At 41.3% G+C, this 288,358-nt stretch overlaps 4 protein-coding genes across 14 annotated transcripts; 2 read left to right on the top strand and 2 right to left on the bottom strand.

The window, feature by feature from the left end:
- Positions 1 to 45,137: 45,137 nt before the first annotated feature.
- Positions 45,138 to 135,760, bottom strand: fzd3a (frizzled class receptor 3a). Of its 5 annotated transcripts, none has more exons than XM_059982116.1 (9): positions 135,697 to 135,748; positions 133,597 to 133,921; positions 130,758 to 130,821; positions 128,621 to 129,164; positions 73,731 to 73,927; positions 71,244 to 72,261; positions 64,503 to 64,651; positions 57,021 to 57,251; positions 45,138 to 50,529 (listed from the first exon to the last, which is right to left on the bottom strand). In XM_059982116.1, the coding sequence occupies exons 4-9, from the start codon at positions 128,813 to 128,815 to the stop codon at positions 50,319 to 50,321; spliced, it is 2,001 nt and encodes a 666-aa protein (XP_059838099.1). In that variant the 5' UTR covers positions 128,816 to 129,164; positions 130,758 to 130,821; positions 133,597 to 133,921; positions 135,697 to 135,748; the 3' UTR covers positions 45,138 to 50,318. The 5 variants fall into 5 exon arrangements, with proteins under 5 accessions (XP_059838099.1, XP_059838101.1, XP_059838100.1 ...); XM_059982118.1 differs by lacking the exon at positions 133,597 to 133,921 and adding an exon at positions 135,093 to 135,134 and having other exon boundaries at positions 135,697 to 135,718; XM_059982117.1 differs by lacking the exon at positions 133,597 to 133,921 and having other exon boundaries at positions 135,697 to 135,760.
- Positions 135,761 to 135,905: 145 nt separating this feature from the next.
- Positions 135,906 to 180,851, top strand: fbxo16 (F-box protein 16). 7 transcript variants are annotated; one of them, XM_059982108.1, is made up of 11 exons: positions 135,956 to 135,989; positions 138,302 to 138,605; positions 139,580 to 139,728; positions 139,846 to 140,000; positions 141,775 to 141,810; positions 150,551 to 150,757; positions 151,901 to 152,065; positions 158,477 to 158,667; positions 160,567 to 160,669; positions 174,981 to 175,206; positions 178,503 to 180,851. In XM_059982108.1, the coding sequence occupies exons 4-11, from the start codon at positions 139,905 to 139,907 to the stop codon at positions 178,568 to 178,570; spliced, it is 1,092 nt and encodes a 363-aa protein (XP_059838091.1). In that variant the 5' UTR covers positions 135,956 to 135,989; positions 138,302 to 138,605; positions 139,580 to 139,728; positions 139,846 to 139,904; the 3' UTR covers positions 178,571 to 180,851. The 7 variants fall into 7 exon arrangements, with proteins under 7 accessions (XP_059838092.1, XP_059838094.1, XP_059838091.1 ...); XM_059982111.1 differs by lacking the exon at positions 138,302 to 138,605 and having other exon boundaries at positions 135,908 to 135,989; XM_059982110.1 differs by lacking the exon at positions 139,580 to 139,728.
- Positions 180,852 to 191,250: 10,399 nt separating this feature from the next.
- pnocb (prepronociceptin b) lies at positions 191,251 to 224,030 on the bottom strand. Its single transcript, XM_059982107.1, has 3 exons — positions 223,802 to 224,030; positions 202,682 to 202,824; positions 191,251 to 196,682 (listed from the first exon to the last, which is right to left on the bottom strand). Exons 2-3 carry the CDS (start codon positions 202,802 to 202,804, stop codon positions 196,113 to 196,115), a joined length of 693 nt encoding a protein of 230 aa, XP_059838090.1. The 5' UTR covers positions 202,805 to 202,824; positions 223,802 to 224,030; the 3' UTR covers positions 191,251 to 196,112.
- Positions 224,031 to 248,511: 24,481 nt separating this feature from the next.
- Positions 248,512 to 279,216, top strand: LOC132400768 (serine/threonine-protein kinase PDIK1L-like). Its single transcript, XM_059982106.1, has 3 exons — positions 248,512 to 249,054; positions 259,261 to 259,477; positions 278,987 to 279,216. The coding sequence occupies exons 1-3, from the start codon at positions 248,512 to 248,514 to the stop codon at positions 279,214 to 279,216; spliced, it is 990 nt and encodes a 329-aa protein (XP_059838089.1).
- The last annotated feature ends 9,142 nt before the right edge of the window (positions 279,217 to 288,358 follow it).

Here is a 288,358-nt window from a genome sequence, read left to right as displayed (position 1 = left end):
TGCAATAACATTAATGCACGCAGAGCAGATTCTAGTTCTTTATACTCACAAAAGCCAAATACTTGCAACTCTCCTAAAGTTCCTTGAACTCTCTTCCAGTTTAAAAACAAGCCACATTTTTCAAGTAACTGCCTGATTAACGTATCAGAAGCTTTCTTAGATATGTTGCCATCAAAAACTGTTGTAGTTGAACTACTGCTTTGTTACTTTCATGTTTCCTCTGAGCAGCATAGTCCTTCCTTGGTCCAATATACTTTCCAACCAGAGGCACAGAGGTTAGCATGAACAAATGTTTGTCCTCTGTTGGGTTCATGGTGTTCGGCATGGTGACAGTTGTGACATCATCCAGCACATTTCTTAATTCGCTTTCAGTTGGTTTCATTGCAGGCAATGTGGCATATAAATGGTGGATGGATCTCCGGTCAAGTTGCAGTTGTCTTAGCCAATCACACCCCCACAATGCTGGTCCTGATTTCACCACATACAACCTCAATATGACTTGTTGGTTGTTGTATTTTGCAGTTATGGATGTTATTCCTACAGGAGTTATCTTTTTTCTACTACAAGTTCTTAGTTGGATATCTGTAGGCTTCAGTTCAGTGTCTTTGAACTGCCATTCAAATTCATTTTGCGGAATAGCTGAAACTGCCAATTGAGTGTCCAATTCCATTTTAATTAATTTGCTGTTCACCTCTGGAGCAAGCCATATTGCTCGGCTATTGTTATTTTTCAAAGTGTAAATCTAAAGCTAGTCAGTCCTATGTCACTCTCATCATTATCAGATTTTTCATCAACAGCATACAGATTAGTGCTCTTTTTAAAACTGCAACTTGACTTTTTCGCGATTTCTCTTCCCTGAACAGTCCACTTATTTCTGTCTGCCCAACATGTTCTTCGAATGTGTCCTGCTTTGTTGCATTTTCTGCAAGTTTCACCCTTAAATCTGCATTTCTTTGGTGTATGTGAGCCCCTGCCACAACGGTAACACAATTTATTTGGCCAGGCTGGTTTCTATTTATGTGCTGCAATTATATTCAGGCTCACTTTCATTCCTATCTGCAACTCTGTTGTGCCTTTGACTGTGGTTCCCAGTGATTTCCACTGCTCTCAGTGTGGATGCAGCCTAATTGTAAGTTGTGCTTTCCTTAGGAGCCATTTTTGAATGCTTTCTTTTAAGATTCCACAAACTAAACAATCTCTTGCACATCATTAAGCCCATTACCAAATTGACAATGTTCAGACAATCTCATCAATTCAGCACCATACAGTGAAATGGACTCCCCTTCCTTTTGATTCCACTTATGAAACCTAAAGTGTTCTGCAGTCAAAAATGACTTTGGTTCTAAATGCTCCTACATCCGAAAGGTTTTTATGAAATTCCACCTCATCCTTCTAAATTCCATTGGGTACAGACCCAGAGCCATCAAATGTTCCTCATATGATAACCCTTTCATTCCCGGAGTCATCCTTATGAACTGCTTCTTGACCCTCTTCAATGCCAACACATCTTTTCTTAAATTGGGAGCCCAAAACTGTTCACAATACTCAAGGTGAGGCCTCACCAGTGCCTTATAAAGCCTAAGCATCAGATCCCTGCTCTTGTATTCAAGATGTCTTGAAATGAATGCTAACATTGCATTTGACTTCCTCACCACTGACTCTCCCTGCAAGTTAAACTTTAGGGTGGTCTGCACAAGCACTCCTAAGTCCCGTTTCATCTCAGATTTTTGGATTTTCTCCCTGCTGAGAAAATAGTCTGCATATTTATTTCTACCATCAGAGTGCATGACCATGCATTTTCCAACATTGTATTTCATTTGTCACTTTCTTGCCCATGCTTCTAATCTGTCCCAAGTCCTTCTGCAACCTACCTGTTTCCTCAACACTACCTGCTCCTCCACCAATCTTCATATCACCTGCAAACTTGGCAACAAAGCCATCTATTCCATCATCTAAATATACAGCATAAAAAGAAACGGTCCCAACACTGACCCCTGTAGAACACCACTACTCACTAGAAGACAATGAGACAAGGATCCTTTTATTCCCACTAGCTGCCTCCTTCTAATCAACCAATACTCTAATCATGCCAGTAACTTTCCTATAATACCATAGGCTCTTAACTTGGTAAGCACCTTGGTGGCACCTTGTCAAAGGTCTTTTGAAAGTCCAAATATACAAGATCCACTGTATCCCTTTTATCTATCCCACTTTTAATCTCCTCAAAGAATTCTAACAGGTTTGTCTGGCAAGATTTTCCCTTAAGGAGACTCTGCTGACTTTGTCATATCTTGTCCTGTGTCACCAAGTACTCCATAACCTCATCCTTAACAATTGACTCCGAAATTTTCCTAACTACTGAGGTCAGGCTAATTGGTCTATAATTGCCGTTCTGCTACTTTCCTCCATTTTTAAAGAGTGGAGTGACATTTGCAATTTTCCTGTCCACAACATCATGCCAGAGTCCAGTGATTTTTCAAAGATCATTGCTACTCCAATGCTACCTCCAATGAGGTCCCTAGGGTGCAATTCATCTGGTGGGTGACTTGTGTACCCATAGGTATTTCAGCTTTTTGAGCACCTTCTCCTGTCACCGGGTGCGGATGTGGCCCAAGTGTGGAGTGAGAGACACTGGAGGAGGTCAATAGTTCACAGACTTTAATGCAAGCAGTGTTAAAGGGAAAAGAAAACAATGAACGCTAGGCCAAACAGGGCTGTTAACTAAAACTCTCAAATGGAAAACAAAGCCTACACTGCGGCTAAAAAAGGACAACTAAGAATAAATCGAATACCGCTAGATTTCAGAGTCAGTTGACTCAACAAACCAATTTCTCAGGCAAGGCGGAATGTGAAGCGTTGCTGTGTCCAAGTGTCGACAAGCACTACGACAACAAGTATGGCATTAAATACTATCACAATGAAATAATAATTAGCTGACATGCACATATTCACAAGCGCAATTGACGAATCTGTTGTGCTGCCAAATCCGTGGTTGTGACATCTCCCTTGTAATAGTAACTGTGCTCACTTCTCTTACTTCACACACTACACCATCTGGCACACTACTAGTGTTTTCCAAGTCAAGTCAAGTCGCTTTTTACTGTCATTTAGACCATAAACTTCTGGTACAGTACACAGTAAATACGAAACACCGTTCCTCCAGGACCATGGTGCTACATGAAACAAGACAAAACTACACTAGACTATGTGAGACAACTCAAGGCTACAATGGTGGTTGTCTCTCGGAGTCCGAGGAAGACTAAACATTGTGCAGCCATCTGTGGATACACATGTGGCTTCAGAGGCCGAAGACTGAAGCACACATGCGGTTGCAGGTTGGACATGGAATGGCGGTTGTTGGAACAGGTGCAAACACAGCTTTGTGGTGTTGGTCTCGTGAAGCTGCAAGGCATTGATTTCAGTCATCCTCAAAGTCAGATGCAACTTTTCTGGTCAGGGCATGCCACGCTCAAGCTCACTGTAGAGCAGCTGCCTGGGGATTCTTGTTTCACCCATGTGTATTACATGGTCAGTCCCGCGTAGCTGGGCCTGTAGGATCCTTGCTTCAATGCTTGTGCTGCTGGCTCTGTCAAGGACTTCCTGGTTGGTGATTCAGTCCTCATGATTGACAGCAGAGAGCGCATGTGAAACTGCTCCAGCTGTTTGATGTGCCTGCAGTACAGGATCCAGGTTTCGCAGCCGTACAGGAGAGAGGTGAGGACCACAGTCCTGTACACCTTGAGGTTGGTTGAAAGCTGAATGTCCTTGTGCTCCAGAACTTTGACACAGAGTTTCCTGAGTGCCTGGCAGGCTTTCTGGATCCTTGCTATGATCTCTTTGTCAAGAGATCCATTACTGGAGATGGTGCTTCCTGGATACTTGAAGCTCTTCACATTCTTCAGGACAGTGCCATCGATGGTGATGCGTGGCTGAAGAGGGTGACTGTAGGGTGCAGGTTGTAAGAGAACTTCTGTCTTACCAAGGCTGATTGTCAGGCTGAACAGCTTTGAGGCTGTGGAGAACTTGTTGATAATCGTCTGCAGGTGGTTCTCCTGGTGGGCCATGAGGGCACAGTCATCAGCAAACAGGGCTTCAGTGATGAGTCTCCTCATCACTTTTGTCTTTGCAGCGAGGCGTCTCAGGTCAAACATCGGTCTGTCTAGGCAATATCTTATGTAAATACCCAGGATTAGGTCCTTAACAGCATGCTTCAGCATTTGGGTGAAGAAGAGGTTGAAGAGCACTGGTACTAGAACGCACCTTTGCTTCAAGCCATTTGAGATGTTGAAAGTCTCAGGTGGGGAACCATCTGAGAACATTTCTCCTGTCATGCCATCATGGAGCAGACGGGTGAGTGTAGTGAGTTTCTGTGGGCAGCCAAGCTTTCTAAGGATGATCCACAGCACATTTCTGTTGATCGTGTCAAACGCCTTCGTCATATCAATGTTCTGTTTCAGGCACTTCTCCTGTATCTGTCTCACTGAGAAGATCATGTCGACAGTGCTGCCTTTGGGGCGAAAGTGGCATTGCAACTCGGGAAGGTTCTCTTCTGACACTGTTAGAATCAATTTGTTGAGGATGATGCAGGCAAGGATTTTTCCGGCAATGGAATGTAGTGAGATGCCACTGTAGTTCCTGCAGTCAGTCCTTGAAGCTTTATTTTTGTAGAGGGCAATTATCGTTGCATCTCTGAGGTCAGGGGGCATCTCTTCTTCTTCCCAAATGCTAGTCAGGGTGCTGAGGAAAGCCTCAAGTGATTCCTTGCTGAGTGCCTTGTACAGTTCAACAGGTATTCCATCCTTGCTGGGCGCCTTGCCACTGCTGATCTGCGCGATAGTCTTCTTGACTTCAGTTATCAAGGGAAGATCATCTAGTTCCTTGTAAATAGGCTGTCAGGGGATTTGGTCCAGGGTAGACTGGTACCCGATGAAGGGTGGTTCAGGAGCTGGCTGAAATGCTCTTTCCATCTGTGTTGGATGCTCTCTTTGACCTTTAGCAGTGTGGTTCCATCAGTGGACAATAGTGGAAATGAGCCAGATCTTGAGGGGCCGAAGATCATTTTGATGGAGTTGAAGAGCAGCTTCAAGTTGTTGATGTCAATGAAGCGTTGCACCTCTTCAGCTTTCCTACCCCACCACAGATCATGCATCTTGCGAATTTCCCGTTGGGCATGGGCCCGAAGGGACTTGTACCACTCTTTTTTGGGAATAGGGCTTGGGTTGTTGTGCCACTCCATGAATGCTTTGTTCTTCCTGGCCTGGAGATATTTGATGGCACTGTCATTCTTGTCAAACCAATCTTGGTGGTTCCAGTCTTTGGGGCCGAGGACTGGTTTTGCTGTCTCTGTCACCATCTCTCTAACCTGATTCCACTTCTGGGTTGGCCCACCGGTTAGTGGTCCGTTGCCAGACAGCTTCTCATCAAGGGCGGTCTGAAACTTGCAAAGATACGGCGGCTCTTGGAGTCTAGTGGTGTTAAAAGCTGTTCTGATTAACTTAGGGCGCTTGGGATGGTGGGGAGCAATATGTAGCTTCAATGTGGTGCGGACAAGTCTGTGGCCAGTCCAGCACTCCGCTCCTCACAAGGCTCTGGTGATGAGGACATCTCAGATGTCTCAGCGACATACAAAACGTAGTTGATCATTTGCCAATGTTTGGATCTTGGGTGCATCAATGTTGTCTTGTACTTATTCGCCAGCCTGAACACTGTGTTTCACTACACTACAGTAGGCTACACTAGACTACGTAAAACAACACAAAAACTACACTAAACTACAGACCTACACAGGACTACATAAAGTGCACAAAACAGTGCAGGGCAGTACAATAATCAATCAATAAATCAATCAATCAATCAATAAATAGATAAATAATAAACAAACAAACAAACAAACAAGACAATAGGCACAGTAGAGGACAAACTTCAAAATAATAATAAATGATGTAGATGTCAGTCTGATGGCTTGGGGGAAGAAACTATTGCACAGCCTGGTCGTGAGAGCCCAAATGCTTCGGTACCTTTTGCTAAATGGCAGGAGGGAGAAGAGTTTGTATGAGGGGTGCGTAGGATCTTTCACAATGCTGTTAGCCCTGCGGGTGCAGCGGGCGATGTAAATGTCTGTAATAACGGGAAGAAAGACCCCGATGATCTTCTCAGCTGACCTCACTCTCCGCTGCAGAGTCTTGCGATCCGAGACGGTACAATTCCCGAACCAGGCAGTGATGCAGCTGCTCAGGATGCTCTCGATACATCCTCTGTAGAATGTGGTGAGGATGAGGGGTGGGAGATGGACTTTTCTTAGACTTCACAGAAAGTAGAGACATTGCTGGGCTTTCTTGGCTATGGAGCTGGTGTTGAGGGACCAGGTGAGATTTTCCACCGGATGAACACCAAGAAATTTGGTGCTCTTAATGATCTCAATGGAGGAGCCGTCAATGTTTAGCGGAGAGTGGTCACTCCATGCTCTCCTGAAGTCAACAACCATCTCTTTTGTTTTGTTCAGATTCAGAGACAGGTTGTTGGCTCTGCACTAGTCTGTTAGCCAATAAACCTACTCTCTGTATGCTGACTCATCATTCTTCCAAGGTGAAGACTGATGCAAAATACTAATTTAGTTCATCTGTCATTTTCTTGTTCTCCATTATTATTTCTCTGGCCTCATTTTCTACTGGTTCTATATCCATTCTCATCTCTCTTATATTTTACATACTTGAATCAGCTTTTACTGTCCACTTTGATATTGTTTACTAGTTTGCTTTCATATTTCATTGTTTCCCTTCTAATGATTCTTTTAGTTGCTCGCTGTAGGTTTTTAAAAGCTTCCCAATCCTCTATCTTTCCACTAATTTTTGCTTTGTCATATGTTCTCTCTTTTGTGTTTACATTAGCTTTGTCCTCCCTTGTCAGCCTAGGTCAGGGGTCAGCAACGTTTACCACTGAAAGAGCCACTTGGACCCATTTCCCACAGAAAAGAAAACACTGGGAGCCGCAAAACCCATTTGACATTTAAAATGAAATAACACTGCATACAACGTTTTGTTTTGCCTTTATGCTATGTATAAACAAACTATAATGTGTTGCATTTATGAAATTGATGAACTCCTGCAGAGAAAACGAAATTACATTTCTGCATGCAACAAAAACATTTTGAACTCCGAAAAAAAGACGTTGGGTTGAAGGTTACTTTTAAGTAAAATACTCAACGTCTATTTGAGTCCTTCTTGTATTTATGAAAAACGCCAAACTTAAATTTGCCGTCAGCAGCAAACCAAAAATAACGTCAGCCAGCTGTCAACCTGAAAAATAAAAGGACTATTTCACTGAACAATGAAAACATATGAATATACGTAAAATAATAGGCAATTAAAATATTTATCATACTTGTTCAGGTTGACTCACACCTGACAATGCAGTCGTATTCAGTAGGGATGGATCGATGCTTAGGGGAGTGACTGGAAAGGATAATGTGTTTTTTTCCTCTCTGAACTCACAGAAGCGTTTCCCAAACGATGTTTGCATTGCGATGATTACTCCGAATTTATCATGTCGTGACCTTGTTTGAACTCTCTCAAATTGGGGAAGTGAGACAATGTGCCTTTCTGTAAATCTCTGGCAAGCACTGTCAACTTGCGCTCGAATGCCAAAACATCCTCCAACATGTGCAGGGCTGTACATCCTTTCCCCTGAAGAGCTGTGTTCAGCGTGTTCAGGTGCGCTGTCATGTCTACCATGAAGTGTAGCTTTTCCAGCCACTCTGGCTGTTCCAGCTCAGGAAAGTTGAGCCCTTTGCTGCCCAGGAAAGTTTTCACTTCTTCCAGACACGCGACAAAGCGTTTCAGCACCTCCCCTCTGGACAGCCAGCGATAAAAGCACGTTGTAGCGGTGTGCTACATGCAGTCAGTAAACTGCAGTCAAAGATAGCTTTATTCGAACTAAACAGCCTTGCTTTTAAGCCTCCCTCAACCCGCCCCCCATGGGCGCGGATGCTGCAAAAGACACGTACTCACAAACCCCCGTAGGCTATCTCCCTTAGCCTGAACGCTGGCTAATTGTGAGCCGGTTCGGATGTGTCAGGAAATGGGTCGCCCGCCACAACGTCTTATTTAGATTGTACAAGATCACCATAATCTTCAAATTTAGATTTACATTTCAAAAACTAACAAACTAACATAAAATACATTTTAATTAAATACTGACCATGTAGCGGTGTGCTACACGCAGCGCTAAAATTACGACACGGAGTCGGTAACTGCAGTCGAAGGAAAAAACTTTATTCGAAATCTTCAGCCTCACTTTTAAGCCTCCCTCAACCTGCCCCCCATGGCGCAGAGGCTCCAAAGCTCTGTGCTCGCAAACCCCCGTAGGCTATCTAATTGTGAGTCGGTTCGGATGTGCCAGGAAAAGGGTCGCCACAACCAATTATTTCCCAAAGCAACAGGGAACCGCAGCACAGACGTAAAAGAGCCACATGTGGCTCCGGAGCCGCGGGTTGCCGACCCCCGGCCTAGGTTGTAGGCATTGCTATTGTCCAAGGTCAGGTGGAGAGCCAGTTAGATTGCATCTGCTATAGACTTATTGTGGTTTTGTGCTTTTAGTGAGGTAAAGATTTTTTTTTAATCAAATGCTGCATATTAGATATAGCTTCCAACCAAGCTGCAAATAATTTGTGGCCAATCAATTCAGGTTCACTTGATTTCTACTAATACTTCAGTCAGGAACCAAATGCAGATTAACTACTGATACTTTGGGCACTGAAGCTGCTGCTGCTTTTTGTCCATTGCTTTGTTTAAAGTGAAGACCAGGTCCTTCATCTGAAATATAAATGTTTTGACTAGAAGAGCTAAATAACTTAAAGCTGTCTTTATTTAACAGATGTACGGAGTATTTAAAAATGTTACAACAAGCAGCTCAGTTTTGTACCTTGCCAAGCAACACTTTTATTTTTGAATTATTTATCCCAGTATTTCTAGGTAGGTTAGAGAAAAACAGCTTGGCTTTCACCACACCAGAAAACCCTTCATTTGTTTAATCTCTTGTAAGTTGCCTGAAATAACCTCAACTGCACTAAGTAGTTAATTATTTAAAAAAAACAACATAGAAAACCGACAGCACAATACAGGGCCTTCAGCCCACAAAGTTGTGCCGAACATATCCCTATCTTGGAAATTACTAGGCTTACCTATAGCCCACTATTTTACTAAGTTCCATGTACCTACCTAAAAGCCTCTTAAAAGACCCTATCATATCCGCATGAAATAGGAGTTAAGATTATACATATAATTTTTTTGCAATATTTGTTCTAATGTAATCTTCGTTTTTTTTCTCAGAATACAAGATGAGATCTCATCCCAAATTGTTATGGAACGACTGGCTGTTCTGGTGCAGAGGGACAATAGTTGGCTCTTCTATTTTGACCATAAGGCAGCACACCACTTCATATATAAACTATGTGCACCTCTGACAATTCTTGATTGTGAACATACTACAATTTCATTTCTTAACAGAACACTCATGAAAATTGCAGTAAGTATTTGAATGCAATACTGTGAAAAGGCTTTCTTTTACAGTTTTATGACTGAAGCTGCCATTAATCTTTGTGATTCCTGATTCCACCCAAAAACTTAAGACTCAACTGAAAAATGTACTCCATAGAACATAGAACATTATAGTGCAGCGCAGACCCTTTAGCTTACAATGCTGTACTGACCTTTTAATCTACTCTAAGTCTAAGCTATCTCTTGCTTTTTACATAGCCCTCCATTGTTATATCATCCATGTGCCTATCTAAGAGGTTCTTAAACGCTCATAATGTATCTGTCTCTACCACCATCGCTGGCAGTATATTCCATACAATCACCACCCTCTGTATAAAGAACTTACCTCTGACATCTTCCATATACCACATAATCTCCATTCTCCTTAAAATTATGCCCCTGGTTTTGGCCATTTACGTTCTGGCTATACACTCCATCTATGCCGCTTATCATCTTATTCAAGTTCAAGTTCAAATTTACTGTCATTCAACTGTATACATATATACAACTAAATGAAACACCATCCTTCTGGGACACGGTGCACAAAACAGCACATGTATCAGATACAGCACATAGAATAATATTAACACAATAATAATAACAGTTAATAAAACTATTCTGTACAGGTTGACATAATGTGCCTATATGACAAATAGTTAAATATACAACAGTATAATGCCACTGATACTGTCATAAGTAATGTGTACCTGGTGGTAATAGGGTGTTCATAAAACCCATCCTAACAGTCTTTGTTCTTATACTGCAGTAGCTCCTGCCAGATGCTAGGAGGCCAAAGAGATTGGTGAACAGATGGGGAGAGTTCTTGACAATGCTGAATGCTCTGTAAAGACAGTGGTTCTGGTATCGATGGCAGAGAGACCACAATGATTCTCTCAGCAGTCCTCACAATCCATTGCAGGGTCTTGTGATCAGATGCCTTAAATTTTCACATCAGACAGTGATATAATTGGTCAGAATGCTCTTGATGGTGCTCTGGAAGAATGTGGTTAGAACCGAGTCAGGGAGCCTCATTTGCCTCAATCTCCTCAGGAAGTGTAGGTGCTAATGTGCTTTTGTGGTTAAAGAGGTGGTGTTCAGGGTCCAAGCGAAATCATCCAAGAAACTTAGTACTCCTGACTCTCTCCATGCAGGAGCTATTGGTATATATGCAATAGGGAGTGGTTAATCTCCATCTTCCTGAAGTCCACAATTATCTATTTAGTTTTATCAATGTTCAGACTCAATTTGTTGTGTTTGCAGTCCACAAGCTGCTCTACCACATCTCTGTATGCCAACTCATCATTTTTGCTAATGAGTCCAGCCGTTGTTGTGTCATCAGAGATCTTGATGATTTGATTTTAACTGGATCTAGCAGTAGTCATGCGTTGACAGTGTGAACAGCAGCATGCAGGCTTGGGGTTGGGGGGGGCGGTGGGTAGGTGAGGTGCCAGTGCTCAGAATAATGGAGCAAGAGATTTTACTACCTACATGGACTGTCTGAGGTCTCTCTGTCAAGAAGTCCAAGATCCAGTCCAGATCCAGAGGTCATCAAAGTCTGTTTACCCACCAGTTTCTGAGGAATGATCATATTGAATGCCAAACTGAATTCAGCATTCTGACATAGGAGATATTATTCTCAATGTGGGACAAGACTGAGTAGAGGGCAGAGGCTATTGCATCATCAGTAGATTGATTACGGTGAAAGCTGATAGGGGTCCAATGTAGATGGAAGGGAGGATTTAATGCAGCTGATGGCCATCTGCTGTCATGGTCCTGATTGAACATCAGCAGGCATCCAAGTTTCGGCACTCCAATTCCCTAAAGTATGGTTAGCTGCCACTGTCCCTTTAAGACTCAGACTGCCAATTATTGCTTGCCATATTCCTTCATGGAAAGTCTATACTTAAAGGCCTCGTGCTACACACTCAATGCTAAATCATAGGAATTTTTTTCAAGTGCAACTATTTGTGATGTTGGCTTTGAATTTTGGTTGTATTATGTTGTTTATTTTGAGTCTGAGTTAATTCTAGACCTTACTCTGCACTTGGGTTCACCACCATCATAACTCTCTTGTTACAGCTGCTCCATGCTTCATTGTTATTGAGGTCAGTGCCTCTGGATGGTATACCATAAGATATAGGAGCAGAATTAGGCTATTCAGCCCATTGAGTCTGCTCTTGCCATTCCATCATGGCTAATCCTGGATCCCACCCAACCTCATACACCCAACCTTCTCAACATATCCTTTGATGCCCTGACCAATCTGGACACAATCAACTTCCACCTTAAATATGTCTATGGACTTGGTCTCCACTGCAGTCTGTGGCAGAGCATTCCACAGATTCACTACCCTCTGGCTAAAAAAAAATCTTCCTTACCTCTGTTCTAAAAGACCGCCCATCAATTTTGAGGCTGTGCCCTCTAGTTTTGGATATCCCCACCATAGGAAATGTGCTTTCCACATCCACCCTATCTAGTCCTTTCAACATTCGGTAGGTTTCAATGAGATCCCCCCACGTTCTTCTGAATTCCAGTGAGTATAGGTGCAAAGATGCCAGATGTTCCTCATATGTTAACCCCTTCATTCCCAGAAGCATCCTCATAAGCTTCCTTTGGACTCTTTGCAATAACAACACGTTCTTTCTGAGATACGGGGCCCAAAACTGTTGACAATACTCCAAGTGCGGCCTGACAAGTGTCTTATTAAGGCTCAGCATTATCTCCTTGCTGTTATACTCTATTCCCCTTGAAATAAATGCCAACATTGCAGCTGCCTTCTTTAATACAGACTTAATCTGTAAATTAATCTTCTGGGAGTCTTACACGAGGATTCCTAAGTCCCTCTGCACCTCTGATGTTTGAATCTTCTCCCCATTTAGATAATAGACATCATTATCATTCCTTTTAACAAAATGCATTATCGTACATTTTCCAACACTTTTTTTGCCTATTCTTCCAACTTGCCTGTCCTGCTGCAATTGCAGTGCCTCCTCAGCACTACCTACACCTCCACTTATCTTCATATAATTAGCAACTTTGCAAAAAAGCAGTCAATTCCACTATTCAAATCATTGACAAACAATGTGAAAAGTAGCAGTCCCAATACTGCCCCCTGAGGAACACCACTAGTCACCAACAGCCAACCAGAAAAGGCCCCTTTTATTCCCACTCACTGCCTCCTGCTTGTCAGCCAGTCCTCTATCCATGCCAGTATAATTCCTGTAAAGCCATAGGATTTTATCTTGTTAAACAGCCTCATGTGAGGCACTTTATCAATTGCCTTCTGAAAATCCAAGTAAGTGATATTCACTGCCTCTCCTTTGTCTACCCTACTTATAACTTCCTCAAAGTAATATATTTGTCAGGCAAGAGTTCCCTTTACAGAAACCATGCTCACTTTGACTTAATTTATCATTAGTCTCCAAGTACCCCGAAACTTCATCCTTCCTAATAGACTCCAACACTTTCCCTGCCACTGAGGTTAGGCTAACTGGCTTAGAACTTCCTTTCTTTTGCCTTCCTCCCTTCTTAAAGAGTGGAGTGACATTTTCAATCTTCCAATCCTCTGGGACTATGTCAGAATCAAGTGTTTTTATTTTTTTTTAAATTTTTTAAATTAGTTTTTTTATACATTTTACAAATAAAAAAAAACCCCAAATCAGAATGAGGAACATTAATACAGTGCAAAATTAAGCATACAATGACAATATGATATAAAGAAAGAGAATTTTAAAAAAAGCACCTAAATTGAAGACAAGTAAACTTAGTATCCTCCCCCAACCCCACAACACAAAAAAAAAACCTCCAGTCCAACCACAACACAATATAGAGAATATAAATCAGGACAATCAAACTTCCAGACTGTGAATACACTTAGCAACAGAGGATAATAATGCCTACTACCAGAAAAAAAAGAGAGCTGAAAGCAAGGGACCGAAAAAAAGAAAAAAAAACCCTAGTTAGAGGAAGGTTATGAAAGTACTCGATAAAAGGTCCCCAGTCCTTATGGAACTTTAAATCCGAATTAAGAACTGAATAATGGATTTTTTCGAGGTCCAAGCAGGCCATAATGTCGTTAAGCCATTGAGCATGAGTGGGCGGGGCAACATCTCTCCATCTAAGGAGGATCAAGCGTCTAGCCAGGAGAAAGGCAAAGGATAATATTCGGCATTTGGTCGGACTCAGACGTAAATCTGTCTCGCCCCAGAAACTGAACAAAGCAATTAAGGGGTTTGGTTCTAGGTGCTGATTCAGAATATACGATAACGTAGTGAAGACATCTTTCCAAAATTTCTCCAAGCTAGGACAGAACCAGTACATATGAATGAGAGAGGCCTTGCCCCTCTTGTATTTATCACAGAGCGGACTAATGTCAGGGTAGAATCAAGATAGTTTAGATTTAGACATATGGGCTCTATGAACAGTCTTAAACTGTAAAAGGCAATGGCGAGCACAAAGAGAGGTTGTGTTAACCGATTTGAGAATCGAGAATCAAGTGTTTCTTGAAAGATCATGACCAATGCATCCGTTATCTCTTCAGCAACCTTTCTCTGGTATGTAGTGCATCTGGTCCAGGTGACATATCTACCTTAATACCTTTGAATTTGTGTAGTACTTTTTCCTTTGTAATAGCAATGGTATGCACTCCTGCTCCCCGGCACTCACGGACCTCGGCATGTTGCTAGTATCTTCCACAGTGAAGACAGACGCAAAGTACCCATTAAGTTCATCTGCCATCTCTTTGTTCCCCATTACTACCTCACCAGCATCATTTTCCAGTGGTCCAATATCAACTCTCAATATCAATATCAATATCAACCCTTTTACTCTTTAGATAACCGATAAAACTTCTGGTTTCCTGCTGTACATTATTGACTAGTTTGCCCTCATATTTCATCTTTTCCCTCCTTATTGATCTTTTAATTGCCCAATCATCCCACTCACTTTTGCTACCTTATATGCCTTTTCCTTAACTTTTAAGCAGTCCTTAACTTTCTTTGTCAGCTATGATTGCCTACCCCTGCCCTTTGAGAATTTCTTTCTCAACAGAGTTTTTTACATTAAGCTCCCTAATAAGTTTCAGAGAAAAGAAAAAACAGCTTCTCTTTCTTCAACTGCTACTTATATACTGTCTACTGGAAAGAATGAAAGCTAGCACCGAACCTACAACTTCAAACCAAAAAGATTAAAATCACTACTTGATAGTTCAGTGCTATTGAATATAGTTAGTACTGGAGGAACTTTAGTCTGGTTATTAAACAACATCCTATCTAAGATAGTCTTTTCCCAAGTAAGCTGAAACAGTAGTTGCTTTAAAAATCCATCTTGTAGGCATTCAGCAACTTTCCTGTCTTGCGATCCAACACCAATCTGATTTTCCCAATCCCCTTGCATAGTGAAGTCTCCCATTACAATTGTGTCATTACCCTTATTACATGCCTTTTCCAGCCTTTTAAATCTCAACCCCACATCTTGACTACTCTTTTGAGGCCTATATCTGTTTCCCATAATGGTTTTTTTACCCCTGTAGTTTTTTAACTCCACCCACAAAGATTCAACATTGTCTGACCCTGTGTCACATTTCTGAAGATGTAATTCCATCCCTTATCAATAGAACCACACCACCACCTATGCCTTTCTGTCTGTCCTTTCAATACAAAGTTTATCCTTTCATAATAAATGCCTTCTTTCAACCGCGCCTCAATGATTCCCACAATGTCATACCGACTAATATCTAATTGCACCATGAGTTCATCCACCTTATTCTGAATGAATCATGTACTTAAATACAGCACTTTTAGTCCTGCATTCTTTACCCTTTTGAATTTTGCCTCTGTGGTACAATTTAACTCTTTTCTCTGTCTGGATTTGTACCCAATCTTTGGCTTGTCCTTTCTTACATTCATGTTACCCCATCATCTACTTGTAAATCTGCTGGCTCATCCTCAGCTCTATCATACCGGTTCCCAACCCCCTGCCATATTAGTTTACTCCACTCCCAACAGCTCTAGTTAACTTGCCCACAAGAATATTGGCCCCCTCAGATTCAGGTGCCCTGTCTGTTTTGTACTGGACACACCTGCCCAAGAAGCGGTCCCAATTATCCAGAAATCTGAAATCCTGCCTCTGCTTCAATTCTTAAGCCACACATTTATCTGCCACCTCATTCTATTTCTATCCTCACTTCACGTGGCACAGACAGCAATCCTGAGATTACTACCTTTACGGTCCTGCTTCTCAGCTTCCTTCCTAACTCCCTGTATTCTTTTTTCAGAACCTCCTCCCTTTTTCTACCTATGTTTTTGGTACCAATATGTACCATGACTTCTGGCTGCTCACTTTTTCATTTCAGGATATTGTGGATGCATTCAGAAACATCAGGTACCCTGGCACCTGGGAGACAAACTAGCATTCGTGTTTCTTTTTCGCATCCACAGAAATCACCTATCTGTCCCCCTGACTATAGAGACCCCACTACTGCTGCCATCCTCTTCCGTTCCCTACCCTTCTGAGCCACAAGGCCAGACTTAGTACCAGTGGCATGGCCGCTGTTACTTCCCCCAGGTAGCTCACTCCTCCCCAATAGTACTCAAAATGGAGTACTTATTGTTGAGGGGGACAGCCACTTGGGCACTGACGTTCTCCCTTCCTTTTCCTGACAGTCACCCATTTTCCTGTTTTGTAGCCTTGAGGTGACTACCCTGTAGCTCCTGTAGCTATCACTGCTTTACTTTCCCTAAAAAGCTGAAGGTTATTGAGCTGCAGCTTCAGTTCCCTAACATGGAGTCTAAGGAGCTGCATCTCAATGCACCCAGTGCAGATGTGCCCATTAGGGACGCTGGAAGTCTCCAGGAAATCCCACATCTAACACCCAGTATGATAGAGCTTAGGCTCAAGAATTAACCTACTTACCTTGCCACCACCTAATTTTGCTGAAGCCCTTTTGAGCCAAAGGCTTACTACTTTGCTTCAGACTATTCCAGTGATAACTGCTCCCATGATTACCATTCTGCCAGGCGGTACCTCTCTTTTATAGAGTCTGGATTTTTAAAGCTCTTTGTTGGACCTGCATGGGAATGCTTCTGTTGCATCTGTGCAGTACTCCAATCAACAACTCCCACCAAAAAACTTAGTTGTTAAATTGTACAACTCTATCAAGTCACCTCTCATCTTCTTTTGCTCCAAGGAGAAAAGCCCTATCTCTCTCAACCTATGCTCATAAGAAATGCTGTTTAGTCCAGACAACATGCTGATTAATCTCTTTTGTTCCCTAAAACTAGAAAAACACCCTGTTACCCAATTCAGGTGATGTGGAGTGGGATTGGGATGATTTTTTTTGGAAAACATTGTCTTTCATGGGGTCAGAAGTGATAGGAAGGCTATGAGTAGCTCATGACTGTTCTTTGTATGACTTGTGCTAAACAAAAAAGGTGACAACTTTTATCATGGCACACAGAAAAGAATGTTACTACCTGTGTGAGACCTCAGAGCCAGGACTCTGAGTGAACGATAACCACCAATAAATTCAGGAGTGATTTCAGAAGAAACCTCTTTATCCAATGGGAATGTTCAACATACTAACAAAGGAATGGTTGAAACAAACCTCATAAATGCATTTAAGAGGAAGTTGCATATATATAAAAAGGAGAAAGGGATAGATGGATATTTAGATGATGTTACCAGAGGTGGAAGGAAGCTGATACAGTGGCATGCAAAAGTTTGGGCATCCTGGTCAAAATTTCTGTTACTGTTTATAGCTAAGCGAGTAAAAGATGACCTGATTTCCAAAAGGCATAAAGTTAAAGATGACACATTTCTGAAATATTTTACGCAAGGTAATTTTTTTTTTAATTTCCATTTTTTACAGTTTCAAAATAACAAAAAAAGGAAAAGGGTCCGAAGCAAAAGTTTGGGCATCCTGCATGGTCAGTACTTAGTAACACCCCCTTTGGCAAATATCACACCTTGTAAACGCTTTCTATAGCCAGCAAAGAGTCTTTCAATTCTTATTTGGGGGATTTTTGCCCGTTCTTCCTTGCAAAAGGCTTCTAGTTCTGTGAGATTCTTGGGCCATCTTGCTTGCACTGCTTCTTGAGGTCTATCCACAGATTTTCAATGATGTTCAGGTCAGTGGACTGTGAGGGCCATGGTAAAACCTTCAGCTTGCACCTCTTGAGTTAGTCCATTGTGGATTTTGAGGTGTGTTTAGGATCATTATCCTGTTGTAGAAGTCATCCTCTTTTCATCTTCAGCTTTTTTACAGACGGTGTGATGTTTGCTTCCAGAATTTGCTGGTATTTAATTGAATTCATTCTTCCCTCTACCAGTGAAATGTTTCCTGTGCCACTGGCTGCAACACAAGCCCAAAGCATGATCAATCCACCCCCATGCTTAACAGTTGGAGAGGTGTTCTTTTCATGAAATTCTGCACTCTTTTTTCTCCAAACATACCTTTGCTCATTGTGACCAAGAAGTTCGATTTTAACTTCATCAGTCCATAGGACTTGTTTCCAAAATGCATCGTGCTTGTTTAGATGTTCCTTTGCAAACATCTGATGCTGAATTTTGTGGTAAGGACACAGGAAAGGTTTTCTTCTGATGACTCTTCCATGAAGGTCATATTTGTGCAGATGTTGCTGCATGGTAGAACAGTGCACCACCACTCCAGAATCTGCTAAATCTTCCTGAAGGCCTTTTGCAGTCAAATGGGGGGGGGGGGGGGTTCATTTGCCTTTTTAGCAATCTTACGAGCAGTTCTCTCAGAAAGTTCTCTTGGTCTTCCAGATCTCATCTTGACCTCCACTGTTCCTGTTAACTGCCATTTCTTAATTACATTATGAACTGAGGAAACGCCTACCTGAAAATGCTTTGCTATCTTCTTCTAGCTTTTTCCTGTTTTGTGGGCATCATTTATTTTAATTTTCAGAGTGCTAGGCAGCTGCTTAGAAAAGCCCATGGCTGCTGACTATTGGGACAAGGCTTGAGGAGTCAGGGTATTTATAAAGCTTTGACATTTGCATCACCTGGCCTTTCCTAACAATAACTGTGAACAAGCCATAGCCCTAACAAGCTAATTAAGGAACAACACACACAAAATGCTGGTGAAACACAGCAGGCCAGGCAGCATCTGTAAGGAGAAGCATTGTCGACGTTTTGGGCCAAGACCCTTCGTCAGGGCTAATTAAGGTCTGAGACCTTGGTAAAAGTTACCTGAGAGCTCAAATCTCTTGGGGTGCCCAAACTATTTTCACTCTAAAATTGTACAAAACAAAAATAATACACTAATCTTGCTTAAAATGTTGAAAAGAATGCTTCATCTTTAACTTTATGACTTTTGAAGATCAGTTCATCTTCTACTCACTTAGCTATTCACAGTAACAGAAATTTTGACCGGGGTGCTCAAACTTTTGCATGCCACAGTATATCCTATTTCAAATTTTTAAAAAACATAACTCTCAAGAAATGTGGAAATGTCTATTTCCAGCATCTCAAATTCTTGGGCCCTGTGGAGAATACATGTAAATCCTAATACATGTAAATCACTTTAACCCAATAAATTTAATTCTCTAAATCTGTATTTAGGATAGGGAAACATTTTTCTCACTTACTGAGGAATAGAATTTTGAAACTCCCAAAAGACATAATTAGGAAAACAAATGTAAAATTTTAAGCATTGTCAACAATAAATATTTTTTGTGTTTGGAGAAAAGCTGAACAATGAAACTGAGGTAAAGGAAAACTATATGGTCTGTAAGACTAATGTAGATCAACAGCTGTTTGGTGGTGAGGAGTAATGCTTTTTGAAGGTTAGATCTTATTTAACTACAAAGTACTTTAAACTACTTTTATTTGGAGTCTCTGGCCACACTGGTGGTTTGCTTCTTGGTCAGTATGGAATTATCTTTGCTCAGACAATTGTTGATTTGATTAAGCCTTATATGACAATAAAAAAAGCAATTCCAATTTTAATAAATAGAAGCATCTCCATGACATTGAAGTATTTCTGAAGACAAGGATGCTAGATTTCAAAGGAATTGGTGGTATACTTAAAAGGTGAGTCTGATGAATCATCAGTAGCTTGTTTTATTGCAAACCACTTTTGCCTTTGATCCACCATTAACAGTATATCTAACAGTGTATCTGTTATTGATAGTGGCTTTACATACATGTATATTGTCAATTGTGTTTCTTCTCAAAGAAATAGAAGACTACATTTATAATAGAAGCTTTATATTATTTCCTAAAGTTACATTAGCAGGTATTGGACTGTTCTGTCTTGAAATGTAGAAAACAATTGTGCCTTCAACCCACTCTGCTATTCAATATAATCATGGCTAATTCTCTTTCTTAATGTTATATTCTTTCTCTCTCTCTCTCTATCTATCTATCTATCTATCTATCTATCTATCTATCTATCTCTATCTATCTATCTCCCTCTATCTCTATACCCCATTGATAGCTCTTTTGGAAATAGACCTTTCTCATATCAATGTATTCAGTAACTTGGCCGCCACAAATTGCTGTGGTAGAGTAATTCCACAGATTAACCATCCTCTATGTAACTAAGTTTCTCTCCCTAAATATCAGAAGAATCAGAATCACAATCAGATTTAATGTTGAAATGACGAATGTTGAAAGGTTTGGACAGAGTAGATGTGGAAAGGCTGTTTCCCTTGGTGGGTGAGTCCAGGACAAGAGGTCACAGAATTAGAGGGTATCCATTTAAAACAGAGATGAGGAAAAAGTTTTTTAGCCAGAGGGTCGTGGATTTATGGAATTCATTGCCCCATACAACGGTGGAGGCCCAATCATTGAGGGTGTTTAAGGAGGAGATTGATAGGTATCTAATTAGTCAGGGTATCAAGGGATATGGGGGAAAAGCCTAAAATTAGAACTAAATGGGAGAATAGTTTAGCTCATGGTGGAGTGGCGGAGAAGACTTGATGGGCTGAATTGCATACTTCTGCTCCTTTGTCTTGTGATCTTGTGATCTTAATATCACTGGAATATATTATGAAACTTGTTAATCAGCAGCAGTACATTACAATACATAATATTAAAAACTGTAAATTACAGTAAGAAGTATACATATATATTTAAAAAGTTAAATTAATTAAGCAGAGCAGAAAGAGAAAAAAAAGTAGTGAGGTAGTGTACATGGGTTTAATGTCCATTCAGAAGTCTGATGGAAGAAGCTATTCCTGAATCTTTGAGTGTGTGCCTTCAGGCTTCTGTACCTTCTCCTGATGATAGCAATGAAATGAGGGCTTGTGAGGGGGGGGGTTGTTCTTAATGATGAATGTTGCTTTTTTGAGGCATCAGGTCTTGAAAATGTCCTGGATGCTGCGGAAGCTAGTGCCCATGGTGGAGCTGACCAAGTTTATAACTTTCTGCAGCACATTTTGATCCTGTGCAGTGCCCCCTCATACTAGATGATGATACATTGAATTAGAATGCTATCCACGGTATATCTGTAGAAATTTGCGAGTGCCTTTGGCGATATACCAAATCAAGCTCCCAATGAAATATAGTTGCTGTCTTGCCTTCTTTGTAAGCGCATCAATACATTGGGCCCAGGATAGACCCTCAATGATGTTGACACCCAGGATCTTGAAATTGCTCACTCTTTCCCTTTCTGATCCCTCGAAGAGGACTGGTCTGTGTTCCCTTATCTTACCCTTTCTGAAGTCCACAATCAATTTTTTTGGTCCTCCTGACATCAAGTGCAAGGTTGTTGCTGTGACACCACTCAACTAGCTGATCTACCTTGCTCCTGTATGCCTTCTTGTCACCATATAAAACTCTGCCAATAATGGTTGTGCTGTCAGCATTTTTATAGATGGCATTTGAGCTGTTCCTAACTATTCAGTCATGCTTGTAGAGAGAGTTGTGCAGTGGGCTAAGCACACATCATTGAGGTGTGCCATTGTTGATTATCAGTGAGGTGGAAATGTTATTTTCGATCCGCACAGACTGCGGTCTTCCGTTGAGGAAGTCGAGGATCCAGTTGCAGAGGGAGGTACAGAAGCCCAGTTTTTGGAGATTTTTTTTTATCAGAACTGTAGGATTGTGCTAAATGCTGAGCTGTAGTCAATAAACAGCAGCCTGACAGAAGTATTAGTGTTGTCCAGGTGATACAAGGCTGTGCAAAGAGCCAATACAATCGCATCCACTGTAGACCTATTCTGGTGATGACAAAGTTCAGTGGGTCAAGGTCCTTGCTTAGGCAAAAGTTGATTCTAGTCATAACAAACCTCTCAAACCATTTCATCACAGTAGATGATGAGCGCTATGGATGATTGTCATTAAAGCAGCTCACCCTTCTCCTCTTGGGCACAGGTATTATTGTTGCCCTTTTGAAGCAGGTGGAACTTAAAACTGTAGCAATGAGAGACTGAAAATGTCTTTGAACGCACCTGCCAGTTGGTTGGCACAGGTTTTCGGAACCCTACCAGGTATTGTATCCGGGCTTGTCACCCTGCAAGGGTTTACCTTCTTGAAAGATGTTGTGTCGTCAGCCTCCAGGACAGAGATCATAGAGCTATTAGATGCTGCAGAAATTCTCATTGCTGTAGTTTTATCCTCCCTTTCAAAGTATGCATAAAAGGTGTTGACCTCATCAAGGAGTGAAGCATCGCTGCCATTCATGATAGGTTTTGCTTTGTAGGAAGTAATGGCCTGCAAATCGTGCCAGAGTTGACATGCATCCAATTCCACATCTTACCTTAATCAAAATTGTTCTTTTGCTCTTGAGATAGCTCTCTGTTAATCATACCTGGCCTGAATGCCACAGATCTAGCCCTCAGCAACTATGAATCTTCTGATTCATCTATAGCTTTTGATTCCAGTGTGTAAAGTATGTTCTCACAGGCAGGCACAGACTAATCCACATAGTTTTTAATGAAGTCAGCGACAACTGTAGTGTATCCACTGAGATTTGAAGATGAATCCCTGAATACAGTCCTATCCATTGACTCAAAGCAATCCCGTAAGTGGTCCTCTGTCTCCCTTGTCCATACAGTCTTGGTACTTTCTACTGGTGCTGCTGTCTTCAGTCTCTGCCTATACTCAGGGAGGAGAAGTACAGCTAGATAATCAGATGTTCCAAAGTGTGGGTATGGGATGGCATGGGAAGCTCTTTTGATAGTAGTGGTCTATAGTTTTGGCAGTGGTCCAGTGTGTTGAATCCACTGGTTCCACAAGTGATATACTGGTGATAATTATTGAGGCTTTTTCCAAGCTGGCCTAGTTAAAATCTCCTGAAATGATGCAGAAGGCATTAGGGTGTGCTGTTTCATGTCTGTTGATTATGTTGTTTAGTTTGCCTAATCTAGAACCTATTTGACACAGGCCTGAGATGGAATGTACATTGCTACCAAGATAATGGCTGAAAACTCCCATGGCAGATAAAATAGGTGGCACTTGATTGCAAGATGTTTCAGTTCGAGTGAGCAGGACTAGGACAGAACCACCATGTTTGTGCACCATGAGGATATACCGTAAAGCATACTTGAACTCCTCTGCCTTTGAAAGACCCAGAAGTCCTGTCTTGGTGGTGTATTGCGAAGCCAGTGAGCTGTATCACTACATCCAGAATGGTGAGGGATATCCAAGTCTCCATAAAACAAAAATGCAACTATCCCTGATGCCCCCCTGGTACAGCAATCTTACTCTGAGGTCTTTGATTTTACTTATCAGAGACTGTACGTTTACCAGCAGAGTAGTCAGTAGTGGAAGTCGGACCACTCTTCTCCTTAAACAAACTTTTAATACAGTGTGGCATCCTCTCTTCCACTGTCTTGAAGGGGAACTGCACTTGCAACCAGAGACCACCATCTGAGAATTGTCAATGTTGAGCAGTGATAGATATTTTAAACGCCTTAAAACGATGTTGCTTCCTGTATTGTCCATTGCTGTAGTCTAAAACAAGAGTAATTGATTATTTCCATCGGAGCAGCTCCCACGAGTTGCCTTCATAATGGCAGCCCAGGAGTTAAAAAACATTGGAATATTCTACCCATATTCTGAGACTGTTGCTCCTGAGAAGGCCATTTGGCCTCTCTTGTCTGTTTGACCATATTGTAAGATTATGGCTGATCTTTTATCTGCTCAATTTTCTTCCCAAAAAAAAGCAATATTATTTCTTAGCTGTGTATTCAAAAATCTATCAATCTGTCTTTTCTATATTCAGTGACTGAATTTCTGCAGTGCTCTTGAGCAAAAAATTTGAAAGGTTCACTATCTTCTAGGTGAAGAAGTTCCTTTTCATCTCTGTCTTGAATGATCAATCACTTACTTTCAGATTGTGTCTAGCAAGTAATTAGGAAAGCTAAGAATTAAGTCATTTAACATGAGGGACATTGAATACAAAAGTAGTAAGGTTACACTTCGGTTATTTTTTTAATATAGAATAGTACAGCACATTGCAGGCCCTTCGGCCCACAATGTTGTGCTGACCCTCAAACACTGCCTCACATATAACCCCCCACCTTAAATTCCTCCATATACTTGTCTAGTAGTGTCTTAAACTTCACTAGTGTGTCCGCCTCCACCACTGACTCAGGCAGTGCATTCCACACACCAACCACTCTCTGAGTGAAAAAACCTTCCTCTAATATCCCCCATGAACTTCCCTCCCCTTAACTTAAAGCTATGTCCTATTGTATTGAGCAGTGGTTCCCTGGGGAAGAGGCGCTGGCTGTCCACTCTGTTTATTCCTCTTAATATCTTGTACACCTCTATCATGTCTCCTCTCATCCTCCTTCTCTCCAAAGAGTAAAGCCCTCGCTCCCTTAATCTCTGATCATAATCCATACTCCCTGAACCAGGCAGCATCCTGGTAAATCTCCTCTGTACCCTTTCCAATGCTTCCACATCCTTCCTATAGTGAGGCAACCAGAACTGGATACAGTACTCCAAGTGTGGCCTAACTAGAGTTTTATAGAGCTGCATCATTACATCGCGTCTCTTAAACTCTGTCCCTCGACTTATGAAAGCTAACACCCCATAAGCTTTCTTAACTACCCTATCTACCTGTGAGGCAACTTTCAGGGATCTGTGGACATGTACCCCCAGATCCCTCTGCTCCTCCACACTACCAAGTATCCTGCCATTTACTTTGTACTCTACCTTGGAGTTTGTCCTTCCAAAGTGTACCACCTCACACTTCTCCGGGTTGAACACCATCTGCCACTGCTCAGCCCACTTCTGCATCCTATCAATGTCTCTCTGCAATCTTTGACAATCCTCTACACTATCTACAACACCACCAACCTTTGTGTCGTCTGCAAACTTGTCAACCCACCCTTCTACCCCCACATCCAGGTCGTTAATAAAAATCATGAGAAGTAGAGGTCCCAGAACAGATCCTTGTGGGACACCACTAGTCACAACCCTCCAATCTGAATGTACTCCCTCCACCACAACCCTCTGCCTTCTGCAGGCAAGCCAATTCTGAATCCACCTGGCCAAACTTCCCTGGATCCCATGCCTTCTTACTTTCTGAATAAGCCTACCATGTGGAACCTTGTCAAATGCCTTACTAAAATCCATGTAGATCACATCCACTGCACTACCCTCATCTATATGCCTGGTCACCTCCTCAAAGAACTCTAACAGGCTTATTAGGCACGATCTGCCTTTCACAAAGCCATGCTGACTGTCCCTGATCAGACCATGATTCTCTAAATGCCCATAGATCCTATCTCTAAGAATGTTTTCCAACAGCTTTCCCACCACAGATGTAAGGCTCACTGGTCTATGATTATCCAGACTATCCCTACTACCTTTTTTGAACAAGGGGACAACATTTGCCTCCTTCCAATCCTCCAGTACCATTCCTGTGGACAATGAGGACATAAAGTTCCGAACCAGAGGATCTTTATAAAGGACATTGGTGAGATCACACTTGGAATATTGTGCATTGTATTGGTCATATTATTTAATGAAAAATGCAAGCTGACTGGAAGAAGCTCAGGTGAGATTTATAAGTCTGATAACTGGAATGAGCAGGTTGTCTAATGAACTTAGTACATAAAAAAGGTTTAATCTGCTGGAGTTCAGATGTGTGTGAGGCAATGCGATTGCAAGATTTAAGATCCTAATGGGCCTTAAAAGGTTATTTCCTCCAGGAGAGAACCTGGAACTAGGACTCACTGTTCATAAATAAGGAGTCACCCATTTAACTCACACTGGTATTTAACATCCACTATGTTAGTGGAGTCATTGAATATATTTAGACTAAGTAAACAGATAGGGACAGGCCTGTTGTAGCTCATGAATTAAGCTCCAATGGATTAGCCAGATAAGATCAATAGTGAAAATCAGATGGTTTTGCAACACTTTGCGGAAAGCAAGGGGAATGACAAGGCATGGAAGAAGTCATTATCATTCACTGCAACCAAGGAAGACCCCAGTTTGTGATAACTACTTGTTCTACTGGACCAGGACCTCTGAGGTTGAGAGAGTGGAACTGCCCACTGTGACCACTTTTCTACTTTAAACTCTTCCACACAGGTTTCCTGTTACTGTTGGATATGATGGACAACCAACAAACAGATTATTGATTAACAAGTGAGTGAGAGATTACTTGTCCAACCTCACTGGTCTGAAAACAACACTTCTTAATAGTCAAAGAACAACCAATGTTTATTCAGCCTATTTCCCCTGAAACCAGGCTGAAAGAGTTGTACTACCTTTTCCATCTTATATGAGATGTGTGATGACCTGCAATCCCAAGTCCTACTTTGCATGGTCCTTGACCCATGGAAAGTATAGTCCCAATCACTATTGTCTCCTAGCTTTATGATCATTCCAGGGTTGCTGCTGCTACTCTGACTCAGACGGTACAATTTTCTGATCTTTGCATGAAGGAAGTCATCACGACCCCATACTCAAAGGAGAGGACAAAGATCATGCCTCCCTCTAAACACTGTTGAGATACCTCTAACTCCTTGGGAGCACTCCCACCCAATTCCCATCCATTCATTCAGTGACAACACTCCCCTGCAACTGGAAGAGACTTGCTCTTTTCAAGAGATACCTGCAACGATCACTCCTGCCATGCTACATCCTGAAAGCTGATCAATAGCAAAAGCTTCAACAGATCAATAGGGAATGCTACACTTAAAATGTACTGAACAGACTGCCATAATAACCATGTGTTCTTTTCTCTGCGGAATACAGAAAAATTACCTACTAGTATGGTACTGAGTATGACAGATTCTGGCTGAACTTTGGCGTCTTGAGTAGATTCAGAGTAACAGGACACTACAACACAGAAACAGATTCCATGGCCCATTTAGTCCATACAAAATTGTCACTATGCCTAGTCCCATTGACTATACCTTCCATACCTCTCCCATCCACATAGTCACTTCCATTGGAAGCTCATTCCAAATTTGTGAAGAAGTTGCCCCTCAGGTTCCCCTTAAATTTTTTACCTTAGTGGAAAAAGTATGCTTGCATTTACCCTAGCTATACCCATTGTAATTTAGTTTTGTAAGCGTAGAAAGGTTAATAATAGATATGGTATTTTCCCTAAGACAGTTCCAGCAGAAATAATTAGAACAGGAAAAAGCAATGATTTTCTCTTGCTAACAAATAATTTTGAACTTATATGTAGACAATTCTCTCCAAGGTTTAAATAAAATAAGTTCACCTTCCACTATACCTCACAAAGGATGGCTTTATGTAATGGATTGTTATGATCTGAAGAAGAGTCAAATACTTCGTTAGACAGGAAGTTATACAACTAGTTCAACCAAAAGCAATCAAAATTCTATCACCTTCATTGGAGAGGTGCTTTTCTTTTTTGTAAAGCATTTGTAAAATGCACAAAAAATATGAATCTTTAAACTTTTCAAAGGGATGCAACAAATGACATGATGTGGTGGAAAAATTGGAGGTGCTGCTCACATGTGCTCATTGCTCTTGTTCTTACAAATATAATCTCAGTTCAAACTGCCAGCCTCCCACAGCTAAATTCTGTACCTCTATCTACCCACTTAATCACTGTTTCCAGTAACAACAGAAGGACTGTGGATAAGGTTCTGGAATTGAATGCTTTAAGCTCTTTTAAGTAGGTGTGCTGTTCGGGATTGTGGCCTTTGTAAACACAGTCATGTCTTGGTTGTGAACAAAGCATGGTCTTGTTTCTCATTAATGCTTTTGCAATTCCAAATTTCAAACCCAGTATCACTATTCTCAATTCCTTCTTCATCCTCAAGGCTCACAACATGGTCTTTAATTGATGCCATAAGATGCTGGTAGGAAATTGAAATGGAAGAGTATTAAAGAGTAAGGATTGACAGCAATAGCGGAGTGGATAAAATGGCTATGAAGGTTATTATGAGTTTAAGGCTTTATTAGCTAATGAGACTTTATCTATTGTTTCAAAACATCTAATAAATACAGTGAGACACCGAGAATCTTTGGAAAGTTCTGACATTGTGCTTCCATTTTAGGAAAGAGGAAGAACAAAATCTGATAACAATTGAACATGATGTGAATGTTCTACAGAAAAAGTTGATGAAGATGGCTACTTTGAGAGAAAAGAAAAACCAGCTTCTCTCTCTTCAACTGCAACTTATATACTGTTTACTGGAAAGAATGAAAGTTAGTACTGAACCTACAACTCCAAACCAAAAAGATTAAAATCACTACTTATTAGTTCAGTGTTATTGAATATATTTAGCACTGGAGTAACCTCAGTGCTTCTAAGAAATTTAGTTAAAACCACAAGTTTTAAACAAATAACACTACTGACCACCACTCTTACTGCTTCAACATACCTGTAATTTTATAATTGTGGTAGTCTACTCTTGATAGTTTTACCTATTTAGCCACTTACAAATTATAAAATAATAGTTATTCCCTATCTTTAGATAGAAAAGTAAATTAAGTCACCTGGTAGAACCACGTATCATGTTTTACAATTCCCTTGTTCCAAACACGAGAAACTGAACAATAGACTGTGCACATGGGCAGACATTTTTTAATCAGACTATATTCATTTTCATTCTGAGTAGTTACAAAGAAAAATGATTCATGAAAGGAACCCAGTTTTTGAGGTACAATGTGAAACCTGCAAATTTATATAACACAAATGCAATTTCATGGTTACCACAGTTTATTTTCTTTACTGAGACTAGTGACATGGAGTTTGCTGTGGCTTTGGCCAGTAAGTTCTCTGAAACTGTAGTAGTTGTGGGAAATTAAATTTAGAATGTAAGTAAAAATAAATACAGGACAAGAAAAATTACTATAGTAGTTGCGCGCAACGCACTACTAAAGAAACACACGGAGGCAGAGAGAGCTGAACTCAGAACGCCATTACTGATTCAAGATCGCGCGCTTAGATCTCCCCTCCCATGGGCCCCTGCGACCCGCGGGGCGGACGTGACATCAGACTGTCCCCGGAAGGTCCGCCCCGAGCGGGTAGTTCCAAACACGCTACCACGTGTCTGCCCGCGGCTCCCGATGGTGTTTCGAGCCCCACGTGTGCGGGCCGCCACACCGCCCCCCGCCCCCCGCCCCAGAAACGTCCATCGGGGGAGTGGAGCCCCCAGTCTGGGTGGCCGGCCTCGCTGACGCGGTGCGGGTACCCTCTCTGGTTGCTCAATGTCCGAGTGCGCAGGTTGGAAGCGGTCCACTGTAAAAGTCTCTTCCCGGTCACCCACCTCCACGATGCACGTGGTTCTGTTGTGCCGGATCACCTTGCAGGGTCCCTAGTACGGCTGTTGTAGAGGTGACGTCTGCATGCCCCTGCGAATAAGAACATACTCACAGTCTTGGAGGTCTTTAGAGGTGAAGGATGGCATGGGATCATGCTTGGAGATCAGGACCGGTGCTAGGGTCCTTTGCTTGTCCCACAGCCTCTTTAGCACCACTGCTAGAGTTTCTTCCGAACCTCGGGCCTCTGGTACGAACTCACCCAGGACTGTCAGGGGGGCGCTGTAGACCAATTCCGCCGAGGAGGTTACCAGGTCCTCCTTGGGGGCTGTGAGGATGCCCAGTAGGACCCAGGGAAGCTCATCTGTCCAGTTGGGGCCCCTGAGCTGCGCCATCAGGGTCGACTTGAGATGCCAGTGGAGTCGCTCTACCAAACCGTTGGACTGGGGATGGTACGCTGTGGTGTGATGCAGCTGGGTGCCCAGGAGCTGCGCCAGTGCTGTCCACAAACCAGACATGAACTGCGCCCCTCTGTCGGAGGTGATGTCCATTGTAAGGCGGAACCTGGGGATCCAGTTTGCAATGAGCGTCCTGGTGCAGGACTCAGTGGACGTGTCTGCGAGTGGTACGGCTTCCGGCCATCTGGTGAACCTGTCTACCATGGTAAAGATATACCTGGCGCCCCGGGAGACTGGCAGGGGGCCAACAATGTCCACGTGGATGTGTTGGAACCTCCTGTGCGTCAGCTGGAACTGCTGGAGGGTAGCCTTCACGTATCGCTGGGCTTTGGCGTCTGGCAGTGTACGCAGGTCCTGGCCCAGTGTTCGACCTGTTTGTGCAAACCGTGTCAGACAAATCTGTCCGCTACCAGCTTGATGGACGGGTGGGCCAGGTCGTGCAGTGTGTCAAATACCCGGCGCCTCCATGCTGCTCCATGCTCCATGGGTCGGGGTTTGCCGGTAGACACGCCGCACAGGAGTCGATTCACTGCCGGGCCAGTGGAGACGTCCTCCAACTGGAGCCCCGAAACAGCGGTGTGGTAAACTAGGATCTTGGTGTCTGACCGTTGTGCTTCCACCAGTGCTGTGTAGTCTATTTCTGAGGACGATATGCCTGAGTGGAGGCAGGGACGAGACAGTGTAATACAGGCAGAATGCAAACACTGGAGTGATGAGCAACTATGAGGTCAGGTGTTTACTCATATCAGAGCTTATCACGTCTTACAGAGAGGCTAGCATAAGTACTTTGGAGTAATCATGTGTGACAAAGATATGGATTAGGATTTTAACACCAGATGCACTGATACATTGGTAAAAAAGAGTTTTTAAATAGATGAATATAATGCTCCAAAGTCTATCTTTGGGTCAGATATGATACCAAGGTTATTATCAAAGATCTAATCAGGTATATGGCAAAATCTGACCTAAGCTCAAGCACTGATAATTTATTTTCAATATCTACCAATCATTATAAGTAATTTTGTACATGAGTTCCTCTGTCTGAGGATGAAACTCCAAATGTCAATTTGGCACAGAGGACGTGTGTGGTCATGCCAAGCAAATAATTTTGATATTCATAAAATTGACATCAGAATTTTATCAGAATACATAATCTGACCTGAAGCTGACACGTGAAATCAGGACACATTGGGCTAAAATTAGGTAGCTGAATTTTAGTGATATACGTATTTCTATTCAAGTCAGACGTAAGGAAATAGAGTTTGTGATGAGGTTAAAGACAATAGCTTTAGTCTTCCCACAGCTTATTTGGAGAAAGTTCTGTTCATTTAAAAATATGAAATTGTATGTAACTCTCGCTTTGCCTAGTGGCTTAATATAGGGGATGATAGCCCTCCCCACTGGCCCGGCCAAACTTAAATTTCGTTTGGGTGGATGCTGCGCGATATGTCCCCTGTTACAAATCAGTACCACAAAATAACAAACAGTATACAAAATGCGATTAAACAATTGAGCTTTATAATTTTTAATTTGACTATATGGGTAGTGAAGAAAACAAAAAAAAGAAAAAGGCCCATTCTCATGAAACAGTCTAATGTGCAATGTTGGAGCTGACCTTCGGACCCTCACTTCAAGTTCACTCCATCTGGCGGTCTACCAACTCTCTCCATTCATGTTTTCTCTCCTCATCTCTCCCCAGTAAGAGACCACAAATTCTCGGCTCCCAGACACACAAAAAAGAACAACATCCTGCTCATTGGCTGGCATGCCCAATTATCTCTAGTCATAACCCAAACATTTCTGTACAAAGAAACCATTACCTCAGCAGTGGAACGTTACAGAGTTTTACATGTATATCAAATGAAGACTTGGGAATCAATAATACATTTTTGGATAGTGTTAAGGAAAAGGGTGAAAACCTTCAAGGATAGAAATCCCTGGCACTAAAAGAAATGTTATTGCAGATGAATCCTTGGCTACGACTGGATGGATAAGAAAGGCACCAGGCCAATGTGACCCACCTAACCATACAATGGTAGAGCTGTTGCTTGTGGAGATTGGCATGTCTTTCATACTAAAGACTGGTTGAGATGTCAGGTTTGAAGAATAGTGGCACAGTATTAGATTAGAAACATTAAAATCAGATAATGTGCTCAAGAAGGGAAGTTAGCTTACAGCAGTTAGCAAAAATAGGGTTAAAATCGTAAGAGCCATAGGAACAGAATTAGGCCATTCAGTTCATTGATTTAAATATACCCAATGACTTGGTGTCCACAGCTGTTGTGGCAATGAATACCATAGATTCACTACTCTCTAGCTGAAGAAATTCCTCCTCAGCTCTGTTCTAAATGGACTTCTCTCTCTTCTGAGGCTGTGCCCTCTGGTCATGGACTCCCCCACTATAGGAAGCATCCTCTCCACATCCACTCTATCGAGACTTTTCAATATGGGGTTGAAGGAGGGTATGTTGGATCCAAGGCAAGATGGCAAATTGGATCCAAACTTGGCTTGGTATTGGGAAGCAGAGGGTGATAGAGCATTGTTTTAGTGATTAGAAGCCTGTAACCTGTGGTGTACCAAAGGAATCTACAGACAGACCTTTACTGTTATATATATTAATGAATTTGATATAAATGTAAGAGCTATGAATAATATGTTCACAGCTGACATGAAAATTGGTTGTGTAAACAATTGGTAAAATGGACAGTTGGAATGTAATCCTAATAAGCTGATGTATTTTGGGAGAACTATTAAGGCATTTAGAATGAATATTAGAGGCTTAGAGTGTACTGAGAAACAGAGGGACCTTGATGAACAAGTCAAGCTGGCAGCATGGGTAGATAAAGTGGGACAGAAATGCGAGTGCAGTTCTGGTTTACAATAATAAGAAAAATATTTGACTGGAGAGGGTGCAAAGGAGACTTTGTGATGGAATATCTCAGGAATAAGGAAATATTGGATAGTTGAGTTTATGTTCCTTAGAATGAAGGTGGTTGAGGGGAGAACCTGTAAGGGCATGGGTTCCCCAACCAGAGGTCCACAGACCCATCAGTTAATGGTATGGGTCTATGTTGTAAAAAAAAGGATGAGATCCCTTGTGTTAGAGGTATACAAAGTAAGGTGAAGTATTTGACAGATAGTTGGAAACATTTTCCCTCAGCAGGGGTGTCTAAAACTTGAGAACATAGACTTAGGTAGGGGGCAAGAAATTAAGAGGAGATCTGAGACCCAGGTGATTGGAAGCTGGAATATACTGCTGTACTGGTGGTAGAGGCAAATACTCTCATATTTAAAAAAAGTATCTAGATAAGTATCTGAATCAGCCAGGAATAAAATATTATGGACCAAATGCTGGTAAATGGGGTTAATGTAGATAGGTACTTGGTGGGCAGAGTGGGCTAAATGCCCTGTTTCTGCACTGTATGGCATTTTGAAATTGGGGTGTGAATTGGGAGATCACAATCCCATCAAGAGCAACATAGATATTCAATGCTCTCAATTGTCTTGCTTTCAAACAGAAAAAAAATCCTGTCAAGGTTTTACTAGTGTGACCAATAGTGAGGGGTGGAGAGCAGTGGTTAAACTTAAACTTCAAAATTCCTTCTGGAGTAAACTGTTAGATCGAACAGTAGATGGCAGCCAAGACTGTTATATTAAGCTTGCTTAAAATCTGCTTCTGGATTACTTTAACAGTGATAATAACAGCCTGTCCGCCATATGTCAAGGTCGACACAGAGGCTAGCACAATCGTTTTTCAGTGCCAGCAATCAATGACTGGGATTTGATTCCTGCTTTGTCTGTAAGGTGTTTGTACTTCCTCGCCATGACTGAATGGGCTTCCTCTGGGCCCTTAGTTTCCTCACATTACAAAATGTACATTTAGTGTTAGGGTTAGTGAGGTGTGGGCTGCCCTAGCACAATCCTCGGATTATGTTGGTTGTTGACGCAGAACAGCACATTTCGCTGTATGTTTCAATATACATGCAATAAATAAAACAAATCCGATTTTTAAAAGAAACTTCAGTGCTGCAGGGGGTAAGGTGATATATCTTCTCCTTTCGGACACACCTATAATGATGCAAAGCTTAAAGTGATCTAAAAATGGACACTTGGGAAAAAGAGATCTTTGGCTCTATTTTTTTTCTGACCCACAACCTAATAAATTTAGCAGCAGAACCATACAATTGGAATGCAGACGCACTGGATTCCTAGACTATTTATGTCAAGGAGTAACTTTTGCCTCTCTTCCCTGGCGGGAACCTGAACACAAGGTAATAAGACCATAAGACTGTAAGACATAGGAACAGACCATTTAGCCCATCGAGTCTGCACTGTCATTTCATCATGGCTGATCTACTTTTTCCTCTCAGCCCCAATCTCATGCCTACCTCACTATCCCATCACGCTCTGATCAATCAACAATGTGTTAACCGCTGCCTTAAATATACACAAAGACTTAGCCTACACAGCTGTCTGTGGCAAAGAACTCCACAGATTTACCACTCTTTAGCTAAAGAAATTCCTCATCTCCATTCTAAAAGGACGGCCCTCTATTCTGAGGCTGTGTCCTCTGATTTTAGACTCTCCCACCATAGGAAACATCCTCTCCACATCCACTCTATCGAGGCCTTTCACTATTCAATAGATTTCAATGAGGTCACCCCTCATTCTTCCGAATTCTAGTGTATACAGTCATCAAATGCTCTTCATATGACATACCGTTCAATCCTAGAATCATTTTCATGAACCTCCTTTGAACCCTCTCCAGTTTTAGCACATCCTCTCTATGATAAAGGGCCCAAAACTGCTCATAATACTCCAGTGAGGCCTCACCAGTGCTATAAAGTCTCAACATTACATCCTTGCTTCTATATTCTAGTCCTCTTCAAATGAGTGCTAACATCAATTTGCCTTCCTCATCAGACTCAACCTGCAAATTAACCTTTAAGGAACCTGTGCAAAGACTCCCAAGTTCCTATACACCTCAGTTTTTTGTATTTTCTTTCCATTTGGAATCTTGTAATCTTGTGGACAAATAGAGCTCAAGGAAGCCACGAGAGGGGACAAAGAATTTAATATTATGGTTTTACCTATAATGTGTTAGCTCGTACTCTTCCCCCTCCCTTTTCTGGCTTCTTCCCCGTTCCTTTCCAGTCCAGATGAAGGGTCTCAGCCTAAAATGTTGACTGTTTATTCCTCTCCATAAATGCTGTCTGACCTGCTGAGTATTTCTGGGATTGAGAGGGATAATAAATCAACCATGATTGAATAGCTCAATACTGCTCTTCTCTTATAGTTGTATTTTGTATGTGTGGCTCTGAATTTCCAGCATCTTCACAATCTCGTGTTTTAACATTTTCCTTTGTTTATTGTTACCTCTCTAGTGAAAATCGTTTCTCCCTAAAAGCTATTATGCTTAAGAAATTTGTCCTTTTCTAAACTAATTTAATCTTAGTATAGTTCTGTGAATTTGCATGATCTGCAAAACCCTTTATCCTCCCAATATATTGCCCAGAATTGAATGTGACCAAGGGAGGGAAGGAGAGGACACCTCTAGTTAAAAATAAACATTTTTTTTAAATAAGGAAGACACTTCCGGGTGTGTCAGACTAAATTAAATACCCACATCTGCCCTTCAATGCTATTCATTTGGGTTGAAGGGCTTGTTTTATAAAGAGGGATTATGCAGACTAAGCCAAAACTCCAGGGATCAGAATCATGAAACATTATAATTCTTAAAAGGCTTGACAGAGTAGATAGAGTTGCTGATTCCTCTGTGTTGAATGCTAGAATCAGGTATATTATCTAATTGTCCTATCTGACATGATTTTTTTTGCAGCAGTACAGTGCAAAGACAGAAAATTACTATAAATTCCAAGGTAAATAGTGCAAATGGAAAGGAATAATGCTGAGGTACATACACTGTATCAGTGATGTAACCATCAGACACACTCAAAGGAAGTTTTCATGGACCACTCAGAAATCTGATGGTGGAGGGCAAGAAGCAGTTTCTGAGTTGTTAAATGTGGGTTTTCAAAACCAGGGGAAATGATTTGATGTGGGTGACAAGAAGATAGGGCATAAATCTTTAGAATCTTCTACATGGAGGCTCCAACACTGTTCTAGACTGTGATCAATTGATTTTTAGATACTAAGGGAATCACAGGTTACAATGCCGAGATTTTTTAAAAATCAGCTGTTCAAAGTTCTAAGTAAATTTATTATCAAAGTACACGTACATCACCTTATACAACCCTGAGATTCATTTTCTTGTGGGCATACTCAATAAGACCAATAACCGTAACAGAATCAATCAAGATGATGAAGGGTCTCGGCCCGAAACATCAACTGTTCCCTCTTTTCCATAAATGCTGCCTGGTTTGCTGAGTTCCTCCATCATTTTGTGTGTTTGCTTGGATTTCCAGTATCTGTAGATTTTCTTGTTTTCATTCTCCCTCCTACTTGCTGATTCAGCCTACAACTGTGGTTTTGTCAGCAATCTTAAATATGGCATTGGAGCTGTACTTAGCTTCATAGTCATAAGTATAAAGCAAGTAGAGAAGAGGGCTAAGCACACAACTTTGTGCTCCACCTGTGCTGATGAAGATTTTGGAAGAGATATTGCTAATTGGAGCTGACTGGAGTCTGCAAGTGAGGAAATCGAAAATCCAAAGACAGACAGACAGACTTACTTTATTAATCCCGAGGGAAATTGGGTTTTGTTACAGTCGCACCAACCAAGAATAGTGTAGAAATATAGCAATATAAAACAATAAATAATTAAATAATAATAAGTAAACTATTCCAAAGAGGTATTGAGGCCAAGGTCTTGAAGCATATTGATTAGTTTGAAGGGTTGATAGTATTGAATGCTGAGCTGTAGTCAATAAAGAACATCCTGATATATACATTTTTGTTATCCAGATATTCCAGGGTTGAGAGAAGAGACTATGAAATGGCCTGTGCTGCAGATCTGTTGTGCCAGTAGGCAAATTGGAGCACATGCAAATTGCTTCTCAGGCTGGAGTTGATATGTTCCATCACCATCCTCTCAAAACACTTCATCCCTTTAGATGCAAGTGCTACTGGAAGATAGTCACAGAGGCAGGTTACTATATTCTTCTTAGGCACTGGTATAATTTAAGTCTGCTTGAAGCAAGCTCATTCCCCAGGCTGTCAAAGCAAGTGGTTAAAAGATCACAATGAGCACTCCAGCCAGCTAATCACCAAAGGAATTTAGTTCTCAGCCAGGTAACCCATCTGAGCCAGATGCTTTTCATGGGTTCACCCTCCTGAAGGATGCTCACATGCCTACCTCACAGACTGAAATCACAGGATCATCAGGACTTGTGGGAGCTTGCAAAGGTTCCTCCATATTTTGACAGTCAAAGTGAACATAGAAGGCATTGAACTCATTTTGGAGTCCAACCCTGTTGTCACCTATGTCACTTGATTTCACTTTGTAAGAGATGATAGCGTTCAAGCCCTGCCACAACTGTCAAGCATACTTCCCTTCATTGATTCAAGTTAGTCCAGAATTGCCATTTCACCCATGAGATACATTCCAGAGAGCATACTTGGATCTCTTGTAACTTTCTTGCTCACAACACTTAAATTCCTCTGATCTGGCCCTCAGCAGGTGGATCTCATGGTTCATTCATGAATCTTACTGAATGGGAAAGAAGGCATTAGGGATAAAAAGGCACAACTAGTTTTGTTTTTATTCAGAAGGTATGGGTTATGTAGGTTGATCCAGCATTGCCCATCCTTACCTGCCCATGGGAGGTGCTGGTGCACTGCCTTCTTGAATCAATGCATTTCTTGAGGTACGATGATACCCACAATTTTTTTTTAAGTGAGTTCCAGGTTTTTGATTCAAAGATGATGAAGGAACTGAGATATATTTCCAGGTGTGTGGCATGGAGGTAAAGTTATTCTCAAGCTTTTACAGTCCTTACTGTTTTAGCAGGTTTGTTAGAGCTGTTGGAGAGGGTTTAAACTAATTTGGCAGGGGGTGGGAATGGGAGTGAAAGGACTCGGGATAGAATGGATGGTGAAAAAAACAAAGATAGCATGCAGTCAGACTGTCAGGAAGGGCAGGCAGATAATAGGATAAAATTGCAGCCAGCAGGGTGAGTATCAGTGTATTAGGGATGCAGAATCAAACGGGTAGCAAATATAGAACCCAAAGTGTTATATCTCAATGCATAGAGTATAAGAAATAAGATGGATGATATGGTTGCACTATTATAGATTGTCAGGTGTGATGTTGTAGCCATCACTAAATCGTGGTTGAAGGATGATGGTAGTTGAGAGCTGAACGCCCAAAGTTACACGTTGTAGCAGAGGAATAGAAAGGTAGACAGAAGGGGTGGCATGGCTCTGCTGGTAAAGAATGGCATCAAATCAGTAGAAAGATGTGACATAGGATAGAAAATGTTGAATCCTTTTGGGTTGAGTTAAGAAACTGCAAGGTAAAAGGACCATGATGGCAGTTACATACAGGCCTTCCAACGGTAGCTGGGATGTGGACCACATATTACAATGGGAAATAGAAAAGAAGTAAAAGGGCAATGTTATGATTGTCATGGGAGATTTCAACAAGCAGGTCAATTGGGAAAAACAGGGTGGTAATGGATCTCAAGAGAGTAAGTTTGTTGAATGCCTATGAGATTGCTTTTTAGAACAATTAGTTATTGAACCTACCAGGGGATCAGCTATACTAGATTGGATGTTATGTAATGAACTGGGGGTGATTAGGGAGTTTAAGGTAAAAGAAACCTTAGGAGGCAGTGATCACATATGATTGAGTTCGACTTGAAATTCGGTAGGGAGAAACTAAAGTCTGACATAGGAGCATTTCAGTGGAGTAAAGGAAATTACAGTGGTATGAGAGACGAGCTGACCAAAGTAAGTTGGAAGGTTTCTGGGCAAAATATGGAAGGTGCAGAATAGATGTATTCCAAAAACAAAGAGATGCTCCAAATGCAAAACAATACAACCATGGCTGATAAGGGAAGTCAAAGGTAATGTAAAAACAAAAGAGAGGGCATACAACAACACAAAAATTAGTGGTAAAACAGAGGATTGGGAAGCTTTTAAGAACCTACAGAGAACAACTACAAGAATCATTAGGAGGGGAAAATGAAATACGAAAGCAAGCTAGCAAACAATATCAAAGTGGATAGTAAAAGCTTTTACAAGTATGAAAAAAATAAAAGCGAGAGTGGATAAAGGCATTGCTAGAAAATGAGGCCTGAAAAATAATAACGGGGGGTGGGGGGGTGGGAGAGCAAGGAGATGGCAGATGAACTAAATGAATATTTTGCATCTGTTTTCACTGTGGCAGTATGCCAGATGTTGAAGTGTGTGAGGGAAGAGAAGTGAGTGCAGTTACTATTACAAGGGAGTAGGTACTCGAAAAACTGAAAGACCTCACAGTATATAAGTCATCTGGACCAGATGAACTGCACCCTAGGGTTCTGAAAGAGGTAGCCATAGAGATTGTGAAGGCATCAGTAATGATCTTTCAAAAATCATTGGAGTCTGGCATGGTGCCAGAGGACTGGAAAATTACAAATGTCACTTTTAAGAAAGAAGGAAGGCAGCAGAAAGGAAATTATAGACCAGTTAGCCTGACCTCAGTGGTTGGGAAGATGTTAGAGTGAATTGCTAAGGATGAGGTTGTGGAGTATTTCGTGACATAGGACAAAATCGGCGTGGTTTCCTTAAGGGAAAATCTTGCCTGACAAACCTGTTGGAATTCTTTTGAGGAGATTACTGCTCTTCCTCTCGCTATCCTCTCTCTCATAATGGAGTTTTTCGAGGATGTAACCAGGAAGTTAGACGGGGGAGATCCAGTGGATGTAGTGTACCTCGATTTTCAGAAGGTATTTGATGTCCCACATAGGTGGGTAAAATCAAAGCTCAGGGCATCGGGGGGAAGACATTGACATGGATAGAAAACTGGTTGGCAGATAGAAAGCAAAGGGTAGCGGTGAATGGGTGTTTCTTGGAATGGCAGGTGGTGACTAGTGGGGTGCCACAGGGCTCGATATTGGGACCACAACTGTTTACAATTTACATCAACGATTTGGATGAAGGCAGTGAAAATAACATCAGCAAATTTGCTGATGATACTAAGCTGGGTGGCAGTGTGACGTGATGAGGATGTTAGGAGAATTCAGGGCGACTTGGATAGGCTGGGTGAGTGGGCGGATACTTGGCAGATGACGTTTAATGTGAATAAGTGTGAGGTTATCCACTTTGGGAGTAAGAACAGGAAGGCAGATTATTATCTGAACGGTGTAGATTTAGGTAAGGGAGAAATACAAAGAGATCTAGGAGTCATTGTTCATCAGTCACTGAAGGTGAATGAGCAAGTGCAGCAGGCAGTGAAGAAGGCTAATGGAATGTTGGCCTTTATTACAAAGGGAATTGAGTACAAGAGCAAGGAAATCCTCTTGCGTTTGTACAGAGCACTGGTGAGACCACACCTGGAGTATTGTGTACAGTTTTGGTCTCCAGGATTAAGGAAGGACATCCTGGCTGTAGAGGAAGTGCAGCGTAGATTCACGAGGTTAATTCCTGGGATGTCTGGACTGTCTTACGCAGAGAGGTTAGAGAGACTGGGCTTGTACACGCTGGAATTAAGGAGATTGAGAGGGGACCTGGTTGAAACATATAAGATTATTAAGGGATTGGACAAGATAGAGGCAGGAAATATGTTCCAGATGCTGGGAGAGTCCAGTACCAGAGGGCATGGTTTGAGAATAAGGGGTAGGTCATTTAGGACAGAGTTAGGGAAAAACTTCTTCTCCCAGAGAGTTGTGGGGGTCTGGAATGCACTGCCTCAGAAGGTAGTGGAGGCCAATTCTCTGGATGCTTTCAAGAAGGAGCTAGATAGGTATGGATAGGGGAATCAAGGGATATGGGGACAAGGCAGGAACTGGGTATTGATAGTAGTTGATCAGCCATGATCTCAAAATGGCGGTGCAGGCTCGAAGGGCCGAATGGTCTACTTCTGCACCTATTGTCTATTACTGTACAAGTAGGATAAAGGGGCTGCAGTAGATGTTGTGTATTTGCATTTTCAGAAGGCTTTTGACAAGGTGCCACTCATGAGGCTGCTTATGAAGTTAAGAGCCCATGGTATTGCAGTAAAGTTACTGGCATGGTTAGAGCATTGGCTAATTGATTAGAGGCAGCAAGTGGAAATAAAAGGATCCTTTTCTGGTTGGCTGCCAGTGACTTGTGGTGTTCTGCAGGGGTTGGTGTTCTTTTTATGCTATACTATATATCAGTGATTTAGATGATGGAATAGATGGCATCGTTGCCAAGTTTGCAGGTAGTGTTGAGGAAACAGGTAGGCTGCAGAAGGTCTTAAGACAGATTAGGAGAATGGGCAAGAAAGTGGCAAATGAAATACAATTTTGGAAAATGCATGGTCATGGTGTTTGGTAGTAAAAAAATAAAAGAGGAGAATAATTTTCTAAATGGGGAGAAAATCCAAAAATCTGATATGCAAAGGGACTTGGGAGTACTTGTGCAGAACACCCTAAAGTTCAACTTGCAGGGAAGTCAGTGGTAAGGAAGGCAAATGGAATGTTAGCATTCATTTCAAGGGGTTTAGAATACAAGACCAGGGTGTTATGCTGAGACTTTATAAGGCACCAGTGAGGCCTCACCTTGAGTATTGTGAAGTTCTGGGCTCCTCATCTTAGAAAAGGTGTGCTGGTGTTGGAGAGGGTTCAGAGAAGTTCAAAAGGATGATTCAAGGAATGAAAGCGTTATCATATGGGAACGTTTGACAGCTCTGGGTCTGTACTTGCTGGAATTTAGGATAGAGGGGTGGAATCTCATTGAAACCTCTTGAATGTTGAAAGTCCTACACAGAGTAAATGTGAAAAGGATGTTTCTCATGGTGTGGGAGTCTAGGACAAGTGGGCACAGCCTCAGGATAGACTAGAGGAACGTCCATTTAAAACAGAGCTATGGATAAATTTCTTTAGCCAGAGGGTGATGAATTTGTGGAATTTATTACCACATGTAGCTGTAGATGACAAGTAGTTGGGTGTATTAAGGCAGAACTTGATCATTCTTGTTTGGACACACCATTAAAGGTTATGTGGAGAATGCCAGTAAGTGGGGCTGAGGAGGTGGGAAAATGATCAGCCATGATTGAATTGTGGAGCAGACTCAATGGGCCAAATGGCCTAATCCTACTCCTATGTCTATGGTCTTAAAAGAGATGGGCCTGGGAGATGCTAAGGTGCCTTGCTGATTTGGTGCTGGAGTGAGTAAATGACAGGGGGTGATTATCAAATGGGATGCTATATCCTGTACAACATCGAGTTTCTTGAGTGTTGCACAGAGTATTCATTCCATCATACACCTGACTTGAGGTTTACATATGGGGAGGTCAGAGATATATTATTCACTGCAGCACTCCCAATCCCTTTATTATATTCCCTCCCTATATTGAGTTAATTAAGTTATGAGTTAATGAAGATAATGGTGAAATAGAAGTTTATAATTTTGTACACATAAAATGCCAGAGGAACTCAACAGGTCCGCCAGCATCTAAAGGAAGTCAACATTGCGGGACAAATCCCTTCATCAGGCCAAGTTAAATCTTTCCCTCTTTTGTCACTGCTAATTTCAGGCTTGTTTTCTTTAAATCTATTTTTTCACAGATGTATACATTTAAATGGATGTTGAAACCATGAACCTCACTGCATTAAAAAAATTGTTTTCACAGGTCAAATTTAATATCAGAGAAATGTATACAATATGCATCCTGAAATGCTTTTTCTTCGCAAAAATCCACGAAAACATAAGTGCCTCAAAGAATGAACGGCAATTAAACGTGAGAACCCCGAAGTCCCCCCTCCCCCACCAGCAAAAAAAAACACGCTTCGGTACCGTCACCGTGCCAAGCGTGTGCTAAGCAACAGCAAAGACACAGACCAACGTTACCCCAGAAACTTCGCATTTCATGCGAAATTCAACAAATCACAGGTTCTCTCTCTCCCTGGTAAGGGAGGAGCTGTCGCCCATTTTCACAGCGAGCGGGAGACACAACAACAACCCGCTGGTTTACCGTTTTAAAAGTCTGTCTCGCCACTTTTTTCGAGCTCCGTGGCCGAAGATCGCAAAAACCTCATTCTTGCGTCTATCTATATATATCACACACACACTTACTATAACTCAGTTTTTCTTATATTTACCATGTATTGCATTGTATTACTGCTGCAAATTTAACAAATTTCACGACATGCTGGTGATATTAAACCTAATTCTGATATTCTAGGAACTTCAAGGTAGAAACATAAAAATTAGAGCAATTATTGAATAGATTTAACGTACAGAAAAAAATAATTAGCTATTGTTAATCCAGGAAATTATTAATATGCTTTGCATATATATATTTTTTTAAGGCCAGACAACTGGGGTTGTTGCCTTAACGAGAGGCCTAGATGGAGCCTGTATCTTTTTTCTCCCAGGTTGAAATGTTTAATATCAAAGGGCATGCATTTAATGTGAAAGTGGGCAAGATACGGAATGGTGGTGCCTGGCATGGTAATCGAAGCAAAAATGAGAGGCATTCAAAAGGCTCTGCTGCTGCAAATTTAACAAATTTCACGACATGCTGGTGATATTAAACCTAATTCTGATATTCTAGGAACTTCAAGGTAGAAACATAAAAATTAGAGCAATTATTGAATAGATTTAACGTACAGAAAAAAATAATTAGCTATTGTTAATCCAGGAAATTATTAATATGCCTTGCATATATATATTTTTTAAGGCCAGACAACTGGGGTTGTTGCCTTAACGAGAGGCCTAGATGGAAGGATATGGACATTGTGTAGGAAGAAGGGATTATTTTATCACACCTTAAATTACATTACTTATCTTAAATCACTAATGTAATTTAATTAGTTCAGTACTGTTTTACAGGCTGAAGGCCTGTTGCTGTGCTATATAGTTTGACATTCTAATATGGCAATCAGGGTAAATTAGTGATGATAGTGCTGGAGCCTGTGCAATGCAGACCAAGTTCACTGACCTGGATATTTGAGGTCAAAAATGTTTTGAGTTACCCTAGACACCGGAAACTGTGCAAACTATCCGGTTGGCCTAGAAATAAACTGAACTGAAACCAAAGTACAGAGAAAAGTTGGAAATCCTAATTTTACTTGAGCACAAATATCTGGGAAGAGTGTTGAAGGTTTCAGTTACTCTACATGTAGTTGGCAAAATTTTAAAATAACAGTTGCAAATAGTTTGTATGTAGATTATGTGGCTTTATTTGTTCTACTGGCACCTGTTAAAATTTGGCATGAAGAGGATTTTCCATTATAAACTAACTTCAATGCACTATTCTACTGGGTACTTGTGTGACAGAAACCACCAGGGATTTTGTACTAGAGTTTAAATCTTACATGTCAGCTGTAGAATTTAATCTTTTTTATAAATTAAATTAGTAATAATGACTGCAGGAATTCTGGATAGTCTTTAAAAAAAAATCAGTCTGGCACACTTTTTCTGGGGTGTGGTTAATAAAAAAAAAGCCATCTTTACTCAGTCTGGCCTCTAGGGACCCCAGATCTCCAATGTGGTTTACTTTTCAAACAGCTCAAAAATGGCCTGGAAAGTCAGTCAACTTCCTGGGTGTCGGCATTTCTGAAGATCTATCCTGGGGCCAGCATTTTGATGCAATAACAAAGCAGCTATATTTCATTATAAGTTTCAGTAGATTTGTTATGTCAGCATAGACTCCAGCAAGTTTCTGCAGGCGTACTACAGAGAGCAATCTAATTGTTGCATCACTGTATAGAGGGGCCACTGAACAGGATCAGATGCTGCTGCACAGGGTTGTAAGCTCAGCCAGTTCCATCAAGGACACTTACCTTCCCATTATTAAGGGCATCTTCAATAAGCAATGCTTCAGTAAGGCAGCATCCATCATTAAGGACCCCAACCACCGACGACATTTGTACCATCAGTGAGGAGATACACGAGCCTGAACATGTACCCTGTTTCAGGAACAACTTCTTCCCCCTCACCATCAGATTACTGTCCTGTCCATGAACAACTCATAATTTCTCTGTTGGTGCATTACTTTTTAAATTTTTTGATACAAGTATCATTTATTATTGTAATTTTATTATTTTATAATTAAATTTGTAATTATTTGTAATAATTAAATATGTAATTTTATTGTAATTTTTAATATATTTTGTGTTGTACTGTACTGCTGCAATTGATTCCATACGGCAGAGCTTATAAATCTTATTCTGATTCAGTTCAAAGCAAGTTGGGAGTTCGGCAATAAATCCACTACTTGCCCGTTGCACGCACACCTGACGGATGAATGAATCCTTAAAATGCTGCATATCAAAATAGAATGTAGCAACTACACAAAATCGAAACATTGAAGAAACTGAAAACTTCAAAGTAAAAACACATACACAGGGAAATCATTTATTTTTATTAAAAATCTACTGCTCTCTAAAAATAATCTAATTTACACCTACTGCACAACAGCTATACACTCAGTTAAAGTGCTAAACCTGGGGAGTGGGGTGGGTGGGGGCAAGACACGTTACCAAACTATACATCCAGCCACAATTCTATAGTAAACAAATAAGTTCTTTATGGGGTGAGTGCAAGTTAATGTTGCCTTTCTTTGCATTTTATTGTGAACAGTCTCAGGTGATGCACAAAATGCTTACGACAGATGAAAAGCTTTTCATAAACCCAGCATAGCCACCACCAGTGTTAGCAACCCAAACCTGGAACAAACCGCTGGCAAGATGGTAGTGGTGACCGCAATTTATGTTGGCCTGGAGTTTTGATGATGCCTTAGAATAGGTGGGTTGTCACAACTGTTGCAGATGTGGAGGAAGATATGCACCCATTACAAAATTGATAAAATACAGTTCCCCTCCTTTATTGATTCAACTTCACAGGATGATCAGGACAGATGCAGCACACTGCTTTCCAAGGGAGCCACTCAGTGCTGAAGATGCAATTTGTGGCACAATTAGTTAATCCCAGCTATTGTTTTCAGCCCAAGTCTATCAGTTCACCAAATGATAGAGCAATACAGCATGTTTCAGAGTTCCAAATTCATTGGAGTGTTTTCATGAAAGCTTGATCAGATTTAAATTGTGAGGAATGATTAGGAACAACTTCTCCAGTGAATCATACAGTGACAGCACAGTAACAGGCCCTTCAGCCCAACTCATTCATGTCAATCTAGATGCCAGTCCCATTTGCCCACATTCCTCAAAGCTTTTCATATTTACCTGTCCAACTGTCTTTCAAGTCCTTTTGATAGTTCCCTTTTGAAATTCTAAGATTTTGAAATACTGTGCCTTTTCATTTATATGTCTGTTAAATATATCAAGCCTTGATTTGTTAGGATCCTGTTTAGAACCCTACCTTTGGGGCAAAGAAAAATTATCAATGAAACAAAAGTTGGGATGGGAGACACTAGAAGAGCGAAGGATTTCTGCATATGGTGCCTATCTTGGATGAGAGTGGTTAGTACAATTTCTTGGGCACATTTATATAGATGGGACAGCTTTATTAAGTTAATCACCTGGTCATGAAAGAAAACAGGATCTTATGAGCTGGGTGCCATGAGAACGTAGCGGTTAGCGCAACACTGTTAGAGCTTGGAGTGTCAGAGTTCAATTCCAGTGTCTGCTGCAAGGACTTCCTCTCGGAATGTGCGTTTTCTCTGGGTGTTCCACTTTCCTCCCACAGTTCAAAGATGTACTGGTTAGTAGGTTAATTGCTCAGTGTAAATTGTCCTGTGATTAGGTTAGGTTTAATTTGGGGTTGCTGAGCAGTGTGACTTGAAGGGCTGGAAAGGTCTATTCTGCGCTGTATTGCTAAATGAAAAATAAAGATCTTGTGATCACAGTGGTAATAAAGTAACATTAACTTGGGAAAAGTAGGAGGAAGAAATTGCCCTTGAAAAGCAATGGAAGAAACATTTTCATGAGTTCAGGTCACTGACGAAATAAAAATGTTGCTATTCAGCCTTTGCCATTAAAGGAGAAATCAGATCTCCAGTAACCTTAAAGAAAATCTTTTTCTTGAACACTGATTTGACTTCAGCTCAAAACTAAACAGTGCATTCTCGATACACGTAAAATTCTGGAGGAACTCAGTAGGGTGGCAGCATCTATGGAGCAGACTTAACAGTTGATGTTTCAGGCTGAGTCTCTTCATCAGGACTGGAAAGGATGGAGAAGCCAGAATAAGATGGGGGGCAGGAAGGGAGGGGGGATTAAGTAAGAAGCTAGGAGAGGATAGGTGGAAAAGGTACAGAGCTTAAGGTTAGTATCTGATAGGAAGGGAGAGTAGATCATTGCAGAAAGGTAAGGAAGAATAAGAGGGGAGCCAGAATGGGGAATGGAAAAAGAGAGAAGTGGGAGAAGTAATTAAAGGAAATTAGAGAAATCAATGTTCATGCTATCAGGTTGGAGGCTCAGTACGTCAGGCAGCTTGTGTAGAAATAGAAAAACAGAGCTAATAACTCAAGTTAAAAACCCTTTGTCAGAACTGAAAATGTTTCAGAATTAAGTGTATTTTAAGTTGCTGGGGGAATGGAGTGGTGTTAATAGATCAATGAATATAAAAGAAAAAACAAAACAACATGCTGGAATTGTGACATACTCATTGCTGGAAATTAAAACAAAGGTATGCAGGAAAAAAAAAACTTTTTGGAGGATGATTTTACTTTAGAACAGGTCAGTTAGTTAACTGAAACTGCTAGATTCAATATCAAATCCAGAGAGCCCCATGTGCCACCTGGAAGCTGACAAATTGTTCCTTTAACTTACACTGTTAAAGCATCAGAGGGCAAAGAGAGAGCAGGTTTGGACTAAGATGGAGAATTGAAGCAACAGGTGGCTGAGTCCTGTTGAAATGTCATGGCCCAAAATGTCAAATATTTATTCCTCTCCATAAATGCTGCCTGACCTGTTGAGTTCCTCCAGTAATTTGATTTCAGATTCACCTTGAATTTAATTGAGGTGTTCTGCAAAGTTATCCAATCTCTGTTCAGTCTTTCCAAAGTAGGTGAGCTACTCTGAGCACTTATGTTAAAGTCTGTCCCGAGCCTTATATGCTCATCAGGCTGCTGCTTATGTTGGTTTCCATGGCATGAAGCGACTGAGAGTACGAGAGTTCCCTCCCCTCCCCCCCCCCAGATAGGACACGAGGTTAACCCCCAGCATTTTGTCGGTACCCATTTTCAGCTGGGTGGACTGGAGTGCCTTCTCAAGGACACAACAGGCTGCATCAGCTGGGGCTCGAACTCACGACCTTCAAATCAATAGTCCAATGCTTTAACCACTTAGCCACGCGCCATAACGTGACCACTGATGGCAATACATTAAATTGGAGATGCATGGGAACTGTGGCTTCTCTTCGGAAGACAGTTTGGGTTCCTGGTGGGCAGGATAGGATGAGGGAAAGAACAGGTGTTTTATCTCATGCAGCAATGGAAAAGTGCTACAAGGAGTGGAGATGGTTGGGCAAACTATAAAGTTACAGAAACATTGGTCCCTTTGCAGTGCTAAGCTGGAAGGGCAGAGGAAGTTGTGTGGTGGAAGCTACACAATATTATTCATGGAAATACAGAAGCTGATAGTGGGGAACCTCCATCCTTACTCTGACTGGGAGGAGGAAACACAAGTAGATGAAACTGAGAAGATTCTTTTGGGAATGCCATGAACTACAGAATTTGGATTTCAGATAAGCTGAAAGGAACACTGATTCTGGACAAACACATGAAGGGAGAATTAAGAATGTCAAAACCATTAAGAGCCCTCTAGCTTCAGATTAAGTGCCCTGATAAAGCTAACTATATCTGCGACTCTCTCTCCTAAATATATTATGAACAAATCCTCAACTCATCCAAGGTTAACTATCCCCTCAGAAATATGGAGGAATTATAATTGCAGGAGACACCAGTATCTCGCCCAGATCACAACACAAGTGATAGCCTCAGATCTTGATGAGATACTTCTTGGTTGTTTCACTACAGTACATTAACCACACTTTTAAAATTAAGACCATTAGTCTACCTAGAAAGAAATAAACTTGCACATACATGATGCCTCCACAACCTCAATGCCATAAAATAAAATAAATATTCCTGAAACGGTAGCCACTGTTGCAATATAAGAATTGCAACAATATTTTGCATACAACTATATAATAGACGAGGAGACCAAGCATCGGCCAGAATTTTTGGCCAAGATGAGAAAGCAGATGGAGCTCTGGACTGATGTCTCATGCTAAAGGTGGAACCATTACCAAACCAGCAGTCAGCAATGATATTCCAGATTAGTGCAGACCCCGGAGTAGGGCTTAATCTTTCAGAATCAGAAATAGGAGACCTGTCACTGAGCTATGCAGTGTCATTTACAATGAGAAAAGTTTAGGTTACAAAGCAGGGTTATGGTTTAATTATATAGCTAGCACCTTTGTGAAAATACTGATAAATATTTGAAAGCACTTCCTTGAACTATGGCTCAGTTAACTGGTCAACAGGAGAGAAAATTGCAAGACCTTAAACAGATTTTACTTTTTAAAACCTTGTCTGAATTCATTCCAGAGAAGCTGCAATTGAAGATTAAACTTGGTTTGGAAAAGATCAACAAGGTAGTAAACCTAATAAACCCAAAGTTGCTACTAACCAGTGGAGATGAAGATCCCAATCCCAGCAGATGCAGAATCCATTCATCCAGATGTTATTTTAAAGCCGGGATTCAGAAATGGTGGTGGCCATTAGATCAAGTATTACCATAGATTACTGGAACCCTAGTATCTGGTGCAGGTAACCAACCTGTTATATCAATATAATTATGACATTAAGTCATCAATCTGCTGCAGTAACATCATGCACCTAACATCAGTTCACAAACCAATCTGCCCAACACCCATCAAGTGCAATGCACAAGTTAATCAATAAAGTAATGCTGTGATTAATAAATTGGCCCAAATAGCTGAATGATGATTCCTCTCCAAAAAAATTAAGACAGGATGCCATGAGGTAGCATTGCAATGACCTGACATGAATAGTGGCTATGGATCTTGCACTAGCCCCTTCCCAAAACCAAGCTTATTTCAAGTAAATGCAACATACTTCTACACAATATTACATGATTTGATATTTATAATAAATCCTATTTTCAACAATAGGATTCTGTCTGTTTGAGATGTGTACCTTGAAAACCAACAGATATGCTACTGTCTTTCCAGTTCAGCTATAAACAAAAGAGAATCCAAACATTTACCCTTTTTTCTTCCAAAATGGGGTATTGGTCAATGTCTTTACTCTCAATTTCTGCATCAAGAATACATATGTAAAGATGTCCTAACAAGGCTATAAAAACTGAGTGTTTTCAATATTCCTATTCTTGGATTTTTATGAACAATGTTGAGAATAAGTCCACCAGCTTGTAATCTTCCTTCCCTTTGAAATTTACAACAGTTGTTATACTTCCAAACAAGTTTCTCCAAGCGGCCATTTGAAATCTCCTTGTGTTTGGTTGCTGATCTTTCTGGCTCCAGTTTTATTGATTTTTCTTTGTAAACCATTTTGCCTTTGATGCCGAGGCAACACTTAGGCACTTGTGCAGTCTTCCTCAATGACTCGGTTCATGCTAGTGCCATGGGTGATGTGTGTTGCTGGGTTTGTCAGATCTCTGACACTGCTGTGCCGGGACTGGTCGTTGAGGCGGTGTAGGCTGCTCTGCCGTGACTGGTCGTTTAGCCTTGGAAGGCTGCCATGAACCAACCGCTCATCCAGAGCTCTGAAGCTGCAGGGTGTGTATCTGGTAAAACATCAAGCAACACATATCATCAAGTTGTTCCTTCTGACTGTCATGTAGTCAGCCGGTCAGTTCACAGGGTAGGAACCAGAACTGGTTTGAAGTTAGAGCACAAGTCAGCAGCACCCCACTGAATCTTAAGAACCCATCCGATGGATTTTACTGAGAGTCAGACTATTTTCTGAGCACTGCTAGTGGAAATACAAAACCAAAATAACTGACCAGCGATATAAAGACAGAAATAAAGCCAGTGGACTCACCAACTGCAGATTTACAGTTGCATGAAAAAAAATTGTGAACCCTGGTTTTCTGCATGAATTACTCATAAAATGTAGGCTGATTTTCATCTGTCACAATAATAGACAACCACAATCTGCCAAAGCTAATAACACACCAACAATTGTACTTCTCATCAATACTGAGTACACCATTTAAACAATCACAGTCTAGGTTCAAAAAAGTATGTACACCTCTGGGTCTTCTACAAAAGATGACCTTCGTCTGGGTCAGAGAAAGTGAGGAGGTGACAGAGAGGAGCTATAGACAAGTGAAGTATGTGAAGAGCAAGATGTAAGACATGAGAGAATAGGACCAATCAAGTGTGACAGTGGAGAAGTGTGCATGGAACCGGAGGAGATAGCAGAGGTACTTAATGAATACTTTGCTTCAGTATTCACTACAGAAAAGGATCTTGGCGATTGCAGGGATAACTTACAGTGGATTGAAAAGATTGAGCAGATAGACATTAAGAAAGAGGTAGTGCTGGAGCATTTGGAAAGCATCAGATTGAGTAAGTCTCTGGGACCGGATGAGATGTACCCCAGGCTACTGTGGGAGGTGAGGGAGGAGATTGCTGAGCCTCTGGCGATGATCTTTGCATCATCACTGGTGACAGGAGAGGTTCTGGAGGATTGGAGGGTTGCAGATGTTGTTCCCTTATTTAGGAAAGGGAGTAGAGATAACCCAGGAAATTATAGGCCAGTGAGTCTTGCTGCAGTGGTTGGTAAGTTGATGGAGAAGATCCTGAGAGTCAGGATTTATGAACTTTTGGAGAGGCATAATATGATTAGGAATACTAAGCATGGCTTTGTCAAAGGCAGGTCATGCCTTATGAGCCTGATTGAATTTTTTTGAGGATGTGACTAAACACATTGATGAAGGTAGAGCAGTAGATGTAGTGTATATGGATTTCAGGTACCCCATGCAAGGCTTACTGAGAAAGTAAGGAAGCATGGGATCCATGAGACTTTGCTTTGTGAATCCAGAATTGGCATACTCAAAGAAGGCAGAGTGGTTGTAGACCAGTCATATTCTGCATGGAGGGTGGTGACCAGTGGTGTGCCCCAGGGACCTGTTCTGGGACTCTTTCTGTTCATGACTTTCATAAACGACCTGGATGAGGAAGTGGAGGGATGAGTTAATAAGTTTGCTGGTGACACAAAGGTTGGGGGTGTTGAGGATAGTATGGAGGGCTATCAGAGGTTACAGTGGGACATCGATAGGAAGCAAAACTGGGCTGAGAAGTGGCAGATGGTGTTCAACCCAGATAAGTGTGAGGTGGGTCATTTTGTAGGTCAAATATGACGGCAGAATATAGTATTAATGGTCAGACTCTTAGCAGTGTGGAGGATCAGAGGGATCTTGGGGTCCGAGTCCATAGGAAACTCAAAGCTGCTGCACAGGTTGTCTCTGTAGTTAAGAATGCATTTGGTGCATTGGTCTTCATCAACCATGGGATTAAGTTTAAGAGCCGAGAGATAATGTTACAGCTATATAGGACCCTGGTCAGACCCACTTGGAGTACTGTGCTCAGTTCTAGTTACCTCACTACAGGAAGGATGTGGAATCTATAGAAAGAGTGCAGAGGGGATTTACAAGGATGTTGCCTGGATTGGGGAGCATGTCTTATGAAAATAGGTTGAGTGAACTCTGCCTTTTCTCCTTGGAACAGCGGAGGATGAAAGGTGACCTGATAGAGGTGTATAAGATGATGAGAGGCATTGATCATGTGGATAGTCAGAGGCTTTTTCCCAGGGCTGAAATAGCTAACACGAGAGGGCACAGTTTTAAGGTGCTTGGAAGTAGGTACAGAGGATATGTTAGGGGTAAGTTTTTTTTATGCAGAGAATGGTGAATGCGTGGAAAGGGTTGCCGATGACAGTGCTGAAAGCAGATACGATAGGGTCTTTTAAGAGACTCCTGGATAGGTACATGGAGCTTAGAAAAATAGAGAGTGTAACCATTGCTAATTTCTAAACTAAGTACATGTTCAGCACTCTAGGTCAAAAGGCCTGTATTGTGCTGTAGGTTTTCTATGTTTCTAAAAGCTATTTGGAGTCAGGTATTCCAATTAATGAGTTGAGATTGGAGGTGTGAGCTGTAGAGATGCTCTGCCTTATACAAAAAGACACACAAAGTGAGATTACTGACAGAGCCTGTTCTATTCAAGAGAGATCTGTTCATGTGCACCATGCCTCAACCAAGACAATTTCCAGGAGATCCTTCGGAGAAAAACTGTTAGAGATGCATGAAGCTGGAAAAGACTACAAAAGTATTTCTAAAGACCTGAGTGTTCATAGGTCCACTGTTAGAGAAATTGCCTACAAATAGAAGAAATTCAGCACTGTTTCTACTCACCCTAGAGTGGGTGTCCTGCAAAGATCACACTGAGAGCACAACGTGCAATGCTCAGGGAAGTGAAAAAGAACACAAGGGTAACAGCAAAAGTCCTGCAGAAAACTCTAGAACTTGCTAAAGTCTCTGTTCATGTGTCAACTTTAAGAAAAACACTGAACAAGAATGGTGTTCATGGAAGTTCACCATGGAGGAAACCACTGCTCACTAAAAACAGCATTGATGCATATCTCAAGTTTATGATAGACCACCTGGATGTTCCATAATGCTTCTGGGACAATGTTCTGTGGACAGATGAGACAAACGTTGAATGTTCTGGCAGAAATGCACACTGTTATGTTTGGAGGAAACAAGACACTACACACCAACACCAAAACCTTATCCAAACTGTGTGAAGCATAGTGAAAGGAGCATCATGGTTGAGGCTGCTTTGCTGCCACAGGGCCTGTACAGCTTGCAATCATTGTGGGAACAATGAATTCAAAATTGTATCAAGACATTTTACAGGAGAATGTAGGGTAGCTGTCAGTTTTATGAAGCTTAATAGAAGTTGGATGATGCAACAAGACAATGACCCAAAACACAAATCACCAGAAAGATTTAAGGAGAAGATTCATGTTTTGCAATGGCCAAGTCAGAGTAATTGAATAATTGAGTAAACCCAATTGCATACTTCTTTCAGCCTCAAATGTGAACAATGTGTTCAATGAAGACGTGAAAACTACAATTGTTTGTGTTATTAGTCTAGACAGATTGTTTGTCTACTATCATGACCTAGATGAAGATCAGACCACATTTTATGAGTAATTAATGTAGAAAACCAGGTAACTGCAAAGGGTTCATGAACTTTTTCTTGCAACTATAAACTAAACTTCTGAATTCCAGCTGATAATTTCCTTAGGCTTTCAAAATTTATTTCTTTTCACAGTCTTCAATGTACAAATTAGAAACCACAGTTACTGACAAAGTAATCCTATGTAGGTCTGGCCTATTTCCCCTGTCAGGGTTATGGGTCTGAGGCTCTGCATCCATTTATCATGATGCAAATATGGAGATTTAAAAAAAACTTACTATAGTCTTTCAATCTTTCTCCATAGCTTCCTCTGTGCAAAACAGCTTTTTTATACTGCTGGACTAAAAAGATTGCAGATGCTGAAATCTAAAACAAAATTCAAAAACCTCACCAAGGCAGTTTGCTCCCATAACACTCATCCCACCTAGTTGTCTTCATATTTCTGAATATAATACAAATGTTCTACCATTGCTGAACTTTGCCTTAAATACAATGAGTAACCATACTTGTTTAGTTATCATCGTCTAGAAAAGAATATTGTGTCTTTCCATCCTTTATCTAACCCTAAAACATATTGTACTATTACACTCTCCCTTGTGTTTATCTAGCCTCTGCACTATCACCTCAACTCTTCTTGGGGTAGGGAGTTCCTCAGTTCCACTTCTTATTTGCATTTATTTGGAACAATCTTACTTATAGCTCCTTGTCTCTGATGTGAGAATATCTTCTGTGTTTACCTTACCAGCCTTGAAACTTAATAATCTCACCCTTTGTTTACACACCTTATAAGAACAGAGTCACAATTGGTTCAATCTTTCATAATGGATATAAATTCAATTCTGATATCTTGCAATTTGCATTGAGATTAGTTAGAACATTTTTAAACAATGCTGTACTTTAACTTCTACCCCAACCATCACAGTCCCTTTAATAGGAGGTACTATGGAAAAGGCTTAAAGCCAAGCACTGAGAAACCTTTTGTTGAAATTCATAGCTTCCTTCAAGCTATAAATGATACATTTCCTTAAAAATATACATATATATTTACAGTGTGTTCTTTGGATTGGGCGTGGAATTGTTATGTTTTTTGTAGCTTTCCAACACTTGTTTTCATTTTCATATAATCATATATGCATGTAATTGTTCAGTGAATTTTCCAATAGTGATACAGTTTCTTCTGTATTTTTAGACACTACTTAGTTTTCAGTAGCAGGTGACATACCACTTCACTACAGCTATTTTATTGGTTAATAATTAACACTGGAATTCGTTGTTATCTCAAATCTTGTACAAGAGGACCACAGCTGCTTTTAGTCTGGTCTTTGTTTTCTCATCTTCTTGAACTTGTAACATTTAATGAAATGGCCTTAAGCAACAAGTTTTATGCCAAAAGCACACGAGTGAATCTGCAGATGCTGGAAATAAATAAAAACACAAAATGCTGGCAGAACTCAGCAGGCCAGACAGCATCTATAGTGACGATGTTTCAGACCGAAACCCTTCATCAGGAGTGAAGTAATATGGGATGGTCGAGGGGGGATAAGAAGTGGGAGAAGGGATGAAGTAGAGAGTTGGGAAGTGATAGGCTGGAGGGAAATGGGCTGGGGGAAGGTGGAGAATTATGGGAAATAGAAGAGAAAGAAAGGTAGGGCTAGGGGGGGGGGAGATTACAGTGAGGGGGGAAAGAGAGAGAAAGAGAACCAGACTAAAATAATAGATAGGGATGGGGGTAAGGGGGGGGGGCAGGGGTATCAATGGAGGTCTGTGAGTTGGATGTTCATGCCGGCAGGTAGGAGGCTACCTATGTGGGAGATAAGGTATTGCTCCATCGACCTGCGTGTGGCCTCATCTTGACAGTAGAGGAGGCCATGGACAGACATGTCGGAGTGGGAGTGGTCTGTGGAATTAAAGTGTGTGGCCACAGGGAGATCCTGCCACTGCCGGAGGACTGAGCGCCGGTGTTCGGCGAAACGGTCTCCCAGTCTGTGGTGGGTCTCCCCAATGTATAAATGGCCACATCGGGAGCACCGGATACAGTACATCACCCCAGTTGACTCACAGGTGAAGTGGTGCCTCACCTGAAAGGACTGTCTGGGGCCTGGGATGGTAGAGAGAGAAGAAGTGTGGGGGCAGGTGTAGCACTTCTTCCGTTTGCAGGGATGAGTGCCCGGAGGGAGGTCAGTGGGGAGGGATGGGGGGGGGGGGAATAAATGGACAAGGGAGTCGCGTAGGGAGCGATCCCTGCGGAAAGAGTGGGGGGGGGAAGAGGGGAAGATGTGGCTGGTGGTGGGATCACGTAGGAGGTGGCAGAAGTTATGGAGGATTATACGTTGGATCTATAGGCTGGTAGGGTGATAGGTGAGGACCAGGGGGACTCTATCCCCGGTGGGCTGGCAGGGGGGATGGGGTGAGGGCAGAGGTGCGTGAAATACGGGAGACGCGATGGAGGGCAGAGTTGATAGTGGACGAAGGGAAGCCCCTTCCTTTAAAAAAGGAAGACATCTCCTTTGTCCTAGAATGAAAGGTCTCATCCTGAGAGCAGATGCATCAGAGGCAGAGAAATTGAGAGAAAGGGATAGCATTTTTGCAGGAGACAGGGTGGGAGGAGGAATAGTCTAGGCAACTGTGGGAGTTAGTAGGTTTGTAGTAGACATTGGTGGATAGGCTGTCTCCAGAGATAGAAACAGAGAGATCTAGAAAGGGGAGGGAGGTGTTGGAAATAGACCAGGTGAATTTGAGGGTGGGGTGAAAGTTGGAGGCAAAGTTAATGAAGTCGACAAGTAAGTTTTATGCCCTATTTTTAACTTCTGAAGAACCTTTGGATCACAAAAGCATTGGGATCCCAGTTCTCTGTGTAAGAAATTAAGCCACTTACAACACAGCCTGCCCTTCTGACCCCTTCCCTAGTAAACCTTATTTTCTTAACATAAAATATCAAACAATACTACTGAATCGTTCCAATAATGTGAAACTCAACATCAGCTAAACGAAAAGAAATCCAGCTTAGAAATTCCAAATGGTATTCTGATTCTCTGGTTTGCTGTGGTGTTTCTATCAATGAACTCACCTGCCGTCGCGAGACCTGTGAAGGCTGCCGTGGTAACTGCTGAGCTTACTATGGACACTGCCAGCCTTGCTCCTCTGATCATCCATGGCCAATTGCTGGGAAGAGGCATGTGTGGACGTTCCTTGGGTGGAGGTGCCTCGAGATTTACGGATGATGGGGGTGTTTGGATCTCTGAGCAGAGACTGCGCAAACTCTGGTTCCTGCAGAACTTGGCGGCTCTCATTAACAGAACTGAAATTGAAAAAGGTGGGTATCTAGAATTAATTTGGAACCCAATTAAAGAGGAGGAAAGTCTAGGAGCAACTATTTTTGGATACATCAGCAAATCTTGATAATTATAATTTATTATTTTTTATTTACAGATACAGCACGGTAACAGGCCCTTTGGGCCAAACAAGCTTGTGCCACCCAATTACACCCATGTACCCATGTGACCAATTAAACTAATAATCTGCATGTCCTTGGAATGAGGGAATGTGTGAGGAAACCCATGCATTCCCACACAGAAGGTACAAACTCCTTACAGGCAATGACAAAAACAATGAGAAGCATGGTAGGACAGCAGCAAAAATGTTTTTACAGCACCAGTGATCTAGGTTCAATTCTGCTGCTGTCTGTAAAGTCTGATTTATACTTCTGCGTTGTATCTATGCTGTAGGTACTGGGTACCCTACGCTGTAGGGTGACGTGCACCTCCCCAAAAAAGTAACTCATGCATCGCAGCGACACTGACCGCAACAACTGTGAATGGCCCGCTTGGTAGCATCGCATTTCCTCCTATGCATTTCCAGTTGCTTCTTCTCCGCCATGTCCGTACACCGATGCGAAATACAGAATCAAATCATCAAATCTACCTGCTGACGATGTGCGAAAATGTTTGAAATGCATTTCCTTGTTCATGTGTCTCACGAAGAAACTCAACACAGTGGCATAGAAACCCCACCACCAACTAGTGTTCTGGTGCACACTAACACATGCTCGCTACGGCGTAGAGCCTACGCAGAAGTGAAAATCAGGCCTACGGCGTAACCCATATGCACAAGTATGAAACAGCCTTAAGGGTTTACATGTTCTCCTCATGTCCACATGGGTTTCCTCCCACATTCCAAAGACGTGCAGGATGCGGTTAGGTAATGTGGGCTTGTTGGGCCAGAAAGGCCTGTGACCGTGCTGCATCTCAAAATAAAAAGTAAATAAGAATGCATAAAACAAAACTTCTGTGTTCACTCTTGCAACCCCACCATACGCCCAACCAATTTTGACTTTTGTAAACTTTTGAAGTCTGGATAGCTTTTATTGTTTTAACAGTGAGGAGTTTTACCACTAGACATACTCATTTTGGAAATGGTAATGCAGATTCCAGAGTATTTTGGAGAGCACACTTCCTTACACAAAGGATTTGGAAAAGTGAGTTTCCTCCTAGTCCTCATGTTTCCTCCCACATTCTAAAGACCTACAGGTTGGTAGGCTATTTGGTCACATGGGTATAATCAGGCGTGGGCTCATTGTTACTGTGCTATATCTCTAAATTTAAAAAAATCCCCGCTGTCTCACCTCCTCCTCCCCCCACCCTCAGTTTTAAATTGAAGCAAGGACTAATGCCAAATTGGGTGAAACTGTTTCACTGGAACTCTTATAAACTGTGTTACAACATAGACACAGTACAGTATATAAACAGGCTCTCTGGCCCTCAATGTTGTGCTGAGCTAATTAAATTAGTAATCAAATGCCAACTAATCCGCTATAATGATCAGGGCTTACCTGCGCAAGTGCGAAGACGTCAGCTAGTGAGAACAGTGAGAAAAGTTTAAATGTAGTAAGAGTTTAAAAGGAGATGGTTATTTCTTCATCAGTTTGATCAGGGCCACGACTGCAAGCACGTGAACATCAGCCAGTGAGAACAGCAAGAAGAGTTTAAAAGGAGATAGTTATTGCTTCAGTGGTTTGATTGGGGCATAACTGCACAAGCACGTGAACATCAGCCAGTGAGAACAGCTGGAAGAGTTTAAAAGGAGACAGCTTTATAGAGTGGGCACAGAGTAGAGGGAGGCAGAGTAGGAAGGCATTGGCTCAACGGGACTTCGGCAATAATGGGTTGAGGCGAGGTTGGTTATCTGTGTAGAATACAGACAGGAAGAATGTGTGTGAGGCCTGTGTTCTGTACTCGGGTGTCAGGTTTGGGAAGTCCAGGAGACTCCCAGTCTCCCGGACAGCCACATCTGCACCAGGTGCGTCGAGCTGCAGCTCCTGAGGGACCGTGCTAGTGAACTGGAGATGCAGCTCAATGACCTTCATCTGGGTCAGGAAAGTGAGGAAATGATAGATAGGAGCTATAGGCAGGTAGTCACACCGGGGCCTGGGGAGACAGATAAGTGGGTAACAGTCAGGAGAAGAAAGGGCAGGAGTCAGATACCAGAGAGCACCCCTGTGGCTGTATCGCTTGACAGTAAGTACGGTCTGGGGGGGTGGGGGGGGGGAAAGATGGTCAACCTGGGGGAAGTAACAGTGGCCGTGTCTCTGGCACAGAGTCTGGCCCTTTGGCTCAGAAGGGTAGGGAAAGGAAGAGGATGGCAGCAGTAATAGGGGACTGTATAGTTAGGGGGTCAGACAGGCGATTCTGCGGACGCAGGAAAAAAGTACAGATGGTAGTTTGCCTCCCAGGTGCCGGGTCTGGGATGTTTCTGATTGCGTCCATATCTTGAAGTGGGAAGGAGAACAGCCAGAGGTCATGGTACATATTGGTACTAATGACATAGGCAGGAAAAGGGAGCAGGTCCTGAAAGCAGGACCACAAAGGTAGTCATCTAGGGATTACTGCTTGCCCCACGTGACAGTGAGTATAGGAATAGAATGAGGTAGAGGATAAATGCGTGGCTAAGGCATTGGAGCAGGGGGCAAGGATTCAGATTTCTGATGCTGGGACCTCTTTTGGGGCAGGAGTGACCTGTTCGAAAAGGACGGGTTGCACTTGAATCCTGGGGGACCAATATCCTGGCGGGAAGGTTTGCTAAGGCTATTGGGGAGAGCTTAAACTTGGATTGTTGGGGGAAGGGGACCAAACTGAAGAGATGGAGGAAGAGGTGGTTGGCTCACAAATAGAGAAAGCTTGGAGACACTGCGAGAGGGAGGACAGGTAGTTGATAGAGAAGGGACGTGCTCAGACTGATGGTTTGAGATGTGTCTATTCTAATGCAAGGAGTATTATGAACAAAACAGATGAGCTTAGAGCATGGATCAGTACTTGGAGCTATGATGTTGTGGCCATTACAGAGACTTGGATGGCTCAGGGGTAGGAATGGTTACTTCGAGTGCCAGGCTTCAGATGTTTCAGAAAGGACAGAGAAGGAGGCATAAGAGATGGAGGCGTGGCACTGTTGATCAGAGATAGTTTCACGGCTGCAGAAAAGGAGGAAGACATGGAAGGATTGTCTATGGAGTCTCTGTGGGTGGAAGTTAGGAACAGGCAGGGGTCAATAACTCTACTGGGTGTTTTATATATATATTGATTGGCATCTTCCTAGAGCAAGGGATTTAGATGTGGTGGAGTTTGTTAGGTGTGTTCATGAAGGTTTCTTGACACCATATGTAGATAAGCCTACATGAGGAGAGGCTGTACTTGATCTGGTACTGGGAAATGAACCTGGTTAGGTGTCAGATCTCTCAGTGTGAGGGCATTTTGGAGAAAGTAATCACAATTCTATCTCCTTTACCATAGCATTGGAGAGGGATAAGAACAGAAAGTTAGAAAAACGCTTAATTGGAGTAAGAGGAAATATGAGGCTATCAGGCAGGAACCTGGAAGCATAAATTGGGAACAGATGTTCTCAGGGTAGTGTACGGAAGAAATGTGGGAAATGTTCAGGGGATATTTGCATGGAGTTCTGCATAGGTACATTTCAAAGAGACAGGGAAAGGTGTACAAAGGCTGTTGCAAATCTAGCCAAGGAGAAAGAAAAAACTCACAAAAGGTTTAAAAAAAAACTAGAGATCTAGAAGATTATAAGGCTAGCAGGAAGGAGCTTAAGAATGAAATTAGGAGAGCAAGAAGGGGCCATGAGAAGGCCTTGGTGGATAAGATTAAGGAAAACTCCAAGGCATTCTAGAAGTACATGAAGAGAAAGAGGATAAGACGTGAGAGAATACAACCAATCAAGTGTGACAGTGGAAAAGTGTGTATGGAACCAGAGGAGATAGAAGAGATACTTAATGAGTACTTTGCTTCAGTATTCATTACGGAAAAGGATCTTGGGGATTGTAGGGATGCCTTACAGCAGACTGAAAAGCTTAAGTATGTAGATATTAAGAAAGAGGATGTGCTGGATCTTTTGGAAAGCACCAAGTTGGTTAAGTCACCAGGACCAGATGAGATGTACCCCAGGCTACTGTGGGAAGCGAGGGAGGAGATTGCTGAGCCTCTGCCGTTGATCTTTGCATCATCACTGGGGAGGGAAGATGTTCCAGAGGATTGGAGGGTTGCGGATGTTGTTGCATTATTCCAGAAAGGGAGTAGAGATAGCCCAGGAAATTATAGGCCAGTGAGTCTTACTTCAGTGGTTGGTAAGTTGGTGGAGAAATCCTGAGAGGCAGGATTTATGAAGATTTGGAGAGGCAGAATATGATTAGGAATAGTCAGCATGGCTTTGTCAAAGGCAGGTCATGCCTATGAGCCTGATTGAAATTTTTGAGGATGTGACTAAACACATTGATGAAGGTAGAGCAGTAGATGTAGTGTATATGGATTTCAGCAAGGCATCTGACAAGGTACCCTATGCAAGGTTTACTGAGAAAATAAGGAAGCATGGGATCCATTGCTTTGTGGATCCAAAACTGGCTTGCCCACAGAAGGCAAAGAGCGGTCGTAGGTGGGTCATATTCTGCATGGAGGTTGGTCACCAGTGTGTGCCGCAGGGATTTGTTCTGGGACCCCTACTCTTTTGTGAATTTTATAAATGACCTGGATGAGAAAGTGGAGGGATGGGTTAGTAAATTTGCTGATGACACAAAGGTTGGAGGTATTATGGATAGTGTGGAGAGCTGTCAGAGGTTACATCAGGACATTGATAGGAGGCAAAACTGGGCTGAGAAGTGGCAGATTGTGTTCAACCCAGATAAGTGCGAGGTGGGTCATTTTAGTAGGTCAAACATGATGGCAAAATATAGTATTAATGATAAGACTCTTGGTAGAGTGGATGATCAGAGGGATCTTGGTGTCCGAGTCCATAGGGCACTCAAAGCTGCTCAGCAAGTTGACTCTGTGGTTAAGGTAGCACATGGTGCACTGGCCTTCATCAATCGTGGAATTCGGTTTAGGAGCTGCAAGATAATGTTGCAGCTTTATAGGACTCTGGTCAGACCCCATTTGAGGAGTACTGTGCTCAGTTCTGGTCGCCTCACTATTGGAAGGATGTGAAAACCATAGAAAGGGAGCAGAGGAGATTTACAAGGATGTTGCCTGCATTGGAGAGCATGCCTGATGAGAATAGGCTGAGTGAACTTGGCCTTTTCTCCTTGGAGCAATGGAGGATGAGAGGTGACGTGATCAAGGTGTATAAAATAATGAGAGGCATTGATCGTGTGGATACTCCGAGGCTTTTTCCGAGGGCTGAAATGGCTAGCACGAGAGGGCATAGTTTTAAGGTGCTTGGAAGTAGGTCGAGGAGATGTCAGGGATACGTTTTTTTTATGGTAAGTGTGTGGAATAGGCTGCCAGCGACGTTGGTGGAGGCGGATACGACAGGGTCTTTTAAGAGACTCCTGGAGAGGGACGTGGAGCTCAGAAAAATAGAGGGCTGTGTGTAACCCTAGGTAATTTCTAAGGTAAGGACATGGTCCGCACAGCTTTGTTGGCCGAAGGCCCTGTATTGTGCTGTAGGTTTTCTATGTTTCTAAGTTAATCCCTTCTGCCTACACAAGGCCCATTTTCTTCTATTACTTGTACATTCATCTGCTTATCCAAGTGCCTCTTCAATGCCTCAGTCGTATTTGCCTCCACCACCACAAAACCGTTGAAAGCTAAAATATTTCACAGCATATGTTTGTTCACCGGTATCTTAATGGCTCTAGAACAGAAAATACTGGAAGTTTCCAAGCGCATCTGACCTGATTCCTGGATTGATTTAACAGGCCCTGGAGTTGTTTCAGCCCAGCTCTAGTAGCCCTATGGATTAATTTTGGGTGAGCTCACTGCACGGATGAGAAGGGCCGAGATGGCCTGTTTCCATGCCATATTTGTAATTGTTATATAGTATGTGAATGTCAAATCTAAAAACCCTTTCAGCAACTCAAATGATTGAGTGAGGCTCCATTTCTATTATTAGCTGCTCCAGCAATAGTGGAAGATTCAGAAATTGATTTACAAAGCATTAATCACATTTAATTGAACGTCTTACATTCCTAATCAAGGATAACCAAAGTGATGCTGTGATAACAACCAAACCTAGCTGTGATGCTGACTTACAGCTCCAGCAACCCAGAATTAATCCTGGCTCATCATGTTGTGTGGATTTCCTCCAGTTTCTTCAACATCCCAAACAAATGTGGGTTGGTAGTTTAACTGACCGCTCTAATTTGTCTGAAGTATATGATGATGATAGAACTGATCAGAAAGTGTGAATAATTACAGGGGAAATTAGAAACTAGATTTGCCTCTGAAATGATGGACTATGGGCCAAATGGTCTTATTCATTGTCATAAAGAATATGGCAAGGAGCATTTAAAAAAAAACTAGGTATTGGTAGTATCTACAAGTGTACAAAATGATAAGAGGCATAGATTGAATGGATACCCAGTGACTTTATCACATAGCTGAAAAGACTAATACAAGGGGCAATTTTTCAGGTGATTGGAGGAAAGTATGGGGAAATGTCAGAGGCAAGTTATTTTCACAGAGAGTGGTGGATGTGTGGAATGCACTGCTCGGGTTGGTGGTAGAGGTGGATACATTAGAACATTTTAAGAGACTCTCGGATAGGCTCATGGATGATGGAAAAATAGAGGGCTATAAGGGAGGGAAAAATGAGTGTAGGTAAAAGATTGGCACAATATCATGGGTCAAAGGGCCTGTGTTGTGCTGTACTGCTTTAAGTTCCATCTTAATTAATTCTTTTATCCATGTCAAGAGTTTCTGGTTTTGAATCCCACTTGAACAGAAATGCAAGCATCTATAGAAATCTTCTGTAAAACCGAGGAAACTCTGCACTGACAATAGTGATATTTCCAGAGTCTTTAAGGGGCTGCTGTAGGTAGATGCAGCACTCACAAGCAAAAATGGTGCTCAAACTGTAACTGGAACAAGGGTGAGACTTGGTCAGCTATGAATGTGGAGCTGCTTTCTGCCAAATAAAGAATAAAATACCAATTTACCTAGCACCATACCAGTTGTTGTTTTTTTTTGTTTTTTTTACACACACACACACACCTTGTTTCAGATGTTGCCATTTTTTGTTTGATAAAAAGGTTGACAAATGACAGGTTCAAACTCACTCTTTCTTCTTGCGCCCATGGAAGAAGCTAGCCCATTCAAAACAGGTTTTCTTGCTGCCAACCCAGAACACGGATGGGATGCCAACCACCAGAGCCATCAGGTACTTCATCAGGAAGAGTATAAGATCAGGACGGCTCACTTGTGTCACCTTGAGAGAGTTAACAACTTAGCAAGATGTTTTCCTTTTCTCAGCCACAACACACAATACAAAACCAGGGAAGTGATGCTAGAACAGCATAGAGCACCGAATAAAGCTTTGGTCACATTACTAGGGAGGATGCAGAAGAAACAACTTGCCAGAATTTAAGTATTTTAGATATGAAGAAACACTACTTAGGCTGTAGCTCTTCATACTAGGGTTGAATGGAGGCCTGAAATGATAAGCATAAAATTATAAGGGGCCTGGGTAGATAAACAGCAAAGATTGATTCATGTTATCAAAGTATTTAAAACCACAGGCATAGATACAAAATAACTGGTAGGACCTGGCGAGTTGAGAACTTTTTCATACAATCAGTCCAAGACTCATGCTACTCTTATCCAGGGGGCAAGGCAAGAGAGTGGGACTGATTGTATAGTGGTAGAGATAAATTATTCCTCATATATATATATGTAAGTACTTGAATGTTTGCTTGGAGATCTATAATTGCACAACTTTGGACCTAGAAATGGAATGTGGGGATAGATCAGGTAGCTTTATTTTGGTAAGGACCTGAGCTAAATGGACTTTTATTCTGTCATAGTTTTTCTGACTTCTTGATATATGGAACAGTGAAACAGAAGTACTGAAAGCAGTTGTGCTGTTGCATGATAGAATTGCACAAACAATGAAAAGTGCTATTAGCTGCAGCCGATTACGGCTTGAGGATTTTCCTCATTTCCTCTTCCTCATAGTGGAATTACTAATACAAAATTTGCTGTAGTATGTTATCAAATCAGTGCCACCTCATGAACACTCAGGAGTTTAAGGAGCCAGTGGGCACCCTGCAGTTTACAAGAGAGAAAGTGCTGTCAGATACATCAGTACTACAGTGGAGCACAGGTGTGCAATGCTTAATGTCCATTCGGACAACGTCCCATCGCATATACAACCGTAGTCCCAATCAGAGAACGTGACATAGCGGACGTAACCAATCTCATGTATCGCTCGTCTCTTGAGTGTAGTAGTGTTAACTCTGTTTAATTTTCTTTTGAAAATATTACCGTAAAGTGCATCATGGCTTCCAAACGCAGCAAAACCACTCCTAGTGATAGCAGCAGCAAGAGGCAAAGGAAAAGTATTGATTTGGAAGTGAAACAAAAGGTTATTAAACAATATGAAGGTGGAAAACTAGTGAATGCTATTGCTTGGGATTTAGGCATGTCGCACTCAACAATCACGACAATCCTGGAAAACAAAGAAAAAATTCTCGAAGCTGTTAAAGGATCGGCTTCAGTGAAGACAACAAGGCTCATGAAAATGTGAGAGGGACTTATATCGGATATGGAGAAATTGCTATTGACATGGATTGAGGACCAAACACAAAAGAGAATCCCTCTCAGCACGTTGACAGTCGCTGCTAAGGCACAGAGCTTGTTCGAAATGCTTAAAAAAAAGCAGGACCAGACAATGATATCGAGTTTAGTGCTAGCTTTGGGTATACAGTTTTAGTGTAAGTTTTTGGCTATTTAGTCAATACAGGTACACTACAGTACTCCATAAAGGTTTGCTAAGTATATAATATGGTGTTCGCATAATGTCCAAATTACATAACATCCGACTTCACAGAACGTATTGTGTACGTTAAGTGACACATACCTGTATAGGGAATTACAGAGCATGAGAAGAAGAGCTGGCCAATGTTAATTGGAAGGGGACATAGCAGGGATAATGGTAGGACAACAATGGCTGAAGATGCTGGGGGCAATTCAGAAAATGCAGGATAAATTCATTCCAAAGATGAAGAAGAATTCTAACGGGAGGATGAGTCCACTAGGGGATCAGTTATTCTGGATTGGGTGTTATGCAATGAACTGGAGTTGATTAATGAGAGCTGAGAGTAAAAGATCCCTGAGGGGCAAGTGATCATATGATTGAATTCACCCTGAAATTTGAGAAGGAGAAGCTAAAGCCAAATTTATCAGTATTACTGAGGAGTAAAGGGAATTGCATAGGCACAAGAGGAGTTGGCCAGAATTGATTGGAAAAGAACACAGGCAGGGATGAGGGCAGAGCAGCAAAGTCTTGAATTTCTGAAAGCAATTCAGAAGGCATAGGATATATATATCCCAAAGAAGAAGTATTGAAAAAGGAAAGATGACACAACCATGGTTAACAAGAGAAGTCAAAGCCAACATAAAAACCAAAGAGGACATATAATAGAACAAAAATAATGGGAAGAGAATTAGGGGAAAGTTTTTAAAAGTGTAAAAGAGAAATGAGAGTGGATATCGGACCAATGGAAAATGATGCTAGAGAGTGAGTAATGTTGGACAAGGAATTGGCAGACAAACTGAGTAAGTATTTTGCATCAGTCTTCACTGTGGAAGTCACTAGCAGTATAGTGGAAGTTCCAGGTTTCAAGATCATGAAATGTGTGGTTACCATTAGTAGGGAGAAAGTTCTTAGGAAACTGAAAGGTCTGAAGGCAGAGAAGTCACCTGAATCAGAAGGTGTACACCACAGGGATTTGAAAGAGATGGCTGAAGAGATTGAGGAAGCATTTGTAATGATCTTTCAAGAATCACTAGATTCTGGAATGGTTCCAGAAGACTGGAAAACTGCAAATGTCACTCTACTTGCCAAGAAGGGAGAGGCAGAAGAAAGGAAATTATAGGCCAGTTAGTCTGACCTCAGAGGTTGGGAAGATGTGGTTTTAAGGTACTTAGTGGCACGTGATAAAATAGGCTGTAGTCAACATGGTTTCCTCAAGGGAGAATGTTGCCTGACAAATCTGTTAGAATCCTTTGAAGAAATAACAAGCAGGATAGACAAAGGAGAACCAGTTGAAGTTGTGTACTCAGAAGGTCTTTGACAAGGTACCACATGAGGCTGCTTAACAAGCTATGAGCCTATGGTATTAACAGGAAATATTCTAGCACAGATAAAGCAGTAGCTGATTGGCAGGAGGCAAAAAATGTGAATATAGGGAGCCTTTTCTGGTTGGCTACTGGTGACAGGGGTTTGTGTTGGGACCAATTTTTTTTTACATTATATGTCAGTGGATTTGGATGATGGAATTGATGGCTTTGTTGCGAAGTTTGCAGACGATACTAAGACAGGTAGAGGGGCAGGCAGTTTTGGGGAAGTAGATTGGCTACAGAAGGACTTAGGCAAATTTGCAGAATGGGCAAAGAAATGACAGATGGAATACAGTGCTGGGAAGTGCGTGGCTATGCACTTTGGTGGAAATGAACAGTTTAACTATTTTCGAAATGGAGAGAAAATACAAAAAGCTGAGGTGCAAAGGGACCTAGGAGTCCTTGTGCAGGATTCCCTAAAGGTTAATTTGCAGGTTGAATCTGGGCTGAGGAAGGCAAATGGGATGTTAACATTCATTTACAGAAGACTAGAAAATAAAAGCACCGGTGAGCAGTTTGGGCCCCTTATCTTAGAAAGGATGTGCTGAAACTGGAGAGTTCAAAGGAGGCTTACTAAAATGATACCAGGATTAAACAGCTTGTCACTTGAAAAGTGCTTGATAGCTCTGTACCTGGCTTCACTGGAATTTAGAAGAATGAGTGGTGACCTAATTGAAACTTATCGAATGGTGAAAGGCATTGATAGTGGATGACGAAAGAATGTGTCCTATGATGGGAACATCTAAGATCAGAGGACACAGCCTCAAAATAGAGAGGCATTCTTTTAGAATGGAGATGGGGAGGAATTTCTTTAGTCAGAGTGGTGAACCTGTGGAATTAGTTGCCACAGGCAGTCTCAGGTATATTTAAAGTAGAGGTTGATGGATTCTTGATTGGTCAGGGCATGAAGGGATACGGGCAGAAGGCAAGATATTGGGACTGAGAGGAAAATTGGATCAGACATGATGAAATGACAGAGCAGACTTGACAGACCAAATGGCCTAATTCTGCTTCTGCACCTTATGGTCAAAATAGCAAAAAAATAGTGGATGATGCAAGAGTGGTAAATGGACTGCTGGAAAATGATGTTGGAGTAAAGGAAAGCAAAGAAATGGCAGACATATCTAATAAGTATTTTGCATTAGTCTTCACTTGGAAGACACTAGCAGTATGCCAGAAATTTGAGCATATCAGGGAGCTGAAGTGAGTGTAATTGCTATTACTAAGAAAGTGGTACTTGGGAAGTTAAAATGTCTGAAGGTAGATAAATCACTTGGTCCAGATGGACTACACCCCAGGGCCCTGAAAGAGGTAGCTGAAGAAATTCTGGAGATATTAGTAATGATCTTTTAATAATCATTAGATTCTGAAATAGTTCTAGAGGACTGGAAAACTGCAAATGTCACTCCACCGAGGGAGGCAGAAGAAGGGAAACTATAGGCCAGTTAGCCTGATTTCAGTGGTTGGGAAGATTTGGGAATTCATTAAGGATGAGGCTTCAGGGTACTTAGAGGCACATGATAAAGTAGGCCAAAGTCATCAGGGTTTCCTTAAGGGAGGATCTTGCCTGACAAATCTATTGGAATTCTTTGAGGAAGTAACAGGCAGGACAGACAAAGGAGAGTCAATAGGTGTTGTTTACTTGGATTTTCAGAAGGCTGTTCACAAGGTGCCGCAAATATAAGGCACAGCCAAGAAGGGCCAAAAGGCCTGTTTCTGTGCTGTAATGTTCTATGTTGCTGATTAAGAGCCCATGGTATTACAGGAAAGATACTAGCGTGGATAGAAGATTGGCTAACTGGCAGGAGCTGAAGAGGGGGAATAAAGGGGGCCTGTTCTGGTTGGCTGCCAGTGGTGAATGGTGTTCCACAGGGATCGGTGTTAGGATTGCTTATTTTCACGTTACATATGTCAACAATTTGGATAACTGAATTGATGGATTTGTCTCCAAGTTCGCAGATGATACGAAGATAGGTGAAGGGTCAGGTAGTGTTGAGGAAACGGTGTCTGCACAAGGACTTGGACAGATTGGGAGAATTGGCAAAGTGGCAGATGGAATATAGTGCTGTGAAGTGTATGGACATGCACTTTAGCAGAAGGAATAAAGTTGTAGACTATTTTCTAAACAGGAAGAAAATTCAAAAATCAGAGGTGCATTTGGGAGTCCATATGCAGGATTCCCAAAAGGTTAACTTGCAGATTGAGTTGGTGGTAAGGAAGGCAAATGCAATGTTAGCATTCATTTTGAGAAGACTGCAGTCTGCAATATAAGAGCAAGTATGTGATGCTGAGGCTTTATAAGGCATTGGTTAGATGGTACTTGGAGTATAGTGAACTGCTTTGGGTCCCTTATCTAAGAAAAGATGTACTGGCATTGGAAAGGGTCCAGAGGAGGTTTACTACAATAATTCAGGGAGTGAATGAGTTACCATATGAGGGTGTTTGAATGCTCTGGGCCTGTTTAGAAGAATGAGGAGAGGATCTCACTGAAACCTATCAAATATTGAAAGGACGAGATAGAATGGATGTAGAGATGGTGCTTCCTATAGTGGGTGAGTCTAGAACCAGATGGCATAGCCTCAGAATAGAGGGATATCCATTTAGAACAGAGATGAGGAGGAATTTCTTTTGCAAGAGAGTAGCAAATCTGTGGTTTTCATTGTCACAGATGGATGTGGAGGCCAAGTGACTGAGTATTTCTAAAGCAGAGGCTGATAGGTTCTTGATTAGTCAGGGCATTAAAGGTTACAGGAAGCAGGCAGGACAATGGGGTTGAGAGGGATAATAAATCAGCCATGACACAATGGCGATGCTCCAAGTTACATTTTTGGATCCTGGGAGGAAACCAGAGCATCTGGGGAAAACCCATGGATTCCAATGGAAGGACATGCAAAGACTCTTTGCAGAACAGTGCTGGAAATGAACTCTGAAATGCTCTGAGTTGTAACAGTGTCACTCCAACTGCTATACTATCATGGCGCCAATTTCTGCCATTTCCGACTATCCAGGTATTAAAATAATCGTTATTAGTCATGTCTGCCTTGGCAAGTTGTTCATTCTATCTACAACTCCTACCAAGTCACCAATTTTCTATTCTACTTTCTTTTGGGATTTGTGGACATGCATTCCAAAAGGCTGTTTCTCTGCACTTCTTAGGATCTTGCACTGCATCACATTTTCCCTTGCCCTTTTTGTCCTCCCCAATCTATGTCACCTTCCAAACAGTACAAAATGCTTGCTCAGAGAAACAGCATCCAACTACGATCAGAAGTAGTTCAAAAGTAGAGAAAGCCAAACGCACCAATAGTGATCATGCATTACCTCTCAGTTTTTCATTCTGTATTTGATTTGCAAATATTTTTGTTCACATATCTAGTCCAATGATACCCATGTATAGCCAAGAACTTTGCTCCTCACTATCAAGCATGTTACTAGCATTGGTACCATCAGAACGATATTTAAGAGATATAAATGACATAAACAAGAAATCTTACAAGGATCATATCACTCAAGTATGAACTCTGTGGAATATCAGTGCATACAACATGTTCAGTCACCAATATTCCTGCTGATTGTTCATCTTTGCTTTCTCCCATTCAGTCAATTTTTAATACAATGTGCCACCTTCCCTTTGATCCTTCAGACCAAACTGGCTTGGGAGACTTTGCAGAAGTGCATACCTGGTAAGGACAGGGAATGTGGTATTCACGACACCGCTCCTGAATCCACGTTGTCTCCCAAACAGCACGGAATGCTTGCTCATAAAAATAGCATCCAATCACAATAAGGAGTGGTACGAGGTAGAGAACGCTGAACACACCAATACGGATCATGAACTTCACCAACTTGTCCTGGTTCTCTTTCTCCAATGGGATTTCAATCCGCACGCGGTTCAGTGATATTATACCAGCGAGTAACAAGGAAACTCCCACCACCACATACAGGCACAACGGAGCCAGGACAAAATATCGTAGTGCATCAACGTTGTATAGTCCGACAAAGCACACACCACTGATGTTATCCCCTTCGATTTTGTTCATGGCAAGGAGGATGATGGTGAGTGTTCCTGGGATCCCCCAGGCACTTGCATGGAACAGCAGGGCTTTCTTCTCTATTGCCTCACTGCCCCATTTGGGAACAGCAGCTAAAAACCATGTTATGGTAAGGATGACCCACCACACAGAGCCGGCCATTGTGAAGAAGTACAGTACCATAAACAGTATAGTGCATGCCTTATTGTGGGAACCTTGTGTTACTGTCGATGCTTTGTAAACAGAAGGATCATTTCTGTTGCAGGCAACTGTGTCCTCAAGAAGAAAGCCAATAAAAAACACCAAGGAAACCATCATGTAACAGACTGCATAAAAGATTATTGGGCGTTCTGGATAGCGGAACCGTTTCACATCAATGAGGAACGTGAGGAAAGTAAACAGTGTGGCAGACAGGCAGACAATGGATATCACCCCAATGAAGTACCTGGCAAAGGATAGTTCTTCACGTCTAAAATACATATTAGGGCAAGGGGGTGAGCAATCTGTGACCCCAAGGAAGGAGTAGCCAAGCTCTGGATTGATTTTCAATTCCCTTGGGCACCAGAAGCCATAGTCTCTCTGAACAGCCATTGGGGCTTCCTCTGTGGGGTCACCATCCAAAACAGAGTCAACTTGCCGTGGATACCCTTCATCACAATCTGGAAACCTGTGAAGCATTAAAAACAAAATGCAAGACTTAATGTCCAATTTATGTGTGACATGCAATTCCCACTAAATACTTTGATTTCTGATTTTAAAAAATCCATTTGTAGGTATATTGACTAAAATTAATGTAATTGTATGTGGTTAGGAAGCTTGAGAACCCAAGGGTTACAAAAGAATTGGAGGCGATTTCCACCTCCATAGCTGTCAGTCTATTAGCATGACTTCCCAACTGATCATGGCTTTACGAACAGATGGGTCCATTGACTACAGGTCACACTAGGCTCAACTTCATACCCAACTGTCCTTAGTAAATGCAAGGCATCTTCCCCTCACTGTTGGGCTATGTTTTCTTCTCTCATTGTATCAGCATGTTTGGGAGTAAAGACCAATTCCCTAATCTGCCAATTTTTGGAACACAGGCAATAACCTTTGCATCAAACTTGGAGGATGAGCAAGACAGGCAGAAGGCAAGTGCAACCAGATTTGGCCTCATGCGTCACAAAATAATTTGGCAATGGAACTTTGTTTACTTCATGTCTTTTGTAGCTAGGTTGTTACAAATAGTCCAGAATAACATGATCACAAAACAACCAGAAAAATGGTAATTCTGCTTCCATCCAGTTTACTAGCAAGATGTATGGTGTTTTATTTCCCTCATCATTGTAATTCAGTTCAAAAAATCCTATTCAATGCCCTATTCCAAGAAAATTTGTGGAATAAGAGTTTCTGCCCTTTTCATCAATTCTCATCAATTGCGTGGTCTTAACCTAGTGCAGATCAGCACATGTATGAAAGTTAAATTTGCAAACTGAAAATTAACTACTGAGAAAAGCAGTTTCTATCATTGAAAACAAAATTCAGCAATTCTCCTGGGTACAGAACTAATGGAAAGATGAAACTGTCAATTCTTTGAGGGACACTGTTACACTCAATGTGGAAGCAGTGGTGCATGTGGCATTTATCTCTTGGAATAGTTCTCTCCTGCCTATATCAGACTTTAAAGCCACATATTCCCCAAAGACAAAATTGACACAGTGAACCTTTATGTATTAAAACACACCAAGACCCAAATGGCCATAAAATAAAATCCACAGGTCGGATGCTAGTAAGCCTGTAATGATAGTTTTAAAAGTACGCATTTTCCCATTATGCAAATATCAAGAAAACAAGGTCAGTGCATCTGACAGCATCTGAAATAAAAGGTACAAATCTCAAATGAATTAGATTATTGCTAAACAAACTAATATGTTCAAAACCTGAAGTGAACAGAAACCACTGTAAAAACCCATGTGGCAGGCAAAAAAGAAAAAAACAAACTGGCAAAAGTTTTGGGTCAGGGTCTTTTATTTAGTCATACATTTCATCTTTCCATCATAAATTTTCAGATCTGTTGGAAAAACTCCAACATTTTCTATCACATTTCTGTTGCTTTCTTTTTATTTTGGTTCAGGAGGATTAAAGTTTGCTTACTTTTCACACTCCATCTCTTCAGGCCACGTGACACCAAACATTTCCATTAGTTTATGACACTCCACATATGCCCGTTGACACAGCTTACGGCATGGCAAAGTAACACGCCCATATTCAGTGCAAATTGGAGCATACATTGCACAGAGGAATGGCTGAAGGTCTTGGGAACATTCCAAGTTTACAAGAGGGTGGAATGGCTGAAAGAGGAAAAGAATTACAGCATATATAATTTTATTTTTGCAGAATTCAATGCACACCATACAAGGTTTAAAGACAACCAGATCATCATTTTTACCATATGACTTGTGTATTATGTGTGCATTTATTTATTTTAGAGATAAAACACAAAACAGTCCCCTCCAGCCCAATGAGCCATACAACCCAGTAATCCACCTATTTAACCCTAGCCTAATCAGAAGACAATCTATAATGACAAATTAACCTACTAACCGGTACATCTTTGGACTGTGGGAGGAAACTGGAGCATTCTGCACTGTGCATCATGGTCCAGAGGAATGTTGTTTCGTTTGGCAGTATACATATGTACAATAAACAGAACTTAAACTTGATCTAACAGATTCTCAATTCAAGATCTTTGACTGGAAAACTACTCCAGGTCATTCAACAATAACTCTTTTTCACTTAATAATCAGTTATACATTACTTCAAATGTATAACAGATTTAAACTATTTTACATTGAATTCCACACCCCCTCCCCCATATCCAATTCATCTACAACTAGGGACAATTAACCTTTCAAACCACACGTTTACATGATTAAAGGAGGAAGTCATGGAGGGATTGTCTACTGAGTCTCTGTGGGTGGAAGTTAGGAACAGGAAGGGGTCAATAACTCTACTGGGTGTTTTTTTTTTAAAAAATGGACCACCCAAGTAGTAACAGGGACATCAAGGAGCAGATAGGGAGACAGATTCTGAAAAGATGCAATAATCACAAGGGTATTGTGGTGGGAGATTTTAAACTTCCTTAATATTGATTGGTATCTCCCTAGTGCAAGAGGTTTAGATGGGGTGGAGTTTGTTAAGTGTGTTCTGGAAGGTATCCTGACACAGTATGTAGATAAGCCTAACAAGAAGAGGAGCAGTGCTTGATCAGGTATTGGGAAATGAACTTGGTGAGGTGTCAAGTCTCTCAGTAGGAGAGCATTGGTCACCAGTGTGTGCCCCAGGAATCCGTTCTGGGATCCCTACTCTTCCGTGAATTTTATAAATGACCTGGATGAGGAACTGGAGGGATGGGTTAGTAAATTTGCTGATGGCATAAAGCTTGGAGGTATTATGGATAGTGTGGAGGGCTATCAGAGGTTACATCAGGACATTGATAGGATGCAAAACTGGGCTGAGAAGTGGCAGATGGTGTTCAACCCAGATAAGTGTGAGGTGGGTATATGGATTTCAGATAAGTGTGAGGTAGTGTATATGGATTTCAGAAACCCCATGCAAGGCTTACTGAGCAAGTAAGGAGGCATGGGATCCAGATCCAGATAAGTGTGAGGTAGTGTATATGGATTTCAGGTACCCCATGCAAGGCTTACTGAGAAAGTAAGGAGGCATGGGATCCGGAGGGACCTTGCATTGTGGATCCAGAATTGGCTTGCTTACAGAAGGCAAAGAGTGGTTGTAGACAAGTGTGGAGGGCTGTCAGAGGTTACAACAGGACATCAATAGGATGCAAAACTGGGCTGAGAAGTGGCAGATGGTGTTCAACCCAGATAAGTGTGAGGTGGGTCACTTTGGTAGGTCAAATATAATGACAGAATATAGTATTAATGGTAAGACTCAGCAGCTGACTGTGTGGTTAAGAAGGCATATGGTCCATTGGCCTTCATCAACTGTGGGATTGAGTTCAAAAGCCGAGAGGTAATGTTACATCTGTATCGGACCCTGGTCAGACCCCACTTGGAGTACTGCACTCAGTTCTGGTCACCTCACTACAGGAAGGTTGTGGAAACTATAGAAAGGGTGCAGAGGAGATTTACAAGGATGTTGCCTGGATTGGGGAGCATGCCTTATGAGAATAGTTTGAGTGAGCTTGGCCTTTTCTTCTTGGAAAGGATGAGAGGTGACCTGATAGAGGTGTAAAGATGATGAGAGGCACTGATTGTGTGGATAGTCGAAGGCTTTTCCCCAGGGCTGACATGGCTAACACGAGAGGGCACAGTTTAAGGTGCTTGGAAGTCGTAACAGAGGGGATGTCAGAGGTAAGGTTTTTAAAAAAAAACGCAGAGAGTGATGAGTGCATGGAATGGGCTGCTGGCGACTGTGGTGGAGGCAGATACAATAGGGTCTTTTAAGAGACTCTTGGATAGGTATATGGAGCTTAGAAAATAGAAAAATAGAGGGCGATGGCTAACCCTAAGTAATGTCTAAAGTAAGTACATGTTCAGCACAACATTGTGTGCCTAAGTGCTGTATTGTGCTGAAGGTTTTCTATGTTTCTATTAAAGATTGTTTAATGTCATTTTCAGTACGTGACTGTCAACACTGCACAAAAACTCAACAAGAACACCATAATTATAAAACACAATACATATAATGAACTGATATAGCTTATATTGATAGATTGGTTGTATGTTCTTAAAGTGATGCTACGCACAGGGGTGTCTGTACACAAGGTGACTGTGACAGGAAATGATAAAGTAGTGGTGGTGGGTATGAGGTGGTGTGGGTTAGTGAGTGAGGTGCTGATCAACCTTATTGCTTGGGAAAAGTAACTGTTTTTAAGTTTTGTGGTCCTGGCGTGGATGCTACATACAGTTGCAAGAAAGTTTGTGAACCTTTTGCAATTACTGGTTTTTCTGCATTAATTACTCATAAAATATGATCCGACCTTCATCTAAGTCACAATAATAGACAACCACAATCTGCCAAAGCTAATAACACACCAACAATTGTACTTCTCATCAATACTAAGTACACCATTTAAACAATCGCAGTCCAGGTTCAGAGAAGGATGTAAATCTCTGGAGTAATGCCTTCGACAAAAGCCATTTGGAGTCAGGTGTTCCAATCAATGAGATGAGATTGGAGAACTGGGTTGCAGAGGTGCCCTGTCCAATACAAAACACACACTGTCAGACTACTGACAGAGCTTGCTCTTCTCAAGATCTGTTTATGTGCATCATGCCTTGATCAAAACAACTCTCAGAGGACCTTAGAAGAAGAATTGTAGAGATGCATGAAGCTGGAAAAGGCTACAAAAGAATTTCTAAATACCCGAGTTAGTCAGTCCACCAGAAAAATTGTCTACAAATGGAGGAAATTCAGTACTGTTGCTAGTCTCACTCAGAGTGGGCATACTGCAAAGATCACACCAGAAGCATGACGGCAATGCTGAAGGAGGTGAAAAAGAACCCAAGGGTATCAGCAGAAGAATTTCAGAAATCTCTAGTACTTGCTAAAGTCTCTGTTCATCTGTCCACGATAGGAAATACACTGAACAAGAATGGTATTCATGGAAAGACACCATGGAGGAAACCACTGCTCTCGAAATGAAAATTGTTGCATGTCTGAAGTTTGCAAAGGACTACCTAGATACCTCTACAATACCTCTGTGACAACGTTCTGTGGACAGATGAGACAAAAGTTGAACTCTTTGGCAGAAATGCACACTGCTATGTTGGGAGGAAAAAGCACTGCACACCAGAACTTCATCCCAATTGTGAAGCATAGTGGAAGGAGCATTATGGTTTGTAATTGCTTTGTTGCCTCACCACCTGGACAGCTGACAATCATTGAGAGAACAATGAATTCAAAATTGCAACAAGACATTTTGCAGCAAATTGTCAGGGTAGCAGTCCGTCACGTGAAGCTTCATAGAAGTTGGTTCATCAACAAGACAATGTTCTGAAACACAACAGTAAATCAACAACAGAATGGATTAAAAAGAAAATTTGTGTTTTTCCAACACAAAGACAAAGTCAGAATCCACACTTTAACCTAATTGAGATGCTGTGGCATGAACTGAAGAGGGCTGTTCATACAATTCTGTATGGAGGAATGGTCTAAATTCCTCCTCACCGTTGTGTAAGTCTGATCAGCAGCTACAGGAAATGTTTGGTGAAGGTTATTGCTGCTAAAGGAAGTTCCACCGGTTATTAAATACTAGGGTTCACATACTTTTCCCAGCTTGGACTGTGAATGATCAAACAATGTGTTTAATAAAAGACATGAAAAGAACAATTGTTGGTGTGTTATTAGTTTAGGCAGATTGTGGTAGTCTATTATTGTGACTTGGATGAAGATAAGACCACATCTTATGAGTAATTAATGCAGAACACCAGGTAATTGCAAAGGGTTTACAAACTTTTCCTTTTAACTGGAGCTTCCTCCCTGATGGGAGTGGGACAAACAGTCCAAAGCAGGGTAGGTGGGATATTTCATGATGTTGCTAGCTTTTTTCTTGCACCTCTCTGTATATATGTCCTTGATGATGGGTAGGCTGGTGCTGATGATGTGTTGGGCAGTATTGTAGAACCTTCCTGTCTACTGCAGTGCAGTTTCTGTAACACGCATTGATGCTGTGATGCTGCAAGTTAGGATGCTCTTTAGAACAGAATAGAACTTTATAGTTATTGCTCACAACAATGAGATTGCTATGCTACTCCAGTCTGTGCAAAGCAATGTACCTGGTACAGCTTAATATACATTATAAAAATTCCCAAATTTACATGCACAAGTGACTTTGATGGTCCATAATACTCAAAGGTAATTGGTGTATACTTGTGCATACGGGCTACGCCGTAGCCTACTCCATAACCCTGATTTTCACTTTTGCATTGCTCTACGCCAGGGGTGGGCAAACTTTTTGACTTGTGGGCCACAAAGGGTTCTAAAATTTGACAGGGGGGCCGGACCAGGAGCAGATGGACGAAGTGTTTTGGTAATACACCTCATAAGAGAAAATAAAATATCATGGGATATGTAGAAAACATGTGCTTTAATTTCAATTGAAAATGAACAAATGCATTACAACAAAATATCTGTCTTTGAAGTCCCATGGTATTTAGCTATTTATTGAAATGACTTTTAAAACACTGAAAATTAAATGAATAAAATACAGCTTTTTTTAATAGTAACAGTTATTATTTTAAAGCACTGAAAATTCTGTTATCCTTCAAGATATTATCATCGTCACTCTCCTCCTGACTGTCTTTATTTCAAAAACGGTAGGAGATGCAGGTCTACTTGTCCTGCTCCTTCTTATTCAATTGTCCCCTGTGCCAAAACTCAACAACGACCAGCACAAGGACAGAACATGTATGCGCCAGTATGCGGAGCGCGTTATTTGATCTGGAGCGCATTTTTTTATTTTGAGAATGTACGTGCACCTGCGCACTACTCATGTCCATTACTTAACAGAAATGACATGTAACATGTAAGGCTTATTGAAAAAAATATTTTCAAATGCATTTTTTACATAACACAACGAAGAAACTTATTTTTAATTTCAGTTGTTGGTCTCCCTTTTTAGCCAGCGCATCAAAGTCTGGATTTAGTTTTGTTGTGGCGATTCTCAGGATGGATCTGAGGTGTTGGTCAGTTAACTTGGATCTGTGGCTGTCTTTGTTGATGTTCATGAAGCTGAACGCCTGTTCACACAAATAGGTCGAGCCGAACAAAGAGTAAAGCGCAAATGTGGAGTAATATGCTGCACCTCAACAAAGGTCAATGTGTAGCAGTGTGCTACATGCAGCGCTAAAATTACGACACGGAGTCGGTAACTGCAGTCGAAGAAAAAAACTTTATTCGAAATCCCCAATCTCACTTTTAAGCCTCCCTCAACCTGCCCCCCCGTGGCGCAGGGGCTCGAAAGCTCTGTGCTCACAAATCCCCGCAGGCTATCTCCCTTAGCCGGAACGCTGGCTAATTGTGAGCCGGTTCGGATGTGCCAGGAAATGGGTCGCCACAAATGTATATAGAGTGTGTCATCTATTGGGAAAACGCCAGAATTGCGGGGAAAAAATGTTAACAAGGTTTATTAATATAATTTCATCAAGTTCTGCAGGCCGGATTAAAAAGCTTAACGGGCCGCATATGGCCCCCGGGCCGTAGTTTGCCCATGCCTGCTCTACGCCATAGCAAGCATGCGTTGGTGTGCACCAAAACACTAGTTGGCGCTGGGGTTTCTATGCCAATGTGTTGAGTTTCTTTGTGAGAGACATGGACGAGGAAATGCATATCAAACATTTCTGCATGCCAGCAGGTAGATTTGATTTGGTTCTTTATTTCATATCTGTGTACAGACATGGCGGAGAAGAAGCAAATGGAAATGTGTAGGAGGAAATGCGATGCTACCAAGCAGGCCGATCACAGTTGTTGCAGACTGCGTCGCCGTGACACACGTGTTACTTTTCTGGAGAGGTGCATGTCACCCTACTGCATTGGTACGGTGTAGGGTACACGACACCTATGGCGTAGATGCAACGCACAAGTACAAACCCCATTTCCAGAAAAGTTGGGATATTTTCTAAAATGCAATAAAAACAAAAATCTGTGACATGTTAATTCACGTGAACCTTTATTTAACTGACTAAAGTACAAAGAAAAGATTTTCAATAGTCTTACTTACCAACTTAATTGTATTTTGTAAATATACACAAATTTAGAATTTGATGGCTGCAACACACTCAACAAAAGTTGGGACAGAGGCATGTTTACCATTGTGTTACATCACCTTTCCTTTTATTAACACTTTTTAATCGTTTTGGAACTGAAGATACTAACTGTAGTAGATTTGCAATTGGAAATTTTGTCCATTCTTGCCTGATATAAGACTTCAGCTGCTCAACAGTCCGTGGTTTCTGTTGTCTGATTCTCCTCTTCATGATGCACCATACATTTTCAATAGGAGATAGACCTGGACTGGCAGCAGGCCAGTCAAGCACACGCACTCTGTGTTCTCAAAACCACGCTGTTGTAGCCCGTGCAGAATATGGTCTGGCATTGTCCTGCTGAAATAAGCATGGACGTCCCGGGAAGAGACTTCGCCTTGATGGCAACATATGTCTCTCTAAAATCCTAATATACGCCTCAGAGTCAATGGTACCTTCACATACACGCAACTCACCCATGCTGTGGGCACTGATGCACCCCCATACCATCACAGATGCTGGCTTTTGCACCTTTCACTGCTAACAATCAGGATGGTCATTTTCGTCTTTGGCACGGAGAACTCGACGCCCGTTTTTTCCGAAAACTAGCTGAAATGTGGACTCATCTGACCACAGCACACGGTTCCACAGTCTTTCAGTCCATCTGAGATGAGCTCGGGCTCAGAGAACTTGCCGGCGTTTCTGCATAGAGTTGATGTATGGCTTCCTCCTTGCGTAATACAGTTTCAAGTTGCATTTCTAGATGCAGCGACGGACTGTGTTAAGTGACAATGGTTTTCCGAAGTACTCCCGAGCCCAGGTGGCTATAATTGTCACAGTAGCATGACAGCTTCTTAGGCAGTACCGCCTGAGGGCTCGAGGATCACATGCATTTAACAGTGGTTTCCAACCTTGTCCTTTATGCACTGAGATGCCTCTGAATTCTCTGAATCTTTTCACAATATTATGTACTGTAGATGTTGAAAGACCTAAATTCTCTGCAATCTTGTATTGGGAAGTATTCCTTTTGAACTGACTAACAATTCTCTCACAAATTTTGGCACAAAGGGGTGAGCCACAACCCATCCTTGCTTGCAAAGACTGAGCCTTTGATGGATGCTACTTTTATACCCAGTCATGATATCTCACCTGCTACCAATTAGCCTGCTTAATGTGGAATCTTCCAAACCGGTGTTACTTGAATATTCTGTGCACTTTTCAATCTTATTTTAACTCTGTCCCAACTTTTGTTGAGCGTGTTGCAGCCATCAAATTCTAAATTTGTGTATATTTACAAAATACAATTAAGTTGATCAGTAAAACTATTGAAAATCTTTTCTTTGTACTTTTGTCAGTTAAATAAGGGCTCAAGTGAATTAACATATCACAGATTTTTGTTTTTACTGCATTGTGGAAAATATCCCAACTTTTCTGGAAATGGGGTTTGTATAAATCAGCCTTAATTCAGCTGCCCAACAGTCCTTGGGAAGAAGATGTTTCTTAGTCTTTCTACGTTGACTATGTTTCCGTATTTCATACCAAATCGCAGGAGATGGAACAGTGTCCAGGAATGGGATGGGTCTTTAACAATATTACAAGCAGTCAGTAGGCATCGAGAGTTGTAGATTACATCCAGGTCCAGTAGTTGAGTCCTAATGATGTGCTGAGCCATCCTTATTACCCACTGGAGTGCTTTGTGATCTGGTTTACTGCAGCTTTAGGACAACATTGTCATTTCGTATGTCAGTATGCTCTCTGTCGCACAACGATACAAGCTGGCCAGCAATTCTGAGGGCAGATTATCTCTCCTTAACCACCTCGGATAGTATAGTCTGACTCCTCTACTACCAAGTTTGTGTTGACAGACCAAGAGAGACAATTTCACATCTGGGTACAATTAGTGAGGAAGTCCACAGCATATATTTACTATGCATCTGTAGACGGGCATGAGTATTGATGTGCACAGTCCAGCTCTCTTCAGCGTCCTTAAAAAGTAAAGGTGTTTTTGGGAGAAAACCAAACAACCCAAGGGAAACTCAGGGAATCAAAGAAGACATGCAGCCTGCACACCGACAGCATCAGAGATCAGGATTTACCCTGGATCACTACAGTGATTAGGAACCAGATTTATCAACACATACAAACAAGCTGGATAAACTCAGCAGGTTGGGCAGCATCCGTTGAAATGAGCAGTCAACGTTTCGGGCTGAGGCCCTTCGTCAGGACTGAAGAAGGGTCTCGGCCCGAAACTTTGATGCCCCTCCTTCTTCAGTCCCGACGAAGGGTCTTGGCCAGAAACGTTGATTGCTTATTTCAACGGATGCTGCCAGTTCATCCAGCTTGTTTGTACGTGTTGATTTGACCACAGCATCTGCAGTGTACTTTATGTTTACTATTAGGAACCAGATTTAGTTTGCCACTCAACTCCAGTAGCTAATTATTTGCAATTAATCCAATAAGAAAATCTGATAACACAATGAGATAACCCTAAGTATTAAAAGTTAATAATAGTCAAGATTTTTCTCAGAGTGGGGAGAGTGATGCTGTGTTTCACAGGCAAAAAGGCATTAGATAGCAAAGGACCTTAGTGCTAAACTTAAATATACAGTCAGCCCTCCTTAACTGTGGGTTCCGTATGCACGGATTTAACCAACCGCGGATCGGGAAAACCCAGAAGTTGAGCATTGTTCTCACATCTCATCCGTTCGCTGCTTGTGTTGTGAGCGAGATGAAGGAGTTTAAAGCTAGTAAGGGATGGCTGGGTAACTATGTAAAGCACTACAGCCTCAAGAACTTAAAGAACACGGGAGAATCAGGATTGGTTGATGCTGAGTCAGCAACAGCATTCCCAGAAGAGCTACGATGGTTGCCTCTGAACTTAACATGTACAGACCTTTTTTTCCCTGTCATTATTCCCTGAACAATACAGTATAACAACTACTCACATAGCATTTACATTGTATTAGGTATTACAAATAATCTAGAGATGATTTAAGGTATACGGGAGGATGTGCGTAGGTTATATGCAAATACTACACCATTTTATAAACGGGACTTGAGCATCCATTTTTTTTGGTGTCCGTGGGGTGTTCCCAAAACCAATCCCCCGCAGATAAGGAGGGCCGACTGTAATGCCTCCTTTTCTTCTTTGCATGAATTTGAGAGCTTAATTGCCAGGAGGCCCAAATGAAGGTCTAATTCTCAAAACATTTCAATAATTACATCTTCATCACTAGAATGTTAACAGAGCAACACAAAATGTTCTCAAGCGCAATACACTCAGAATTAACTAAATTAATCATTTTTGACAACTGCAATTCTAAACAAAAGATAAGTGACACTCTTAACATCAGCCATTTTAGCCCATGACATCCTTCGACCCTGCAGCAGTAAATAATTGGCAAACCACAAGCAGTGAAGCTACTGATCATAATGCAGCTGTGCTGCAGATGGAATGCAAATCCTGAAACAAAGGACTAGCTACAGCACCGAACATCTACATGTAACACCCAATTTAAAGTGCAAAGTAAATTTATTATCAAAGTATATATGACACCAATTAAACCCCAGATGAACTACTTTTGAGATTCAGGAATACGCTTGATTGTATAGTAAGCCTGTTCACTCTGAGCCCCATCCCTCCCACTCATTGAGATTAACATTGCAGAAGCGACACCCCCCCCCACCCCGCATTAAACAATGCGAAGAGAAATCAGGGGAAGTAGAAAGGAACCAATGTATAGAACTTGAACTTTAAGGCCTTGTCCTAAAAGAATCATGTTCTTTATTCCCTAATCATGCAAAATTGTCAATTGGTTTACAAATGTATTGCACTGTGGAAAATAACTATGTCAATTCAGGATACTTTAATTGTGGAAAAAGGAAATGGGGAAAAAAACTTTAAAAGATTTCAGAGAAACATCTGCCAAATATTGTACTTTGAGCATCACAGTTGCCATGGTGTCATTTTGTTCCTCACTTCGAAGTTGTAAACACATTGTATTATTTCCAATCGATAAGAATAGGACTGATTAAGAGGGAGAAAAGTACTGCATTGCATAATTTTATTTTTAAGCAATACATGATTATTCAATTTAGCCTGAGTAAATTGCATTAATCATTTCCTTGTAAAATTGTCCTCATATGCATAAAAAGAGGGAAGGTAGACTGGTTGTTCATTCTCTAGAGTTCAGATCTGCGAATATACAAAATTCTCATGAGGCTTGACAGAACAGATCAACACATGACAATTCCCTGACTAGGGTGTCCAGAATCAAAGGAACCAACAATAATGACAAGAGAGAGAAAATTCTTCACTTAGAAGTAGTGTCTCTTGGGCAATGAATTCCAAAGAGGTTATGGTGGCTCAATCAAAGAATATATTCAAAGATTAAGAGCTTTGTATGTTAAGGAAAACAAGGAATATGGAATTCAAACAGCCAAACTGCACTGCATGGTGACAATCAGCTATGATTTAATTAAGTGGTAATGAGGAGCAAGGAATTGCATAGCCTATCCTGCTTTTGTTTTTATGTAAATAATAGTCACAAGCTGAACAATACACATGATCAAAATCTGACACCTATGAAAAACTTAGTTATTATAATGTCGCACAGACTTCTAATGTAAATGAATTACATCAGCAGCCCTGCCTAATTAATTTCTGCCATCTAACCCCACTTTGTCAAATACTTTTGAGTAATCACATTTTGTCTGTAATGCAATGGAAAAAAACAAATCAATTGAGAAACAACAACCTAGATTGCCCATAATTAATAAGTTTGTACAATGCAACTGCAACAATTAAAATCATGGATTCTGTAATCCTTCCATTGACAAACTTTAAGTCAATGACACTAACCTTGAAAATAGCTTAGAGACTTTAGTAGCAAATTACTAAAAACATAGAGAAGTGAGGACTAATTGCATTTCTATCAATTGGATCTGCACTTAAAAGGCCTGATTTACTACTCAGTGCCTGAGTAACCAATCCAGATTCTAAAGATATTAATGTTATGCATTCACCATGGTTTGATGGCTCAGGAGATAATTTATAAAGAAATGATTAGAGTTTAAACAGCTGCTCAGCAACACAGGAGGGGAATGTAAAACAAACACTGAGGCCCTAATTTATTCTCTCAAGTTATCATATATGGCAAAAGGTAATTGTTCAAGCATACAAATACTTTTTGAATGCGTCATTAGAAAAGACATATTGGAAGGAAGCAGCCTGCTTCATTGTTCAGACACCACAGACAAGATCTTTTCCCAACAACTGTGGTTTGGCTGTCATGGAAACTAGTGTCTTCCTGATGAGTCGTTGGAAAAGCATAACTAAGACAGTAACTCACCAACTGAGATCAAATTTCATTCACTGGCACCAACAAATAGCAATTCAAGGTTCAAGATTGTTTAATGTAATTCCCAGTACACAAGTATAAAGGAGAACAAGATAATTGTTACTCCAGATCTGACGCAGCACAAAAATCACAATATGATGCAGCATAAAAACAAAATAAATATAAATACATAAAATAGTTTATATACATGGACTGATTATATATCCATAAAGTGCCACTAGGCACAGTGGTGTCAGTAGATAAGGTGAATGACAGGTAAATGATAAAATTGTGAGGTTATTTGCACTAATGGTTCCAAAACTAAAACAAACATACGCACAATTTTATGAAGACAAATGTACAAGCCTAAAACCATTCTGATGACCAATTTCAGATGAAGGGTCTCAACCTGAAACATCCTTTCATAGATGCTGACTTGAACCGATAAATACCTCCAGCACTGGGTTGCACACAAACCCTTTTCTTGCATGCTTTTCTGAATTAAGTCAATTCAATTTTCATACACACTGATTGCTAACTTAACCCCAGTAATAGTTCAGCAAAAAAGCATTTCCAACCCCGTCAATATTGTACTGTAATGGTGCGCCAAGGTGTGGAAGATACTCAAGTTAAAGTGGGATGAGTTCTCGATCCTGATTCAGTATCTTCTGCTGAGCCACTGCTGACGCAATTGCAAAGACGAGTTATGTGTTTACTTTTATTACAAGATGACGGCAACTTGGAACAAATTAATTCTTCCACTGATCTTGAGTAGTGAGATCTGGGTCATTGACTTCAAGAAGGGGGGCCGTGTACAAGCCTGTTTACATCAAATGTGCTGAGATCAAGAGAAATGAACACTTCCAAGCTTCTAGGCATGAACATCACCAATACAATCAAAAAACATAGACGCCACCTCCAAGAAAGCTCACCACTGCCCTACTTCCTTAGGAAGCTACAAAAATATGGTACATCTTCCAACCCTCAATTTTTAATTGATGTAACATTGGAAAGCATCCTATCCCTTGCATCATGGCTCAGTATGGCAAAACCGCTCTGCCCGTGACCACAGAAAACTACAGCAGAGATCTGCTGAGGTGTGTCAACACCTCAGAAATCAGCCTCCCCTTCATGGACTCCATCTATATTTCTCGCTGCCTCGGTAAAGCAGCCAATGTAATCAAAGATCATAAGACCATTAGACACAGGGGCAGAATTAAGACATTCAGCTCATCAAGTCAACTCTGCCATTCCATCATGGCTGATTCCGGATTCCACTCAACCCAATACACTTGTCTTTTTGCCATATCCTTTGAAGCCCAGACCAATTTTCTCTGTCTTGGGCTCCACAATTGTCTATGGCACAGCATTTCACAGATTCACTACTCTTTAGCAAAAAAATTTTCTTTACTTCTGTTCTGAAGGGTCACTCCTCAATTTTGAGGCCATGTCCCTAGTTCTGGGCACCCCCACCACAGAGAAAATCCTTCGCACATCCACCTTATCTAAACCTTTCAACATTTGGTAGATTTCAGTAAGCTCCCCTTGCATTCTTCTAAGGTCCAGTGAGTACAATCCCAAAGTTGCCAGACCCTCCTCGTATGTTAACCCCTTCATTCCTGGAATTATCCTCATGAACCTCCTCTGGACTCTCTCCAATGACAACATATCCTTTCTGAGATTTGGGGCTCAAAACTGTTGACAATACTCCAAGTGTGGCCTGACTGGTGTCTTATAAAGGCTCAGCATTATCTCCTTGTTTTTATATATTCCCCTTGAAATGAATGCCAACATTGCATTCTTTACCAGACTGAACCTGTAAATTAACTTCTGCACCTTGGATGTTTGAATATTCTCTGCATTTAGATAATAGTCTGCACTATTTTTTTTTACAAAAATGCCTTATCATACATATCCCAACACTGTATTCTATTTGCCATTTCCCCCCCATTCTTCTAATTTTCTAAATCCTGCTGCAATCGCATTGCTTCCTCGACATTACCTACCCTATCTTCAAACCATCTGCAAACTTTGCCACAAAGCCAGCCATTCTATTATCAGAATCATTCAGAACAATATGAAAAGTAGCAGTCCCAATACCGACCATTGAGGAATACCACTAGTCACTAGCAGCCAACCAGAAAAGGTCCCCTTTATTCACACTTGCTGCCTCCTGCCTGTCAGCTATTCCTCTATCCATGCCAGTATCTTTCCTGGAATCCAATAGGGTTTTATCTTGTTAAGCAGCCTCATGTGTGGCACCTTATCAAATGCCTTCTGAAAATCCAAATAAATTACATCCACCACCTCTCCTTTGTCCACCCTGCTTGTTATTGCCTCAAAGAACTCTAACAGATTTGTCAGGCAAGATTTCCCTTTATAGAAACCATGCTAGTTTATTTTAACAGGCAAACATGAGGAAATCTGCAGATGCTGGAAATTCAAACAACACACACAAAATGCTGGTGGAACACAGCAGGCCAGGCAGCATCTCTAAGGAGAAGCACTGTCGACGTTTCGGGCCGAGACCCTTCGTCAGGACTAACTGAAAGGAAAGATACTAAGAGATTTGAAAGTAGTGGGGGGAGGGGGAAATGCAAAATGATAGGTGAAGACTGGAGGGGGTGGGATGGAGCTAAGAGCTGGAAAGGTGATTGGCGAAAGTGAAGCTTTCCCTTCCGTTCCCTTCTCCAGCTCTGTATCACTTTCGCCAATCATCTTTCCAGCTCTTAGCTTCATCCCACCCCCTCCGGTCTTCTCCTATCATTTTGCATTTCCCCCTCCCCCCCACTACTTTCAAATCTCTTACTATCTTTCCTTTCAGTTAGTCCTGCCGAAGGGTCTCGACCCAAAACGTCGACAGTGCTTCTTTTCCTTATAGATGCTGTGTGGCCTGCTGTGTTCCACCAGCATTTTGTTGTGTAGTTTATTTTAACATTAGTCTCCAAGTACCCTGAAATCTCATCCTTAATAATAGACTCCAACACTTCCACACCCACTGAGTTTTGGCTAACTGGCTTATAATTTCCTTTTTTTTTGGCCCTCCTTCTTTCTTAAAGACTAGGGTTACAGATGCAATTTTCTAGTCCTCTGAGACCATGCCAGAATCAAATGAATCCCTTCAGTAATCGCTTTCAGAACTCTGAGATGTAGTCCTTCTGGTTCAGGTGACTTATCCACTCTTTTGCCTAGCACTTTTTCCTTTATAATAGCAATGACACTCACTCCTGCTCCCTGACACTCACAGACCTCTGGCACACTGCTAGTGTCTTCCACAATGAAGACAGATGCAAAGTACCTATTAAGTTGATCAGCCATTTCTTTGTCCCCCATTATTACTTCACCAGCATCATTTTCCAGTAGTCCAATATCAACTCTCACCTCCCTTTGACTTCTTATATAGTTGAAAAAAAGTTTAGTATCCTGCAGATGGAGAGGTGGGCCGAGCACTACCAGAACCTGAGAACATGGTCACTGAGTCAGCCCTTGCCAGTATCCCTGGCCCTACCTGTCATGAAAGAGCTGGACCTACCCCCAACAGAGGAAGAACTCAGCAAGGCCATCGACTCATTTGCTCACAGCAGGGCACCAAAGATGGCATCCCTGCAGAAGTGATCCAGTGTGGGAAACCAGGGCTCCTAAGCCATCTTCACGAGCTGCTCTGCCAGTGCTGGGAGGAGGAGTCAGTTCCCCAAGAAATGCAAAATACAAACATCATCACATTGTTCAAGGATAAGGGAGACAGCAAAGACTGTAATAATTACAGAGGCATATTCCAGCTCAACACCATTGGCAAGGCATATGCCCGAGTGGTTCTGAAGCCACTGCAGACACTGGCAGAATGCGTCTACCCCAAGTCCCAGTGTGGCTTCAGAGCAGAAAGATCCACCATCAACATGATCTTCTCACTCAGGTAGCTGCAGCAAAAGAGCCGGGAACAGAGAAAGCCTTTGTACGTTGCTTTTATTGATCTGACCAAGGCTTTCGACCTGATTAGCAAAAGAGGCCTCTTCACACTCCTGAAGAAGATTGGATGCCCATCACAGTTGCTGAATCTCATCGCCTCTTTCTGTGATGGCATGTAGGGGGCAGTACAATTTGGTGGCTCATCCTCAAAGCCCTTCCCCATCCAAAGCAGAGTGAAGCAGGGCTGCGTTCTTGCCCCGATGCTCTTTGGGATTTTTTTCTCCCTCGTACCTTTGTACGCTTTCAGGACATCTGACGATGAAGTGTACCTATACACCAGGTCGGACGGCTAGCTCTTCAACCTTGCACACCTCAGAGCAAAGACCAAATTGCATCAGGTCCTGATCCGGGAGAAACTCTTCGCTGATAATGCCGCCCTGACGTCACACACACAGACTGATCTCCAGAGGTTAGTCAGTTTCCTGGCACATGCTTGACAAGAGTTTGGCCTCACCACCAGTCTGAAGAAGACAGAGATCATGGGCCAGGATGTCAGTGAAGCCCCCAGCATCAGCGACCACACCCTGCAAGCGGTAGATGAATTCACCTACCTAGGATCAACAGTCTCCAGCAACCTGTCCCTTGGTCCAGAGCTCAACAGGTGAACAGGGGAAGCCGCCGCTGCTGTGGCCAAGCTGTCAAAGAAAGTGTGGAAAAACAACAAGTTCACCACAGCCATGAGGGAATCTGCAGATAGTGGAAATTCAAGCAACATACACAAAATGCTGGTGGAACGCAGCAGGCCAGGCAGCATCTATAGGAAGAAGTACAGTCGAAGTTTCAGGCTTGGCCAGTTCAACTGCTAACATGGTCTGAAAGAAGCTGCAGCTGGATGCACTTCTTTTGCAGGTGTAGTTGTCAGAGACACTGGAGGTCTCCCTGCCTTCCCACATCACACAAGAGGAACATTCCAGTATCCTGTATGGCATTCCCATTGTTCGAAATGTGCTTTAAGAAAGAATAAATAATGAAGAAGCCTCCCCTAAGCCTCGATGAGCCAAAGTCTCAATGCCCCACTCACACAATGGCTGTTCCCTTAAACCTAACTTTGTTTTATAGGCCCTTGCCAAAAGTGATGTGTTGTATCTGAACCTGAGGGAAATGAATATTCTCACAGACAGGTTTGTTAGAGCTGTTGGGGAGGGTTTAAACTAATTTGGCAGGGGTGTGGGAACTGGAGTGAAGGAGCTCAGAATAGGATGGATGGTAAAAAAGCAAAGATAGCATGCAGTCACACTGTCAGGAAGGGCAGGCAGATTGGAAAGAATTGCAGCCAGCAGGGCGAGTATCAGTGTATTAGGGATTCGGAATCAAAAAGGGTACCAAATACAGTAGTTGAAGTTATATCTCACTGCATGGGGTATAAGAAATAAGGTGGATGATCTTTTTGCAGTCTTACAGATTGTTGGGTATGATGTTATGGCCATTACAGAAACATGGCTCAAGGATGGTTGTAATTGGGAGTCGAATGTCCAAGGTTACACATTGAATCAGGTGAATAGGAACATGGGCAAAGGGGGCGGCGTAGCTCCAGCGGTAAAGAATGGCATCAAATCAGCAGAACTATGTGACAGAGGATTGGAAGATGTTGAATCCTTGTGGGTTGAGTTAAGAACTTTTAGCAGTTTGTCATTAAGCCTACCAGGGGACTGGATTGGGTGTAATGTAATGAACTGGAGATGATTTGGGAGTTGACGGTAAAAGAATCCTTAGGAGACAGTGATCACATATGATTGAGTTCAACTTGACATTTGATAGGGAGAAAGTAAAGTCTGACGTTGCAGTACTTCAGTGGAGTAAAGGATATTACTGTTGTAAGAAAGGAGTTGGCCAAAGTAAATTGGAAAATGCTGGCAGGCACACCAACAGAGCAGCAATGATGTGAGTTTCTAGGAAAAGTGAGGACGGCGCAGGACAGATATATTCCAAACAAAGAAATATTCAAATGGCAAAAATAGTATAACTGTTGTTGATAAGTGAGGTCAAACCTAATGAGGAGCAAAAGAGTGGCCATACAAAAAAGCAAAAATTAGTGGGAAGACAGAGGATTGAAAAGCTTTTAAAACCTTACAGAGAGCAACGAAAAGAATCATTAGGAGGGAATAGATGAAATATGAAAGCAAGCTAGCAAACAATATCAAAATGGTTTTTTGAAGTATGTAAAAAATAAAAGAGACAAGTATGGATATAGGACCACTAGAAAATAAGGCCGGAGAAATAATAACAGGGACCAAGGAGATGGCAGATGGACTAAATGAATATTTTGCATCTGTTTTCACTGTGGAAGACAATGGTGGTGTTTCAGATGTTGAAGGGTGTGAGGGAAGAGAAGTGAGTGCAGTTACTATTACAAGGGAGAAGGTACACAAAAAGCTGAAAGACCTGGGGTACCCGGGCCAGATGAACTGCACCTTTGGGTTCTGAAAGAGGTAATGGTAGAGTTTGTGGAGGTATTAGTAATGATCTTTCAAAAATCATTGGACTGGCATGGTGCCAGAGGACTGGAAAATTACAAATGTCACTCCATTCTTTAAGAAGGAGGAAGGCAGCAGAAAGGAAATTATAGACCAGTTAGCCTGGCCTCAGTGGTTGGGAAGGTGTTGGAGTCAATTGTTAAGGATGAGGTTATGGAGCACTTGGTGAAACATGACAAAGTCAGCATGGTTTTTTTAAGGGAAAATAACTTGCTGGAATTCTTTGAGCAGATTATACATGGGATAGATAAAGGGGATGCAGTGGATGTTGTACATTTGGTCTTTCAGAAGGGTTTTGACAAGGTGCCACATGAGGCTGCTTACCAAGTTAAGAGCCCATGGTATTACAGGAAAGTTACTAGCATGGTTAGAGCATTGGCTGATTAGCTGTAGAAGCGAGGCAGCGAGTGGAAATAAAAGGATCCTTGTCTGGTTGGCTGCCTGTGACTAGTGGTGTTCCACATGGGATAGTGCTGGGACCACTTTTTATGCTGTATAATCAATGATTTGGATGATGGAATCAATAGCTTTGTTGCCAAGTTTGCAGATGATACAAAGATTGGTGGAGGCACAGGTAGTGTTCATGAAACAGGTAGGCTGCAGAAGGACTTAGACAGATTAGAAGAATGGGCAAGAGAGTGGTAAATGAAATGCAAAGTTGGAAAATGCATGGTCATTCACTTTGACAGTAGAAATAAATGTGCAGACTATTTTCTAAATGGGGAGAAAATCCAAAAATCTGAGATGCAAAGGAACTTGGGAGTCTGTGTACAGAACACCTTGAAAGGTTAACTTGCAGGAAGAGTCAGTAGTGAGGAAGGCAAATTTGCATTCACTTCAAGAGGTCTAGAATACAAGAGCCAGGATGTGATGCTGAGGCATTATAAGACACTGGTGAGGCCTCACCTTAAGTATTATGAACAATTTTGGGCTCCTGATTTAAGAATAGATGTGCTGGCATTGGAGAGGGTTCAGAAGAGATTCACAAGGATGATTCTAGGAATTAAAGGGTTATCAAACAAGGAATATTTGATCGCTGTGTCTTTACTCACTGGAATTTAGAAAGGTGGTGGGGGGGGGGGAATCTCATCGAAACCTTTCAAGTGTTAAAAGGACTAGATAGAGGAGATGTGGAGAGAATGTTTCCTATTGTGGGAGAGTCTCAGAGAAGAGGGCAAAGCCTCAGGATAGAGGGGTGTCCATTTAAAACAAAGATGCAGAGAAATGTCATTAGCCACAGGCTGGTGAATTTGTGGAATTTATTACCACAGGACACTGTTGAGGCTAGGTTACCTGGCATATTTAAGGCAGAGCTCAATCAGTTCTTGATTGGACACGGCATCAAAAGTTACGGGAAGAAGGCTGGGCAATGGGGCTGAGGAGGGGAGAAAAGGATCGGCCATGATTGAATAGCAGAACAGACTCGATGGGCCAAATGACCTAATTCTGCTATGTCTTATAGTCAAGCGCAATCCAATGTCTCCTTGGAAACTGTGGCAAATGCCCCCATTCACTTCTTTTAATCTCTCTCCCTCTATGCAATCCGGTGTCTCCTTGGAATGTGTCGTGTAAAATGTGTTTTGTTGAAACTTAAAACTTAACCACACATTTTCAGAACCAAGCAATTCCATAATTCTAAGGTATTCTGTAAAAGCAACTTGAACTGAAAAAGACATGGGTCAGATTTCAATTACAGCAAAACGCCTTGGCATCTAGCAGCAAAACTTCCTAGTTAGCAATTGTTTTTGTCTGAAATGTAATACTCTTAACTGTATTACAACTAGATTACATTTCACATGCACCCTAATGTGGAGTCACGAAATGGGAGCAGCCCATCAAAAAAAAATCCCAGCTACAATTTCATGCTGCCACCTCTGCCATTCCATTCAAACAAAATTTTATGCAATCTGCAGAAAGTATCTGGAAGATCACAGGTATTCAGAAAAGAAAGCTGTTCTAAGGATATTTCTTAATTGCCAGATTAGTTTAGTACTGCTCAAAGGTAGTACAAACTATATATTTTATATTTAGCCAAATGTCTAATGGAAAAGCAAATAACATATTAGAAAGGTTTATGACATTCTCAGATGCAAAAAAAAAGAAAGTGAAGAATGCAGTAAGTTAGAAGAACAGTGGAAACTTGATAAAGTATTGGATGTTGAAATACAATTCCAAGAGTTTAACAAGGCAGATGTTGTCAGAAGGCTTCCCCCTTGGGGAATGTTGAACCAGAGGCTTCAGAATAAACAATCACACATTTAAAATGGGGAAAAAGAATTATTTTCATCGAATTTTATTGCAGAGATATGCAAGCTAAATGAAGGCTGAGACAGAGATTTGTAATCTGTGGTCGAGTCAATGGTCATGGGGAACAGGCAGAAAAGTGGAACCAAGACCAAGATTTGATCAGCCATGTTAAAATGTACAGTTGGTTTCAAGGGGGCAATATACTTGAGTTCTTACTTAAAATAATTCAATCAATTTCAGAGGACAGCATGTCAAAAGGAAGGTGGTGACGAGGAGAATTGCAAGGGACTTCTGCCAATGTTATATTGTGCACTTCCCAGTAGCTTATAAAGTAATTTGTTGTAAACTACAGATTGAAAAAAATCAAGAAATTGATTAAGAGCCAACTGAATTGAGAATGAAGCATTATCAATATAATAGTAACCAAATAATTTTACTATTTGATGGTCATGATGTGCAAAGGTTAGCTTACGTTCTCCCTACACCTTGACACTGTTTAGAACTGTGCTGGGTCAAAAAAAAACAGCTTCAAATCTCTTGTTTCAATACCATCACCAGGTGTAAACTTGGGATCAGTTTTAAGTCTTATCCTTGAGGCTATAAAATCCAAAGATTTGTACATTCCTGGCTTTTCATAAAATGTTTTATAGAATTATTCTCCAAAATAATCAAAATCATTATGAGCATAAATAGATCATTTAAAAAAGACATTTTAGTTTAAAAAAGATCATGAGTAAGATTAAAAGTATCTGAATAATGAAAGGTGAATTCTAATTTAAAACTTTTTTTTGGTAAAAATTCTTTGAAGTAAAGCAATTGATAAATTAGATAAACCTCAGTAAGAACCTGGACTGTGTACATAAAAGACCAAAGAATAAATACCAAACGTGTAAATTCAGCATAGACAACACTGAAGATTGAGACTGAAACAGAATCACTAAAAGGCAATAGAATGATCTATTGAGCCACTATGCTGTGCATTTTGTGGGAAAGACCCAAAAAATATTTCTCTGCAATTTCTACTGATCTTACACTTAAATTATGAAAGACAACAGAAATATTGATAACCATCTTTTAAGAATCTAGCATTGATGAAATCAATTTTAGAAGCTATACTTACTGAATCTCATTAAATTTGGAAGCATTTTATGTAGATAAGTTGTATACTGATGTAGACAACCTTGTCATTTTATATTAACTGCAGTACCTAAGTGCAAATTCAGTAACTGGCCCGGTAATCCTTTCAAGAAATGACTATGCAATTAACACACTAAAACATTTTTGATGTCACCTTGATATCAGCATTTTTCAAAGAAAATTAACCTTACAAAACTCTCAAACTCTAATGCAGTTGTCCAGGTGATATAACCAGATGGTATAAAAGAGGAAATCTGACTTCAATTAACACAGCTATAATGTTGGATCGAGATTTCAAGACAGAGCAATGCCTATAATCTTTTAAGATGGTGAAACTCCAGCTTTGTGCTTCTACTCTTTCAAAGTTTAAACCCTCTCAACCTTTAACCAATATATCTATACATTAATGAAATAATATTGTATCTGTGGACAAGAGAACCTTAATAAGTAAAGATGGGAGTTAAGGTAACAATTATCTATTTGTGCAACCCCCTCCTTCCACCCTCAGCAAGTTACCTCACCTTAAGGAATTGAAATACTTTGCAGTGGAGCTACTGTTGCCTATGAAATATTTGGTGGGTCTTCCTGGATACATGTTACCAATTATAGGACATCATGTTACTTCTCTATTCTTTGGATACCAGATGTCAATGTATTGGGCCATTTGAGGCTTGGGAGGACAAGCAATTGCTGGCCTGTTAACCCGGCCAGATGCAGCATATAATTCATTGGCAAGGGCTGAAGTTGGTGCTGTGTACAGTACTGATTACGTGACCAGCCTGTTTCCACCTCAAATCCTTCAGCAAACCCCTCATCCAATTGTGCAGCTTTATACTATTAGTAGTTGCCCCAGTTTCTCCACTGTACTTGTAATTACAAATGAGCTGTGGATATATTCGGACAGCTACATAAGAAATGCATTCTCGTTGAAATACTAAATACACTGCCATTTGTTTATTTACATTAAAAGATTAATGCTCAAATATGTGAGCTTGGATAATGCTCAATATATGTAACTTCCAAATTGTTTTCTGCAAACAGACTGACTAGATAAGTTATATTGGATCTACTACTAGGCAATGAACCTGGTCAAGCACAGAACTCTCAGTGGCTAAATATTTTGGAGATCGTGACCACTACTCCCAGAGAGCACAAGGTTCTGAAAGAAACATTAAGATAGGTAAGCTAGCAGGGGTGTACAGGATATACCCCAGGTTACTCTGGGAAGTGAGGAAAGACATTGCTGGGGTAATAGCAATAATGATCTTTCAGGAGTGGTATCAGAGGATTGGAAGGTGGCAAATGTTGCTCAAGAAAGGTAACAGGAATAGGAAGCCATAGACTCAGGATTATAGTCAGTCGTCCATCAGTAATGGAAAACTACTGAGAGAATTCTTAGAGATAGGAATTATGAACACTTTGAGAAGCAAATGTTCTACTAGGGATAGTCATCATGGATATGAGGGGGTCAGGTTATGCCTCACAAACCTAAACGAGTCTTTTGAGGTGGTAACAAAACAAGTTGATGAAGGCAAAGCACTGAACGTGGTGTATACAGATTTTAGTAAAATGATTGTCAAGGCTCATCCAGAAGGTTACAAGGCATGGGATCCAGGGAAACTTGGTTGTGTGAATTGAAATTGGCTTGCCCAGAGAAGGCAAAAGGCAGTAGTAGATGGAGCAAATTCTGCCTGGAGCTAGTGGTGTTCTGCAGACTCTGCTCTTTATGATCTTTATAGATGATTTGGGTGAGGAAGTGGAAGTGTGGGTAAATCTGCAGATGTCACAAAGGTTGCAAGTCTGGCTAGTGAAGAGATTGTCGTTGGTTACAACAGGAAATTGAAAAGATGTAGAGTTGGGTGAAGAAGTGGCAGATGGAGTTCAATTCAGAAAAGTGTGAAGATTTAACTAGAAAGTAGAGTACAGGGTTAATGGCAAGATTCATAGCATTATAGAGAAACAGAGAAACTTAAGGAATCTGTGGACTTGAGACTCCCCAAATTTGTCACACAAGCTGTTAAGGTAGTTAGGTGTACGGTGTGCTAGCTTTCTTTAGTCAGGGGTTGAGTTCAAAAGCCATGAGTTAATGTTGCAGCTCTATAAAACTCTTGTTTAAACCATATTTGGAGTACCTGCGTTCAGTACTGGTCACCTGATTATAGGAAGGATATAGAAGCTTTAGAGAAGGTACTGAGTAGATTTATCAAGATGCTGCTTAGATTAGAGAGCATGTCTCATGAGGAAAGGTTGAGTGAATTAGGGCTTTTCTCTTTGGATCAAAGGAGGATGAGAAGTGTACAAAGTTATGAGGCAAAGAGAGTGAAAAATCAGCGCCTTTATCCCAGAGCAGCACTGCCAGTAACAGGATATCTGTTTAAGGAGAGCAGAGGAACGTTTAGGGGAGATATATTTAGTTATATATATCTACATACACACAAACATACACGTAGGTACCTGGAACACACTGCCAGAGGTGGTGGTAACTAATACAACAGGGACATTCTTGGATAGGCATGTGTATCTAAGAGAAATGGAGGCTTATGGGCTATGTAGGAGGGAAGGGCTAGATTGATCATGGAAAAGGTTGGCTAAGTGCCACACTATGTTGTAATGTTCTATGTTCTAATATTAGATGACCTGCTACAAGGCTTTATCTACCACCTTATGTAAAATGACCATCAGTCCTCACTTATAACACATTGAGATTAATTAATCTATCACCCAGTTCTGCCATCTCTTCTCAACAGTCACTGCACCTCAAATGGTCACAACTTCCTTTGGAATTTTCAAGATTTTATGATAAATCGTTGTATTTATGCAACATTATCAGAGCAAATGTGATGGGCCAAATGGCCTAATTCTGCTCCTATGTCTTAGGATAGTGGTCGCCAACCCGTCGATTGCAATCGACTGGTCGATCTTTGAGACTTTCCCAGTAGATCCTGAAAAAAAAAGAAAAATAAATATACAAATACCGTTGAGAGATTGTTTCCGGGTTGCGGGGTTTTAGTTCCGTTGTTTCTGCCCAGTGCGCATGCGTGTAGCTCCCCCACACTACACAGTGTAATTCAGTGGTCCCCAACCAACGTGCCGCGAGGAAACGATATGAGTCAGCCGCACCTTTCCTCATTCCCGGTCACACCCATTGTTGAACTTGAACCCACATGAGGTCATCAGTCACCTAAGTGCAGCGATACCCTCGCGCCAGGGCTCACTGGTTGGCCTCAGGCGGCCGGCGGGAAGTGCCGTTGCTACTGGCCTGGAGCGCAGACAGATGGGTGCCACCTTTAAACCTGTTTACCACACTGAATGTTCGTGGGGAACTCCGTGCTAAAATATTCGCAGACAACCTAATTCGGTCCCAGCGTTCCGTAAGTAGCAGAGCAGCTATCTCGCTGCAATCTACTGAAACAAACTTTTGTCGGCTGATAGATCCTACTTGGGGGGGGGGCCGGGTGCACATCCTGTTGCACTCCTCGCTTGGTCGGCTGCTCTCTCCAGACTGCGAACGCTGCGGCCCCAGCATGGGGACCTCCAACACTCACCTTGTCCTCTCACCCCACCCATGACCAGCCGCACCTGGCCAAGGTGTCTGGTGGTGGGTGGGCTGGAGGCTGTCTAATGAGGCAATGAAACCCTCAAAACTGCTTCAGTACCCTGAGTCCAAGCACCCTGCACTTAAAGGCAAACCCATTGAGTTTTTTCAGTAGAAAAAACGTGAGCAAGCAGGACAGAAGCTAAGTGCCGAGAGCCATGAAAACTAAACTGCGGAATAGACTGGACATAAGGAAGCTGCTTCGAGTATCGCTGTATTCCCGTTGTGTTTAACACCCCACTTCCACCCCCCCCCCACCCCCCCGGCCAGCCAGTCCACAAGAATATTGGCAATATTAAACCAGTCCACGGTGCAAAAAAGGGTGGGTACCCCTGGTGTTTACACATTATTTCTAATTACGGACTTTTCTGCACTGGTGCACATGCATGTAACTAATCAATCTGGGGTTGATCTTGCCTTTCACTAAGACAGAGATAGGGGATCTTGGGCTTAAAAATGTTGGTGACCATTATCTTAGGGTCTTATTTCCTGTTTAAAAAAGTCAAAATTCATGATTTTGAATAATGATCAATTTCCCACTGTTTCTTGCAGTTCCCTTCAGAACTAACAGCAGGATGTCATAATCAATTATTTGATTATAAGGGCTGTTAGTAAGAAGTGCATAAACTTACACCTACAGCTATAGAATCAGTGTTGAATTAATAGAATGAAGCAAGTCTGGACAATATTAGACACAAGGGTGTGTACGTCAACATGAAATCTCTGCTTTACTAAATGCCCAACCTACTATCTTAGTAGCTGGAAGTTTTCTGATATTTTTCTTGTACAATTAACTGCACAATTAAATATAAGGTTACTGGTTCCTTTTAGATATATACATTAGGGACGTTTAAGAGACTCTTTGATAGGCACATGGATGAAAAAATATGGAGGGCTATGTGGGAGGGAAGGGTTAGATTGATCTTAGGGTAGGTTTAAACGTTGATACAACATTGTAGGCCAAAGGGCCTGTGGTGTGCTGTACTATTCTATGTTCTTTAAAAAAACTTGTAGTGAAAAGATCCCGTTAGAATTTGCTCTTAAACATATCAGGAGAAGTTAAATATTAATAACCTTGTTAGAACATGGACTAATAACATTCTAGTCAAAAGGCAGAAAAAAGTCATACACAGTACAATTTTGCTGGGCTCTCCCTCATGAAATAATATTAATAAAAATGTTTTTTTTTTAAATGTTTTTTGATCACTCTGCCAAGTTAACTAAAAGGAGGCAATGGCAGAAGGATATGGATTGCTTTGAAGATATTACACAAGAGCTTCAAATACCTTATCTAAAGACAAAAATGATTGCCTTTTCCTTGCTAAATTGTTTAGACTTACAAAAATTAAAAAATCCTGTTAAGACATACACGACTTTAGGGGGCTTAAGTCTGTCCTCTCAGTTTGCTCTGCAACTCTGAACAGAAATATTTCAATTGCATCCCATTAATTCGTGAAGAGTGAATTTCAGGTATTCATTATCCCGTGTGAACATGCTTCCTGGTTTGTCCTCAATGGCTTAGCTCTAATTTTAACAACATGCTCCTTTGTTATACTTTCTTCTCTAATCTCCAAGCTTAGAACAGTTCAAGGATTTTGCTTTGTCTGCTAACGCCAACCTCTTCTTAAGTTTCTACTATATTCTATCATTCACAGTAAAGCAATTAGCTGTCCAGATCTTAAATCTAAATTTCATGCCTACATGCGAGAGTGGGTGAATGTGGTGGCACGATAATGTAATAGTTTTTGGGGTACTGCAAGATTGTCTATTGATGCTTGCTGCATGTTTGAGTGCTCAGTGGAGGATGCTGATGCTTTTTTGCTGATGGGGGTGGGGCTGGGGGAGGTTGCTGTTTTGCTACTGCTTGTGCATGGGGGGGGCTTTGGGGTTTTAATGTTTAACTCTCATTCATTCTTTGGGGCATTCCTCTGTTTTCATGGATGTTTGCAAAGAAAAAGTATTTCAGGATGTATATTGTATACATTTCTTTGACATTAAATGTACTGTTCCAGATGCTGGGAGAGTCCAGTACCAGAGGGTATGGTTTGATAATAAGGGGTAGGTCATTTAGGACAGAGTTAAGGAAAAACTTCTTCTCCCATAGAGTTGTGGGGGTCTGGAATGCACTGCCTCGGAAGGTAGTGGAGGCCAATTCTCTGGATGCTTTCAAGAAGGAGCTAGATAGGTATCTTATGGATAGGGGAATCAAGGGATATGGGAACAAGGCAGGAACTGGGTATTGATAGTAGATGATCAGCCATGATCTCAGAATGGCGGTGCAGGCTCGAAGGGCCGAATGGTCTACTTCTGCACCTATCGTCTATTGAAACCTACTGATTTACTGCAATGCTGTACAGAGTCAGCTGCAAGGTTGGTTCAATTGTCGTTGAAAGAGTTTGTACGTTCTCCCCATGACCATATGTGTTTCCTCCAGATACTCTGTTTTTCTCTCACATTCCAATGAGAATACAGGTTAAGGTTAGTAAATTATGAGCATGCTATGTTGGTGCAGAAGCACTTACAAGCTGTTCAGCACAATTCTTGTTGATGTGATTTGACACTGTATGTTTCAATGCACATGTGGCAAATAAAACTAATCTTTAATCTTCAAGATGGTACTTAAAACCAGTTTCTTTGATCAAGTTTTTACATAAAATAGGAAATAGAAGCAGGACCATCAGGTCCTTGAGCTTGCCTGGTCATTCAATTGTTTTGGTTTTAATGGGTATGGGAGGGGGTGGTGTGGGGGGGGTGTAGTAAGGATGAGCCCCCACTACTAATAAGTGCTCCCAGTGACATCCATTTCAAATAACCTCTGACAACCAAGTCCAGTTCCTGGCCTTTGTGTGTGGCTCAGCTAACAAGCCCAGAACTATTTCTAATGAGAGGAGAAGGGGGCAAAGGCAATTTACTAGCACCTTAAAACCAGTCGTTTCAGGCAGATGGAGCTTGTTGGCTATGGTTGACAGCCCATCTAGGGAAAAGAAAACTGCTTGCAAACCTCCGCTGCCTTATGTCTATACCCACTCTGAGGAAAGCTTTGGGAGTAAACCCCAAGGAAAAAATTGGAGCTAGAATCCCTAAGGCAGTCCTAAATTGAGTTCAACGCTGACTGGCACTTCTGCAATGCTGCTGGTGCCAAACCTCATCAGTCTCTTGTCATTTCTTTGGATTAGGCCTGCTGCACAGGCAACAGCTCCTAATGCCTTAGCTTCTGTACTGGCTCATGGACAGCTAGTACGTAACATCCATGGTCAACTCCAACCAACAGCAGGCTCAATCTCAATATTAGATTTTCAACTTCCAAACTAGATTTTCAATGACTGCCACTTCTGCTCAAAAGGTAGACATTTTCAAAGACTTACAACTCTGAGAAAAGAAATTCCTCCCCTTTATATGAAAAGGCAACTCTTTGAAACTGTGCCCTCTAGTCTCGAACATTCACACCATTCCTGCATCCACCTGGTTAATCACCATGAAAATCGTGTCTATTAGTAAAATCATCTTGCATCCTTTAATACTTTATAGAAAATGAAAATTAGCTTTATTTGTCACTTGTACATTGAAATGTGCACAGTAAAATGTGCAGTTTGCATCAAATAAAATCAGTAAGGAATGTGTTGGGCAGCCTGCAAATGTCGGCACACTACCACACTTGCTAACCCTAACCCCTATGTCTCTTAAAAGTGGGAGGAAACCAGAGCATACGGAGGAAACTACATGGTCACAAGGAAAATGTAAAAATCCTTACAGCCAATTGAACCTCAATCTTCCATCTGCCACTGCACCCTAATGCTACTGTGTCACCTTCCAGCATGATGTTCTTCATACATCAACATCTTTTATCTAAAGAATCTACCAAGGGAACCACAGTATTATTGCCTTAAATACGGAAACCAGACTTTCAAGGAAACAGCGACACGACACAACACAACACCATGACACATGCACACGGCCAGCCTCAACGGCCACACCAACTGCAACAAAAGGTCAGGGCTATCATGTCCATTTAGGAGAGTGCTAACCACATCATCAAGAAAAAAAAAAAATCAGCATCCTGGAGGCTTTGGTGTTACTGCTTCATATCTTCTATCCAGCATAAGGGTAAAAAATATGGACAGCCTAATTATGCCGCGTGGAAAGAGAAGGGGGACATTATGGTCAAGAGATGACGCCAAACATCGTCAGGAGCAGCAAGGAGAGGAAGAGAACAAGAACTGGATGAGGCCAGGGCCCCACGACTCCAGGATCAAAGAGTCAGGACAAGATAAGAGACAGAGGAGGAGAAGCATGCAGTATTCTTGAAGGGTGGCAGATCAACCAGAAATGTTGTCATCAAGTGTCCTTTGTTAAACGAGGAGGAGCTATATTTGTCTTGCTACGTGTCTTGCTTCTTTAATAAACCTAAAGGATTCACAAACTTTCTAGCACCACTGTAGATGAACAACCAGCATGAATGCAGTCAGCAGTCTCTTTAGACAAGTCTCTATTAGCTTTGTATGGTGTAATGGAGCAAGATTTGTCCATTCCTCCTTGCAAAATTGCTTAACCTGTGCCAAGTTAGTTGGGGAGCAACAGTAGAGAGCTGTTCCTTAACCACAGCCAAGCTGCCATAAAAATCTTAAGCTCTTACCAGAAATGTTCAATCGAATTAAAAGTCAGGACTCTGACTGGGCCATTCAAGGACATCAATTTTCTTAATTTGAAGCCACTGCATGCTTGCTCTGGCAGTGTGATTTGGGTCATTGTCCTGCTGAAAGATGAACTTGCTCCCCAGTTTAAGCTTTCTGGTGGAGACTAGCAGGCTTCCCCCCACCCCCCCAGAATCTCTGTATTTAGCAGCATTCATCTTCCTATCAATTGTCACCAAATTTTTAGTCCCTGCTGCTGAAAAGCATGATGCTACAGTTTGTAAACTCTTTGCAATTACCTGGTTTTCTGCATTAATTTATCATAAAATGTGGTCTGATCTTCATCCAAGTCACAATAATAGACAAACACAATCTGCCTAACCTAATAACACACAAACAATTGTACCTTTTTGTCAATATTAAGTACACCATTTAAACAATTGCAGTCTAGGTCCAAAAAAAGTATATGTATCTCTGGGATAACACCTTCTACAAAATTATTTGGAGTCGAGTGTTCCACTCAATGAAATGAGATTAGAGGTGTGGGTTGTAGAGGTGCCTTGCCTTATAAAAAAGTCAAAGTCAGGCTATTGACAGAGCCTGTTCTTCTCAAGAAAGATCTGTTTATGTGCACCATGCCTCGACCAAAACAACTTCTAGAGGACCTTAGAAGAATTGTAGAGAAGTATGAAGTTGGAAAAGGCTACAAAAGTGTTCGTCAGTCCACAGTGAGAGCAATGGAAGAAATCCAATACCATTGCTGCTCTACCTAGTAGTGGGTATCCTGCAAAGATCACACTAAGAACACAATGTGCAATGCTGAAGAACTCAAGGGTAACAGCAAGAGACCTGCAAAAATCTCTACAACATGCTAAGGTCTCTCCTCATGCGTCCACTATAAGAAAAATACTGAACAAGAACGGTGTTCATGGAAAGACACCATGGAGGAAACCACTGCTCTAAAAAAAATATTGCTGTACATCTCAAATTTGCAAAAAACCACTTAGATGTTCCACAATGCTTCTGGGACAATGTTCTGTGGACAAATGAGACAAAAACTGAATGCTTTGGCAGAAATACACACCGCTAAGTTGGGATGGAAAAGGACACTGAACACCAAAACTTCATCCCAATTGTGAAGCACTATAGAAGGAGCATCATGGTTTGGGGCTACTTTGCTGCCTCAGGGCCTGGACAGCTTGAAATCATTGAAGGAACACTGAATTCAAAATTGTATCAAGACATTTTACAGAATGTCAGTGTAGTGGTCCATCACCTGAAGCTTAATAGAAGTTGGTTCATGCAACAAGACGATTTGAAGCACAACAGTGAATCAACATCAGAATGGTTGAAAAAAGAAAATTTATGTTTTTCAACACAAATGGCCAAGCCAGAGTCCAGATCTTAACCCAATTGAGATTCTGTGGTGTGACCTGAAAAGGGGTCTTCATGCAATGTATTCCAGAAATGAACTGAAACTGTATGAGGAATGGCCTAAAATTCCTCCTCACCATCATACAAATCTGATCAGCAGCTACAGGAAACATTTCGAAGTGGTTATTGCTACTAAAGGAGGTTCTATTAAATACGATAGTTTGCGTACCTTTCTCCGCTTGGACTGTGAATGATTAATCTATGTGCTCAATAAAGACATGAAAATTACAACTGTTTGTGTTAATTAGTTAACACAGATTGTGTTTGCTATTATTGTGACTTAAATGATGTTCAGACCATATTTTATGAGTAATTAAAGAAGAAAAACAGATTAATTGCAAAGAGTTCACTAACTTTTTCTTGCAACTGTACTCCATCATACAATGGCGATGATGTTGTCCGGCTGCTATGCAGTATTATATTTATGCCATACATACTGCTTAGTGTTGAGGCCAAAATGTTCTACTTTAGTCTCATCTAACCACAAGATCTTCCACATCTTTGTAGCATCTCCAAAGTGATGCTTTCAAAGTCTTTACAGACAAGGATATGCTTTTTATCTTAAGCCAGAGCTTCTTCCTTGCCACTCTTCTGTATGTACCCTTTTGTGCAAGGCCTTTGAGATCCTGGAACCATGAACTCTCTCTCCAATTCTGACTTCTGCAGCTCACTCAGAGTGACTGTTGGCGTCACAGTAGCCTTTCTTACAAGTGGCATCCTTCCCTTGCAACCTGACGTAGGCAGTGTGGCAATGGTTTGAATTGAATTGACTTTATTATTTATTCCCTTTATATACATGAAGAGTAAAAATCTTCATGTTACATCTGTCTAAATGTGCAATTTGTAGTAATTTATAATAAATAGTATGTACAACAGGACAGTCAATATAACATAGAAATACAATTGTATCAACATGAGTTAATCAGTCTGATGGCCTGGTGGAAGAAGCTGTCCCAGAACCTGTTGTTCGGGCTTTTTTGCTGCATTACCGTTTCCTGGACAGTAGCAGCTGGAACAGTTTGTGGTTGGGGTTATTTGGGTTCCCAGTGATCCTTCTGGCCCTTTTTACACATCTGTCTTTGTAAATGTCCTGAATAGTGGGAAGTTCACATCAACAGATGTGCTGGGCTGTCCACACCACTCCCTGCAGAATCCTGCGATTGAGAGAAGTACAGTTCCCATACCAGGCAGTGATGCAGCCAGTCAGGATGCTCTCACTTGTGCCCCTGTAGAAAGTTCTTGGGATTTGGGAGGGGTCATACGAAACTTCTTCAACTGTCGGAAGTGCTTTTTTCACCACACAGCTGGTATGTACAGACCACGTAAGATACTCAGTGAAGTGCATGCTGACGAACTTAAATCTGTTCACCCTCTCCATCCCAGATCCACTGATGTCAATAGGAGTTAGCCCATCTCCAGTCCACAACCAGCTCCTTTGTTTTTGTAGCATTGAGGGAGAGGTTGTTTTCTTGACACCACTGTCAAAAAATGACTTCTTCTCTGTAGGCTGCCTCATTATTTGAGATTAGTGTAGTGTCATCTGCACATTTAATTAGCAGATTGGAGCTGTGGGTGGTGACAGTCATGGATATACAGAGAGAAAAGGAGGGAGTTTAGGGCACAGCCCTGAGGGGGCATCTGTGTTGAGGGTCAGAGGTGAGGGAGTCCATTCTTACCACCTGTCAACGATCTGACAGGAAGTCATTATCTTTTCCACTAAGGACTGCACTGAGCTCTGAGGTATGGTCAACGCTTTTGAGATGGTCTTGTGCCCTTCCCCAGATTTGTGCTTCTCAGAATCAGATTTATTAATCACTGGCATGTGTCATGAAATTTTTTTAACTCAGCAGCAGTTCAATGCAAGATGTAATATAGAAGAGGAGAAAAAAAATAAAATCAATCACAGTATATGTATATTGAATAGATTAAAAGTCATGCAAAAACAAAAATATATGTAAGGGGTTCTTTTATGTTATTGCTAAGGCTAATAAAATAGCTTCTTTGTTATGTTAAAAATAAAAATGTTTCTTCGTTATGTTAACTGCTGAGAAAGTGCTTCTTTTTTTGGTATAATTACTGATGATGAGAATTGTACAGTCGGCCCTCCTTATCCAAATTCCGCATGCGTGAATTCAACCAACCGCAAATCGCAAAAACCTGGAAGTGCTCTTCCAGCACTTGTTGTTTGAGCATGTACATACATTTTTTTTCTTGTCGTTATTCCCTAAACAATGCAGTATAACAGCTACTTTACATAGCATTTACATTGCATTAGGTATTATAAGTAATCTAGAGATTATTTAAAGTATACGGGAGGATGTGCGTGGGTTGTCGTGGATCGGGATCGAAAAAAATCGTAAGTTCTCTTACTTAGTCAGAACAGGTACATCCGGTATTATTTAGCATCAGTTAGTCAAACGTTTGTCTTACTACATAGTATATATTTTACCTTTCTATGCATATAAAACACTTAAGAATGCATGTTTCAGTGCCGGGCTTGGGAACGGAATTTCCCAAGTTCGATTCAGTGATAGACGGCCAGGTTGATGTGGAGGATCAAAAACCCAAAACCACAAAACCAAATCATTAAACCACTGCGTTGCTTATTAATAATTGTAGCTTTCATTGGGGCAGAGCCTTTCTCACTTTATCCTTTAAAATTGTTCCAATTGTTAACCGACGTAGCCTAACACTTTTCCAATGACTGATGGTGTTTCACCTCTTTCCAATCTCTTTATTATTTCCACTTTATTTTCAATCACGATTGTGATTATTTTCGAGAACAGAAACACTGCGGGTTCAGATCTCTGCCACCGGGTCCTAATGTCCACTGCACTGAGACAGGTTAAATAAGGTCTGGGGTTCCGCTGGGTCCTAAGGTCCAGTGCATAGAGACAAGTTGAATAAGGGACTTGTGCATCGCGAATTTTGGTCTCTGCAAGGGGTCCTGGAACCAATCCCTCGTGGATGAAGAGGGCCGACTGCATTCATTTGCTAACCAATTGGGATAGATGTTATTCTTTCTTGTGTGTCTGTAAGCTATTGTTTTTGCGGGCTTTGGGGAGAAGGCGTGATGGGAATAGAGAGAGGAGACGTGATGCTGTAAACTGGGCGATGGAACGGACCCCGGGCAGGAGTCTGAGGCCCAAGGTCTTTGGTGAGGAGAGGAGACGAGGAAAGATTCGTGTGGAGCATCTGGTCGACCACCACAGTTGGTCCCAGGCGGCGGGTCAAGGAGGTCGGCGGGGATTGAATGGTGAAAAGAAGACTCTGTTAATTGAGCTCCAACGGTTGTGCACAAAGTGGTTGAACTTTGATAAGCATGGCGCCTTTTTACTTTTTCCTTTTATATTTTATCTCTATTAATTACATAGTTCCAGTAAGATCTATAAAGTGTAATCATTTAATCGCATATGGTGTACTGTCTGTTATTTGGTGTGGTGGGGTGCATCACACAGCATCTACACAAACTGATTATCCAGTCTGGTGGGGCCGCAGGCTGCTCTCCCAAGACAAAAGCAAGCTGAGCAAGCCTCAGGCTTACCAGGGGGCTACATATGTATTAAAAAAGTGAGGTACATTTCACATGTTCAATGACCAGTTAGGAATCGGATGGCAGAGGGGAAGAAGCTGACATTATTAAGGTCCCCCAGCATTGAGGGCATGCTCTTTTCTCACTGTTGCCCGAGTGTGTGCCTTCAGGCTTCTGTACCTACCTGATGGCAACAGTGAGAAAAGAGCACGCCTTCAGTGCTGGGGATCTTAATAACGGATGCTGCCTTTCTGAGACACCACTCCTTGAAGATGTCTTGGGTACTTTGTAGGCTACTATCCAAGGTGGAGTCGACTAAATTTACGACCCTCTCTGCAACTTCTTTTGGTCCTGTACAGTTACCCCTCCCCCCACCATCCCCCATACCAGATAGTGATGCAGCCTGTCAAAATGCTCTCCACAGTACATCCATAGAAAGTTTTTGAGTGTTATTGTTGACATACCAAATCTCTTCAAACTCCTCATGAAGTATAGTCGCTGTCTTGTCTCGTTTATAGTTGCATCAATATGTTGGGACCAAGTTAGGTCCCCAAGAGATCTTGACACTCAGGAACTTGAAATTGCTCATTCTCTCCACTTCTGATCCCTCTATGAGGATTAGTATTTGTTCCTTCATCTTACTCTTCCTGAAGCCTACAATCAGCTCTTTCATCTTACTGACATTGAGTGCAAGGTTGTTGCTGCGACACTACTCCACTAGTTTATATATCTTGCTCCTGCACGCCCTCTTGTCTCCAAGATTCTACCAACAATGGTTGTATTGTCAGCAAATTTGTAGATGGTATTTGAGCTGTGCCTAGACACACAGATATAGAGACAGAAGAGCTGTGGGCTAAGCACTCACCCTTTAAGTGCACCAGTGTTGATTGTCAGTGAGGAGGAGATGTTATCACCAATCCATACAGATTGTGGTCTTCCAGTTAGGAAGTCAAGGCTCCAATTTCAGAGGGAGGTACAGAGGCTCAGGTTCTGTAACTTATCAATCAGAATTGTGGGAATGATGGTACACCCTATCCTCGTTATATTCAGGGGATATGTTCCTCGCAGTCAGCACATAATGTGAATAATTATTTAAATGGAGAAATTAGGGATGCTTTCCAGAGGGTTTCCTAAATACATTTATCAGTAATCTATTCACATTTTCATACTAATACGACACTAAAGCAGTACCACAAGGCCACATTCATATTCTATTTCATCAATTTAAGGTCATATTCAATATAATAAATCATAAAACATTAACATACTGTAGTGTACAGTGCTCACCACCAGTGGCAGGTGTGTTCGCTCTGGGAGATGAGTGGTTGTTGTGGTGACGGAATCATATCAAGCACAGCAAGGGGTGAAAGACTCACAGAACTCTTAGAATGGCTGACAGCAGATGACACTGGTTTGAATAAATGGTGAGGGTTGTTTGCTTGATAGCATTTTGTTTTACAGCATAAATTTGCTTGTAGGGAAGAAGGACTGATGGCAGGGAACAACAGAAATGCTGACTCCGCTCTAAACTTGGGTCTATGTCCATCGCCATTTGTGCCAAGTGTTCTGACTTCCACCATTCCCCCACCGTTGGTAAACTCCCGGGATTTTCAAAATTGTCTGTTGCTTGCAGCATCTGAGAGATAGATCGCCGTAAAAAAAACACGTCTTGAATGTGGATCACACCTTGGTCGAGTGGCTGAATCAGTGATGTTGTGTTAGGCGGCAGGAAATGCACTGTTATGTTAAGATGAATGCTGTCCAAATGTTTAGGATGGGCTGGTGCAGTGTCAAGCAACAAAAGAACTTTAAAGGCAAGATTCTGTTCCCGGCAGTAGCGTCCCAGAGCTGTGTTACCTTGAGCTGATGCTGCGCTGTTTATAATTTCCAACATTTTATTATGTGTTAAAGCAGTTCTCTGCCGATTGGCTGATGGCCCAGGACATGATATCAGATGCTCAGGAGGCATAGTTAAATATTTCAAGCACAAAATCACTGCACCATAGATAAAACCAGCAAAAGTTTAAGAGCGCAAGATCGCACATCCACACCTTGCCAAAACCAATGCGAGACTGGCGGGAGTGCGACTGTGAGGTGTGAGCACGTGACTTGTACTGGCGGGAAAGCAATGCTCCTCACATAACTGTGAGTTTTGGACGCATACAAGGAGACATTGGTAGGAATAGGTTCTTTGCATAACTGTGAAACGCATTGTCTGAAGGCACATATAACCAGGATATGGTGTATTAAATGCTGAGGTAAAGTCCATGAAAAGCAACCTGACATATGTGTTTGTATTGTCCAGGTGGTCTAAGGCCATGTGAAGAGCCATTACTCTATTATAATTTTCCCCAACTTGTCTTGAATACTCTTGTCTTCATTTTAATTTGATCTGCTGACAATCTACCATATTATTGGACCTTACAGAAAGGATTATTTTCCTTATGAGTTCATAGAAAACAGTGAACCTCCAATTTTCTGCATCAACAAATGAGCTGGTAAGGTATCATACAGTACTGCGCCTGAGGGAAGTTATCATAGTAATTACAAAGGGGGTATTAATTTTAAGTAAATTGTTGACAAATTTGGACTTCTTTTGTTTTGACATGATACACAATATTTTGTAGATTAGCTTAAAAATCCTACTTCAATATATTTTAAATTCAGAAAATGAGACAGTAAAATGTGAAAATAGTTGTGAAGGCTGTATACTTTCTCAATGCACTGTATTTGCCCTCCTCACAGCTTACCAACTCTCTTTACATCATGAGTAAAGCAGACATAATGCACTTCAGCCAAAACACTGATACTGTAACGGATTATAGTCAAGGTCTCACTGTTGGTCCATGTGGCACCCTACCAGTTACATCAGCTGACAATCTGTAAGAAAGCACCCATATAATCCAACCATCCTCAGTTACCCACTAGTTCATCCATGCCAATATACTGAACAGCCTCGTGTGCTCCCATTTTAGGCAGTAACCTCATGTGACACCATATCAAATTTATTCTGGAAGCTGAGATGTTTGAGTTGTTTACTACTCATGTTTGTTCTATCCTCAAAGAACGCTTGAAGATGACATTAATTTTTTCCTTTTTTGAATAAATTTTGAGAGAATATTCCTATGAAGTACTTTTAGTACTTATTTGTAAAAAGTAGTTAAATAGTACTGATTGTTGAGCACTAAACAGTTTTTATCTTGATATTTAGTAATAACAAATATGCCAAGAATAAAAACCAATAACTGTATTGCCAAACTACTTGCATTTTTTACTCAATCGGGGAACTGGTTTGAAAGCACTATACCGAGACATGATACAATCAAACTAGTTTACTCTGAGAAGTGTGAAAGACAAAAATAATTTATACTAACCTAAAGATGTTATGTCTCCTTCTTTCAGCTGCATACCTGACAACCTTCTAAATAGCTTACTTGCAATCTTCTCTCAAGCATTCATGTTCCAATTCTCTTTACAATCATTTTTACTACAAGCATGGATCCAGTTTCAGACATGTAAAAGGGCACAATTTCTCTATTGCCTTTCAGACATACCTTGTCTATCCTCAAGACACATATAGCATTTTAGTAAAGTACGTATTACATGGAGAGAGACTGGAAGAATTTTGAGCAGAATACAAATGCCATCATAAACCACCTGCCCCAAATAGCCTGCCTTGCCCTAAATTATATTCAAAATTTCTTAGTCAGTCTTTCCATACTTGTACTTACAGTATTGATAATTAGAAAAAGCACAGAGGCTGACCAACCAAATGGTATTTCATGCGCTAGTGTTTTTTTGTGACTGACAAAACTGTACTACGAAAATATCCAAACACATTCAAGCTCAAGGTTAACAGTATTTGGATAAGAACATTAACAGTAAGTTGATATGCTTCAATCATGCAAACGGCACTAGCTTAGATGGGCAAGGATGAGTTGGGTCAAAAGACCTGTTCTGTGCTGGATTACTCCATGCCTATGCCATGGAATTGTTTAACTATTAAAATAATTTTTGTCTTGGGGGTGGAGGCAACATCTTCAACTTGACTTTATTCTTCAAGTTTTTGATCAAGTTTTGCAATTCAGTTTCTTCCACTGACATATCCATTTCTTTGTACTGCTTTCTAATTTTTATTCTGAGTCATTTTAGCCCACTCTCCCTACACTACGTACACATTAAACAATATTTGTGAAACTTATTTTTCCATTATGATAAATTTCAACCCTCAGCTACTGTCAAAAGTTAATTTGCATACCAGAAATGTTCTGCTTCAGAAACACTGCCAGAATTAGTCTCAATTTTTTAAAAAGTATAACTACTGCTGAGACACTCGAGCTACAATAAAACAGGTATTATTCTCTAAAGAGCTCTCAACATCAAGCACATTTCCACAGCCCATTCAGTTAAATCAAATTTTAATGGACACAAAATGTGCTGCTGACACACTATGCCAAAAACAATCTATACAGTAAAACACACTTTACATAAAGCAGGAATAAATAATTCAAAGTAAATTTATTATCTAAGTACGTATGTGCTACCCTCACCATATACTACCCTCACATTCATTTTCTTGCAGGCAATAACAGTAGAACAAAGAAATACAGTAGAATCAATGAAAAAGTACACAAACCAATGTGTAAAACAAGACAATTTGTACAAATACAAAATAAAACAAACAATAATAAATTAATACTACTAAGAACACAAGTTGTAGAATCCTTGAAGGTGAATCCATAAGAGTTGTGGAATCAGTTCAGAGTGGAGGTGAGTGAAGTTATCCTGACGCCACTGTTGGCTGAATCAAAGGTAGTGACGAACAGGCATATAGGAGGGAGAATGGAAATTTGATTGATTGTTGCCATAGACCTCAACATCATCAAAACCAAAGAACTGATCATTAACAAATGGAAACAGCTACATATCCCAGACAATTATGCATTCACTTAAAAATAATATTGTTTACACATTACCCAATAAATTTGGGTGACAAACAAATTGGGGCAGGACAATCCACAAGTGTGCAATTACCCCCCATGATAACAAGTCAAATTACCATTGTTTATTTGTTTTCCTGGATTTTCAGATTTACAAGGTGCTTCGCATGAAGCTGCTTAACAAGAGCCTATGGAATTACAGGAAAGACTGGCATGGACAGAAGATCAGCTACTGGCAGAAGGCAAAGACTGAAGAAAAAAGGGGACCTTTTCTCATTGGCTGCCAGTGACTAGTGGTGTTCCACAGGAGTTGAGTGTTGGGACCGCTTCTGTTCACATTATTTGTCAATAGTTTTGATGATGGAATGATAGCTTTGTGGCCAAGTTTTGAGGACATTATGAAGAGAGGTGGAAGGGCTGATAGTGTTGAGGAAGTAGGGAGCCTGTAAAATGACTTAGACAGGTTGGAGAATGGGAAAAGAAGTGGCAGATGGAACATAGTGTGGGGAAGTGTATGGACATGCACTTTTGTAGAAGGAATAAAGGCATAGGCAATTTTCTAAACAGGGTGAAATTTCAAAAACCAGGGGCAATGGAACGTTTGCAGGATTTCCCAAGTCATCTTGCAGGTTGATTTGATGGTAAAGAAGGCACATGCAACGTTAGCATTCATTTCAAGGGGACTAGAATATACAATCAATGATGTCATGCTGAGGCTTTTTAAGGCATTGGTAAGATCGCACGGAGTATTGTGAGCAGTTTTGAGCCCCTTATCTAAGAAAAGATGTGCTGACATACGAGGAGTGTTTGATGGCTCTGGACCTGTACTTACTGGAGTTTAGAAGAATGAGGGGAGATCTCATTGAAACCTATCAATTATTGAAAGGCCTTGATAGAGTGGATGTGGAGACAATATTTCCTATAATGGGGAAGCCTAGGCTCAGAGGGCATGACCTCATTAGAGGGACATCCATTCAGAACAAAGATGAGGAGGAATTAGTCAGAAGGTGGTGAATCTGTGGAATTTATTGCCAGAAATGACTGTGGTAGCCAAGTTATTGGGTACATTTAAAGTGGAGGTTGACAGGTTCTTGATTAGTCAGGACATCAAAGATTATGGGGAGAAGTCAGGAGAATGGATTTGAGGAGGATAACAGATTAGCCATGATGAAATGGGGGACCAGGCTCAATGGGCCAAATGGCTTAATTCTACTCCTATGCCTTGTGATCTTAATTGTGGAGTGTATGAGGAAATTCGCCAAGTAAAGTTAGACTGGTCAGCTCACTCCCACATATTGCCAAATGTCCACCTGGATGGCATTACTACTCACCTGAGTCAAGTCTGTTTAGTTTAGTCTGTTATGGGGAGTAAAAAGTACCAAAAAGATGAAAATGCAACAATCAATTGCTAACTGATTAAAGGATCAGCAGGATTCATACTTCAACCCACAAATATCTAATCCAAAAAGACATTGTTGGAAGACAAGCAATATTTAGTCATTGAGCAATACAGCATGAATACAGGCCATTCAGTCCAATGAGACCATACCAAAAACAGTGTCTAGCTTGCAAGTCCCAATTTCTTACATTTAGCCCATATTCGTTTAAGCCCCGAACCTCCATCTACCCATGCAATTGCTTCTTTAAATTATATCATTGATTCTGCCTCAACCACTTTTTCTGGCAGCTCATTCCACATTTTCACCAGCCTGTTTGTGAAAAAGTTGCCCCTCTGGTCCCTTTTACATCTTTACTCTCTTACCTTAAATCTCCACTCCCCAGTTTTGTTCTCCTCTACTCTAGGGATGAAGACTGTTACTGTCCAGCATATCAATGCTCTCAATTTTAAACACCTATAAAGTTGCCCCTCAATTGCCTACATTCTTAGGAATAGAGATCTAGCCCGACCATCTTTTTAATTCAAGCCTTCTAGTCCTGAAATACAATACAAATCTTTTCTACACTCTTTCCAGTTTAATCACATTTCCCATAACAGGGTGATAAAACTGTACACAGTACAGAAGCAACAACTTAGGATGTTATGCTGTACAACTCTTATACTCAATGACCTGACTGAAGGCCTACTACATGACTTTTTTCACTACTGTCTACCTGTGACAAGGCTTTCAATAAACTATGTATTTGTTTTAAGTCCCTCTGTTCTGTTACACTATCTAATGATGCCCTATATTGTACAAATCTTATGCTGGTCTGATTTTCCACCTCACAATTATCTGTATTGAAACCTATTTGCCACTCCACAATCCTTTTCCCTAAGAGTTGCACATTGACATCCAAATCATTTATACAAATAGCCAAATGACCAAGGTTCATATGTTGTCAGTCTCTAATTGGTGTCAGACGCGTTCACTAGTATGGTCATTAGACACTACACCATGCTTAGAGCAAACAGTTTTTAAATAGCATCAGCTGCATATGCTTGTGTTCAAAAAGCAGTGATTTTTGTCACTGATAGTTGGTGAGAAATAAGCAGCAAGACAATTCAGAGGTTTTGTTCACTGCAGTTTCAAGATTTCAAGGTTGGAGATGCCAGAAATGACCAGGAGTGATAATGAGTTAGGAATTATAAAGAATTATGGTATCGACAATCATCTTCAATGTTACGGTGAAAATGAAGATTTGGAGGATGCAATCTCTGATAGCAATGTATGAAGGCAGCCCATTATCTACACAATAAATGAACAAAATGAAAAGAACGTGCCAGTGTACACTGGATAAATTCCTCCATCGATTACTTAGGAACTAATAGTTTTATTGTACTGAATAAGTATTGATAGTGTTCTAATTTGTTCTGTATTTCATTTAAATACATAATTTGTTACTCAGTTAAAAAGGTAGTTTGTCTTTTTTAAAATATATCTTTTTAATTATTCATATGAAACTTTGGCTAATTGGGGCAGCCACTCAATTGGGCCAGAATGTTCTGGCCCCAATGTGTCCCAATTAACTAGAATCCACTGCACATTTCTTCCCTTAAGCCACTCGCATTTTCATTTTGAATAATATTCACTACTGATTTTTCCTAATTATTTTTAGTTCAATTAGAACAGAGCAGCAGCAGTTACATTTCTGCTAACTATTAGAACCCATTAACTGAAAAATTATCTCCACAGCAACACCAATCTCAATTTCATACTAGTTTTAAATATACTTCTAAAGAATCTAATGGTTTACCATGTTTTGATGGCAATCATTTGAAATTGTCACATGGAATTAAAGTGAAATGGCAGCAGCTGGAAATTTCAAATAAAAATGCCAGAAAAGCTCAGCAGGTCAAGCTGCTGCTGTGTGAAATAAAAACTAGAATTTTCTACCAATTCAAGGTGTGCTAGGCGAAAAGACATCTTTTCGTGCTGCCCCCTTATTCATAACTGTTCTGAAAATTAGAGATGTAAAAATTCAGGCCATATTTGTTATTGTGTCTTTCACGTTCTCAGGATACCTTCATTTCACACTCAGCCAGGTGCTTCCAGAGAAGCCATGAGCTTTAACTGCAATGTCAGTCAAGGTCAGCTGTGAACTCCAACTACCCGTTGATTTTAATAATCTTAATCATTAGTGCCACCAAGACAGTCCTCATTGAGGCAACAATCCCATTGGAGGAAGGAGTAGAGACTGCCCATGAGTGGAAGAGGCTGAAGTACTCTGAGCTGACAGCTGAGTGTAAGGAAATTAGCTGGCGGACCATCATCTACCCTGTGGAGGTAGGATGTTGGGGCTTCTCTGTGATATGGCAGTGACTAGAACGAGGCTAGGAGGTACCAGAGAGATGGCTAAAGAGGCAGAAAAGAGCAGCTTTTGGCTGTGGCTGAGAAGGTCAGAAATTGAGGGGCCGACTAACTGAAAGCTGCAGGGCGTGACAGGGAGACAGCCCTGCCACTGCTCTCCCTCCAGATGTACCAGGGTTAAGGGAGCAAAATATCAATGAATGGTGGTCCCTAGCTGATGACCCTATGCTGGTCAAAGGGCACTGTTGAAGGTATAGCAGGCAGCAATGCCAAGCAGGAAAAAATAATCCTGTAAATCTCAGTTAACTCCTCCAAGGACCACGCAACAAGTTTCACTGGTTTCCACCTGTAGAAGAATGAAAGAGTTCACACTATATACTTTGTCACAAAATGCAGATAAAAAGGACTCATTAAACAATCATTTGATGCCGTGAAGTCTCCGGCAGCTAGTGTTTTCCTTCATTATATCCAATCCACAGCTGAGGTGCATATTGCACATTTCCACAGAGACTGAAAAGGAAAACACATCATATACATAGGACAAAAGACTGTATTTGACCAGGCACAGTGCTTCAGCTAACAACGTCACTCAGGTATAACAACGTACTTTTAAAGCAGAAAGTTCCATTCAGCCAGGCAAACTAAATAAATCCACAGTATTATGGATTTACTGAAATATGAAAGGATCAAGTAGGCAGCACAGAGATTCTGTTCAAATCCATTATAATAAAGGTTCACATACAAAATTCTGGAAGAACTCAGCAGGACAGTGAGGATCTACAGAAAGGAATAAACAGTCGATGGTTTTTTGATGGAGGGCCTCGGCCAAAACATCAACTGTTTATTCCTCTCCAATCATGCTACCTGACCAGCTAAATTCTTCCAGCATTTTGTATGTGAATTTCAGCATCTGCAGAATCTCTTAAGTTTGCAATAAAGGTTCAGGCAGTTTAATTCACTATCTTTTTTTCCATGGGGAGCATTACAAGTCAGGTACAAAGCCAGGTACTTATGTCCAACAGAGACCAGGTATAGCCAGGTCATCAAATCAGGGTCATTTACTGAAGCAGCTTCTTTCACAGAAACTGTAATACAAATAAAAAAGAAATTAACACTGAATATAGGTTATATCCACAATACTAATACCAGTAAGGTTATTCCATCTTGAGTCTTACCCCAACAATATAGAGGATGGGAATGGACAAGATGGCGTATAAGATGATGAGCGGCATTGGCCATGTGGATAGCCAGGGGCTTTTTCCCCAGGGCTGAAATGGCTAACACAAGGGGGCATAGTTTTAAAGTGTTTGGATGTAGGTACAAGGGGGATGTCACAGTTAAGCTTTTCCATACAGAGAGTGGTGGGTGCGTGGAATTCACTGCCAGCGACGCAAGTAGAGGCAGTTATAATAGGGTCTCTTAAGAGACCCTTCGATAGGTATATGGAGCTTAGAATAATAGAGGGCTACACAGTTGGGATATTCTAGGCAATTTCTACAGTAGGTTACATGGTTGGCATATCACTGTAGGCCGAAGGGCCTGTAATATGCTGTAGATTTCTATGTTCTATGAGAATGGCAGTTTCATGTAAAGACCTAAATAGGATAGTATCCAACTTGAGAGTTTTTCATATATTATTTTAAATTTAGAAATATAGTCTTTCCAGCCTAATGAGCTTGCAATGCCCAATTACAGCCATAGTCATAGAAAAGTACAGCACAGAAACAAGTCCTTTGGCCCATCTAGTCCACGGCGATCAATTTAAACTGTCTAGTCCCATTGATCTGCACCCAGACCATAGCCACCCATACCCTCTCATCCATGTACCTATCCAAACTTCTTAAACATTGAAATCAAGCTCATATACACCACTTACACTGGCAGCTCATTCCACAATCTCACCACCCTGAGTGCAGAAATTTTCCCTCATGTTCCCCTTAAATTTTTCACCTTTCACCCTTAACCCATGACCTCTAGTTGTGGTCCCACCAAACCTCAGCAGAAAAAGCCTGCTTGCATTTACCCTATCTATACCCCTCATAAGTTTGAATACCTCCATCAAATCTCCCCTCAATCTTCCACATTCCAAGGAATATATTTCCAGCCTATTGAATCGTTCCTTATAACTCAGGCCCTCCGGTGCCAGCAACTTCCTTGGAATTTTTCTCTGTACTCTTTCAACCTTATTTACGTCTTTCCTGCAAGTAGGTGACCAAAATGGGACACAATATTCCAGATTAGGCCTCATCAACATCGTAAACAATTTCAATGTAACATCCAAACTCCTGGACTTAATACATAGATTTATGAAGGCCAATGTGCTAAAAACTTCCTTAACAACGCTATCTATCTGTGAAACCACTTTCAATGAATTATGGACCTATATTCCCAAATCCCCTAGTTCAACAGCACTCTACAGTGCCCTGCTGATCCATTTGACCAATTAATCTACAAACATGCACATCTTTAGAATGTAGAAGGAACCAGAGCACCCGAAGGAAACCAATGTGGTCACTGGGACACAGTACATACTCCTGGAATTGAATTTGGGTTGCTGGTGCTGAAAGTGTTAGGCTAACTACTTACTACACTACCATGCTGTCCCATTTCTTACAAACTCGTTTTGTGAAGATGAATTTCTCAAAGGGAAATTCTCAGGGTGAAAATTCAAGCTTCATCTGCCTTCAAAAATTACTCCTTCAAAATTGCTTTGGGGCTTGGACAGCCCTAATCAGCTTAGAGAATTTGAGATTACAACTACACAGGTGCAAGAAAAAAAATTTGCAGGAGCTTGCCTCACAGGAGACTGAATAGGAAGCAAAACACAAAAGGCCTGGCAACAGAAGATTGCCTTGGGCAAACCAACATTTGATAGTATAAATTATAAATCACACAAAGGATCCACAACAGCAAGAGGAAACAGGATGGCAAACAGATTGGTTTGTCTAATTTAAAATCATCAAGTGAGACAAATAGTATTTTTGAAACTAAAAATGCTGGTAACAGATGGGCTAGTGAACAGTTGAAAGTACAAGGGTCATCATCCTACTTTGGACCTCTCACAAGATAGAAGTCCTGATCAATGGTTCCAATGAGGAACATTAACCCCGATGAAATCCTGTTCGGCCCCGACCCAAAACATCAACTGTTCATTCCTCTGCATAGATGGTGTATGACCTGCTGAGTTCCTCCAACATTGTGTGTGTGTGTGTGTGTGTTACATTAACCCATAGTTCTTTTTCAAATGGTAATGTACACTTCTGATATTGAAGAATCTCCAAACCATAGCACTCAATTTGTTTGCTTCCTAATCCTCCCAAAGTTTAGAAATACAGCGCAGAATAGGCCCTTTGAGTACAACAAGCCACGCTACCCAGCACCCACCTATTAACACCAGCCAAATCACAGGATAACTTGCAATGATTAATTAACCAACTAATTGGCATGTCTTTGGACAGGAGGAGGAACCTGGAGCGCCTGCAGCAAACCCACATGGCCACTGGGAGAACATGCAAACTCCTTAGACAGCACCAGAATTGATTCTGAACTTCAGTGTCCAAGCTGTAATAACACCATACTAACTGCTATGCTATTATGGCTGTTTCTTCTGCAACTGACCAAACCTCAACTTGTAATTGCCAAATGCAAATTGAAAAACTAAATGTTGACCTGCTATTTTTGGCTCTTTTTCCCCTCCATTGAACAATTACGAAAAAAATTAGCTCAAGAAGTTAACATCCAACACCCTACTGGAGACAAACACATGACATTAAGGCACAGGAAATCTCAAAGGCCACCATTAAAAAGAATACAAGTTTCAGGAAAATGCAGAATTTTAACAGCAATGAGGTTACAACTTTACTGTTCCAAGGAAAAGAAATATAATAATTCATGAAATTTTACTCAGGAACAATACCTTTGTCAGTAATTCCATCTACTCCTGTCACTGCCTCAAAATGTCAAAAATGTTTAATCCTATGCTCAGCTTCTAAAACCATACCTTTCCAACTCAAGCACTGAAATTGTGCTTTCATTCTCACAAGAAAACACAAAGACCAAACTTAACATTAAAAATATACAAATATTTACTTGCAATACAGAAATATCTACTTATTTAAGTATCTCACTCAATAGTACCCATACTCACTCTAACGGCACATGATCAACCTTCAATCAAATCAGCGTGGAAGAGTGAAAAGATAGAAGTAATTAAGGCAACTAGGAACCTTGTATTCAGTGGTGCAAATCATGGTCCTGAACAATCCAAATCCGGTGGTGAAGGCAAAGATATAGGCAAAAAAAGGAGAAGAATACCAACAAAGAATAAAAACTTGCTGTGCTACAAAAGCAAAAACAAGCACTTCACATTATGGAACATATAAAGAAAAATAAAACAGAAGCAATAGTGATTAGAGTGGATGCTGAAAAGGCATTCCATTTGGTTAATTGGAATTTTCTTTACAATTTTACATAGATTTGGCTGACATGACACAATTATTAAAACTATATAGGCACTATATGACAACCCTGCCGCTAGGATTAAAATCAATGGATATTTACCAAATAGTTTCACCCTAGAAAGGGGCATGAGACCGGGTTGTGCATGGTCACCGTTACGCTTTGCATTCTATCTAGAACCATTAGCTCAATACATAAGACAAAATGAAGATATCAGGGGAATTACTATTAAAGAGGCAGAGCATAAATTGGCCTGTTACGCGAATGACATTTTGATCAATCTAGAGCAACCAATGTACGATGCAATCTTTTGAACAATATGGTCAATTATCAAGATACAAGATCAACATAGATAAGACCCAATTACTCTCATATAACTATAACCCACCAAGAGAAATTGAATGTAGACATATCCTGGTGGTGGTTGATGGAGTAACAGTAATCTGCCGTTGCTCCAACTCTAACTATCTTACTATTTCCAACCTGTCTTGAAATTTATTTTTTAAGTGTGATATTTTTTCACTATGGCTATAAGGGGTGGCCGAGGTACTAAAAAGGATGATTCCCCTGCTTCTTTGGATTCGATTATGGATTTGCTGCAAAGTCATACACGAGGAGCCTCTGAGAAGTTTCAACAATTCAGCTCCTAATTTAAACAAATAGATGGCAAATTGCATTCTATTCAGCAAACTCTTAATGAGCACGATAAATGTATAAAAAATAATTAAACAATTTTGTTGTCTCTGGAAACAGAAGTGGATGAATTGCTAAAGCTTCATGAAGAGCGATCTAAGTCCAATGAAAAGTTAAGACATAAGATTACCAACATAGAAAACAGAAGTAGAAGGAACAACCTACGGGTTCTGGGCCTCGAAGAATTAACCAAAGGTAATCATTCTATGGAATTCTTTGCAAACTTTCTGCAAGAATTATTTCCAGAAATTTTGGCATCTTTGCCTATGGTTGATCGAGTTCACAGGTCTCCCGTGTTTAGACCTCCTAACAGAGATAGACCAAGATCAGTAATAACCTGTTTTCATGAATTTATAACAAAGAAACTGGTTAATACGTGAATCTCGTCAAAGAGGCATGATCGACTATCATGGTTGCAAGATTAGAATTCTTGAAAATTTCTTGCCTAAGTTTATGCAGGAATGTGCTAAATTCAAAGAAGTTATGTCTGAGTTTTTTAACAAGTTTTTTAATTTTAAACGAGTTTTTTAATTTCAAGCCTTCCCTTCGCTACCCAGTTCGACTCAGAATCACACTTAAAAATAGATCTTTCAAATGGTTTCGTTTGACACAAAGGTTTTTAAAATCCGAAGGCTGGCAGTTTAGTTTATCTTTATATGAAGACACAACATTAAATGAGAAACTTTAAATATGCAAATCCCATCGAAGGGGCGTAACTCATTATAGGGTGGAATACTAAGAATCTTGAAGACTATTCACTTGAGGTTATGCAGGAACGTGCTAAGTTTAAACAAGCTTTGTTGGAATTTTTAACAAGGGTTTTAACCCATTCCTTGACTACCCAGTTTGACTGAGAATCTCATTAAGGATCGATCCTTTGAATGGTTTCATTTGAAGTATAAAGATTTTTTAAATTTGAAAGCTAACTGCTTAGCCTGTTTTTTCATGAAGATATAAGATAAAATGTTTAATGTCTTTCTGTATGAATAATTGTATCTTTTACTTTTGGTAAACCTTTGTAACTAATATCCTTTTGTTTTTTTTTAATACGGTATTTTTGATATATGAGAATTGAATTTCTTGTTTAGATATTGTTTAGTCTAGGTTGGAATATAAATAACCTTGAAACTAATTGGAGTGATCACCAGGTTTTTTTGGGAGGTTGTCCGTAGTTGTAGATGCCAGCTTTCTATTGGTCGGTCTTCTTTCTTTGGGAGGTAGGGGTATAGTCTTATTTTGTCTCAGAAGCCGTTTTTGAATTTTTTTAGCCAACTTGTTGCTTGGTTACGATTTCTCAAGGTTTATGAATTGGTTTTAACTTACATTTTAAGCCTTCCTTTAAATAATATTAAAAATGGACCAAACTATTAATTTACTCAGTTTTAATGTGAAAGGGTTAAATCACCCTGTTAAACATAGTAAGATTTTTTGCTTATATTAGGAAAGTTAAGGTCCCTTTTTTTTACAAGAAACTCACATACGCAAACGTGATCATCTACATTTTCTTAGTTGTCGGAACAGACTTTGTTTTCATTCGTCTTTTCAGGCCAAATCTAGAGGAGTTTCAATTCTTATAGATATTACACTTTCCTTTGTCCAACATAAAATACTGTCTGATACTAATGGACGTTTTGTTAGTTTCAGGAAAACTAGATAATATATAAATAGTATTTGCCAATGTGTATGCACCAAATGTAGATGATCCAGGATTCTCTAAGCATTTTATTTTTTCGTTTTTACCAGATCTGAGTCTTTATTCTTTGGTGATGGGAGGAGATTTTAACTGTTGGCTAGACACAGGATGCAGAAATGGGCTGAGAAGTGGCAGATAAGAGTTCAACCCAGAGAAGTGTGAGGTGGAAGGACAAACTCCAAGGCAGAGTACAAAGTAAATGGTAGGATGAAAACACAAAATGCTGGCAGAACTCAGCAGGCCAGGCAGCATCTATGGGAGGAGGTAGTGACAACGTTTCGGGCCGAAACCCTTCATCAGGAGGGTAGGATACTTGGTAGTGTGGAGGAGCAGAGGGATCGAGGGGTACATATCCACAAATCCCTGAAAGTTGCCTCACAGGTAGATAGGGTAGTTAAGAAAGCTTATGGGGTGTTACCTTTCATAAGTCGAGGGATAGAGTTTAAGAATCGTGAGGTAATGATGCAGTTCTATAAACTCTGCTTAAGTCACACTTGGAATACTGTGTCCAGTTCTGGTTGCCTCACTATAGGAAGGATGTGGAAGCATTGGAAAGGGTACAGAGGAGATTTACCAGGATGCTTGCTGGCTTGGAGAGTATGGATTATGATCAGAGATTAAGGGAGCTCGGGCTTTACTCTTTGTAGAGAAGGAGGATGAGAGGAGACATGATAGAGGTATAAAAGATATTAAGAGGAACAGATAAAGTGGACAGCCAGCACCTCTTCCCCAGGGCACCACTGCTCAATACAATAGGACATAGCTTTAAGGTAAGGGAAGTTCAAGGGGGATATCAGAGGAAGGTTTTTCCACGCAGAGATTGGTTGGTGTGTGAAATGCCCTGCCTCAGTCTGTGGTGAAGGCAGATACACTAGTGAAGTTTAAGAGACTACTAGACCGGTATATGAAGGAATTTAAGGTAGGGGATTATATGGGAGGTAGGGTTTAAGGGTCAGCATAACATTGTGGGCCAAAGGGCCTGTTCTGTGCTGTACTATTCTATGTTCTATTTTCCAGGATTGATTTTTTTTTATTGGTAGTCAAATGATTTCATCAGTTCATTCCGGTGAATATGAAGAGATTACTGTTTCAGATCATGCTCCTGTATTTCTATCTTTAAATCTCTCTGGTCTTCCTGAAACAAACAGATTTTGGCGTTTTAATACAATTTTGTTATCTAATAAGGAATTTTAAAAATTTCTAGAAAGGCATATTATTTTGTTTTTTGAAGAGAATAAGATGGAAGAGACTTCTAATTTTATTGTATGGGATACTTTCAAGGCCTAAAAAAGTATCCCTAGAGGACAAATTATTTCTTATACTGCAAGTGTTAAGAATAAAGCAATAAAGAAAGAATTGAATTATCCAATCAATTGAAACAATTAGATCAAAAAGGTGCTATAGCTCCGATCCTGTTTTATGTAAGAGACGAGTTGAAATTAAAACTAAAAATGATCTTCTGTTAACGTGTCCAATTGAAACTCAACTTCTTAAAGATAAAACTCAATTTTACATTCACAGAGACAAATCAGGCGAAGTACTAACCAACCAATTAAAAACTTTTGTTCAACAACAAATTAAAGAAATTTGCAAAACAAATGGTGATAGGACAATTGATCACTCCGAAATAAATACCTTCAGAAAATTCTATTCTAAACTTTATAGTTCTGATTCCCCTAAAGATAATACAGTAATGAATAATTTTCTAGATCAATTAAATATCCCTGCACGTTCTGCAGACAATTGTAAACAGATGGATGAACCCATTTCTTATGAGGAAATTGCCGAGGCTATACGTTCATTACATCCGGGGAAGGCTCCGGGTCCAGATGGATTTTCCGGAGAATTTTATAAGGCTTTTTCTTCATTAATTATACTGCAGTTACACTTAAGTCTTTTTGGATTCTTTCAAATTGGGTAGCTTGCCTCAATCTTTCTCTGAAACCACTATTTCACTTATCCTAAAGAAGAACAAGGACCCAATTGAATGTTCTTCAGATAGGCCAATTTCATTTCTCAATGTTAAGATCTCAATTATGCACATTTCCTATAAGCTCAGATAAGAACTTACTAGATGTAATTTTTAGTTTAACACCTTTCCATAATGGTTCAATATCTTATATTTATGGTATGTTACTGGAGACGAATGTTCCTTTAGACAAAATTTAAGAATCTCTGGGAACAAGATTTACAGACATCAATATCTGAGGAAACTTGGAATTAAAGTTTTAAACTGGTTAATACTTCATTGCTATGTGCTCGTCATTCCCTCATACAATTTAAGGTGGTACACAGAACTCACATGACTAAGGATAAGCTATCTTGTTTTTATTCAGATATATCTCCCTACTGTGACAGATTTAGTAATGGTGAAGCTTCATTAATTCATATGTTTTGGACTTGTCCGAATCTTGAAAAATATTGAAAGGAGGTTTCCCAAACTTTTTCCTTACTTTTTAAAAGTCCATTTTAAGCCTAACCCTCTGACGGCCCTATTCGGTATTGTTGCAGGACAAGATATTAAGCTGAAGGCATCTGATTTACATATTTTGGCCTTTAGCTCTCCTATAGATGGGAGGGCGCTTTTGTTTAAATGGAAAGATGTTTTTCCTCCTGCTCATGCTCAATGTTTATGTGACTTTATGTCATGTTTAGACTCAGAGAAGATTAGTTGTTCAATTTCTGAATCTCGTCAAGATTTTCAAACACTGTGGGGACCTTTCCTGAATTATTTTCAAAACCTTCAATTTGTTGTTTAAACTCAGATGTTGGCTATTATTAATTTTTACTAAATGAGAAGGTATTTTACCTTCTTTTCTCCTTCATAAACAGCTTAGGTCTTGGTAGTGGTTAGATTCTTTTTTTTTGTAATAAATTAGTATATTTCAATATAACTATTGATTAACTTACATGAATGCGGAGTAATGAGATTGTTATTATGAACAGATACAAACGTAATTGGTAGGTTTTTTTTTAAGTCTTATTTGAACTTTTATATACATTTTCTTGTACTCTGTATTCTTCATGTAGAAACTAATAAAAATGTTGGAAAAGAAAGAAACTGAAAGTAGATACCCCTGGACATGGCAAACAGAGCCTTTCAAATATTTGGGCATCATTATGCCAGAAGATTTGGCAAAATTATCACAATGCAATTATCCACCTATATATAAAAAAAAATCAAGGAAGATATAACAAGATGGAACCCAATTCCTTTATTGCCCAGACTATTATATCTCTTTCAGACCCTACCAATAGAGATTAACCAAAATCAATTCAATGAATGGAACAAAATGTTACCAAGATACTATTTGGCAAGGTAAAAGGCCTAGAGTTTGTCTCAAAACTTTGCAAAATGGGAGAAGGAAGGAGGGATAACTACATCTGAGGAAGAATAGACAATAATATAGAGGTATCAATGGAAGTGTACCAGTTCACATAAATGGAAGGAAATTGGATGGAAAAAGTTGATGATATTTTATTACACCCTCTCAGAAATCCCATTATGATAGTAACCTCCCTGTTTGCTGGAGAAATTGTGGAAATCAATATGCAAACTATTATCATATTTTCTGGGATTGTTCCGTTATCAAAGACTATTGGAGTGGGGTACACAATACCCTACAAGACATCTTTAAATGTGAAATACCTTAGAAAGTAAGACCATTATTTTGAGTATATGCCTCAAGAATGGTTGAAAAGAGATAAATATTTAATGAACACACACAAAATGCTGGTGGAACACAGCAGGCCAGGCAGCATATAAAAGGACTCCTGAGTAAGGGTCTCAGCTGGAAACGTCGACAGTGCTTCTCCTTATAGATGCTGCCTGGCCTGCTGTGTTCCACCAGCATTTTGTGTGTGTTGTTTGAATTTCCAGCATCTGCAGATTTCCTCATGTTAGCTTTTTAAATATTTAATGAATATACTGCTGGTGGCTGGTAAAAAGACTCTTACCAGGAAATGGTTATCACAGGAGAGCCCAACCTTAAATGCATGGATGGAATTTACAATGGACATTTACAAAATGAAGAAGATAACAGCATCTGTTAATCATAAGTTGGAACAATTTGATCCATACTGGGAAAAATTGTTTGATTACATAACAACCCATAGGCCTGATTTTATTCTCAAAAATCAACGAATATGTTGTTAAAAAAAAATCACTCACTACTTGTACATAGTTTTCTCCTTTTGCTTGTTCTTTCTTTCCTCTCTTTTCTGTAAGTGTATACCTCACATAAATATTATGTGAGATTTGTTGCAAATATGAATATGATACGTATGTACAGTATCTGAAATACATCTCATGGAAATGTCTGTTTGATGATGAACTTCAATAAAAAATAAATTACAAAAACAAAAGCAGGAACAAGAAGTCATCTTACCTCCATTGCCAGGGCTGCAGACTGTTGGTCATAATGATTTAGAAGATTTGGCATAAAAGTCATATTGTAAGGCAGGTCACGACACATTCTGAGAGAAATGGGCTCACAGGCAAACATACTGTGGCCATCAGCTTGTCTGAAGAGTGTAGACAGTGCATACAGCGTCAATAACATCACCGTAATATTCACAGCCATTTCTTCACAGTTCAATGCTTTGCACGTTAGTAGAGGAAAAACAGGTTTGCTAATTGAATTTTGGGTTTCTGAACTCTTTTCTTTGCTCAATCAAGCTTGAACAAAATTTGTTCCCATTTCTGTTTCTGCCTTGGTTTTCTAGAATTAGTCTGGTACAATAATTAGCATCTTTTTCTTCCTCAAAAAACAATTCTTCAGTAGGCAATTAAAATCCAGATTAGTAATCAACAGTTTACTTTTGAAGTGAGGCAAAATCTCCATATAGCTCTTTCAGAGCATTAAACACTCTCAAACAGTACTCATTCCACACCACAAGGTTCGCTTCTCCAATTAAGGACATTTGAAATACCTGCAAAATAAACAAATAAGCCAGAGGTGATCATTGCCCATATGATTAGCATTCTTCCCCCAAGAAGTTAACTCTTAACATGAGAGTACATGTGTTAACAACCCTTTTGATATACAATGAGATTTGAGAATTACTCAGTTTAAAATAGGGCAGGCAGCATGGAAACCCTGTTTGCATCCAAGACATTTTCAACAGGAATCATTTACTAGGAATCAGAGCAGAAAACCATGTGCCAATCATTCTGAAGTCTACCGTCATACCAAAATTCAAAGTAAAATTTATTATCAGAGTATACACATCACCACATACAACCCTGAGATTATTTTCCCTGCAGGCATACTCTGCAAATCTATAAAATGGTAACTATAAGCAGGAACAATTTAACAGCAAGAACAAAGAAGACAATGCAAATATAAATAAATAGCAATAAGTAATGAGAACATGAAATAACAAGATAAAGAGTCCTGAAAGTGAAATCACTGGCTGAGGGAACATTTCAATAGATGAGTGTAGTTCCCTCTTTTGTTTAAGAGCCTGATAGTTGAGGAGTAGTAACAGTTCTTGAACCTTGTGGTGCAAGTCCTGAGGCACTTGTACCTTCCACCTGATCATAGCAGCAGGAAAAGAACATGTCCTGGGTGGTGAGCATCTTTGATGATGGATGGTGTTTTCCTCTGACAGCATTTCATGTAGATGCGCCTAATGGTTAGGAAAGCTTTACCCATTATGTTCTGGGTCGAATCCACTACTTTTTGTAGGACTTTCCATTCAAAGGCATCTGCATTCTCATATCAGGCCTTAATGCAGCCAGTCAATACACTTTCTATCGAAGTTTGACAAGAATTTTTGATGTAATGCCCAATCTCTGTAGACCCCTAACAAAGTAGAGGTGTTACTGGGCTTTTTTTGCAATTGCATTATAGGATGGGTCCAGGACGTGTCCTCCAAGATAGTGTCAGCCAAGAATTTAAAATTCCTGACCCTCTGATGGGGACTCTGGTCTCCCTGTCCTTTAGTCTACAATCAGTTCCTTGGTCTTGCTAACATTGAGAAAGAGGCTGTTGTTATGACACCACTCAGCCAAGTTTTCATTTTCCCTCCTGTATGCCAATTCATCGCCTCATATCAAATAATTTATCAGCAACTTGTATATAAACCCAACAATATGGTAAAACAGAGATGGTCCAAGATTGTCATTAGTATCTAGGGAGGATTTAGTTTCAGATGGCACAGTAAAGACCTGAAAGTAATTAAGGCTACAATAATATTGTGGGTCTATTTATTAAATAATCATGCTATATAATTGATAAACAATGGGCAGCATAGAACATATTTACAATACCCTGTAAATTGTTTTGTAGCATTGGCAAAGGTAAAATATAGTATGTTCAGAACCATGTGCCCTATTTTCACTTTTTAATGAAAATCAAATGCCATTAATCTAGCCTTGATACAACATCATGCACATCTTTAGGGAATCATATTTCCGTAAATGAACCAACTTTACGTGCTAGTTAGTACACAAGTCACTTTTTTCTGTAATTAATGTCCTTTCTCACAAGATATTCAAAATTTGGTAAAAACAAATCTTACCTCCTGAAGTACCATATCTTCTTGAGAGCTGGCAACTCTGGTTCCTCCATGACAATATTGACTCCTGTGAAAACAGCAGCATTTAAAGCAGATCTCTGGGATGAGAATTGTGAATTCACAATTTTGCATACATGAGGTGCCAATATCTAACTAACCACTCTTCCCAACAGCTATATCAGATGGTACTGAACACTGGACAAGACTTCAAGTAACTAATATAGCATTTCAATTAAAGCAGTTGCTTGAAGCTATTTAATTAACAGAAGTGGAAACTTTTAAACTAATAAGTTTTGGTTGCATCTTGCAGATAATTATCCACTTTTTTTTCTTCACAGTACTGCATTTAGGATTTTTTCCCTGCTCTTAAATTATTGCAGTTATTTTAGAGTGTCAATAATTTTGCTGCCATTAAGTATTTGGGATGACCATGAAATTGGATTTTTACAACTCCAATTAATGCAACTTGAACTTTGCAGAGTCAGGCAAGATGCACTGACTTGAGTGATAGGAACAAAGATATGGTCAGATACCCTGCATACAGTGTAAACGTAACAAGGACTTCAAAGAAATTTCATCTACTGCTGCATAAAACAGTTAATTTAAGACTTAATCTGCTGGTTATTTAAATACATATTCCTGTGTAAAACACTTGATATTCAAACTCTGTGTATAAGCTATCTTACATATTTATGTTTTTTGATTGTTATTGAGTTCATTTTATTGAGTTTTTTGTGTTGCCTCAGATCCAGAGTAACAATTATTTAATTCCTCCTTACACTTGTGTACTAGAAATTACATCAAGGAAATTTGAATCTTTATGATTATTTATAATTTCCCATGTTCAGTTTTGAAGTTCTGTTTGCAGAAAATACACCAACAATGAGCGCATAGCTTCAAGCTGGATACTTGCTGAGTGTCTGAGATCCTATTGCTGCTATCATTGAAGCTACCAATGTTTGTTCTGTCTCAATCTACAGGCATAACCATAAAATTATTCTAAATGACTCTAAAATTATTTCTGTGAAGTTCATTGGCTCCCTGAACTTGAAGCTAATAAACAGGATACCAAATATAGACTTCATTCCCGTGAAACAAGCTGTATTGTACACAGCCCTCTGTTCAGGGCCTCATATCAAATAATTTATCTGATCATTTTTCAAAGGAGATTTATTTGATACCTTTGTTTTTTTTTTTTAAAAATGGGTTTAAACCTAATGGACAGATGTGAAGGAACAACTGCCAGTCTACAAAGTTCCATGTTGAAGGAGTCTGATGTTTACAGCTGTGAGCAGCACCACAGTAGCTTTGAATGGAGCAAATGAATGCCAATTTTAATATCTGATTTCCCATCCCCACCCAAGTATTGTGCTGAAGGTGTTTATTTCCATATATCAGACCAAGCTAAGGAACTTTAAATCCCAATTGTAAATGTCTTAAAAGAAAAAAAAAGACACTAAGATAATTCAAATCATATCCTTATTTTGTGGACAGGAACTAGGAATTTATTTTATTTAGAGATACAGTGCAGAACAGGCCAGGTCATGCCACCCAGCAACCCAACTATTTAACCCTAGTCTAATCACAGGGCAATTTACAATAACCAATTAATCCACTAATCAGTATGCCTTTGGACAGTGGGAGGAAAATGAGTACCCAGAGGAAAGCCACATGGTCACAGGCTTCTTACAACTGGCACTGCAATTGAACTCTGAACTCCAAAGCCCTGAGCTCTAATAATACCATGCTAACTGCAATAATACCATGGCAATGCCAAAATGCTTGTTTGGTGACAAGCTATCAATTCTAAAAGTATAAAATAAGGTAAACAATTCCTTTCTAAACATCTGTTGTTACAGATAGATAACTTCAAAACTAATCACGCTGTGCCATTTACAAAAAGCCATAATAGATTCTGGCTTGGATCATAAAACTATTAGACTTGGAGCAAAATTTGCCTATTCAGTCCAATGAGTCTGCTCTAGCATTCCATCATGGCTTATTAATAATCCCTTTTAACTCCATTTTCCTGCCTTATTCCCATAAGGGACTCAGAATCAGACTTACTGTCAGTTATGTCATGAAATTTGTTGTTTTGTGGCAACAGTACAGTACAATATGAAAACTACAAAATAATTATTAAAAATAAAATGCTCAAGTAAAATGAGCAAAATTAAGCCTGTATTTTTTGTGTATTTCTGTATATCAATAATTCTGATACCAAGCTTCATCATTTCTTTGCAATGATATAACCAAGTTCTTGAAAAGGAGAATTTGAAGGGATGAGATATACTTAAATGGGGACAGTTGAAAAAGTTGTTATTGCAAGGAAGCATAAATGCACCATGGATTAAAATTGTTGCTGTACAAGTTGCCTGAAGTGATAACCAAATAGATGTACTGGAATTGCGTACAAATCAGAATGGCTACAAAAACCACTAGCGCCTTACCTGGCCTGATCAGGTTTCTTTTCAGCTTCACTACTTGCCGTGGTAAAAATTTAGCTCACTACCTCTTGATTATTAATATCATAACAGTAGACTACAGGTGAAGACTAACCTTTCACTAAGACATACCACTGACAAAAGACAGCAAACCAATGACAAAAAGAATTAATATCCAAATGTATTTTGTAAGGAATTTGAGTAGTATTCTCAAGTTTCAGTTATAGCTCTCAGACTTAAAATGAGTTCAAACTGCAGGGTGGAGAAAATGTTAAGTGTCTTAAATCAGGCTTCATTGTGGAGATGAAACTTGTAAGGAAAAACTGACTATAAATCAGCATTAATTGGCAATCTAGCTCAGATCCCCAAATATTTGTTGAAATAGTAATAAAACTTACCATTATTAGTGAACTTCATATCTACTAGGAATCAGAGCTCAATATTGAATGTGACGCCACAGTAGCATAACAGCACAACACCATGACAGCTCAGGGAGTCAGAACTTGGGAGTTCAATCCTGGCGCTTCTCTAAAGAGTCTCTGTACATCCTCCCCATGGAACGCATGTGTTTACTCCAGGTTCTCTGGTTTCCTCCCACAGTCTGAAGACATACTGAGTAGGTTAACTGGTCATTGTAAATTGTCCCATGATTTAACCCCAATTAGGGTTAAATTGGGGTTTGCTGGATGATGAAGCTTGAAGGACCTAATCCATGCTGTATCTCTAAATAAAAATAAATAAACTGTTTGGAGTTTTATTCTATGACTTGATATGACTTGTTCTGTTTTGATATGTTTTGTTCTAATGTCAGACAAGTCCAATAGGCATCTAAAGGTAAAATAATAATTCATTTTCCCACCTCTATAACCAAGATTTGTTATATCAACATTGAATGGCAAGCAATTATAGAAAAGAATGATTAATCCTACATTTTGTAAACTGGCAGTCAATTGTGATCTCAAGATTGCTCCTTGCTCAGCTCTGCCATAAGCAAGAGAAATAAAGAAAAAAAACTGGTACCCAACATTCATAGACTAATTATTCTGTTATGATTTTCCTATTAGCTCACAGAGATAAAGAAAAAGACAATTTCAAGGTAAGTGATCTGTCAGAACTGTGGTCAGAGTGTGTTTTGCTATGCATGGTGGTGGGAATTCAGCATATTCTTCTGCAAATGCACAACTTGAATTATTAATTTTAAATTTAAAACATTAAGAGAAATTGAGCTCACGGGAATGCATATTCTTGATCTTTCATTATTGCATTAAATCAAATTGAAATTTTAAAATGTTATTCCCATCTTTGCTATGACACTCAGATCAATTTAAAAAAATATAAAACTTAGAAAAATCTGAGAAAATTTGCACAATTAGTTTTCCAGCACAAGTGGTGTGCCATTACACACCTCTAAAGTCACAGGAATAGTTTTAATCAAAAGGTTTACGCTCTGATAAATATTTTCCCCTAACTTCTCTTCTGAAGTTTGCATTTTAAGTATAATTCATCTTAACATAATAAAATGTAGATATTCTATGTACCTTTACCAACGATTTTGCTTTCAAATATGGGCAATTTGTAGAGATTTTGCACATCAAAAACATTCTTACGTTACACCCATGATCCTACACCTACCTTTGTGACACTAGTCAGAGAATATCCTTGCATCTTATCCCCTTTATAACTGGGAAAGTGTCATTTTAAGTCTTTAAAACGACAGAAAACTTTACACCTCAAAAATTAATTCCTCAAAAAGGCAGATCGGCCTCAGCACGAGATTCAATCGGGCATATCACTTTTTGTCTAATGGGCAAAACATTCTATTTATATTTCTAAAACCGCTTTACCTCCCGGACAGTGCTGACTCCGAACTTGTTTTTATTCATGTTTATATTACCTTCGCTTCTCCCTCAAGCAGTGCACAAGAAAATTGAAATGTCTGAAGAGATAAAACAAGCTAGAGGTGTAACACCCATCATTTCTGGGACTTTAAAAGAAAAATAACTGAAATATACATGATTTTTGAGAAAGGGGAATAGATAGGAAAACAAATCACCCTACAAAATAAAAAACACAATACCAATAATTTTCCTTTGGGGAATAGGGGGAGGGAACGCGTTAGAGAGGTCACATTTCACGAATGATCCTAAACTCCGAATTAAGCACCGCCTACACCATTGTCATCAATTAAGTAAAGCGGTAGAATAAACTCAAATTGACTTTATTAACCGATATTGGTGTAGGCAGCCCCAGACATTTCATATCAAGCTCAAAGACGTCAAACCTTGGGCTTCTAACCCCAATCCCCTTCCCGCTGCATCTCTTCCAACCCCGCACCCCCCCCCCTCAACATATCACCCACCTGCTGCCCCACCACTCTCTCCAGCAATCATTCGCCTAATCGCCCTTCCCCCAGTTAGACCCAAGCTGTACTACTCCGTGCTACCGACTCGTTTCCACCCGGACCACTACCGCCACGATTGGTTCGCCACCCCGCTCACCGTTCACACAACACCGATCACCTTCCATCCCCGGCCACTCAGCAACCGCTCGACTGACCCAAGCACTACACCTCCCATACGAGGCCTGATTGGCTGCAAGAACACGGCGAATGGTGAGCAACAATACTCGTCACCCGGGAAACGTGTTCTAGCACCTCTGATCCCGTGACAGTATGCCGGAGACCCTATTGGTCCGCTGCGTAGGGGCGCTGGCGGAGGCTGTTACCGTGGAAACCGTGCGAGGCTGACTCCGGAGACAGCGATGGCATCGGTTGTTGTCGGACAGAGAGGAGGTGAGAAAGTGGCAGTCGTATCTTTGTGCCCTGGCAACCGCATCCACAGGGTGATAGAGTCAGGGAGCGTGGAAGCAAGTCATTCGGTCTAACCGGTCCTTGATGCGTGTCTGACTCGGTCTCATTTGCCTGTGTTTGACCCAAAAATCCTTTTCTATTCATGTACCTGTCCAAGTACTTTTTCGTGTCGTTAATGTATCTGCCTTAGCCTCGTCCTCTGGCAGCTCAGTCCAAAAATTGATATTATGAGCACTGTCACTAAAAAGCAGCATCCAGCGTGAAGAACCTCCACCTTCCAGCCCATGCTCTCTTTACGGTGCCGCCATCAGGAAGAAGGTACGGGAGCCGCAGCACCCACTCCACCAGGTTCAGGAATAATTATTACCCTTCAGCCATCAGGCTCTTGAACCAAAGGGAATAACTTTAGTCGCCCTTCGCTGAACTGTTGGACTTTCTTTCGAGGACTCTTCATATAATGTTATTGTTTATCGTTTGTTTATATATTATTGTTATTTTTGTTTTTGTATTTGGAGTTTGTTGTCTTGGGCATATCGATTGTTTGTCCTGTTGGGTGCGGTCTTTGAGTGTGTTCTGGGTTTTTTTTTGTATTTGCTGTGATTGCTCGGAAGAAAATGAATCTGCTTTTACATATACAGCATGTACTGTACTTTGATAATAAATTTACTTTGAACTTTGACCAAGTTGCCCTTCACGATCCTATTAAATCTCTCCCGTCAACTTAATTGATTCTTGATTCTTCGACCCGGGTGAAAAGACTGAACTGTTCAGCCCATCTGCCCTCTCTTGTGAGGAGACGGGTACCAACCCTCTCTTACTTGACATATCTTCCCTAAAACATATACTTAAGTGTTTAGGCACAAGATCAGTCTTCTGAGGATGTTTAACTAAGTAAACACGAGGAAGTCTGCAGATGCTGGAAATTCAAGCAACACACACAAAATGCTGGTGGAACGCAGCAGTCCAGGCAGCATCTATAGGGAGAAGCACTGTCAACGTTTCGGGCCGAGACCCTTCGTCAGGACAGTGTTTCCTCCTATAGATGCTGCCTGGCCTGCTACGTTCCACCAGCATTTTGTGTGTGTTGTTTAACTAAGTAGCTGCTTTTGCATAGCATCTCCCTACCCAGCCTTTATCCTGCCTTATCAAATTAAGCATACTTCCTCGAGGTTTGTTCTTTGTCTTTTGTCCCTGTATCAGCATAATCGTGCAACAAGTGAAAAAAGGTTTATGGATTGGCAGTTAATGCAACCCTGTCTGCTGTTGAGAACCTCTAAGCTGAAATTTGCAGATGATAAGAAAAATAGTAATAGATTTGGAAATTATATTGATATTGCAAATGAAATTAACACATGTTAAATAATAAGTTTGGTATAAATGAGGATTAATATTAAATGCTAATTAATTCAAAAGAAAATGCAAGAAGTATTAAAAATCTAGGATGTTGTGCACTAATCTTTGAAAGTGGGAACAGATCAACAAAGCAAACAAGGCTTATAGAAATGGAGATAGCGGAGCTGTGCGTAAAACTGAAGTATCACATTCAATTCAGACAACACTCTGGGAAGGACAAGGTACTGCAGACTGTCCAGGAATAAGGGATTGCAGTTAGGGTGAGAGACTAGAGAAAATAACATGGTTTCCCTTAAAGAAGGCTGAGACCTCTAGATAGAGATATCTAAAGGTTTAGATAAAGTGACTGATTGGAGATAATAAGGATTTTGTTATAAAATGAGCTATTAGCATTTGGAAGATAGTGCTATAGTACAGATACAAATTAGCAGTGTTCAAAGGGAGTAGAATAAATCAAGGAGAAAATATGCAAAGATATGTGAGGAAACCAGAAAAGAGCAGCTAACTGGATATCTCTTTGGAAACTTATCAATACAAAGAACCAAATGGCAAGTTTGAAGATTATGCTTATCTGACCCATTAGAGTCTTTACAATTAGGGATGTCAGCCTAGTTTATTGGTAACACACTCGCTTCTGGGTAAGCAGGTAACCCACTGGCAGTGACTCCAGCTCAGAATCAACAGAAGGTAATAACTTGATAAAGCCAATATTAAGTTGCCAGAATTGCTGAGAAAATTGTTAAGTAAAATACATAGACCAAAAAATGCAATAGAAAATCAAATTAAAGGGCCAATGTGTTGCTGAATCTGTCTTCATTCAACATAGTACTTACATTGCAGGTCTTATTCTTCCCAATCTTCTATCAAAAATAGAATTTGAAGCAGAACACTATCAAAAGCCTTATAAAAGTTATAAAATCTCTTACTATCTTTTCTTTCAGTTAGTTCTGACGAAGGGTCTCGGCCTGAAATGTCGACAGTGCTTCTCCCTATAGATGCTGCCTGGCCTGCTGCGTTCCACGAGCATTTTGTATATGTTGCTTGAATTTCCAGCATCTGCAGATTTCCTCGTGTTTGCCTTATAAGAGTTGAATTGAGCTGGGATGTAGAAGATTTCACTTTTGGTATTTTGAGTGTTATTTAAGAATTGGACACATTTTCCAATATCAATGCTGCAGATGTGCGTAGTAAAAGGCAGGCTACGGCTTCCTGGTTTGTATCAAGACTGCTCGTGATACTTGTCAGGTATGATCATACCCTTCTGAAACCTGTATCGTTTACCTGAGTTTTATCATTCATTTGGTGTAGAAATCAGGCTAATAGGCACATTACCTTGATTAGATCCTTCATTTTTGATTTTAGTGGAGAAACAACACATTTGTCCCATTTGATCTACCAGTTCCCATGCTCCATGAAATTCTTTTATGCTCAATGCTTTTAGATTTAACCCTATTTGAATAATCTGCTGTTCCCATCTCTCATGTGTATCCAGTTTCATTTTAAATCAATATTTGCTCTTCAGCTTAACTTTATTTCATGGCAGCAAGATCTGCAATCTTCCAATTACCTATAGAAATACTAGAAATTCAATAGAACTGAGAAAGTTTTCATACGTATGGATATAAAATAGTTATTGTATAATTTTATCTTTTGAAGGTGTTTAAGGTTTTCTGCAGAACATGGTTCCATCCAGCGATGTCAGCAGCCTTCTTGTTCCAGACTTCACTGGCAATTCAAATTTCAGCTTAGATAGCAAGAAAAAAAAAGGCTTTTAGTGTCTTTATGACCTTAGAACATCCCAAATTATGGTCCTGAAAAAGGGTTTTAGACTGAAACATCCATTTTTATTCATTTATTCATTCAGCCTGACCTGCTGAGTTCCTCCAACATTTTTGTGTGCTGCTCTAGATTTTCAGCATCTTTCGAATCCCTTGTGTTCCCAAGTTACTTTATTGTCATTTAAGCACATTTTGGGATTTGTTACTGCAACAATTGTTTTGTGTACAGTATACTTCCACAAATAGAACATATCCTATTTTAATAATGGTGAATAAGAATAAATTTAAACAAGTTCACAGGAATATCTCCCTTCAGGATCCGTCTCCTCACCTGCCATCATTTTCTTTTGGTATAAGGGATTATTTTTAATAGCTGAACTGTACTTAATAAATTGAAACTTTTCTCTCTTTTATACTTTACATCTCTATCTCTTCCTCTAGAATAGTCAAAGATCCAGAAATGTTGGGAATTCAATTTATGTTCATCAAAGCTGGTACAGAAAAGTTTCCCTCAAAACTCTCTGTACAACCTAGCAAAAATATGAAATGCGGTTGTAATTCAAATGATCACTCCCAGACATTAATTTTTTGTAAGTCCTTCATTTTCCGAACAGCTCTTTTTAAGTTTGAACATGAAAAACTTTCCTTGGTTGTGGTTCTAATTGCTGGCTGCCTCATAATTTATGTAATGACATTCTATCTTTCAGTTCCAATTTGAATGGAATGATTTAATACAGGAAGGAAAACAGAATTTAAACATTTCAAAATGACATTTGCGCCATTCAAGGTTATGAATGGGCCTAAAATGCAGACTAAGATGAGCACGTGGACACCCCTGAATCATCAGCCTACCAATGACAAGGCAAGTGGGTGAGATTTCAAATTACCAAAGGGTATACTGTTTAATAATTCATGTTATACAGCTATTGCCTAAGTAGAATTTGGATTGCATTCTGTTGAGTGTGTTTTGTAAAGTGGATTATCGTGCCCAGCATTAACACATGATAGATTTTTATGATCAACAAACTTTATTAAATTATGTCAGATGAAGCAAGATTACCATATAGCTGTTACATCAATGCAGTCTTGCTTGTCTTGCTGATATGTCCTAGTGTGAACTCTGGAACATTTCTAGTTGACTCAATTACCAAAAACACATGATTCTATTGTGACTCAGTTTAATTAATCCCAAAGATGTAATGTTAGAAAGTTCTACCTGCAGAGGGATGAAATCAAGGTTACTGTTTTTTTAAAAAAAAGAGATTTTGAGAAGGGGCGTGATTGGACACAGGACAGACAGAGAGAAATGTGGCAATGATTAGAAGCTGAAGACATGCAACAGTTAAGAGTGTAATTAGTAGTATCTCTATCCTACTAACTTGAAACCCTCAGGGTGAATCCCCTGGAGGAGAGACAATAGCGATAAAAGATTTATTGAAGCTACAGCTATAACATGTAGCTATAATGAGACAATATCGGCAGAGACCAGTGTCCAAAATCCCTACTATGTAGTTGGGAATTAGTTCTGCAAAATCATACCAAGGCATTTGGTCAAGTTTTGTACAAGTTTGTGAATTGACTTTCCGTGGATGGTCAACTATTTCATTCCAATGAACCAAGATACACAATGGCGAGCCACCCAAGGTGAAGAACCAGCACAGGAACAAAATGTGTAATGACACAGAGGATTTATTTTTATTTGAGGAATCTGAATTTGATTTTTTGCAAGAACTGATTATTTTTGCAAAGACTTTGATAAGTTACTGAATGAGATTTACTTTATTTAGAAGTTGTGATGTTGGAGAATTGTCTTGAAAGGTGTTAAACTGTGCATGAATAATTTCTGAATTTGAATTTAAACTTGTAGATATACTGCCCAGAACTGAAACTGAAGTTAAATATAATACTTCAGAATAGGAATTATATTTAGTTTTCTAACTAACTAGGGATAGTGAAAAGGAAAGTTTTTCTGTAAATTTTTAAATAGGAAATAACACTGATCTAACTAGTTAGAGAAATTGGAGTAAGAAAGGTTATTCTAATGAATATCACTGATTCTAACTAAATAGGAATTTGGCTTTTGTTGCTATCTTAAGACTTGGAACCAAAACAGAATGTTTGAATTTTGAATTATTCTTGCTCATGTCAATATTTTGTACGTATTGTTTTTTTTCTTATAAACAAAACCTTATTTCCAGAAGTGTGTGGTTGCTATTCACTGCCTCCTTCTGATACCTGGGTTCTTCTGATGGCCTATTAGCATCTCGTGTAATTTGATTTTCTCTAAAAAGTGTGGCAACGAGTCACTCACGATAAGACTGGTGCTACACAGGTGTTACACTATCAAGTATTTAAATTAAAACAGATTCATTGTTATTATAGCCTACCTTCTGAAAACGAATTCTTTCTATGCACAACCATTGATTATTGCTGTCTGTTATACATGAAGATTTTTATAGTTAAAAGGAACGGCTCTTGACTTCTTCAGTGTGATATATTTATATTATATGATGCGGTTATAGACAAAATCTTGGAGACTTTTAGTGGTTCTGCTGTAGATATTTTTCATATTATGAAGAGATTGTTTAATGACTTTTTTTATTCTCCCCCCCCCCCCCCACCATGCCCCACAACAGGTCTTTGGAGAAAGAGGAGATTTACTTGGGAAATGGGTAAGAGGGCCATGCATATGTTTTGTCGATACTTAAAAACTTTATCTAGACCACATTTCCCACGCTCTCTTTAAACTAACTAGGCCCCCGTTTCCAGCCCTCCTTTAAAAACTCACCAGGGCCCCATTCACAAGTTCCTTTTAAATTCGCTGGGGCCCAATTTCTCACATTCTCTTTAAATTAATCAAGGCCATGTTTACAGCTTTCCTTATAAACTTACCAAACCCCATGAGCAACATTCGACACCCTGAAAAATTGGCCAGTCGAGAAGTACCAAAGTCTGAGCATTTGAATTATTGGAGTTTTACTGTAACTGATTGGAAACACAATACATTACAACTCTTGCCATTGCATCACTTCCTTGGAGATCATTGCATCTTCTGATTCTGTTCTTGGAGAAGGACAAAGAAGTTAGACAGGAGCAGCAACTTACAGTGTATTACTCAACACAAAGTACGCTGCAGATGCTGTGGTCAAAGCAACACGTACAACACACTGGAGGAACTCAGCAACTTCTGCCACCTTCAACAGGACCCCACCACTAAGCACATCTTTCCCTCTCTACCCTCTGCTTTTCACAGGGATCGTTCCCTCTGCGAATGCTTGGTCCACACGTCCCTCCCTACAGATCTCCCACCAGGCACCTATCCCTGAAAGCGTAAGTGCTACACCTGTCCCTACACCTCCTCTCTTACCACCATTCAGGACGCCAAACATTCCTTCCAGGTGAGGCAACACTTCACTTGTGAGTCTGTTCGGGTAATCTATTGCATCCGGTGCTCCTGGTGCAGCTTCCTGTACATCGGCGAGACCCGACGCAGATTGGGGGACCTCTTCGTCAAGCACTTCCACTCCGTCTGCCACAACAGACAGGATCTCCCGGTTGCCACCCACTTCAACTCTGCTTCACATTCCCTTTTGGATATGTCCATACATGGCCTCCTCTGCTGCCATGATGAGGCCAAACTCAGGTTGGAGGAGCACCACCTCATATACTGTCTGGGTAGTCTCCAGCCCCTTGGCATGAACATTGAATTCTCTGGTAATTCCCTCCCTCTCTGTTTTCCCCCATCCCACTTTCACTCTGCCTCCTCTTCCAGCTGCCAATCACCTATTTTGTGATTCTGCCTTCTTCTACTACCCATAGAGCTTTCCCCTTACATTCCTTCTTTGCCTTTCCTGCCTATTCCCTCCCTGCTTCCTCTCCCCCTCCCCTTGATCTTTCCTCTTATTGGTTTTTCACCTGGCACATTCCACCCTTCTCCTTCCCACCCACCCCCCATCTTCTTTATAGGGCCACTGCCCCCTCCCTCTTCAGTCCTGATGAAGGGTCTCGGCCCAAACTGTTGATTGCTTGTTTCCACGGATGCTGCCCAACCTGCTGAGTTCCTTCAGCATGCTGTACAGTATATTACTGCTTCTTGCTTGTAGGGGATAGAATATACTTTAGGGCATAAGAGATGGGGATTACAGAAAATGTGGAACATGAATACCTGCATTGGATCAAGTGGTAATAACTGAATCAGGAAAGGGAGGTACTTCGGGAATATCATAGTCTAAGGAGATGCACATGATTTGATGTCATTAGGATGTCATGGGCAGCTTTTGCCAGGGTTATGTCTTTTGCAGTAAGCATTTGGAAATGTATTTGGAAAACAATGGCCTAATTAGGAATAACCAGTATGGCTTTGTGTGGGGCAAATTGTGCATTACTAACTTGATTGAGTTTTTTGATGAGGTGATGAGGGTGAATGATGAAAGTAGAAGTGTGGATGTTGTCAATATGGATTTTAGTAAGGTGTTTGTCAGATCCCAAACAGAAGGCTCATCCAGAAGATTAAGATGTATGGGATCCATGGTGATTCAGGACTGGTTTGTCCACAGAAGGCTCAGGGTAGTGGTTGAAAGAACTTATTCTAGGTTCCGGTAAAATGACAGCACACTCAGTCACAGCAGCTTCTACAGAGCCAGCCAAGCTGTTATTGCCTTTTTTAAACATTTTTCACACTAGCAAGACACTACTGGACATTAAGGTCTTAAAATTCTGCAGGTCTACCCATCAGTGAGTTTCTAACATGCAGAGAAACTGAAGGAGCTGGACTTGGTGTGGCTTGTGCTGATACCTGCAGGAGTCGGTGCGTAAAGGTGGTCGCACAGCGAGTTATCGTCTTAGTCACTTTTCTTGTGATTGCAAGACCCTGTTGGAGATTGTTAATGTGGAATGCTGCAAGTCCAATTCACAAGTTTATTGGCAGACAGCAGGGGAGCAGCATGACCTCGGTCATAGTGAGGACAAGGCCTCAAGCCATGATTTCACCTATTTACGGTTGTCCAGGAGAGTTCGTATGCTCTACCAGAGTGCCGGGGGCGGGGGGGCAGTGTGTTACGGCGTCCAATCTGGAGTTGGTACTGCTCTTCAGTGTTTGCTCAGCAGAGTGCAAGCCTTATTGTGTTTGGCTGCAGTCTGCTACAGCATTCGTGGATTCTTGGACTATATTTTTTTTCATGGTTGTATTTTTACTGATCTCTTACATGTGCCTTTGCTGTGTAAGACTGCAGGTACTGTGTTTTACATCTTAGCCTGGGAGTAATGCTGTTTTGTTTGGCTGTGTTCTTGGGTACTCATGTATGATTGAATAACAATTAAACTTGAACTTGAATGGTATTCCACTGGGATCTGTACTGGAACCTTTGCTGTTTGTGGTATATATAAGTTACTGGATGAAAAGGTGGATGGGTGGGTTAGTAAGTTTGCCATTCTTCTTTGCTACCCACAACTCCATCAATCTTCATATCATGAAAAGAATATAGTGGAATATAGATCATTTGCAGATATGGGCGGAAAAATGTCAAATGGAAGTTAACCTGGTCAACTGTGAAGTTTTGCAACTTGGTAGGTCAAATGTAAAAAGACAGTACACCGTAAAGGGCAAGTCCCTTAAAGACAGGTGGATAGGGTGGTTAAGAAGGTATATGACATGCTTGCCTTTATTAGTTGAGGCATTGAGTTCAAAAGTCAGGAAGTTATGTTGTAGCTTTATAAAACTCCAGGTAGGTTGTATCTGGTCCTCAGTTCGCCCCATTATGGGAAGGATGTCAGGCTTTGGAGAGGGAGCAGAAGAGTTTTACCAGGATGCTGCCTGGATTAGAGGGTATGTGCTATAACGAGAGGTTGGATAAATCAGGGTGCTTTCTCTAGAGTGGCATAGGCTGAACAGAGGTTTATAAGGTTATGAGAGGCATACATAGAATTGACAGATAGTATCTTTCTCCCAGGGTTGAAATGTCTAATAACAGAGGGCATGCACTTAAGGTGAGAGGAGATAATTTCAAAAGTGATAAGAAAGGGGCAAGTTTCGTTACACAAAGAATGATAGAAGCCTGGGGTGGCGATAGAGTCAGAAACATTTGGGACTTAAAAAAAAAATTAAATAGGTACATGAATGTGAGGAAAGTGGAAGGATATGGACATTGTGCAGGCATAGGGAATTAGTTTAGTTGACCATTTGATTAATAATTTAATTGGTTTGGCACAACGTTGTGGGCTGAAAGGCCTGTTCCTGTGTTATCATGTTCCTTGCAGAATTAGAAAAAGAATTTGAACATAAACCAGTGGAGTGAGGTGGATGTGATTTAATAATCTTTTTATCTTTACCTCAGAAAAGAAGGGTTAGAGTAAAGGCAGTAGTGAAGATGAAGTTGTAAAGAGAGTTCTAATGGAAAGATGATTGATAGTGATCAGCCTTTTCCTAAAGGGAAAACATTGTCAGCCCTGACTTTTCTTAAGATCCAATATCAATTTTTCTAAACAAAAACACGCCTGTTAATAAATCCTCCCTCCTATATTTGTGTTATATTCTGAAGTTTCTTAACTCCATATTGATTGAGAAACAAGCATGTTTTTTTTATTTGCTCTGTAATAGCTGCATGTAGAACAGAATTTGACAGATACGTAAGACTTCCTATCATTAGAGGAAATCAGTTGATTGTAACTAATAGTTCAGCCTGGGTGGCAGATCCTGATACAGTACCTCTTTTCCAAATGTATGGTACAGCAATGGAAAGTTATTTGCATGGATGTGGACTGGAACCATTCGCAACAAATTCCTTTTATTTCGATCAATGCAAAACACAAGAGGTTTAGTTTCACATCAGGCATTCTTGCATAAGAATGTTGTATAATACATTCCTCAGAATGTTCTACCTAATTATGTCTTTCCCTCTTTTTTTTAATCCCAAGTTTGTGTGATGTGAAGTGATGTTTGATGCCTATTAGGTAGTGAAGCTCACGAAATACACATACTGCATCCTTGCCTGCAGTGCGTAAGGTTGCGGAGTAAGATGGAGATAGTTTCTTGTGGACTTTACGCACCGGTTTTATAAAGTCAGGACTTGTCTGCAGACAAGGGCTAATTGTGACTAGGGTTAATTAGCAAAGGTCAATAAAAGAAGCAGGCTTTGAGCAGAGCAGCTATTGTGTGAATGCAGTGTTAGAGTGGTCAGGCTTTAGCTCAACAGGTTTAGGCTAGGCACAGGCTAGAACTTAAGTCTGAAAATTCAGAGACATAACAATTGCGGTCAGGATGGTAGTTAAAGCAATTGAATGCTTCTCCTGTGAGATGTGGGATTTCAGGGAACCTAATGGCCTCCCTGATGATTACATCTGCAGGAAGTGCACCCAATTTCAGCTCCTGACAAGGTCAAGGAACTGGAGCTGGATCTAGATGCACTCAGGACCATCCGAAAGCTGAAAACTTCATAAATCATCCTTTTATTAAAGTGGTCACACCCACAGTGAGGGTTCAAATAGTAGATAGGTGGCCACAAGGTGAAGTAAGAGAAGTAAGCAGTCATTTCAGGGTTCCCATGTAGTCATTCCCCTCAGCAACAAGTATACCTTTTTGGATACTGCTGAGTGGGAGGAGGGGTAGAGGATGGATGACCAATCAGGGCACAACAACGGCAGCCAGGGCATTGGCACTATGGCTAGCACTGGTGCTGGGAAGAGTGGTAGTTATAGGAAACTTGATAGGTACGGGAGCTGATAGTAGATTCTGTGGCCACGAAAGAGAAGCCAGGATGGTGTGTTGTCTCCAGGTGCCGGGTTACAGGAAGTCTCAGAGCGGCTGCAAAAGATGGTGGTTTAGCATGGGGCAGAATCGAAAAGGATAATGAATACAAGACTGAAGATGTTATATTTGAATGCACCAAGTCCAGGGAATAAATAAAGAAGATAATCTTGTAGCGCAATTAGAGATATGGTGACTGCAGGTATGACATTGTGGGCATCACTGAGACATGGCTGAAAGAAGATCATAATTTGGAGCTTAACATCCAAGAGCAGCATTGAAAGATGTGGAAAAAAAATGGCAAGGGTAAAAAGACTCTGATGGGAGTTGCATACAGTTGCCAGAATATGAGAGATAAATTTCAACAGGAAATAGAAATGGTATGTAATTAGGACAGTGTCACAATAGTCATGGGGCATTTCAATATGCAGGTAGATTGGGAAAATCAATTTGGTGCTGAATCTCAAGAGAAAGAATGTGTAGAATGCCTATGAGATACCTTTTTAGACCGGCTTGTGATTGAGCCCACAAAAGGTAATTCTGGATTGGATGTTGTGTAATGAACTAGATTTGATTAGGGAGCTTAAGGTAAAGGAACCCTTGGGACAGTGATTGTAAAATGATAGAATTCACTCTGTAGTTTGAGAGGGAGAAGATAAAGTCAGATGTAAAACTATTACAGTGGAGTGAAAGGAATTACAGAGGCATAAAAGAGAAGCTGGCCAAAGTAGAAAGGGACACTAGCATGGCAGAACAGCAGTGGCTGGAGTTTCTGGGGGCAATTCAAAAGGTGCAGAAAAACGATTAGAAGGAATTTCTTTAGGCTGGGAATGGTGAATCTGTAGAATTCATTGCTATGGATGCCTGTGGAGGCCACCTCATTGAGTATATTTAGAGTCGTAGAGAAGTACAGCATAGAATCAGGCCTTTTGGCCCCTCTACCCCATTCCAAAACCATTTCAACTGCCTACTCCCATCGACCTGCATGGGACCAAAGCCCTCCATACCCTTACCGTTCATGAACCTATCTAAACTTCTCTTAAGTGTTGAAATTGAGCTTGCATGCACCACTTGTGCAGGCAGCACACTTGCACGACCCTATGAGTGAAGAAGTTTCCTCCTCATGTTCCCCTTGAATGTTTCACCTTTCACCCTTAACCCATGACCTTTGTATGTGGTCCCAACCACAGTGGAGAAAGCTTGCTTGCATTTACCCTATCTATACCCCTCATAATTTTGTATACCTCAATCAAATCTCCTCTCAATCTTCCACATTCTAAGGAATACAGTATTCAACTATTCAATCTTTCCTTATAATGCAGGTCCTCCAGACCCGACAACATCCTTGTAAATTTACTCTGTACTCTTTCAACTTTGTTTACATCTTTCCTGTAGGAGTTAACCAAAACTGCACACAATGCTCCAAATTAGGCCTCACCAATGTTTTAATTCAACTTCAACGTAACATCTCATTTTTTGTACTCAATACATTGATTTATGAAGGCCAATGTGCCAAAAGCTTTCTTTAGACCCTATCTGCATCTGATGCCACTTTCAGTGAATTATGAACCTAAATTGCTAGATCCCTTTGTTCTACCACACTCAGTAGTGCCCTACTGTCCATTGTGTAAGACCTACCCTGGTTGATCCTACCAAAGTGCAAAACCTCGCACTTGTCTGCATTAAATTCCATGTGCTATTTTTCAGCCCATTTTTTAAACTGATGTAGATCCGTATGCAAGCCCTAATAGCCTTCCTTGCTCTCTACTACACCCCCCATCTTGGTTTCATCCACAGATTTGCTGCTCAAGCTTTGTACTCTTAAAGTTTCACTTTTGAAGACCTCCCACTTATGAAGTACACCTTGCCAGAAAACAGCCTGTCCCAATCCGTACTTGCCAGATTATTTCTAAATTAGCCATTCTCCAATTTAGAATCTCAACCCATGGACCAGACCTTTCTTTTTGCATATATACTTTGAAACTACTGGCATTGAACTCACTAGATGCAAAGTGTTCCCATACTCAAGCTTTTGTCACCTTCCCTGTCTCATTCTCTAATAGCAGATCCAGTATCACATGCTCTCCAGCTGGGACTTCTACAGATTGATGAAGGAAATTTCCCTGAACACATTTGACAAACTCTATCCCATCTAGTCCTATTACAGTACGGGATTCCCAATCAATATGTGGAAAGTTAAAATCACCTACCATAACAACCTTATATTTCTTGCAACAGTCTGTGATCTCTTTACAGATTTGTTCCTCTAAATTCCTAGGACTGTAATATAGCTCCACTAATATGATCGTACCTTTTTTATTTCTCAGTTCCACCCATGATGCCTCAGTAGATGAGTTGTCCAGTCTGTCCTGATGGAGCACTGCCGTGATATTTCCCTTGACAAGTAACACCACCCCTCCTCCTTTAATCTATCCCGCTCTGTCACGTCTAAAACAATAGAACCCCAGAATATTGAGCTGCCAGTCCCTCCCCTCCTGCATTCAAGTCTCACTAATGACTATGATATCATAATTCCAGGTGTTGATCCATGCCCTGAGCTCAACTGCCTTTCCTATGGCAGCGCTCCATCAGGACAGACTGGAGAAGCCAGGTGAGTGGGAAAGGTAAAGGGCAAAAGAGGAAAGAATCTGATAGGAAAGGAGAGTGACCATAGGAGAATGGGAAGGAGGAGGGGACCCAGGGGAGGTGATAGGCAGTGAGAAGAAGTAAATGGTGGGTTTGAGGGGAAGTTAAAGCCTGGAGGGGAGGGAGAGGGAAAAGAGGGTAAGGTAGTGGATAAAGGGGATGGAAAGAAGCAGAAATCAAGATTTTAAATGAAGAGAAGATGAGGGAGGAATGAGAAAATGAGAGAACAAAAATCAGAATTAGGTTTATTATTGCTAACATTAATCATGAAATTGTTTGTGGCAGCAGTACAGTGCAGGCATAACTAATACCACAAGCCACAACCAAAAAAAAAGTGCAAAAGCGGAATACTGAGGTAGTGTTCCTGGGTTAATGGACCAATCAGAAATCTGATGGTAGAGAGGAAGAAGCTGTTTCTAAAGCATCGAGTGTGGTTCTTCAGGCTCATATACCTCCTTCCTGATGGTGGTTCTTAAAATTTCCTCAATGGTGCTCACAATGAAGCTGGCTAAGACTACAACTTTCTGAAACCATTTATGATCCTGTACATTAGTGCTTACATACCAGATGGTGATGCAACCAGTCAGAATGTTGTCCACAGTACATTTGGAAATTTGCTTGAGTCTTTGGTGGCATACCAAATCTCAAAAGCTCTTAATGAAGTATAGCCATCGGCATTCCTTCATCATGATTGCATCAAAATGATGGGTCCAGATGAGATCCTCTGAGATATTGATGTTCAGGAAAGAGAGAGGTTGAGAACAAAAACAGGAAGAGAAGTAACAAAAACAGAGGTGAAAAGTGACAGCTTGTTGGTTTAATCCTAGCCTTAATGAAGGGTCTCAGCCCAAAAAATCAACAGTTTATTCCCCTCCATTGATGCTGCCTGACTTGCTAAGTTACGCAAGCATTTTGTGTGTAGCTTATTGGCTTTATTGTATCATCAGTCACAACTGTTTGTATGCCATCTAATATTATTGTTTGATGTTGAGATTTTTTTTGTATTCCCTCACATCTTCATTCAGTTTGATAAGTGGACCGATATGCAGCGTCGCAAGGTTCTTCTTGACCTGTTTGAAAGATGCTCTGTCTCTCAGTTGAAGTTTTGTGAACAATATTTGCGCAGTAGAGTTCCAATGGAAGCATTGGACTTCACCTGTTTTCTTCCCAGAGTGCTGTCTTTGTACATCTTCTCCTTCTTGGATCCAAGGAGCCTTTGCCGGTGTGCACAGGTAACTCTTATGCAGAATTAATTCTCCATTTTCAAGATTTGGATGTTGCTTACAAGGCCAGTATTTATTGCACATCTCTAATTATCCTTGAGAATGTATAGTATATAGTATAATGGCTAACTTCACTCACCCTAACACTGAACTGCCTATGGACTCATTTTCAAGAACTCTTCTTCTCACTTTCTCTATATTTATTGATCATTTGTTTATTTTTCTTTTATATTTGCAGTTTGTTATTTTTTGCACATTGATCATTTGTCTTGTTGTGTATGGCCTTTCACTGATACTAATATGTTTCTTTGTAATAAATGTAAATTCCTGAAAGAAAATGAATCTCACGATTATATATGATGACATATAGTTTGATAATAAATTTACATTACTTTGGTATTTTTGAAGTAGTACTGGAACAAACAAATCTATGGTTTTCTAGATGAGAGTTAATCCTGTCTCTAAGAATCTTCTCCAATACAGTAATTTTCCTACCACTGATGTAAAGCTCACTGGCTATTATTCTCTGGTTTGTCACTGTTGCCTTTCTTAAACAGAAGAACAATATTGTCTATTCTCCTGTTCATCTCTGTTTAACAAGAGTGCAAAGATCTCTATCAAGGCTCCAGCATTCTTCTGTCTTTCTTCTCTTAATATCCTGGGATCGATCCCATCAGGCCCTGGGAACTTATCCACATACATGTTCTTTGAGTCCCAACTCCCACTCCTTCATATCAACATGCCCTAAAGGAGTAGCATATGCAAGCAATTTCCAAGTTCTTGTCCTTGGTAAATACCAATCCAAAGTACTTATTTAATACATCACACACTTTTGTTTGTTTTATAGTTCCAGTGATCTCACTGAGCATATTATGTTCACATTGATCATATAAAGCATGCTATGTTACCATCGGAAGCATGGCATTACTTGAGGCTGCCCCCAGCACATATAAACTAGAAAACCTACAGCGCAGTACAGGCCCTTTGGCCCACAATGCTGTGCCGAACATGTACTTAAATCCTTGGACTTTTGTTGGTTGTTGATGCAAATGACGCATTTCACTGTGCGTTTTAGCATTTTGACTTACATTGACAAATAAAGCAAATTTTTATATCTTTGATTGTAGCTGTGCCCTTTCTGCTATCTCATAGGTGAACTGGCATTGGAAAAATCTTGCTGAGTTGGATCAGCTCTGGATGCCCAAATGCCTGAGACTAGGTTGGTACATCAGCTTCTCACCTACTCCCTATGAACAAAGAATCTGGAAAAGACATTATGTTGAGATGGTGAAGGAGCTAAATGTTACCAAGCCAGAGGTTAGTGACATATCCCAATGTACTTCAGTGATTTGCCACATTCATTAATTTGTTACCTGTCACTATGCTTAGATTATTTGAGTATTGATTGGCATCTCCCTCGAGCAAGGGGTTTGGATGGGGTGGAGTTTGTTAGGTGATTCAGGAAGGTTATGTAGATAAGTCTACAAGAGGAGTGGCTTTACTTGATCTGGTACTGGGAAATGAACCTGGTCAGGTGTCAGATCTCTCAGCGGGAGAGCATTCTGGAGACAATGATCACAATTCTATCTCCTTTACCATATCATTGGAAAGGCATAGGAACAGACAAGTTAGGAAAATGTTTAATTGAAGTAAGGGGAAATATGAAGCTATCAGGCAGGAACTTGGAAGTATAAATTGGGAACAGTTGTTTTCAGGGAAATATAAGGCAGAAATATGGCAAATGTTCAGGGGATTTTTGCAACACGCAAATATAGGTACATTCCAATGAACAGGGAAAAGACGGTAGGATACAGTAACCATAGTGTACAAAGCCTGTTGAAAATCTAGTCAAGAAGAAAAGAAAAGCTTACGAAAGGTGCAAAAAACTAGGTAATGATAGAGATCTAGAAGATTATAAGGCTAGCAGGAAGGAGCTTAAGAATGAAATTAGGAGAGCCAGAAGGGGCCATGAGAAAGGAAAACTTAAAGGTATTTTACAAGTATGTGAAGAGCAAGAGGATAAAATATGAGAGAATAGGACTAATCAAGTATGACAGTGGAAAAGTGTGTATGGAACCTGAGATAGCAGAGGTATTTAATGAATATTTTCATTTTTAAATCTTTTTTATTAATTATTATTGAAGATTAACAAAAAAAGATACATTAGTCAATATGTCATTATATACAATAAAGAATTAAATTAGCTTTATTAATCAGTTATTTGCTAAGCAATATATCAGTAATAACCATATAACTGTATAACAATTACAGCACGGAAACAGGCCAAATCGGCCCTTCTAGTACGTGCCGACGCTTACACTTACCTAGTTCCAGTGGCCTGCACTCAGCCCATAACCCTCCATTCCTTTCCTGTCCATATACCTATCCAATTTTACTTTAAATGACAATACCGAACCTGCCTCTACCACTTCTACTGGAAGCTCATTCCACGCAGCTACCACTCTCTGAGTAAAGAAATTCCCCCTCGTGCTACCCTTAAACTTTTTCCCCCTAACTCTCAAATCATGTCCTCTTGTTTGAATCTCCCCTACTCTCAATGGAAAAAGACTATCCACGTCAACTCGATCTATCCCCCTCATTATTTTAAATACCTCTATCAAGTCCCCTCTCAACCTTCTACGCTCCAAACTCAATCTGCCATCGTTCAGCCCACTCTTCTAACTGGCCTAAATCTCTGCAAAGACCTAAGTTGTTCAGCCTTTCTCTGTAACTTAGGTGCTGAAACCCACGTAACATTCTGGTAAATCTTCTCTGTACTCTCTCTATTTTGTTGATATCTTTCCTATAATTCGGTGACCAGAACTGTACACAATACTCCAAATTCGGCCTTATCAATGCCTTGTACAATTTTAACATTACATCCCAACTCCTATATTCAATGCTCTGATTTATAAAGGCCAGCATACCAAAAGCTTTCTTCAGCACCCTATCCACATGAGATTCCACCTTCAAGGAACTATGCATCATTATTCCTGGATCACTCTGTTCTACGGCATTCTTCAATGCCCTACCATTTACGATGTATGTCCTATTTGGATTATTCCTACCAAAATGTAGCACCTCACATTTATCAGCATTAAACTCAATCTGCCATCGTTCAGCCCACTCTTCTAACTGGCCTAAATCTCTGCAAGCTTTGAAAACCTACTTCATTATCCACAACACCACCTACCTTAGTATCATCTACATACTTACTAATCCAATTTACCACCCCATAAACCAGATCATTAATGTATATGACAAACAACATTGTACCCAATACAGATCCCTGAGGCACACCACTAGTCACCGGCCTCCAACCTGACGAACAGTTATCCACCACTACTCTCTGGCATCTCCCATCGAGCCACTGTTGAATCCATTTTACTACTTCAATATTAATACCTAACGATTGAATCTTCCCAACTAACATTCCGTGCAGAACCTTGTCAAAGGCAAATAATAAGAAAAAATAAAGTGTTAAGAATATTTTTTTGAAAGAAAAAGAAAGACAAAAAAGAACCCCTACTAACTAAAAAAAAAACCCATTGGGAGCATAACCCCAGAGCTATACATCATACAAGCTTCCAAAAAAAAAAGCATCAATCTGCCAACTCAAATCCACTTTAAAAAAATCGGAAGGAAACCATATTAATTAACTCAAATCAGATGATAGTAGCGGGCAAATGAACTCCACCTTTTCGCAAAATCGAATCGAGGATCAAAAGTTCGACTTCTGATTTTCTCCAAACTAAGACATAGCATCACCTGAGAAAACCATTGTATCAAGGTAGGAGCAGAAGCATCTTTCCATTTCAACAAAATAGCCCTTCTGGCCAATAATGTAACAAATGCAATTACATGTCGGTCTGATGGAGAAATACCATGAATATATTGAGGAATTATACCAAATAAAACTGTCAATTTATTAGGTTGTAAATTAATTTTTAAAACTTTAGAAGTTGTAGAGAAAATAGACTTTTAAAAATGTTTCAGTACAGAACATGACCAAAACATATGTGTTAATGTAGGTGTCTCAGTTTTACATCTATCACACTGACTATCAACATTAGGAAACATTTTAGAAGGTCTTTCCTTTGTCAGATAGTAACGATGTACAATTTTAAATTGGGTTAAAGAGTGATTGGCACAAATCGAAGAAGAATTGACCAACTTCAAAATCTGCAACCAATCTTTTGTTATCAGGGTCACGTTAAGCTCTCTCTCCCAATCTTGCTTAATCTTAAGTGAAGGATAATTGTGCTGTTGTAACAATAAATTATAAATTTTCCCAATAAAACCCTTCACTAAAGGATTCATTTTTAAAATAATATCTAACAGGTCAGAATCTTGTATATATGGAAAATTACTTAAGTATTTTTGTAAGAAGTGTCTGACCTGAAGATATTGCAGTAAATATGAATATGAGAGAGTGTATTTAGTTACTAATTTCTCAAAAGGCATCAGTCAGCCATCTTGAAACAAATCTGTGAAGGAATAAACCCCTTTATTCCTCCAAAGAAGAAAAGTAGGATCTCTTAATGAAGGTTTAAATAAATAATTTTGATAAATTAAACTAAAAACTTACACTTTCGTTAGTTGGCCAAATTCATGCAGTTAAAATGATGATTTTACCAAAATTTTTATATGTATTTCAAAATATCCCTATTTTTTTTTAACTAAGAAGTTCTTCGATCAGGTTGACTCCATTATTTCATCTTTTGTTTGGAATAATAAAAGACCAAGAATTGCTAAATATCATTTACAAAAATTAAAAAAAGATGGAGGTCTTGCTTTGCCTAATTTAAGAATGTATTATTGGGCTGTTAATATATGTTATATGTGTTTTTGGTTATATTGGACTGATAGAGATGAACGACCTCCATGGAATGATTTGAAATTGAATGCTGTGAAACCGTTTCACTTAACCTCATTATTAGGAGCATCTCTGCCTGTACAACTGGCCAAAATTGCTAATTTAAATTTATATCCTGTGATTAAGCAGTCATTACAAATATGGTTCCAGTTTCATAAATTTTTTAAGCTTAATGAATATTTGGCTTCAGTATTCATTACAGAAAAGGATCTTGGCAATTGTAGAGATGATTTACAGCAGATTGAAAAGCTTGAGCATATAGACATTGAGAAAGAAGATGTGCTAGAGCTTTTGGAAAGCATCAAGTTGGATAAGTCTCCGGGACCAGATGAGATGTTCCCCAGGCTACTGTGGGAGGCGAGGGAGGAGATTGCTGAGTTTCTGGCAATGCTCTTTGTATTATCAATGGGGACGAGAGGTTCCAGGGGATTGGAGGGTTGCAGATGTTGTTCCCTTATTCAAGAAAGGGAGTAGAGATAACCCAGGAAATTCTAGACCAGTGAGTCTTACTTCAGTGGTTGGTTAGTTAATGCAAAAGGTCTTGAGAGGTGGGATTTCTGAACCTTTGGAGAGGCATAATATGATTAGGAATACTCAGCATGGCTTTGTCAATGGAAGGTCATGCCTTACGAGCCTGATTGAATTTTTTGTGGATGTGCGTAAACATGTTGATGAAGGTAAAGCAATAGATGTGTATACGGATTTCAGCAAGGCATTTGATAAGGTACTCCATGCAAGGCTTATTGAGAAAGTAAGGAGGCATGGGATCCAAGGGGATCTTTGTGGATCCAGAATTGGCATGCTCACAGAAGGCAAAGAGTTATTGTAAAGAGGTCATATTCTGCATGGAGGTCGGTGACCAGTGGTGTGCCTCAGGGATCTGTTCAAAGGTTCAAAGGTCAAATTTAATGTCAGAGCAATGCTTTTTCTTTGCAAACATCCATGATAACAGAGAAGTTCCCCAAAGAATGAATGACAGTTAAACGTGAGAACCCCAAAGTACCCCCCAGCACCCCCTCCCCGTACATAAGTGGCAGCGAGCAACAATTCCCCACTCCCCCACTCCTTTGTGATTTTTATAAATGACCTGGATGAGGAGGTGGAGGGATGGGTTAGTAAATTTGCTGATGACACAAAGATTGGGGGTGTGGTGGATAGTGCAGAGGGCTGTCAGTGGGGCATTGATAGGATGCAAAAACTGGTCTGAGAAGTGGCAGATGGAGTTCAACTCAGATAAGTGTGAGGTGGTTCATTTTGGTAGGTCAAGTATTATGGCAGAATATAGCCAATGGTAAGACTCTTGGTAGTGTGAGAATCAGAGGGATCTTGGGGTCCATAGGACACTCAAAGCAGCTGTGCAGGTTGACTCTGTGGTTAAGAAGGCCTACAGTGCATTGGCCTTCATCAACAGTGGGATTGAGTTTAAGAGCCGAGAGGTAATGTTACTGCTATATAGGACCCTGGTCAGACCCCACTTGGAGAATTGTGCTCAGTTCTGGTCACCTCACCACAGGAAGGATGTGGAAACTATAGAAAGGGTGCAGGAGAGATTTACAAGGATGTTGCCTGGATTGGAGAGCATGCCTTATGAGAATAGGTTGAGTGAATTTGGCCTTTTTTCCTCAGAGCGATGGAGGATGAGAGGTGACCTGATAGAGGTGTATAAGATGATGAGAGGCATTGATCATGTGGATGGTCAGAGGCTTTGAGATGGCTAGCACAAGAGGGCACAATTTTAAGCTGCTTGGAAGTAGGTACAGAGGAGATGTCAGGGGTAAGTTTTTTTTTACACAGCGAGTGGTATTCCACAGTGTGCGTGGAATAGGCTGCCAGTGATGGTGGTGGAGGCGGATACGATAGGGTCTTTTAAGAGACTCCTGGATAGGTACATAGAGCTTAGAAAAATAGGGGGCAATGGGTAACCTTAGGTAATTTATAAAGTAAGTACATGTTTGGCACAACTTTTTGGGCCAAAGGGCCTGTATTGTGCTGTAGGTTTTCTATGTGTCTATTATCAGTATTGAAATGGGTAACATGCACTGTTTCTAAAAATAGAAAAAGAATATAGATAAGCACTCAGTGGCCATTTTATTCAGTATCTACTAAAAAAAATAGTGACCGCTGAGTGTATTTTGTGGTTTTCTGAGGCTGTAGTCTATCCACTTCAAGCTGTTCACCCTCATTGCAGGTCTGTAAACCAGTAAAGTTTTTTTTTAAATTGTTTATCCGTCTGGGCACTGGAATGTTTAAAATGGGAAAATATCTTAAGGCTGCTGTTTTCCATTTAAGTTTGTGAACCAATTAGCAAACGATGTTGCATTCTCCAGATTGTACTGAATATTAATTACAACTTAAAATTGATTATGAGCTTATCGTTATGCTTGAGGATGATTGTATCCTCAAGCATAAGGATAAGCTCAGAAGCAAACTTTATTGAATATAATTCTAATCAATCAGAATTTGTCTGGTCAAATTTACTCCTTCTTCTACTTGCTTACATCTGTTGATTTGTTATGAATTAGTTATGATGCTGCATGTTAGATTTCAAAGGTAGTCACTTTTAATTGTTGTGCATGAAGAAACAGATAGAGATGGGGTTCTAACTGGATGGCCCTTTTAAAGAGCCAGCACAGTTACACAAGGCTTAATGTATTAATTTGTTTTTCTATAATTCCATCATAATATATTTTAAACCTCATTCTTGAAAAATGGATGGAACACAGTAATACCTTTGTGCATTACAATAATTGTGAGAAGTAAATTACCTATAAGTATTTTCTATTTCAATCAGTTTTGAAACTTTTGGGCCGATTCTACAGCCCTTCTTAATCCAGGGTTCTTCTTGTTCCCAGACACCACCTAAAGAAGAATTTATTGTTCACTCATTATCAAAGGATATGGCAGAGCAGAAACAGCCCACAGTTCGCTCCCCACCTGGGAAAGCTCGGCTTGAACTCCCACCCTGGCGTGGTTCAGACCGACACCCAACAGATACCATACGTTTCAACTACCTGGACAACAGTGATCCTATTGAGCTAGTTGGGTAAGTATAAGGAAACTTGCTAAAGACCAAGAATGATATGCATTAATAATTTGGAAGAGAGAACCAAGTATAGCATATCTACAGTATGTTTGCTGATGACACTAAATTGAGTGGAAAAGCAAATTGTGCAGAGGATTTGGGGAATCTGCAGAGTGATATAGATAGGTTAACTGAGTGAGCAAGGGTCTGGCAGATAAACTACAACATTGATAAATGTGAGGTCATCCACTTGGGAAGGAAAAATAGAAGATCAGATTATTATTTATGTGGTGAAAGATTCCAGCATACTGTTTGTTGTGCAGGAAGATTTGAGAGTGTCTGTGCATGAATCGCAAAAGATTGGTTTGCAGGTGTAATAGGTTATGGAAAAGGCAAATTAAATGTTGAGCTTCATTGCTAGAGAGATTGAAATTAAGAGCAGGAAGGTTATGTTGTATCTGCTTAAGGTACTGATGAAGCTGCACATGAAGTACTCTGTGCAGTTCTGGTCTCTTTACTTGAGGAAAGATTACTTGGAGGTGAAGCAGCAGATGTTCACTGTGTTGATTTCACAGATGAGGGCATAATTCTCTAAGGAGAAACAGTCACCTGGGATTATACTCATTGGAATTCAGAAGAATGAGAGGTGATCTTATAGAGACATAAAATTATGAAAAGAATAGATAAGATAGAGACAGGGAAGTTTTTTCCACTGGTCGGTAAGATTAGAACAAGAGAACACAGCCTCAAGATATAGGAGAATATATTTGGGACAGAGATGAGGAGAAATTGCTTTTCCCAGTGATAGTGAATTTGTAGAATTCTCTGCCTATGGAAGCAGTGCCGGCTACCCATTAAATTCTGTATATTTGAAACACAATTAGATAGATTTGTGCATAGCAGGAGAATTGAGGATTATGGAGAAAAGGCAGGTAGTGGAGCTGTGTCCACAGTCAGATCAGTCATGGTCTTATTGAGTAGGCTTGACAAGCCAAATGGCCTGCTTCTGCTCCTAGTTATGTTCTTATCAGCAGATGCCCAGGCTGGCAACACTTGAGAGCTCTTGCTGAATTACAGAGGCCAACAGTCATTGTCCGGTGGACCAGGAGATGTGTTCACTTACCAGTCTTAAAGTGGTAGAGATACTTGCTGATGAAGTGGTAGATATACTTCTACTGTCTTGAGATGCCCACAGTTTAATCCAGTGCAGAGTGAGGGGCATGCAAATAGAGTATTCTCATCCATACCAGCAATGTTCTTCTTGGTCCACAGGAAGGTCAGGAAAGGAAATCAGGGACTTGAATGAATTACCATCCTCATCAGAAGGTCTGCATGGGTCAGATAGAAAAGTTGAGGGAAATACAGGCCCTTTATCACCCGCGGGACCTGCTTTTGGAAACCCTCCAGCTACGAGCTTACAGATGCATATTAGTTGTCATTTCTGACTTGTCTGCCCCTGATCTTGGGCCTGTAACATCAGTAACTAACCTGAGTCCACTAATATTAGTAGTTTCTCTTCAGGGGAGGGTTAGAAGCTAAGTTCAGTTTGGCGATCTATTTCTGAAGGAGAATGGCATTATTTTTGGTGGATAGGTTATGGAAAATGCTTATCACATTTTATTCTTACGTTTATGAAGATTACTATCAAAAGCCTGAATAGATTTTTAATTGGACAAAATAGGCTCTTCCTTTGAATGTTCTGCATGTACAGCAAGTTAATTAATAGCATTATTTATTGGAATTGTGGTCATTTCTGTAATCTATCACAAGGATATATTTGCATTGTATAATCTCCCATGCATTTTCCTGCAGATAATATGAGCTCTTGGTTAAGGCATCTGATGCCCTGCAAAACTTTATTCATTCTACATGCTGTGCTTTGAATTAATAATATTATTTTTGGTTGGTGTATTTTTCCAGGAAGAAGAAAGGAAGCCGCATGTCTCCTGATCTTGTTCGACAAAGTCATGACAGAAAGAAACATCCGTCAACAAACTATAAGATGCGGAAAGTAAAATCACTGGTATGCCCACCAATACTTACTTTCTTTGTCCTGATTACTTTTGTCCCAAAGACAGGCCTGAAAGGTTGACTGCTTATTCCCCTCTATGGATTCTGTTGGATTCCAAGGTTCATGGAGGTACACAGCAAATCAGGCAGCATTTGTTGAAGGGAATAAAAGGTTAACGCTTCAATGAAGGGTCCTGGTGAAGTGTCTCGGACTGAAACATAGAGGCTGCCTGACCTGCTGAGTTCCTCCAGCATCTTATGTGTGTACCATATTATTTCTGCTTCTGCCTTGACAATCCAATTGATTACTCTTTTCCCTTTGTTGATTGCAGATTCACAATGATCAGATTTGAGAATATTGATTTTGCTTTAAGTTGTTTAATTTTCCCCTCAGCTCCTAGTGTTTAAGAATCATTTTAACTTGCTCTCCTTTAAAATTTTTAATCTGATTTTATCAAGACTTCATAAAGCAGAATTTCAAGCAGCAGTGTACCGGTTCTTAATTTCTTTGTAAATTCTCCTTCTCTCCCATGAGCCAGAGGAGAGAATTAGCAGGAATCAGCAAGAATTATACAATTCTTCAATGAAGCTTTGTTCATTATTATGAATCTTTTCTTCAGAATAGAGTATTCAGGAATCTTGTGCAAGAAATCCATAGTTCTGATTATGAATCCTGTCTCATAGCTGGTGTAGCTTGGGCTTCAGTACTGGGAACATTGGTCAGCGTTCATAGGCTCATTGTTCCTCCCTCTGAATTAGAAGATTTTGCAGAGACAGTGGTTATTTTGAAGTGTTTTCAGATTCAATGATGGTGCATTGAAGGCAGTGATAAAATGAATTAAAAATGTATATTTTTACAGATAGATCACTCCCAGTATATGGGAAGGGCCCATGTCTTCCATGTCTTGCTGTGAACCAATATGGTCAGGAGGCAGTGTAATGCAGTGAAGGCAAGTTGACAGAGGACATTAGCCTGTAGATGTTTAGTATAAGGCAGTCTCATAAGCTTCATTGCAAGTATTGACAATAGCTTGGGGCTTGGCCTCTGAGTGGGCTCAAGTGCTAGTGTTAAGTACTTACTGTAGCTCCACATGTACATTGAAACAAACAGTAAAATGAGTTGTTTTTGTTAATGACCAACATCATCTGAGGATTTGCTGGGGGTAGCCTGCAAGTGTCTCCCCGTTTCCAGTGCCAACACAGCAGGCCCACAACTTACTAACCCTTACTATAGTACCCTGGTACAGATTTGAATAACCTTGGTTCTGCAATCTTAACAGTTTTCCATTAGTTCTGAAAGTTAGTGTCACTGTAATGAGAAATTTAGTGAAGTTAGGATGCTACATTGTGGTCGGGTCTGAGAAACATAATGGAGACAATGTCACAGCACAGGCTTATTTAGCACCAGTCTTCACTGAAAATGGTTCTGTTGACTTATTGACTTATAATGTCTTCTGATCTCTAAACAGTCCAAAACTGAAGTTACACTATGGTGTTTTCTGTCTCCAACCATCCCAAACTCATGCCCTGAAGAGGTAATCTAAGGTTTCTGTAGATAATTAAACAGGATTCTCAGGTATATCCCGTGACAAACCTCTGTAGCCATGCAATATCTTACAGCTTTTGTAGGAATGGCTTTCTCAGATGGACTGTCCACCATCACTTGCAGACATTGCTTCATTCATCCATGCCAACTGTCCACCTAATTCCTGAATCCTTAAAAGTGACTGAAATACTGGACAACACTAAGGAACATGGAGTAAAGATAAACAGCAACAAAATATAAGAAAATTAGAAAGTGGAAAAAGAATGGATTCACTTGCAATATGAACACAGTATTGCATTAATAGCCAGCAAACGGATAAAAATAAGGTGTTCATAACACCATAAGATCATACGAGCAGAATTAAGTCATTTGGCCCATTGAATCTACTCTACCATTTTATCATTGCTGATCCAATTTCCTCTCAGCCCTGATCTCCTGCCTTCTCATATCCTTTTATGTTCTGACCAATCAAGAATCTATCAACTTCTGCCTTAAGAATACATAAATACAGCCTCCACAACTGCTTGTGGCAAATAATTCCACAGATTCACCACCCTTGGGCTAAAGAAATTCCTCCTCTTTGTTCAAAAAGGATACCCCTCTATTTTGAGGCTGTGTCCCCTGGTCTTAGACTCTCCCACCATAGGAAACATCTTCTCCACATCCACTCTATCAAGGACTTTCACCATTCAATAGCTTCCAATTAGGTCTCCTCTCATTTCCAGAGCCATCAGATGCTTTTCATATGACAAGCCATTCAACCTGGAATCATTTTAGTGAACCTCCTTTGAACCCTCTCCAGTTTCAGCACATCCTTTCTAAGATAAGGGTCCCAAACCTGCTCATAATACTTGAAGTAAAGCCTCGCCAGTGCTTTATAAACATTACATCCTTGTTTTTATATACTGGTCCTCTTGAAATGAATGCTAATGTAGTATTTGCCTTCCTCTCCACCGACTCAACCCACAAATTAACCATAAGTGAATACTGCATAAGGACTCCCAAGTGCCTTTGCAACTCAGTTTTTTTGTATTTTCTCTCCATTTTGAAAAGAGTGAACTCTTTGATTTCTTCTACCAAAGTGCATGACCATACATTTCTCGACACTGGATACCATCTGATATTTTTTTTGCCCATTCTCCTAATCTGTCTAAATTCTCCTGTAGCCTCTCTACTTCCTCAAAACTAACTACCCCTCCAGCTATCTTCATATCATCTGCAAACTTTGCAACAAAGCCATCAATTCCATCATCCAAATCATTGACATACAGTGTAAAAAGAATAAGTCCCAACACACACCCCTGTGGAACACCAGTGGTTACTGGCAGTCAGTCAGAAAAAGCTCCCTTTATTTCCACTCTTTGCCTCCTGCCAATCAGCCACTACTTTATTCATGCAAGAATCTTTCCTGTAATACTGTGAGCGTGCAACTTGTTAAGCAGTCTCATGTGTGGCACCTTGTCAAAGGCCTTCTGAAAATCCAAGTACACAACATCAACCGATTCTCCTTTGTCTATCCTCCTTGTTACTACTGCAAAGAATTTCAACAAATTTGTCTGACAAGGTATTCCCTTGAGGAAACCATGTTGGCTATGATCTATTTTATCATGCGCCTCCAAATATCCTGAGACCTCATCCTTAAAAAAATGACTCCCAACAACTTCCAAACCACTGAGGTCAAACTAATTAGCCTATAGTTTCCTTTCTTTGGCCTCTTTCCCTTCTTGAAGAGTGGAGTGACATTTGCAATTTTCCAGTCTTCCAGAACCATTCTAGAACTTAGTAGTTTTTGAAAGATCATTACTAATGCCTCCATGATTTCTTCAGCCACCTCTTTCAGAACCCTGGAGTGTACATCATCTGGTCCAGGTGACTTACCTGCCTTCAGACCTTTCAGTTTCCCAAGAACCTGCTTTCTATTTATGGTAACTTCACACACTTCATGACTTCTGACACCTAGAACTTCCACCATATTGCTAGTGTCTTCCACAGTGAAGACAGATGTGAAATACTTACTCAGTTCATCCGCTATTTCATTACTACCTCTCCAGCAGCATTTTCCAGCAGTCCAATATGCACTCTCGCCTCTTTTAGACTTTATGTATCAGAAGAAACTTTTGGTATTCTCTTTAATATGACTGGATAGCTTACTTTCATATTCCATCTTTATCTTCTTTATGACTTTTTCAGTTGCCTTCTGTTGGTTTTTAGAAGCTTCCCAATCCTCTAACTTCCCACTAATTTTTGTATACTTTTAAAGGAAAAGCCATGCCTCTAAAAAGCCATATCTTAGACACTCTGGAAATTCCCCTTCTTGTATTCCAGCAGCAAACTGATTTTCCCAATCTACCTGCATATTGAAGTTTCCCCATGGTTATTGTAACATTGCCATTTTGTCCAAGTGCTTTGATTCATAAGACACCAATTGCAGGTCGAGGATGAATCAACCAGAATTGGTACATCTCTGCCATCTACTGATCATTTTTGTTTACTGCACCTCATTATTACAGGAGAATGAAGTTTAGTTTTATTCCGTGATGAAAATGCTTTCACTGCAGTTAAACTTCCGAGTACCAGAAAATAGATTCAAACATTTGTTAAATGATAAAAAGAAAATTCAAAAAAAGCATTTCTGACATAAGATAGTAAAATATTTGAGGATTAAGTTTCCCTCTCAGGTTTTTTTTAATATCCTCTGAATCTTTTGCTGTCACAGACCAGATAATTTATGAATTTTTCTGGAGAGAAGTAGAATTTAAAGCAGAAGGAGTAGTTTATGCAACTGATACATAGAAACATAGAAAACTTACAGCACAATACAGGCCCTTTGGCCCACAATGCAGTGCCGAACATGTACTTACTTTAGAAATTACCTATGGTTACCCATAGCCCTTTATTTTTCTAAGCTCCATGTACCTATCCAGGAGTCTCTTAAAAGACCCTATCGTATTCGCCTCCACCACCGTCGCCAGCAGCTCATTCCACACACTCACCACTCAACATAAAAAAACTTATCCTTGACATCTCCTCTGTACCTACTTCCAAGCACCTTAAAACTATGCCCTCTCGTGCTAGCCATTTCAACCCTGGGAAAAAGTCTCTGACTATCCACACGATCAATGCCTCTCATCATCTAATACAACTCAATCAGGTCACCTCTCATCCTCCGCTGTTCCAGAGAAAAAGCCATGTTCACTCAACCTATTCTCATAAGGCATGCTCCCCCATCCAGGCAACAGCCTTGTAAATCCCCTCTGCACCCTTTCTATAGTTTCCACATCCTTTCTGAATTGAGGTGACCAGAATCGAGCACAGTACTCCAAGTGGGGTCTGATCAAGGTACTATATAGTGGTAGCATTACCTCTCGACTCTTAAATTCAATCCCATGATTGATGAAGGCCAATGTGCCATATGCCTTCTTAACCACACAGTAGCTTTGAGTGTCCTTTGGACTTGAACCCCAAGATCCCTCTGATCGTCCACACTGCCAAGAGTCTGACCATTAATACTATATTCTGTCATCATATTTGACCTACCAAAATGAACCACTTCATACTTACCTGGGTTGAACTCCATCTACCACTTCTCAGCCCAGTTTTGCATCCCATCAACATACCGCTGTAATCTCTGACAGCCCTCCACACTATCCATAAAACCCCCAACCTTTGTGTCATCAGCAAATTTACAAACCCACCCCTCCACTTTGTCATCCAGATAATTTATAAAAATCACGAAGAGAAGGGGTCCCAGAACAGATCCCTGAGGCACATTACTGGTGACCGACCTCCATGCAGTACATGACCTGTCTACAACCACTCTTTGCCTTCTCTGGGTGTCGTGGAAACACTAACTAAGAATGCCAGAGTGACTTTGAGTTCTGTTTTAAGTGTTTATTAACATTTAATCAGGACTCTACCCCCAATTGAGCTAGGACAGTCCTGTAATTTAATTCGACTCTCTCAGTTGGCCTTTCTTCGGATCTTACTCAATGAAGACCCCATCCACGTCGCCAGATTCTCTCGTGGAAACACTAACTAAGAACACCAGAGTGACTTCGAGTTTCATTTTAAGAGTTTATTAACATTTAATCCGGACTCTACCCCCATTTCAGCTAGGGCAGTCCCTTAATTTAACTCTGCTCTCTTAGTTAGCCTTTCTTTGGATCTTGATTAATGGAGATAGAAACTTAGAAACATACAAAACATGAGCACGATACAGGCCCTTTGGCCCACAAAGCTGTGCCAAACATGTCCCTACCTTAGAACTACCTAGGCTTTACTGATAGCCCTCTAATTTTCCTTTTTTTTATTAGTTTTTTAAATACATTTTCTACATAACTACAGATAAAAAAACCCAGATCAAAATGAAGAACATTGATACAGTGCAAAAATAAACGCCCTCTAATTTTCTGAGCTCCATGAAGCCATCCAGGAGTCTCTTAAAAGACCCTATCGTTCCTGCGTTCTCCAACGCCACTGGCAGTCTATTCCAAAGACTTACCACTCTCTGTGTTTTAAAAAAAAAACAAAAAACAACTTATCCCTGACATCTCCTCTGTACCTACTTCCAAGCACCTTAAAACTATGCCCTCTTGTGCTAGCCAATTCAGCCCTGGGGAAAAGCCTCTGACTATCCACACGATCAATGCCTCTCATTATCTTGTACACCTCTAAGTCAACTCTCATCCTCCGTCACTCCAAGGAGAAAAGGCCGAGTCACTCAACCTATTCTCATAAGGCATGCTCCCCAATCCAGGCAACATCCTTGTAAATCTCCTCTGCACCCTTTCAATGGTTTCTACATCCTTCTGAAAGTGAGGAGATGGAGATTCCATCCTCGTTGCCAGATTCTATCGTGGAAACACTAACTAAGGACACCCAGAGCGACTTTGAGTTTCTTTTTAAGAGTTTATTAACATGATATCATGGAGAGTCTGCAGCAGTCTCCACTGTCACCAGAACTCTGAATTCTAGGTTATACTGAGCTCATATTTATACAAAAAGACAAACCACATAACTTTGTTTGGCATCTGATGATCAGTACATGATCAATCGCTTAAAAGACATGTCAGTTAATCTCTCAATGCGAGTCTAACAGTCCTCTTCATTCCCTGTTATCAGGGCTCATAATTTATCCCCAGATGCATCCTCCCTTCTGGTTCCAGGTGCCTGGTATCTTATTAATTAGAGTTCCTGATATTGCGCTTATCATCCAAGGTTATTCTCGACACACGTCAGCAGTCTTATGCCCAGCTGTTCCAGAATGGTCAAGTATCCCATCAGACACTAGTTTTAACCATTTCTACCACAGTGCACAAGCCAATTCTGGATCCACGAAGCAAGGACCCCTTGGATCCCATTCCTTCGTACTTTCTCAATACACCTTGCATGGGGTACCTCACCAAATGCCTTGCTGAATTCCGTATACACTACATTAATTGCTCTACCTTCATGAACATGTTTAGTTACATCCACAAAAAATTCATTCAGGCTCGTACTGCACAGCCTGCCTTTGATAAAACCATACTGACTATTCCTAATCATATTATGCCACTCCAAATGTTCATAAATTTTGTCTCTCAGAATCTTTTCCATCAACTTACTAACCACTGAAGTAAGACTCACTAGTCTAAAATTTCATGGTCTATCTCTACTCCCTTTCTTTAATAAGGGAACAACATCTGCAACCCTCCAATCATCTGGAAGCTATCCCGTCCCCATTGATGATGCAAAGATCATTGCCAGAGGTTCAGCCATCTCCTCCCTCACCTCCTACAGTAGCCTGGGGTACATCTTGTCCGGTCCCAGAGACGTATCCAACTTGATGCTTTCCAAAAGCTCCAGCACATCTTCTTTCTTAATGTCTATATGCTCAAGCTTTTTAATCCACTGTAAGTCATCCCTACAATCACCAAGATCCTTTCCTGTAGTGAATATTGAAGCAAAGTATTCAATAAGTACCTCTGCTATCTCCTCCAGTTCCATACACTTTTCCACTGTCACACTTGATTGGTCCTATTCTGTTGTGTCTTATCCTCTTGCTCTTCACATACTTGTAGAATGCCTTGGGGTTTTCCTTAATCCTGCTCGCCAAGGCCTTCTCATGGCCCCTTCTGTCTCACCTAATTTCATTCTAAAGCTTCTTCCTGCTAGCCTTATAATCTTATAGATCTCTGTCATTATCTAATTTTTTGAACCTTTCGTAAGCTTTTTGTTTCTTCTTGACTAGATTTTCAACAGCCTTTGTACACCACAGTTCCTGTACCCTACCATCTTTTCCCTGTCTCATTGGAACGTAACTACGCAGAACCCCACGCAAATATCCCCTGAGCATTTGCCACATTTCTGCCATACATATCCTTGAGAATGTATGTTCCCAATTTATTCTTCCAAGTTCCTGCCTGATAGCTTCATATTTCCCTTTTCTCCAATTAAACATTTTCCTAACTTGTCTGTTCCTATCCCTCTCCAATGCTATGGTAAAGGAGATAGAATTGTGATTACTATCTCCAAAATGCTCTCCCACTTAAAGACCTGACACCTGACCAGGTTCATTTTCCAATACCAGATCAAGTACAGCCTCTCCTTTTGTCGACTTGTGTACATATCGTGTCAGGAAGCCTTCCTGAATACACCTAACAAACTCCACCCCGTGTAAACCCTTTGCTCTAAGAGATGCCGATTAATATTTGGGAAATTAAAATTTCCCATCACGGCAACCTTATTATTATTACACCTTTCCAGAATCTGTTTCCCTATCTGCTCCACGTTATCCCTGTTACTACTGGGTGGTCTATAAAAAACACCCGGTAAAGTTATTGACCCTTTCCTGTTTCTAACTTCCACCCACAGAAACTCAGTAGACAATCCCTTCATGACTCCCCCATTTTCTGCAGCTGTGACACTATCTCGGATCAGCAGTGCCATGCCCCCACCTCTTTTGACGCCCTCCCTGTCCTTTATGAAACATCTAAAGCCTGGCACTTGAAGTAACCATTCCTGCCCCTGAGCCATCCATGTCTGTGTAATGGCCACAACATCATAGTTCCAAGTACTGACCCACGCTTTAAGCTCATCTGCTTTGTTCATGATGCTTCTTGCATTAAAATAGACACATCTCAAACTATTGGTCTGAGCACATTCCTTCTCTATCACCTGCCTATCATCCCTCTCGCACTGTCTTCAAGCTTCCTCTATTTGTGAGCAAACCGCCCCTTCCTCCGTCTCTTCAGTTCAGTTCCCACCCCCCAGCAATTCTAGTTTAAACTCTCCCCAGGGATGTGATGTTGAGGCTCTATAAGGCACTCGTGAGACCACGCTTGGAGTATTGTCTGCAGATTTGGGCTCCTTATTTTAGAAAGGATATACTGACATTCGAGAGGGTTCAGAGAAGATTCACGAGAATGATTCAGGAATGAAAGGGTTATCATATGAGGAACGTCTGGCAGCTCTTGGGCTTTATTCCCTCAAGTTCAGGAGATTGAGGGGGGATCTCACAGAAACATTCAGAACGTTAAAGGGCCTGAACAGATTAGATATGGCAAAGTTATTTTCCATAGTAGGGGATTCTCAGACAAGAGAGCATGACTTCAGGATTGAAGGGCAACCTTTTAGAACTGAGATGCGTAGAAATTACTTTAATCAGAGGATGGTTAATCTGGAATTTGTTGCCACGCGCAGCTGTGGAGGCCAGTTCATTGGATGTATTTAAGGCAGAGACAGATTGGTTCTTGATTAGCCAGGGCATCAAAGGGTATGCAGTGAAATTAGGGGAGTGGGGATAACTGGAAGAATTAAATCAGCCCATGATTGAATGGCAGAGCAGACTCGATGGGCTGAATGGCTTACTTCTGCTCCTATATCTTATGGTCTCATGATCAATAGCCTTAGTAAACCTTCCTGCCAGGATATTGATCCCCCTTGGATTCAAGTGCAACTGTCCTTTTTGTACAGGTCACGCCTGCCCCAATGATCCAGAAATCTGAATCCTTGTCCCCTGCTCCAATCCCTCAGCCACGCATTTATCCTCCACCTCACTCTATTCCTATACGTACTGTTGCATGGCACAGGCAGCAATCCCGAGATTACTACCTTTGAGGTCCTGCTTCTCAGCTTCCTTCTTAACTCCCTTTAGTCTGTTTTTAGGACTTCCTCCCTTTTCCTACCTGTGTCATTGGTACTAATATATACCACGACTTCTGGCTGTTCACCTTCCAACTTCAGGATATCATGGATGTGATCAGAAACATCCTGGACCCTCGCACCTGGAAGACAAACTACTATCTGTGTTTCTTTCCTGTGTCCACAGAATCGCCTGTCTGACCCCCTAACAATTAGAGTCCCCTATTTCTGCTGCCTTCTTCCTTTCCCTACCCTTCTGAGCGACAAGGCCAGACTCTGTGCCAGAGATGCAGCCACTGTTCCCCCAGATAGGCTATCCACCCCAACGGTACTCAAACAGGAGTACTTATAGTTAAGGGGACACCACAGGGGTACTCTCTAGTATCTGACTCTTGCCCTTTGCTCTCCTGACTGTTACCCACCTATCAGTCTCCCAAGGCCACAGTGTGACTACTTGCTTATAGCTCCTATCTATCACCTCCTCACTTTCCTGACCCAGACAAAGGTCATTAAGCTGCATCTCCAGTTCCCTAACCCAGCCCCTAAGGAGCTGCAGCTTGATGCACTTTCCGCAGATGTGGCCGTTTGGGAGGCTGGGAGTCTCCCGGACATCCCACATCTGACATCCAGTACAGAACACCGGCCTCACAGACATACTTCCTGTTTCTATTCTACACAAGTAATGTACCTCACCTTGACCCTTTATCGCCGAAGCCCTGTTGAGCCGAAGTCCTCCTATTCTGTCTACCTCCACTCCATTGCTCGCTCCTCTGGTGCCCACTCTATTAAGCTGTCTTCTTTTTAAATCTTCCTGCTGGTCTAACTCACTGACGTCCTTGCACATGCGCAGTTGTGCCTCGATGTATTGACAGTGGTAAGAGCAAGAAATAGAAACATAGAAAACCTACAGCACAATACAGGCGCTTTGGCCCACAAAGCTGTGCTGAACATGTACTTACCTAAGAAATTACCTAGGGTTACCCATAGCCCTTTATTTTTCTAAGCACATACCTATCCAGGAGTCTCTTAAAAGACCCTATCATATCTGCCTCCACCACTGTCGCTGGCAGCCCATTCCACGCACTCACCACTCTCTGCATAAAAACTTACCCCTGACATCTCCTCTGTATCTTCTTCGAAGCACCTTAAAACTGTGCCCTCTCATGCTAGCCGTTTCAGCCCTGGGAAAAAGCCTCTGACTATTCACGCCATCAATGCCTCTCATCATCTTATACACCTCTATCAGTTCACCTCTCATCCTTCTTTGCTCCAAGGAGAAAAGGCCGAGTTCACTCAACTTATTCTCATAAGGCATGCTCCCCAAACCAGGCAATGGATTTCTGTATTACCTTTCATAATCATGAACATACCAAATCCTTTTGTAATCCTTGAAGTATAATTACAATTGTACTGTTAAGAAATGTGAGTTATTACTTGAACAAGATATCATGGCAGTGGACCAATGACCAAAGAGACTTTTAATGATGTTGATTGATAATTGATTAGTGTGTTTACTGGGAAAACTCAACTTCTCCCCTTCAAAATATTACCATTGGAATACTTACAATATGTTTAACTGCATAAATAGTCCAACTCTGTAGTTTAATCACCAACACAGAATACCTCTATCTCCTTTCTCGCAGCCACATCGTGTACCTAGTGAATCTGCTCCCTGGAACTAGCTGCATTATCTCCATGGACCTTGCCTAATGGCAGTCTCATTGTCAGGCCTGCACAGACAGGACTTCCCAGTCTCCACCCAGCTGCAGAAGTCACCTGCCACTCTTTTCTAACTCATCACCTGTGTTGATATTTAAATCCATCTCTCATTCACAGTCCTTTGTTCACCCATAGAACCAGCCAGCTTCAACCAGTTGCTCACAGTCTTCAGTTACCTTGTTATGTTAAGTATCTGTTCTCTCCCGTTTTGTGACACCTCATGGCTTGTTATTTTGAAATTTATTAGTAAAATATAATTTACTGTTAAATCGTCTCCCCTGCTGTGGATCAAGCCTCCTCTACATCTCCTGACAGGATGAGTGACCTAGCAGAGTGTGCTCACCTAAAAGAAGTCACCCTTCAACAGGAGCACATGGTCCTGAAGCAGCAGGAAACCATTGACCATCTACTCACTACCAACTCTCTGTCTCAGTCCAGCAACCCTGTGAACGTCAACTTCGTCCCTTGGATCTCTGGATTGTGGTGTCCAAATGCTTTGACAGATCCCCAACTGACACCACAACTTCCTGTCCCAAGGTCGTCTTTTCTCTATCTCTCCTACTGAGACCCAAGCCATGAATGACTACATTGCTGAAACACTACAGTGTAGCTTCATTCAAGATTCTCAGTACCTAGCTGGTGCAAAATTCTTCTTTTTTCAAAAAGAAAAATGGGGATTTTCATCCCTGCATCAACTATAGTGAATTCAACAAAATCACCATTAAGAGACACTACCCTCTTCCCTTGATGGATAGCGCATTAGAAACACTCCGCAGGGCTCAGATCTTCACCATACTGGATCTACAGAGCACGTACAGTCTGATCCACATCCGCTAGGGAGATGAGTGAATGACGGTGTTCAGTGTGCCCAGTCGAATTCCTCCAACCAGCAGCCCTCTGGTCTCCTGCGGTTCCTGCTGGTTTATTGACCATGGTGATCATGACAATGGTGGACCAGTTCCACAATGCCGCCCTTTTCTTGCTCTCCTCAGACTTCGGTCAGCTGCTGACTTGGTGGACCTGGTTCTCCAACATTAAGTTCGCCTCTACGGTTTCTCTCAGAACATAGTGTAAGATGGAGGCCCACAATTTGTCTCCTGCTTCTGGCAAGCCTTCCGCTCCTTGTTCCGCACCTCAGTGAGTTTATCCTCTGGCTATCATCTGTAGACCAATGACCAACCAGAAGGGATAATCATCAAGTGGAGATATTTCTGTGATGTCTCACTGCTCCTAACCCTTCCATATAGAAGACGTATCTGCTCTGGGCTGAACTGTTCTGCAATCTGCGTATCTCATCTGCCACAGGTATGTCACCTTTTGAAATGCTTTATGGCTACCAGCCACCATTATTCCTCGCAGAGGAGCTAACGGTAGAGGTCCTGTCCACCAGGGCCCTGGTTTGCTGATGTCGGAATGCTGGAAAGAGGGCACAGAGGCCATACTAGCTGCCAACTGTGCCTACAGCTGCCAGGCAGTTAGCCGCTATTGGCACTCAGGTAAACTACTCTGGCCTGGGAACCATGTCTGGCTGTCCACCTGAGATCTGCACCTGCATACTGACTCCTGCAAGCTCTCACCCCAGTTCATTGGTCTCTTTAAGATTACCCATTGTATCAACCCACTCACTTATCATCTCCAGGATCACAATAACGTACCAAATATCCTGCCTCAAGCCCATTGTCCATGAATCACTCAATCCACCTCCAGAACCAAGGATGGTGGAAGGTGATCCAGTGTAAATATTTCGTCGGTTGATGGATTGATCTCATTGTGGATGGGGTGTGCAGTACCCAGTTGACTGGGAAAGGTGCGGCCCAGAGGAGAGGTCTTGGGTGTTGTCCAGTTTCACCTTGGATTCATCACTCATTGAGGAGTTCCACTGGACACATCCAGATCATCTTGCGCCATCGGGTGCTAGCCATAGTAAGGAGGGTCCTTGTTGCCTTGTCAGTTAAAGAAGGCACTGGTGAAGCTCAGTGAGTACTTATTGGTGACAAACAAATTAAAGGAAACTAAATACTTTATTAATAACACTTCTCTGATAAACAATCATGGCAAACAATAGCCTATAACTTCACTTTCTGAGTTGAGCTTTTGAACCATCTGTATGACCTGGCATCTTTGTGGTATGAACTAAAGTCTTGAATGTACAGTATGGTTGTAACATGTCAGACCAGGGAACAAGGAATAAGCCAATATATGGCCATTGGTGGAGGGGACTTGGAAGCAATTTGATATGGCAGAACTGAGATGAAGTAGAGTCAAGGAGAAGTGCAGACACATCCCCAAGAGTGAGGAAAGACCCGAGGTTTGATCGATTTCAGCACCAGGCCGAATCTAGGTGGTGGGGTCCAGGCCCCAGAGTGTATTGAAATGACAGAGTCTGGGTCTGAAAGCAAGGAATGACCCGGTGCTTAGATGAGTGCCAGGCTAAATTGAAAGGGTGAAGGTGTCGGGGCCGGAGGAAAGGGATGAGCCGGTTGAACTTGCTGCTCCACTTGGCTCTGTGCTGAACCGTGGCTGAGGCTTCCTGTCTGTGGTCAGACTGCTTTCTTAAACTTCACTTCTGAATGCTATTTGTTTACTTTTATTGTTTGCACAATTCATTTTTTCTCTCACTGCTCATTGGGTCTTTGACGGTCTTTTTTTAAATGGGTTCTTTTGGGTTTCTTTGGTTTTTTTGGCTGCCTGTAAGGAATTGAATCTCAAGGTTGTATAATATATACATGCTTTGATAATAAATTCACTGTAAACTAATTTCTCTTGTTTTGTGACCCCTTGTGGCTTGTTGCTTTACAGTTTATTAGTAAAATATCATTTACTGCTAAGTCATCTCTGCTGTTCTGCTTTTGATTTAAGCCTCCTGTACATCTCCTAACACTTTTTGTTTTGCATTTCCACTACTTATGATTGTTTCGTCTGCTTGATTTGTGCTCAGATGTGCCGGTCTCTTGACATTAACTTAAGTCAAAAGTGCCAACTTCGTCCAGTCTGGGCAAGTCATGGTGCTGTGGGAAGTTTTGTTTCCAAAGAAGAAGCCCAATCATTAACCCAAAGATCTGAATGGAATGCTGGTATTCGACCTGCACCAGTTCGACCTGCAATCCCAGTAATGACAGAAAGAGGGCGGAAAGCTTCCTTGCGGACCCAGAGGAGCTCCCCCTGTGAGTATCAATGTCGATCATTTGTTCATTCATATTTTTAGTTCTGTTTAGCCAGCACTGAGAATGTAATTTATAAGCAGTTTTTTAGGCAATAAGAAAGAAAGATCTTGTATGTCTGCAGTTCTAAAATGTGCCAAGGTGCTTTATAGCCAATTAAGTAAAGTAACAAAGTTAGAACATGCAGTATTACAGTAAGCATGTGCGCAGTAAGAAAATGACTAAAAATATTTTGTTAATGATATTGATTGAAGGGTGTATTGTTCATTCAGAGGCAGTGTCAATGTGGGAATGTGAACCTCTCTCCTCTCCCCCCCCCCAAAAAATGATCAAGAAGTGGTAGAACTTGCCAGCTGTTCTTCAAAGTAATGCCAAAGGGTTTTTTGAGTCCTTATAGCTATATCAGCCTGAGAAAGCCGATGTAGCCACATAGGCTATTAGGGATGAGACAGGACAGGTGACAGAAGTTTGTGTATGGGAACACTTTGCATCTAGTGATCATAATACCATTAATTTCAAGGTAATTATAGAAAAGGATAGGTCTGGTCCTCAGGTTGAGATTCTAAATTGGAGAAAAGCCAATTTTGATTGTATCAGAAAGGGTCTGTCAAGTGTGTACTGGGACAGGTTGTTTTTCAGGCAAAGGTGTACTTGGTAAGTGGGAGGCCTTCAAAAGTGAAATTTTGAGAATACAAAGCTGGAATGTGCCTTTCTGAATAAAAGACAAGGCTAACAGGTTTAGGAAACCTTTGCTTTGTACGATATTGAGACCCTGGTTAAGAAAAGGATAGGAGGTGCTTAGAAAGTGTATGCATATATGAGCAAATGAGGTGCTTGAGTATAAGAAATGTAAGAGAACATTTAAGAAAGTAATTAGGAGGGCTAAAAGAAGGCAGACAAGGTGAAGGATTATCCTTAGGGTTTCTACAGATACGTTAAGAACAAAAGAATAGCAAGAGACAAAATTAGTCCTCTGGAAGATCAGAATGGTAATCTATGTGTGGAGCCTAAAGAAATAGGGGAGATCTTAAGTAGATTTGTTTTTTGAATCTGTGTTTAATTGGGAGACTATAGAAATGAGGCACCGCAGCAATGAGGTCATGGACCCTATACAGACGACAGAGGACAAAGCCTTGAGGTAAATCAGGATGGATAAATCCCCAGGTCCTGACAAGATCTTTCTTCAGACCCTGTGGGAGGCAAGTGCAGAAATTGCAGGGGCCCTAACAGACATTTAAATCATCCTTGGTGGCAGGTGAGGTACCAGAGGAGTAGAAGATAGCCAGTGTTGTTCTGCTGTTTAAGAAAGGCTCTAACAATAAACCAGGAAGTTATAGGCCTGTGAGCCTGACATCAGTAGTGGGAAAGTTATTGGAAAGAATTTCAAGAGAGTATTTGGATTGACCAGGATTGATAAGGGACAGTCAGCATGGCTTTGTTTGTGGTAGGTGATTTTTCAAGGATGTTACCAAAAAAGTTGATGAAAGAAAGGCAATGAATGTTATCTACATGGAATACAGCAGGGCATTTGACTAGGTTTCGCATGGAAGGTTGGTTAAGAATGTTCAGTCACTTGGCAATCAAGCTAAGGTAGCAAATTGGATTGGACATTGGCTTTACGGTAGAAGCCAAAGAGTGGAAGTAGATGGTGCCTCTCTGACTGGAGGTCTGTGACCAGTGGAGTAATGCAGAGATCAGTGCTAAGTCCATTGTTGTTTGTGGTCCATATCAGTGATCTGGGTGATAGTATGGTTAACTGGATCAGCAAATTTGCGGATGACACCAAGATTGGACAGCAAGGAAAACTATCAAAACTTGCAGCAGGATCTGGACCAGCTCGACAAATGATCTGAAAAATGGCAGATGGAATTTAATACAGACAACTTTGAGGTGCTGCAGTTTGTGAGCACACACCAGGGCAGGTCACACAGTGAGTGGTAGGTCACTGAGGACTGTGGTAGAACAAAGGGATCTGGGAATACAGGTCCATAATTCATTGAATGTGGTGTCACAGGTAGATAGGATCATAAAGAAAGCTTTTGGCACTTTGACCTTCATAGATCAAAGTACTGAATACAAGAGTTGTGATGTAATATTGAACTTATAGAAGATGTTGGTGAGGTCCAATTTGGATTATTGTGTGAAGTTGTGGTCACCTACCTAAAGGAAAGATGTAAATAAGATTAAAAGACGATAGTTTTTACAATGATATTGCCAAGACTGGAGGACCAGACTTATAGGTAAAGATTGAATAGGTTAGAACTTATTCCCTAGAAGGTTGAGGGGAGATTTGATAGAGGTATACAAAATTATGAGGAGTATAGACAGGGTAAATTCAAGCAGGTTTTCCACTGAGATTCAGTGAGACTACAACTAGAGGTCATCAGTTAAGGATGAAAGGTGCAGTTTTTTAGAGGAACATGAGGAAAAACTTCTTCACTCAGAGGAAGTTGAGACTGTGGAATGTCTGCCAGCGCAAGTGATGGATGTGATTTTAATTTCACCATTTAACAAAAGTTTGGATAGGTTCATGGATGGGACGGGTATGGAGGGCTATGATCTGGGTAAAGGTCGATGGACATTTGAATGGTTCAGCATGGACTAGATTGGCTGAAGGGCCTGTTTCTGCTCTGTAGTTTTCTATGACTCTATTTTAATCTCCATTGGAAAAAGGGGGATCTCGGATAGTGCAGGTAGCCTTCAATACCATAATGGGAATGTTAGAGTAAATTACTGTATAGTCTTAAATCTCCAAAATGGGGCTCAAGCACAGAACCCTCCTATGCCCGAGATGTTTCATGCATTCATCTAATTTATTTGTTTGTTTATTTATTCATTATTTATTCATTCATTCACTTAGTTATTTATTTAGAAATACAGCACAATTAGCAGGCCCTTTCAGCCCAGTGAGCCCATGCCACCCAATTATATGCATGTGACCAATTAACCTACTAACCTATTCGTCTTGAGAATGTAAGAGGAAACCAGAGAAAACCTATTCAGTGACAGGGAGAACATAAAACTCCTTACTGAGAGTGGCGGAATTGAACATGGATCACTGGTGCTGTTACAGTGTTGGTTGTCCTTTATATGGCAATTTAGTACATTGCAGGTTCTTGGTGTGCATATGGCAAAATAAAAATAGATTAGTACTTTGTCGGCAGTATAGTAGAGTTATTCTCTTGGAAAGGTGAATTCTCCTGCAATTGTTTGCTTAAGAGTTGAAAAGGAGAATAGCTCACTCCTGGAAGAAACAACTAAATCTCTTGCTGTATTCTCTGCTGCTGCCTCCTTTCCAGCCTGCCCACTCTTTGAGAGCCAACCGTGGCAAGTCCCTGAAACAGAAAGAAGCTGTGATGAACAATGAAAGGATGAAACCACCTGGAACACCCATTAAATCGGCCGAGCTGGCTAGCAAAGAGTAGCAACAAGTTGGTGAACTGGATTTGGACTGTATTGAAAGAATCATTGGATTGCTATGTACATTATATATAACAAACAGCATTGCTCTGAGTGAGTTGAAGTATTAATTTTCTGTTTCATTTTAAGGGAAGCATGTAAATGTGAATTAAAGGCATTTTTAAATTGTGTCAAATCATTTAGAAATATGCTTCAAACACTGAAGCAGTTCAAAGATTCAAAGTACATTTGTTATCAAAGAATGTATAAATAATACAACCTTAAGATTTGTTTGCTTACCAGAAAACTGAAAGAACACAATTTAATAATAAATAAGTAAAAGACCAACACCCAATATACAAGAGAAAGGGAAAAAACACAAATCATCTGAGCAACTGAAACGACCAACAATATTCTGAACCAGAATGAGTCCTCAGATCTGAACCTCAGATTAGGCTCAAAGCCTCACTTATCAGTTCATCATATCAGCAGACACAGGGCACAACAGCCGGGCCAGTCTTCATAGCCTTGGCACCATGGAAAAAGCAGTGGCCATCACTGAGAGTGATAAAATTGGCTCTCGCCTTGGATCCCGGCACCCTGTCTTTCCAGTCTATCAAGACAGGCATTTAAATTAGCCAAACAGTGGATCATACCTCACTTTGTACCTGGGAACCACTGCAACGAAATGCTCCAGTGCCCTGGAGAGAGGAGTTGGCTCTCACCTCCGATCTGGGGTGGCATTTTTCAGTATTAATAAAATACTCCACACAATATTGCATCTGATGTGGTAGGACAGAGAAGCAAGAAAAGGTAAATGTACTATACACACAAAATGCAAGAGGAACTCAGCAATGAGAGATAAACAGTCCACTTTCACACTGAGACCCTTCATTTTGAAGGGTCCTGATGAGGGTCTTAGCCCAAAATGTCGACTGTTTATTCCTCTCACTAGATTATGCCTGATCTGCTGAGTTCCTCCAGTATTTTGTATGTGTTGTTGTTTGAATTTACAGCATCTGCAGATTTCCTCGTGTTTGATCCACAGAATCTCTTGTGTTTGTAGCTTTGTGCAGGTGATTCCATGCAGTTTTGCCTGAGTCTTACAATGTCTGTGTGGAGAAATTTGTGGAAGAAAATATTCACAATACCTTTATTTAAATCTAGGTTCACCATTCCTTTTGCCACCAATTCTGATTATGCATTATCTAGATGATCGATGTGGCAGGGTATTCGTTAGTTTTACAGCCTGTGGGAAGAAGCTGTTACCTAGTCTGGTAGTCCTAGCCTTGATTCTCCTGTGCCTCCTTCCTGGCTGTAGTGGGTCAAAGAGATTATGGAATGGGTGGTAGGGATCCTCAACAATGCCTTGGGTCCTTTGTCCATGATGCTCCCGGTAAATGTCACTGAAGTGAGATACAAACCAAGTTGGAATGTGGATTGTGATAGAATGTAAAGAAGTTTCAAGAGGATATCGACAAACTAACTGTGAATATGTAAAACTGGAGCAGTGTTGGCACACCCAACCACCCAGCTTGTTCCAATCCTTGGCACTGTTGTACCAGGTGTGGGAAATATGTTGAGTTTGCGCATTGATTTAAATAGAAACAGAAATGTTAAGCATTTTCTAGATACTGAATTTGGAAATGATGTTGTTCATAGGGACCTGATATTCTTGTACTCAAGCCATTGCAAGCTATAACTTACAGTAGGTTCAGCAAGCAATTTGGAGGATACGTGGTAGATTGACCATTATTGCTGGATAAGTACGATAGACTTATCACTACACTCATACACGGCCTTTTTGAGACTATACTCGGAGTATTGTACTGTGGTGAACTACATATACCTGTCTGGACACGCCCCCTGCTGACTGCTCCTGTGGCTCCTCCCACAGACCCCTGTATAAAGGCAATTGAGGCCGGAGCCCGACCTCTCAGTCTCCAGGATGTAGTATGATGGTCACTCACTGCTTGTTCCTTCTTCCAGTCAATAAAAGCCGATATCTTGCCTTTACGTCTCAGAGTGAGTTATTGATGGTGCATCATGTACGTTGTTTTGATTTCTTTATTTTTGAAAAAGATATGCATACTATCAAGAGAATAAAAGATTCACTGGACTGATGAATGGAACAGTGGATCATAATGACTGAAACTCATACTATCAGAGTGTGTTGGTTGTTGCTGCAAATGATGCATTTCACTGTTTTGATGTTCATGTTGACAAATAAAGCTGATCTTTAATCTCTATTAATCCATCTGTTTGTTCAAAAGAATTTACTAGCACTTGAATGCTGAAGAGTTTTAGATTCCCTGTGAAGAATCCGAGGCAAGTTTGGTAAAGTCTTTACAGGTTTATGACGCCTTACCAATTGTATTCAGCATTCCTATCAGTCTTTTAATTCCCCATCCCAATGAAATCAGAATCAGGTTTAATATCACTGGCATATGTCATAAAGTTTGTTAACTTTGCCAGCAGTACAGTGCAGTGCATGATAAATACAGAAAAAAGTTGTATTACAGTAATTTTATATGTATCTTAAGTAGTTAAGTTAAAACAAGTAGAGTAAAAGCAGAAATTAAATAGAAGTATTAAGAGTGTATCTTAATATCCATTTAGAAATTGGATGGCAGAGGGGAAGAAGCAATTCATGATTTGCTGTGTGTGTGCCTTCAGGCTCCTATACCTCCTTCCTGTTGGTAACAATGAAAAGAGAGCATGTCCTGGGTGGTGGGGGTCATTAATGATGGACGATGCTTTCCTGAGGCAACACTGCTTGAAGATGTCATAGATACTATGGAGGCTAGTACCCATGATGGAGCTGATTATTTTTACAACCTTCTACAACTTACTTCAATACTGTGCAGTGGCCCCTCCCCCATACCATAAAGTGATGCAACCAGTCAGAATGCTCTCCACAGTAAATCTGTAGAAGTTTTCAAGTGTCTTAGGTGACAAACAAATTCCTCCCAAACTCCTAATGAAATATAGCTGTTGTCTTGCCTTCTTTATAGCTGCATCAATATGTTGCGACCAGGTTAGGCCCTTAGAGATATTCCCACCCAAGAACTTGAAAGTGCTCACTCTCTCCACTTTCGATCCTTTCGTGAGGATTGGTTTGTGATCTCTTGTCTTACCCTTCCTGAAGTTGACAATCAGCTCGAACACCCTTGCAGTGAAACCTGTGTATATCTCAGCCTTTAGGGTGATGGTATCGACACAACCCTTGCCTCTGCCTTGGTTATTAACCACGTCTAACCACTACCTCACCACCTATAAACCCAGCTTTTGGAACTATCTTCTGCACCATACTGGATCGATTACAAGATGTGGCAAGTGCCGATTGATTGTACAGTGAATCAATTGAACCTCCTTTGCGAGGAAGACTTACTCTCCTTTTGCACAGGATTTTGACTGGACACATTTTGCATCTCGATGGGCCCAGTTCATCATTCCCACGCTGTAAGTTCCCCCATGTGTACAGTGGCTAAATCAATCAGTAAAAAAAGTCCAGTCGTACTACTCAGTTGTTATTCTTGTTCCGTGCATCTGTGACATTGGCTAGATTACATTATCATGATTTTGAAGTGATGGCTGCAGTTCTGAGATAAGTTATGGTATTTCATTACCGCAGTCTCTTTGTCTTCCATTGCAGTCGTGGAAAGTGTTGGGGTTTGCACTATTCTGCATTGTGTCAGACTGGGGTCAGACAGCTTTCTGGAAAACTGGCTCCTGTTGCAGCTGCAATACACCTTCCCTTTCAGGGCAACATGCACACACTTCTTTATCTTCCTGAGGTTTTTTTTTCTGTTGCATGAGTTCTGATGAATGGTCTTGGATTGAAACATCAACTGTTTTTCATTTCCATAGATGCTGCTTGAGCTGCTGAGTTCCTCCAGCGTTTTGTGGGTGTTGCTAAGCATTTCTAATATCTGCAGAATGTTTTGTGTTCCCTTTCAGAGACTGGCTTTATTGGTATAGGTCTGCTTTAATTCCACATGAATACCACCATCCACCTCTGATGTAGGAAACCTCTATTGCCTTTCTCACTAACACATTCTGTAACTCCATATTCATCTATTGTAATCCTTAATGTACCAATATTCCTTGTTTCCTATTTTAACTGCTTTCTCCCCAGTCCTTAGTGTTGTTGGAAAGAAGGGAGTTAAAATGGGATCCAACGAATATTGGCCCATGATGGATTACAATCAAGTAATTGATTTATGTGATCAATCCGTGCTCTTCATGTATGGGGTCTTCACACTCTCAAATCTGTTTCATTCAGACCCTAGTATAACAGATCTAGTCAGATCAGCTCCATAAACATTAGATCTTCGTCTCCATGGAATTATCTTCAATGGTCTTCAAACAGTTTGGGGCTGCATTATAGAGCAGTCTGTAGAACTACATACCCCCTCCCATCTATGTATATCAAAACTTCAGTGAAGTATTGCAATTGAACCTCCATATACCACTTCCACAGGCAGATTGTTCCTACTTTCACCACCCTTTGAATGAAAACCTTCCCATTCATATTACCCTTAAACTTTTCACCTTTCAACCCTAACCCATGACCTCTAGTTTTAGTCTCACCCAATCATGTGGTAGAAGCCTGCTTGCATTTCCCCTATCTATACTCTTAATATAAATTTTGATTACCTCTATCAAATCTTCCAAGTGTGATGATATTAAACATTGACAATTTTGCTATCAAGACAATTACAAACTTCACAGCAGTTTAAATTATGTAAATAACTGAATGAGAATAAACACACACAAAATGCTGGTGGAACACAGCAGGCCAGGCAGCATCAATAAGGAGAAGCACTGTTGACGTTTCGGGCCAAGACCCTTCGTCAGGACTAACTGAAAGGAAAGATACTAAGAGATTTGAAAGTAGTGGGGGGAGGGGGAAATGCGATATGATAGGAGAAGACTGAAGGGGGTGGGATGAAGCTAAGAGCTGGAAAGGTGATTGGCAAAAGTGATACAGAGCTGGAGAATGGAAAGGATCATGGGACGGGAGACCTCAGGAAAAAGAACGCGGTTTCCAACGACCATGGACAGCTTCAAAGCGATTGTGCAACCACCGACTGCGACTTCAGTCTTGAACTCCAGGCTGGGTCTTCACATGCTGTGATTGTGACTCCTGTCTCCCCTTCCCCCACCACCACTATGCAATCCCCTCTCCTTAAATCCCATCATCAGCTCCTGGGCCCTCAGAGGCTCCATCTTCCTCTCACCCCAACCCTTCCCTCTCCACTGACACTACCAGCCTCCCTCCCCCCTCTGATCCCATCTCTCATCCATGCCAGGTCTTTACCATTCCTTCCGACCTTCAACTCTCTGAGGCAGAGCGCTCTGTCCTCAGTAAGGGCCTCAGCTTTGTCCCCCTTCGCCCACACCTCAGTGAGTTCCGTGTACGCCATGACGCTGAACTCTTCTTCCACTGACTCCGTCTCCGAGCTTACTTCTTTGGAAAGGACTCTCCTACCCCCACCGATGACGCCTTCTCCCATCTTCAACCCTCCTCCTCTTCATGGACACCCCGCTCTGGTCTTCTGCCTACTCTGGATCTCTTTATTGCTAATTGCTGACGGGACATCAACTGTCTTGACTTCACTACACCCTGTTCCAATTCCAACCTCACTCCTTCCGAACGCTTTGCTCTCTGCTCCCTCCACACCAATCCCAACCTCACTATAAAACCCGCTGATAAGGGGGGAGCTGTTGTTGTCTGGCGTACTGACCTCTACCTGGCCAAGCCACAGCGACAACTCTCTGATACCTCCTCTTATTTACTCCTTGATCATGACCCCACTAAGGAGCACCAGGCCACTGTCTCCTACACCATCACCAACCTTATCAGCTCTGGGGATCTCCCATCCACTGCCACCAACCTCATAGTTCCCACACCCTGCTCTTCCCGTTTCTACCTCCTACCCAAGATCCACAAACCTGCCTGTCCAGGTAGACCTATTGTCTCAGCTTGCACCTGCCCCATCGAACTCATTTCTGCATACCTTGACACTGTCTTATCCCCCCTTGTTCAATCTCTTCCCACCTATGTTCATGACACTTCTCACGCTTTGAATTTTTTCAATGATTTTAAGTTCCCTGGCCTTATTTTCACCATGGACATCCAGTCCCTATATACCTCCATTGTTGAGGCATTAGTAATAATCTTTCACCAATTATTGGACCCTGGCATGGTTCTGGAGGACTGAAAATTTTCAAACGTCTCTCCATTTTTTAAGAAAGGAGGGAGGCAGCAGAAAGAAAATTTTAGACCAGTTAGCCTGACTTTAGTGGTTGGGAAGTTGTTGGAGTCAAGTGTTAAGGATAAGATTCTAGGGTATTTGGTGACACAAGACAAGATAGAACAAACTCAGCGTAGTTTCCTCAAGGGAAAGTCTTGCCTGATGAACCTGTTGGAATTCTTTGAAGGGATTACAAGTAGGATAGATAAAGGGGATGTAGTGGATGTTGTATATTTGGATTTTCAGGCCTTTGACAAGGTGTCACACATGAGGCTGCTTACCAAGTTAAGAGCCCATGGTATTACAGGGAAGTTACTGAGTGGAAAAGCAATTTGTACAGAGGATGTGGAGAGTCTGCAGAGGGATATAGATATGTTAAGTGAGTGAGCCAAGGTCTGGCAGATGGAATACAATGTTGGTAAATGTGAGATCATCCACTTTGGAAGGAATAACAGAAGAGCAGATTATTATTTAAATGGTGCAAGATTGCAGCATGCTGTTGTGCAGAGGGACTTGGGAGTGCTTGTTCATGAATTGCAAAACATTGGCTTGCATGTACAACAGGTTATTAAGAAGGCAAATGGAATTTTGGCCTTCATTGGTAGAGCGATTGAATTCAAGAGCAGGGAGGTCATGCTGTAACTATACAGGGTACCGGTGAGGCCGCACCTGGAGTACTGTGCAGTTCTGGTCTCCTTACTTGAGGAAGGATATACTGGCTTTGGAGGCAGTGCAGAGGAGGTTCATCAAGTTGATTCCAGGGATGGAGATTAACCTATGAGGAGAGATTGATTTGCCTGGGACTATACTCTCAAGTTCAGAAGAATGAGAGGGGATCTTATAGAAACATGCAAAATTTTGAAAGGGATAGATAAAATAGAAGTAGGAAAGTTGTTTCCATTGGTAAGTGAGACTAGAACTAGAGGATAATGCTTCAAGATTCAGGGGAGAGGATATAGGACAGAGCTGAGGAGAAACTGTTTTTCTCAGAGAGTGGTGAATCTGTGGAATTCTCTGCCCAGGGAAGCAGTTGAGGCTTCTTCACTAAATATATTTAAGATACAGTTAGATAGATTTTTACATAGAAAGGGAATTAAGGATTATGGGGAAAAGTTTAAGGACAGATCAGCCGTGATCTTATTGAATTAGTACTGTGACTTTCTGGAGATTTACATAAATATTGCTGTACAGCCCTAACTATTTAATGCTATTGTGTATTGCCTTTGGGATGACCATATATAGAGTTGTGGATCTATGGAATGCTTTGCCTCAGAAGGCAGTGGGGGCCAATTCTCTGGATACTTTCAAGAAAGAGTTAAATAGAGCTCTTAAAGATAGTGGAGTCAAGGGATATGGCTAGAAGGCAGGAACGGGGTACTGATTGTGGATGATCAGCCATGATCACATTGAATGGCAGTGCTGGCTTGAAGGGCCAAATGGCCTACTCCTGTACCTATTGTCTATTGTCTATGACACCAATTGTAGATATTACTATTGGGACAATGTATACCCTGTTCATGTTCCACAGTCTTTCAGTTTTCTCTTTTAATTCAGCATATTTCTGGTGTTTTTCACTTATTGATTTCAAGTCAAGTCACTTTTTATTGTCATTTCGACCATAACGGCTGGTACAGTACACAGTAAAAAACAAGACAACATTTTTCAGGACCATGGTGTTACATGATGCAGTACAAAAACTAGACTGAACTACATAAAAACAACACAGAAAAAAACTACACTTAAGACTACAGACTACCCAGGACTGCATAAAGTGCACAAAACAGTGCAGGCATTACAATAAATAATAAACAAGACAATAGGGCAGTAAGGTGTCAGTCCAGGCTCTGGGTATTGAGGAGTCTGATAGCTTGGGGGAAGAAACTGTTACATAGTCTGGTCGTGAGAGCCCGAATGCTTCAGTGCCTTTTCCCAGATGGCAGGAGGGAAAAGAGTTTGTATGAGGGGTGCGTGGAGTCCGTCATAATGCTGTTTGCTTTGCAGATGCAGCGTGTAGCGTAAGTGTCAGTAATGGCAGGAAGACATTCCCCGATGATCTCAGCTGACCTCACTATCCGCTGCAGGGTATTGTGATCCGAGTGCAATTTCTGAATCAGGATGCTCTCAATACAACCCCTGTAGAATGTGATGAGGATGGAGGGGTGGGGGTGGGAGATGGACTTTCCTCAGTCTTCGCAGAAAGTAGAGACACTGCTGGGCTTTCTTTGCTATGGAGCTGGTGTTGAGGGACCAGGTGAGATTCTCTGCCAGGTGAACACCAAGAAATTTGGAGCTCTTAATGATCTCTACCGAGGAGTCATCGATGTTCAGCAGAGAGTGGTCGCTCCGTGCCCTCCTGAAGACAACAGCCATCTCTTGTTTTGTTCACATTCAGAGACAGGTTGTTGGCTCTGCACCAGTCCGTTAGCCATTGCACCTCCTCTCTGTATGCTGACTCATCGTTCTTACTGATGAGACCCACCACGGTCATGTCATCAGTGAACTTGATGTTGTGGTGCAAGCTGTGTGTTGCAGCACAGTCATGGGTCAGCAGAGTGAACAGCAGTGGACTGAGCACACAGTCCTGGGGGGGCCCCGTGCTCAGTGTGATGGTGTTGGAGATGCTGCCTCTGATCCGGACTGACTGAGGTCTCTCAGTCAGGAAATCCAGTATCCAGTTGCAGAGGGAGGTGTTCAGGCCCAGTAGGCTCAGCTTTCTGATCAGTTTCTGAGGGATGATTGTGTTGAATGCTGAAGTCTATGAACAGCATTCGAATGTGCGTGTCTTTTTTGTCCAGGTGGGTTAGAGCCAGGTGGAGGGTGATGGCAATGGTGTCATCTGTTGAGCAGTTGGGCGGTACGCAAACTGCAGGGGGTCCAGTGAGGGGGGCAGCAGGGTCTTGATGTGCCTCATGACAAGCCTCTCGAAACACTTCATCATGATGGATGTGAGTGCAATGGGACGGTAGTCATTTAGGCAGGATACTGAAGACTTCTTCGGCACGTTGGAATGGTGGCGCTGCTCAGGAAGATGTTGAAGATGTCAGTGAGAACACTGTTTTATGTGTGTTTGGAATGGCTATATCCATTAAGTAAGTTTCTTGCTTGTTTATCCTGTAATATTATATCCAGATGGTTATTATGGATTGTCCTATCTGTAATAATGGATCAGTCGTAATATAATTTGTAGGGTCTCTGACTCTAACACTGGATCAGGCTTGAATTTATCATTAGGTATGGTGTCTTTTATGAGTTTGCATTTTAAAGCAAGGTTTTGATGGTGATATTTGCCACTTGATTGTGCCGATGTAACTAAACAAATTGAGTTAATCTGCTGCAGGTCCTGTAATATGTTGGATTGTTTATGGTTTTTCTTGGAATTTTCTGCATTTATCAGCTTGAATTTTTTGGTTTTTTTATTATGTAATTTTGATGGTTTTTTATGTTAACCACTTGGTCCTATTTTGTTACAAGTAACCCCACTTTCTGGAAAAAGGTCTCTAACTCTGACCCAGACATTTTACGCTTCCTTGTTGACATTTAGCCTGCTCAGATCATGGGGATGTCTTCCATATAGAACCATACTCTTCCTTTGGTTAACATTTTTTCAATAGTGAAAATTACTTCATTTTTCGGCATTGAGCTTTCATTTAAGTTTAGTGGTGTGTACTTCTTATCAAAATTGCATATGCTCACTTAGAGTGCTGAATCCTGTTTTCATTGATTAAGGTATATTATTAGAAGTTATATCTAACTTTTGTGTAAAGTTTTTTTTGTGTCTGTTATTCCTCTTCCTCCTTCTGTCCTCTAGGTAGCGTTAATCTAAGTGCATTTGTGTGTACGTAGTGTTTTCTAACATTCATTATTTCAGTTCTTATTTTCCTTTGTAAACTTTCCAAATCAGTTTCAGACCAATATAAGATAAAAGAATGTTAATGTGGGTATAGCAAAAGTGCTTATTGCCTTTGTTATATTTTTACTGTTGAGCTCTGTTTGGCAGATTTTCTTAAGCCTTGAAGTAAATACTATTGAACTATGATCTATGACACTATCATATATTTTCTTTGCTTGCTGATAACCTAGATACTTGCATGTTTCATCTTCATCCTTCGGTTGTATTGCATCTTGCTGCTCTGTTTTATATTCTACTAGCTCTATTGCATCTTTCTTTATGTTTAATGTTTTGCATTTAATTGTCCGAAGTTCAGGTTTATATCTTTAGAAAATAGTTCTATTACTTGGATTAATTGCTTTAGCTTTACTGATGAAGAAGCGTATAATTTCAAATTGTCCATATACAGAAGGTGTATCAAGGTATAATTAATTTGTTTATCACTGATTTGATGGCCTATTTTTATCTGATTCAGTAAATTAGAGAGCAGGTTTAAAGCTAGACAGAACCATAGTGGGCTTAGAGGGTTGCCCTGAAATATGCCTCTGTTTATTTTAATAACAGTTTGTTGTTAATAGATAGAGTGATTTTACCACGTCTATGTTTCATCAGATGTTGCAGGAATTTTATAAGTATTGGATGTAGTTTATATCTATCTTAAGAACTTCTATTAACCATGAGTGTGAGACAGATTCAAATGCACTTCTGTCATCAATGCAGCAACAATCTTATTATTAGTTTTAATTTTTTTTCTCACCTCAGGCTGATAAAACCTGAGGTACAGGCATAGCCAAGCACACTCATTTCTCATTTGCTAGGAACTTTCAGACTACCCTAGTGGTTTTTAGTATTGTGGCTTTCTGAAGATTTAAGTAGATATTACTGTGTAGCCCTAATTGTTTAATGCTATTGTGTAGTGCCTCTGGGATGACACCAGTTGTAGATGTTACTATCGGGACAATGTAATCCTTGTTCATGTTCAATTTCCTCTCTTAATTCAGCATATTTCTGATGTTTTCTGCATATTGATTTCTGTAAGTTATGTGTGTTTGAAATGGCTATATCTATTAAGTAAGTTGTTCTTGCTTATTTATCCTGTATTATTATTATTATTATTACTTATTTTTGTATTTGCACAATTTGTTGTCTTTTTGCACATTGGTTGTTTGTCCGTCTCTATAGCATGTGGTTTTTCATTGATTATATTGTGTTTCTTTCTATTTACTGTGAATGTCTGCAAGAAAATGAATCTCAGTTTGTATATGGTGATATTTATGTACCTTGATAAAAAATTTACTTCGAACTTCAAAAACGTCTGTCACTTTGTCCCTTTTGCATTTCCTGTCAGAGTCACCTAAGTATGTGCAGGCACTCCTAGCATCACTTTATGTACATACAATCAGTCCTTCTTTAATAGCTAATCTTATGCATATACAGCCACTTGCAGTTTCTTGTACATTATGTTTTTTAGGATTTTTTATTATGTATTTATAGTATATTAAATAATTTTTTTGTCTTTTTAATTTTGTTCTTTATGCTAATTATATTTTAAATGTTGCTTTGGATCCTGAGTAACAACCATTTTATTCTCCTTTACTTGTGTACTAAAGAATGACAATAAACAATCTTGAATGTTGAAAGCATGGGAAAATGAGTGTCTAGGAGTAAATCTGTGTAAACCATTATCTGCCTGAAACACTGGGAGTAAATAAATAATAAACTAATTTACTCATAATTTCCTATTGTTATGCCTGCAGCCCCCTCCTTTGTGAGAATCGCAAGATCACTATAGGGTTGGGTCAGGAGACCCAGGAAATGAGATATGTGTGGAATGTCTTGTTCCCCCAGCAATATAAAGCTACGGGACATGGCCATTGTCTCTTGGAGACAAATTTGTGGATTGAGATACTATGCTACGTGGAAGCCCTCAGGCAAAGTGGGCTGGTTGAGGGAGGGATTGTATCACCCCCAGGCTGATTGACATCTGCGACCCTGTGAGTCAGGATAAAAGAGGGTCTGTGGGAACAGACTCAAAGGATTGGCATCATAAAAGACCTGGGCAAATTTAAACCGTCTCTCTCTTAAAACCAAAACGCTGCAGCTCGAACGAACTAACAGTGACTTTTATCTTTCCATCGGACAATACATTATCCCCTAGACAACAATAGAGCTATTTCTTATTGGTTATTATGATACCCCCGCTTTTAGATTTAGTATTGACGACGTATATTATCTGTATGTTTGCATTAATCTTATTTTTGTGTATTTTTATCAATAAATACTTTAAAAAATACTACCATCAGACTTCAATGGACCTCTCTAACTTTGCTGGTAAGTGACCCAGTTACGGGGTTCGTAACACTATGTACATTTTATAATGCTGAAAACTGTGGTCAAATGTAGAAACAACATTACAAATATTTTGCTGTTGTGACAAAGAAACCAGTTTCTCTTTATTGGTCATGCTCAGTGTTGAGGAATTGCGGGCAGGCAAGCAAGTTGAACCAAGAACACGTCTCTTTTAATCAGATTCAAAAAAACAGTGCATAATCAAAGAAAAGCAGTTTAAGAAATAATTTTGCTGATCACATAGCATGCAGCAGCCAAACTAATCACAACTATTGAAGGGGAAATCAGCCTTTACTGTTGAAAATTACAAAACAAAGTGTAATATGTCTATTCATGGATAGCTCTCCCCACTACAAGGCAAATACAAGTAAGTTAATTAATTTCATTCAGGAACTTTTTTAAACAAAAGAGTGAATTTCATAGCACTAAACCAGAATTAGTAGTTTCACCAGTGTGATGATAGGTCCTAAGAAAGAGGTTAGATTGTTTTTTTATATGGGAGTAATTACACAGTTACAACTTTCCAAAAAGAAGATCAAGTCATGCCCTATGTTTCAGCAAATGTTGATCTGGATTACCAACAGAAAGGGAAGTAAGTTGTGATCAAAATGCCCACCCATCAGACCTTTTTCCTACCACCAATTGGACTGGTTGAGGCAGAGAAACAGACTGATTTTATCAATTTTTCTAGGGCCATATTGTTGCCACCTTTATCTCCAGTATTACAGAGTTAACCCGTGGAATATAACCAGCTGGTGCAGTGCAGCTGAGTTAATATTACTGTGATTGTTAATATTATTATAGATATTAGTTGATTACAGATGTGGCTTGTGAAGAAACCTTGGGGCTTAATTACAGTGGACCACTAACCTCCGCTGGATGCCTTTGGCAGGAGATTTCAAAATAAGTGAAAGACTACAAGGTTATTAAGGATAATTTTCTATATTGATGTTGAAAAGTAAAAACAGTTCAGTTGTAATAGTGGTTGAGCAGAGAAGCTGGTTTTATAGATTTCTATGTCCCATATTTACTTTCTGATCCCAGTGACTACAGCCAGATTAGGGAGAGGATGCTGCCAATGTTTGCAGTCTTGAACTCTAAAACATGAGACCTATATAACTTGGAGATTTTATGATGAATTGGTCAATGAAAGAGTGGAAGGAACAATGGGGGATTGCAAAACTGTGAATTCATGTGACTGTAGACTTTAGACTGTAGAAGCCTGAAGACATGGGAATAGCTTAGGAACAGCTTCTACTGCTCTGCCATCAAATTTGTGAACAGACAATGAACCAACCCATGATCACCACCTCACTGCCTTTGCTCTTTTTTTGCACTACTTATTTATACATATTCCTTATTGTAGTTTATGGTATATTTCTAATGTATTGCACTGTACTGCTATCACAAAACAACACATTTCACAACATATGTCAGTGATATTACATTAGATCCTGTGTATATGCATAATGGGCTTTCTAATATAGCAAGTTTAATGATATTCCAACAAATATTTTTTACAAGGTTCCCAAACATTTTTCAGATTGAAGCACAAGATCAAAAGACTTTGGAACAGAATTAGTCCATTTGGCCCATCAAGTCTGCTCTGCCTTCTGATCATGGCTAATTTATTATTCCTCTCAACCTCATTTTCCTACCTTGTCCCCATAACCTTTGACACCCTTACCATTCAAGAACCTATCAATGTCTGCTTTAAACATACTTCTCTCCAGAGATATTTATTCTAGGTGAAGTAAATGGGATACAGGTCTTGGGCCAAGTTAAACTGGTGCGGATTTCTCAGTCCAAACACATGCCACAAGGGACTACATCATCGCAAAATGGCAAATAGCATTATTCTGGTATCAGCACAGAAACATGGCAGCCCAAGAATTTGACAGCTGGAAAGGCATTCTGATAAGTGGTAGGGCTTCCAGATAGGTGGTGCCATTGACTTTGCATCCTCACTTGCCTTTTCTGTAGATTTCCTCAGTTCCCCACTACCCCATCTTTCATCTGCCAGATATCTCCAGACTATCTGCATGACCATTACCATTAACTTGTGGTTGCTCTTCTGCCCCATGAACCTCTCCTTAATTCAATGTCCACCATCTCTTCTCTTTATAACAGTGGGAGCATGTAGAGAAAGAGTCTGTTTTGCTATGCACATACCTCAGGTCAGCAAAGTCTCCCTTTCAGCTGACCAAACTAATGGTTGCCATAGTTAGGGCAACTGTAGTCTAGTAAAATAATTGCAAACGCTGGTTTCATTCTCATGTGACCTACTAGCCTGAGGAGGGTAATGGCTTATCACAAACTGCCTTTGTCACAATAATATTTGTTCCTTGAATATTTTTCTGTGGGAAACTCCTGGAGAATGGAGCTCTCAGTCGATGGTTTGGTAAGACAGTGAAGGATTCACCTGACATCCAGTGACCTTAGCAGCAGTCTATGTATCGTCCATGGAGTGGGACGAGGCGAAATCTTTCATCAAAGATATGGTAGAAAACTGGTAAAACCAGCAGAAATTTTATGCCTTGTGTGAGTCCATATAGAAGAATAGAACGGGGAAACTGGATCAGATTTGGTAACAAATATACTTTACCACTGATGCTCTTAAATGAAGTAAGTCAAATGACCACCTTAGAGTATGATAGGAGAGTAAGACTTTTAAAATTTCTCATCCATGCCAACAATAATTAGCACAATAAAATAGAATAGAATGGAATGGGAAACAGGCTATTCCACTTGATCTATGCTTCTTGTCATCTTATACATCTCTGTCATGTCACCTCTCATCCTCCTTCACTCCAAAGAGTAAAGCCCAAGCTCACCTAACTTATCTTCATAAGAGATGCTCTCTAGTCCAGGCAGGATCCAGGTAAAACAGCTTTGCACCCTCTCTGAAGATTTACTCTACTTAGCCATTTATCTCTTCCAGGAGATAATGATAGGGGATGAACAATTCAATGGGAAGTTAGTATTATCCAATCTGATAAACTGATCCATACTAGGAACCTTCAAATTCAAAGGAAAATGAGGAGAAACTATTTTACTCTGGAATTTACTGCATATTGGATTGCAATATGTGCAAGATTAAGGAAGAAGGTTTCAGCAGACTGTAAATTAGCGCCAGAATCATTTGCCAGTGACTCAGCGCGAGGTTTAAAAAGAGCTCCAGTGCTTTCGGCTCTTTTCAGTGGGCTGCAATCAGCACAGGATTCTGGATTGGTGTTATGTAATAACTCTAATTAAGGAGTTGAAGGAAAAGGAATGATTAGGAGGCAGAGATCATAATATGTTAAAATTCACCCTGCAGTTTGAGAAGAAGATGCTAAAATCAGGTGTATCAGTATTACAGTGGAGTAAAGGAAATTACAGAGGCATGAGAAAGGAGCTGACCAAGGATGAATTGAAGGGGACACAAGCAGGAACGGCAGCAGAACAGCAATGGCTGGTGTTTCTGGGAGAAGTTCAGAAGGCACAAGAAGGAAACGTCTCAAAGATGAAGATATATTCTAAAGGGGGGATCAGGCAAGCATGGCTGACAAGGGAAGTCAAAAACAGCATAAAAGTGAAAGAGATATAATACTGCAAAAATTAGTGGGAAGGTTAAGGATTGGGAAGCTTTTAAAAATCAATAGAAGGTGACTAAAAAGCCATAAAGAAAAAAGATGAGAAAAGCTAGCCAATAATATAAAAGAGGATACAAAAAAGTTTTACTCAGATATATAAAGAGTGAAAGAGAGATGAGAATGGATATCAGACTGCTAAAAAAAAAATTGTGCTGGAGAATGGCAGACAAACTTAATAAGAATTTTCTGTCAGTCTTCACTATGGAAGACACTAGCAGAATGCCAGAACTGTGAGAGTGTCAAGGGGTAGAAGTGAGTGTCATTGCTATTACTAAAGAGTAGGTGCTTGGGTAGATGGAAGGTCTGCAGGTAGATAAGTCACCTGGACCAGATGGACTACACTCAAGGGCTCTGAAGGAGGTAGCTGAAGAGATTGTTGAGGCATTTATAATGATCCTTCAAGAACTACTAGATTCTGGATTGGCTCCAGAGGACTGGAAAATTGCATGTGTCACTCCACTCTATAAGAAGGGATGGAGGCAGAAGAAAGGAAATTATGGGCCAGTTAGCCTGACTTCAGTGGTTGGCAAAGATGTTGGAGTCTATTATTAGGGATGAGGTTTAAGGGTACTTGGAGAGACATGATAAAGTAGGCCAAAGTCATCATGTCACAGACAGCTGTGCAGGCCTGTTCATTGGGTATATTTAATATGGTTGTGGATAGATTCTTGTTTAATCAGTGTGTCAAAGGTAACAGCAAGAAGGCAGGAGAATGGGGCTGAGTGGTCTAATTCTGTAAATCAGTAAATCAGCCATGATGGAATGGCAGAGAGATTGATGGGCTGAATGGTCTAATTCTGCTCCTATGTCTTTGGTCTTCTGGTCTTACAATTTGATAATAACTTATAAATAGTAAAATTTTTGCTTAGTTTTAGAAAAAAATTATATTATTGAATACCTCAACCAAAGAACTAACACACCTTCTGTGTTATTTCAGTGTGTGATTCTGTGAAGGTTCATTGAATATATGTCTAGTTAAACAACTGTTGTGTTTCCAGAGCAGCAGCTTGTAGCATTTAAAGGATCAACTTTTATAGGTAGATCCAATCAATGGTGAGTTTATGTCCTTGAGTGTGCCACCATTTCACTTCATGCACTTCCCTCACAAATCCTGGTCCATGTCCTGCTCAAAATCTTATAAGATTGTGATGGTTCTTTAAATGAACAGCTAATGATATGAACTTTATCATCTTAATTTTCCTTTAGAAGCAAAGGAGACTTTGAAAACTGATGTGTGTGGTAGTTATAATGATCCTTTTACTCCCAGATTAAATTAGTATCAAATGCAGCAATGAAAATGACATTGGCTGGAGTTAAGGCTGACTCCCCTGTAAACTAACCTAGGCATTAGCTAAACCAAATCTCACAATCTTACATTTATGCAGCCAAGTTGCCTGGTAAACTGTCTTCAGTAGAGCGTGTGGTCAGCCCAAGATACTGCTTAAGAAATTTGCTGTATCTTTTCTGACTTGTCTGTCTGATCAGATTGCTCCAGTTCCTGGCTGATTTTCTGATGCCCATGAAGCCACCATATCTCTTCTGGAAATTTTTCTCGCCTTCTACAGAATTGCTGATATCACGATTCCTCTTCGTAGCCCTTTCGTTTGGCTTGGAAGCCAGTGACTCTGCTTGGAAGTCATAAGACTTCTTGCCTGAAGCCATTACTGTATCTTGTGGGCTGCTGTTCACCTCAAATGTGGCCTCAGCTTTATCTTCATAGATGTCTTCTGTGTTGCCGATGGGAGATATATTCTCCACAGCTTGGAGAAACTTGTGAGTACTTCCCGAGCCAAGTGTCCCAAAGACACCAGCAATGCCAAAAGGAAGGCTGCCAGCTTGAGACGTGCTCAGTTTCAGAGGTAACAATGGAGACAGAGAGATGATTTTTCTGCAGTTTTTCCACATGACAGAAGATGGAACTTTCCCTTCACACTCAAGATTGCAGGCCTAAAACAAGAAGACAGGTTATTTAATGATGGGGATCATTTAGAGTCATAGCCATAAGAACTACAGCACTGAAACAGCCCCATTAACCAGCACCTGGACCATAGTTCTCCATACCCCTCCCATCTGTGCACTTATCCAAACATCTACTAACTATTGCAGGTGACCCCAGATCCATCATTTCTGCTGGCAGCTCATTCTACACTCTTGCTACCCTCTGAGTGAAGATAACCCTCAGGTTCCCCTTAAGTATTTCATCTTTAACCCTTAGCCTATACCCTCTAATTCCAGTCACATCCAAACTCAGTGGTAAAAACTTGTTTGCATTACCCTATCTATACCCCTCCTAGTTTTGTATACCTCAATCAAATATCCCCTTATTCTCCTACATTCCAGAGAATAAATTCTAACTTATTTAACCGGTCCCTATAATTCTGGTCCTCAAGTCCCAGAACCATCCTTGTAAATTTTCTCAAACTTTTCTTTAAATCATTTATTTAAGCAACCTGCAAAACAACAGATAATTCTGACCTTTGAGTCTTTTACTCTGTTCATTCGGATAATGTGCATTCTGAACCTCGATGACATTCTCCTACTTCTGAAAACGTTTCCATAATTCTTGATACCCTTACCAAACAATTTCAGTCTTTTGTACATTAAATGTCTACATCAGACATCTCACTTTCAACCAATTGTTGTTAGTAAAATATCAGACGGTAACGAGGAGGCAAGTGGGAGTGAGATAGATCGGCAACTTGAGTGGTGTCACATCAACAGCCTCACACTCAGCACCAGCAAGACCAAGGAATGGATTATGGGCTTCAGAAAGGGGAAGTTGGGAGAACGATCAATCCTGAACTCAATACATTGATGTAGTAATGAAGAAGGCATGCCAGTTACTGCTTTTTTAGTTTAAGGAGATGTGGTACATCACTATAATTTCTATGGATGTACGGTGGAAAGCATTTTAATTAGTTTATGTTAGTTATCTCCACCATCAATGACCTTCAAGAGAAAGAACCTCAAGAAGGCAACATTCATCACTAAGGACTCTCACCATCTGGGACCTGTCTTCTTCTCCATTACTACTGTCAGGCAAGAAAGTACAGGAGCATGAAGACTCACACTCAGAAGCTGCTTCTTCCCTCTGCTAACAGATTTCTGAATGGTCCGTAAACCTCATTATACCTCATGTACCTCTTTATTCCTTCTTCTGCATTATTTCTTTATATTGTGATTTAAAGTAATTTTGTGTCTTTTCGCAGTACTTCTGTGGCATGCATAACTTTATTCACTACAACTCTGAATGGACCTGCAGTCTCACTTTTAAGGACTCTACAACTCATGTTCTCAGTTTTTTTTTGCAAAATTTGTCTTCTTTTGTTTACTGATGCAGTGCAGAGCAGGCCCTTCTGGTTCTTCAAGCCATGCTGTGTAACCCCTGTCAAATCTGATTAACCCCAACCTAACCACAGGACAATTAAGCTACCCAGTACATTTTTGGACTGTGGGAGGAAACAGAGCACACGGGCAAAACCCAGGCATTCCACAGGGAGGACACACAGATCCCTTACAGAACAGCACTTAAATTGAGCTCTGGAACATCCCAAGCTCTAATAGTGTCGCGCTAGCTGCTATACTACCTTGGCGCTGGTACAGTACGGTTTGCACATTGTTTTTTTGCTAGTACAGTTTTTCATAAATTCTTTTGTATTTCTTTATTTTCCTGTAAATCCCTCAAGAAAATGAATCTCAAAGTAATATATGGGGACATATCGATGCTTTTACAATAAATTTACTTTGGCTTTGGTATAAGTATGGTAGTGTAGTGTTTAGAATGACGCTACTACAGTTCTGGGCACTGGAGTTCAGAGTTCAATCCCAGTGCCCTTTGTGAGGTGTCTGTGCATCCTCCCCATGGAATGAGTGAGTTTTCCAATACTAAAGTACAAGTTTGATTCTGACTCGAAATACTAAGGAGTAGAGAGCACCTTTATTATTATGAAAATAATATTCAGAATATATTGCTGTACTTACTAAGATAATATGAATGTCTTTATCAATTTGAAGAGAAATGGATGCAGACTTTTAACCCCTCGGGTCTATTCTTGGATGTGGTTAGTTAACGGCTACTCCATACCTCAAGCCTATCAACATGCCTTTTTTCAATATTGATACTTAGTCATAGAGCACTACAGCGCAAATACAGGCCCTTCTGCCCATCTAGTCCATGTCAAACTATTATTCTGCCTAGTCCCAACAAACTGCACCTGGACTGTAGCCCTCCATATCCCTCCCATCCATGTACTTATCCAAACTTCTCTTAAATGTTGCAATTGAACCTACACCCACCACTTCCACTGGAAGTTTGTTCCACACTCTCGGCACCCTCTCAGTGAAGAAAGTCCTCCTTAAACATTTTATCTTTAACCCACAATCTCTAATTCTAGACTCACACAACCTTAGTGGAAAAAGCCTGCTTGCATTTACCCAATCTATACCCCTCATAAATTTGTATACCATTGTCAAATCTCTCATCATTCTCCTGTGCTACAGGGAATAAAGACCTAACCTATTCAACCTTTCTCTATAACTTACACTCAACAAAATCTGATTCAGTCTTGAAAGTGCCAATTAACTCAGGCATCTAAATGACAAAGAGACAGAACAGCACAGTTGTCAAGATGTTTCCATTTGAGGGAGAGTCTAGAATAAGGAGACATTGTTCCAAGGGTGGGGGTGGGGGGGCAGTCATTTAAACAAAAGTGCATCGGAATTTCTGGCAGAGGGTAGTGAGCCTCTGGTATTCTGTACTCTGGGTAGGTAACGGAGTCTGGATCACTGGGAGTATTTAAAATGGATTAGATTATTTTTTGAAAGATCAGGAAATTGAGAGCAAAGGGGATCTGGTACAGAAGGGGAGATCAGCCAACCCATAATAAATGACTGGGCAGGCTTGAGGGGCTGAATAGCCTACACTTATTCTTTTATTATATTCATAACAAAATTCCAAGTTTCCATTAGCTTTTATTTGAATAGCCGCAAGCTGGAAATAAAGCACACCTTGTGTTGCTGAGGGGAGCACATCATAAGGAGGGTGTAAGATTGAGAATTTGATTCAGGATTGGTTAATGTCAGATCCTGTGCACAAGTGTAAAGAAGAACAAAATAATTGTTATTCCAGATCTGATGCAGTAAAAAAACCACAATAATAATAAATAAACAGTAAATAATAATACGTAAGATAGCTTATATACATAGATTGGTAGTATGTCCATAAAGTGACGCTAGGCTGACAGGAAATAATAAAATAGTGGTGGAGTTAGTGGGTGGAGATGTTGATCAGCATTACTGGCTGGGGAAAATATCCGTTTTTGAGTCTGGTGGTCCTGGCTTGAATGCTACATAGCCTCCCCCCTGATGGAAATGGTACAAACAGTCCATGAGCAGGCTATGTGGGATCCTTCCTGTTGTTACTGGCCCTTTTCCAACACTATTCTACACTATGTATCTGCGTAGGTCAAACTGAAGTTTATTTTGACACTGAGAATCTCAATTAGAATTCATAAATTGCACAGTGGCAGCTTTTAATCGATTAAGAGTTAAACTGTTACTGGGTAATCACTCAGCTTTCCATCAGTTGTAAGTGGAAAAAAAAACCAAGAAGTGAAAAACTGGGGATCCCAGAAACGTGAAATATTTAAAAAGAAAATACTGGAATTACCCTGTGGAGAGAGAAGCAGAGATAATTTTTCAGGTTGATAACCCATCATCAGTTGTAAATGACTATCTGACTCGGGGGTGATCTCTGAGAGTTGGAACTGATTGCTCACTGGTCACTCAAATATGATTCAGATTGTGAATTCCACTATGAGGTATCTGCTTAAGCAAAAACTGCAATCACACATTGCCAGGATTACATTATAAAAACGGATCTAAACAGTGTGTAAGTGGCAGCAGGAGTTTGATGCAGTAGAAAAGGAGAAGCTTCTTTTGGTTAATTTACTTAAAATAAATGTGAATTAACAACAAAACTTAAATGTATTAAATGTACACTCAGCGGCCACATAATTAGGTACACCTTACACCTGCTTGTTATTGCAAATATCTAATCAGCCAATCATGTGGCAGCAATTCAATGCATAAAAGCATGCAGACATGGTCAGGAGATTCAGTTGTCGTTTGGACTAAACATCAAATTAGGGAAGAAATGTGAGCTAAGTGACCTTAACCGTGGAATGATTGTTGGTGCCTGAAAGGGAGGTTTGAGTACCTCAGAAACAGCTTATCTCCTGGGATTTTCATGCACCACAGTCTCTAGAGCTCATAAAGAACGGTGTGAAAAACAAAATAACATCCAGTGAGTGGCAGTTCTGTGGGCAGAAATACCTTGTTAATGAGAGAGGTCAGAGGAGAATGACCAGACTAGTTGAAGCTGACAGGAAGGTGACAGTAACTCAAGTAAGCACACGTACAGGTACCTAATAAAGTGGCCACTGAGTGAATAACTAGTATTGATTAAATGCAAAAGCATAAGTGGTGTGCTCTGCATCTGTAACACATGAGAGTTTATGGAGAAAACAACACTTGCAGCAGGGGCTTTGGCTCAGGGATAGAAAGCAAATATATGTACGGTCTGAACTTTTTCAGGCAAAACCAGCAAGTTCAGATGATACCCATTTGGGAAGGCAGCTTCTGCGGACAGAGAAATGGGGAAAACATTTCAGGTTTCAACTAAAAAGCAAAAGAGAGAAAGCAAAGATATGTTGTAGAGAGAGTGGAACAAAGGAAATGCCTAAGATAGAGTTGTTAGGTGACATTGTGCATTTAGAGCCATCGAAGAGCATACATGGAGGAATGCAAATAGATGATTAATATTGGAACTACAGTGAGAAAGTGAACTATGAATTTCAGAAAGTAACTCTTGTTCCAAATCTGCTGAATGTACTGTAATATGGGTGTGGGAGCATTTCACTTCTTGCTCGAACAGAGGCCCAACCAGTCCCCCTCCATCACCTCTTCATTCATTCTGCTGAACTTGTTCTTACACCAAACATTTTTCCTTTAACTCTGTGTACTTTCTTCAAAGTAAAGATGCGACTATGGGAATTTCCATGGGATCAAACTATGACAATTGCTTTGTGGAGTACATGTTTCAAACCAGTTGATTCCTTCCCTCATCTCTTTTTCCAGTTCTATTGTCAACTGCATCTGTGTTGCTTCCCACACACATATAGAATTTGAATGTTTTAAGACCATAAGACATAGGAGCAGAATTAAGCCATTCAGCCTATTGAGTCTGCTTCACCATTCCATCACGGCTGATTTATTATCCCTGTCAACCCCATTCTCTTGCCTTCTCCCCATAACCTTTGATGTCCTTATTAATGAAGAACCTATTAAACTCCACTTTAAATATGCCTGATGACTTAGCTTCCACAGCCATCTGTGGCAGTAAATTCCACAGATTCACCACCCACTGGCTAAAGAAATTCTTTTTCACCTCTGTTCAAAAGGGATGTCCCATTCTGAGGCTGTGTCCTCTGTTCCCAGACTCCCCCACTATAGGAAACTTACTCTTCATGTCCACTCTATCTGTGTCCTCTGTTCCCAGACTCCCCCACTATAGGAAACTTACTCTTCATGTCCACTCTATCTAGGCCTTTCAATATTTGATAGGTGTCAACAAGATCTCCCCTCATTCTTTGAAACTCTAGTGAATACAGACCTAGAGCCATCACAAGCTACTCATACATTAACCCCTTCATTCCCAGGACCATTCTTGTGAACCTCCTCTGTATCCTCCTGTGCCAGCTCATCCTTTAAGAGGCCCAGAATGTTATAACCTACGCTTCCATTTGCCATCCTGTTCTCCCTTTCACATGGTCCACATCTGATTCTTATGGAAAATATTTCATTCTTTTATGGAAAAAGTTTCCTGTGCATCCTGATGAAAGCAAAAGGTAAAAGAGTGAAATGGAGTCAGTGATACTGATACTCACCAACACACTGAACTGTTCTTGCTGATAGAGGTTGTTACAGGTAAGGCACTCAGCCTTACAGTCTCCCTGGCAATAATGAATTAGATGGAAGAGCACTGCGAAAGACAATAGAGAAGTCTTCATATTGATTCAGTTGGGATCACCTGCAAGAAAAGAAAATATTCACTTTAAACCTCAGCTTCATTCAGCTGTCTCCACACTTCCTTCAAGATGTTCAACTTCTGTTCATTGCAACACAGAGAAACAAACTGGTATTTCCATGTGGAATGGCATTAAGGCCTTCGCTGTGTTACAAATGCCTGACCTTATATTGGTTATCACAGTGTTTACAGCACCAGTGTTCACTGATTCCCTCTGCTGTCTGTTAGGAGTTTGCACGCTCTCCCTGTGACAGCATGACTTTCGTTTTGATTTTCTCCCAAAGATGTACAGACTCCGAATCAAATTTATTATCACTGACATTGATGATGTGAAATTTGTTGTTACACATCATCTACGCCAATGATAATAAACACAAGAGATTCTGCAGATGCTGGAAATCCAGCACATACAAACTACTGGAGCAACTCAGCAGCTCAGGCACTATCTATGGAGAGGAATAAACGGGCCAGGACCCTTCATCAGGAAGGTGGAAGATGCCAGAATAAGAAAGTGGAGGAAGACGAAGGAAGACAAGCAAGAAGGTGATAGGTGAGGCAAGGTGGGGAATTGAAGAAGAGGGAAGGGGGAGGGAAAGAAAACAAAAAAATATCAGAAGGAGGAATCTGATAGGAGAGGAGAATGGACCATGGGAGGAAGGGAAGGCAAAGGGGCACCAGGGGCAGGTGATAGGCAGGTAAGGAGAAGTAAGAGGCAGAATGGGGAATTGAAGAGGGAAGGAATAAGGAAAGAAAACAACAATTATCTGAAGAAGAAATGGATATTCATGCCATCAGATTAGAGGCTACCCAGATGGAATATGAGGTGTTGCTCTTCACTCTGAGGGCAGTCTTAACATGGCAGGAGGGGGAGGCCATGGACTAACACGTTAGAATGGGAATGGGGAATGGGAATAAAATGGTTGGCCACTGGGAAATTCCAGTTTTGGCTGATGGAGTGGAGGTGCTTGACAAAGTGGTCCCCCAATTTACATCGGATCTTACCAATATAGAGGATGTCACATCGGAAGCACTGAATACAATAGATGACCCCAACAGATTTACAGGGGAAGGGTTATCTCACCTGGAAAGACTGTTTGGGCTCCTGAATGGAGGTGAGGGAGGAAGTGAATGGGCAGGTGTAGCATTTCTTTCATTTGCATGGATATCGGTTAGGAGGGATATTAATGGATACGTACACAATGCTGGAAGAACTCAACAGGTCAGGCAGCATCTGTGAGAAAAGAGTAGCCAACATTTTGGGCCGAGACCCTTCATCAGGAATGGGGGGGAGGAGAGGGCCGAAGCCCAGTAATAGAGATAGGGGAAGGGGTAGGGCCTAGAGGCGCCAGGTGGAAAACCAATCAGAGGAAAGATGAGGGGGGGGAATAAGCATGAAAGAACTGGAGAGATAAAGAAGCAGAAAGTTAAAAAGGGAGAGAGGCAGAGAGGGACCTGGGATAGGGGAAGGGGGAGAGAGAGAGAGAGGGAATTACCGGAAATTGGAGAATCCAATGTTCATACCACCAGGCTGGAGACTACCCAGACAGTATATGAGGCGTTGCTCCTCCAACCTGAGTTTGGCCTCATCATGGCAGTAGAGGAGGCCATGTATGGACATATCTAGATGGGAATGAGAGGCAGAGTTGAAGTGGGTGGCAACTGGGAGGTCCTGTCTATTGTGACTGATGGAGCATAGGTGCTCGACGAAGCGGTCCCCCAATCTGCATCGGGTCTCACTGATGTAGAGGAGGCCGCACAGGGAGCACCGGATGCAATAGACAACTCCAGCAGACTTGCAGATGAAGTGTTGCCTCACCTGGAAGGACTGTCTGGGGCCCAGAATGGTGGTAAGGGGGGAGGTGTGGGGACAGTTGTAGCATTTGCGCTTACAGGGATAAGTGCCAGGTGGGAGTTCTGTGGGGAAGGACGTGTGGACCAGGTAGTCGCGGAGGGAACGATCCCTGTGAAAAGCTGAGAGGGGTAGGGAGGGAAAGATGCGCTGGGTGGTGGGGTCCTATTGAAGGTGGTGGAAGTTGCGGAGGATAATGTGTTGGATCCAGAGGCTGGTGGGGTGGTAGGTGAGGACAAGGGGAACCCTGTCCCTGTTGTGGTGATGGGAGGACGGGTTAAGGGCTGGAGTGCGGGAAGTGGAGGAGATGCGGGTGAGGGCATCGTTGATGATGCCAGAAGGGAAACCACAATCCTGAAAGAAAGAGGACATTTGAGAAGTCCTGGAACAGAAAGCCTCATCCTGGGAGCAGATGCGGCGGAGATGGAGGAACTGGGAATAGGGAATGGCATTTTTGCATTGGGCAGGGTGGGAAGAGGTATAGTCAAGATAGTTATGGGAGTCAGTGGGTTTGTAGAAGATGTCAGTGGATAGTCTGTCTCCAGAGATGGAGACCGAGAGATCAAGAAAGGGGAGAGAAGTGTCCGAGATGGACCAAGTGAATTTAAGGGCTGGGTGAAAGTTAGAAGCAAGGTTGATGAAATTGACGAGCTCAGCATGGGTGCAGGAAGCAGCTCCAATGTAGTCGTCCATGTAGTGGAGGAAAAATTGGAGAGTGGTATGAACATTGAATTCTCCAATTTCCGGTAATTCCCACCCCCTCCTCCTTCCCCTATCCCAGGTCCCTCTCTGCCTCTCTCTTCCCTTTTAACTTTCTGCTTCTTTATCTCTACAGTTTTTTCATGTTTATCCACTCCCCCTCCCCCCTTTATCTTTCCTCTGATTGGTTCTCCACTGGCGCCTCTAGGCCCTACCCCTGCCCCTATCTCTATTACTGGGCTTCGGCCCTCTCTTCTCCCCCATTCCTGATGAAGGGTCTCAGCCCGAAACGTTGGCTACTCTTTTCTCACGGATGCTGCCTGACCTGCTGAGTTCTTCCAGTGTTGTGTACGTATTCTTTGATCCACAGCATCTGCAATTGTATTTTTGTGTTGAGATATTAATGGGGAGGGACGAATGGACAGGGGAATCATGGAGGGACTGATCTCTGTGGAAAGCGGAGAGTAGGGGAGGTAAAGATATGCTTGGTGGTAGGATCCCTAAGAAGAGGTGAAAGTTGCGGAGTATGATGTGTTGGATGTGGAGGCTTGTGGGGTGGGTGGTGAGGGCAAGAGGAACTTTATCCCTACTAAGGCAGTGTGAGGATGGGGTGTGCACAGATGTCTGGGAAATGGAGGAGATACAGGTGAGGGCAACATTAATTGTGGAGAAAGGGAAACTCTATTCTTTAAGACAGGAGAACATCTCTGATGTTCTGGAAAAGAAAGACTCATTAATCCCTAGTGATAATGTATGGTTAGGGTTCAGAGAATTAGAATCAGATTTATTATCACATGGTCCATTTGTGGCACCTCTCTTCCCTTTCTCGATCTCTCTGTCTCATCTCTGAAAACAAACTGTCTACAGGCATCTTTCATAAACATACTGATTCCCGTGGCTATCTTGACTATACCTCTTTCCACTCTGTCTCTTGTAAAACTGCTATTCCTTTTTTTCAGTTTCATCTCTGCCATATCTGTTCCAAGAAATCTGATGTCTGATCTGAACAACTGAATGATTTTTGTATGCTTTAATGCACAGAGTTGCTACCACGATTGTCTGATTAGATACTTGTATTAATGAGCAGGTCTACAAGTGTACCTAAAAAAGTGGCCACTGAGTGTATAGATGTTTGTAAAAATAGAAACCAGAGATGGTTATGGTACTAGAAGTATGAACTAATGATTCAGAGACAAGAGCTCAAATTGTATCAGAACTCCTGAGAAAATTATATTCAGTGAAGTAAATACTGTGGAGTAAAGCAAGCCAAATTTCAGTAACCAGGGTAAGTTTGAATAGGTTAAAATGCTTTCACCCTGGGGCATAGGAGAATGAAGGGAAATTTGACAGAAGAATACAATATTATGAGGATATGAGATAAATATTATGAAATGAGATAAATGCAGGCAGACCATTTCTACTGAGGTTGGGTGTAACTAGAACTAGAGACCATATGCTAAGGGTGAAAGATGAAATATTTAAAGGGAATCTGAGGGGAATCTTCATTCACAGGGTGGTGAGAGTGTGGAATGAGCTGTTAGCAGAATTGATGGATGCGCGTTCGACTGTAGCATTTAAGAGATGTTTGGATAAATACATGGATGGGAGGACTATAGTCCAGGTGCGTGTCAAAAGGACTATGCAGAATAACAATTCGGCATGGACTAGATGAGCCAAAGGGCCTGTTACTTTGTTACAATGCTCTGTGACTCTAACACTAACAGTGACCATAATAATACCGCTTGTTGTTGAAAATCCCAAGTCTGTAATATTTACGACTCTGGGTTCTGCGTGATCTCTGAGACTTAACTACTTTTGCAGTTGTACATCAAAACATACAATTAAGTGTTGGAACCCTATCAGTATTAGCCTAGCACAGTGCCTGACAAAACAGAGTTAAACCTGTCTAAGATAATTCCAGACAACAAGGTCGTAAGACCAGAATCAGGCTATTTGGCCTATCAAGTATACACCACCATTCAATCATGGATGATTTATTATCCCTGTTGACCCCATTCTCTGCCTTTGACACCCTTACTAATTCACAGCCTATCAACCTCTGCCTTGAATGTGACTTCTCCTCCACAGCATTCTGTGGCAATGAATTCCATGGATTCACCACCCTCTTGCTAAAGAGATTTCTCCTTATCTCTGTTCATTCTGAGGCAGTGCCCTCTGGTTCTAGACTTTGGTGATGGCAGAACAGAATGCAAAGCCTGATTTTGATTCTGATTCTGGGTTGAGCTGACCAACAAGAACATCATAGTGGAACCAACAGCCTCAGGTGTTTTAGCCCAGACTATTTCCTGAGGTCTCTATTATCTTCAAAGGCCATTGTTTAGCACTTTCAAGCAAGCTTTATGTCTGGTTTTTGGTAAGATATCTGTGGTTCAGTGTTAAATTAAGCTTGATGTGCTCCCAAAGAGCATTTTGAATTGTTAAAAGTGGTAAACAAAGACAGTTTGTTCAAGTTCTTATTGTTGAATTAAACACCAGGCTTTCCATTTCTGACGCACTAAAAGGAAAAAAAAACCAGGCATTCTCCAAATGATATTCATCAATAAAAACAGTGAAATAATACCAGAAGATGCTGGAAATATTCAGCATATCAAGTTTATTTCAACAGAATAATATTCTCTCCATGGGTGCAACTTCATCTGCTGAATATTCCAGCTTTTTTAAAAAAAATTCAGATTTTAAGCATCTGCCATATATTTTGATTTTGAAAATATGCCATAGAGCACTACATCACCAAAACGGGCCATGCAGCCCATCTAGTCCATGCCAACCTTATCTTATGCATTTCATAAACATAAAAGATCCTGTAGATGCTAGAAGTCCAGAGTAACACATATAAAATGTTGAGAAGGGTCTTACCTCAAAATGCCAACAGTTTATTTCTCTCCATAGATACTGCCTGATCTGCTGAGTTACTCCAGCATTTTGTGTGTGTTGATATTCTGCCTAATTCCATATATCTGACCCAGGGCATATCCCTCCAAACCTCTCCCTTTCACATACCTATCCAAACCTCTTTTAAAAGTTACACTCGAACTTGCATCTACCACTTCCGCTGACGGCCCATTCCACACTTGGCCCATCCTCTCAGTGAAAAAGATTCCATTTTAAATATTTGTCTTTTCACCCTATAACCTCTAGTTCTAGTCTCACCAAACCAGAGGGTAAAAAAAATCTGCATGCATTCACCCTATCTACAGTCAGTAGGCACTTTATTAGGTACGTCTGTACACCTGCTCATTAATGCAAATATCTAATCAGCCACTCAGTGCATAAAAGCATGCAGACATGGTCAAGAGGTTCTGTTATTGTTTAGATCAAGCATTAGAATGGGGAAGAAATGTGATCTAAGTGACTTTGACCGTGGAATGATCATTGGTGCCAGAAAGGGTGGTTTGAGAATCTTTGAAACTGCCTATCTCTTGTGATTTCCTCTTAAAACAGTTCCCAGAGTTTACAGAGAATGGTGCAAAAAATAAAAAATAACCAGTGAGTGACAGTTCTGTGGGCGAAAATGCTGTGTTAAGGAAAGAGGTCAGAGGAGAATGGCCAGACTGGCTAAAGCTGACTGATAGGTGACAGTAATTGAAATAATACTGTGGTTCAACAGTGATGTGCAGAAGAGCATTTCTGAATGCACAACATGTTGAACCTTGAAGTGAATGGGTTCAGCTGCAGAAGCCCATGAATATACACACAGTGACCACTTTTTAACCATAAGATATAGGAGCAGAATTAGATCTTTTGGCCCATCGAGTCTGCTCTACCATTTCATCAAGGCTGATCCATTTTCCTCTCAGCCCTAATCTCCTACCTTCACTCTGTATCCCTCATTTCCCTGACCAGTCAAGAATCAATCAACTTCTACCTTAAATATACCCAATGGCTTGGACCATGGCGAAGAGTTCCACAGATTCACCACTCTCTGGCTATGAAATTCCTCCTGATCTCCACTAAAAGGATGCACCTCTATTCTGAGACTATGGTCTTAGACTCTCCACATCCACTCTATCAAGGCCTTTCACCATTCAATACATTTCAATGAGGCCATCCTTTCTTCTTCTGAATTCAAGTGAATACAGGCCCAGAGCCATCAAATGCTTTTTATATGACAAGCTGTTCAATCTTGGAATCATATGCATGAACCTCCTTTTAATCCTCTCTAGTTTCAGGATGTCATTTCTAAGATAAGAGGCCCAAAACTGCTGAAAATACTCCAAGTGAGGTCTCACCAGTGCTTTATAAAGCCTCAACATTACATCCATGCTTTTATTTTCCAGTCCTCTTGAAATGAATGCTAACATCACATTTGTCTTCCTCCCCATAGACTTAACCTGCAAATTAACCTTTAGGGAATCCTGCACAAGGACCCCCAATTCCCTTCGGCCCTCAGACTTTTGAATTTTCCCTCCATTTAGAAAATAGTCTACACTTTTATTTCTTCTACCAAAGTGCATGACCATACACTTCCTGACACTGTATTCCATCTGCCACTTCTTTGCTCATTCCTCTAATCTGTCTCAGTCCTCTCTAGCCTCTCTACTTCCTCAAAACTACCTGCCCTTCCACCTATCTTCGTATCTTCCGTAAGATTTGCAACAAAGCCATCAATTCCTTCCTCCAAATCATAAATATAGAGTGTGAAAGGAACTGGTCCCAACACCAACCCCCATGATACACCACCTGTCACCAGCAGCCCACCAGAAAAGGCTCCCTTAATTCTCATTCTTTGCCTCCTGCCAGTCAGCTAATTTTCTATCCTGTAATATCATGGGCTCTTATCTTGTTCAGCTACCTCACGTGGGGCACCTTTTCAAAGACACTCTGAAAATTGAAATAAACAGCATCCATCAATTCTCCTTTGTCTATCCTGTCTGTTATTTCCTCAAAGAATTACAGGCAAGATTTCCCCTAGCCTAGAGGAAACCTACCTGACTTTGGCCTATTTTATCATGTGCCTCGAAGTGCCCTGAAAACTCATCCCTAATAATAGACTCCATTCCAGGGTCTGGTAATTCTTGAAAGATCATTACAATTACCTATACAATCTCATCAGCTTGGAGGCTGTGCCCTCTAGTTCTGAATACTCCCATCATAGGAAACATCTTCTTCACATCCACCCTATCTAGTCCTTTCAACATTCGGTAGGTTTCAATGAGATCCTCCCGTATTCTTCTAAATTCCAGCAAGTGAAGGCCCAAGGCTGCCAAACACTCCTCATATGTTAACCCCTTCATTCACAGAATCATGCTTGAGAACCTCCTCTGGACTCTCTCCAATGACAATACATCCTTTCTGAGATATGGGGCCCAAAGTTGTCGACAATACTCCAAGTGTGGCCTGACTGATGTCTTATAAAGGCTCAGCATTATCTCCTTGCTTTTATATTATATTCTTCTTGAAATAAATGCCAACATTGCATTTGCCTTCTTTACCACAGACTCAGCCTGTAAATTAACATTCTGGCAGTCTTGCATGAATACTTCTAAGTCTCTCTGCACCTCTGATGTTTGAACCTTCTCCCCATTTAGATTACAGTCCGCACTATTGTTCCTTTTACCAAAATGCATTATCATACATTTCCCATCACTGTATTCAATCTGCCACTTCTTTGCCCATTTTTCCAATTTGTCTAAGTCCTGTCTCAATCACATTGCTTCCTCATCACTACCTACTGTAAGTCCTCCTACAGGATTCCCTAAAGGTTAACTTGCAGGTTGAGTTGATTATAAGGAAGGCAAATGCAGTGTTAGCATTCATTTCAAGAAGACTAAATTACAAAAGCAAGGAAGTAAGACATCTGTAAGACATTGGTCAGACTGCACCTGGAGTATTGCACTGGAGCTTTGGGCCCCATATCTAAGAAAAGATATGCTGGCATTGGAGAAAACCCAGAGGAGGTTCATGAGAATGATCCCAGAAATGAAAGGGTTAACATGTGAGGAGTGTTTGATGACTTTGGGCCCATTCTCACTGGAGTTTAGAAAAATGAGGGGTATCTCATTGAATGTTGAAAGGCCTAGATAGAATGGATGTGGAGAGGACGTTTCCTATCATGGAGGAGTCGAGAACCAGAGGACACAGCCTCAGAATTGAGAACAGAGATGAAAAGAAGTTTCTTTAGCCAGAGGGTGGTGAATCTGTGGATTTTATTGCCACAGACAGCTGTGCAGGCCAGTTTATTAGGCATATTTAAGGCAGGGGTTAAAAAGTTCTTGATTAATCAGGGCATCAAAGGTTATGGGAGAAGGCAGGAGCATGGATTTGAGAGGGATAATAACTCAGCCATGATGGAATGGTGGAGCAGACTTAGAATGGCCTAATTCTGCTCCTTTATCTTATGGTCTAAATCAAAAATAAACAAATTGCTTCTTGGTGTTAAAACATATCTAATAGTTAGAATTCAGAACTTATGAAACAAATATATAGACATATGATGAATAAAACAATATGCTTTTAAGGCTGTGGGAGTGATTGAAGCAATAAAAGGTTCTGTTTTCTACAAATGAAATACATACATAAAGTAAATCAAATCACAAGATTTTCTTAGCTCATTATCAGAGATAAATGTATAGACACCAACCACCTGGTGGCTAAAATATCAATGTTAAACAAATAAACATTTGAATATTTTGAACTGATGCAAATCGATTTGAGAACAAATTGAGGGTTCTGTAAATGAAGCTGATTTAGCACAAATTAGTCACTTCACTTTCTACAATGGAATTAGATATAGAATAATGGAAGTACGCAAACATCCCAATTTGTAACCATGTTTGATGTGCTAAGAGAACTAGTTCCCCCCCCCCCCCCCCTATTGTCTTACGTTTGGCTAATGCAGACAAGGAGTTTGCAATCGGTCACCTCTCTTTGCAAAGCAGACCCATCACGGCTGTGGGCCAGCAGCCTGTACTCTGTAACACTGTGTTTCCAACCCCAAATTGACTAGTGCTTGCTATTTACATTAAGAACTGGGGACTGGTTTTTGTTTACAACAAAAAAACTGAGCAAAGAATATTTCTTAATATAGATTAATAGATTGGAAAATTAATAGATTTATTAATTAATAGATTAGAAAATATATTACCTCGAATTATTTCTGAAGATTAGACTGGATTTATTAAAAACTGCTACTCATCTTTTAACATCAGAAAATTAATTAATATTATTTATACTCCTTCACCCAAAATACCAGAATGTGTCATTTCCTTAGATGCTAAAAAATCATTTGATAGAGTTGAATGGCCATATTTATTTAATATGTTGCAGCATTTTAATTTTAGTTCAAAATTTATATCATGGATTAAATTAATATACTATAAACCCTTGGCTTTGGTCTTTACCAATAATCAAAGATCTCCTTTTTTTCAGTTATTCCGTGGTACAAGGCAAGGCTGTCCTTTAAGTCCTTTACTATTTGACATTGTTTTGGAACCTTTAGCTATAGCCATTCGTGAATCACCTAATATTTTGGGTATTACTCGTGGGGAGGGGATGTATAAGTTATCATTATATGCTGATGATTTGTTACTATACATATCCGACCCTGAGAGACCTATTCCTGCTATTTCGTCCTTGCTTGCTCAGTTTAGTAACTTTTCTGGTTACAAATTGAATTTTAATAAGAGCGAATTATTTCCATTAAATATGCAAGTTCCAATTTATAAATATTTACCATTTAAAGTTGTCACAGATTATTTTACTTATTTGGGTATTAAAATTACCAAAAAACAGAAAGATTTATTTAAAGTTAATTTTTTACCTTTAATTGACCAAATTAAGCAACTTGTTACCAGGTGGTCTCCATTATCTTTCTCATTGGTTGGTCGAATGAATGCTATTAAGGTGATGGTATTACCCAAATTCTTATATTTATTTCAAGCATTACCTATTTTTATTCCTAAATCTTTTTTTGATATTATTGACTCCAAAATATCTTCCTATCTGTGGGAGAATAAAAATCCTAGACTAAGCAAAAAATATTTACAGAAGCCTAAGAAGGAGGGTGGTTTGGCTTTGCCAAACCTGAGATTCTACTATTTTGCAGTTAATATTCGATATTTAATATTTTGGACGCAAGAATCGACTATAGCAGCTTGCCCACAATGGGTAAATTTGGAATGTAAATCTGTACAAGACTTTTTATTGTTTTCAATTTTAGGATTTTCACTTCCTTTTTCTTTATCTAAAATGAATAAACAAATAACTAATCCTATAGTTAAACATACATTGCGAATATGGTTTCAATTTTGTAAATTTTTTGGCTTGAATAAGTTTATCTTATCAAGCCCTATAATATTTAACTTTCTTTTTCGACCCTCTTTTATGGATCAAGCCTTTGTTTTATGGAAAACAAAAGGTATAACATGTTTTCGTGATTTTTTTTTGGCAATAGTTTTATGTCCTTTGAACAGCTATCTAATAAATATAATTTACCTAAAACTCATTTTTTTAGATATTTGCAAGTTAGAAATTTTTTGAATAATGAGTTACAGTCTTTTCTGAAATTATGTCCATCGAACATTACGGAAATTTTTTTAGCTCTGAACCCTTGTCAGAAGGGTTTAGTAGCCACCATTTATAATATGATCATGAAAATACAGCCAGAAGTATCAGAAAAAATTAAGAAGGAATGGGAAAAAGAACTTCATTGTCTTATACCCTCTGAGCAGTGGGAGAAAATTTTACAATTAGTCAATTCTTCTTCTATTTGTGCTAAACATGCCCTAATACAATTTTAAGATTGTACTTAGAGCTCATATGTCTAAGGATAAATTTGCTCGATTTTATTCTTATGTTAGTCCAACCTGTGACAGATGTCATTCTGAAGTTGCTTCATTGACCCACATGTTTTGATCTTGCCCTTGTTTGCAAAATTACTGTAAAGATATTTTTGGTACTATTTCAACAGTTCTGAATATCAAATTGCAACCGCATCCTATTACAACAATTTTTGGTTTACCAATGGCGGATAATAGTCATTTATCCCCCTCAGCCCGGCGGATGATTGCATTTGTTACATTAATGGCTAGAAGATCTATTCTATTGAATTGGAAATAAATTAATCCTCCAACTATATTTCAGTGGTTTTCTCAAACTATCTCTTGTTTGAGTTTAGAAAAAATTACAAGTGTTGTCTTTGATCCTTCAGTTAAATTTAAAGAAACTTGGAGACCATTTATTCAACATTTTCATATGAGTTAAATTCTTTTCCTAAACCTCACTTTTATTATCCTTAATTATTTGGATGGAGGTACGGAGTTATTGGTACTACTGTATATATTTGACATAATGCAATGCTGGTTAGTTTTTTTCCCTCTTTTTTGGGGGGTTTTGTTTTTACTTCTTTTGTTCGTAATTACTATGAGTTTGGGAGGTTATTATATATTGATTATCATCTATTTGAATATTTATTTAAACTATTAACTATGTACTCTCAAACTCTCTGTATTCATGTTTCATTTATGTTTGTTTAAAAATTAATAAAAAGATTTAAAAAGAAAAAAAGAATATTTCTTAAAAATGTAAGTGTATCATCAACAACTCTAACCTTTTGGAAAGATATTGCTGACGTGCTGGAAAGCTAAGGTTAGCAATAAGACTCTAGGGCCATGGAAAGTGAATATCCTTCACAGCCTTTTTAAAACATTTTTCATGTTATGTGCTTATTACCAATTATGCACTTTTAAATTCTGAACACTGTTATACAGGCAGGTGATTTGTACATAATAAGCTCCCACAAAGAGGAGCATGTAATTATGGTTAGATAGATGCTACAGTGCTTTTTGGAAATGGTACCATGAGACATTTAAAAGCTCCTGAGAGAACAGACAAGGCTGTAGTTTAATTTTTCATTTCAAAGACACTATCTGACACAGTGCAGGGCCCTCACAGTACTGTATTAGTGTATCAGCCTAGGTTTTATGGCCAAGGTTCAGGAGTGGAAGGTGATAAGAGGTATAGATCAAGTGGAGAGACATAGTCTTTTCCCCAAGGTGGTAATGGCGAATACAAAGGGGCATAATTTTAAGGTGATTTTCAGAAAGTATAGGGAGGATTCCAGAGGTAAGTTTTTTACACAGAGGGTAGTGAGTGTGTGGAAGATGAATGGCAGAACAGGGCACAGAAGAAGTCAGGGTCATTCATTGCAACCAAGTTGTGATGACAACTTGTACCACTGGACTAGGAACTCTGAGGACGAGTGAGTGGAATTACCCTAGTGCAAAGGCCTCTCCACTTTAGCAACTCTCCCACGCGGGTTTCTCTGTCACCATTCGATACGATGGACACTGAACATCATGGACATGCTATGTTGGTGCCGTAATGTGTGGCTACACTTGCAGGCTGCCCCCAGCACACCCTTGGGTGTGTTGGTTGCTAATGCAAATGACAAATTGTGATGCGTATATGATAAATAAATCTGAATCTGAATTTGTGATTCACCAAAATCTTGCCTGAATTTGAGAACATTATGGGGAGAGATTGGATAGGCTGGTTTTGTTTTCCCTGTAATGAAGGAGGCTGAAGGGGCACATGATAGATGTGTATAAAATTATAGGAGTCATAGATGGGGTAGGCAGAATCTTTCTTTCCATTGGTATGGTTATCAAAACGAGAGAATATGGGTTTAGAGGTGAGAAGAAGGAGTTTTAAAGAGGTGATTTAACTTTTTTCCAGTAACGGGCCCTTCTGGTTCAACAAGCCTGTACCACCTAATTACATCGGTATGTCTTTGGGATGTGGGATGAAACCAGAACACCCAAAGGAAACTCATGCAATCACAGAGAAAACATACAAACTCCTTAAGGATACCAGCGGGAAATGACTCTGAGTCGCTGTCACTGTAAGGCCTTGTACTAACTGCAACACTAACATGCTACCCCAACACAGAAATAGTTGATATCCAGGACTTGCTGCCAGAGGGGGTGGTGGAATCAGATACAGTCACTCTGTTTAACAAAGATTTAGACAGGCATTAAAAAGACAAGGCTGAGGGGAGAACAGACCTCATGCAGGCAATAGGATTAGTGGAGATAGGCAAAAACATACGGGATGGATGCAATTGCTCAAAGGCACTATTTCTATGCTATACAACTTTGTATTTCTTTGAATCTCACATTCGATCTTTGCTATCCTCCATTAGTTACAAGAAAATGAGATGGATAAGGAAACGGTATGATACGCCAAATAGAAATGATGCCATACCTAGCCCTCTTGTGTTTCAGAAATAAGTCCCAATCAATGAGGAGCTAATGTAGTGTTTCACTGTCGGAGCTCTGTCCTACAAGACTACATGATATCTGAGGATGTAGTCAAAGACTTTGCACTTTTAGCAACCTCTAACATAACCAAATAGATTTCTCCATTGTAGCATTTGCTACTTAAGGCTCCTTTTAATTGTTACCACTGTTCCTTCTAAGCTATGTGCAGCCACACAGTAACTGAAATGCTGCCACACACATAGTCGTCATTGCCACATAACTGGAATTTTCTTTATATAGTGTGTTAATATAATTTTGAAATTTCTGTTAATATAATTGTGAAATATCCTGTAATTAATAATGTGTTCATGAATATAATCCATAAATTTTCTAAATAATAAGTGTACCACAATCTTTACTTTGAAACATTTTAGAGTTTCATTGTATTTAAATTGTCAGTGTTTCAAATTAAAATACTTTTACAAATTGTAACAATAAACACAGAATGGAAGCCAGTAGTTGCTTGTTAATAAACTGCTGGCCCACTGAACGCCAACACCATCAAACAAAACAATAATTGAAAGTGCCATGCAGTTTTCAAGCCACGTAAAAATGTTCTGCTCAGAGCAATGGTTGATTCACGCAGCTGTTAAAAAGATTAGGGAGCGTTGATTGTTGCTCATTTCATTTCATTTATCATTATGGACTCTCACCACCCAGGACATGCCCTCTTCTTATTACTACCATCAGGGAGGAGGTATAAGAGCCTGAAGAGACACATCCAATGCTTTGGGAACAAATTCTTCCCTCACCATCAGATTTCTGAATGGACTATGAACCCCTCACAATTTTGCTCTCTTTTTGCACTACTTCTTTATATATTTCTGACTATAATTTATAATATATACTATGTATTGCACAATACTGCTGCCACAAAACAGTTGAGAGGAATCTGGGATCAGCTGTGATGGAAGAGGACATGAGTTGAGAGTTAAGGGGCAAAAGTTTAGAGGTAACATGAGGGGGGACTTCTTTATTCAGAGAGTGACAGCTGTGTGGAATGAGCTTCCAGTGGAAGTGGTAGAGGCAGGTTTGATTTTGTCATTTAAAAAAAATTTGGATAGGTATATGGACAAGGAAGGAATATAGGGTTATGAGCTGAGTGCAGGTAGGTGGGACTAGGTGAGAGTAAGCGTTCGGCACGGACTAGAAGGGCAGAGATGGCCTGTTTCCATGCTGTAATTGTTATATGATTAAATGGAATGGCAGATCAGACTCAATGGGCTGAGTAGTCTAAACCATAAAACCACCAAGACATAGGAGTAGAATTAGGCCATTATGCCCATCTAGTCTGCTTTGCCTTTTGATCATTGCTGATTTATTTTCCCCCTCATCCCCATTCTCCTCATAACCTTTAATGCCCTTACTAATCAAGAACATATTAACCTCCTATAAACATACTCATTGAATTGGCCTCCATGGTCGTCTGTGGCAATGAATTCTACAGATTCACCACCTTCTGCCTAAAGATATTCCTCCTTATCTCTGTTCTAAAGGGAAGTCCCTGTATTCTGAGACTGTACTCCCTGGTCCTAGACTCCCCCACTATTGGAAACATCCTCTCCACATCAACTCTGTCTAGGCCTTTCAATGTTCATTAGGTTTCAGTGAAATCCCCTCCTCATCCTTTTAATCTCCAGTGAGTACAGACCCAGAACCATCAAATACTCTGCAAGCATTAACCTGAATCATTCCTGTAAACGTCCTCTGGGCCCTCTTCAATGCCAGTAAATCATTACTCATATCAGGGGCACAAAACAATAAATTTCACAATGTATGTCAGGGATAATAAACTTGATTCTGATTCTGGGTTAGAGACAATGCTAAACTTCCTGTTTGTTCTAAAGTAAGCATTTTCCTCAGTGTTTCCAGTACTCCCTCGAAATGTGAATGCTGTGAAATGCTTGCCATACATTAATGATAAATGCGGAAGTTGCAGCCCATGCATAAAAGAAAAGGACTTCCAGTCTTGAAGGGCATTTCCAATAAGACTGCTGGCAGAAATCCAAATCAATGGAGCAAGAGGCCATTTTCAGTAGTCCACATTCTTTTAAATTGTTATTTGTTGACAAGTGGGTGGTTATCAAAGTACTAATATTAATAATTTTATCTCCATTCATGGTGTACCATCTGTTTGCATGTGGCACTAGATTCACTTGTGAAAATAGGCTCTTTTGTTGGGAGCTTTCCATTCACCTTCCCTTGTTCCAGCTACCGTCACCGCTGAGATCTCATCAAACTTGGGATTCATGAAGGATACGTCCTGCTCTGCTCACGGACTGTTTGTCCACTTGCATCAGGGAAGACGCTATGCAGCATCCACACCACAACCACTGGACTCAGATCAGTTACTTCCCCCCTAAGCTGATCAACACCTCCACCCACCAACCCACACCACCACTACTTTATCATTTTCTGTCAGAGTCACCTAATGTACAAATACTCTTGTAACTAGTTTCACTTTAGGTACATACAATAAATCTATGTATATAAGCTAATCCTATTAATTTATATTTATTATATTTTTATTGTGTCCTCTATGCTTATTGTGCTTTTTTATGCTGCACCTCCTATCTTCTCAGTTCATTCCCTCCTCCCCCACCCACCTAACTACCTTCCCCACACCCACCTGGCTTCACCTATCACCTGCCAGCTTGTGCTCCTTCCCCTCCACCCACCTTCTTATTCTGGCTTCTACCCCCTTCCATTCCAGTTCTGATGAAGGGTCTTGGCACAAGGTCGACTCTGTTCTTCTCCAAAGATGCTGCCTGACTTGCTGGGTCCCTCCAGCATTTTGTGTGTGTCACAATGCATGAGCTGCCAGAGAAAGTGGCTGACACAGGTACAATAATATCAAAGCATTTTCCTTAACTTTACTCAGCTATACGTTATTACATCAGAAAGGATAAGAGGGGTTTGCTTCAGATCCAGATTCAGATCTCAAGATTCATTTACTTATCACACCTACATCAAAACATACATTGAAATACATCATTTGTGTTAACATTTGCGTTTGTAATATGGTCCGGGGGCAGGTAGATGGGACCAGGCAGATCAAGTCAGCATGATTGGAGTGGCTGAAGGGCCTGTCTCTGTGATATGATGGAGGCAATGCAGGCAAATGATCTCCAACATCTCAGTCAATAGTTTCACTCAATCGCCACCACTAAAAACACATTATATGGAAGTACAAAATGATGCAAATTGGCTGCTGCAAATTACAACAATATAGAAATTTAATGCACAAACTATAAACTGCCTCAAGGGGTCTAGCGTTAGATAAAGGATTATAGCATTCTTTATTCTATAAGTTCTATATATATATTCTATATATTCTTCATTTATACATGCAGTGGACACTTTATTAGGTACCCCTGTGACTAATAAAGTGGCCACTGAATGCATGTTTGTGGTCCTCTGCTACTGTAGCCCATCCACTTCAAGGTTCGACGTGTTGTGCATTCAGAGATGCTCTGGATTCTGCACACCACTGTTGTTATATGTGTTTATTTGAGTTACTGTCATTTTCCTGTCAGCTTGAACCTGTTTGGCCATTCTCATCCGACCTCTGTCATTAACAAGGTGGTTTTTCTCACAGAACTGCTGCTCACTGGATGTTTCTCTCACCATTCTCTGTAAACTCCCAGGAGATCAGCAGTTTCCAAGGTACTCAAACCACCCTCTCTGGCACCAACGATCATTCCATGGTCAAAGTCACATCAATCACATTTCTTCCCCATTCTGATATTTAGTTTAAACAACAATTGAATCTCTTGACCATACTGACATATTTTATGCATTGAGTTGCTGCCACATGATTGGCTGATTAGCTATTTGTATTATCGAACAAGTGTACAGGTGCGCCTAATAAAGTGGCCACTGAGTGATTATCACTAGTTATTATTCACCCTTACTTCCAGCTATCTGCCTTGACTCCACATTTTGCTAGACCTTTACTTAAAAATGATCTATCTGAGCCTATAAAGTACTAATCGATAACTTACATTGACAATCTTGTGGCAAAGGAAATTAGAAAATTCCAGGACCCTTTGAAAAATGTCTGACCAATGTTTAACAAGGTATTAGGTCATTATTATCGCTGTGTGTACCGAGATATAGTGAAAAGCTTGTATTTGCATGTCATCCAGGCAAATAGTGTCATGCGCAAGTATTTTGGGTTTGTAAAAAGGAAACAGAATACAGAATATAGTGTAGCAGCTACAGAGCAAGTGCAGTTCAGGTAGACAATTAAAGTGCAGGGGTCATGACGAAATATTGTGAGAAAAGCCCATTCTCATCCACTCCTGAATAGCTTGGTTCTAATGTCAAGATCATGTTCCCTGGTTTCAATTTCTGTGCCAATGGAAATTGTGCCTCCAATTCTACCCGTGAATTTTTTCAAAGAGCAAATTGCTGGGTCAACCGTCCATTTCCCTCCACAGATGCTGCCTGGGATTCCATCATCTGCACGTTCTTGTGTCTCTGAATCATCTTTGTGATTTAAATAACTAAGTTTATAAGAGGAATAGATCAAATGAACAACCAGAGACCTCTTTTTTCCCGGGGCGGAAATGGCTAAGATGAGGGAGCATCATTTTATGGTGACTGGAAAAGTACAGGGGGGAACGTCAGAGGTAAGATTTTACAGAGTGGTGGGTGCGTGGGACACCCTGTCAGAGGTGATGGTAGGGACAGATACATAAGAGACTTTTAAGAAACTCTTAGATAGACACATGGTTTTCAGAAAAAATGAGGACTATATTGGAGGGAAGAGAGAAATTAGAGTAGGTTAAAAGGTTAGCACAACATTATGGGCCGAAGGGTCTGTACTGCACTGTAATGCTCTATGTTCTATCTGTGGAGGGAAGTGAACAAATCAATCCACTTCCCTCCACTGTTGCTGCCTGACCCACTAAATTTTTCCCAGCAGATTGTTTTTGCACCAGATTCCAGCATTTGCAGTCTCTTGTTACGACTTAACTAAACTGCATAAATCTAACCTATTCAAGTTCAAGGGAATGCTGCCCTTATTTATGTTCTCAATTCTTTAAGTTCCCGGTATCATTAATAATGCTAATAATAATGTTATCAATGTATGTATCCTCTGAGCAAATTATCCATCAACAAGTTCAAACTCACCACATCGTGGCAATTATTTGAAATAGTAATCGCAGGAGGGAGGGCCACATAAAGAAACAATCCCGTTGTCCCTAATACTAAATTAGAGTCATAGAGTAAAACAACCCTTCCAGCATTCATGGAGTAATGGACCCTTTCATTATAATACAGCCCTTCGCCCCAGCCGATCACAGTGTTCTCCCTGCTAGTGCCAATCTGAATTATAAATTATTATGAATTACACTGATTGCACATTGCACATTTAGGCGGAGACGCAACATAAAGATTTATGCTCCTCATACATGTGAAGGATGTAAGAAATAAAGTCAATTCAAATTATTTCTCTCTCCTTCCCTTCTCTACCGCATCTCCATCCTCCACTAAGATCGTTCCTTTATCACAGGAAACCAATAGTGCCAACCAATATTCCTTTACAAAAATATTTATCAGCCCGAACCTTGCACGCATCGATTAATGCCCTGCTTCCACAGCCTGTCGGAACCAATAGTTTCCGAATTTTCACTACTCTTTTGTGTGAAACCCATCAATGTATTAACCAACGTGAAATCTAATTCAGTTTAAATTCATTACAGCTTATGAAAGTAGATTTCAAGCAATCCCTGCCCTTCTTTTGCATTTCGTTCTGTTATTATAATCATATAATAATTACAGCATGGAAACAGGCCATCTCCGGCCCTTCTCGTCCGTGCCGAAATTATTTGATTTCCATTGTTCGTTTTATCTTTTTTTTTCTTTTACAGAGCTTTCTCTCTATCTTCCCTTGCCTCGCTGACTGCCCGAGTTTGCCCCTCACGAGCAGGTTATCCGTGTGTACTTCAGGTGTCTCATATTCCCCGTGCTGCTGTCAGAGGACTGGGTGCAACAGTTGGATCCACGGTGTCCACACAACGTTAGGTACAGCGCCAGGCCAACTTCTGCATTGCTTTCCTTAGCACTATCGTCTGTAGTGACCAGATGACAGAGCTTGTCTTAAGGGGATAGGTTGAACTTTCCTCTTTGGAAGAGAGGATGAGAGGTGACTTGACAGAGGTGTCTGTACCAGATGATAAGAGATGTAGATCGAGTGGAAAACCAGAGACTTTTTTTTCCCAGGGTGGAAAAGGCATACTTTTAAGGTAATTGGAAGAAAGTTTCGGGCGGCTGTCAGAGGTAGTTTCTGTACACAGAGAGTGGTGAGTGCGTGGAACATACTGCCAGAGGTGGTGGTAGAGGCAGATACATTCGGAACATTTAATAGACTCTTAGATAGGCACATGGATGAAAGGAAAATAGAAGGAAATGTGAGAGGGAAGCATTAGATTGGTCTTGGTGTGGGTTAAAAGGTCAGCACAACATCCTTAGCAGGACAGTGAACATTCCTGGATCCCACCGTTCTGAGGGACTCTGTGATAGACCCCACCACCCTTTCAACCAGGCCCATCTCCATCCCCTTAAGCACCCTTCTTCCGTCCCGCTCTCTCCTTGTCGCCCAGCCCTGTTTACTCGTCCCCGGAGTCCACAGACCTGGACCTCGTCGTCTTTTCTCTCTGTTCTCACTCCACCCACTTTCTCCTGGTGGCCCTGTCCACTGACTTGTAGGCAAGTGGCTGCCGGCGAGACAAACAACCACGGAGTCCGAGCAATCGACAACCGGGAAGTGAACGGGAATAAAAGTGGGGGAACACACCGGGAACTGAAAGCGGAGAGCGCTAGAACAAGCAATGGTGGGAATTTATGGGAGACAAAATGTTTTAGAATGGAGAAACCGGTGAAGTTAGGGACCGGCAAAGGGGAAATAAGGATAACATAAATAGAATAGCGAATGTTTCATGCTCCAATAAACCATGTAGACCCTTACCACAACTAAAAGAGAATAGGTGAAATGAGGGAGGAGAGAGAGGGAGCAGCGACGAGCGTTCGCAGAGAGAAGTTTAGAACGAGCCCGGGAGATAAAGGACGAGGAACAGAGCGAGCAACTGTTGTTAAAGCGAACGGGACCCGGCGGCAGACGGAGAACTGCTAGGAAGTCGCTTACCTCAAAGTGTCGGCGGACCGGGTACTTCAACCTCCGTTTCTCACCCTCACACACACACCCAGACACACACACACACACACACACACACACACGCACAAACACACAGCAAGTTGCTCCGCCGCTTCAATCCAGAATCAGGTTGTGTGGTTTAGCACTGCCCATGTACCTCACTCCCTCCTGATATACCCTGACTGCACAGACAGATCAGTCAGCGGGCAGAGTGAGTACCTTCCTGGAACAGCCGCATTTTAATAGCTTTCCGGAACCCCTCACCCCATTCATTCAATATCACATTACTCAGTCACTATCCCTGACTCACAGTGTCGCCGACCTCTGAGAGTCACTTGCTTTATGACCCTTGAGTTTGTTCTGTCAGCGGCACATCACTCAAGCCACATCACATGTCGAGTGAGAGGTACTATACTCGGTTACTGACCCCGGAGAGTCACTAGGTCACACACACGTCGCTCATTCGCTGCCTCATCCACTCTCTCCCTCCCGCGTCACTCACACACCAGCCCCTAGCACCCATTCGCTCCCCAAAACATCACTCAGTTTCTAGCCCCCAATATTCACGTATACGTCACTCACTTGCCCCTGACACTTTGTCACTCAGTCATAAAACGCGGAGTCACACAAAAGGCAAACGACTGGCATGTGATGTAATATGAGGGTACAGTATTATTCAGGAACTGAACCTGGTGAATTATAACCATGGATGATTAGATTAAGTTAGAGTGGATCGATCCAGTACAGCCCGAACACCACGTACTGATGTCAAAGCCAAAGCGGAGTTTGTCACCTGCACAAGTGCGTGTGTGGCGAGGTGCTATGAAAAACTTACTTGCGGGCAGCATCACAGGGACAGGACATCAGATAAGTAACATTCACAAGGAAATCAAACCTTTATCTTGTTAGAACACACTGGGAATCTTGTGTTCAATTCTGATCACATCATTATAGGAAGGGCGTGGAAGCTCTAGAGTGGGTGCAGAGGAGATTTACCAGAATAGTGTCTGGATTAGAAAGTATGTCTTATGAGGATAGGTTGAGCAAGCAAGGGCTTTTCACTTCGGAGCGAAGGAGGATGAGAGGTGACTTGACAGAGCTGTACAAAATGATAAGAGGCACAGATCAAGCAGACAAATAGAGAGACTTTTTTCAGGGCGGAAATGGCTCATAAGAGAGAGCATAATTTTAAGGTGATTGGAGGAAAGGAGAGGGGTATGTCAGAGGTGATCTTTTTTACACAGACAGGTTGGTGTAGGGGTGAAGGAATAGGTAGATACATTAGGGACATTTAAGAAGCTCTAGGAAAGGCACTCGGATGAAAGACAAGTTGAGAGCTATGTAGGAGGGAAGGGTTAGATTGATCTTGGAGTAGGTTATAACTGTAGGCTGAAAGGCCTGTACTGTACTCATCTATATTCTATGTTATACAGAACACGATTTTTACAACACAATTGGAACAAAAATGTCCAATTTAGTGAAAAGTATTCTGAGTGGTCATAGTATTGCTAAACTGTAGTTTATCAGATAGCCATTTCTGAATCGCTGAGTGTGTGCCTTCAGGCTTCTGTATCTCCTCCCTGATGGTAACAGTGAGAAAAGGGCATGCCCTGGGTGCTGGAGGTCCTTAATAATGGATGCTTCCTTTCTGAGACATAGCTCCCTAAAGGTGTTCTGGGTACTTTGTAGGCTAGTGCCCAAGATGGAGCTGACTAGATTTACAACCTTCTGCAGCTTCTTTCGGTCCTGTGCAATAGCCCCTCCATACCAGACATTGATGCAGCCTGTCAGAATGCTCTCCATGGTACAAGTATAGAAGCTTTTGAGTGTATTTGTTGACGTGCCAAATCTTTTCAAACTCCAAGTGAAGTATAGTCATTGATTGCCTTCTTTATAACTGCATCGATATGTTGGGGCCAGGTTAGATCCTTAGAGATCTTGACACCCAGGAACTTGAAACTGCTCACTCCCTACACTTCTGTATTTGTATGAGCAATACTTTAAAATTTTAAAGAACTGTAAATTACAATAAGAATATATAAAAATGAATTGAATAAGTAGTGCAAAAAGGGTGAAAAAATAGTGAGGTAGTGTCCATAGTCCATTGTCCATGCAGCAATCTGATGGCAGAGGGGAAGAGGCTGTTCCTGAAATGTTGAGTATGTGTCTTCAGACTCCTATACCTCATCCTTGACAGTAGCAATAAAAAGTGGGCATGTCCTGGGTGATAGGGGTCCTTAAGGATGGATGCCACCTTTTTAAGGCATTGCCTTTTGAAGGTATCCTCAGTGCTGGGGAAGCTCATGACCAAGATGGTGCTGGCTGAGTTTACAACTTCCAGCAGTTTTTTTCTGATTCTGTGCGGTGGCCCCTTCATACCAGACAGTGATACAACCAGTCAGAATGCTCTCCGGGGTTCATCTGTAAAAAAATTGTTAAATCTTGAGCAATACACACAAAATGTTGGAGGAACTCAGCAAGACAGGGAGCATCTATGGAGAGAAATAAACAGTTGACATTTTGGGCAAAGACCCTTCATCAGGACATGTGAAGTCATCTAGTCTTTTTCCAAGAAACATTCAACAATAATTCATTTTAAACACAACAGATTCTGAAGATGCTGGAAATCCAGAGCAACACACAAAATGTTGGAATAACTCAGCAGGCCAGGCAGTATCTAGGTAGGGAAATAAACAGTTGATGTTCTGGGCTGAGACACCTCATCAGGACTGGAAAGGAACATAACATAAGAACATAAGAAATAGGAGCAGGAGTAGGCCATCCGGCCCATCGAGCCTGACCTGCCATTCAATAAGATCATGGCTGATCCGTCTGTAAACTCAGCTCCATCTACCTGCCTTTTCCCCATAACCCTTAATTCCCTTACTATGTAAAAAACCTATATAACTGTTTCTTAAATATATTTAGTGAAGAAGCCTCAACTGCTTCCCTGAGCAGAGAATTCCACAGATTCACCACTCTCTGGGAAAAATGGTTTCTCCTCATTTCCATCCTAAATCTTCTCCCCTGAATCTTGAGGCAATGACCCCTAGTTCTAGTCTCACTTACCAATGGAAACAATTTTCCTATTTCTATCTTATCTATCCCTTTCAAAATTTTGCATGTTTCCATAAGATCCCCTCTCATTCTTCTGAACTCCAGAGAGTATAATCCCAGGCGACTCAATCTCTCCTCATAGGTTAACCCCTTCATCCATGAAATCAACCTAGTGAACCTTCCCTGCATTGCCTCCAAAGCCAGTATATCCTTCCTCAAGTATGGAGACCAGAACTGCACACAGTACTCCAGGTGTGGCCTCACCAGTACCCTGTATAGTTGCAGCATGACCTCCCTGTTCTTGAATTCAATCCCTCTACCAATGAAGGCCAACATTCCAACCTGCAAGCCAACATTTTGCGATTCATGCACAAGCACTCCTAAGACCCATTGCACAACAGCACGCTGCAGTCTTTCACCACTTAAATAATAATCTGCTCTTCTACTATTCCTTCCAAAGTGGATTATCTTGCATTTACTAACATTGTATTCCATCTGCCGGACCTTGGCCCACTCACTTAACCTATCTATTTCCCTCTGTAGACTCTCCACATCCTCTGTACAATTTGCTTTTCCACTCAATTTATTGTCATCGGCAAATTTTGCTGTGCTACACTCAATCCCCTCTTCCAAATCATCAATGTAAATGGTAAACAGTATTGGACCCAGCACTGACCCCTGCGGCACCCCACTCACCACAGACTGCCAATCGGAGAATCACCCATTTATACCAACTCTCTGCCTTCTCTTGGTTAACCAATCCACTATCCATGCCAATACACTTCCTCCAACTCCATGCATCCATTTCTTATTTGTAAGTCTCTTGTGTGGTACCTTATCGAAGGGGTAAGAAGCAAGAATAAGAAGATGCGGGGAGGGTAAGAAGAACAAGCTGGCAATTGATAGGTGAAATCAGGTAAGAACAGCTGGGGCAGAAGGGGGATGAAGTGAGAAGCTGGGAAGTACATGTGGAAGAGGAAAAGGCCTGAAGAGAAGGAATATAATAGGAGGGGAGAGTGGACCTTGGGAGAAAGAGAAGGAGGAGGGGCTCCGGAGGGAGGTGATAGGCAGGCGAGGAAAAGAAAAGGGATGAGAGAGGGAACCAGAATGGGGAATGGAAAGAGAGGGAAGGGGAGGGGACAAAAATTACCAAGGCTTCTCTAACAGGATAAAGCAACTCAAAATGCTCTTTGGAATGTTATCAAACAAAACTCAACACCATGTTGTTTAAAAAGTTAGAGCAGATAACTGAAACTTCATCAAAGAGAAAATTGGGGAAGTGGGGAGCCCTAGAGGGAAAAGTCCAGATCTAAGGGCATTGACAATTAAAGGAATGAGCAACAATGGTTGAGCAACTGGAACAGTAGAGGACTAAGATAAAATGAACTCTAATGCCTCTCATGCATGATCAATGCTTAACAATAACATTTAACAAAGAGAATTGTCTGGATAAAGCACTGCCGTTCACTTATTTGTCATACATACTGAAATAAACATTTGCCTCTTACCTAAAAAACTAGCACATTGACCTTCATAAATCAGAGTAATGAGTCCAGGAGTTGGGATGCTATGTTAAAATTGTATGAGACATATGTGAGGCCTAATTTAGAGTATTGTGAGCAGTTCTGGCCACCTATCTGCAGGAAAGATATTAATAAGATTGAAAGAGTACAGAGAAAAATTTCCGATGTTGCTGGGACTTGGGGGATGACCTGAGTTATAGAGAAAGGCTGAAAAGGTTAGGACTTTTATTTTTAATCTTTTGATTTTATTTAGTGACACAGTCCAATGAACAGCACAGCGAGCCCATGCCATAAAATTACACCAATTTGTCCCATTAGCCTATTACCCACATGTCTTTGTAGTGTGGGAGGAAACCAGAGTACCTGGAGGAAGCCCACATGGTCACAGGGAGAATGAACGGGCTCCTTACAGACAGCAGCAAGAATTGAATCTGGGTCGTGGGGGCTATAATAGTGTTATGGTAACCGCTAAGCTGCCTTTGTTCCCTGGAGCATAGGAAAATGTGGAGAGAATTGATAGAGGCACAGTATACAAAATTATGAGGGCTGTAGATAAGGTAAATGTAAGCAGCTGTTTTCCACTGAGGTTAGGTGAGACTGAAAATTAGGTCATAGAGTAAGGGTGAAAGGTGAAATATTTGCACCAAAAGCCAACACACACTCCAAGTATATACTGGGGACAGCCTGCAGAATGTCACCACGCTTCCAGCACCAAACAGCATGCACTCAACCTACTAATCCTAACCAGTACATCTTTGGCACCTGGAGAAAACCTACACAGTCATGGGGAGAAAGTACAGACTCACAATGGTGGAATTGAGTCCTAATCATTGGTGCTCCAAAGCATTACACTAACCACTACAAGACTGCACCACTCGCCTTTTGTGTGTGTTGCTCAAGATTTCCAGCATCTACAGAATCTCTTCTAACAGTAATCTCTTCCACCTATCACCTTCCAGCTTATCACATCATCCACCTCCCCCAGCCACCCACTTCCCCCTCACTTGGTCTCACCTATCACCTGCTCCTTCCCCTGCCCCACCTGTTTATTCAGGCTTATTCCCTCTTCCCTTCCAGTACTGATTCAGTTCCCCCATGTAGGAAAAGATAAGAAAAGAGGGTCCGGAGAGGTTCATGAGAATGATTCCTGGAATGAAGGGGTTAACATATGAGGAGCATTTGACGTCTCTGCGCCTGAACTCATTGCTGTTTAAAAGAATGGCGGGGGGGGGGGGGTCTCATTGAAATCTATTGAATATTGAAAGTCATAGATTGTGTGGATGTGGAGAGGATGTTTCCTATAGTGGGGGAGTCTCGGACTCAAGGGCACAGCCTCAGAATAGGAGAATATCCCTTTCGAACAGAAATAAGGACAAATTTCTTTAGTCAGAAGTTGGTGAATCTGTGGAATTCATTACAACACATGGCCGCGGAAGCCAAGTCATTGGATGTATTGAAAACAGAGGTTGATATTTCTTGATTAGAAAGGGCATCAAAAGTTATAGGGAGAAGGCAGGAGAATGGGGTTGAGAGGGATAATAAATCAGCCATGATGGAATAGCAGAGCAGACTCGATGGGTTGAATCTCCCAACTCTGCTCCTATCTTATAATCTTATGAAAATGTGAACTGTTCATCACCCTCCATAGATGCTGCCTGACTTGCTGAGTTCCTCCAGCATTTTTTGTGTGTTGCTCTTAAATCTGTTTGGGGTAATCGATATGCCACTGAATGAAGGAATGGTGGCAATTGTCGTGGTTTCTTTCAGAACAGTTCCTGTGGTTCCTTTAGGATTGAGTCCTTCCCTAGAAATGAATGATGCAGACTATGCTGTGGTAGCAAAGCTAGGAATTTGCTCATTTGCACCTAACTCATTGCTGGCAAAAGTGGTGTAATATATGTGCCAACAATAAGACACCTGTTACCAGCCTGGAACATTTATAAGCAGCCAGCTGAGAAATCCCTACCTGGGACTCTGACTGAGCTCTAAAAAAGCACTGACAATAAGGGTGTTGGTCATTTTCACAACTATGGCAAGCAATGGCAAGCTTGCTTGATTAGAATTGGTTTATTATTGTCACATGTACAAAGATAAAGAGAAAAGCTTGTCTTTTCCTACTGATCAAATCCATACACAGTGGCCAAGAGATACTGCAGATGTCGGAAATCCAGAGTAGCACACGCCAAATGCTGGAGGAATTATATTGGGGTAATGTAAAGATGAGGAGACAAAGGGTGAGAGGCGAACCAGAATGGGGAATTTCGCCATTATTCTTTATTTTGCTGTATTTATTTCGAGATTCAAGTTTATTTGTCACAAGGAAACATGCAATGAAATACATCGTTTGTGTTAACAACCAACACAACATAAAGGTGTGCTGGGGGCAAGTATCGCCACACATTTCAAAAATTATTTTGTAAATTATTGTAATGATATTTTTGCTCCGTATTGCTGCTGCAAAACAAGAAATTTCACGTCATATATGAGACAGTGATAATAAACCTGATTCCGTGGCTCGTCTCAGAACTTGTTGCTTTTCCAAAGGAAAGAACCAAACCTATTCTGGTAAACGAACCCTCCAGTGTGTGGTTGTGAAGGTGCAGTGTTCATACTGAGGTTACAGTGTCCGATCCCAGGCTCCTGCAGAACATTTCGATCGGGGTTTGAGGAGACTTGGTACGTCATCAAAGACTCGCACAAATGTTCAGACGTACCGTGGAGAGCATGGCTGTATCATGGTTGGATCATCGTCTAGTGGGGGGTGGGCACGTCATAAGATTGGAAAAAGCTGCAGAAAGTTGCGAACGCAGCCAGCTCCCTCACGGTCACGAGCCTCTCCACCATCGAGCACATCTTCAAAAAGGCGGGATCTGTCATTAAGGACCCCCAACATCCAGGACATAACCTCTTTTCATTGCTACCATCAAGGAGGTACAAAAGCCCGAAGACACACACTCAACGTTTCATGAACCGCCATCAGATTTCCGAGTTAACGGTGGGCCCATGTATACTAACTACCTCACTATCTTTGCTCTCTTTGTACGAGTTATTTAACTTAATTATATATATATATATATATTTCGTATAACTTACCGTTTTAAATTATGTATTGCAATGCATTGCTGCAGCAAAACAACATATTTCACGACATATGGCAGTGACATTAAATCTGATTCTGATCCAGAACCTGACTTTTCGCACTGGTGACTTTCTGAGAGCTCGCGATACCCGGGTTACAACAGAAAACTCTTGGAAACTGAGTGTTTCACAAATTTAAATTAACAAACTACTATTTTTTGAAATAGGTGTTTCCTAACTGTTGCCTGACATGTTTTGATTAAATTCAGAAGTCAGCAAATTGACAAGTTTTAGAGCAATTTATTAAGATTCAAGTTTATCAATCACGTGCCCACCGAAGCATTCAGTGGAAAGCGTCGTTTGCGTTAACAGCCAACACAAGCGAGGGTGTGCTGGGGTCTCCAGTCTTACCGATTGGTCTATCGCGGGAGAGGGGTCATCGGATCCCGCACGGAACTCCGACTCCGGAACCCGGCAACAACGCGTTGATCCGGGAAGGGAGTCGGGGAGATGCAAGCTGATCTGCCAGCCGGACTTCCCGGCTAGGTCTGCAGCTCCCCGTCGTCGGCGTCGCTGTCCTTCGATTTCAGACTCCGTCCGGCTTGTACTCTACTTCCCTTACATCCCTGTTCCTATGGCCATAATCTGACCCTTAACTCCCCTCTCTGCTCCCATGCCTACGAACCAAAAAAACTCCAACTAAAACTGAGCTGTGACCTCAACGGAGGTTCTCGTGCTTCCCTTACTATAAAACCCAGTGTGAATGTGAAAGTCCTCGAGAGATTCCAAATGCGTTCAAAGGTTTCGAGTGCACTCGCTGTTTATATGCTTTCTCAAGTGTCTGAACGAGCTCGGAGAGTTTGAGTAGGCTCGAGGTTTTCAGTGTATTCAGACCTAATGATTTCGAGAGTGCCCAAGCCCGTCCATCCATACTCCGGCGTTAAAGTGCCGGAGTATGAACACAACTGCGTGTTTACAGTTGTGTTCAACTTGGAGAGAGAGGACACTCGCACAGAGGTGGAGAGAGAGAGAAAGACAAGGAGACGGACATACAGAGAAAGGGAACGAAAGGAAGTGTGGAAAGACAGGAACAGAATGAGACAGAGAAATAGACGGGGAGTGAAGGGATGCTGGAGCCTGTTTTGTATCCTCACACCTCTATTTCCCCCATCCGCTGTCAAACTCACTTTCTGCATTCTCCCTCTCGTTCTCTCACCCCCATGACACCCACCCTTTCCCCCCACCAGTCTAATTTTCTCCGCTTCTTCTCTGCTCACCTGACTCTCCATAGCTCTACTCTCTCATTAAACCCACCACGTCTCCCTCTCTCCCTACACTTGTCACTTTTATAAGTGTATCCGCCACCGCTCAGAACCATTGGCAGCTGGACTCGGGCTCCTGGTGTTCGCCGAAAGCCCTGCCTTCAAGGTAGTCAGAAGGAGGGAGAGGGACCAAGGCCCTGTATCAGTCTGGGGTCAAGGGAGGCGGGTGCCTAATTTTGGTGGAAGGGGAATGGTGAGCACAGTGTAAAATTGGTTATATGATCTGAGAGAGCAACAAAGAGTACCGAGGAAAACGGGAACAAGCACAAGGTGCTTGTTCTAGCAGACAGGCAGTGAGGAAAGTGATTAACTGAAATTTGGCTGCTGCATGAGTAATTCAGAAATAGCATGACAATATTATCCAAAAACACAACTCAGTTAATTTACACCGTTATATATTTTACTTAAAATTATTCAGAAGCATATTTTCATAATTATGTTTCTGGAGGTACATAAAAATTATGAGGCAAACCAGTGTAGACAGACAGTGCCCTTTTCCCAGGGCAGAATGGCTAATACCAGAGGTCATCCATTTAAGGTGATTGGAAGAAAGTGTGAGAGGACGTCTGCACCTGGGCTGGACTGGAACCAATGTCCTAGGGGGAGAGTTTGCTACTGCTGATCAGGAGGATTAAACTAATGTGGCAGGGGGATGGGAACAAGTGCAGAGAGACAGAGGGGTGTAAAATGAGGGTAGAAGCAAAAAGTAGTAAGGTGAAAAGTAGAAGTGGCAGGCAGGCAAATCCAGGGCAAAAAGCAAAAAGGGCCACTTTTCACCATAATTGAATAAGGGCTAAGCGTGTTGTAAAAACAAGCCTGAAGGCTTTGTGTGTCAATGCGAGGAGCATTCGTAACAAGGTGGATGAATTGAATGTGCAGATAGTTATTAATGGCCTAGTGGGCAAGGCATCAGACTAGTAACTAGGTCACTGGTTCGAGCCTCAGCTGCGGCAGCATGTTTGTGTCCTTGAGCAAGGCACTTAACAACACATTGCTCTGCGACGTCACCGGTGCCAAGCTGCATGGGTCCTAGTGCTTTTCCCTTGGACAACATCAGTGGCGTGGAGAGGGGAAGGCCTGCAGCTTGGGCAACTGCCGGTCTCCCATACAACCCTGCCCAGGCCTGCGCCCTGGAAACTCCAGGCGCAGTTACATGGTCTCTTGAGACCGATGGATGCCACCACCACCATATTAATGAATATGATATAGTTGGGATCACAGAAACATGGCTCCAGGGTGACCAAGGATGGGAGATCAACATCCAGGGATATTCAATATTCAGGAGGGATAGACAGGAAAGAAAAGAAGGTGGGGTAGCGTTGCTGGTTAGAGAGGAGATTAATGCAACAGAAAGGAAGGACATTAGCCTGGAGGATGTGGAGTCGATATGGATAGAGCTGCATAAGACTAAGGGGCAGAAAACATTGGTGGGAGTTGTGTACAGGCCACCTAACAGTAGTAGTGAGGTTGGGGATGGCACTGAACAGGAAATTAGAAATGCATGCAATAAAGGAACAGTAGTTATAATGGGTGACATATAGATTGGGTGAACCAAATTGGTAAGGGTGCTGAGGAAGAGGATTTCTTGGAATGTATGCGGGATGGTTTTCAGAACCAACATGTCGAGGAACCAACTAGAGAGCAGGCCATTCTAGATTGGGTATTGAGCAATGAGGAAGGGTTAGTTAGCAATCTTGTCGTGCAAGTCCTCTTGGGTAAGAGTGACCATAATATGGTGGAATTCTTCATTAAGATGGAGAGTGACATAGTTAATTCAGAAACAAAGGTTCTGAACTTAAAGAAGGGTAATTTTGAAGGTATGAAACGTGAATTAGCTAAGGTAGACTGGCAATTGATACTTAAAGGGTTGATGGTGGATATGCAATAGCAAGCATTTAAAGATCACATGGATGAACTACAACAATTGTTCGTCCCAGTTTGGCAAAAGAATAAACCAGGGAAGGTAGTGCACCTGTGGCTGACAAGGGAAATTAGGGATAGTCTCAAGTCCAAAGAAGAAACATATAAATTAGCAAAAAAAAAAGCGGCACACCTGAGGACTGGGAGAAATTCAGAGACCAGCAGAGGAGGACAAAGGGCTTAATTAGGAAAGGGAAAAAAGAGTATGAGAGAAAGCTGGTAGGGAACATAAAAACTGACTGTAAAAGCTTTTATAGATACGTGAAAAGAAAAAGATTAGTCAAGACAAATGTAGGTCCTTTACAGTCCGAAACAGGTGAATTGATCACAGGGAAAAAGGACATGGCAGACCAATTGAATAACTACTTTGGTTCTCTCTTCACTAAGGAGGACATAAATAATCTTCTGGAAATAGTAAGGAACCGAGGGTCTAGTGAGATGGAGGAACTGAAGGAAATACATGTTAGTAGGGAAGTGGTGTTAGGTAAATTGAAGGGATTAAAGACAGATAAATCCCCAGGGCCAGATGGTCTGCATCCCAGAGTATTTAAGGAAGTAGCCCAAGAAATAGTGGATGCATTAGTGATAATTTTTCAAAACTCCTTAGATTCTGGACTAGTTCCTGAGGATTGGAGGGTGGCTAATGTAACCCCACTTTTTAAAAAAGGAGGGAGAGAGAAACCGGGGAATTATAGACCGGTTAGTCTGACATCGGTGGTGGGGAAAATGCTGGAGATGGTTATCAAAGATGTGATAACAGCACATTTGGAAAGAGGTGAAATCATCGGACAAAGTGATTTGTGAAAGGAAAATCATGTCTGACGAATCTTACAGAATTTTTTGAAGATGTAATTAATAGAGGATGGGGGAGAGCCAGTGGATGTGGTATATTTAGATTTTCAAAAGGCTTTTGACAAGGTCCCACACAGGAGATTAGTGTGCAAACTTAAAGCGTATGGTATTGATGTGGATAGAGAATTGGTTGGCAGACAGGAAGCAAAGAGTGGGAGTAAATGGGACCTTTTCAGAATGGCAGGCAGTGACTAGTGGGGTACCACAAGGCTCAGTGCTGGGACCCCAGTTGTTTACAATATATAGTAATGATTTAGACGAGGGAATTAAATGCAGCATCTCCAAGTTTGCGGATGACACAAAGCTGGGCGGCAGTGTTAGCTGTGAGGAGGATGCTAAGAGGATGCAGGGTGACTTGGATAGGTTAGGTGAGTGGGCAAATTCATGGCAGATGCAATTTAATGTGGATAAATGTGAGGTTATCCACTTTGGTTGTAAGAACAGGAAAACAGATTATTAACTGAAAGGTGGCCGATTAGGAAAAGGGGAGATACAACAAGACCTGGGTGTCATTGTACACCAGTCATTGAAGGTGGGCACGCAGGTACAGCAGGTGGTGAAAAAGGCAAATGGTATGTTGGCATTCATAGCAAAAAGATTTGAGTACAGGAGCAGGGAGGTTCTACTGTAGTTGTACAAGGCCTTAGTGAGACCGCACATAGAGTATTGTGTGCAGTTTTGGTCCCCTAATCTGAGGAAAGACATTCTTGCCATAGAGGGAGTACAGAGAAGGTTCACCAGATTGATTCCTGGGATGGCAGGACTTTCATATGAAGAAAGACTGGATCGACTAGGCTTATACTCACTGGAATTTAGAAGATTGGGGGGGGGGATCTTATTGAAACGTAGAAAATTCTAAAGGGATTGGACAGGCTAGATGCAGGAAGATTGTTTCCGATGTTGGGGAAGTCCAGAACGAGGGGTCACAGTTTAAGGATAATGGGGAAGCCTTTTAGGACCGAGATGAGGAAAAACTTCTTCACACAGGGAGTGGTGAATCTGTGGAATTCTCTGCCACAGGAAACAGTTGAGGCTGGTTCATTGGCTATATTTAAGAGGGAGTTAGATATGGCCCTTGTGGCTAAAGGGATCGGGGGTATGGAGAGAAAGCAGGTACAGGGTTCTGAGTTGAATGATCAGCCATGATCATACTGAATGGCGGTGCAGGCTCGAAGGGCCGAATGGCCTACTTCTGCACCTATTTTCTATGTTTCTATGTAGGAGGTAGGTTTTTTTACACAGAGAATGGTCGGTGGTGATAGAGGCAGGTACATTAGGAGCATTTACATAACTCAGGCACGTAGATGATAGAAAAATGGAGGACTATGTTGGAGGGAAGAGTTAGATTGATCTTGGAGTAGGTTAAAGGGACAGCACAACATTTTGGACTGAAGGGCCTGTACTGTGCTGTACTGTTCTATATGTACACCATTGTCCATGGTACATCAATGTAAATCAAATTTTGCAGTCTGTTTAATTTGTCCTCACCAAAGTGATTTTTACAAACATGAGAAAGTCGGCAGATTCTGCTGATGTTTATGCAGGCTTTATACTGAGTCTTTCTTGATGGCCCTGTAATTAATACGAGAGGGTATAATTTTAAGGCGATTGGAGGAAAGTATAAGGGGGATGTCAGAGGCAGATGTTATTACACAGAGAGTGGTGGGTACTTGGAATGCAAAGCCAGGGTTAGAAGGTACATTAGGGACATTAAAGAGACTCTTAGGCACTTGGCTGAAAGAAAATAGGACGGCTATGGGCTGTGTAAGAGGAAGGTTAGGCTGACCATAGGGTAGGTTTATACAGGTTGGCTGAAGGTCCTGTACTGCACTGTTTTAAGTTCTATGTTTAATTCTCCAGGGAATCAAATGTTACAAACACTTAAGGGCATTGATGTGGAGTTGGTTCAAATGTTCCTGAAGATAGGTTGTTATTGTGAGATGTGTTTTTTCTCACATGAAGTTGGAGAGGTTTGATTGCATTTGACACAAATCCTTCAGTGTTTTTATGGTGTTAGCTGTTTTTGAAATGTCGCAAGTATTCTTATTAACTGAACAAGCAGCTACAAATCAGAGTGAAGGATGTTCCATTACACCTTGGATTACTTCTTGTTGTAGTGAACATCGCTTTCATTGAGAAAGATCAAAGTGAATCACAAGTGCTGGGCACATAATCTCGTGCTTGTGTTGCTTCAGAGGCTTAGAGTTTAATTCAGAACCCAGTGTACAGCTGGAGCCAGCAAATGTCATGAAAAGGCAGAACTCCCTTTACAACTACAAGAGGGTAATCCCAAAGTACACTGCAGATGCTGTGGTCAAATCAACCCGTACAAACAAGCTGGAGGAACTCAGCAGGTCGGGCAGCATCCGTGGAGACGAGCAGTCAACGTTTTGGGCCGAGACCCTTCGTATGTCCTGACGAAAGGTCTCGGCCTGAAACGTTGACTGTTCATTTCCATGGATGCTGCCCAACCTGCTAAGTTCCTCCAGCTTGTTTGTACATGTTGAAGAGGATAATCCACCTGGTACTTATCCCTGCAAGCAGGAAAAGTGCTACACCTAGCCCAACGTCTCCTCCCTCACCACATTTCAGGGTCCCAAACAGTCGTTCCAGCTGAGACTAAACTTATCTATTGAATCCAGTGCTCCTAGTGCGATCTCCTCTATATTGGTGAGACCCACTGCAGATTGGGGAATCACTTTGTTGAGCAACTTTTGCTTTATCTGGTGCAAAAGGCAGGATCTCCTATCCATTTCAATACATCTTCCCATTCTCATTGCAACATATCAGTCCATGGCCTCCTCTACTGCCATGTTGGGGCCATTCTCAGGTTGGAGGAGCAACACCTCATATTCCATCTGGGTAACCTCCAAACCTCCAACCCAATGGCATGAACATTGATTTCTGTAACTTATGGTAATTTTATCCCCCTTCCCTCCTTCTTTCATTTTCCATTCTTCATTCTGGTTACCCTCTCACCCCTTCTCCTCATCTGCCCAACACCAGCCCTTCTCCTTCCTTTTCTCCCATGCTCTAGTTGTCTCTCCTATCAGATTCCTTCTTCTTCATTCCTTTATCTTTTCCATCCATCACCTCCCAGCTTCTCACTTCATCCCCCCTCCCCATCCACCCACCTTCCCCTTCATTCAGTTAGTTTGTTAAGCCCATCACCCCTACTGGGGCAAAGGCCACTGAAAGCAGCATACCAGAATCCTCTGTCCTGGGGCACGCTTTCAAGTTGTACCCAAGTATAGCCCACCTTTTTGGTGTCAGCTTCAAGATTGCGTGGCCAGGTGTTCTTTGGCTGGCCTCTTTTCTGCTTTCCACATTTACGCTTGCCTGGTTATTGTTTACTTGGCTTACGCAGTTTGTGGCCTGTCCATTCCTATCTTCTTTTCCTTAATCGTTCTTCCATTGCTAGCTGGTGTGTTCTCTGGCAGAGATCAATGTTGGTGATCCAGTGGATCCAGAGACCTTTTCTCAAGACAGCTATTAATGAAGGTCCACACACTCCTTATGATAGTCTTTGTTGTCCTCCAAGTCTCTGGTTGTACAGAAGAAATTACTTCACATTGGAGTTGCATAGCTTGATCTCAATGTGCTATGAGAGCTCCTCGGAGCACCAGGTGTTCTTGAGCTGGATGAAGGAGGCCCTAGTTTTGCTGATCCTTGTCTTGTCGGAGCTATCCTGTCCATCAATGACACTACCCAGGTAGGTAAAGGCTTCTACCTCTTCAAGTGGGCTTCCCTTGAGAGTCACTGAATGTTGAGTTGACCTTAGGGATTTTAGTTTCCCTTTCTGGATGTTAAGATTCACTTGTGCAGATGTGGTTGGTTTCCAGTTTGTTACTTTTTTCCCGTATCTGTTTGCAGGTATGGGTGAGGAGAGCTCTATCACCAGCAAAGTTCAGGTTGTCCAGTTGTTCCTATAGGGTCTGCTGGATCCCAATCCTTTTCTGTACTGTAGATGTCTTCATGACCCCATGTATGACCAGAAGGAACAAGTAAAGGGACATGAAGCATCCTTGTCTGACTCCTATCTTCACCTGAAAGCTGCTGGGAGCTGTCTGCCATGGTTGATTCTGCAGGATATTCCCTCATATGAATTCTTAATCAGTCTGACCATCCTGCCTGGTACTCCACAGTGCTGCAGGATTCTCCACAGGGTTTCTGTTGAAGGCTTTTTCATAATTGACAATGTTGATGTTCAAAGGTCAATTCCAGTCAAGTGACTACTCGGCTATGAAGCACAGTGTGGTTATTTGGTCAGTATTGATCTGTTTTTGTGGATGACTGCTTATTCATCTCTTAGTTTAAAGCCTACAGGATCTTTCATCGTCTCTAGTATTATCCTGTAGAAGCCTTTTCCTGGGACTGACAAGACGTGATAGTGGGAGCAGTTGCTAAGGTCTGTTGATAAGGTCTCTTTTACCCAGCGAGGGCTCAGCACCTCTTCTGTAGTGTCCAAATCTGCCTTGAGCACTTCTCCACCTCACCTGGTTTCACTTATCACCCACCAGCTTGTACTCTTTCCTCTTCTCTCAGCTTCTTATACTGGCAGCTTTCCCCTTAATTCACAATCCTGACGAAGAGGCTCAGCCCAAAATGTCAAATCTTTCTTCCTCTCTATAAACACTCAGTGGCCACTTTATTAGGTACACCTGTGCACCTGCTTGTTAATGCAAGTATCTAATCAGCTAATCATGTGGCAGCAACTCAGTGGTCATGAGACTCAGTTGTTGTTCGGACCAAACACCAGAATGGGGAAAAAATGTGATCCAAGAGACTTCGACTGTGCAATGATTGTTGGTACCAGGCAGGGTGGTTTGTGTATTTCAGAGAAACTACCGATGTCATGGGACTTTCATACACAACAGTCTCTAGAGTTTACAGAGAATGGTGTGAGAAACAAAAGACATCCAGTGAGTGGCAGTTCTGTGGGTGAAAATGCCTTCTTAATGAGAGAGGTCAGAGAAGAATGGCCAACTGTTTCAAGCTGACAGGAAGGCAGCAGTAACTCAAGTAACCAAGCCTTACAATAGTGGTGTACAGAAGAGCTTCTCTGAATGCACAACACATCAAAACTTGAAGTGGATGGGCTACAGCAGCAGAAGACCATGAACATATACTCAATGGCCACTTTATTAAGTAGAGGAAGTAAAGTGTCCGCTGAGTGTATGCTACCTAACCTGCTGAGTTCCTCCAGTATTTTGCATGTAATGCTCTGGGTTTCCAGCATCAGTAGAATCTCTTAGGCGCAGGAACAATTTTTCCTCAGCAACCATCAGGCTCTTGAACCGAGGTGGATAACTTCACTCACCTCAACACTGATTCTACAAAGTGCAAAGTTCAAAGTGAATTTATTATCAAAGTACATATATATGTCACCATATACAACCCTGAAATTCATTCTCTTGCAGGCATTCACAGTAAATACAAGAAGCACAATAGAATCAATGAAAGACTAGCTAACAGGATGGACAACAAATTATGCAAATACAAAAAGAAAGAATAATAATAAATACATAAGTAAACAATAAATATCAAGAACATGAGATGAAGAATCCTTGAAGGTGAATCCACAGGTTGTGGGAACAGATCAGTATGGGGTGGGTGAAGTTATCCCTCTGGTTCAAGACCCTGATGGTTGAAGGATTGAGTGGTTGGCCTGCAGATTCATTTTCAAGAGTTGTTTATGACTTAATTCTTAGCATTATTTTTTATTTTCACCTTGGTTGTTTGTCCATTTTTGTTTATGTATAGTTTTTCCTAAATTCTATTGTATTTCTTTAATTTTCTTGTAAATGCCTGCAAGAAAATGAATCATACAGATACTTCGGTAATAAATTTGGGAATAACACTGAATTGATTCCACAACCTATGGACTCACTTTTAAGGACTCTACAACTCATGTTCTTGATATCTATCTATCTATTTATTTATTATTATTATTATTATTTTCCTTTTTTTCATTTGCACAATTTGGTGTCTTTTGCATGATTTGTTGTTTGTCCATCTTTGTTGCAATTTTTCATTGATTCTATTGTGTTTCTTTGTATTTATTGTGAATACTCGCAAGACAATGAATCAGAGGGTTATATATGGTGACATATACAGTATGTACTTTGATAATAAATTTACTTTGAACTTTGAATTTTACCCTGAAGTTTGAACATTACTTACCAGAGATAACAGGGAACTACTTTGGAAGATCTGATCAACAGGAGTGGCAAGATTCCAGCCTGTCATTAAAGTACTTTGAGCAGTGAATAAGAACTGCAGGATGTTGGACAATAAACTCGGCAAACCTCTTTCCTAATTGTTGCTGTAGTCAGATCTCCAAGTTCATTCACTGTGTAATTGCACAAGAGACAGTTTACTATTGATCTACCAGATGGGAACTACAAAAAGAAAGCAGATGTCTGTTCAGTTTCTGAAAACAAGTACATACAAACCCTTCTCATCCCTCTTCATCAGAGAACTTGACATTCACTGCTCAATGTGGTTTAATGATATGCTGGAACCTCACCACATCAAGAGAACTTGACGTGGATTGCTCACAGTTCTTCTGAACCTTTAAAATGCTGAATGAAGGACACAAGCAATGATGGTAAATTCTACAAGTGTTCTGGAGACCACTCCTGGAGATGGTGATTGGGTCTAAAAAGGGGGATAGTGATTGCCCTGAGAGGGCAAATGATTCTCACTTTGGTCACTAAAACACAAGAAATCGATACAAAATACTGAAAGAATTCCGCAGGTCAGGCAGCACCTATGGAGAGGAATAAGCAGTCGATGTTTCAGGCCAAGAACCTTCACCAGGACCTGCTGAGTTTCTCCTGCATTTTGTGTGTGTGCATCCAAGGTTGTTTAGTTCTGTTTACCTACCATCTCTGCTCACTAACCTACATTGCATCCTAATTAAGTAACACCTCAGCTTTAAATCCTCATGATTTTTCAAACCACTCTCTCACCGCTTTCTTCTGTCATCTTCTCTTACTCTACAACCCTCTGAGATCTTATTGCACCCCCAGTTCCACCATTAGTAATTATGCCTTCTACCCTCTAAGTCCAATGCACTGGAATTCTGCTCCTACATCTTTGCAACCCTCTATTTCTCATTATGACATGTCACATAACTTACATCTTTCATGCATCCTTTTGCTATGTGCCTTACTTTCTTATGTTACTTGGCACTGGCAGCACACGAGCATAGAGGTTAGCACCATGCTGTAGAGTGTCAGTGGTAACATTGGTGTTTGATTCCCCCTGCAATGTGTAAGAAGTCTGTCTGTTCTACCCATGACTGTGTGCGTTTCCCTTTGGTGCTCCAGTTTCCTCACATATTCTGGAGACATACTGCTTAGGGTTAGGGTTAATGAGTTGTGGGATGCTATGTTGGCACCGGAAGCATGGTCACATTGATTTGATTTGACATAAATGCCATGTTCCACTATATGTTTAGATGTGCATGTGACAATAAAGCTAATCTTTAATGTTTATAAGCAAAACTCTTACTTGGCAAACCTTTAGGTTGTTTCATTATGTCAAGGGCGATATATAAATGTTAGTTGCTGTTCCATGTTAATGATTCCTGGGCAAAGATTAGCTTTATTTGTCACATATACGCTGTAGTGTGAAAAGTGTTGTTTGTATCAACAACCAACACAGTCTGAGGATATGCTGTGGGTAGCCTGCAAGTGTTGCACACTTCCAACACCAACATACCATGCCCACAACTTACTAACCCTTACCCTAATCTGTACGTCTTTGGAAAGCGCGAGGAAACTGGAGCATCTGGAGGAAACCTATTTGGTCACGGGGTGAGCAGACCAACTCCTTACAGACAGTGGTGGGGTTCCCCTTAAATATTTCACCTTTCACCCTTAACCTATGACCTTTAGTTCTCGTCTCATCCAACCTCATCTTCACCATGGACGGTCCCAAGCCCAGCTGCAAAAGGAGGAAGACTGGGCTTGGAGCTAAAAGAAACCAATCCCTAAAAACACCAACAGAAGCCCAAGGACCTCATCCCTGAAAGAGGAAAGATACTCAACTGGAAGATGTAAGATGGGCTACTCTTGGCGACAACTTGAAAAACTGGCCCGGGACAGAGGACTCTGGTGAGCAACTATCAACTGCCTGTGCCACAGCGGGGATGATGGGCTTAAATAACTAACTCACCCAACTGGTCTTCTTTTGTACATTGGTTGTTTGTCCATTTTTGCTTGTGTGTAGTTTTTCATTGATTCAAAGGTTCAAAGATTCATTTATTATTGAAGTATTCAACTGAATGTCAAATGGTTGTTGTGACGAGTCTAGTGTATTAATGTAGCGGGTAGTGCTTGTTGTTCTCTCTTCCAGCTTCCACCGCTGGCTAGCAGTCTCATGAACAGAAGACCTGAATATGTATGTCTCTCCCTGCCAGTGCCTCATGCCTCATGTAGAGCCTCCTCGCTGGTGACCCACGGAAACTGAACTCCCTTCAGACTCAGGCTGAACTACAGAGGAGGTCTGGCCCCTGCACATGTAGCATGCTGGCCCTCTGGTGTATGGACATGCCCTGGTGCCCGTGAACCAGGTCCCCAGCTATGGGTAAATAGCTCCACTGCTTATGGGCAGCCTCGGGAGAGACAAATCCAGACAGAAAATCCAGAGTGGAGTTTGTAAGGTGGCTGGACGTCACTGAACATCCTTTCAGCAACTCCGGCAGGTAAGCTGGGTCTAAGCACATTGCTTTGTTTTACTTTGGATGACACTGGTGAACCCAAGAGGATCGCCATATCTTCTGCCTGGGCTTGTGCCCTGTAAAGGTCACTCCAGTGCCACTTTTCCATTGTCTTTCAAGACCACAAGACCATAAGACATAGGAGCAGAGTTAGGCCATCTGGCCTATCGAATCTGCTCTGCCATTCAATCATGTCTGATCCTTTTTTTCATCTCGCCCTCAACCCCAGCTCCCGGCCTTCCCCCATAACCTTTGATGCCATGTCAAATTAAGAAACTATCAAGCTCTGCCTTAAATACACCCAATGACCTGACGTCCACAGCTGCATGTGGCAACAAATTCCACAAATTTACCACCCTTTGACTAAAGAAATTTCTCTGCATCTCTGTTTTGAAAGGGCACCCTCTGTCGTGAGGCTGTGCCCTCTTGTCCTAGACTCTTCCACCATGGGAAACATCCTTTCCACATCTACTCTGTCTAGGCCTCTCAACATTCGAAAGGTTTCAATGAGACCCCCCTCATCCTTTTGAATTCCAGTGAGTACAGACCCAGGGCCATCAAACATTCCTTGTATGATAACCCTTTCATTCCTGGAATCATCCTTGTGAACCTCCTTTGGGCCCTCTCCAATACCAGCACATTTAGTTCATCAGCCATCTCCTTGTCCCCCATTATTATTTCTCCTGCCTCATTTTCTAGCAGTCCTATATCCACTCTCAGTTCTCTTTTATTTTTAACTTATTTGAAAAAAGTTTTACTAACTAATATTATTTGCTAGCTTGCTTTCATACTTCATCGCTTCCTTTCTAATGATTTTTTTAGTTGCTCTCTGAAGGTTTTTAAAAACTTCCCAATCCTCTGTCTTCCCACTAATTTTTGCTTTGTTGTATGCCCTTTCTTTTGCTTTTATAATAGTTTTGGCTTCCCTTGTCAACCATGGTTGTACTATTTTATCGTGAGTATTTCTTCATTTTTGGAATACACATTACCTGCACATTCCTCATTTTTCCCAGAAACTCACAGCATTGCTGCTCTGCTGACATCCTGCCAGCAGCTCCTTCCAATTTGCTTTGGCCAACTCCTCTCTCATACCACTGTAATTTCCCTTACTCCACTGAAATACTGCTACATCAGGCTTTACTTACTCCCTATCAAATTTCAAGTTGAACATAATCATTTTGTGATCACTGGCTCCTAAGGGTTCTTTTACCTTAAGCTCCAGAATTGCCTCCAGTTCATTACAGAACACCCAATCCAGTATAACTGATCCCCTTGTAGGCTTAATGACAAACTGCTCTAAAGAGCTATTCTTGCGCATTCAACAAACTCACTCTCTTGATATCCATTACCAACCTGATTTTCCCAATCAACCTGCATGTTGAAATCTCCCATGACTACCATAACATTGCCCTTTTGACTCGCCTTTTCTATTTCCTGTTGTAATCTGTGGTCCACCTCCCAGCCACTGTTGAGAGGCCTGTATATAACTGCCATCAATGTCCTTTTACCCTTGTAGTTTCTTAGCTCAACCCACAAGGTTTCAACATCTTCCAATCCTCTGTCACATCTTTCTTCTGATTTGATGCCTTCTTTGCCAGTAGAGCCACACCACCCCCTCTGCCTACCTTCCTATCCCTCAGATACAATGTGTAACCTTGGACATTCAGCTCCCAACTGCAACCATCCTTCAGCCATGATTCAGTGATGGCCACAACATCATACCCAGCAATCTGCAATATTGCAACAAGATCATCCACTTATTTCCTATATTATGCACATTTAGATACAACACCTTGAGTATCGTATTTGCTATCCTTTTTGATTCTGCATCCTTAATGATTTGATACTCAGCCTGTGGCTGCAGCTAAGTCCCATCACCTGCTTGCCCTTCCTGACAATCTGACTACACACACAAAATGCTGGTGGAATGCTGCAGGTCAGGTAGCATCTATAGGGAGAAGCACTATCGACGTTTCGGGCTGAGACCCGTCGTCAGGACTAACTGAAAGGGGTTTCAGTTAGTGCTTCTCCCTACAGATGCTGCCTGGCCTGCTGCGTTCCACCAGCATTTTGCGTGTGTTACTTGAATTCCCAGAATCTGCAGATTTCCTCGTGTTTACTTTTCAATCTGACTACACACTGTCTTTACTTTTTTACCATCTGATCTATCCTGAGTCCCTTCACTCTGTTCCCACCCACCTGCCAAGTTAGTTTAAAACCTCCCCAGCAGCTCTAACAAACCTGCCCGCGAGAATATTGGTCCCCTTGGGTTCAGGTTCAACCCGTCACTTTTGAATAGGTCATAGCTTCCCCAGAAGAGATTCCAATTATCCAAGAACCTGAAGCCCTGCCCCCTGCACCAGCTTCCGAGCCACACATTTATCTGCCAAATTATCCTGTCTCTACCCTCACTGGCGCGTGGCACAGGCAGCAATCCAGAAATTACTACCTGGGTGGTCCTGCTTCTCAGCTTTCTACCTAGCTCTCTAAATTCTCTTTTAAGGATCTCGTTGCTTTTCCTTCCTATGTCATTGGTATCAATATGTACCAAGACATCTGGCTGCTGCCCCTCCGTCTCCAAGATGTTGTGGACATGATCTGAGACATCCCTGACCCTGGCACCCGGGAAGCAGCATACCATCCGGGTGTCCTGTCACGTCCACTGAATCTCCTCTCTGTTCCCCTCTCTATCGAGTTCCCTGTCACTACTGGTCCCTTCATATCTCTCTTTCCTTTCTGCACCATGGACCTGTGGTCAGAGCCTGTAACCCAGTCGCCTTGGCGTTCTCCCGGGAGGTCATCCCGCACAAATGTAAAAGTGGTATACTTGTTTTTGAGGGGAATGGCCACAGGGGAGCTCTGCTCCAACTGCCTATTTCCATTTCTCCTGTCAGTCACCCAGCTACTCGCCTCCTGCAACTTCAGGAAGACAGACAGATGCCATCATTATCATCATCATCGTACAACTCTGAAATCCTTCTTCTGCAGATAGCCATGAAATTAAGAAAAGAATGGCAGCATTATCATCAACCTCCAAATCCCTCCTCTCTGCACAAAAAATGAACAAAAACAGATCTGGCACATTGACCCCCAAGTCCCCCCTCCTGCACAAAAAAACAAGGAAGATCGGCCGAAAAACACCTATATATAAAAAACCTATAAGACTGAGAAAGAAGTCTATAGTCCTAGTCAATTTCTAAATGCAGAAAACCTGGGTAACGTTCTCCGGCCACAGTGCAAGCCTTTCCCTCTCTTTAGCAGAGCGATCCCACCAGCAGTAAAAAGGCAGGCAGCGAGCGGTCACCTTCTACATTCAATCTCCTTCGTTGCTTTAATCAGCGAACAATGGAAGCTTTAATTGGTGAAACGGAGTTGAACATCGGCTTGCGCCCTGCAGTCGTCAAGCAGCCTTCTCATCACAAGGTTCCTGCATCACATCTGCCTCCTAAAATCCTCTCCGAATTTGCAGAGTGCTGAAATACCCAAAGAATCTCCAAACTGCAAATCACAGTTCCAACAGTTCCAGAATCACATCCCAGACAGAAAACAAACATAAAGCACATAAAGGAAGTGAAATATATGGTTTCAAAAATGTCAGCTGAAGGAGCATTGTACACAGGTGCCATCTATTGTGCTTCTTTATATCTACTGTAAATGCCCACAAGAAAATAAATCTCCGGGTAGTATAGCTACGTCCTTCGATAATTAATTTACTTTGAACTTTGAATTTATGCTTAGTTTGCAGTTCCTTCATTTGATTGGCCCAATCCATATTGATGACACCCAGTTTGTGTTGCTGGCCTGGTGACCTTTTGTGATCCTTATTGGTACCTAAATGGTCCCTCGTTAGTCTCATCAATTTGCCCAGGTGATTGGGGAACAGCCTTTATTATGAGCTCACCAATCAGAGGCAAACTTGTCTCTTCAGCTGCAAGGAAAAGTAGTGTATGTAAAATTGGACCTTTTCAGAATTTAAGAAGTGTCCAGGAAATTTGGAAAAGAAGGAATACAGAGTAAAGGGGAAATTTCAAAAAATGGTTTGGGCATTTTTAAGTATACAATGTTGTCTCACCTGATGAAGTGTTAAGAAGATTCTTTGAAGGTGTTGCTTCAAGGATTAATATTAACCTTTTTTCTGGATGAAACATATGGCCATTTGTTGAGGTTGTGAACTAACCTGTTGGGTTTGGGGCACTCTGTGGCCAGTGGTGGGTTTCTGTGATGGCACAGGGACCCAAGTATGAGATCCTGCGAGAACTTGGTCGAGGGAGTTATGGGGTCGTCTATGAAGCAGCAGCCAGGGCTGGAGGCAGAGTGGCTGTGAAAAAAATGCCATGTGACTCTCCTGAAAGCTCTGAGCTGGCTCTCCAGGAGTTTTGGGCACTGAGCAGTGTGAGGAGAAGGCACTCAAATGTGATCTGGTTGGATGAGTGTATCTTGCAGAGGGGCCACTCTGTCCAGGAGATGACCAGGGGCTCATGGGAATCCGAGAGTCAACTATGCCTCGTTGAGACATGCCTGAAGGGCAAAAGCTGCCTTGACCCTCAGTCCTCCCACTGCCTGTGGTTTGTGATGGAGTTTTGTGATGGGGGGAACCTCAATCACTACCTTCTGGGTCGAGCTCCAGACTGCAGCCTGAACCTCAGCTTCATGCGACAACTGAGTGCGGCTGTGGCCTTCCTGCACATGAATGACATCGTCCATCGAGACCTCAAGCCGGACAATATCCTGGTCTCCTGCCGTTCCACAGGACCTGTGCTAAAGGTGAGCCCTTCTACCAAAGTGCATGACCATTCACTTCCCTGTACTGTATTCCATCTGCCCATTCTCCTAATATGTCTAAATCCTCTGTAGACTCCCTGCATCATCAACGCTGCCTGCCCCTCCACCTATCTCCACTTAAAACAACTGTTTTAAAACTAAGGTGACTGGGAATGAGAGGGAATCCTGGCTGGCATGAACAAGCTGGGCTGAAGGGCCTTTTTCCATGCTTTGACTCTGATTACAAAATCTATATTTTTGTAGTACTCTTAAGTCACAGTTCCAACCCCCACCCCAGCATATGATTTTAAAAATGGTCATGTCGCTTCTGTAGAGGGAGAGTTAATAGCTCAGGACATCCACCTCACAGAGGGATTGGAGGTGGAGAGGGTGAGCAATTTCAAGTTCCTGGGTGTCAATATCTCCGAGGGCCTAACCTGGTTTCCACATATTGATGCAGCTATGAAGAAAGCAATTCAGTAGCATGTTTCATTAGGAGTGTGAGGAGAGTTGGTTTGTCACATAAAACACTCTCAAGCCTCTACAGATGTACCATAGAGAGCATTCTGACAGGCTGCATCACTTGCTGCGTTCTGACTAGCTGTACTGGGAGTGGGGTGGGGCGGGGGGGGGGGTGCTACTGCACAGGATTGAAGTAAGTTGTAACGTTAGTCAGCTCCATCATGGGTACTAGCCTCTGTAGTATACAAGACATCTTTAAGGAGCAGAGCCTCAGGAAGGTGGCATTGATCATTAATGACCCCCACCAACCAGGATGTTCCTCCATCTCATTGTTACTGTCAGGGAAGAAGTACAGGAGTCTGAAGGCACACACTCAGTGATTCAGGAACAGCTTCTTCCCCTCTGCCAACTGATTTCTAAATGGACACTGAACCCGTGAACACTTCCTCACTTTTTAAATTTGTTTTTGTACTGCTTGTTTAACTTAACTATTTTATAGACATATTTTACTGTAATTCAGGTTTTTCTATATCACATACCTGTAGTACCGTTGCTGCTAAGTTAACAAATTTCACAGCATATGCTGGTGATATTGAACCTGAATTTGATTCAGTGGTTTTGACACACAGTTGCTGACAATGTAGGGAATGGAATTTGTCTCTTACTTGATGGCTAGTCACCTGACCAGGTAGTTAGGTTTTGTTCTTGGACTGTGGAATGGGATTTCCATGCTATTTTGATGTTCACTCCCCCCAGTGCTTTGGACACCCAGAGCCCCAATATTGCATGAAATTTACCCTCCTGACTTGATCAAAGACATCTAGGCTTTTCTGTATGATTATTTCTCCTATTGATTTCTTGAACGTGTGTAATCTGACCTACCCATCAGTATCATCTGGTATGGATCAAAACTTTGTTATTAGGACAAGGTCTGATACTCCAAGTATTGATGTCAAAAATAATTCGCTTCCCTTGTGTAAAATGACTTGACCCCATGAAATTGGATCTGTATATATTGTCCTCTTTAGCGTTCAAAATCCCCTTTTGGAAATTGAGCCTGCTGAGAATGTGGATGAGTTCAACTCCCTTGTTCCCCATCAGAAGCATTAGGCCAGATGCTGTCATAAAATCTTTATTGTTAGTTCCTCACCTTATGTCCTTTCATTTCTATCCCTGCAGGGATGAGAGTGACTCGTGATGAAATTCCCACCAGTACAGTTAGATCACTACCACAGCTGACGGCCTATGTGTTCTGTCTTACAGCACAGTACAGGCCCTTCAGCCCACGATGTTGTGCCGACCCTTAAACCCTGCCTCCGATATAACCCCCCACTTTAAGTTCCTCCATATACCTGTCTAATAGTCTCATAGATTTCACTAGTGTATCTGCCTCCACCATTGATTCTGGCAGTGCATTCCACGCACCAACCACTCTCTGAGAGAAAAACCTTCCTCTAATATTCCCCTTGAACTTCCCTCCCCTTAACTTAAAGCCATGCCCTCTTGTATTGAGCAGTGGTGCCCTGGGGAAGAGGTGCTGGCTGTCCATGCTATCTATTCCTCTTAATATCTTGTACACCTCTATCATGTCTCTTCTCATACTCCTCTCCAAAGAGTAAAGCCCTAACTCCCTTAATCTCTGATCATAATGCATACACTCAAAACCAGGCAGTATCCTAGTAGATCTCCTCTGTCCCCTTTCCAATGCTTCCACATCCTTCCTATAGTGAGGCGACCAGAACTGGACACAGTACTCCAAGTGTGGCCTAACTAGAGTTTTATAGAGCTGCATCATTACATCGTGTCTCTTAAACTCTATCCCTCGACTTATGAAAGCTAACACCCCATAAGCTTTCTTAACTACCCTATCTACCTGTGAGGCAACTTTCAGGGATCTGTGGACAGGTACCCCCAGATCCCTCTGCTCCTCCACACTCCTGATTATCCTGCCATTTACTTTGTACTCTGCCTTGGAGTTTGTCCTTTCAAAGTGTACCACCTCACACTTCTCTGGGTTGAACTCTATCTGCCACTTCTCAGCCCACTTCTGCATTCTATCAATGTCTCTCTGTAATCTTTGACAATCCTCTACACTATCCACAATGACACTAACCTCTGTGGCATCTGCAAACTGTCCAACCCACCCTTCTACCCCCACACCCAGTTCATTAATAAAAATCACGAAAAGTAGAGGTCCCAGAACCAATCCTTGTGGGACACCACTAGTTACAACCCTCCAATCCGAATGTACTCCCTCCACCAGCTACAAGAGCAGAACTAGGTCATTTGGCCCATCTTGTCTGCTCCGCCATTTCATTATGGCTGATTCAGTTCTCTCAGCCCCAATCTTTTGCCTTATCTCCATTTCCTTTCATGCCCTGACTAATCAAGAATCTGCCTTAAATATACCCAATAACTTGGACTCCATAGCTCCCTGTGGCAATGAATTCCACTAATTCACCACTTTGGCTAAAGAATTTCCTCCTAATCTCTGTTCTAAATTGATGACCCTCAATTCTGATTCTGAGGCCGTGTCCTCTGGTCTTGCGCTCCCCCCATATGGGAAACATTTTCTTCATATTCCCTCTCTTGAGGCCTTTCAATATTCAAAAGGTTTTCACGTGATTTCTCCCCCCCCCCACCCCTTCATTCTTCTGAATTCCAGTGGGTATAGGACCAGAGCCTTCAAACGTTCTGCATATGATAAGCCTTTCAATTTTGGAATTCTTGTGAACCTCCTTTGAACCCTCTCCAATGTTCATAAGGCCATAAGATATAGGCGTAGAATTAGACCATTTGGCCTATCGAGTCATGGCTGATCCATTTTTCTTCTCCGTTACAATCTCCTGCTGCCTACCCCTCCATCCACTGTATCCCTTCATGCCCAGACCAAACTAGAATCTATCAACTTCTGCCTTAAATATACATAAAACTTAGCCTCCACAGCTGCCTGTGGCAACTAATTCCACAGACTCACCACTCTCTGGCAAAAGAAGTTCCTCCCCACTCCATTCTAAAAGGATACCCTTCTATATTTGAGGCTGTGTCCTCTGGTCTTTGACTCCCACCATAAGAAATATATTCTCCACATACACTCTATCAATGTCTTTCACCATTTGATAGTTTTCAATTATGTCATCCCTCATTCTTCTAAATTCCAGTGAATACAAGCCTAGAGCCATCAAACGCTCTTCAAATAATGAGGTGTTTAATTCTGGACTTATTTTTGTGACCCTCCTTTGAACCCACTCCAGTTTCAAAATGTCCTTTCTAAAATGAGGGGCCCAAACTGCTCACAATACTTAGTGAGGCCTCACCAGTGCTTTATAAAGTCTCAACATTACATCCTTGCTTTTATATTCCAGTTGTCTTGAAATGAATGCTACATCGCATTTGCCTTCCTCACCATAGACTCAACCTGCAAATTAACCTTTAGGAAATCCTGCATAAGGACTCCAAAGTCCCTTTGCATCTGTTTTTTTTGTATTTTCTCTCCATTTAGAAAATAGTCAGATCTTTCATTTCTTCAACCAAGGTACATGACCTTGCACTTCCTGACATTGTATTCCATCTGCCACTTCTTTGCCCATTCTCCTAATCTGTCTACGTCCTTCTGTAGCTTCCCTATTTCCTCAAAACAACTTGTCACCCCTCCTATCTGCATATCATCTGTCTACTTTGCACCAAACCCATCTATCTCATCATCCAGATCATTGACATAAGACGTAATAAGAATTGGTACCAACAGAGCCCTGTAGAACACCACTTGTGACCGGCAGCCAGTCAGCAAAGGCTTTCTTTATTCCCACTTGTTGCCTCCTTCCAATCAATCACTATGTTCTCCATGTTAGGATCTTTCCCATAATTCCATGTGCTTGTACCTTGTTAAACAGCCTTGTGTGTGGCACCTTGTCAAATGTCTTCTGAAAATCCAAGTACACAACAGCAACTAATTCTCCTTTGTCTATCCTGCTTGTTACTGCTTCAAAGAATTCCAACAGATTTGTCAGGCAAGATTTTCCCTTGAGGAAACTATGCTGGCTATGACCTATTTTATCATGTGCCTCCAAGTACCCTCAAACCACATCCTTAATAATTGACTCCAATGTCTTCCCAACCACTGAGGTCAGACTAACTATAATTTCCCTTCTGCCTCTCTTCCTTCTTGAAGAGTGGAATTTACCAGCCTCCCAGAACAATTCAAGAATCTAGTGATTCTTGAAAGATCATTATTAATGCCTTCACAATCTCTTCAGCTACTTCTTTCAGAACCCTGGTGTGTACACCATCTGCACCGGGAGACTTGTCTCCCTTCAAACCTTTGTTTCCCAAGAGCTTTCTGTCTAGTAATGGTAACTTCACACACTTCACACCTGCTGACACCTGGAACTTCCACCATGCTGCTGGTGTCTTCCACAGTGAAGACTGATGCAAAATACTTATTCAGTTCATCTGCCTTTTCCTTGTCCCCCATCACTACCTCTCCAACTAGGTTTGCCAGTGGTCTGATATACACTCTCACCTCTCTTTTTGCTTTTATGTATCTGAAGAATCTTTCAGTATCCTCTTTAATATAATTGGCTAGCTTACTTTCATGTTCCACCTTCATTTTCTTAATTATTTTTTAGTTGTTTTCTGTGGTATTTAAAAACTACCCTCTCCCCCCCCCCTCCTCTAACTTCCCACTAGTTTTCACTCTATTGTATGCCCTCTTTGACTTGTGTTGGCTTTAACTTCTCTTGTTAGCCACAGTCATGTCATCTTTCTGTTAGAATGCTACTTCCTCTTTGGGATGTATATACCCTCTGCCTTCCAAGTTGCTTCCAGAGGGTTCCAGCCATTGCTGCTCTGTGTCATCCTTGCCTGTGTTCTTTTCCAATCAATTCTGGTCAATTCCTCCATCATGCTTCTGTAATTTCCTTTACTCCACTGTAATACTGAAACATCTGATGTTAACTTCTCAAATTTCAGGGTGAATTTGATCATATTATGATCTCTTTCCCCGAAGGATTCTTTTACCTTCAGCTCTCTAATCAATTCAGGTTCATTGTACAACACCCAATCCAATACAGCTGATCCCCTCATGGGCTCAACTACGAGCTGCTCTGAAAAGCCATCTCATAAGCACTCTAGAAACTCCACCTCATGGAATCCCGTAGTAACCAGATTTTCTCAATCTATCTGCATATTGAAATCACCCATGATTATTGTAACATTGCCCTATTGGCATGTGTTTTCTATATCCCATTGTAACTTGTAGACCACATCCTTACTATTGCTTGGGGGTCTGTATATAACTCCCATAGGGTCATCTTACCATAGCTGTATCCACAACAAATCAGCACCTTCTGACCCTATGTCATCTTCTTCTAATGATTTGATTTCATTTTTTTTTACCAATAGAGCTACGCCACCCCCTCTGCTTTCCTGCCTGTCCTTTTGATACAATGTGAATCCTTGGATATTAAGCTCCCAGCTATAATCTTCTTTCAGCCATGATTCAGTGATTCATGAATTCATGATTCAGCCTACAACATCATACATTCCAATCTGTGACTGTTACAATTCATCGATCTTATTCCATATACAGTGTGCATTCAAATATTACACTTCTATTCCTGTATTCATCTTTTTTGATTTTTGTCCACCTTTTACATTGCAACTCATCCTGTTGACTGCAAATTTGCCCTATCATCAGCCTCTCATTGCTCAGAGTCTCACTACACATTGCCTCCTTTTGTAAACCAACTACCTCATCTTCAGTGTATTTTTTCTAAGATGAGGGTCATAGTAGTGAAGTGAGGTCTCAACAGTTCCTTATAAAACCTCAACGTTGCATCCTTGTCTTTATTGCTGTTTCTTATTGTATAGACTTGCTTACCTTTCTACATTTCTAATCGCAGGAGCTTCTTAAAAATTGTGCTGTTCTGTCAGAGTTATCTCATGGGTTTCCTCTGGGTCCTTTCCAGAGGTCTGTTTGGTTACTTCTGATTATTCTTGATGCAGAAGCAATAATAATTTGTTGAACTTTGCAACCTGTCCAGAGACTTCCCAAAGTTGTGGTCTCTTCAAATCTTATAAATGCAGTAAGATTGTGTTGTTTTTTTTTTCTCCTTGGAAAATAATGCAAAAATAATAGTTCCTAAGCATTGAAGTTTTCTTGCTTTTAAAAACATGTAAAACTTTCCAGAAAGAATAATTTAATCTGTATCTTTATCTACTCACCTGGTTTTGTATCATAAACAAGATGAGATGTTGTACTGAAACCCATAATTCAGATTAATGAATACAATGAATTGCAGTTAATTGGAACACTTAGGGACCAGTGCATTTTGGCCCAATTAAGCAGCCGTCAAAGTTTCATGGAAATACTTCAAAAGGTATAAAGATAAAATGAATAACATTTTACATAGTTAAATGAAATATGGAACAAATTAGAAATCTACTGCAATTCTATAAAACTTTAATTCCTAATATTTATTGACAGTGGAATTCATCTGCATTGTTCTTTTGCCTGGAAGTGATCAAAATCAGCACTGACTCCTGGTGCAGATAATGCACTGCATTCATACACTGATACTGACAAATCATCCTCTAAATCTTTTTCATTTTCATTTTCAAGATGATTGTCAATACATTCAAATTTTCTGTAGTTTCTAACTTGCTGAAGTAGTGAAATAGTTTCATTGTCACTCCTGGCCCTTTCTATTCTGAATTGTCCTACTGCTTATTGTTCACCAGCTCTCAGTGACAGAACTTGCTGCTTTTTGAACACACAGACAACTGGTGTTGTTTCAAAGCTGTTCCTCAAAGCATGGTGTTGTGTCTAACAGCCACACAGGTTCATGTGAATGACTAAGCAGCATAGTGTCCCAAATAAACAAAAGGAATCCCAGGTAGTTTCTCAATTAGCTTTTGTTCTTGAAGAGTTGTCCCAAATCAGCTGCCCTGATTAACTGATGGCCCAATTAACTGGAGTACACTGTATATTGAAGATCATTCAATGGTCCTTGGTGTTTTGTAGTTAGGTCCACCAACTTAAAAATTACTAGTTTTTACTTCTGTTCATATGTCTCCTATTCACATTCCTGTTGAAAAGATTTAAAGATTTAGTTTATTTGTCACACGTATATCAAAGCATTCAGTGAAGTGCATTGTTTACACAAGCAACCAACACAGTTCAAGGATGTACTGGGGCAGCCCAAAACAGTTGCCATGCTTCTGATGCCAACATTGTATGCCCACAACACAAACCCTAAACTGTACACATTTGAAATGTGGGATGAAACCTGAGTAGCCAAAGGAAAACCATGTGGTCATGAAGAGACAGTACACACTCATTACAGACAGTGGTGGGTCACTGACACTGTAATAGTGTTACCCAATCCCATTGTGTTTGTCCTGCAGAAATGATCTGGATGCCTTTGCTTTCTGACCATTGCTTGCCTTTCTATTGGTTTAGAAAGGAGGCTGTTAGCGACAGTTGCAAAATCAGCTCAGCCACAAATGTGCTTAAAGTGGATGTTGATTGGTTTTTAATTAGCAAGAACACTGAAGGTTATGAGGAGAAAGTGGGAGAACGGGATTGAGAGGGAAAATAAATCAGCCCAGACTGAACAGTGGAGGAAACTCAATGGGCGAAATGGCCTCATTTTGCTCCATGTTTTATGGTCTTAATCTCACTCCAATGCTTGGGCAATCCCTTCAGGATTGACTCCATTTGTTTCCACTCTGAATCCTGAGGTGAATGGAGAGCATAGGACAAGAGATACCTGATGAAGTGGGTGGGTAATGTTGTGAGATGGCGTATTCCAGCTTGTACAGTGTTTTGTGTGCTCCTGATGAATAGCTTTGACGTTCTTAACACCGTCCTCCTCCACTTGGCATGATCATGGGCCAGAAGTTACTGGAGTTCTTGTGTTTCTACCTGCTTTAAGTGTATCTTTGAACTTTGTCTCCTGTCTACCTAATCTTTTCCCATCTTTGTTGGAGTTTAGAAGAATGAAGGGGATGAAAGGCCAATATAGAGAGCAACTGGAGAGGATGCTTTTTATAGTGGGAAATCTAGGTCCAGAGGGCACAGCTGCAGGAGAGAAAGATGTCCCTTTAGAACTGAGGTGAGGAAGAACTTCTTTAGTCAAAGGGTCATGAATCTGTGGAATTTGTTGCCACAGATGGCAGTGCAGGCCAAGTCATTGGGTATATTTAAAGTGTAGTTTGATAGACTCTTGATTAGGGGAGAAGGCAAGAGAATGGGGTTGAGGAAGAAAATTAATCAGCCACGATGAAATAGTGAGCAGACTCGGTTAGCTGAATGGCTTAATTTTGTTCTTGTTTCTCGCGGTCTTGTGGCTTTATAAAGCAGTCTGAAAAATATCCTTGGGAGTCTGGTGGCAGAGATGTGAATGTGACCATTTGAATGCAACCAGTTGAAGTCTTGCACCAATTGTGACGAGTGTTGAAGTCCGTTTGAAGAATTGCATCTGTCCAGTTGGTCTCTGCTTTTTAAAAATATAATTGCTGTGAGTTTAAAGTGCAATATCTTAAATTCTGTTTTCCAGAAATAGCTTTATTCTTGGGACTTTTGGGTAGTTCTCCTTGCACAGGGAGGGGGAAGGGGAAGATGAGATTTGAACTGTGCAAAATGATGATGGGGTTAGATAAAGTAGATATATTTAGAGGTAATTGTTCTTTTAGTAATTGCTAAAAACTTTAACTCCAGTTATTACAGACTTGTGTTCAATATCTTCTAGGGAAGACATTGATTTTAAAAGTGCCACTTAATATATTTCTCGTAGAGTTATGGGAATGGGTAGGATAGTAGAAATAGTTTCATATTGCAACAGTTTCTGTGGAGATTGCTATGATCCATTTATCTTCACGTTCCCTTTGAGGACTTCCCAAAACATTTAAAGCAAAAAGAATTCTTGACTCTGCTTTGTAGCAAATGTGGCTGTCAGTTTGCACATAACCAACTCCATCAGCAGCATGACGGCTAGAATCTGTTCCAGTCATGTTTTATTTGGATAAACATTGCCTTGAACACTGAGTGAACATTAATCTAGTGTCCAAGTGGATAGCTGCTCAGTCTAACATGCCTGAAAGATGGTGCCTCTAACAATGCAGCAGCCATCGGTTCTGCACCAAAGGCTTGGTGTAGATCTTCAGCTGGAGCTGGATTTGCATCCTATTTCAAAAGCCTGCTTTCTCGATGGAGCCATTACTGATGCCGTCAATTGAGGAAGGGCATGAGCAAAAATGAACTTCTGTTTTTGTACAAATACACTTTCTATGTGCTGTCATCTTTGGACGTCTCAAAGCCCCGTATTACTTCACTGGTGGACCTGAGAATTCCTGTCATCTTTGCAGAGCATTTATTTATTTTCAGGTTCCAATAAAAGAGACATGAATTTTCCAATTTTCACCATTAGTGGAATTCAATATTCATTAATAGAATTCCAATGTTTGTAGAGCAGTTATTTACTTTCAAGCTCCAATAAATCAGATTGTTTTTCGAGCACAGAACACGCTCTCAGCCCATGATGTTGTATTAACCTTTTGACCCACTCTAAAATCAATCCATCCCTCCCTCCCACATAGCCCTCCATTATTCTTTCATCCATGTCCTTGCATATTATACAGTATATAAGAATCTCTTGAATGTCCCTAGTGTACTTAGCAACAGTAATCTTCAAGTGGCTGGTTGAAGGCTGGACACAGGCTAATGAGACCTTCTCCATGTTTCAGGTGGCTGACTTTGGCTTGAGTAAGAAGTGCCAAAGCAAAGGGAGCATGAGCCGGTGGCAAGTGTCTGCGGCCTGTGGCACTGATTTCTACATGGCCCCAGAACTCTGGGAGGGACACTACTCGAACAAGGTAGATATCTTTGCCCTTGGGATCACCTTCTGGGCCATGCTGGAGAGAATCACTTTCAGAGACACAGAATCCAAGAAGGAACTGCTCGGTGAGTTTTGGAAAAAAGGATTGACCTGTGGCAGACGTTTGAAGAATTACCCTTCAGTGTCTGCAAAGAGTCATTCAGGTTGTTCATGCAGAGGAAGAGTGAAATTAAAAGAAACTAAATACAACCATGCATTTGAATGCACAGACATGGAACCTTACAGTCAGGAACAAGCCCTTCAGCCCATGATACTATGCAAAACCAATTTAAACTAGTAATTAAACAATTATCTAAACTAATCCCTTCTGCCTATGTGATGTTCATATCGTCTACAAGTCTAAGCCTCCGAATAGTCTCTTTTGTTTCTGGCTCCATTATCAACCCTAGCAGTACATTTCAGACACCAATATCCTGTATTTAAAATAAATAAATAATCAACTTGCCCCACAATTGCCTTTGAACTTGCCCTCTCTTACCTTACATGCATGCCCTCAATATTAGACGCCCAATCTTGAGAGAAAGATGCTAGCCGTCTGTTTCAGAATCTAAGTTTTATTGTCATTATCTTGTATGATATGAAATGTTTTGTGGCATCAGTGGAATGCAAAATCAAATTATTATAAATTACAAAATAATGCAAAAACTGTAAGTATTCATGGACTTTTCAGAAATCTGATGGTGGAGGGAAAGTAGTTGTTCCTGAATCATTGAATGTGAGTCTTCAGGCTCCTGTACCTTTTCCCTGATGGTAGTAATGTTCTGGAAGATGAAGGTCCTTCTCGATGGATGCCACCGCCTTGAGGCATCACCTTTTCAAGATGCCCTTGATGGTAGAAGGTTGGAACTGGCTAAGTCTGCAATCCTGTGCATTAGAGCTTTCTTTCCAGGCAACCAGTCAGAATGCTCTCCACGGTGCATCTGTAGAAATTTTCTGGAGTCTTTAGTGACATACCAAATCTCCTCAAACTCCAGATGAAGAATAGCCAGTGGTGTGCTTATGATTGCATCATCTGTTGGGCCCAGGATAGATCTTCATGGGTGTTGACACCCAGGAACTTGAAGCTACTCACCCTTTCCACTACTGACCCCTCAATGATTGGTGTGTGTTCTCCTGACTTCCTGTTCCTTAAGTCCACAATCAGTTCCTTGGTCTTGCTGACACAATGCAAGTTTGTTGTTGCTGATCTATTCATCTCCTGTATGCGCCTCATAGTCTTCTGATAGATTGCCAGCAACAGTGGTGACATCTGTGAGTTTATAAATGGTGTCTTAGCTGTGCTTAGCCATGTGTACTTGCTTCAGTCTCCCCTCAGGCTCTGCTGCTCTAAAGAAAACAGCCTAAATTTGTCCAGCCTCTCTTTTATGCCCCCTAATCCAGACAGCATCTTGGTCTCCTCTAAACACCCTCTCCTATGCCTCCACATCCTTCCTGTAATGGGATGAATGTAATTAAATTCAATACCACAGGAACGGCCTAAGAGTTTTATAAAGCTGCAGCATCACCTCCTGACTCTTGAACTCAGTGAGTTGACAAATAAAGCCAAGTATGCCGTATAACTCCTTTATCAGCACATCAACCTGTGTAGCCTCTTACAGGGACCACTTGCAATTACTCTGTATTCAATGTGTCAATATTCATGAATGGAATTCAACCTAGAAAGTAATGCATGGGAAGGTTTTGACTTCTGGGTCATTCTGTTAACAGTAGAAAGGTGATGAGCTCTTTTCACTGCCTTTACTGTTTTTTTTGTCAATTTGATGCCTTTGTGTGGTGAACTATGTGCCTGTCGGGACACGCCCCCTGCTGACTGCTCCTGTGGCTCCTCCCACAGGCCCCTGTATAAAGGAGGTCTGAGGCCTGACGCTCGGCCTCAGTCTCCAGGACATTGTATGATAGACACTCACTCCTGGTTCCTTCTTCCAGTCAATAAAAGCCGATATCTCGCCTTACGTCTCAGTGTGAGTTATTGATGGTGCATCACTTTGGAATAGATTTGCAGCAGCCTATTTTCTCCTGGGCCTAGGGCCCCTAAGAACAGGCCTCTAATTACCCTTCAACCATTACTTCTGAACCGGTCTGTGACTCTCCACAGCTGAGCTGATGCTGTGACCTACAGACTCACTTTCAAGGGCTCTTATAACTTGCGTTCTCAGTATATTTTTTTTTTTTGCACAGTTTGTCTTTTGCACTTTTTTTTCAGTTTTTGTGTATAATTTCCATAAAATTCTATTCCATATCTTTTTCTCCTATAAACACCTATAAGAAAATGAACCTCAAGGTAGTATGTGATAACACATAATCTATGTTAAACTTTGAATTTACCTCGGTCATGGGTTTTCTAAGGATTCTTGCATAGAGATGCAATTCAATATGCCTCTGGTGTAACAAACTAACTAATTTGCACACCTGACCTCCCTGAGCTCATGAAGTTACTGGATTAAAGCATCTGGGCTCTAATGTTGATGCACCATCAATAACTCACTCTGAGACGTAAAGGCGAGATATCGGCTTTTATTGACTGGAAGAAGGAACAAGCAGTGAGTGACCATCATACTACATCCTGGAGACTGAGAGGCCGGGCTCAGGCCTCGATCGCCTTTATACTGGGGTCTGTGGGAGGAGCCACAGGAGCAGTCAGCAGGGGGCGTGTCCAGACAGGTATATGTAGTTCACCACATTCACCCCCCTCCCCCCTTTGTTTTAAAAGAGAGTCCCCATGTGGCGAAGTTTCTTGCAGGTTAAGTCTATCAGGTGGTCGAATCTGTCGCTGCGATCTACGTAGCACCGGCTGTGATTGCACAGGTGCCGGTGGTGATTGCACCAGAGACGGAGGTTGTGCTGGTTCCGGCCTAACTGGAGGTGTCAGCCCACTAGGCGTCAGTGATCCCTCACGCGTGTGCAAGGCGCCTGGTATATACGCATACAAAACGCCCGGTATATGAGTGTCTTGAGGAGTCTGTGTAGGGCTTGGTGTGCGCGGTGTCACCTCGGGTACAGGGTTCATAGTTACCGGGGAGTGCTCGGGGTAGTGGTCTGCTGCTCCTGCGGGTGCCAGATTGCGGATGGAGACCGTGTCCTCCCGCCCATCAGGTAAGATCACGTAGGCATACTGGGGGTTCGCATGTAGAAGGTGAACCCTCTCGACCAGCGGAGAGTATTTATTACTCCTCACATGTCTCCGGAGCAGCACTGGCCCTGGGGACGTCAGCCAAGCTGGTAGGGTGGTCCCAGTGACAGACTTCCTGGAAAAAGAGAATAGGCGCTCGTGAGGGGTGGCATTGGTGGACATACATAACAGGGAGCGGATAGAGTGGAGTGCCTCGGGGAGGACCTCCTGCCATTGAGAGACCGGCAACCCTTTTGACTTAAGGGCTAAAAGTGTGGCCTTCCACACTGTGGCATTCTCCCTCTCCACCTGTCCATTTCCCTGGGGATTATAACTCGTGGTCCGACTAGTAGCAATGCCCCTAGCCAGCAGGTACCGGCGCAGCTCGTCACTCATAAAGGAGGACCCTCTATCACTGTGGATATAGCAGGGATATCCGAACAGAGTGAAGAGCTGGCGCAGGGCTTTTATGATGGATGTGGCAGTGGTGTTGGGGCAGGAAATGGCAAAGGGGAACCGCGAGTATTCGTCGATAATATTGAGAAAATAGACATTGCAGTCGGTGGAGTGAAGGGGGCCCTTAAAGTCAATACTCAGTCGCTCAAAAGGGCGGGTGGCCTTGACAAGTTACGCCGTTTCAGGACGGTAGAAGTGCGGTTTGCACTCAGAGCAGATTTGGCAGTCCCTGGTCATCGTCCTGATGTCCTCCAGGGAGTACGGCAGGTTCCGGGCTTTCACGAAATGGTAAAATCGGGTGACCCCCGGATGGCAAAGATGTGCATGAAGGGCATAAAGCTGGTTGAGCTGTGCGCTAGCACACGTTCCCCGGGATAGGGCATCAGGGGGCTCATTGAGCCTTCCAGGCCGGTACAGGATATCATAGTTGTGGGTGGAGAGTTCTATTCTCCACCGCAAAATTTTATCATTTTTGATTTTGCCCCGCTGTTGGTTGCTGAACATGAACGGTCAGCAAGGTGAACCTTTTGCCAGTGAGATAGTGCCTAATAGCTTCCACTATGACCTGGGCTTCTTTCTCCACTGCAGAGTGCCGAATTTTAGAGCCTTGGAGGGTACGAGAAAAGAATGCTACTGGCCTGCCTTCCTGATTGAGGGTAGCAGCCAGTGCAAAGTCGGAGGCGTCACTCTCTACTTGGAAGGGAATAGTCTCATCCACCGCATGGATCGTTGCTTTGGCAATGTCCCCTTTAAAGCAGCTGAAGGCCGCGCAGGCCTCAACAGAGAGGGGAAAAGTAGTAGACTTGACCAGGGGGCGGGCCTTGTCTGCGTAGTGAGGGACCCATTGGGCGTAATAGGAAAAAAAACCCAGGCACCGTCTGAGGGCTTTGAGAGCAGTGGGAAGAGGGAGTTCTAACAGAGGGCGCATACGGTCAGGATCAGGGCCAATGACCCCGTTTTTCACGACATACCCAAGGATAGCAAGTCGGGTGGTTCCGAACACACACTTGTCCCTGTTATAAATAAGGTTCAGAGCTACGGCCACTTGGAGAAATCGTTGGAGGTTGGCGTTGTGATCCGGCCAGTCGCGACCACAGATGGTGATGTTATCCAGGTAGGGAAATGTAGCCTTCAGTTGGTACCGGTCCACCATCCGGTCCATTTCCCTCTGGAAGACAGAGACACCATTCGTGACACCGAAGGGGACGTGCAGGAAGTGATAGAGCCTGCTGCCTGCCTCGAAGGCGGTGTAGGGGCGGTCCTCTGGGCAGATGGGGAGCTGGTGATAAGCGGATTTCAGATCTATTGTCGAGTAAACCTTGTACTGAGCTATCTGGTTGACCATATCCGCGATGCGGGGTAGGGGGTACGCGTCAAGCTGTGTGAACCTATTGATGGTTTGACTATAGTCCACAACCATCTTATTTTTCTGCCCAGTCCGAACAACAACCACCTGGGACCGCCAAGGGCTTGTGCTTGGCTTAATGATCCCCTCCCCGAGCAGCTGCTGCACCTCTGACTGAATGAAGGCCCTGTCCCCCACGCTGTACCTCCTGCTTTTAGTCGGGGGTCAGGTTGGCGAACAGCGATGGGGGAGGGATCTTGAGGGTGGAGAGGCTGCAAGTGGTGTCGGTAGCGCAGCTGTTGGCATGGTGCTGGGCGGGACGTGTGGTTCGGTGTGTGTGTGTGTGGTCAGTAGCAGGGTATATGGTGAAGTCCCACCAATCTGAGGATTCCTGACAGTGAGTGGTGGGAGAGGCCCATCATATGCCATAGTCACACTTTCGAGATGGCTCTGGAAGTCCAGTCCCAATAGCACAGGCGCGCACAGTTGAGGCATGACCAGCAGCGCAAAGTTCTGATATTCTGAGCCCTGCACCACCAATGTCGCTAAACAACCCACCCAGATGTCTATGGAATGTGACCCAGAAGCCAAGGTGACTCTCTGACTTACTGGCTGTGTCACGAGTCCACAGTGTTGCACTGTGTCCGGGTCAATAAAACTCTCAATGCTGCCCATGTCAAACAGGCAGCTAGTCCTGTGCCCCTCCACCAGGATGTCCATCAGTGACCTTGCAAGCTGGTGTGGGGCGCTTTGGTCGAGGGTTACGGTGGCCAGAGTTGAACTGCCATCTTGGTACCCAGTAAACACCGGTGGGTTGGGGGTGGGGCATGTTGACACCGACAAAGATGGCCGCCCACATCCGGGCATGCAAAATGGCGGCCCCTATGTCTCACACACGGGTCAGGGGCGGGGCATGTTGATGCCGAGAAAGATGGCCGCCCACATCTGGGCATGCAAGATGGTGGCCCCCGCGTCTCACACGCAGCGCTGCTCGACCCCACTTGCAGTTTAGACTGACAGACCTTGGCAAAATGGCCCTTCTTCCCACAGCTGGAGCAGGTCGCTTCTCGAGCCGGGCAGTGTTTTCGGGGGTGTTTTTCGAGTCCACAGAAGTAACACAGCTCGGGCTTTCACCTGGCTGCAGCTATGGTCGGGTTCAGGGAAATTCGGCGCCCAATTCTCCAGGCTGCTGTCGTCGGGTAGCTAAACGATGTCTTGCATAGATGGTGTTCACCGGCCTCAGGTACTGTCTTTTGAGGGTGTCCAGTGCCCCTTCGTAGGTCGACAGGTCCCTGATAAATGAATAAACTTTTGGGGTGACCCTCGAGAGGAGAATTCTGTGCATAACGGCAGGGTCAGTTGCATGAACCTCCTCCAAGTATGATTGGAAGCATGCAAGCCAGAGTTCAAAGGCAAGAGCTGCTTCAGGGTTTTGGGGGTCCAAATCCAATCTTTCCGGACGTAAAATGGTTTCCATGTTTTAAAACTTCCAGTCAATAAAATTGATGCACCATCAATAACTCACACTGAGACATAAAGGCAAGATATCAGCTTTTATTGATTGGAAGAAGGAACAAGCAGTGGTTGGCCACCATACTACATCCTGGAGACTGAGAGGCCGGGCTCAGGCCTGTGGGAGGAGCCACAGGAGCAGTCAGCAGGGGGCGTGTCCAGACAGGTATATGTAGTTCACCACAAATGTAAGACTACCTCATGGGTGCTCAATGTAATAATCCCTGTCAGCTATCTGGCTTCAGTCTTTTTAAAAAGTGAGGAAATGTAAGTAAATCCCTCTGCAATTAGATCTGCAATTAGATTGTGGAAGACCACAATACTGTGTGTGCAGATTGGTGATAACTCTGCCTAGTTGACAATCAACACTGGTGCACTTGGGTGTGTACTTAGTCCACTGCTTTACTCCCGCTATACCTATATCAAGTGCCACCTATAAATGTGCTGATGATACAATCATTGGTGGTAGAATCTCAGATGGAGATGAGTGGGTGTACAGAAGAGATATGCCAGCCAGTTGAGTGGTGTTGCAGCAACAACCTTGCACTTGAATCAATAAGACCAAAGAACTGATTGTGGACTTCAGAAAGGGTAAGATGAGGGAACATGCATTAGTCCTCAAAGAGGGATCAGAAGTGGAAAGAATGAGCAATTTCAAGTTCCTGGGTGTCAGTATCTCTGACACTCCATGTCAATAAGATGAAAGAGCTGATTGTGGACTTCGGAAAGAATAAGACGAGGGTACACATTTGAATCCTCAAGGGGAATTGGAAGTGGAGAGAGTGAGCAATTTCAAGTTCCTGGGTGTCAATATCTGAGGATCTAACCTGGTCCCAACATATCGATGCAGCTATAAAGAAGGCAAGACAGCAGCTATATTTCATTAGGAGTTTGAAGAGATTTGGGGTGTCCCCTAAAATACTTGAACTCCATAGATGTACCATGGAAAGTATTCTGACAGGCTGCATCATTGTCTGGTATTTGGGTGTGTGTGGGGGGGTGGGGGGGTGCGACTGCACAGGACCAAAATAAGCTACAAAAAGTAAAATTAATCGGCTCCAACTTGGGTACTATACTCCATAGTAACAAGACATCTTCAAGGAGCGGTGCCTCAGAAAGGTGACGTCCATTATTAAGAACCTCCATCACCCAGGATATGCCCTCTTCTCATTGTTACTGATAGGAAGGAGGTACAGAAGCCTGACAGAACAGCTTCTTCTCCTCTGCCATCGGATTCCAAATGAACATTGAACCCGTGAGTGTTACTTCACTTTTTAAATATATATTTCTGTTTTTGCACTATTTTTAATCGGTTTGATATATATACTTTTATTTTTCTTTCTATATTATCATGTAGTGCTGCTGCTAAGTTAACAAATTTCACGACACACGCCAGTGATAATAAATCTGCTTCTGATTTCACTTTCCAAGTATTTGTTTCTGAATAAATAACCCAAACTTTTTCCCTCCGCACCAAACTTCTCTTTGGTAGGAAGGATGGATGAAGAGTTTCTCCTTGCAGTAAGTCTGCTACTATTCTCAGAAACATTTGGAGTTACAAAGTTCAAAGAATTTATTATCTAAGAAATGTATTAATTTGCCACTATGTTCAGTCACTCTGTTTTCAATCATAGACTCTAGATATAGATGATACAGTAAGTTAACTGCTCTTCCCTCACATACCTTTCTCACCAACTTTATATGGTGTCAAAGTAAAGTTATGACCAAAGGACATAAATGTCACCATGTACGTACTTTGAGATTCATTTTCTTGCAGGTATTGACAGAAAAGAGATACAACAGAACTTTATGAAAGAATATACATGGACAGACCAACAAGTCAGGAAGTAATGTAATTTAAAATTAAGCTTTTCTTTTTACAATATTTTTATTCAGAAGGAAAAAAACAAGATATACAGAGTGCAGCACATAGATACATCTCAACATAAATTGTGTACGTTCATATATTGTAATAAAATTGATCAAAATGTTATAGCATAACAAAGGTATACCACTCTGTAATCAAAAATTTAAAGGTAAGTCATACATCACAAAAGAAATTTTTTGTATAAAAAAAGTCAACCCCCTACCAACTACCAAAGAAAAAAGCTGATGGATGATAATGGATAACTGGAAAAAAAAGTCATTTGCTTAAGAAGAGAAGATAAAAATATACCTAAAAGTCTGTGCACTGTTAAACTTTATAAGTTGGAGAAGTAATTTAGGAAAGGTCCCCAAATATCAAAAAGATTGTTTTGAATTTAAGACTGAGCAGCGGATCTTTTCTAAATTTAAATAAGACATAATATCATGTAGCCATTGAAGATGTGTAGGAGGGGTAGACTCCTTCCATTTAAGCAAGATTGCTCTCCTTGCTAAAAGAGAGGTAAAAACTAAAACCTGTAGTTTAGGAGTATTTAAAGTTATATCTTCATCTGCAATAATACCAAACAAGGCAGTAAGGGGATTTGGGTCAAATTGTACCCTAAAAAGTTGTGAGAAGGTATGGAATACTTACCGCCAAAACTTTTCAATTTTAGGGCAAAACCAAAACATATGAATTAAAGAGGCATCAGCAGAGTTACTTTTATTACAAAGTGGAGAAACATTCAGGTAAAAACTGGACAGCTTCTGTAAGCTCTATGAACCACTTTAAATCGTAGAAGAGAAACTTAAACCCCTTATTGAATTATGTGAAAAAGACGCTTTCTAAATGGTTCCCTCTTTCTTTATCCCTAATTGGCAGAATTAATTCGATTAAAATGAAGATTCTTCCTAAATTTTTATATCTTTTTCAGGCTTTACCTTTTTTATTCCGAAGACCTACTTTGATTCCTTAGATTCAATTTTAACATCTTATATTTGGAATAATAAACAAGCTTGTTTAAGTAAAGTTTACTTACAAAGAAATAAAGAGATGGGTGGACTAGCCCTACCCAATTTTAGGTTTTACTATTGGGCTGCCAATATATGGAATATTACTTTCTGGTCCTATTACATTTATCGTAAAGATTGCCCATCATGGGTCTCCTTAGAAGTTAATTCTGTTTTTTTTAAAAAAATCCTCTATTGTCTCTCTTCTTAGATCACATTCTTTTTCAGCAAATAAAACAATAGATAACATAATTGTTAAGCAAACTTTAAGGATCTGGTCTCAATTTAGAAAATTTTTTGGTTTAGCGAATTTTTCATTATCATCTCCCATTCTCCTTAATTTTTTTTATCCCTTCCATGACTGACAAAGTCTTTAAAGATTGGGATGAATTGGGTATTAAGTGTTTTTGAGACCTGTTTATCTCAGGATCTCTTGCTTCATTTGACCAATTGTCAAATAAATTTGCACTCCCAAAAACTCATTTTTACAGGTTCCTTCAAATTAGAGATTTTCTACGTTTCCATTTAACTACTTTTCCTATAGCTCCTTATAAAAATTTACTGGATGATCTTTTAAATTTAAAACCTTTTGTTAATGGTTCTATTACTGGTATCTATAACTTGTTGATTGATTCTAGACAAGACTTTTTAGATAAAATAAAAAAAGCTTGGGAGGATGACCTAAATTGTCAGATTTCTGATGATAGATGGAATAAAATTCTTAAACGGGTTAATAAAATTAAGCTTTTAATTTAAAAAAAACTCTCGTTGGGCTGCATCTAGTTGCCCTGTTATAAGAAAGATACTGAGGCTTCGGAGAGGTTGCTGAAGAGATTTACCACGATGCCGCCTGGATTAGAGGGCATGTGTTATCATGAGAGGTTGGGCAAACCTGGGCTGTTTTCTCGGGAGTGGTGGAGGCTGAGGGGAGATCTGATAGAGGATTATAAGAGGCATAGCTGGAGTAAACAGACCAGCATCTTTTTCCCAGGGTTGAAATGTATAATACCAAAGGGCATGCATTTGAGGTGAGAGGAGGCAAGTTCAAAGGAGATATGAGGAGCAAGCTTTTTTTTTTAAACACAAGATGATGGGTGCCTGGAATGCACTGTGTGGGTAGTGCTTGAGGCAGACACGTTTGGGACATGTAAAAAAATGCTTAGATAAGTACATGACTGTGAGGAAAATGGAAGGATAAAGTGAGGAAAAAGTGGGCTAAGCACACACCCCATGGTTCCCCAGTGATGATGGAAATTGTGGAGATGTTGCCAATCCACACTAAATAGTCTGCTGATGTGGAATTTGAAGATTCTGTTGTACAGGGAGGTACCAAGGCCCAGGTATTAGTAATGATCCTCATCGGATTCTGGCACGGTGCCAGAGGACTGGAAAACTGCAAATATCACTCCACTCTTTAAGAAAGGAGAATGGCAGCAGAAAGGAAGTTGTAGACCAGTTATCTTGATCTCAGTGGTTGGGAAGCTGTTGCAGTCAATTGTTAAAGATGAGGTTATGGAGTACTTAATGACATGGGACGAGGTAGGAGAAAGTCGGTATGGATTTCCCAAGGCAAAATCTTGCTTGACAAACCTGTTGGAATTCTTTGAGGAGATTACAAGTAGGATAGGTAAAGGGAGTGCAGTGGACATTGTATGTTTGGACTTCCAGAAGGCCTTTGACAAGGTGCCACACATGAGGCTGCTTACCAAGTTAAGAGCCCATGGTATTACAGGGAAGTTACTGACATGGTTAGAGGATTGGTAGGAGGCAGACAGTGGGAATAAAAGGATCCTTTTCTGGTTGGCTGCCAGTGACTAGTGGTGTTCTGCAGGGGTTAGTGTTGGGACTGCTTTGTTTTATGCTGTATATCAATGATTTTGATGACAGAATAGATGGCTTTGTTGCCAAGTTTGCAGATGATACAAAGATTGGTGGAGGGGCAGGTATTGTTGAGGAGACAGGTAGGCTGCAGATGGACTTGGGCAAATTAGGAGAATGGGCAAGAAAATGGCAAATGAAATACCATGTTGGAAAATGCATGGTCCTGCAATTTGGTAGTAGAAATAAATGTGCAGACTATTTTCTAAATGGGGAGAACATCCAGAAATCTGAGATGCAAAGGGACCTGGGAGTTCTTGTGCAGAACACCCTGGAGTTTAAATGAAGATTAAATGGTGCAACAGACTCAATGGGCCAGATGGCCCAATTCTGCTCCTGTGCCTTGGCAAATTGGAGCAGATCCAGATCACTCAAGCAGGAGTTGATGTGCATCATGACCGATTTCTAAAACCTCTTCATCACAGTGCATGTTGGTGTTACTGGATGATAGAGATTGATGGAGGCTATCATATTCTTCTTGGGCACTGGTATGATTGATGTCTGCTTGAAGCAGATGGGTACGTCAGACTGCTAAATTGGAAGGTTGAAGATGTCAATAAACTTCAGCCAGTTAATTAGCACAGTAGTTGGCCAGGTACGCTGCTTAGGCCAGGTGCTTTGCTTCTAGGGACTGAGATCACTGCCTCTACTCTTTCCTGATGCTGCTGACTGGCCCATTCAGTGGACTGAGATTTCCTTGGGCTGAAGTGTGGTGTCCTCAGTGCAGGGTTAATCATAAAACCATTTATTAGGAGGTAATAGTAATAACACCTGCATCCTTACACCTTCACTCCATGTTTGTCTGGATTAGAAACTGGCTGCAGTTTCTCTAAAAGTAATGCCCCAGATCTAGATCACAAACTTGATGCCCAATTTCCCTGCAGTTTAAAATGTTCTTTGCTTTAATGACATTTCCTGTCGAGTCTTTGTTTCAAACCAAGTTTCAAACTGCATGCTGCATTTCAGTTGGTCATTGGGGGGTACTCTGAGAATGAAAATGAATCAAAGCTAATTGGTAATCCATTATACAAATTGCCCAATTCATTTTATTGTTCTGGGCTTGTGGATGTTGCTGGCATTAATTGCCTATCCCTTTACTTGCTCTTGTACTGGGACAGATGAGAATGTTGGTGGTCTGGCCTGACATGCAGGTAGGGATGGCAGACATCTATCAGAGGTTTTGATAGTGGACAGCCAGCTCCTCTTCAGGGCAGAAATGGCTAATGTAAGACTGCATAATTTTTAGATGATTGCTGGAAAGCATGGGGGAGGGGGAACGTTGGTGGTGTTGAGCTTTATATACAGTGGGTGGGTGCATGGAACACATTGCCAGGGGTGGTGGTAGAGGCAGATACATCAGGGGTATTTATGAAACTCTTAGAATGGCATGTGGATGATGGGGAAGAATGGAGAGCTGTGTAAAAGGGAAGGATTAGATTTATCTTAGAGTAGTTTAAAGGGTCAGCACAACATTGTGGGCTGAAGGACCTGTACTGGGCTGAAAGACATTAAAGAACCAGATTTGATGATCTTAATGGTGACTGTTGTTGAGCCTGTATGGAGTGTCCAGGGAGAGGTATCAGCTCTGGTCAATTGAGTCAATTTTGGGGCAGCTCACTCACCTTTGGCTCCACTGGACACTCAACTCTCACCTGTGTTGGCATGAACAGTGGCCACACTCTGGTACACCACTTTGGCAGAAGTGCAAGACCAGGTGAGGGTAGCCAGTGGGCTTCAGTGGTGATACAGGGACAAGCCTATCCTATCATGTGAAGTCAGCTCCAACTGACTGGGTAGATGTGATCTGCAGTGAGATCCAATGGCTTTGAAGGTGGTTCTGCAACACTTCATGGAGAGCAAAGGGCATGACGAGGTGCAGAGGAAGTCATGGTCATCCACTGCAACAAGAAAGACCCCAGTTTGTGACCTACTCATACCACCGGACTTGGCCTTCTGACTTCAGGATGCTCTTTATTGGCTACAGCTCAGCATTTAATATCATCCCCTCAAAGCTAATCATAAACTCCAAGACCTGGGCCTCAATAACCCCTATGCAGTTGGATCCTGGATCTCATCACTTGTGGACCACAATCAGTTCAGATTGGCAAAAACATCTCCGGCACAATCTCCATCAGCACAGGAGCACCTCAGGGATGTGTGTTTAGCCCCTTGCTCCAGTTGCTTTATAACCTATGACAGCATGGCTAAGTACAGTTCTACCACCATATACAAGTTTGCTGATGACACCACTGTTGTGGGCCGTTATCAAAGGTAGTGATAAATCAGCACACAGAAGGGGGATTGAAAATTTGGCTGAGTGGTGTAATAACTCAATGTCGATAAGACCAAGGTACTGATTATAAACTTCAGGAGAGGGAAACCAGAGGTCCATGAACCAGTACTCATTGGAGACTTGGAGATGAAGAGAGTCAGTAATTTTAAATTCCTGGGTGTCCTGGACCCATTTTATGTAATGCCCTGGTTAAGATTTCTGCTGCTATGCTGTGAGGAATTTTATTTTTTGCAGTTTTCTGCAAAAGTTGTGTGTCCTGCTAGTAAGTGTTTTGGTTTCAGCTAAAGATAGGAGCCCTGTTGCCCAGTTTGGGAATGTTGTGTCAACCAATCAGGACTGCCTGGATAAGTGTTGTAACTTTCTACCCAGTGGGATGTGAGAAGATCCTAGAGAGCTTGGCGAGATAAGATTTCTGAAGGACAATAGTCTGGATTGGGGTCTTTTGCTGGAAGCTGTGGAGTGGGACTTGAGGGAAGATGCCGCAGAATGCCGTTCAAAGGAGCGACCCGGTTGAAAGAAGTGCTTTATGCAGATGAATGGCTACAAGGAGGAAGTGCAATACTCTTGAGTTAGCCAGTTCATTCAAGATGGTGTTTGAGGGAAGTTTGGACTTTGGCTAGTGTCCTTCACGTAGAATGTGGGTTCAGCGTGTGAGTAAAGTGATAAAGATTGGAGCTCATTTCTGGTCTAGTTGGGTCTGTGTGCACATTAGACTGGTTTATCTGCAGTGGGCCCTTTTGTTTTTCTTTTCCTTTTCTGTAACTGTTTGTTAGTTGAAAATTTGATAAGCATAATTTCTTTGTAATTTTATACTGGTGTACAATCTGCCATTTCCTGGTGAATGATAACTATGAGGGCGGCAGTATCAGCACAACAGTCATTAATCAACATCTAAGTTTCTGGTTTGGTTGAACCCCAGATCATACCGACCCTGGATGTGTATTGCTCACGAAAGGTTACCTTCTCGCCACTGAGTTAGCAGAGTTAGCTAGCAAGTCAATTTGTATACGAGCCCAGGTGAGAGGGTGTGCATATATAAATACAATTGTTAAGAAAGCACAGCAGCGCTGCTGTTTCCTCAGGAGTCTGCAGAGATTCAGCATGTCATCCAAAACCTTGGCAAACTTCTATAGATGAGTGGTGGAAAGTTTTCTGACTAGCTTCATTACAGCCTCGTAAGGGAATACCAGTGCCTTTGAGTACAAAAGGTAATGGATTTGGCCCAGTATGTCACGGGTAAAACCCTCCCAACCATTGAGTACATCAATATGAAATGTTGCCATTTTTTAAAAAAAGCAGCATTCATCATCAAAGATCCACACCACCCAGGCTATGCTCTTTTCTCACTGCTGTCATCAGGTAGAAGGTGCAAGTGCTTGGAATTCCACTACCTGTGTTATGTCCTGTACACTTACTGGCCTGTGTTTCCTCTTAGCCTGTGTTGCAGTTCCTTGGGACACCTGCAATTACCCTTCCATTGCTGGCACCTGCTGGACACAGCTTAAAAACAAGGCCGCTCCTTCTCCCACTCTTTCCCATTCTGCACCAGCACTACCACACCACACATCACCCTTTTTCCATTTAACTTTAATAAATGTCTTTTGTTTGTAATTCCTGTTGTGGCCTGACTCCTCTGTTACTTCCTGAGAGCCGAGGTTGTAAGATAATGGGGGCTTGTTCCAGATGGATTGAGTAATCAGTTCTTCCTATGGTTTACTCCTTTATTTTTCCTTTATTCTTTTCAAGGTTAACCTAGTTAGAAACTTGTTCCCTGGCAGGGGTAAGCATTTCAGTACTGCTCTTTCAGTTTCCCTTCCAAAGTGGATGACCTCACATTTACCAATGCTGTACTCCATCTGCCAGACCCTTGCCCACTCACTTAACCTATCTATGTCTGTCTGCAGACTCTCCGTATCTTCTGCACAATTTGCTTTTCCACTCAATTTAGTATCATCAGCAAACTTAGATACAGTATACTCTTACAGATCGTTAATGTATATCATGAACAGTTGCAAGCCCAGCACTGACCCCTATGGCACACCGCTCATCACTGATTGCCGACCAGAGTAACACCCATGTAGCCAAATTCTCTGCTTGATATTAGTTAACCAATCCTCTATCCATGCTAATATATCACCCCCCAACTCTATGCATCCTTATCTTATGGATAAGTCTTTTATGTGGCACCTTATCGAAAGCTTTCTGGAAATCCAAGTAAATAACATCCATCTGTTCCCCTCTGTCCACTGCACTCATTACATCCTCAAAGAATTCCAGTAAGTTTATCAAACAGGACCTGCCTTTGTTGCATCCATGCTGCATCTGCCTGATGGATCTATTTCTTCCCCAATGCCTTGCCATTTCTTCTTTATAGTTAAGCATTTTCCCAACTACAAATGTTAAATTAACTAGCCTACAGTTATCTGCCTTTTGCCTACATTTATTTTTTGAACAGTGGTGTGATATTTGCAATCTTCTAATCTGCCAGGACCTGCCTAGAGTCCAGAGAATTTTGGTAAATCGTCATCTGGAGCAGGGGACTTGTTTATCTTCAGGCCCACAAGTTTGCTCAGCACCACCTCTTTCGTGGTAGCTATTGTGTCCTTGCCTCCCATTGCATCCATAATTGTTAAGGAACACCAACTGCATTTAGAGCAAACATTTCCTTAAGGAATTAGTTGAAGAGCACTCATGAGTCTGATTATTCTGAATTTGATGCAGGTAGCCATTTTAGTTAATTCTATTATCTGCAGGAAAGGATGCTGAGAATGGGTTGCTATTGCTTCAAAATGGCCTAAGCATGTCTGGACTCTGCTTTTATAGTGTTTTGAAAGGCAAGACTCAGGAAGCCTATTCTGCTCTAAGCATTGAAAAGAACCTGGATTATGATGAGGTCAAAGTGGCTATCTTAAAATCTTGTGAGTTGGTTCCTGAGACTTATCGCCAGTGCTTCAGGAGCTATTGTAAGCTTGACCAGCAAACATGTTGAGTTTTTCAGAGAGACTGGTGGTCTTTGGCTCAACAAGTAGAAGCTAAAGAGAAACTTGGTCAACTCATCTTGCTTGAGGAATTTAAGAGATGCCTGCCTTTAAGAGTTGTATCTGTTTATTTAAATAAGCAAAAGGAATCAATCCTTGAGCAAGCTTCCTTATTGGCAGGTGAGTATGCCTTAACCCACAAAGTTAGTTTTGGAAGTAAACAGCAATCAGAGTACAGGGGTAAAGGCCTATCCCATCAGGCACTATCTTTAAAACCAGTACCCTCTGCCTCACCCTTGGCTTAAGAATTTTGTATCTGAAAATGCCACAGTGTGTTCTATTGCATGAACCCTGGTCATCTAAATACTGAATACTCAGTGCTTAAGAAGCAGAGATCTATGAAGCCTGTAGCTTTTGTGAAAACTATAGTAAATTCCTCTTTATCTCCAGACAGTATGTCAAGCAAGTAAGGTTGTGTTTCTACTCGTGCAATGTCTAAGAAAGATCAAAACAAAGGCAAGAGCTCTGACAATAGAACCATAGAACACTACGGCACAGTACAGGCCCTTCAGCCCTCCATGTTGTGCTGACACAAATAATCCTTAAAAAAGTACTAAACCCACACTACCCCATAACCCTCCATTTTTCTTTCATCCATGTGCCTGTCCAAGAGGCTCTTAAATACCCCTAATGTTTTAGCCTCCACCACCATTCCTGGCAAAAACAAACTTACCCCTGATGTCTCCCCTAAACTTCCTTCCCTTAATTTTGTACATATGCCCTCTGGTGTTTGCTATTGGTGCCCTGGGAAACAGGTACTGACTATCCACCCTATCTATGCCTCTCATAATTTTGTAGACCTCTATCAAGTCCCCTCTCATTCTGCTATGCTCCAAAGAGAGAAGTCCCAGCTCTGCTAACCTTGCTTCATATGACTTGTTCTCCAATCCAGGCAACATCCTGGTAAATCTCCTCTGCACCCTCTCCATCGCTTTCACATCCTTCCTATGAAGTGACCAGAATTGAACACAATACTCTGTGCAGTCTCACTAGAGATTTGTAGAGTGGCAACATGACCTCTCTACTCTTGAACTCAATCCCCCTGTTAATGAAGCGTAGGATCCCATAGGCCTTCTTAACCACCCTATCAACCTGTGATCAATCTCCCTGATATTGCCCTCTGTGATACCTTAATGCCCAAAGGTGAAGAAGTTCTAACAAGGTTTGGCTAAATGTCTCCCTCTTATATACAGCTGGTGCTTGAAGAGAGGAGAGACCCTTCTTTGTCTCCCCTGTTTGAAGAGATGTTCTCAGAGGAAGCAACTGTAGCAGTCTCTTGTGACTATTTTATCAGCAATGGAGTGTTATTGAGAAAATAGACTCTCAGGATGATTGGAGTAGTGTTTATCAAATTGTCGTTTCCGATGTTTCCTGGCCTGACATTGCACTTGACTCATGATTGTTGCCTTGCTGGTCATTTAGGCAATAGCAATCATCTTGACCATGTGCTCAGACATTTCTCCTGGCCTGGTGTGAGGCCTGATGGAACACAAGCTGTAGGTCATGCCAGATGTCAGGTTGTTGGTAAACCAAATCAAGAGATGCCTTTTGCTCCTCTACATCCTATCCCTGTCATTGAGGTAGCTTTAGCTTGCCTCAGAGCAACTTTGTAAGGGTGGGGGGTGTTGGGTCTTGTACATTTCCTGGCCTGTGTTTCCTCTTTAACCTGTTTTATCAGTTCCCTGGGACACCTGCAATTAATTACCCTTCCATTGCTGGCGCCTGCTAGAATGGATGGCTTTATTGCAAAGTCTGCAGACAATAAGATGGGTGGAGGGGCAGGTAGTTTGAGGAAACGAAGAGGCTACAGAAGGACAGACAGATTAGGAGAATGGGCAAAAAAGTGGTCAGGAAGTGTATGGTCATGCACTTTGGTAAAAGGAAGTTAACTATTTTCTAAATGGAGAGAAAATTAAAAAAAAAAAAGAGGTGCAAATGGGCTTGGGAGTCCTTGTGCAGGATTCCCTGAAAGTTAATTTGTGGGTTGAGGAAGGCAAATGCAATGTTGGCATTCACTTCAAGTGGACTAGAATGTAATATTGAGACTTTATAAGGCACTGGTGAGGCCACGCATGGTGTATTGAGAATAGGTTTGGGCCCCTTATCTTAGAAAGGGTGTGCTGAAATTGGAAAGAGTTCAATGGAAGTTCATGAAAATGATTCCAGGACTGAAAGGCTTTTCATATGAAAAGCATTTGATGGCTGTGGGCCTGTATTCACTAGAATTCAGAAAAACGAAGGGTGACCTCATTGAAGCCTATCGAATGGTGAAATGCCTTGATAGAGTGGATGTAGATTCTCTATGACCAGAGGGGACAATCTTGGAATAGAGGAGTATTCTTTTAGAATGGAGATGAGGAATTTCTTCAGCCAGAAAATGGTCAATCTGTGAAATTCTCTGCCATTAGTAGGTGTGGAGGCCAAGTTATTATGCGTATTTAAGGCATAGCTGATGGACCTTGATTGGTCGGGCATGAAGGCAGGAGATTGGGGTTGAGAAGAACACTGGATCAGCTGTGAAGAAATGGTGGAGCAAACTTGATGGGCCAAATGACCTAATTTTGCACCTGTATCATATGGTCTTAGGGTATTTTCTGTTACCCCAGCACTGCATTGTCTATTCTGTTGCTTAGACTAGAATGAGAAGTCAGATTTATGGGCAAAAAGTTAAATATTTAAGGGGAAACTGAGCAGAACTGGTGGATGTGCATTCAATTTCAACATTTAAGAGAAGTGCACGGATGGGAAAGGTATAGAGGGTTATGGTCTGGGTGTGGGTCAATACGACAAGGCAGGTTAAGTTTGACACAGATTAGATGGGCTGTAGGGCCAGTTTCTGTCGTACTCTATAACTCTGACTCTGAACATCGATATTGTGTGAATTGAGAAACCAGAGCTTTGTTTTAAATATCAGAGTTGATGTTCAAATACATAACTGACAACAGTTTGATCATCAGTAGGATTCGTCCTGATTTGAGAGGGTGAATAATGATTCACATGTTTTAAATGAGGGGATGAGATGATGTTCAGTTACACTAATTAACCCAGAATAGTTGACCACTTTTGCAGGTGCATATCTTTCTCAAGGACGTAACTTAATCCCGGTGGGACAGGCATTGATGGAGAATCCCAGCCTAGAACTTCCAATTCCCATGTACAGTAAAAGGGCTCTGAACAAAGGAATCCAGAAGCTTCTACGGGACATGTTGGCATATAGCCCCCAGGAGCGGCCCGACGCATTTATCCTGCGAGCCCAAATTGAGCAATTTGCATTCACCGGAGAAAGACTGAGAATGTAAAGGTAAATGCCCAGACTGCTCCTCTCTGCAGCTCAAAGTGGATGGAAAGGAAAATTTAATATCTGGGGAGATGACTGATGGTATAATGGACTATTATGGCCTTTGTGTGTAACTGCTTATTATACATGGTGAAAAGTGTTTATTAGCCATGCCCACTGCAGTTCTATAAATTATTACAAGTTCAGGATTCTTTCAGAATCTTTATTTCCTCGAAAGAAGTGAAGGGGGCAAGTGGTCAAAACCTGTTGTCCAAGTTAGATGTCAGTTCTAGACTCTTTCACTGGGTAAGAAGCTTAATCTCAAAAGCACTGCTTATTAAGAGTAGTGTTGAATTGCCTCTGTACTCTGTCCATTGCCCAAACCTTCCCTCTTTCTTTTCCCTGTTAGAAGAGCAAGTAATTGGCATCTCTGATCTTTATGCACCCATTTTTGAGGTGGATTGACATAATTCTGTGCATGCTCTTTGGTGGCAGCATCTTATCCCTCATTGTGTGACCCTCAGGAAGATGAAAGTATCAAAGAGAGCCAAACTCTTCCTTCTCTCTTTATGCCCTCCATTCTGTCCCTCAATCCAGCACTGCAAAGCAGATCAGGCCAGGATCACCATAGCCGATATCAGTTCTTGTCTTTTACAAGTTAGCTTTGAAGAATTATCTTCCACCAGAAAAGCAGTGTTATACAGGAGTCTATTATTGGTCTTCATTTGAAGGGGTAAAATTATTAAGCTGATGCCACTACCTGATACGAATCTTACTGATTTGTGAGTTTTAATTTGCTGTGTTGTTCCTAATTGTATTATCGATATTAATAAAGCAGCTTTCTCTTCATCGTTGTGAGGGAAAGCTCAACCCATTTGAGATCTCCATGCATACTTTGTTCAGTTTGTTGCAACAGTGATTGATGCGGAGATGGATTTGTTGCTGCGATAATCCAAGTGTTGGAAAGTCAATAAGAGACAATGTTGTTTGCCATCATGCAGATCTCAACATCTGCATCAATGAAAACCCAACATTTACACATCAGCAATGCACAACATGTCTCCATGGTTTGTGATATTGGGTATGATTGAAGCAGCATTTGAAAGTGCTTTCTTAAAATCATAAAAGCATACTTGGGCCATTTGGCTCACTATTCGATCATGATTGATTTATCTTCCATCTCAATCCCATTCTTCTGTCTTCTTCCTGTAATGTTTGGCCTTGCTAATCAACTTCTGCTTTAAATATACCCAATGACTTGACATCCACAGCCATCTGTGGCAATGAATTCCACAGATTCATAACCCTTTGGCTAAAAGAAAAATTCCACCTCATTCTGAAGGCATGTTCTTCTATTGATGCTGTGTCCTCTGATACCAAACTCTCGTGGTTAGAAACCTCCTCTATCACATCCACTCTATCCAGACCTTTGAATCATTTCAATGAGATCCTCCCCCCGCCCCATTCTTCTAAGCTCCAGCAAGTACAGGCCCAGAGCCATCAAATGCTGCTCATACGTAACCCTTTCATTCCTGGGATCATTCTTGTGATTCCCCTTCTGAGCCCTTTACAATGCCATCACATCCTTGGATAGGGAGCCCAAAACTACTCAATAGTCCAAGTGCGGTTTCATCAAAACATTAAAGACTCAGCATCATATCCTTTCTTTTATGTTCCAGTCTGTTCAATGAATTGCATGGATGAATTTGTTAAATTTGCTGAACAACATTGGAAGAGAAGCAGAACTTCTCTCATGTTCAATCTTCTCCCTTAATGGACATTAATTCTGGTCAGTCTATCGCTGTTTATCTTTTCCTCTGTTCCAAGACCAAGTGTTGCTCCATCACATTCTCAATCTGTCTCCCTTATTCTGAACCATCACAGCTCGGATCCCTCTGCTTCATTCCATGTTTCCACACCTGCACTGGCAATCTTTCCTCCTTCCGTCATTGCTTTCGTTCCTTTCTTATAAATATCTTGTATTGGAGAGTTGTTGGCTTCTGTATCCATTTCTCCGGATTCAGCCTCCTATGTTGGTGAGACCCAATGTAAATATACAGACTGCTTTGCTTTGTTTAGCACTTTCACTGCCAAAAAGTTTCATGTTGGCCAGCGATTTTTCATTCCCATTCTGAAGTGTCAATCCATAAGGCATAGAGCAGAATTGGGCCATTCAGCCCATCAAGTCAGCTCCACCATTCCATCATGGCTGATCCCGGATCCCGCTCAATCCCATACATCTGCCTTCTTGCCATATTTTTTACCCTGGACAATCAGAAAGTTATCAACTTCTGCCCTAACTATACCCATGGACTTGGGCTTCCACCACAGTCTGTGGCAGAGCATTCCACAGATTTACCATTCCGGCTTTTAAAAAAAAGTAACACTCTTTACCTCTGTTCTAAAAGGTTGCTGCTAAATTTTGAGTCTGTGCCCTCTAGTTCTGGATATCCCCACCTTGAGAAACATCCTCCCCACGTCCATCCTTTCTAGACTTTTCAGCATTGAGTACGTTTCAGTGAGATTCCCCCGCATTCTTCTAAATTCCAGTGAGTACAGGCCCAAAGCTGCCGGACACCCCTCTTGTGTTAACAAGTAAAGGCTACACAGGCAGAAAGGGAAGCGGTGGCCACTAGACAGCGTAGCAGTAGGCAGGTAGTGCAGGAGTCCCCTGGGGTCATCTCCCTCCTAAACAGATATACTGTTTTGGATACTGTTGGCAGAGATGTCTCATCAGGGGAAGGCAGCAGCAGCCAAATTCATGGCACCATGGGTGGCTCTGCGGCACAGGAGGGAAGGAAAAGGAGTGGGAGAGCTATAGTGATAGGGGATTCGATTGTAAGGGGAATAGACAGGCATTTCTGTGGCCGCAAACGAGACTCTGGGATGATATGTTGCCTCCCTGGTGCAAGGGTCAAGGATGCCTCTGAACAGCTGCAGGGCATTCTGGAGTGGGAGGGTGAAAACCCAGTGGTCGCAGTGCACATAGGTACCAACGATATAGGTAAAAAACGGGATGAGGTCCTACAAGGTGAATTTAGGGAGTTAGGAGATAAACTAAAAAGTAGGACTGCAAAGGTAATAATCTCTGGATTACTACCAGTGCCACATGCCAGTCAGAGTAGAAATAGGAGGATATTTCAGATGAATACGTGGCTTGAAAAATGGTGCAAGGGGGAGTGATTCAAATTTCTGGGGCATTGGAACCAGTTCTGGGGGAGGTGGGACTGGTATAAACAGGATGGTCTGCATCTGGGCTGGACTGGAACCAATGTCCTAGGGGGAGCATTTGCTACTGCTGTTCAGGAGGATTAAACTAATGTGGCACGGGGATGGGAACAAGAGCAGAGAGACAGAGGGGTGTATAATGAGGGTAGAAGCAAAAAGTAGTAAGGTGAAAAGTAAAAGTGGCAGGCAGGCAAATCCAGGGCAAAAAGCAAAAAGGGCCACTTTTCAACATAATTGAATAAGGGCTAAGAGTGTTGTTAAAAATAAGCCTGAAGGCTTTGTGTGTCAATGCGAGGAGCATTCGTAACAAGGTGGTTGAATTGAATGTGTAGATAGTTATTAATGAATATGATATAGTTGGAATCACAGAAACATGGCTCCAGGGTGACCAAGGATGGGAGCTCAACATCCAGGGATATTCAATATTCAGGTGGGATAGACAGGAAAGAAAAGAAGGTGGGGTAGCATTGCTGGTTAGAGAGGAGATTAATGCAATAGAAAGGAAGGACATTAGCCTGGAGGATGTGGAGTTGATATGGGTAGAGCTGCATAAGACTAAGGGGCAGAAAACGTTGGTGGGAGTTGTGTACAGGCCACCTAACAGTCGTAGTGAGGTTGGGGATGGCATTAAACAGGAAATAAGAAATGCGTGCAATAAAGGAACAGTAGTTATAATGGGTGACATATAGATTGGGTGAACCAAATTGGTAAGGGTGCTGAGGAAGAGGATTTCTTGGAATGTATGCGGGATGGTTTTCAGAACCAACATGTCGAGGAACCAACTAGAGAGCAGGCCATTCTAGATTGGGTATTGAGCAATGAGGAAGGGTTAGTCGTGCAAGGCCCCTTGGGTAAGAGTGACCATAATATGGTGGAATTCTTCATTAAGATGAAGAGTGACATAATTAATTCAGAAACAAAGGTTCTGAACTTAAAGAAGGGTAACTTTGAAGGTATGAGATGTGAATTAGCTAAGGTAGACTGGCAATTGATACTTAAAGGGTTGACGGTGGATATGCAATAGCAAGCATTTAAAGATCGCATGGATGAACTACAACAATTGTTCGTCCCAGTTTGGCAAAAGAATAAACCAGGGAAGGTAGTGCACTCGTGGCTGACAAGGGAAATTAGGGATAGTATCAAGTCCAAAGAAGAAACATATAAATTAGCAAAAAAAAAAGCGGCACACCTGAGGACTGGGAGAAATTCAGAGACCAGCAAAGGAGGACAAAGGGCTTAATTAGGAAAGGGAAAAAAGATTGAGAGAAAGCTGGCAGGGAACATAAACTGACTGTAAAAGCTTTTATAGATATGTGAAAAGAAAAAGATTGGCCAAGACAAATGTAGGTCACTTACAGTCAGAAACAGGTGAATTGATCATAGGAAACAAGGACATGGCAGACCAATTTAATAACTACTTTGGTTCTGTCTTCACTAAAGAGGACATAAATAATCTTATGGAAATAGTAGGGGACCGAGGGTCTAGTGAAATGGAGGAACTGAGGGAACTACAAGTTAGAAGGGAAGTGGTGTTAGGTAAATTGAAGGGATTAAAGACAGATAAATCCCCAGGACCAGTTGGTCTGCATCTCAGAGTACTTAAAGAAGTAGCCCAAGAAATAGTGGATGCATTAGTGATAATTTTTCAAAGTTCTTTAGATTCTGGATTAGTTCCTGAGGATTGGAGGGTGGCTAATGTAACCCCACTTTTTTAAAAAAAGGAGGGAGAGAGTAACTGGGGAATTATAGACCGGTTAGTCTGACATTGATGGTGGGGAAAATGCTGGAGTCGGTTATCAAAGATGTGATAACAGCACATTTGGAAAGAGGTGAAATCATCGGACAAAGTCAGCATGGATTTGTGAAAGGAAAATCATGTCTGACGAATCTTACAGAATTTTTTGAAGATGTAACTAGTAGAGTGGAGAGGGGAGAGCCAGTTGATGTGGTATATTTAGATTTTCAAAAGACTTTTGACAAGGTCCCACACAGGAGATTAGTGTGCAAATTTAAAGCGTATGGTATTGATGTGGATAGAGAATTGGTTGGCAGACAGGAAGCAAAGAGTGGGAGTAAACGGGACCTTTTCAGAATGGCAGGCAGTGACTAGTGGGGTACCGCAAGGCTCAGTGCTGGGACCCCAGTTGTTTACAATATATAGTAATGATTTAGACGAGGGAATTAAATGCAGCATCTCCAAGTTTGCGGATGACTCGAAGCTGGGCAGTGGTGTTAGCTGTGAGGAGGATGCTAAGAGGATGCAGGGTGACTTGGATAGGTTAGGTGAGTGGGCAAATTCATGGCAGATGCAATTTAATGTGGATAAATGTGAGGTTATCCACTTTGGTTGCAAGAACAGGAAAACAGATTATTATCTGAACGGTGGCCGATTAGGAAAAGGGGAGATGCAACGAGACCTGGGTGTCATTGTACACCAGTCATTCAAGGTAGGCATGCAGGTACAGCAGGTGGTGAAAAAGGCAAATGGTATGTTGGCATTCATAGCAAAAGGATTTGAGTACAGGAGCAGGGAGGTTCTACTACAGTTGTACAAGGCCTTGGTGAGACCACACCTAGAGTATTGTGTGCAGTTTTGGTCCTCTAATCCGAGGAAAGGCATTCTTGCCATAGAGGGAGTAGAAAGAAGGTTCACCAGATTGATTTCTGGGATGGCAGGACTTTCATATGAAGAAAGACTGGATCGACTAGGCTTATACTCACTGGAATTTAGAAGATTGAGGGGGGGGATCTTATTGAAAAGTATAAAATTCTAAAGGGATTGGACAGGCTAGATGCAGGAAGATTGTTTCCGATGTTGGGGAAGTCCAGAACGAGGGGTCACATTTTAAGGATAAAGGGGAAGCCTTTTAGGACCAAGATGAGGAAAAACTTCTTCACACTGAGTGGTGAATCTGTGGAATTCTCTGCCACAGGAAACAGTTGAGGCTGGTTCATTGGCTATATTTAAGAGGAAGTTAGATATGGCCCTTGTGGCTAAATGGAGAGAAAGCAGGTACAGGGTTCTGAGTTGGATGATCAGCCATGATCATACTGAATGGCGGTGCAGGCTCGAAGGGCTGAATGGCCTACTCCTGCACCTATTTTCTATGTTTAACCCCTTCATTCCTGGAATCAGCCTCATGAACCTCCTCCGGACTCTCTCCAATGACAACACATCCTTTCTGAGATATAGGGCCCAAAAGTGTTTACAGTACTAATTGCGGCCTGACCAGTCTTCTAAAGCCTCAGCATTATCTCCTTGCTTTTATATTTTATTCCCCTTGAAATAAATGCCAACATTGCATTTGTTTTCTTTACGAGACTCTATCGGTAAATTAACCTTCTGGGAGTCTTGTACGAGGACTCCTAAGTTCCTCAGCACCTCTGATGTTTGAATTTTCTCCCCATTTAGATAATAGTCTGCACTACTGTTCCTTTTACCAAAAAGCAATATCATGCTTTTCCCAACACTATATTCCACTTTCTTACCCTTTCTTCCAAGTTGTCCAAGTCCTCCTGCAATCACATTGCTTCCTCAGCACTGCCTATCCCTCCACCTATCTTCATATTATCTGCAAACTTTGCCACAAAGCCATCAATTCCATTATCTAAATCACCAACAAATAATTTGAAAAGTAGTGGCCAATACTAACCTCTAAGGAACACCATTAGTCACTGGCAGCCAACCAGAAAAGGCTCCCTTTATTTCCATTCAGTCTCCTGCCTGTCAGCCATTCCTCTATACATGCCAGTATCTTTTCTTTAATGGCATAGGACCTTATCGTGTTTAGCAGCCTCATGTGGCACTTTATCAAACACCTTCTGAAAATCCAGCGAAATGACATCCACTGCCTCACCTTTGTCCACCCTGCTTGTTACTTCCTCAAAAAACTCTAGCAGATTTGTCAGACAAGATTTTCCTTTACAGAACCATGCTGATTTTGATTTATTTTATCATTGGTCTCCCAAGTACCCTGAAATCTCATCCATAATAACAGACTCCCACACTTTCCTAACCACTTTCCTAACTGAGGTTAGGTTAACTGGCCTATAATTTCCTTTCTTTTGCCTTCCTCCCTTAAAGAATGGAGTGACATTTGCAGTCTTCCAGGTCTCCACAACCATGTCTGAATTGTGATTCTTGAAAGATCATCACCAATGCATCTGTTATCTCTCCAGCACCCTCTCTCAGGATTCTAGGATGTAGTCCATCTGGTCCAGGTGACTTGTCCACCTTGAGACCTTTCAGCTTGCCTGTACTTTCTCCTTTGTAATAGCAATGACACACACTCCTGCTCCCTGACACTTTGCATCTGTCTTCCACAGTGAAGACAGATGTGAAGTACCCATTAAGTTCACCTGCCATTTCTTTGTCCCCTACTTATACTTCACCAGCATCATTTTTTAGTGGTCCAATTCCACTTGCCTCCATTTTACTCTTTATATAACTGAAAAAAACTACCCTGCTTTATATTATTGGCTCGTTTGCCCTCATATTTCATTTTTTCCCTTATAGCTTTTTTAGTTGCCTTTTGTTGCATTTTAAAAGCTTCCCAATCATCTAACTTCCCTCTACTTTTGCTAACTTGTATGCTCTTTCCTTGGCTTTTATGCAGTCCTCAACTTCTCTTGTTGCTTGAGAAGCAGCACCTTGTATTTTGTCTCGGTAGCCTCCAACCTGATGGCATAAAAATCAATTTCTCCTGGTAATTTTCATCCCTCTTCTATTTTCCATTCTGCCCTCTTATCTCTTCCCTCAGTTGCCAATTACCTCCCCTGGTGCCCCCTCCTTCCCTTTCTCCCATGGTCCATTCTCCTCTCCTTCTCCAGCTCTTTCCCTTTACCACCCACTACCTCCAAGCTTCTTGCTTCATTTCCACCTCCCCCTTCCCACCTGGCTTCACCTGTCACCCCAGCCTGTCCTGCTCCCCCATCTTTATTATAGACAATAGACAGTAGGTGCAGGAGTAGGCCATTCGGCCCTTCTAGCCAGCACCATTCACTGTGATCATGGCTGATCATACACGATCAGTACCCCGTTCCTGCCCTCTCCCCATATCCCTTGACCCCGCTATCTATAAGAGCTCTATCTAACTCTCTTGAATGCATCCAGAGACTTGGCCTCCACTGCCTTCTGGGGCAGAGCATTCCACATATCCACCACTCTCTGGGTGAAAAAGTTTTTCCGCATCTCTGTACTAAATGGCCTACCCCTTAGTCTTAAACTGTGGCCTCTAGTTCTGGACTCACCCATCAGCGGGAACATGCTTCCTGCCTCCAGTGTGTCCAATCCCTTAATTATCTTATATGTTTCAATCAGATCCCCTCTCATCCTTCTAAATTCCAGTGTATACAAGCCCAGTCATTCCAATCTTTCAACATATGACAGTCCTGCCATTCCGGGAATTAATCTTATGAACCTACGCTGCACTCCCTCAATAGCAAGGATGTCCTTCCTCAAATTTGGAGACCAAAACTGCACACAATACTCCAGGTGGGGGCTCACCAGGGCTGTGTACAGCTGCAGAAGGACCTCTTTACTCCTATACTCAATTCCTCTTGTTATAAAAACCAGCATGCCATTAGCTTTCTTCACTGCCTGCTGTACCTGCATGCTTTCTTTCATTGACTGATGTACAAGAACACCTAGATCTAGTTGTACTTCCCCTTTTCATAACTTGACTCCATTTAGATAGTAATCTGCCTTCCCGTTCTTGCCACCAAAGTGGATAACCTTACATTTATCCACATTAAACTGCATCTGCCATACATTTGCCCACTCACCTAACCTGTCCAAGTCATCCAGCATTCTCATAACATCCTCCTGACATTTCACACTACTACCCAGCTTTGTGTCATCAGCAAATTTGCTAATGTTACTCTTAATCCCTTCATCTAAATTATTAATGTATATTGTAAACAGCTGCGGTCCCAGC

Source organism: Hypanus sabinus, chromosome 10, assembly GCF_030144855.1.
Source record: "Hypanus sabinus isolate sHypSab1 chromosome 10, sHypSab1.hap1, whole genome shotgun sequence".
In the NCBI taxonomy this organism is placed as follows: Eukaryota; Metazoa; Chordata; class Chondrichthyes; order Myliobatiformes; family Dasyatidae; genus Hypanus; species Hypanus sabinus.
Note: the sequence above shows the minus strand (reverse complement) of the source record. Positions and strands in the feature narration are given on the sequence as shown.

Excerpts from the sequence above, each read along its gene's own strand:
- fzd3a (XM_059982117.1), bottom strand. The coding sequence starts at position 128,815 with ATGGCTGTGAATATTACGGTGATGTTATTGACGCTGTATGCACTGTCT. Across the intron at positions 57,252-64,502 it reads CATGGGCGCAAGAAGAAAGA|TTCTGTTAATGAGAGCCGCC; the intron begins GTGAGTTTGAAC and ends TTTCAATTTCAG. Across the intron at positions 50,530-57,020 it reads CACAGGTCTCGCGACGGCAG|ATACACACCCTGCAGCTTCA; the intron begins GTGAGTTCATTG and ends ATGTTTTACCAG.
- fbxo16 (XM_059982109.1), top strand. The coding sequence starts at position 139,905 with ATGACATTTGCGCCATTCAAGGTTATGAATGGGCCTAAAATGCAGACT. Across the intron at positions 158,668-160,566 it reads GATCCTATTGAGCTAGTTGG|GAAGAAGAAAGGAAGCCGCA; the intron begins GTAAGTATAAGG and ends GTATTTTTCCAG. Across the intron at positions 160,670-174,980 it reads TGCGGAAAGTAAAATCACTG|ATGTGCCGGTCTCTTGACAT; the intron begins GTATGCCCACCA and ends ATTTGTGCTCAG.
- pnocb (XM_059982107.1), bottom strand. The coding sequence starts at position 202,804 with ATGAAGACTTCTCTATTGTCTTTCGCAGTGCTCTTCCATCTAATTCAT. Across the intron at positions 196,683-202,681 it reads AAGAACAGTTCAGTGTGTTG|GCCTGCAATCTTGAGTGTGA; the intron begins GTGAGTATCAGT and ends TTCTTGTTTTAG.
- LOC132400768 (XM_059982106.1), top strand. The coding sequence starts at position 248,512 with ATGGCACAGGGACCCAAGTATGAGATCCTGCGAGAACTTGGTCGAGGG. Across the intron at positions 249,055-259,260 it reads CCACAGGACCTGTGCTAAAG|GTGGCTGACTTTGGCTTGAG; the intron begins GTGAGCCCTTCT and ends TCCATGTTTCAG. Across the intron at positions 259,478-278,986 it reads ATCCAAGAAGGAACTGCTCG|GTGCATATCTTTCTCAAGGA; the intron begins GTGAGTTTTGGA and ends CCACTTTTGCAG.